The sequence below is a fragment of the Alligator mississippiensis genome, chromosome 10 (assembly GCF_030867095.1).
Source record: "Alligator mississippiensis isolate rAllMis1 chromosome 10, rAllMis1, whole genome shotgun sequence".
Taxonomy (NCBI): Eukaryota; Metazoa; Chordata; order Crocodylia; family Alligatoridae; genus Alligator; species Alligator mississippiensis.
The window spans coordinates 15,615,219-15,849,229 of NC_081833.1; the positions used below are offsets into that span (position 1 = coordinate 15,615,219).

Here is a 234,011-nt window from a genome sequence, read left to right on the forward strand (position 1 = left end):
GAACTTTTTATTCAGTGAACTTTGCTGTGTAGTGATTTAGCACTTTCTGTTACTTTCTGGGAAAGTTCTTGCAAAACCATTTGACGCAAACTGAGCACTAACATGATGGATCATTTTAAAAATAAATATTAAAAGAACTTGTGTTCCGTCAGTTCAGCCATTTCTTAGGGAACAAGGACCGCAATGTGTTAGGACTGCAGCATGCTGTAGTGTGGTTTCATGCTTCACGTTTGCGGAAAAAACAAGTAGACTCCAGTACAATTTGTAAACCAATTACTGCTTCTGGAATTGATAGTCCTGTGCTGCTAAGTGGGGGCTAACGGGATCAGGTGTTTGTCGCAGTGACCAAACTAAGGCAGACAGTAAATTAAGTGCCATCCAGAACGGCAAAGAAAACATTAAGTTTCTTACTCTAAATTAATGATCTGAAGCATTCATTTAAACTTTGAAGGACTTAGAGCCTGGAGCAGTGTATTGTGGCCAGCTGACATAAAAAAGCAACCATATAAAAGTGGAGAGAAAACTGAGCACCATAAAAGCCTCTGTTAAAAAAAAAAAAGTTTGCTGCTTTGCAATGGACAGACCACAAATTCTGTTATCATTTGCCACTAAATCATTTGCACCTGAAAACTGTGGATAATCATAGAAGTTATTTGGGCATACGCATGATGACCTCACAAAAATGTATGCCTGAAAAAGAAAAAGAAAGATTTTTCCTTATGCAGAAAAGAGAACTAAGAGTTTTGCATTCTTCATAAAAGAACTAAGCTTTGCTCTTGTACTACTGATTGGATTAGGTAATGACTAATTAGATGAGGTCACCACTTTTGATGTCACATACCTACAGTATTTATGGACAATTTGCTTATTCTAATTTACAAAGCAGAAAAAGTTGCTTGACAAACTTCATTTTCCTGAAACTAAGAGACTTGAATTTGCTACACGTTTGATCTTCTTTCGGTGGCTATGTTTGCTTTACATTAAAATAACTTCTAACATTCCCATTAAGGATAATCCCTCCAGCAGCCACAGTATGACATTTCTATATTAATCTTTTAAGCATTTTAGAAAAGCAAGGTTTCATGTTTTAATAATCACACTGTTTTTCTCCAAGGAGTTGTAAAAATTTATGGGGCCTTTCTATCCTATTTGACTTCTACATCTTTAGAGTTTGGTGCTAATGGCCCATTCAGCCTGCTTACTCTTTGACTCCTTTTTTATTTCTTTTTCATCTTTGCACAAAAGAAAAATTGCTTCCATGCCTTATGCTGTTGCAGATGCTATTCAAGTGGTAAAGTAATTTCAACCCAACTAGCTGAAAAAAATAATAGTTTACTCTCATCTCAAAATCACTTGGGGGTCTCCACTATGACATGCGCAAATAAGCCCTTCAATTCTTAATTAAAAAAAAAAAACCAGCAGCTTGCTTTAAAGCAACAACAACAGTGTTTATCATGATACCCATCCTTTTTAAAAAATTACTGTTTCTCCTCTTTGTTAAATATTTTATCTCCCGTGTGGATTCTAAGCAGCAAAGGAACAAGAATAGATATAATTTATCTCTTATAAGCATTTTTAAAAAGACGGCAAAAATGCCATTATAGCCTTTAAAATGCAGAAACCAGTAAAACTCCACCATACAACAACAGCAACAACATAAGGACACAAATCCTCCATTCCTCTTCACAGCTCTGTCTCTGTGCCCTGAAGGTCAACAAATTTGGGCCTTTTGGATCTAGAAGGTTGATTAAATTCTGAAATGACGGAAAAACAACTGGCCTTATTTAAACCAAGGATCTGTGGCTAAATTGCCTCTGCTGCGCACAGTAGTTAAAGCCCTGCACAGGCAGAGATGCAGAGTCACGTGCATGCACATCTCAAAGCATTTGGAGCTGAAGAGTTCCCAATAGAAAGCAGTCAGCCCCGGTGCAAATGACAGAATCCTGGTGGTGTTTCCAGTGAGATGCTCTACCCAGTGCGTGAGTTGCTAAGTTCTGCACCAACTTAAATTTCTGAATGGGGTTTGGGGTTAGTCCCATGCAAGGTGTCCTGCAGGAATTGAATATCAAAGCTTCAGGGATCCACATCCAAAAGAAAAGGCTTCAGCTGTATGAAAGCTGAAAAAAGCAATGCCAAGCATGGTCACTACCTGATCATCTGAAAGCATCAGGTTGTCTAACCAAGCCCAAATTGGGAAGTAAGATAATAAAATTATGGTCAATGTGATCTCTGCTAGCGATTTTGGTTGATTCTCCCAACTTGCTCTCTTTGCTTCCTCAGACTGAACTTCAAACAGTTATCCTTCACTCATGTCCCAAATCCAGCCAGGTAATATGTAAAACTCAATGAAACTGCTATGATTCCTTTACCTGGAGAACCATCATCATGTCTGATGGGTGATGAATATCATCTCATCAGCATATTGAAGTCACAACAGCTCATGAGTCCATTCTAATTTATCTTCCTGCCCCATATACAAGGGGGGCTGATCATATAGGACCTTGCAGCATCCTGCGTGACAGCAGTGAAGTGAACAGTATCTTGATACAATCTGCTAAGCCCTTCAGGGAAGAGAATACAGAAACTGAAGAGTCTATTTTTACATATGGTTGCAGGCAGGTCAACAGCAGGGTTTGAATTATGCAGAAGCTGGGGGGGGTGGGGCTGAGCTCCCCCATAAGAAATATGAGCCCCCCTCTAAGATTTGAAAATCATAACCTGGGGGGTCTCTGATTTTATTAGGGCATTGTGATGGGCAGCCCAATTTTTTTGGCAGACCCCCCACAACAGTCAAAGTGTAATTTGAACCTGGGTCAACAGCACTTCGTGGTCAGCATGATCATAAAGGCAGTTAAAAGATCTAATCATATTACCAGGGACACTCCAGAAAACCAGCATGGCAAGTATAGTTTCTGTAACACATTCAGGACTCTAACCAAACTAACAAGTGTCAAGAATATTAGAGGCATTTAGTTCCTATGAGAGTTGCTTTGCCGTGGCTTTCTCAATGATGTTATCCAGAGAAAATGTATTCAAGACAGATTAATTGATGGCTAGATTGCACATATCAGAAGATGGCTTCCTAAATAAAGAACATGCACAAACCTCTTTTGAAACAGAAACTTATCGCCTTACTTAAAAGAGACAGTGTCAGTTATCACTGCCAACAGACTTGATACTGCCCCACTGCCTCCACCAGCCAGGAGAGAGATATCATAGTATCTGTGATTTACTGTACAAGCATAAAGATTGAGTAACAAAAATCCACTTCCCACACCTCTGACAGAGGTGTGGGCTGGTTATCTGACCAGGGGAGTGGGAGCTAGGAATGCCTGAGTTCTAATCTGCTTCTGATACCCACACCTGTGGTCCAGGGCATGCCACCCAGCTTGCAGCCTCTGGGCTAAATCTTGAGTCTACAAGCCAATCCAGAGAGGGGTTTAAATATGGTATTGTTATGATCCTATAAGATGGGGAGGACTAGTAAAAATGGCATGCTACTCACTCCTAGGTCCCATTTATATGGTCAGGTTTGCCTTTATCCTAACCTCATCTCATTAGTGAGTAAAGCAGAATCATTATGGCATGCAAGATGATGTAGGGTTTCTCTGCATGAGCTGTCTATTGTCTGTTCCTTTGAGCAGTGAAAACACAGCCTATCTGCTCTGCTGGGTGATGATGACAAAGTTGTAGTTAAACTGTTCCAGATGTGAAAGACCCACAGACTATTTTTTTGGTCCTTCAGTATCCAGAACTTTGTTCTTGGCCCATGTTCACTTGCAAGGATTTATCTCCCTGTTTTTCCATTTGCTGATGCTGAATAATGAGTATCATATTTACTGCCTTTTGTCTTAGGAGAACATGGATTCTTCAGCCAATGTTTGTACTGCTATTGCGCCATGTAAAGGCCTGTGTAAGTGCTACGTTTTATTTATGATACAAAGATATTTTTCATCAAACATTGTTGATGGTATGAATACTGTGTTTTCTCTCCTGCCTCTTTGCTGAGATTTTAGGATGAATGGATTATTACCTGGCAATACATTAGATTGTTTGTAAGCATTACATCAAAGAACTGGGTTTGTATAATGAATTAACTGGGTTTCTTTTTAAATCTCTAGAGACCTAGGTTGAACTCTTCCCTAACATGTTCTGCTGCAGTTATTTGATAAGTCTGAAACTAGGCAACAATAGCTGGAAGTTTGAACAGTTACAATTTTTTAAAAACCACTGGAACAACTTTCCAAGGGTTGTAAGTGGATTCTTCATTCTTGGCAATACTTAAATCAAATTAGGGTGTATTTTATCCTAGTGTATAATAATCAAAACTGGAATGTATGTGGAGATGTCCTTTGGTCTGTGTTATATGAAAGATCAAAATAGATGACCACAATGGTTCCTTTGAGCCTTATAACTTGTGACTCTGTGACATTGCCTGACCAGCATATAAGGCTGAACCCTCCCTTGTATCTGTGCTTCACTTTGCACAAGAGATAATGGCCCAGAAGGAAACTGGTTACTGACTCTGCAACTTCTGGCCCCGGCATCAGTTAGAGCAGACTAGGGGCTGCTCTGAACATCATTGACACCTAGTCCTTAAAACAGGGGTGGGCAAAATGCAGCCCAGAGGCCAGATGCAGCCCACCAGGCCATTCTATCCAGCCCATGGGGTTCCTAAAATTTTTAGAAAATTCATATTTATCTGCCCCTGGCTGCCTGTCATGCAGCCCTCAATGGCTTGACAAAACTCAGTAAGCAGCCCTCTGCCCAAAATAATTGCCTGTCCCTGCCTTAAGAGGTAGGACAGAGACAGCACTAAATCACTTGAAGTAGCTCACTTTTAATTGACTTGTGATTTGACCATGAACAGTGGAAACAATGCCATGCTCTTTGTGTCTTGAAAAATAGAATACAAATTTTAAAAAGAGGAAGGTAAGTAATGTTCTAGCCCCATATCATAAATCTTAGACTGGTACCCTATTTTAGAAACCTACAGGACAGCTTCAGTGCAATACCTCGGTGCCAATACAGACAATAATAAGACCAAACCTTTCCAATCCTGTGTCAGACAGAAAAAAAACCCACCTGTCTCTTATTCTTTGTCCCCTGAGCTATAATCGTTTTGCATTAAACTGAATGTAATGTCTAGCAAGGCTTCTCATTCTGATCAGTGCTAATCACAGAAGATAATTATGACACTGACCTATAGTTTTTATAACCTTGTTTATCAAACACTGGGCTGTATTCTAGGCCTGTGTGAAGCGACTAGTATTCGCTTCGGATTCAGATTCAGCCAATTCAGGGGACAGCAATTCAATTTGGTGATTCAAATCACTGTCCCGATTCGATCTGGCCGAATCTCCGAATCAGCCAGACCCATCCCCTGCCCCTCTCCCAGCCCAGCAATGGCTGCCGCGCCCGCCCCAGCTGCGGCACATGCTCATGGGGTGCTGCTGGCTGAGGGGCGATCCCTGCTGCCCCCCACTGCCCCAAGCTGCATGGGGGGCTCTGCACGAGCCCCCCGATCCCCCTTCACTCCCCCAGGACTCCCTACAGGTGCCTCACCTGGGCCAGCTCTGGCCCTTTTAAGAACCCCCCCCACAACTCACCGCTCCTGCTGGCGGGGGGCAATCCCAACTGGCCCCCATTGCCCCGTGCCACGTGGAGGGCTCTGTATGAACCCTCGAGGCCCCAAGGCCACTGTAATAGCGATGAGTCCCGGGACTTTTCTCAGCTTTTTTTTTCTTAAAGGACCAGAGCTGGCCTGGGCACCTGGGGGGGGGGGGGGGAAGGTGGGGTTGGGGGAGTGGGGATTGGGGGACTCGTGCAGAGCCCCCCATGCAGTATGGGGCACTGGGGGACTGTGGGGATCACGCCCCACACCCGTCTGGCAGCACCTGGTGAGCACTGGGGCTTTTCTTTAAAGCACCAGGAGCTGGGGTGGTGGGGGTTGGGGGGTTGGCAGGGGTCCCCCCATGGTCCCCTCCCCCCTCCTCCAGCCCCCCCTCCCCTGCTGCTAGTACTTACCAGTTCAGAGTCAGCTGCAGCCACCGGGGACTGCCCAAATCATCAAAGCTCTCCAAAACTTTTCCAAAGATTCAGAGAGCTTTGAATCAATTCAGACCTTTAAACTGGTCCCCTGATTCAATTTGGATTTGGGGATTCAGCCAGCGAATCGGGCCGAATCTCCCCCAAATTGAATCACCACCCTAAGCTTCACACAGCCCTACTGTGTTCCCCTCTCATTTACACTAGTGAAACTCCATTGGCTTCAGTGGTATTACTCGTGGTTGACACCAGGACATATTTTGGAAGTTATAAAAATCAGTTGACCAAAAGGGAAGTATTGGAATCCAGTGAAATTATTTTATGGCCAGCTGCACACTACTGCCACCTTCTTCTTTTCACCTGTAAGTCTTGAACAGTCTCACTCCTGAGGCAAGTCCCTGACAGGGTAAAGTAATATATATTCTATACCCACGTTTTTTTTCATTAACATTTAAAAAACCATAACAACCACATTCCACTCTGCTGCCTGAACAAAAAGATGACTTGCAAATTGCTCAAATATTTGTATCCTTGATCAATAGCCCCTGTTGACAACAGGATGTATTTATTTTATTAGCATTCAACAACTTTTTATACCATTAACCACAAGTCATAGCTGTTTTGCCCATGGGGTCTTCCATGGATGGGTGAGTTGTTTGTCTCTAGCAATTAGCTGTGTTGGGCAGCTTGTGAGAACATTAGACTTCTTAATCCATGGAGAAGTAGCAGAGAAAGCTCAAGAAAAAAGGTTAATGAAGTGAATTAGGTAAAGATTATGGATGAAATCCTGGCTCCGTTGCAGTCAATAGCAAAATCCCACTGTGGCCAGGATTACAGCATGTGCATTTATACATACAAGTATGCAAGCACATACAGATTCTTATATTTCCTCTCCTCTTAACTTTGATTGATTTTTCGTTTTCCCTCCTAAAAATGTCATGCTGTCTGGTTCTGATCTTATTGATGCTTGTTTTATATATACAATATATAATCAGTACCAGTAACTTGTATAATGAGACAGAAAAAGTGATATTTGCATCTCTATTGATTTTTTTTAAAGCAGTCTGCCATTTAACTTGTACAACATGCCACAATGTATCCCTGCTTTCTTTGCATGTGACTGAACTGAAACACAGTGTTCTTTGCTCATTGTCTCAATATCTACCCCGTATTCTTTCATGCACCAGCAATTTTAATCGTCATGTAGCTACTTGCTCAAGTAAACCCCAGGTTGGCTGGGGAGGGTTGTTTGAAGCTGACCACAGCTAGCTATATCAAGGTAAAAACTGCCCATACCTCATCTTCACTAAGCTTTTACATTGAGATGCACTGTAAAAACGTACGTTTACTGCATGAAGACATAATCTCTATGTTACTCTTTTGGCACAAAAAGTCCAGCTCTTCCCTCATTTTTGCTTAGTCTAGACTAGCTGATAAGCAACCTCACTCTATCAGGCAAGAAGGTTAGTTCCAAAGTATTCAGGCAAAACTAATACTTTAAATTTCATCTGGACACCAACTGGGAACATAATTTCACCTGGACAGTGATCTGGCAGCCGGTGCAGTTTCCCAATACATTTTACTTCTTAATGCACTCCTATTGGAACTGCTTACTTGACCGTATTGTATACTTTACCTCCATGTGATAGTAATTCATTCTTTCAGCTCATAGTCTTAATTACTCAAGTATACTGTACACACATTAATTCAAACAGACACACACACAAAGAAAGCAAAAGACATTTATGTAGAGTTGTATTTGTTCCTCTCTTATTTCTACTTAGAGTTGATGCAAGAGAATTCTAGGCTATTTTTTAAAATGTAGTCCAAAAATAGTCAACTGTGCAGTGTTTTAATAAGCATTAGCTGGTCCCGTGGTTTAATATAGACCAGTGGTTTTCAACCTGTGTTCCACAGACTCCTGGGGATCCACAGACTATGTGTAAGGGGTCCGCGAAAGATGAATGAGATCAATCAAAAGTATGTGAATACCCACACTTACAGTTCAAAAGGGTCTGCACCTCCATTCAAAATGTTTTAGGGATCCGCAAATGAAAAATGGTTGAAAACCACTGATATAAAGATACAATTATAATGTACTATCTGTATTTAACTAGTAAGCAATAGATGAAAAACTCTAATGAAAAATGTATTTAAGCACAAAAATAAACCTGGAACTGAACCAAGCCTAAAGCTTGTACACAGGTGTCGTTTCTTGCCATGCATAATGATGTTAGAAATACACAGGACCACAGAAGTGGAAGGGACTTCCTCCCCCCACACTCCCAGGGAACTGCATACCTTTAAGCCCTTTCAGAAACCAACCGAGAAGTGTTAAAAACTAGTTAGCCTTTTTGTCCTTGCTACTTCTTTTGGAAGGCTGTTTCAAAACCGCAGTGCCCAGGTGATTAAGCCTTATAATTTCCAGACAATGTTTATTCATGGACAGTTTATAGCTATTGGCTTGTCCTGCAGCTTGAGTGGTTGTTCTTGGGTGTTTACCATTTTGATTTATTTATACACAGAGATCATAGCCCCTCTTAGCCTTCTTTTGCTAAGCTGACCAAGTCAGGTTCTTTTAGTCTTCTCTGGCAAGATGGGCTCTTCATTTCCCTGATCATCCTAGTAGTCCTTCTCTGTGCCTCTCCCTGTTTGAATTCATCGTATTTGAACATGAGTGACTGGCATTGTACACAGTGTTCCAGATAAGATCTCACCAGTACCATGTACCTTTGACATTACTATTTCTCGATCTCTGTTGAAAATATCTCCCTTAATATGCCTCAGCATCATATTATTCTTTTTCCTTCTCAGTGTGTTTGAACAAGTGAGCTCCCAGCAGCTAGCAGAAATTGTTGTTGTTAGTTCCCAAATGTGAGACCTTGCCATCTCATCCGATTTCTATTTCTCCAGCCCTCAAGGTAATCAAGGTCTTCTAGAATGATTTTCTGATTCCCTATGTATTGACAATGCCTCCCAACTTTGACTTCAGCAAATTTAATTAGAAATCTTCTACTTTTTGGGACAAGGCTATTAAAGAAAATATTGGCTCAGTCTCAAGACCAATCCTTGAGGAACTCCACTAGTAACTTCCTTCCAACCTAAAAGTCTCCCTTTCAACATGGTCTGTTGGCTCCCGTTTAGACACTTCTTTATTCATTTCACAGTTCTTGTATAAATATCCATCTTAACAAATCATTTGCCCTGGAGCGCCATACTGAGGTCCAGTTAGATTAGATCTCCTGCATTTCCTTTGTCTAGAAATTCAGTTACCTTACCAAACAAAGGTAAGGCTGGCATAATTTTTGGTGAGTAAACCTGCACTGAATTTTATTCTATTTTCGCTTTACAATTGTCTTTTCATTCTTTTTTCCTTCAGAATTTGTTCTAAAGCCTTTCATACTCTTGAGATCAGCCTAATCACCCTGTAGTTACTCAGATCTTTTTTTTTCATGCTCTTTAAATATTAATACTATGTTTGGTATTTTCAAGATACAGAGTATTGTATCTGACTTGATAGATTTATTGAAAACTGCTGGTGGACGTGTGATTTCCAAGCTCTTTCAAAATTCTGGGATGGAGATAATCTGGTTTCCCCTAAATTTGAACGAACTTTTGGAATCATTGTTTCTACTTGCCCATTGTAGTTTCATACCCTGGTTGCCAGCAGCCATCCTGACTGCATCTGTGAGGAGCATCATTGTCAATGGACAGCTGAGCAAAATGTGTATTTAAATTTTGAGTCGTAGCTGTAACATCTTTAACATATACCTCGTCCTCACTGTGTAGCAGCCTTGCTTCTTTTTATGTGTACCTGAAAAAAACTTTATCTATTTGTATTTAGTATAATAATTTGCAAGGTCTACCACTGCTTGACTTGTATCATAGTCTCACTTTATTCCTCTACTTCCTGACCTTTAATACACAGGTTTCTTTGATGATCAATCCGTTTATTTTTTTTCCATCTTGCATTGTATATCAGCAGTCTAATAGAGAATATACCATTGCACAGTGTACAATCACTAATATAGCAGGCACAGCTAGATTCAGGTATCCTGTGATGTATTAATAGAATGCATAGTAAAAAGCACAAAAACTTAGCTTGCAGCAATAAAATATGTCCATCCTCCTCCAAACTAAACTAAAATTTTACTTGTGTATAAAGGAAAGATTGATCTGAGAAGTGATGGTAGTCTGTGCAAGCAGCAGGACGGTGGCTCAATCACTTCCTATAGACTGTAAACATTGTGGGATTTTTTAAAATTAAGCTTATGTTTCTTATGACTGCAAAGAGAATTTTCCAAACATGAACCAATGCAGCTTTGTTTCAGTGAATCTGTAGACAGGCAGCATGCAAAAATAGCTTTGAGAAGAAGACCTGCCCAGTTCATCTCTATGGTAGATAGCTTTGGGTCTCATATTACATTTCTACTAAAAACACTTATTTTTCAATTAAATGTGTGTTTCTTCAAAACTTGCACTTTACCATTCAACTGTACTAGAACAAACCATCACGAATACTCTGAATAGAATTCTATTACTACTTGGCATTTCATTCTTGAACATTTCTTTTCTAGAGCTGGAAGATTTTATAAGCAAAGGTAAAAAACATAATGTGTCCTGCATCTGTCTACCAACTGAAATGAGAATTCGAGCATCCATAGCCCCAGAATGGGCAGGGAGAATAGAAATAATCTATTTTAGTTGTAAAGAGCTGTTATAAAATAGCACAGAAAAGAGCTTACAACTGAAGAAGGAAAAGAGATGAGGAAACTTTTCAAATATATCTTGACTTAAAACCACATTATCGTATTTGGCCATGTTTGATAGCGTCTCATTTTGGCTTATAGTCTGACTATAAAAGGCCCTTCTTATCAAACCACATTGCTATAACATTGCACATGCTGTTACCAACTGTTCTGTTTCCATTTGACTAAAGGTCACAAACTTTTCTGGGTAGCTGAACTTCAGCACTGGTGTTTACAAAGATGCCTCTTTCGGTTGCTCTTCGGCAGTCTTGTGTTCTGGTGCTCCCTTTATATTTAAGCAAGAATCTTCCCAGTCAAGCTGTACATCATACTTCCCCACTGGGGCTGCAGCGTATTAGGAACTGGACCATGCCTGGAAAGCCTGTAGCCCTTTTGAAGCTGTTAGGTTAGCTATTGCCTATCTTTCAGGCATGCACTTGACAATATAGGTGTTTTCCCCATGCACTTTGCTTTGTCCTTGAAGTGCATTTTATTCCCTAATTCAGCCTGTTTTATTCTGTGCAGTTTCTACCCTCTTGTCTTTTTCCATTGCAGCTCCAGTAAATATATTGCAATGAAGTTGGTCTTTGGTACACCTCTACAATGTTACTCCTGGACAATTTCAGTTGTTACCTTAACAGCAAAAGGAAATAGCTTCAAGCTGTGCCCACCTACTACAAGATGTAGACCATGCACAACAAACCAGATGACTGCCAAGTGCAACCCACCAATACCCACCATTTTCATTCAGTATTGTAAACAACTGTTTTGCCTGCTAGATGGCACTGGACATCCACTAGCACAAGGATTCAGGAGAGGTGGTATTGAAGGGCGGTAAAGCAGTCAGGGCACACCCATTCCCATGTTCTGCTTATTTTCTGCACTAGCATTTTCTTTTCTGGGGTTGCTTCGCTGCTCACTCACTTGGGGATTCAGCTGTACAGATTCCACCAGTGTCCTCTCATTTTTTTTAAAGTTATTTTGAGCCTAAGCCTGCCATTAGCGTGACCATGAAATACTGGCAGTACTTCTCAAGTCCAGCCAGGGTGATGAGGAGTAACTTTAAATGATTTAAAATCCTAAAAGTCTTCTGGGTTTTCTGTTCCTGTTTGAACCTAAATAGTTTGCCTGCAGCGTCTCCATCTCATGGATAACATTAAGGGCTACAGAATCAGAGAAAACAGAGGTGCTGAGAGTTTTGTGAGGAAGAACTGGAGATGAATGTGATCAGATTCAAGCCAAAGGTGCTAGTTCTTCAGGTTCCCGTCTGAGGCATCTGTACGTGATTAGGGGGAAACCTGCTTGTTGTAGTTGTACTGAGTACTGTGTCTTCTAAGTATTCATCAGCACACACAGGACAGGAGCTTTTGCATGTGTCTGTAAAGCAGCTAGTACAATCAGCTTGGATCCACTTGACTGGGCTGAGTGCTACTGCAATATAGATATTCACAATTAACTATTTCAAGCACAGGTATAGGAACTGGAGTGACCCCTCTTTTCTGGCTATCACTGAGCAGCAAACATTTTTTAAAACTCACTTATAAGTGCCACAGCTTGCGTGGACAACGTCAGCGTTGTTTTTCTCATCTGGTCTTTCTCCTGGCATCACTGCTCTCCCTGTCTGAGTAATGCTTTTGGTTTCCACATTCGTGGGCATACGTTGTACCCAGGGCTCGGCAGTAGGCATGCCCACAGTGGGTGTGGTTTCCAGGGATTCTAGGGAACTCTCCTGGAGTGGTGGTTTCCCTGGCTAAGCTTCCTTGGAGCCATTACAGGTATTGTGGGATCTCTCTTGCATGCCTGCAGATGTTTCTTTGGTGGGTGCATAAGCCTGACCTGTTGGCTCAGCAGATTCTCAACAGCCACTCACAGCTCCAGTGACAAGTCCAGGTCAGGCTTTCTCATTAGTTACCCTTTCTGCTTGTAGTAGGTACGTATAGGTTAAAGTGAACATAGAGCTTTATGACCTCTTATAGCATTTTCCACTATGCCGAATTCCTATTTTCTAGTTGTTTGCTTCAGTGCCATTAGATATTTGTCTGTCTCCATTTTTCCTAGCCTGGGACATCCAAAACCAACAGTGCCCCCAAACTAGAGAGATTTTGGATTAAACTAATTTATGAACTTGACTAAATCATCTTCCAGATTTGTTTCTAATCTGCTCAGATAACACGGCATGAGGGTTTCTATGCATTTTTCTTCCAATTCCTCCCACCACAGAATGGACTAAATGGCTACAACCACCTCCTAGTGCTTTTTTACAAAGCCAGTGAGCTTTAAAATACAGCCACAAACTTCTCCACCAATTTTAAATCACCTTCCCTTGTGAGCAGTACTGAGGAAGGTGTCTTGAATTGATCCACACCTAATCTGCTGTGTCTTGAACTCTGTCATTTTTGCTGTTTTTACTAGCATTGAAGCTTTACCCTTTATCAAGCATATGGTGAACATAGTAGACCCTTCTCATGCTCTGTTGTGCTCTGTCTCTTTTATTTTCTGTTGAAACCCCCACAGCTGAACTTAGAAATCATTCTCTTTAGCACAGTGTTTTTCAACCTGTTTTCATTTGCAGGCCACTGAAAAATTTTGAATGGAGATGCGGACCCTTTTGAATTGTAAGCATGGGCATTCACATACTTTTGATTGATCAGTTATTATTCGCGGTTCCCTTAGACACAGTTTGTGGACCCCCAGGGGTCCACGGACCACAGGTTGAAAAGCACTGCTGTATCAAAACCTCTGAGCTGGAGGTGAGTAACCAGCAAGTAAACCATGTGGGTCAGCATAGGAATCTCCTGAAATACCTGCTGCGTTTGAGCTGCCAGCAAATTCTTAGAGACCTAAAATATGGCAGGACCCTTCACACTAATGTAAGCACCCTACCCAGTTTGAATGGGGACACAGGTGATTGTAAGGGCTCTGACCCTTGGATGCCAAACTCCACCAAACTGTCTGCTCTTCTATCCTTGGCACAGTAATATCCTCTTTTACTAATATGGATCATATAATGGAAAAGCAAAACATGATCTCACACCTGCGAACATTTTAATTATTTCTACATGGGTGAGCAGAGGAAATCTTACTGTGTGCTCCCAATAAAATGGGTTCCTATAGTTTGCTTCAGTATTAGAGATTAATTAGCTAATGTTTGCAGGGCGCTTGCAAAAGGTGAAGTGCTGTGTGAGCGCTGTTCGGATTCCAGGGCAATGCTGCGTGCGCGGGCGAGCGGTTCTACCTGGTGACACTCAAGAATGGGGAAAAAATTGAGACTCTGGGTCATTTCACTTGAACTTTTGCAAAAGAAGGCCCCAATCCACAAACAGGTATTGCAGCATGGGGGAAGTCCCAGGTTGTGGATTCCTCCTGAGCTTTAAGTTAAGTACCCAGGGAAGCCCTGGCAGGACTGTAAAACCCAAATAACTTTCTCAATAACTACAAAAAAAAAAAAAAATCCAACAAACTGACAGAGACTCTTTAGGTTGCTATTGCTTCCCAGAGAGCAAAGGCTATTTATTTGGTTGGTTTTGGATGCTGCAAAACACCCTGTCAGCACTTTAACAAATAAGGAAAAGTAGGAACAACTGACTTTCCCAATTGCACTGTATTTTCTTCTTCTTCTTTTGGGTTGGACATCAGCAACAAACTCGTTTAAACCTCCCAGCACCTTTGCTGGTCCTATTCCCTATCGTTTGCTGGTCCAGACACACTGGAGACCTCACCAGGAGCGGAAATAAATACATTTTCACAAATGCCTTTTTCCCCCCCTTCCCCTCCGAGCAGGATGTGGCTAGTCCGCGCGCCGGTGGCAGGATCCCCGAGGTGTGGGTGGCGGGGGGCGGCAGCCTGGGTCTTTTAATGGGAATTACAAAGCTCCCTGTCCCTCTCCCGGCTCGGCTGCTGCAACATTTATTGCAAAAGCAGGAAATTGCTTATTACTAAACTAGCTGGCAAGAGGGCAGGAGCTGATGCTGTGCTCCACACTGGCACAGCACTTGCTCAGCGGCTGCCTTCGCCTTCCTCGCCGTCGCCTTCCTCCCCTTCTTTTCTCCCCTCTCTCTCTCTCTCCTCCTTTTCTTTCTTTTTTTTTTTTTCATTTTGGCTTCTATTCAAATGTGGGTCAGGGGTGAGCAGCTCCCAACGTCACAAGCTTGCAAGATGGCGCTGGGAGGAAGGCTGTGAGATGAGGAACAGGCTGGTATAAGCCGAGAGGAGAGCGCGAGGGAGAGGGGGAAGCCCCCCGAAAGCCGCTGCTCCAGATGCAATAAAGGAGGTAAGGAGGGAGCGGGCGGCGGGCGCTGCCTCCCGGGCGCTGCGCGCAGCCCAGCCCCGCTCCGCTCCGCTGCCCTTTCTTCGGCGCGGGGCTGTGCCCACTGCCCCGCGCCGCGCCGCGCCTGGCAGCCTCCCCTGCCCCTGCCCCGGCCCCTGCCCCGGCCCTTGGGGGCCGCGCTCAACTCAGTGGTGGCTCCGGCTTGGAAAGCTGGGCTCTGCGGGGGGAAGCGGCTGCAAACTTTCCCCCTCTCCCTGCCTCCCTCTGTGTCCCCCGTGCCATTTTTTTGTGCGCGCTGCCCCTGGGCTGGGCGGCCGGGGGAGGGGGCACTGGGAAGGCGGCTGCAGCTGCTGCCGGGAGCAGCCCTCCAGGGGGGACAGCCGGCCCCGGCGGCTCCTCTCCCCCCGCGCGCTGCGGCCGGGCCGGGCCGGGTCGGGCCGGGGGAGGGAGGGAGGGAGCTGGGGGCGTGTTGCGGGCGGGCTTTGGCCCACGAGTGCCCCCCTCCATCCCTTCCCCGGGGACCTCCCTCAGGCCGGGGATGCCCTCTCCCCCCGGCCCGGCTCCGGCCCCCAGCGCCCGCATTGAACTTTTGCCCCATCCCCCAGACGCGGGGTCCGGCTTTTGTTCCGGCCCCGGGAGCGCTGCAGCGCGGGGCCCGGAGCGCAACATTGTGTCCCCGCCGAGCTGTCTCTCTTTTCTTCCCCTTGTCGCGGCTACAAAGCAGCGCGGCGCATTGTTGCCGTGCCCCCGGGGGGTGAGCGCAGCGCCGTGCGGCGGAGCGGCCGGGGGCCCCGCGCGGGCTTGTCCCGGGTGGCCGCGGGCGCAGGGAGCGCGCCCCGCTCGGCCCTTATCGGCGCTGCCAGCTGGGCTCTCCCGCTGCTTCCCCCGGGAGGCAGGAGCGGCAGAGACGCAGCGTGGAGCCCGCGGGCCCCGCACCTCATTGTGCTCTGCCCTGCCGCAACTCCTCCAAACTTCGTGGCAGGGGAAGGGCAGGCTTTGCGAGCCCCCTGCTCCCGCGGGGCACTGGCGGGGCTGCAGCACGGCAGGGGAAGGCTTCCAGCCAGCCAGTTCTGGGCGAAACCCAGTGTTTTAGCAGAGGGCTGCGCAAGTCCGGCTGCGGGGGGGAGATGCTGCTGCTTTGTGGCTACAATCCCTTTGTGAGAGAAGCAGTGAGAAGAGCGGAATTTAGTAGGAAAAGGCCAGTTTTTCACTTTTCAGCTGCTTTCGGTCCAAAAAAAAAAAAAAAATGATGGCCAGGCCGCTGTTTGCGCTCTGCTGACGAAGGGGAAACTGCTCCGCTGCTCCCCGCAGCAGTTGTTGTCACCAGGCAGCATCCTGAAATTTGAACAAATACCGATTATGTTAATAAAGGCACTGCCCAGATCAGCGGCACCGAGCAGGATTTTTGTGCGACTTAAGAGACCTCTTGTACATGCGGGAGCAATTCAGGGGAGGGAACCGTAAATGGCTCCTTGGGATCATATCGCAGCAACTCTGCGTGGAGAAAATGACATATGAAAGGAAAATTGACTTATTTCCACAACTGCAAGTGGCCTCCTTTTTGTGCCTTTTCATTAGCAATCTAATCCTAAAAGCATTAGGAGCAATTATTTGCAGTAGTGCCTGACATTCTAGGTCTAATTATTGAAATCAGTTTAACTCTTGATGGTTGACCCACCAGGTCAAATCTGGGTGTCCTTTGTTATATTTTATTAAAATAAAAAGGGTGTGTGTGGGGGGAGGGGAAGAACCTTCAAACTTGCCACCTGCCACTGACATATCATTTTAGCTCTGGGGGGATCAGCGTGAAGAATAAGCGACCTCTTACATTTGTTACTTTCCAGTCTAGCGTGGGTAAAGAAACTGAACCTAAAATCCTGCTGCTCCGGGTCCAAAATTCATTGCATGTTGTGGTGGGGTTCAGAAGAGAGTAATCGGAGACTAGCAATTGTTTTCTTTCTTCGCCCTGTGTATTCTAAGGGGGAGAGAGAGAAAACATCATCCCCTTGTCTGGTTTTTTCCCTTTTTTTTTTTTTTTCCTTCTTTATAATAATCATCATAATAATCATAATAATAATAAGCTCCCTTCACTCAAGATTCAAGAGAGATATACATCTTTAATACATAACGAAATGGTTCATGTTAGTATTTGCGTATGTTGCTGGGCAGAATGACTTATGGATGTGTAGATAGTAATAAGTATCGCAAGATGCTTGGAGCACTTGGTATCACGTGATACTTGGTAGTGTCAGGACTGAATTGTTTGGCAGAGGCTAGTGTGTGACAGGAAAGAGAGGGGGTTTGGAGGCCTCAGTCCTGGAGGGTGTATGGTTCAATTTGCTCTGATGAGTACAGCATTACATTCTGTATTTTTTTGGGTTTTGTTTTTTTAATAAATGGCTGATTGGTTTTGAGGTGGAATGGACTGAAAAGCCTCAAAACAGCCGCAGCGGTTCAAAAGTGCTGAGCAAATACGAGCATTCAAAATGTGAACAGGGGATGTTGCTACAAATTCTTCTTTCCAGCGTCTTTAAAGCTTGTAGTAATAAAACCCTTTCAGCTGTAAATCGTATTTTACTCTTTTTTTTTTTCATCTTGGAGAAAATAAAAAGTGTAACTGTGCTGATTCCAACCTATGCTCCTTGATAATAGATGTGGAGAAATAGGATAATGGTTAAAAATGGATGCATGCTTGCTTTGGAATCAGAATACCTATTTGCATTGATTACAGTGTTTTGCTCTACCATCCAGTTTGATGGATGTGTCATGGCTTGTCAGATAGGAAGAGTGTCTTTATTCACTGCACTGTAGAAATCAAACTTTTGGTCCCTTAACTAGTGGATTCATTGCTCCCAAAAGCTGCTGCTGCTGCTTCTGGTTTAATGGCAGTGATCGTTGCCACAAAGTGAGCCTCTGGGTTTTCAGCACAGCAGCAGATGTGGTCTCAGAGTGGGAGAAAACAGAATTGCATTTGCGATGCAGCCATTACGTAGGCCGTGCTGTGACAGGCAAAGCTCAATGAGAAGGGGGACCATTTCAGCATCAGTGGACATGCCTACCCTGCTGGGCTTGGAGAAAAATTAACAGGGCTCAGCTGTGGAATTGCTTACAACAACAGAGTCCTGGCCCAACTGGGGGCAGGAGAATATCTTTAAAAAAAAAAAAAAAAAGACTTCCCTAGTGGGTTGGCTGTAGATTGAAAATAACTGACTATACCAGTAAAGCAGCTTGAATGAGTTTACATTGCTGTAGTACTGAGAACAGGGAGATTGCATTGCAGTGGAGAATGCAGTCTCCTGTGTTACAAGTAGTATGGCAAAGCAACTATTTTTAAGCTGCCAGAATGATGCGTATAATATTTTACTGCCACTTGTGCTAGTTTAGAATTTATCTCAAAATGTTCCTGTAGAGTTGCGTTTTCCCACTAAGTGGACCCATCAGACTTTCATCAGAATGGCAATGGGAAGCCCAGGATGTTTTTCCTTCTTTGCTGGATGAGTGTTAGGTGCTGACTGTCCAAACTTGTTAGTCAGTCACACTTTTTATTTGCAGTTCCTGGAAAGAAAACTCATCCTTCAGTGCTGGCTCTAGATAAACAAGGAAGAAGCACAATGAGGTCAGTCCTGAATTTAAAGCCGATATAAAAGTGATTGTTACAATAGCTATAGGTAAGGGACTATTACACTACAGTAGTTGTACCTGCTTTAAGTGACAGGTGGGAAAAATTTTCATTCCTTTTCATTTGCGTTTGGACGAAGGCCCAGTGTTGGCCACAAACTGCAATCCAGGATTAATCTCCACATAGTGTTTTCTTTCTATATATCAGATTTCTCATTTTGTTAATAAGCACAGCCTAGCATGCACTTCAAGTCAGCTGTTCTGGAGTGGAAGCAACAGGGTTTTACATTATTGAAATGACAGCCCTCATGCTTTCATTGAGCCCATATTATTTGGCTGGGGAAGGGTAGAGAGGGATACTTGCTTGGGATCTGCGATTACAAGAACTCTGTTTGCAGTTATTGGAAAAGCAGGGAATTTGAATGTATCCAGGAATGATGGAATGAGTTGCAGGAATTGAAGGGACAGGACAGCGCCATGCATACAGACTAATATTAACCCCCCCCCCCCCCCCCCAAAAAAAACCCCAAACAAACCATATAACTCTGTCTGCACTAGGAAACAGATCTACTGGGGGAAGAGGTGGTTGGCAGTGGATTTCATTCAGCTAGTGCCGAAGGTGGGTCTGCCGTTAATGTAGATGGAACAAAACTGTTTAGTGCTGTTATAAAAACAGTGATGAAGAGAATTTTCCACCAGGGCCAGTGGCCTGCATGGCAAAGGTCCTGAAGTTGTCCTTTCTCCTCCTCTTTGGCTGCTCAGCCAGTACTGCAGATAGTTTATAGAAGTGTAGGGAGTCTGCTGCTGAACAACTGCAGTCACCTGTGTGTGAGCTGTTTCTCTAATACAGGGGTTTTCAACCCTTTTGCAGGGGGGTGGCGCATGGCTGAATGCAGAGCGGCGGCAGCTGCCGCATGCAAGCTTTCCCCGCGCCTGACCAGGTGGGTGGTGCCTGTGTGGCAGCGTGGGATGGTGCAGGGCCTTGCTCCATCCCCTCCTGCCTGCATGTACCCCCTAGGGCCTTCTCAAGTACCCACGGGGGTACATGTGACAAAGCCCTGCTCTAATATAAATAGACCCAAAAGCAGGATGAGCTATTTCTTTTCTCCTTTCTAAAGTTTTAGAAACAGGTTGTGCTTGGGATGAAAGAGGTAGAAAGCATTGCACTCTGTATCATCCAGGTTGAGAGGGTTGTCTTTCAGTCTCTTTGGTAGAAGGAGATGGGTAGCTTTCAGTAACAAATGCTGACTGTCCCTTCTCTTCCCTTGCAGTCTTAAGTGGTAAACTTTTCTTAAGACTAAACCAGCATCTGCAAGTTCCAGGTTTTAAAAGAGGTATGTGATGTTCTGGCTCGTTTAAATCTGCTATCATAGCGACTACTGTACTGTGCCTCCATGCTTTTCTTATAAACCTGGCTAATCTGTGAGTTGTCTTAAGATGCCCCTGTATGCAGAAGACTTTTGGCTATGAAATGAAGGCTTGTACCCTGTTCTAAAAAAAGAGTATTGGGTGTTTCTGAAATGGGCATTATGTATCCCCGAATAAAAGCCACTGATATACAGGCTTTCTGTGCACTGTCAGATTGCTACTGGGTTGTCTCTGAGTTCAGTTCGAAATTTCTCCTTTTGTATAGTAAAGAGCAAGAATGAATGGATTTTAGTTGGTGGTTTAAATAGCTGATTTTAATTGTGATTTTAAATTGGTAGGAAGGAAACCATGATTTAAATCTTGCTTTGCATTTGTATTAGTTATTTTCCTAAAGAGAGGTTGATTCCCACTGGGCAATAATGATTAAGAAGTGTTGATTTTTTTCCAACTAAATATAGCCTGTACACTTAGTTATTTCTTTTGCTAACCTTGAGGATGCACCACATACTAATTTAAGCAGTTTTTTATAGCTTAAAATATATTTATTGTGATGGCAAATGGTGAATGTCATTTGTTTAGTGAATTCATTTTTATATGCCACTTGTAATAAATAAGCTGCTTTTGAATGAAAATATGAACTCAGTTAATTGTGGAACACTCACATTTTGAAATTATTAGTTAAAACTACACTAAATGTGCTGGTTGAATTCCCTCCCCCCCCCCCCCCATGGTTTTTCATTTATACAAAGGGAACATGATCTGTTTTTAGTCAATTGAACTGACTGATTTTTAGAATGAATAGACCTCTGCTTCTAACACCTAGTTTTTATTCAGAGATTGGAAAAGTTGCACAGACTTTTCTGCTTTTTCATCTCCCAATCAGTTTCTTAACTGTGCATCAACTAATTACTGTACCGAACTCAACCGAATAAACTGAAAAGTAGAAAATACTCTCTCTGTACCTGCAAAAGAGGCTGCTACTGTCAAAGCTTAGTTTATCATCTCAACAGACTTCAACCAACTGGTTCCAGGTGCTTAGCCAGTGCTTTTCCTCAGATCAGATTGGACTTTCTTTAGAATTGGTAGCAAGCATGCTCTGTTTTGAATATCAATTTTTAATATAAATGCTTTAAATAGAATTGTTAATGTAATTGTTAATTTTTATCCACCTTGAAAAAGGGCTAACTAGTGTTTTATACAGAACTTTTAAAATCGCCATCCTGAGTCTCTGAAAGACTCCCTTTGTCCAATTTTCAGAACAGATTGAAAGCTCTTGATAGCCTGCTATTTCTGACCTGAGGCAACCTAGTCTTCACAGAAAAATATGGAAGTCCTTTGGGGCAGGGATTGTATCTACCAATGTTTGTACACTGCAGTGAATCTATCCGTACATTTACACACACACACACACACACACACACACACACATACACATATATATATGCAGAGCTGTGCCAGTGTATTTCAGTCCTTGCTTGGAAGTGTTGGCTGATGACAGATGACTTGTGAGACTGCCAGTTGTGTTGCAACTTTGTGCTGTCTATAGGCTGGTATCTGCTAGGACTAGTTAGAAAATCATTTTGCTTGTCAACTGAAATTCATCCAGGTGTCTACATTTTTAGAGTTGCAAATTCTCTTTAAAAACTGTTGAGTTGGTGTAATAATAATGTTTTTTTGGGGGGGGAGGAAGGGTGAAACTCATCCTGCTGAGGTCTATTCAATCAGGGAAAATAGGATGGGAAGGGACACTGAGAGGTCATCTAGTCCATCCCCTCGCCCCAAGGCAGGATCAGCTAGACCTAAATTACTTCTATCAGACATTTGTCTAACCTGTTCCTAAATACCTGTTCTTAAATACCTCCCGTGATGGAGATTGTGTGCCCTTCCTAGGTAAGTTTAAGGTGTGCCTGTATGTAAGTGCTAGTGACTTCTGTGTCCAGTTCTTTGGCATGGCCTGGTGGGTTCAGTTTCTAACAACTTCCTTGGTGACCAGAGGCAGGTCTTCTTCCTGTGTCCCAATTCTCTATCTTTTAAATGCGGGTGAGATGTCCTGTTTTTGTTTCTTTATGTCATAGGTTTTCATCTTTCCCTCTTTTTGCACAACAGGACTCTGACCTTACCTGGGACTCTCACTGCTTCCATCATGCAAATAATGAATTATCTTAATAAAACATTGGGGTATGTTGGGGTGTCTGGAAGGCCTGAGACTACGATGGCATGCCAGACCTGTCATGGAAGACAGGGCATCATCTCCAAAACTCCAGATATTTAGGCTTATTTTAAAAGTTGCAAAATCGTCATGAAAATGTACTGTCCGGAGTATAAAACCTACTCGGCTGTGTTATAATAAAAGAGATATTAAAGAGGTTCCCTTGCAGCAAATAGATTTTTTTTGGAAACACTATCTTATACCACCTACTTCTTCCTGGAAATGCCTCCAAATCATTTGAAAGCAACCGCCTGTCCCCGTTTCATCTGCTGGGAGTGGTTTCTCATCTTGTTTTGTTTTTCCTCTTGGGTTATGTGGTGCGGTGCCAGCATTACGCTGTGACTCAACAGTCTCGGAAATTCTTGGAAAAGCACTTCCGTTTGCTCTAGGTCAAAATTGTATTGGCAGCTAAGCTGACTGTACTGTTTACAGGTTGGCAGCATTCGTAAGTGAACTCCAAGGAGAGCACTTTTAATGTGCGCCGCGTTGCGCATCCATCCAAATTGCGGAGGTGTTCAAAAGGGCTGGCGTCTGACAGGGGTGGGGTTTCTTACAAGGATAGGAGCTTGGGCTTGCACTGCAGTTCCTCTGGTCTATGCATCAGTTGATGGTGGTTACTAGACGGCTGGCTGGTTGCACGGAGCCGATTCTCTTATTTTCCGGTTACCACGCATAAGTCACTGCTGTGGTGATGTTACTCAGCCACTCGTTGGAGGCCCAGACAGCCATCCTCATGAGAAAGAGGGCTACAAGGCAGCCTCTTGGCCTGTGGTTCACCAGGTGAAAAGGTCTGACACCCACTGAACCAGGGTTGAAGAATTCGTTGGCCACTGATGTGTAATTTTGGGAAACTTTCTTAGCCTCTCTGTGTGACAGATGTGATTGTTCTGAAGATGGCTGAATGACATAAGGTCTTTATTTTCTGTAAAATTTAGGAAAGGAGAGTAGTAGTAGCTGTTCCTGTTGTGTAATACATCTGCAGATGCCAACCACCTGACTTCCCTACTAATAGTTCAATTAGTTGTGAGAGCTGAATGTTAAAAAAGACATTAGACCTTACTTATAGTTATCTATTAAATAGAAAGCTGCTCCTGAGGTATGTGCAAACAAAAATATGCAGTAGAGTCACAGCAAAATCGTGATGTCTGGGAGTAGCTGAATGCTTACCCCTTCCTAGGATCTTAAAGTACCTTGCATGCAATAAAACAAGCCGCACAGGCACCCGTCAGAATGTCATTCCCATTCCACAGATGAGGAAACTTAGGCACAGAGAGGTTATGTGACTTTCTCAAGGTCGCAGCGATTCCATGGTGGAGCCAAGAATAGAACCCAGGCCCTTAACCAGACGAATATACTTCCTACCACAGCAGAGGCAAACTAATTTAGGATGCTTAGCCAATCTCCCGGATTCTGAAGGGCTCCGATGAAATGGGATCCGGTGTTTGAAACATGTGGGTTTGGCCTGCGTGCAACCAGCTGCGCCCTGGCAGAAGCCTCCTCTACAAGTGGCTGCCTACTTAATATGGCCAGTGCATCCAGTCGTACGAGCCAGAGGCTTGAGTTTGTTTCACGCTCTAACCTCTGTTGAACTGGTAAGTCAAGATGGAGAGGAGAGGAGTCCAGATGAAGTCCAGGCAGGTTTATTGATGTGTGTTTGCTTTGGTATTATTAAAATATTTGCTGACTTGTGCCGGCCTCGGCACTGGTAATATGGAGACCCGTGCTGTGCTTGTGTCTGTCTGAAGGGACTTGATCTGTACTTTCTGTCCTCGACCCTCATTTAAAAAAACCAAAAAAACCCCCAAACCCTCCTGGATCAACAACAATGCACATCCCGGTGCAGAGGAAACTGCTTGCTTCCAATGGCTCTGCCTAGTACAAGCAGTGAGTGGGAAGGTATCTTGCAGCACTAGGTCTGAAGATTGATTGGCTGAGGTCACGTTTTTTGTAAGTGAGAAGGTAGCAGCTGTCCTTTGTGGCATGTGGTGCACAGCATTTCAAGGGAAGTTGCAGGATTTTTTTTTCCATAGGAACTACTACATGCTGTGCCAGGCTGCTATCCCACCCCCACCCTGAGCTCGGCCTCTCCAGGAGGGGGAGGGGCAGTTAGGGTGTTGGGTAGGAGCTCTTCCATTGGCATTGAGCGAGTAAATCCCCATGTCTTGCCTAAACTCACTTGATACGTATTTGGGAACTAATTGGACACGTGTATGTTAGAAAAAATAATTGTTTCTGTTTTCTACTGTTTTTTTAATCTTCAGAGTGGAGGAGATGCCAGGGTGTGGAGGGAAGATGGTGTGATGTGCAGTGGAAGTATTTCTGTAATCTAGCAACTCTCAGGCTTTTTGAGAGAGTGCTTGAATTTCAAAGAAGTGGAAAGGTAATACGAACACACGGCTTTGGCAGGAAAAGCAAGCAAGCAAGCAATTAATTAAAAATAGCACAAGCTCCTCGTTGGTTAGAACCAAATATTCAGGAGGAAGCAGCTTCTAATAGATACGAGGCTGAGGGCAGTGCTGAACTCTGCCCCAAAAAGTTGGACTTGCTGCCACAGAGGGAGGTAGGACACTTCACAAGACTCTTAGACCAAGTGCCTGGTGGCAGGGCTTTCAGTTCAAAGGCACAAATGGGTGCCGTGTTGATGGCTGATCGCGGGTCAGATTCTGCAGATGCTTGCTTAGGCGCTTCTCTTGGATTCTGCAACTACTGGAATAAGCATTTGCACAAACCGGCCTAATTTGTAGCTCTGGGTTAATGCAGAACCGGATGGGTTTCTTTTGAAGTTACTTCTCAGCAAAGGCCTCGTCCCCACATTGACTTGCTGCAAGTCCAGCTAGTCGCTTGGATTCTTAATCCAGCTGCAGAAATGAGGTCTACAGTGGAAAAAGCACTTAAGATACACAGACGGACCTTTGGGTAAGCTACCAAGGGAAAAAGTCAGCTGGAGTTAAAAAAAAGTAGGGAAAAGTGCTTTTGTTCTTCAGCACGTCCTACCATTCTAACTGACCCTCACTCATTGCTTTCCAGTCTTTCGGGTCTGTGAGTCAGTATAGTTTGGAAGGATCAAGTGGCCACAATCAATACTTTGGGACTCATTTTCTCTGCTGTATTTGGTGGGGATTCCCTGGAAATGCAAAGGCCCCTTTGGCAGGTGTGGAGCTGGCTTAGCTCCTAATGCTGGAGATAAGAGATGGGCTGTAGCTGGAGCCGGTTCTGGTTCTTACATCCGTGGGGCTATGCCATAGAGCCCCAATGCGGTGTTGGGTCTTAGCTTCTCTGATTGCCTGTGTGTGTAGCGGGGCAGGGATGTTACCATTTGCTAGGCTTGCTGCTAGGCTCAGGGAGAGCCAGGTGGTCTCTCTGGCTTCCACACCCTGATGCAGGCAATGGCATGGCATTTGACATTGGGGAACGGAGCCAGAGGTGCTCTTCTGTCTCCTGCGATGCAGCAGCCACAGGAAGCGGGGGCTGCTGAGTAGCCCTAGCAGGAAAGGGACAGCTGCCCATGGAGAGCTTTCCGTTTTGACGTTAGAAGTGCTGCGGAGGAAGTGGTGGATCCTGGCAAGGCTGATTGAGACGCTTCAGTTTAAAATTGTGCGTGTAGCTTGGGAAGCGCATAACAGAATGCACTTGCTCGTCTTTATTTACTTAGTCTTGCAGGATGCAGCTTGGAGGCTTGAGAGAGAAATAAGTCACCACAGTATTAGCTGGACACGCATCAAGGAGTTTTCTACTGTTGTCCATTATTGCAATGTTTGGGTGAAGTCCCTAGTAATCTCCAAGGTGTCTTTCCTTTTTTGGAGTCTTAAACAGTTTTGATCTCTCTCTATCTCTCTTTCTCTTTTGTAAGGGAAAAATTCAGACCTCTACGTAGGCTTAATCATATCAGTCAATGAACTACCAAAAGCCTCTCTCTCTCTCTCTCTCTCTCTCTCTCTCTCTCTCTCTCTCTCTCTCTCTCTCTCTGATGGATCATGATGTGGCACGTTCTGTGTAGCAGACTTTCAGATCTGGTTTCTGTAGGGATGTGACACCTCTTTAACAACGAAACATGCTATGAGAATGCAAAACCTTAGTTTGAGAGGGAGGGAAGGGACTCATTCCTTTAGTCCAAATTCCTATGCTCTGTTAATTGCATCAATTAAGCTTCAATGCATGTGTTTTACTTTGATATACTAAAATGATCATCTGAAAAACTGTATTTATTAAGTGTTTTTACAGTGGGCCTAATGTTGTAAGGGGCAGAAGTCAATGGAATGAGATCAGTTTGCAAAAAGAAACTTTTTCAATGGTAAAACAGGTCAAATGGACCCTATGACAGCAGTTGTTTTTCACTCAGAGATCATTCACTGGAAGAGCACCACCCCCAAAGCAGAATTAGTTGTGATTAACTATATAAACATGTCAGACTACTTTAAAGCTGTTTGGGAATGGACATCAATTCTTTTTTAGGGTAGTATGGTCCTTGAGCCTTTCTCCTGCTGGTTCTCCAGAGACTCTAGCAGGGAAATAAATATTTCCCCCTCTCTTGTTCTAGGATTTGGCAGAATGAAGGCTACCACCTTGTTGATCCAGTTTTAGCGATGTAGCTCTAAGAATGAACCAGCACAATAATCCTGTTTTACATTAACTGCTTTGAAATAAGGTATTATGAATGAGATAACCTTTTTTCTATTTTTTTAAGCTCTGTTGTGGCAGAAAATAGGATTTAAGTTTTGCTGTTTTGAATGACTGAAAGATGGGTTGGGAGGGCAATTTCAATAGTAAAATTAATTGCAATCCTCTCCTTTAGTCCAATTTTCATAAGTAAGTACTCTCTTTAATCGACTTGTCTTTTCGGTTAAACACTGCTGTATGAGTATTTGCTCCAGCAGCATGTCAATTCTAGCAGCATATTCAATTCATGGTTCGGATCTCTGTGTGGGCTTCTCTTTTAATTCATATTGTTAAAGCCTTCAAATTCTGTCTGCTTGTTTATTCAGCCCTTCTACATAACTCGTCCATCTCTTCCGATCGCTGTGCACCTTTACCCTACCTTTTGCCCAACTTCAGACTAACACAGCTAAGTACCTCTCTCTATAGTAGCCCTTATTAAGTGCCTATCCCTAGGTGCTGCCTGTTCCCACTTTCCACTCAAACTCTGTGGGGTTTCATGCTGATTCTTATAACTGAAACAGCCAGCCATCCAGTACACCCAAAATGTCCCCTGAGACCCACGTAAACACTGAGCACAGAGTACCAGAGAGGGAGGGTCCATCCATTCTCTGCTACTTCTGCTCTTCTTAATTTCTGGGGAAGTGGGGAAACTTGATGGCAATGGATAAACTACGGGGGAAGAGTGGAGAACTTGTTTTCAATTTGAGGAAAATCTTAATGTATTCTGCCAAGGGAGATGTCCCTTTGTTTTCCTTTGACTCATGCTTGATGTCTATCATATGACTCTTTTGCCCAACATGAGAGTCCTAGTGGTCTTTTGAATGGAGTAGGGCTGAGATGTGTTGCTGCTTTGTTTTGTTGGATGCTAGAGGTTAGCTAGAAACCTACAGTTGGACAATTCATGCTTGTTTGTTTTCTTAAAAACATCTAGTGTGCACACCAGGATGTCCTCTCTGTGCTCCTGAATTAGCCTCCTGGAGGCTGCCCAAGACTGAGCGGGCCTATCTCTTGGCAGAGCTTGTGACCATGACTGAAGGTGGGCTATTGTCTAATGTGCTGAAACCCCTCAGGTCCCATTCAAAAACGATGGGAACTTTACAAAGAAGTAGAAATATTTGGGGATTTCTTAGTTTTTTTCTCTTCATAGCCCAGTTCTGTGAACAGGCCTGTCTTACCTTTTTTTTTTTTCCTTAAAAAAAGGCTTTGGTGTCGTTTTTTACTCCTTTTTTCCAAGTGACCTCATGCCACCCAGTTGAGTGTGTTGAGTGCGCTCAGTATCTTGCATCATTAGTGCTGAATCTCAGCAGCATTCACACTAGATCAGATCATTAATTTAATTTCCTTTCTCATGCTGGGAAGTATTGTGGTCTTAGCATGACTTTGTGCTTTATATAAAACAAGACACCGGCCTCCCTATATGGATAACCGAAAGTGAATATGTGTATGTGCCTAATCATAAAATATAAATATTCTGCTAAGCAGCTTAATGTTTCTGAATCTCTGCAGAAATTTCACATTTGGCATTCTTAAATTTTGCATGTAGACAGACATATGGACAAGCAGCATACACCTGCACCCACGAAGTGCAAGACAGTATGCAGTATGCAACTCTCTTGCAAGTTTAAAGAAAGCCAGAATCCTTCTGTACTCTTCTGCTTTGCCATCACAAAATGAAAGGCCTTAAAGGTTTCTGCTCTCTCTCAGAAAGGGAGAAAAGGGGCATTTCTGTTTTACAAAAACAAAACTGCGTCCAAATGAGTCAAAAAGTGAAATAAAATGGTAGCAAGCTACAGTTGCTGGAGAAGTAAAAATGAAGGCTGATGCATCGTATGGGAACTCCTGTCCCTGTTGGGATGCACATGGAGAGCTTGAGTTTTAGTAAAATAAAGATCATGTTGTTTTAACCGTTTGTATAACTTAGTACAACAGAAACCAGACAGTGATGGTAGTGCGACACCTCCGTCTTTATGTAGTGATGATGACAGCTACTCCTTACAGTGGGAGGGGAAAAAAGGGCTAACTAATGCAATTGGTTGGGCAGCACTTTAGAGAAATTGAAGGCCTTGTGTCCAAGGCTCCTTTCAAACCCCTTGACGTCCAAATACTCATATAAAATGAGCTATAGACGTTTTGATCGCTGCCGAGTAAAAGGCAGTTGTAAGTGACTTGGCTGTGTGTGTCTGGGTGGGGTGGAGGCAGTTCTGATCAAGTTGTCTTGCTGTGGTCTTTGGGGATTGTTTTAATGAAACAGTCTTTTTATGGGCGTTTTCAGTAAAGCCTGTTTTGGACCATTGCTTTCCCAATGAACTTCTGTGCCTAGCTTTTAAATCAGATGGACTGCATGCGCAGAGGTGGTCAAGGGAGCACACGTGAGTATCACACTTGTGATCACTTCATGAGTTGGGAAACAACAGTGACTGAGGACTTAGGTGTGGCCATTTTCACAGACAGCTGCACTCGACAACATGTGGGAGTTACCTGGCATCTACTGGATGTAGTTTTCCATTGATTTTTGTGTGGAATTGATTTATAGAGCTATTTAATGGAATTGATTCTTTTTACAACTTTTTTTTTTTCCCTCTCTCAAAGGCCAACTGTTTTTCTTGAATGATGGTTCCAACTTTCCGCTTGTATACAAATACATACACGCAGACACCCGAACAGTATGATATATTCACCCTCCCTTCAATGGCAATCTAAATGTTGAGCATCTCCTTTTACCTTTTGAGTATTAGATTTGATGTATGAGCTGGAATAAATGCAATGTGCTGGAACTTGCAAGATGAAATCCTAGTTGTGGGTATAACCACAGACCGGTGGTCCATTAAACCAGTGACTATTGGGAATGTCATTTGTGGTCATGTCTGGGGCACAGGACTCCCTTTGAGTTAACATAGGTAGACATTTTCATTCTTTCTGGCTGATGAACAGAGGGACAAAAATTCAGAATTCACTGAAGGGAAATATGGAATTGCGCGGCCTCTCTCTGCAAGTATCCAGCTAGGGATGAATATTGGTTCACTTAGCTTTTCTTACACTCTGTCCCCCAAAGCAGATTATATTCAGAATATTATACAATTACAGAAATATTGCCAAGAAATAGAAAGTCGGAACTTTTAGTTTTACTCTTTGTAGCTTAATACAGTGAATAGGTTTATTTTGCTATTTTCTTAGATTTGGGTTAAACTTTTGATTGGACATTATGACCCTATGGCAAATTACTAGGGCTCAAAAATGTATGCTTTTGGCTTGGTATCCCTACTAACAAGGAGGTGCTGCTGGACAAGTGAAGAGCTAATCTCCAAAATAGGCAAGGCTTTAGAGAGTTTTAAACCACAACTCTGCAACCTTGACTTTTTTTCACCCAGAAACAAATGCCATCAGGTTTGGGAGAGGATTACAAGTAAATTGCTATGTCCACTTTTTAACTGGCTGGGGGCTTGCATTCACGCAGGAACTGTTGTGCATGTATTGTTGCAATATGCTTTTAGCCATTACGGGTCTACCTTCCAGTCTTAGATTCTTAGGATTAAGAGCTGCTAGCCGGCCATCTTTTGGTACAAGTGATGAAGACTTTGGTACCACATCCTAGTAAATCTTACAAGCATGCTTGCAGGGGAAAAAGGAACTTTATCATTGCTTTGTGAAGGAAAGCTGAAGCAGTTGGATTGGCTTGTATTTTTATGGTGTTGTTTTATATACTATGGTCATGTTGTAAACTGGAGTTTCTGTTTGTTTGGACATCATACCAGGTATTTTGCAGTCTGAGTCTCTTAACAGCCACGTCTCTATCTTGCCATCACATGCCCTGAATATCTAGGTGGATTTAACAAAACTAGCAGAGAAGGCAGGCTCTTATCTGTCTTGCCCCATGCCAAGCCTCTGCTTTCCATTCTCTGTAGGGAAATAGTAGAAATTCCAGGCATTCCTTGGAAGGGACAGGGTTAATTTAGAGAGAAGGATGTCTTGTCTTTGACCACTGCTGGGGAGAAAATGTTTGAACTGTGCCTGCTCTCGATGCTACTTCATTATGGTTTTGATGGCATGGCCTTGGCATGCCCTTGGTGAGTTTGGTTGAGTATTAGGGATCTGTGCCTCACATTGGAGGCTCTTCCTTGTTAAACACAGGGCCTGGTATCGTGATTGTGATGACACTAGGGAAAGTGTTCCAAAGCTGAGATTTATTTAGGGAAGAGAGTTGCTATTAGTTTTCAGTCCCCACCTGTATGTGAGTAAGCGTATGGACAGATGAGCAAATTTATACTGCATTTGAAGGGATAGGAGGGGGACACTTTCTACATATCAGTTGTTCCTCAGTAACTGTTTCATGTGTCTGCTCCTATCTTGCAGTAAGTAAAAGCTGTACCAGGGAGGCTTAGCTCCGAGTGAAGCAAGGCATACATATGGCAGCTGAGTTTCTGTTTGCTCTGGAGTAGGAGTGGACACATGAAATAGTAACTGTAGATTAGCTCATGCACGGAGAGTCCCTCCCACCTTGTATTTTAAATTGGTATAATTGATCTGATCGGACCCTAAGTTAGATAACTTCACCACATTTTGCAGATGCTGAAATAATATTAATAATTTTCCTAAGTACTGTACAAATGTACAGCAATAGCCAGCCCTGCCCTGAAGAGCTTTATGTATAAACAGGCAAAGGAGGGGAGGCACAGGAAGGTGAGGGGACTGATCCTGAGTTGCATAGGGATAGATCCAGTCCAGTGCCCATTTTGCTGGCATGTATCCACTCACCTGTCTCCCTTGTCTCAGTTCTTATTAGCACGTTTGCTGTTCAGTTGGTAGGACCTTGTCCACGTGGAGAAACTAGGCCAACACCGGTTCTGGAGTAAGTATCCCACTAGGGCTTTGTGCTGTAATTGAGCCTGGCTGTTCTAACTCCCCCATGCAGACACTCCACTCCAGAATAACTCTTTTGCTTTCTGAGTGGAGTTATTAGTCTTGCAAAAAAAGAAAAAAACGGTTTCAGAATAAAGTTCCTTGTTCTTTACTCTACAGTAGCACCCACATGGTGGAGTCAGGACTGTGATTATGATTGAGTCTTGATTTCCCTGAGTAGACAAGCACCTTAGAGAAACAAGAGGCTATACTGGTACCAGCCTTCCTATTTTCCTGGATGATTCCAATTGAAAAAAGACCTGTAAGTATTGGCCTCTCTTGGGATATTGATACTTTATTTGTCTATACAGAGATTCTGATTGAGAGAGGCAATAAAAAGTAGCTGATTGTGACATGGAGAACTCCTGGTACTCTTCTGTATGACCTCTGCACATACCTTACTCTACTGGTTGGCAGCATTTCCCCAGGGACTCATTATATTGGGGGAGATTATGATGATAGATCTAAACTTGAAATGGCTATTCTGGGACTGGAGAAGTGTCCTGTGTGTTCATCCCCTCTCTTTCTGCAGCAAGGCTCTAAGGTGCAAGCAGTTAAGGGGCCAAGGCTTGATCACTTGAGCAACCTCATAAATCCCATTGCAAAATCTGTGGACTCTTCAAACTGTCAGCTAACGTGTAACTGGTCTCATGTTTTTTCTACGGCAACAATTGAAAAATAATCCCAGATGCATATATATGGTACATGTGCCTGCCTGTCTCAGTACATTGCATGTCTAGTATAGCATTTGACGACTTTGCTCTTTCCTGACTTCTTTCATGGAAGAAAGTATAAAGAGCAGAGCAGCTGTAGTGTTGGGAACCTGGGTTGATCCAGAAAGATGTGGACAAAGGTCTGCCCCAATCATGGGCAAGTGATGCCCCCCAGACTCGGGAGGCACCCGCAAAAGCCACCGGAGGCATCAGCAGTGGGGACAGAGCTGGCGAGCATCTGCAGAAGCCGCTGGTGGCAGAGACAGCCCTGTTGGGGGTGGGGAGGGGCGTGTGCCCCACTACCAATCGCCTATGGCCCTAATGCTGCTAACACCAACGATGCCACCTTCTCCAGGTTGTTTGTGCATTCAAACAAAGTGCTGCTCAGGAAGCCCTGAGATGGGAAGGGAGATTAGCAAGGGCGAAAGCCTGGCTCTTGTAAAGTTTATATAGGTTGCTTCCCTGCCTGGATTTTTGCCTCCTTCCATTGAGTCCAGTGCTTATCAGAAGGTACTTGAGACTCTGTTGCCCCATTCATTCGTGACAGTAGTAGTGCAGACTCCTTTTTTTGCCCCTTTTTTTAGTTAATTATATCTGTTTGATATTTTGTCTTTCCACGTTATTTTCAGGATCTGGCACAGGCATCTCATGTGGAAGCTGTTCAGTCTCCTGATGGACTACATATGCTAGACGCATGTTTCTGAACCATAAAGTAGGGATGACAGCATTCAAGTTTTGTAGATTTGCATTTTCACCTTATCTGATAGTTTGGTGTTATTCTGTGCATGTTTTTGAAATAGCTTGAAATTCTTAGATGCTTTTTCCGATTCTGTTAGTTAGTTCAGTCTGAAGGTCAAGATTCCTGCTGATCATACAACCCAAGTAGCAAAAGTCCTTGACAGCGTCAAGGGATTTACCCTCCAGAGTGATGCCAGCCATTGGTTCTTCCACCCCTTGGTACACAATTTGATCACAGTCTTCTTGAGACTAATTGTCAACCCAAAGCTCAGGGAAGATTGACTGTGGACAACCAAGGCTGCATCATCCGCAAACAGGAAATCTCTCAGAAACAGCTCTTTCACCTTGGTTTTTGCTCTAAACCTTGCAATGTTGAACAAGCCTCCATCTGGTCTGGTTCAAAGATGAATGCCATCGTTGCTATCCCTGAATGCATGAAGAAGCAGGAATGAAATGTGGTAGATGGGGCAGGGAGCAGAAAGCACAGGGCAGGAAGCGGAGCCCCAGGTTGGGCAGTGGAAGGTAATTGAAGTGACACATAGAGAGGGTGTGGGGGAAGTCTGGCATGCCTGCTGAAAAGGTTGCCTCCTACTGTTCTAGATATTGAGATATAAAAGTAGCCCAAGCAAGGACTTCACTGGCCAGGTATCTGTTTCCCTTCTGTCGGATCTAGTGCAGTCTGAAATATTGCTTGGAGCTGGGCTCATCCTGTTATATTTATGTCCTGGATGACTGATTCTTGGCTCTGTAGGTAGAAGTCACTTTTGCAAACATCTTGTACGGCTGTTTTGAGTCCTAGTGTTCTGAAGGCGCTTGTATACTTGATGCTTCCTGCAGTGGGCAGGTGTACAGCTAAGTCAATATTAGTATCACTGCCTATAGGCGGTACTTGTCATCAGCAATCCCATTTCTGTCCCTGGTCGTGTGTACCTCCCTGCTTGGACTCTTTTTAGGCTGTACCAGCCTCAGATTGAGTTAAATGATCAGGTCTCATTCATGAGATGAACTCAAGAGATGTGGTGTCACAAACTGTCAGAGCTCAGTCTCGTACCCTTGCCGTGTGCTCTGTTAGGACTGAAAGGAAGTTGATGTTAGTCAGATGCAAGAAGCACAGAGAACCTGGAGAAGGCTTTTATCAAAAAGCCTATCCTATCCCTCTCCTTCACAAGCCTTGCTAGTATATAAATTGTCCTTTGGTGTCCTGCCTTGCCAAGAGTCCCCAGAGTTGTTCCTCTTAAACTGCTTGCCTACCAAACGGAAGCAGCCATCCCTGCTCCATAAAATGGTAACTCCTACGAAAGAGTTACCTACCGTTCGTGCTGCCTTGGCAGCTTTCACGACTTTCTGTGTGAAACAATGCGACAGTGATTTCTTCAAAAATCTCTTGTAATCTAACTCGCTGCCATTTTGGGTGCTGGTAATATCTGCCGTTGAGTATCTCTTGGTTTGGCTTCTGCAGTTCAGGGGCGAGGGGAACTGGCATGGTGTTTACTGAGCTAATAAACTTCTGACTAAACAGAATTCATTGGCTCTCGCTGGCTAATAACCAGGGCCTCCTGCTCCATGCACTAACAGTTGGCTTCATACGTTTCAAAACAAAGCTTTATTTGAAGTGAAAACTTTTTCTTTCAAATAAACCTCAGGTTTTAGTGACGTTTTAAATATTCTCCATCACCTTCTTCAGATGTCAGAAATCCTATAAGTTTGGGGCATATTGCAGAATATACTTTTTACAGTCCTCTGGCTCTAGGAGCCCTCAAAACTCTGCTTGACTCAGAAGCTTTGCCAGTGTAACTTTTGAGCTGCAAGAGCCCTTGTCTCTTTAAACCTGCACTAACAAGGTTTTGTTTCCCATATTCGTATTTCAAAGTCTCTACAGGTTATTCTGTGTCTATAGGCAGTCACTGTCCTTAGGGCTGCTAGGTGGGCGAGAGGAGAGCTGAAGTAATACCTTTTTTTTTTTGGTTACAGAGTTTGAGATGAATTCCATGACCTTTCCTATGTCCCCAAGTTGAAATCAAGACTGTTCTTTTCTGAGGAGAGGAAGCTTCACCTGAGCAGGTTTGTTTGAAATGTGTTCTGGTTTAGCAGCAATATTTCCCCCTCTCTCATAGCAGGAGGGTACTTGGGTGTGTGCAAGTTTGTTCTGCAGATGGTCCTTCTTGTAGGCCTGTAGCATTAATGACTCGGATGAGCTCCAGATCTTGTGCCTTTACCTGAAGCAGTATAATTTTGCAAACACATGGAATGTGCTCAATATTTAGTTTCTAATGGGGGAAGTGAAATGCTCTTAAACCCCAAAATGACTGGCTGTTACATGATGTGCATGTGGCACCTGTTGTCTTTCTAGCAGGGGAGCGGTTAGTCCTAGGGGCTGGAGGTCAGTTAACTTGGGTTTCTGTTTCTGGTCTACCACTAACTTGCTCTGAGACCTTGGGTAAACGATTTGACATACCTTAGTTTTCCCATTGGCAGGACAGTAGCAGCAATGTACACCTAGCTTTTGGAAATGACTTTGCAGTCTGCAGCTGAAAGGTGCTATGTGAACATGAAATACCAACCAGTTATTGTTAATAAGCAGTTATGGCAGGCATCTTGATGGGATAAAAATTGCTTTACTGCAGCCCTACACTTACTGGATATACATGCACAACAATAGCTGTTTCTCTTGTATATATATTTGGGGGGGGAGGGCAATTATAGAATTTTAGAAAGGTGGAGAGCAGTTATATAAGGATCAATGAGATGTTACCAGAAGAAGCTTTCCTGGTACAATATACTTCACAGCTAAGTCAGTATTTTGAATAAATAAGAGGGTAGTGAATACATGCATAGAATAATTTGGAGTTTCTTAGTTGCCCTGTGCCCCATTTCCTGTCGTTCAAGGATTTTTGTGGTTTAGATTGAGGGTTTTATTCCATTGCTGTGTGGAGAAGTTGCATTTTTATTAATTGATTTGAGGAGCTAATAGAATAAACCTTTGTTCAGTCAGGCACAGGGTTTACGGTTCAAAAGCAGACATGAGGTTATTAGGCCAACTCTCATATACTTTGTTGTAATGAAGTATAGTAAATACCTCTAACTGTTTAGACAAATTACATTTAAATATTAGTGACAGAGAAACTAAGAAATTTCAGTGTGAAGATAAGCAGTCTTTAATGTAGGGAATTTACTGAGCTTTTAGTTTTTAAACAAAAAAGTACAATACATTTTATATTTGGGCTTTGGATTTCCTACAAGCTCCTTTCCCACAAACCTTTTTTGTGAGTTAGTGTGGCCATTCCTGAAGGCTATTTATCTTCTGTCCACGGCTGCTGTTAGACATCTGATGTGATTTAGGGAAGTGAACACTTGGATGGACAATATAGCAGTAGTGGCTAATTTTGAAGCAAAGGGGTCATGAAGCAGGTTTACTGAGAGGATGCCTAATAGGGCTGTGCGAAGCTTTGGTAGTCGATTTGATTTGGAGGAGATTCAGCCCCATTTCCCCCCCCCTCCGCCCACCACAACAGACTTACCAGCTGGAGGCAGCTGTGTCCAACATGGTGAGGACTGCTGCCTATTTAGTCTATGGCCGAATCTCTGAAGCTGCCCTGAATTTTCATATCCGATTCAGCCAAATCGAATTGGGACAGTGATTTGAATCTCTGAATTGAATCACTGTCCCTCTGAATCGGCCGAACCTGAAGCGAATACTTGCTGCTTCGCATAGGTCCAATGCCTAAGATGCTCTTGTGGGCACAAATCCAGTAGCAACCTGTAGAGCGCTTGGTTGGAGGCCTTGATTTGAGGGTTAATTTGACTTGGAGCCAAAGCCAACAGGGAATGGGTAGGCTTAATCTAGAAACCCCAACTGTCTGTTTTCTTTGATTCAGACCTGTTAGAGAGAGACCATGCCCTGTTGGAGCAGGTGGGTTGCCCTGGGCCTGTGTTTTACATGCTGGTGTTCATGTTGGCACTGCCATTCAGCTGTGAGTAGGAAGGTTCATCTAAAGGTAAAAAAACCCAAATAAACAGGCAACCATCCTCACCCCAATTCTTTCAGTAAATTGAGCTTTTCAAACTGCGGAAGCACACTCTGTACAGAAGAGGGATGCTGGCCTCCTCGGGACCCTCTCTGCCCGTTAGTAGTTGTTACTTAGATACAGCATTTTACTTTAAATTGATCTGCAGAATGCCTGCCACTCTGTGTCCTTCCTGGTTTTTCAGTGCACTCCAGCATGTGAGTGAGTGCTCCCCTACTTTCACTGGTGAGGACTTAACAGGCCACACTGTGCCTTGTCTTGTACCCCACTACCTGCAAGGTTGGAGACTTCAAGACCTCACAAGACTGAAGTCTGTCTGCCTCTGCTTTTTTAGCTTCCTGTTGGCACCAGTTCCAGGGCAAGATGGTGATTCAAGGCTACAGAACAGGGCTCCTGAGTTATTGGAACTTGTCGTCTAACGCTCCACGCTTTCCTCCGTGCATTTTGCCTTTCCAGGCATGCCGGATTGGAATGACCTTTTTAGCCTGGCATCCTTTGTCTGACAGTGCCAAATGCCAGATGCTTCAGGGGACAGGACAAGGAAGCCAAACTTGTGGGTTGTTTGTCTGTTACTGTAAGCCATCGTGCAGGCAGGATATAAATCTAAGCAATAAAAATAAACATCTAAAGAATAACTTGCTCATAGGGGAACTTAGTGGTTGGCTTGTGCCCTCGGGTGAGAAGGCTTAGTATTTTGTTTGATATAGTTGAGCACTCTCATCTTTGCAAAATGTCCAGACCTTTCTTAGAGGTTGTGAGACTGAATCTTGTGCCAATGACTTGCGCTAGTATTTTCTTCTCATTAGGTTTTAAATATGGTTTCACTTTCCTCTCCATTGGCTGTTCCCTTTGTTTTTGTACTACCTTTTACGGCATTGACTGTTTTGCATCCCACTGTCATCTCCCCTTTAAACAAAGCAGCCCCATTTTTTTTTTTTTATTCCCACTTATACCGAGGTCTCTCTATGCTGCTGATAACTTTGTGCCCATATCTCAGTCCTTTGTTTCTGCTAGATCTGGAATTCTGTTGACTGGAGCATCTAGTATGGACTTTTGCAAGAGGTGTCTGAAGAGGCAGTCGGTGTGTTAGACTTGTATTGGGATGCTCTGACAGGTTTCAGAATTTTTTGCGTTCAGTAACTCGCTGTTTAAACTCTTCTCTCTTTTTTTTGTGCGCTAAAGAGAAGAGGCTGCAAGGATAGACTGTGATAGCAATAACAGCTGGTCTTTTCCAGTCAGTACAAGGTCAAGCTCAATAACCAAGTACCATAAAATGTCTATTGCAAGACAGAATAAGAACTCTGTATCTTTTTTCCCCCTTATCCCTACCATCCTTCAGCAGCTGAAACCTTTTGTCACAAGCTACCTGCATAATCAGTGTCTTGCTATGTATCAGGTATCCAGGTATCTTGCTATGTAGGCATTTTTCTGGTAACTGCTTGGAAGTCATTTCTAGCAACTCAACATGAAGGAGAGAGTCCTAGCCAGCTCCTTGCCAGAGATGAGCAAGACTCTTCTTGATATACAGATCAATTTTATGCAGGACAGCGTCCACTGGGTTAGGGGAGGGAAGTGATGTATTATTATTATAAGTTGCTAATTCTTTCCCAGTCGGTCAATGCCCAGGACTTCTCAGCATTTTGAAACAGTATTTTATTGACCTAAGGATGGAGGTCTCATGTTTGGCAGTCCTGAAACATTGGTTTTCCTGTTGCTAGAATATTCTGTTTTGGCAGGAGTGCATTTAATCTGCTTTATTAAATGGATATAATTTAGAGAAATGCTGACTCCATGCCCTTACACCTGGTGAAAATGAAAAAGATGGTGGGTGAGAGAGGATGAGACACAATAACTGAACACACATTGCATGTGGAAGGAGACCCTTGGCCCTCCATAATACCATTACCCGAATAGTCTTACCTGAACACTTGGTCAATGTCTCTCATGTTAGATGGGGAGCTTTGCAGCTTACTTGTAGTTATTTTCTGTATTAGTGTTAAATAGCAAAATACATTTTTTAAAAAAGGAAGAAAAGAAGTACAAGCCAGCATTATCCAGCCGTTTGAGCACAGGAAAGAAAATCCAGCTTCCAAGTCCTGTTTCTAGCTCTGACTGGCTTGCTCTGTAACCTAAAGGCATGTCACATAACCTTTTCAACTGTGGTTCACCCCCACTGGAAACCACGTATAATTTCATTATTCTCTGTAAAGTGGTTTGCTCTGAACTCAGCTGATGAAAAGTGCTGCATCAGTGTAAGAATTTCAGATACATCCTATGGCCTTTGAAACTGTCAGAGGGCTGTATGTAAGCTCTTTGGGTCCTGAACTGTCTCCGTAGATATTTTCCCTGGAGGGGCACTTTAGGTAGTACCACAGAGCAAATAATACTTTAGGTTTGCAGGGGATTGCTTTTTATGACAGTCAGGTTTTAGTAAGGGAATGCAGTATTGGATCCAGGCCTAGAATCAAACTGTTCTAGAGATGGGTTATATCAGGGGTAGGCAGCTTCCGGCACAGGTGCCAGAGCATGGCACACAAAGGCATTTTGCTTGGCACATGTGCCTCAGGGCGGATGGCAGGGAAGGGGCTGGGCCTGCGCTCCCACAACAAGCATTGGGCTCCTCATGGCCCCACGCCCTTCCCACCATCTGCCCTTGGCACACCAACATCTTACAAGTTGAGGTTGGGGTGGGGTGTTTTTGGTACTCTGCCCCAAAACGGTGTTTAGTCTGCCCTGGTGCCTCTAGGCAGGAATGCTGTGTCAGGACCTTTCTGGTCACTAGCTGTCATTTTAGCTCTTTCTGAAACAATGGCCTTTTCTTTACCTTGTCTGTCCTATGTAGTCATCATGGGGTCAAATCATGTTGTACCCACTTGCACATGACCTTCCTGTTAGACGGACCCAGTGGACTGCAGAGCCCATGAGGTTCACCCAAATTTATGGCTTATTTGCATGGGGATGCTTAGGAGATTTAATCCAAACTAACTAAAGTTGTGAATGTAAAGTAGATTAGTTCAACTGCCTTATGCCCTTGTGTGTGTGCTCTTATTGAGAATTAAAATGGTCTTAATTCACTGATTTAAGATAGATTAAGGTAACTTTAATTCTGAATGAGCATGTGTCCATAAGGCGATGGACAGCCCACTTTGAATTCTTAATATTAGTTGATCTACATTTATTTTCAGGAATGTCTCCATGTAGACGAGATTACTTTCCACCCTGTTTTCCAGGAGCGATCTGTGGAGCAGTGGACTCAGTTCTGTCCCATTGCAAGCTGGCCTGCAGCTGACCCTTTCATTGAGGGTTTCTAGCCTTTGATTGGCATTAGCAATTGAGTATGTGTGGCTCATTCCATTTTTCTTCTCTCAGAGCACCCTTCTATACCTCTAATGCTGTTGCAACCTCTAAGCTGCTTGCTCTGGCTTCATTTACCGTACAAGACAAAATATTTAGTGATTTGCATCATTTCTGAAGGAGGAAAGTCACATTCACATCAATTTTTAGAGATGCTGATTTTTTTTTTCATCTGGCTGCCTCTATCAAGTGAATGCCAGGCAAAGTGTGTGTAGAGGTGGGCATGTGATGTATAGCTAGAGGTGCAAAGATTTGCACAGTGAAACTCTGCTTGCTCATCATTTGGATGTGAAAGCAAAAAAATCAGTAAAGTTTCATGCACAACTATTTTTGAGGCAGAACTCAAGCAAAAAATGTTTGTCTCTGGGTAGGCATATTTTTCTACTTTGTGGTCTTGTCACATTTTTTCTATGAAAAGTAAAACTAATCACAAGGGCCAAATAAAGTCTTATAAACCCAGGCAGGGCAAACACTACTTAATGTAACTTGCTGGCTTAGTTCAACTCAAGGAGCACTGTACCATCTGAACTCTTGACTGGCAGGTATTGCCCTGCTCTCTCTCTTTCACTGTGTTCCTCTGAGCTGAGTTGCCAAATGAAAACGTAGGTAGACGTGTTATAATCCCTTGACTAATTTCTGATTTCTGTAAAGAACCTGTAGGCCTGGGCCCTTTGAGTTGCTTCTGCTGGAATTTCCAGTCGGTTGATTCTGCATGTTAGGAGCAATGGGGACAGAGCGAGCGTACGGAAAGCTGCTCTCTTTCTCTCTCAACTTCTCATCTGCTGTTCTGGTATCACATTTTGAGTATGAGGCTGACAGATCGAAGGGAAGTCATTCTTTGGGGACCAGGTAATGAGTAAATACTCCTTCCCCTGCAAAGGTGTATCTGAGATACCAGAGCCCAGCCACTCAGGCAAGCTCGTACTGTTTCTGAAAGCAGAGTACACTGCACGTGCTGTAAACACAAGTAAAGCTTGAAAACACCATTTAAAAACACCTCTGGCACGGAACATGCTTAACTGAAACCAGGTTGATGTCAGCTAATGAGCACATGGAAAGGGGATGGCCGGGGAAGTGCAGCCTGTCTTGAAGCACTGCAGTCGCTTGTCTGTTGTGCTCGCACTGCCTGAGATACAGGTCTTCTCAGCTTTGGGGAAGTCCCTAGTGATTTTTTGGGTGTTTGCCTTCAGTGTGCATGTGGCACTGGAGATCACAAGCAATGACAAATCTGTGCGAGTGGATCCTTTAACTTACTCACCAAAAGAATCACACCTACTAAGCACGCTAGGGAGTTCTGGTCTGTTCTGCAGGTCCAGAAGCCCAAATGGTTTTTGCTGACCATCTCTCAGTGATTGGACACAGAGGTAGTAGGGCTCACTTGAGAGAGTCTCTGAGGCAGAAAGATCACAGACTATTAACATTGGTCAGTAAGAGGTTAAATGAGCTACCCAGCTTTGAAAGAGCCTGTTCCATAAGGAAGGCTTTGCTGGAGCAGGCGTTTGCTGCAGACACAAACTGATGCACTCCCAGCCAAGATTGCAGGCTTATCAGTAAAGATAAACATGCAGGGGCTTCCAAAAAGGTATGCCCCAGCCACTTGTTTGGGATCCTTTTTCAGAGAAGGAGAGAGAATGCAAGATCCTCTTGGAGATAGGAGCTCCTTCCAGGAGAGCTGCCAGCAGGCTTTGTAGAAACAGAGGCCATATATTAATATGCGGTTTGGAACAGGTACAGGCGATATTGGTTTACCTGCTTCAAAATAGTTCCTGAGCCATTGCGGTATCGTGTGGGCTTGGCTCCGTTTTAATTATCAGACTTCTGCTGAGCACCCAAATCCGGGACAATGCTGGTTTTTGTTGTCTTTGCCCGGTTACTTGCCTGACTTTTTTTTTTTTTTTGACATGGGTTTTTACTGCCTGACCACCCAAAGATTTTGCCACCTGTCTGTTTGCCATTTTCCACAGTGCCCTGGAGGTATTTTATTTTAGTGCTGATGCCAAGAAAAGGAGAATGGGGATGATAATGCCGCCTTTAACAGCCTGGAGTGAGATTTGTAGGACCAGATGAAGAGTTTCCGGTGATGGAGAGCAGACAGTTTGAGTCTGCAAAAACTGTCATTTTAAGTCTTAAGTTTAATTATTTTCCTCTCCTCTTTTTCTCTGCTGGGAGGAGACTTTATGTGAAACCAAAGCAGAGAAGCAACATTGGGACGGGCTTTTCTGACCCAACCCCAGGCACAACATGGACAAGGCAGGTGTGCCACAGACTGGCACTTCTCTTGCCCACAGAAGTTTATGCCATGCTGAAATCTCAAACCGGGCTTCTCTGGCTTGCTACAGTGGCTGATTGACACATACGTGTGTGCAGCTCTCTTATACAGGGGTGGACTTAAGTTTGAGAATCCTGACATTTTTGGACCGTGACAGCACTTGGTGTGGTGTTTCAAGCTGTATTTTAGCTTAAAAAAAAAAAAAAAGAAAAGAAAAATACTGAGAGCTTGAAGTAATGTAGGAAATCATTGTATAAATCAAAGGGCAGGGTTTTTTTTAAAGTCCCAAATCTAATAAAAACGTAAGAATAAGGGCTTCTGCAACTAAAAATCCTCCCTGCTCTTTACCCGGGGAAACAAAGTCCTCCAAATGTGAAACGGCAGGCCCCTTGGCATATTCTCAGAGAGGTGTGATAGAAGGGGTGAGGTTGGTGTGAATGTTGTTGTATTTCCTGGCTTTTGCACTTTCTGCATTGCAGCTGAAGCATGCTGTCAGCAGGGAACTTTTGAGAAGGACTCTGAACTAACCCACCCCTTCGGGAAAAGACTAGCTTCAGCCAGGAATTCTGGCCCATGTCGGAGAGACGAGAGGAAGAGCTTTGTTACTAGCTTGTGTTTGATCTCGGCAGCTTTTTTGCTGCTCGCAGGAGCCTGCTAATGATACTTGTGGAAGGTAAAGGGTAGGTGAATTTCTGCTAGGGTGGGAGCAGGTTACAGTTAAGTCTTCTCACTTTCTCCACCTTTTAGTAACTTTTGGGGGGCTATGCCACATTTATATATGGACTATTGTTTGTTAAGAACAGTGTGAAGCCTTTCTTAACTCTTTTTGTTAGAGTTTTGCCTCTTTTCCCTTTCTGATTGTTCAAAATTTGTTAGTGTTTATGAGAAAGGAGGGGTTTGAAGTTCTGCGAAGGATCCCAGGGGCTGAGACCTGTGGCTGTATTTTCACAGCAATCTCTTCTATTTTTTTTTTTTTCCTGTTTTGGTTTGTGTGCGGTTTTAAGCTGAATCTCCACTGCCCCCTCCTTCTATTAAAGGCTTTAAGGCTCAGTGTTACAGATATATTAGTACTTTGGCACCAGCTTCATATTTCTTAGAAAACATACCCCTAGTTATGCCATCTTTTGGCACAGAAGTAGATATGTCACTCCAGCCTTGGTCGGGGGGTGTTTAAATAGATTCTAGTTGTTCTTGCACATCTTGTCACCTCAGTTCTGGAGGGGTCTTTTGAACACCGCTACCACCCCTCAGTGCCAGTTAGATTATTCCTTGCCATGGACGTGTAGCATGAAAACAGAAGCAGCAAGTGAGCACTCTGGAGCGTGGCCAGTGGTGCTTGTGTGGTTTTGAGAGTGACATAAATACTCTTGGGATCCTTTCTACATCCTGCAGAGCAGTGATCTGCTAAGGGGGGCAGTGGGGCCACTCCTGAACCACTCTCTCACTTAGCAGACCCCAGTTGCATTACAAACGACTGGCAGGGACTCTGCCCTCATGCAGAGGGGCTTGTCAACGCAGGTAGCACATGCTGTGTTAGAGTTGGCTTACCCCGGCCATTTCTGTAATTAAACCTATGGGCTTTTGGGGCCTTTTAACGGTGGTGAAAACCAACTGTAAGCATGGTGCTTGTGCTACTGTGCGGTTCTTGGGCATTATGGATCTAAACTATATATATGTATGTATGTACTCCCTCCTCCCACCCTTGTATAAATAAATTGTGCGACTGTGAGTGGACCATTGGGTTGATTTTAAGTTTATTCCAGGTCAAGCTTTGTCTGCACCTAGATATTGCTGATAGTTTTCCCTGTTTTTATTCTTTGTGAATTCATGTAACTGGTAACAGTGGGGGGGCGGGAGGGTGGAATACTTGATGAACGAGGCAGTAGGCCATATAGGAGGAAAAAGGTGTAGAGAGGGGGGAAAAAAAATCCTGTTGAAAACTGTCCAAGTATAAAGAGAGGAGCATATTTCCATAACTGAAATATTTTATTCTCTGTCAAAAGCTAATGTTCAACCCAGTAACTCATACAGATGGGAAGATGTTGCTGCCTGATACTAGAATATCAGTATGCTTTTTCTCTTGGTGTTGAACTCTTTATGCCCAACAACAGACTAATCAGACTATTTGCCAATAGATTTCTCTTATGATCATGCTTCCTTTATAAGGGGGAGGGGATGGGGGAGCTGGAAACCAGAATGACTTTTGATACTGCTAAAAAAATGCTTGTTGGGGTAGGGGCAGCATAAATCTTCTCACCCTCTGATTTTTCCATTGTATCTTCTCCATGCCAGGGCCCATGATGTTATACAGAGAGGAGCCGGGTGCCATTTAACTTAGTTCTGGGGACAGAAAATGGTATGGCTTTTTTCAAATTCATTTTTTTTGGGCGACTGTTCAGCAAAAGGGGTTGGCCACTTCTGAGGGTTGGATTTTCCTTGAAAATGATGGTGGTGCAGAAATGTTTGGGTGGTGGGAATAAAGTGACTGGTTACCCTCTCCAGTTTGGGTTGAGTTCCTTATGTTGAACTTACTGGCACTCTGATGCCACCTCCACATTCGTTTAGAAAACATGTTCCTTGCTTAATGTGATGCTAGATGTGTGTAAATACTGATTTATCTATACTGTCTTCAACACAATGCTTACAAGGAATTACATTTTGTGTAAAAGTAGCAAGCATATTTCCTGGACACACAAAACAGTTCATGACCAATGCCATTAGCATCCAAACTCTTGGGTACCTATGGTGATGGTCTGCCTGTCACGTTTGTGCTCGTGTACATCTACACGGGCCTCATCTGTACTGAAAACGTCCTTTTGGTGGTGCAACGGGTGCTAATGCGGGACATACTAGGAGGTAATACTGTCTCCAGTAGACCTATTCTGAGCAGTTAAATGAAAGGGCAAAGGTACTTACAATTGTGTCTACATTGTGGCCTTCACTGTTGTTATTACCTTCAATGAACTGTAGGTCCCACTTTTCCTACTTCAGCTGCAACCACTGGATGTGCTTAAGTTTGTTGTCAGCACTGGTTTCACAGCAAGCCTAGAAGGCAACATCAAATTTTCAGTGTTGTTCCAGAAAACAGGGTGGAAATTAGCAAGTTCAGTACAGAGAAGTAACTGAGGAGCCTAAGTGCAATTGGCCTTGTGTGACAAATTTGCCCAAGGTGGTCTTCACTGAGCAACCAACACTTGGCTCTGCGAGCATGTTGTACATCTTGAGCACGGTAAGAAGACTGATAGTGAGACGCAGAATATTCTCCAAGACCTAGACTGGGGGAGGTGCAGGACTGCTCCCCTTGGATCTCCACTGTCTTAGTATCAAGACAATGTCGAACTGTTGGGATTTACCAGAGACACTTGGCAAACAGCCTCCCTAGAACATGCTTGGTGCCTGGGGTCACACTGCATTCCTGAGGTATCTGCAGAAAGCTTCCTCCTCAGCATGCCTGCCAGGCAAGGGAGTGGGTTGGAAAGGACTGCTGTAGATCATGTTGTAATGCTACCCCGTCATTGTACCAAAATACCCACTTAGGGTCATGATTAAAGCCATGGACCTTTCTGAAGTCTGTTCCTAGCTATATGCTTTGCCACTCTTGTTCTCGATATGATGGTTAAATAAAACAGAAACAGTCTGACATTTTAAGCCTGTGTGAGGCTGTTCCATTGTTTTCATCCTGAACAAAACTCTGCTGTGTGCGAAGTCTTGCTGTGCTAATATTTCGAAACAGCCTCACCACTTTTTTTTGGCGTGCCCCCTTTTTTTTCCCTTTCCTTTCCAACTCCAGTGGACAAGAAAGTTGACCAGTGATGTTATTAGGGGAGGGATATTCATTCAGATCAGTGTGAAGTGAAAAGTCTTATTTCCCAGTTGATTTGATTTTGATTTCCCCCTCTCCCCCCTTTTACAAGTACATTAACAAGGGTATATGGAATAAAGATCTCCAGGAGTGAAAATGTGCCCTGCTAATATTAAAGGTACACTGTATAACTTTGCCTAAGGATAAAATGTAACTGTAATTGAAAGCTGCTGTAACCTGATAGGGAATATTCACAACAGTCTAGAGGATCTAGTTTTAAAAAAATAATTAAACACAGAGCCAACTCCCACCATTCTGCCTCTTACAGCTACATGCCCTCTTTGATCCATGCATGCAACTTGCTAGTCCCAAGAGACATGCATGCTGCCAGTAGCCTGAGCTTATTAATATTTATATGGTACCTTCCATCTGAAGATATGTGCTTCACAAATATTAATTAATAACATCTCTCAAAACCTTACATGTTTTTATCTCTACTTTATAGATGGTGAAACGGAGACCCAGGAAGTTTTGTGCGGTTCCTGAGTTTATAGTGAATCGCACTGTAAATAAGACTGGGAATCAGAATGTCATATCTTCTAAGTGCTCCAAGTGTAAATTCATGTTGTGCCTTCCTTCAGGGCTACTGCTCCCCCCTCATCTCCCCCTTCTCTAGTCTCTGAAGCAACATCAGTCTCCCTATGGGAATGCAGAACAGTCCATCTGTCTATGTTACTTGGACTATATTGAGAGTTTGGCCTACAATTCAGAGGGCATGTGAATGCAACTTATTATTTTATTCACATTGATAAGAATCACAAATTATGGAAGTCTACATTTGCACTTGATAGGTTGCATTTTTAAGGGGGGGTTGTAAAAATCAGAGAGTACGTGACTGCTTTACAGAAAAGCACGTGGGTGGGTCTTTATTCCTGAAGTATTAAAACCCTCCCTAAAAAGTTATATTTATGCTCCAATGCAAGATCAGACAGGAAGGATGGCAGGTTGTAATTCAAGTTGGACCTGGGCTATCTCTCTTTCTCCCATTTCTCATGCTACATATGAAACGAAGACTCACAGCTGAGTGTGAGATTGATAAAGACAGAGAGGGCTGGCTGTGCAATTAGAGGAGCTTGTTGTAAACACCCGAGTTGCACAAGTGGCTCAAACTTTGATCTTTTTGTTGTGGAAAAGAAATCTGAGACCATGAAACCTGCCCTTCATTGCAAACAGTGAGGTGGCCCTTACCCAAACACAGCTGGAAATGCAAAGGCAGCTAAATCTCTTCAAAATGAAATACAATTATTTTTTCTTCCCTGTCCTGGTCTTCCTGTTGTATGTAATTTTGTCCTTTTCCTGTCCTGCTTCTCCAACTTGCCCAGCTCTGTTTGTGAATGCAAACCACAGTTCCACACCTGAAATTCCCAAATCCAAATGCGCCCAAGTGCTTTTGGGGATAAGGGTTAAATCACAGGTGCAATTAAGCTTTTAAGTGGTAAGCCTATTTGGTTAGGGGCACACCTATTGCCTGGGACAAGCAATGAGGAATTATCAGTCTTTCAAAATGACAGGCCATTCCCCAAATACTGCTGGAAGGGCAAGAAGAAGCTACCACATTCGTAATTCTTTTGGTATTTATTGTAGCAGCGCCCAGACTGAACTCTTTGTCAGCCCTGCTGCCCAATCAAGGTGGGGTAGTGTTTACATTGCAGATCCAGTTGTGGAGTGTCAAAATGCCAGGGCTGCTGAGATGCAGGGTAACTCTTCCCTGCCCCCTGAAAACCTGCTGTTAGCTTCTGGGCAAGTGTTGAAAGAAAGGGGGAAGATCCTGTTCTCATCATATTGCCCCATAGTCCCACAATAAGATTGTCAGATTTTAGGTTTAAAATCCCCTTGCCTCTTCTTCTGCATCTCTAGCAGAGCTGACAAAGCTGTGTCTGAAACAATGCCACCCCACCTCTAGAGGCCAAGACCATCAATATACTTCCTACCTATGAAGTTTGGGACTGGGACTGTAATTCCAGGGCTTGTTACTAGCTCTGTGCCCTGAATAATTTCCTAACTGCGCAGCCTAAAAAATGGCCTCATGTTCTCCAACTCTCCCCGCCACAGCCAAGATCAACGGCATGTGCAGTTCCCACTGCAGTCAGTGTCTTCAGGCCAAGTGTGCCCTGAGTTAAAACTGTGCAAACTTGGTGATGTTAGAGGAGCTGTTTACCCATCTCTAAAGCTAGTATGCACTTACAAAGTCATTGATTATAAAGTGCTTTGAGATCCTCTGTTGTTTTAAAGGTTGCAGAGCAGTGCTGTGGATAAAATGCTGTAGAAAATACTTTCTGGGTCCTGTAGGTGTCATGTTTACCTGTAAAATCATAGTTGGAGTTAAAAATGATGATGACTTCACACATGCGCATGAACATTTCCATTTTTAATTTAATCTATTGAGCATAAAATACAAACAGCAGAGGCAGGATCTTCCAGTTATGGCTCGGTGTTCTGATGACCTTGCAGTTACAATCTAGCTTTGTCCCTGTAGTCACTCGTGGTCTGGATGTAGCCTCGAATTCTTGGACCGGGATTTAAAATTGTGATGTGGGGCTGTGCTGGCTAAGTTGGCACTGAGAACCCAGTTTGGACAAGCAAGACACATGGTTAAAGGTAGCATGCCTTGTCTACACTAGGCTTTTCAAACTGCTAGTTAAAATTTCCTGATGATGCACTTTGTCTAGACAGTGTCTTGGAGGTTATGGTTGTCTGGGCAGGTAATCAGCTTGGTTCAGTAAGAAAACTGCTCCCCCGGCAGAATCCTGCTCTTTTTGCCTGTTTCTCAGCTAGTTTCCTTTCTGTCCTTCCCTGTAGCCATTCCTATGCCACTGCTGTAATGCAAGCACTGTTTCAATTGCTGACTAGGAAAGTGTTGTCACTGGGCTTTGAGTGATGAATATCTGACTGATGGTAATGTGGGGGAAGGGAAGTCCACATCTTTTAGGTTGCCTGTGTATTTACAAAGATTGTTTTTTCTGTGGGGTGGGGACTGTTGTGGTGATATCTTTTATTAGACCAGCCGCATAGTTAGAGTAAAGTTAGGTAAGCCTTCAGATGCGAAACATTCACTGTCACTCTGACACTGCCCTGTTTAGGATGACAGTGCTGTCTGCCTTCACACTCGCGTTGTGTTACCTTTGTGCCCAGGAAGGCTGGAAACTTAAATCCAGTTGTGAGTGTCTGTACATCTCGAAAGCTACACAATTATGTTGTATATTAGATGGGCTCAGTCTGGCTTTTAGGCCAAGTATTTGATATCTTTCTGGTCTAGTGCTTGGGGTTGTGCGAGGAATCTGGGCTCTGTGTTTGCTTTTGCCCCTTACTGCTGAGTAACTTCAGGCAAAACACTTAACCCCCCTGGTATCTGTAAAGTTGATGGCAAGTATCACTACCAAGCATATGAGGGCCTTGAATAATGTAATGCAAAGGTCTGTTGCATTACTGATTTGTTAAATGTGATATTTTGGAATGAATTTTCAGAATTATATGTTGAGCTGCACTAAGCAAGTGTGGATGTGGGAGGGAGTGGGAATCTGTACTTCTCTAGACAGTGAAAATCCTTTTAGCTTCGTGCTTCCCAAGCAAACGTATGGGGACTTGGCCTAAGCAGCACGCCTTGTAATGTGATCACTGGTTCTCTGTGAGCAGTTGCTATATGTAGTTTTCATACATATGAAAACGTCTCCAGGTGAGATTTCTGGGTGATCGCAGTAGGGTTAGGGAGAGTAATGAGCGTGCGCTACAGGGCAGAGCAGGTGGGCTGGACTTCTTTTCCCATAGAGATGCCTGCTTTTAACTCAGGGAATGGCTGCCCAGTATTGGATGTGACATCCGGTCGGTTTTGTGCTGGAAGTTTGGAGTATCTTGAAATTTGTCCTGGAAAAGGGAAGTGATGAGACTTCGACTTCTGCTTTTTCTGTTCTTTATCATATGAAAGAAGAAAAGCCTGCGAGAGTCTCATGTCCAGAAAATAACCAAAGGGGCCATAGCTTTAAAAGGAAAAGCCAGTTGTTTTTAAATCAAACTATAACAGTGACGGGCAACCTTTACAAGCTGCAGGCTGGAACAACTTGGCTGTGGTCCTACCTGAGCTGGGGGGCTTTGTCTGCAGCCACGCTGGGGCCAGGCAGCTGGAAGCTGCATTCTTGCTGCTGCTGCTGCTTTCCCTCATGCCTCTCAGCTGCAGCATGGGCGCAGCTGTAACCTGCCCAGCTCTGATACAGCTCCCCACCTGCTGGATGCTGTGCCCATGGCACAGCTGGTGGGGTGGGCTGTGGAGATAAGTGATAGTGGCATGGACGTAGCTTCCAGATGTCTGGTCCCAGCACAGCTTCTCTCTGTCTAGTCCCAGTGTGGGCATAGGCAAAACACTTTGGCTCTGCAGGCCAAATCCGATGACTCTGTGGGCTATATGTTGCCAACCCCTGAACTACAGTGCAGTTTGTATTTAGTCTTTTTTGGTTTAAATTCAATGAGCAGTTAACATTTTGGAGAGAGAAGGTATATTAAAATACCAAACAGCCTTGCACTGTGGGGTAAGGTTTGAGCACTCGCAAGATACATCCTTCAAGAGCTTGTAAAGCCCAGAATTAGCACTCCTGATTTCCTCTCACCACACATTTCCAGCAAAAACCAGGGGAAAGTACAACTTCTTGAGAGAGAAACTAATACCAGTAACTCCAGTTCCTTTTTCCTCCCAACATTGCAGGGAAGCTTTCCCTTCCCCTTTAAAATAAAAAGGCGATGTACAATTTAAAAGCACTGTGAAAAGTGACTGGCCTTTCTGACAAGGGAAGTCTAAACTCCAAAGCAAACAGGGCTAAAACCCTGTGTTTAAAAAAAAATTATAAATAAAAATGCAGGTGTCTCCCTAGAATCCTGCCTCTACATCTACAGTGATTTTTACTGATGGGGTGCAACTCTCATTTTGTCTTTGCACCATCTTGTACACAGACACACAAACACCCCCCCCCCCTTTTTTAAAGACCAAAGTAATTGTATTTGTCTTGTTTTATGTTCTCCCTCTGTCTGCAGCTGTAGCTTTGTTCGGAGAGAATTTGTCATTAAAAGTGACTTTTTCATATATGAATGTAAGTCTTGGATATTGTCATGATAAAGCCAGTCAACAACCTCCCCCCCAAAACTGTTTAATTTTCAGAACATGTGGCTCAAATGAGTGTGTGCATGGGGTTTGCAGAATGGCCTAGGTATCGGGAGAAACTGAATCACAAAAAAGACTCGGAACTGAACGACCCATCGGTATAACAGGGGTTGCAGCCCCTTCTTGATGTTATTGTCTGAGCATAACATTTGGCAAGGAGCAGTTCTCCTGCCCCCCATTTTAAAAGCACTACAACAAGCCAGCGCAGGAGTTGTGATGGCTGGGCTTTCAACCTTTCCTTCTCGCTGTACCCCTCAAGGGCGTGGGTATTCGGGTGGGGAGAGAGGCTTGTACACCTTCGTGTGCCATCTTGCTTACGCTGTAGAATCTCCAGCTTATCCACTCGGCGCAGTGACTGTATGTGGAGGAGGGGGAGAGAGCTTGTGTTGCAACCTCGGAGAAAATTAGTTGTCTCTATTTTATCTTTTGCAGCTGCAGCACTTTTTCCCACCCCCTCCCCTTATGCGACTGGTATGTCTGAACCATATCCTTCAAAACCAGTTTTCTAAGCAGATTAGATGGGTAGCAGAGACAGCTATGCAATCAGGCAAAAATGTGTGCTCAAGCCTTCATTTTGTGCAGTGGCCAAAGCAGTATGCATCTGGCACCTTGGATGGCTTTCTCTCTTTTTTTTTTCCTGGCACTCCAGCCTGTTTGTAGTCTGTCCATTTACTGTAGCCTGGACCTAAGAGTTCATCCTGATGGAAGATTATCACTCTCCAGGGAGGGAGGAGTTTTTTTTTCTGCCTTGCAGAGGGTATTTGTGTGTTTAAAAAGCAGAATGAAGTTGTGCTTTGTCGCTCGAAGCACATCAACCAACATCATCTCCCCTTTGTGCAGGGGTGACTGGTGCCTCCGGAGTCGTAGGGGGTACAATTTGTGGGCAGGCCCGGGTTGGGGTGGGGCAAAAACCCCATATCCACTCCTATACTTCTGTGCCATGGCTTAGTGCCACCCTCCCTCCCAAAATGCCACTGGCCCGCGCAGCAAAAACACTGCCCGTCCTGAGCGGTGCTGAGTTGGGTCCAATCTCACGGGGGAACACATGTTCCCCCCCGTCCCCTCCCTACCAGTCGCCCGTGCCTTTGTGCATTTTGGAGTACTTCACGTGGCTATCCTAGTGTCCTCCTCACCAGGACTTCCCTAGCTTCTTGGCACTGAATCATGCCCAGGCTCAACACCCCTTCCTCCCTTGCATGACAAGGACACATGAGGTTGGCTGCCCCTTACCTTTCAGGCGTTCAAGTCACCTTCAGGAGTTTGGTCCTAGTGGTCCTAAAACAATTCAATGCCAAGGTCCCAGTTTTAGCAATGCCATAAAAACCCTTGGGTGTTAGTAACAGGTTTCTCATCCGACTCCTAGATGGAAGTTATATTAAAATGGGGTTATCTTTTAAGATGGCTTTGGAAAACTGCTCTTTGCAGCTGCTTTCTGCAGCTGCTTTGGAAAACTGCTCTCACAGGAAAAGCGGGCAAGTTGGGTGGGTCTTGGGGCTCAGTGGCAGATGTTGTCTCTCAGGGCAAGAGAGTCACCTGAACAAAAGGTTTCTTTTCCGGAGGGAAGGGGAAAGAGTGTTTGACAAGTCATTTGCTGCCTTTGTGGAGGACAAGAAGGAATGGAGAACTGTGGATCGCAGCTGTTTTTGCTGAAGGGGGTTGAGTAGCCGGTGAGTGGGTTCAAGCACGACAGGGCGATTGGAATGAATAAAACCAAAAAAAAAAATAAGGATTAGGGAATAGAGAGAAACTAGAGAAGGCATGAGTGAGGGCATACACCCCCAGCTTCTCTTTCCCTTTTAAAGGATGGAGAGAAAGAAAGGCGAGACAAAATTGAAAACTAGACAGTAAATTGTACCCCATGATAAGTGCTAAGACAGAAGGTAGAATTGAGACGAGGCAGGAAAGAAGCTCTAGCAAAAGCATAGATGCACTAAGTAATCTATTGGAAACATTAATAATGATTTTTAAATGTCCTAGGTACATACAGTGCACAACTGTCTTGCGTTGTGCCAAAAATGTTAAAAGAATTGCTTTGGGAGCACACAGTCAGACAGGAAAAAAATCACCTTGCTGTTTTCAAAGGCTATTAAGAAAAAGAAAAAAGAAAGCTGGTCATGTGTCACGGTCAGAAACGCAGCAAACTTTAACTGAATCGTTCATTGAAGTCTTAGAACAGATCAAACAAAGGTATTTTCACCCTGGCTAGTAGGCTGAGTCCTCAGGCTGGTGGGTACTGGATTGACAAATTTACCCTGGCTTCAGGGGTAGCTTACAAGGTCTCAACAAATCCATACTCCATCTGTATTACTTGCTCTGAGGAAAGGTTTGTCTCGTTGTTCTCTTTCTATTGCATATGACAGATTAATGTGTCTGAGGGCAGGTCATTGTTAGGCTAAATCTTTTTCTAGTTATGATTCCTTATAACTATAAAACAGTCAGAAGGTTATGGAGTTTAGAAAGGAAGCTTTATTATGGTTTCCAACACTGAGGGTATGGGATAAATGTCTTTTTTAAAAAAGCAAATCAAAGCCATGCATACCCCCTCCCCTTCCCCTGCCTTGTTCTTCCAGTTTTACAAGGAAAAAAAGAAGAAATATAAGAAAACTAGTAAAGTATCTTTTGCTAAATATCCATTTGGTCCTTAGGCATAATCCTGCTACTGAGAGTAGGGGTAATTCTGTACCCACTCTTAACTAGAATTAGAGTCCTTTGTTGTTTTGTTCTGGGTGATTTGGACAGACCCATGGAGTTTGGGGGAAAACTTGCAGTCTATAGAAACTAGCCTCCACCCAGCCCTGAAGAGGCAGCAACAACAGCCAAACTCCACATATCCAGTAGCTGTTGCACACGCCCTACTACAGGGCTTTCCAGATTCCCTTCGGGTAGCACCAGCTATTGCATTTATCCCTGGATAAGTTGTGCCTGTGTTTATCCCGGAACAAAAGTATCCACACATCACACTGCTTATTGGGGTTCAATGAGCAGGTGAATACAGTGCTGCCATACTTTACTGCCGTTGATTCAATGATGCTGTCTCGGCATAACTGCATAAATAGTGACAGCCTTTTATCTGGGAAACTTTTTTAGGTTTTATCCTGGGATAAGGGATATGAATGAATATGTATACTTGCATGTTGTCCCGGGATAAAGTGGTTTATTTGAGGATAAATGCGATATCTGTTTGCAGTCTTTCTGAACCAGATGCTGTGTTGTTTTCATGCCCTCGGTCCTCCCATCCGTTTGGAGTTCCAGTAAGAAAAGCCTCCTGGGTTTGAAGGAGGGGAGGGGTGCTGGGCTCTCTAATTACACGCTCACCTTTTACTAAGTGTGAAATGGATACATCCTAATATAATTTGAAGAATTTTCTAGAGTAATGAACTTCATTTGGTTGAAGTCCTCCCAGAAGTCAGCAATGGAGAACTTGTTTCCTACGCGATGGTTCGGGGCGGTTATCTTTCTGGGTTACATGTGTTGGAGTTTCTGTGAAGGCAGAGAGGGCCTAGGGCTGGTGCAGACTGTGTGAATGGGGGGGCAAGTTGGGTGGGGAAAAAAAGTGTCCTCCTGTGCTCTATCCCTGACTGTACCATTTGGAGGTATGAGCATCTTTTGGATTCTTTCCAAATTCTGTTGGAAAAGTTTAAATTTTTTCCAAAACTTCATTTATTATTTTAATCAACAAGTTCTAATTTTACCTGAAATAGAAAAAACTTGTTTGTTTTCTGATCCAAAACCGTTTCCTTCCCCCCCACCCCCCTTCGTTGGTTCAAAGTGATAAACAGTACTTCCCTGCCAGCACATTGCCTCCCAGGACTGTCACTCAAGCTGCTGCTCTTGCTTCTGGGGGCGGGCTGCGCGGAGGACTGAGTCAGTGCACGTTGCAATGCAGATTGCACTGCGAGGGGGCTGAGTTGTGGGAACGGCACTAAGTTGGGTGCATTATGGAACAGGTTTTTTTCTCTGGAGACACTGACCCCAGGGGAGAATGGGGACATTAGACTGCCTGACTACACAGCTTTGGGTGATGTGGGAAAGTGGAGCTCAGATAGTAAACTGACACAAAATGAAACTTTCTGGGTCAGGTCAATAAACCGAAGTGAAACGTTTCAGTTTCAGGAGAGTCAAAATGTTTGTTTCGATTGAAAATGTCAGAATGCAGCATGTGACACGTGGACAGAGATTCTCTATTTCTTTCCATAGACAGCTTGGAAAGGTTAGGCTTTTCCTCCGGAGTTGGGATGAAAGCGAGTATGGGAATGTCAGAACCGCCCTGGGCTGGAAATTCTGAATTTCCATTGGCGTTAGAGAGGAGCCAGCCGATTGCTGTGAGCACCCGGGGCAGGTGGCTCCGAGAGCCTGTCGGGGTGCTTTCCTGGCACAGAGCTTGTGTGGGGAGGAGGGGAAATGTAGGAGGAAGGAATGAGATGCTGCAGCTGGGGCAAGGATGGGGCAGCCGCGAGAGCCGAGTTTCTCCTTCCCTCCCCTTAGGTCCCTGTGGCCCAGTGACTGCAGGGCGTTGGTGCTTGCACTGTGCCCCTGCTGCGCGCCCAGTATGAGAGTCCTTATCTGCCTGCATCATCTGCATAAACACAAGCCAGCAAGTTACACCATCGTGCCCTGCAGTTTGACCATCTTCCTGACTGAGGAGGCTTGGACACAGCTCCCTTCCAAGCTGGTCCGTGGTGCTCCTTGCTGTGAGCATGAGCTGGATTCGTTAGGCTACCTGAGGTTTGCCATTTGCAGAACTAGCTGCGAGTGGCATCGGGTCAAACAGTTTCAGTTCTGCTCTGTACAGGGTACTAGTGCCCGTTACACGCTCACTGAAGTTATTACAATTCAGACGGGCTTTCCCCTGTTAAGAAAAGGTCATGTGGTCTGAGCCCTAGACTGGGACTTGCATATTTTAATCCTGCTCTAAACATGACAGTGTGATGCCGAGCAAGTTCTCAACCTCTGCCGGCCTCAATGTCCCTGTCAGTAAATTAGGAAATGAGCACTCCCCTCCTTCGCCAGGGTGAGCGGAAGATGCAGTCGTCTCTGTGCGAAGCATTGTGTGTTGTGCCGGTGATGATGATGGTTCTGTTTATTTAACACACTTTCCTATTTTTTTTTTTTTTTTTTAAATACCAAACTGATATGCTCCATCCATCAGCAGTGCCCTCTGGGAACAAGTAGCTAATTAAAGGGGGAGACTTGTGAAAAGACAAACCCCTGGTTATACACAGAACAGGTTTCGCCAGTATGAGTGCCTACATTTCTGGCCAGGCTTCCTTGTAAGTAATAGTCAAATAATCGGCCAGGGCCCTTTTGTGAATGGCTTGAATCTGTGTGGTCCTCTTTTGTTAAAGCAGCTCGTGGTTTCTGAAAGCTTCTGCACCCCTTGTTCTGTACGGCAGAGCCTGGTGGCACCAGCTGCTTCTGCCTGAAACAAACATTTGCATGTGACATCGGCTGCCTCTTTCTTTCTTTTTTTTTTAATTTCAAAATGTATTTGCATTTTCTTATCCTCTCTTGTTTCGGAGTCCATCTCCCAAGTCATCATACATTAATTCTTCTTCTTTGCCAGGGACCCATTTAAACAAGTAACGCACGAGCAGGAGAAAGAAATCTTCCTTCAGAAATTAAATAGCAGCCAATGTTTGGAAATATTTTAACAATAGACCATATGGGAGTCCCATACTATTAAGCTTTATTATTCAGAAGGCAGAAAATGTGGTTTGATATTCAATTGATATACAGCATAAATGAGAGCCACAAACTAGGTTCCCTTGAGCTGGGATTCAGATGTTCTTTGAATATAATAACTAACATTTTGGCCTACTTCCATAGAATGCGTCCAGCTCGCTGATCGCAAGCCAAGAAACTGTAAGCTGTCCCCCCTCCCCTCCCTCTTCTCCAAAGCACTTCCCTCTCTTGCCAGTGTGGGATCTTGTCCTGAATATAAATCTCTTGATATTAGGTGGTTGAAGAGGATGGGGAGAAGGGCATAAGATGGGCTGTTTGTTTGTTCTTTGCCCTCCTTTAACAGTAGTAGTAGTGATAGCAGTAGTAATAATAATACAATAGTTTTCCCCTTGTGCCACTCTGGCCAGGGAGCAGAATGTCCGGTCCAGGTGGGAGTTCCTGCTCCACTGTCCACTGTTTGTTTCTTTTCTGGCTGTAGGAACAGGTGAACATCCTGTCTCTCTGGATTACTCTGAAGTGGTGCCAGAGACCACAGGGAAGAAGGATTTGTGGGATACAGAGACTGGAAGTGGTTTCAATTTCCTCCTGGGTCCCACTTGATTTATGTGTATTTATAATTCTCCTCTCTCCTTTATGTTGTCTATTCCTGTTACCTTTCCTGTTCCTTGGGAAATGAACGCATAGAAGTAGCTCTAGGCGCTGATCTCATATAGCCTGTAGAACCTTCCCATCCAGGCAGATTACATGGATTAAATGGAATTTGTGTTTAAAATATGCTGTGTGGAATATAATTTGCATTTATTTTTTTTAGCATATATAAATGCACACACAGCAGGGTTAAAAGAATGTCACTAAAGTTGCAGAGCCAAACTCTCCAGAAGTAGAGCAGACCAGGAGTAAGGTTGCCTGTACTGCCTCCGCTTGCCCCCCTGGTGCCCATGCATTATATAATCCATGACGTGGTCACATAGCTGTGTTCTTTTCCACAGGACCCCTGCTTTACTCCATGCACAGGATGGCTCAGGTCCAGGGATGAATCAGGGTTGTGTGGTGAAAGAAATTGTCTGTATGCCTCCTGCTTCCTTTGTCGCAGAGTTTTTGGAAGGTGTGTAGTGAAGAAGGTGATTATGGGATGGTCTCTTGGTTAAGGTACTTGGATGCCGTCCTGGAGATCTGGATTCTATCCCTACTTCTGTCGGAGAGTTCCTATCTGATGTTAACTGTTTAATTCAAACCACACTCGTCACAGGTGGTAACTGATCGCGTTCTGCATTTTCCGAGGGTCTGACTTGGACCTATAAGTCTGATTTGCAGAGATGTCAAATACTCTAAGCTGCAGCTAAACTTCACGGGCATTATGATCTGAACGCATGAAGTGTTATATGTTGCTAAGTGTTCTCGATTTAAAAAAAAAATAAATAAAAAAAATTGGGGGTCTTAAATTGATTGCACACAGTTAATGCAATTTTTTATCTTAATCTCACTGTGGCTTTTTTTTCTTCCTGTCTCCACCCCCTCCCCCACACACCTGTAAAATGGGGATAATACACTCCTGTTTCACAGTTGTCCTGAAAATAAATGCATTGACCTTGGTAAAAATGCTTGGATATCATGGTAATGAGTACCATAGAGAAGCCTATAAGCAAATGGAAGCAGACAGCATTCAGTACAGAAAACTGGGCTGGCAGCTAGCCGCTCAGTAATAAAAGGGAAAACAAAATATTAAGTAGGTGCTCATTGAATGTTGTCTGCTCTGCAATGGATAAAGCAGGGTCCTGTGGCAGAAGTAGTGTGTGATCATGTCATTAAGGACCAGCTCATTAGGTGGTCAAGTAAAGGTTGCTTATCCTTGCCAGACTGAATCAGACTGTCCCAAAGGTACAAACATGGGGAGAGATGGTTCCCTTTCTGATTTTCTGGGAAGGGTTGAGGCTAATGCATTCCTGCCCCTCCAACGTCACTTGTGTGCATTTCAGGTCCCACGGTGAGCCAGTGCTGAGGCCCCTTCTGGTCTATGCTGCAGGTCCCCCCCCGACTCTGGGACTTCAGGCCTACATAGCTGGGCTGTATTTGGGGGGGAAGGGGCTGTGGAAGTGTGAGTGAGGGAATGGGGGGGGGCTAAGAGACCCCGTTTCTTTACAAAGCCATGCCTTCAGCTGTCCCCAGAGCCAGCCGTCTCCTCCATGGTTCACTCAAATCAGCCTTCCTTGTGACCTGCATGTCTGGCATGCTGCAGAAACACCTGAGCTGGCTCTGCATGTGTTATCTTCAGAAGCAAAACCAGCATAGTTGTGGTCTCACAGCAGTACACCTGAGCTAATTAGCCCGGATGCAGGCTGCACTAACATAACCACACTGCCTCCACGCCAGTGTGTGCAGCCAGGATGCACAGACCTAACTTGGCGCATGTCAGCACAGTGCTTCACAGGCAAGATCTAACCATGTTGTGGGGCAAATACGACTCTGCATGAATGAAAGCAGTACCTGGAGTGTTATCTTTTGTTAACCAGCACTAGAGAGGAGCAAGGCACTTTGCCAGTGGGTTTCTTGATTCTTTGTTGACAGCAAAGGAACAGTGACTTCTTTTTTCTTTTTTTTTTTTTTTAAGGACTGATCTGTGCTTGAATATTTGGAAAAATGTCCATTCTGGACCAAATCTCTTTTCTGGCATAAATATTCTAGAGCAGTTATTTTGGTATAAGAGGCCCTGTGGACACACCTCTTAGAATAGCTGGAATAATTTTTCTATGCAAGTCTTTCCCCAGATCTGCTTCTTGTCTAATTGTAGTGCAAAAGAAACTGTTCCCCCCCCCCCCCCCCGTGTCCTTTGGAGAATCACTGAGAGCACAGGAGAGGCAAGGTCCCTGCTCTCCATTCAGGTCACCAGACCTGGAGTTGTCGCATCAGGCGTAGCCTGCAGCAGACCAGAGGGGAGCTGCAGAGAGCGGCTTGGAACTTGCTCATTGCGCATTTAATCTTTGGGGAATTAAGGTGCTGAAAAGCTAAGACATCTCCCCTGAGCATCTGTGAAATATGATTCCACTCCTCACAAAAGCTTATAACTTGGCCAAATCTGGATAGGTTTTCAGGGAAGTGGCAAAGGCGCATCCTGATGTTAAAGCCACCTGCTAGCATTCAGGTCCTTGCTGCAAATAGTGGGGATGCTTGAGCTTTTCAAAGGATTCCTCTTGCAAAATGTTCTGGCCAAACAGTGCATATTCCTCTAGACTTGTTCTTGGAAATGAGTAAACCCTTTTCACTGAATTAAAAAAGAAAAAAAATCATGTGTGGCAGACACTTGGCACAGTAAATTTCAGCCCAAATAGGATGTTTGGCAGCATTAAAAACAAGTGAAAACAGAAGGTATCAAGCAACCTGAATAATGGGCTTCGCTGTCAGTCCCAGCTAGAACATATAAATGGTGGCTTGTGAAGAGGTAGGACGACGTAGGTATTCTGGGTGATCTCAAATTCTTGTGCCACAGAGCTCTGCATGTCGATAAATTAGTCCTTTCAGGTTTTGTGACAGGAATGCTTATACCTAAAAATATTCCAGGCTTCCTTTTCTGCAGACTCTACTGAATCTGAATTTTACAAAGGAATTTCATTTGTTGTGCTGTGTGTGATATCAGAGGTTGGCAACCTCTTTAGGCTGCAGGCCAGAGTAACGCAGTTCAGCTCAGTGGCGGGCAGGCAAGTGGGCACTCGGACGCAGCCACTGCCAACACTTCTGCCCTTGGCAGTGGCTCGGGAAAGCTACTGCTGCCGAAATCCACCAATGCTGAATGCTGCCAAAGCCCCATGTTTGCGGGCTGGATCAAATGGCTCTGTGGGCCAGGTCTAGCCTCTGGGATGGAGGTTACCAACCCCTGTAGTATAGTTGCCTAGGTAGGAAATCTCCAAGCCTGACCTGACTTATACCTTGTAACTGTGAAGAGCATGTGTAAATATCCATCACTTTATTTTAATGCAGTTGTATGTAATACGTTACCATGGCAGTTGTGTTAGGTAGCGCATACTGAAATTAAGGTTGAATTTCCATTCTGGTCTATTCTCTACCGTTTATCTCAGTTAATAATAGCTGAAATTTTCCATGTTTTTGTTTCAGCCCACATATGAGTTTTCCCTTTGGGGAAAATTGGAGCAAAATCAACTTTTAAAGTGATTTTAAAGCCTTTCCTTGATTTACACCTACATCTGGTGTTGGGAAGGGATTTTTTATGGTTCAAAATTTGATTTATTTAATGTATTCAGCAAGCATCCATAGTGTGCTTTGTACTTTTTCAGTCCTTTTTGGGTGAGGTAACTTGTACGTACACTAATACCATAACTATGGAAGAAGGCACAACAGTTAAAATTCTCTTTTCTTTGTTGGTCTTGCCCAGATCTGAATAAGCTATTTAAATGAAATCTCTCAGGTGTTTGGTATTTTTTTTAAGCGAGGGAAATGTTACTTATACGCATTAGATTTAGTCAATGCTACAAGTACACCCATAGATCTGTGACTAACTCTTGACTCATTTCTGACCTGGTTACAGCAAGCACACTTGATTAAGTTATTATTTAGATTTATACTAATAATACATGTCCCTGCAGCAACATGGCGTGACTCCCCTTTGCAAGACAACTGTGAGTCCACTTTTTTTAATGGGTACACAACTACAAGACTGTCTAAAGGCGCATCCAACCAAGGATTTTATTTTGGATTAAGGTGAAGAGTGACTTTAATTGGGATTAGCTTTACTGCTTTAACTACCTGTGTGCATGCTGTTATTCCAGACTACAAGTACCTTATTTCAAAATAGCTTAATCCTCTTCTAGAATAAGATCCCCAGTGATAGTTAATCAGGACTAGCTGTTCTGAAATAATTATTCTTAAAGGCAAACCTTTACTCTGTTTGACTGCGTTATGGGAAGTACTCTCAACTGGATCCAGGATCAGATGTGCGGAGGACATGCACAGTGCGTCATTAGCAGGGAATGGGACAATATGCAATGTGATGACCTGTCACAAATGAGGGGGACGGGACAGGAATTTGACTGCACACTGTCCACAGTATAAAAGAAAGTATACTGAACCAGTTGTAGGAAGGAAGTTGTGTCTTCTAGCAGGGGTGAGATACTGTTGGCTTCAAGACTTAACCCTATGGTGTGGACACAAAGCATGCTTAGAGCTGTTTACGTTGGTAACTGGTTCATGTTGAACCTGCATCTCTTAACGTATGTGTATTTTTATTCTGAACAGAATTACTTTGTCTACATGTGAAATTACCCTAATGTAAGAAAAAGCTTTATGACAAGGAAAAAAACCTGTCTGTGGTAGAGGGAAGAAAATGTGGTTGGGGGGAAAACTTTTCAGTTTATTGCTTCTAAAGTAAACACAAAGTGAGTTTACAGCACCTTTAAAAAAATTGTAGACGGCCCTGCCTGAGAGAGTCTCCAAAAACATTATTTTTTTTTAAAGTCTAGTGGTTTCTAACACTATAGGAAAACTGTGTTTCAGTTTGCAGTTTGGTATGTGAGCTTCTAGCTTGAAAACACATTTAACTTTTCATCAGGTGAGTGAGATAGAGGAGCTCTTGTGAAACTAGGTATCCTCATCTGGATATGGTCACAGTAAAACCATAGTTTTCCCCTTAGCTTTAGAAGTCCTTTGATCTGCTCTTGAGGGAAAGTGGAAGGGAGAAGCTCTAATTAGCCCTTGACATGTTAGTCCAGCAGGCTTTTCTCCAGCCTTTGACTTAAATGGTTTGCCTAATAAATCACACTGTGATCATCTTTAATGCAGAGGAGTCTCTGGTACACAAGAGTATGCAAACTGCAAGTAGCTTGGGGCAAAGACCTTTTTGTCTGTAAAATGCTCTGATATTTCAGTTTTAGATACTGCAGTGATAGGTACCTTCATACTGCATTCTGTGTGGCCCCACAGGTAGATTAGAGAGTAGGTAATGGGTGGTTTGTGTTGCTGTTCTTTAGGGGCTTGCCCTCAAAGAGATTGGGAATATATTTCTACTGCCAACTGTGAAAGAGCAGCTTTAGCTTAAGGGGAAAGGACTGTGGTTCTGGAGCAGAAGGTTGAGCAGCCTGCAGTAACGGAGTTAGACAGGTAGTTAGATGAGATGGATTGGTTACCAAGAAGCAGTGACTTGGGTTCTAGCCCCTGCCTATCCATCACCATTTTCTGATCCCCTTAAAAAGGCTCATTACACTTGTAATACAGAAATTTGACACAAATGTTAAACTGTCAGACAACTGTCCTCCTAATGGCGAAGCGGGGAAAAGAGTTGATGCAGCAGGGAAAAGCACTGGCTTGCTAGAAAATCCCTAGAGCAAATGTTCTGGAAGGTAAGCGCAAGCACAGCAAAACCACTTGAAAATATCCTCAAGGTTTCCGGTATAATTTAGTTCAGCCTTTTAGTTAAAGACCACCTCTAGCAGGCATCTAGCTTGGTCCAGTCCCCTGGGTGGCTGCTTGAGAAATGTTCACTGTACATGGAAAATAATTAATAGTCAAGTCATTTCAAGATGAAAATCTTTATAAATGTCCACGTACAGGGAGGAATTCAATTCCTTTTATTTATTCAACACCAGGTTTCCTGGATATTGTTTTAGCCTTTGGTTTAAAAAAAATCCTCTCTCATTCCAAAGTAAACTTTTCCCCCTATTCTGTTCTTGCAGATTATGGGTAAAAATTCAAAAGAGCCTTTGCAACTTCTCCAAGGGGGATGACATGACACGACACAGGGCCTCAGCTAGCAAAGATAGGAAAGATGTATATACTGGGAGCAGTATCTTCAGATGTTTCACCTTTAGCAGAGCCATTGGTCGCTTTTATTTCTTGGGCTGTGTTGGCACCAGGGATTGGCCCATGTTAGCAGAACAAGTGCAAGTAAATTTCCTGCAAATTCCTTATTCCAAACCTGGGCCCCCTCTCATTTGGGTTTCTGACACCGAGAAAAGTGGTCTGGAAAAGGGCCAAAATCTCTTGAGAACATGCCACATTTTAGACTGAAGAGCGAGGATGCCCCGTCTATACCAGAAACCTGTTTAGCTGGAACTGTGTGTTTGGGCTGAGGGGGAAATGTATTTTCTTGGCTCGTGATGAAACTAGCTAATGCACACGCCCTCCTGATGGTCGCTTACTGTAAGCAGATGGAGGAGTGCTGATGCACAGCTTCCAGGCTGGGCAACGCATGCTGACCGCTTCCTTGCCCACGTGGACCCTTTGTCTCTTCTGGAGATTGGCAAATAACTAGCCCGGTGAGCTGAGCTGAGCCCTTCCCTTTGCCGGCGGAGTGGCCGGGAGGAGATTGTCACTTCCCCAAATCTTATCTGACATTTAAAAAAAAATTTTTTTTTGAGAGCTCTTGTACATCACTCCTCTTCATTGTGGGAGTATTCAGCCTCCAAGCTGCTGGTTGTAATTGGGCATGTGGGCCATGCAGTATTGTTTCTGTTTCCTAGTTGAGATAGGGTAGTTTATAATCAGGAGGATGGCTGGGAGAAGCCATTGCTGAAGGACTCAACAGTTGAAGATAGCAGCATCAGGGAATTTTCAGAAATTGAAAACTTCCCACTCCCCTTCAGGGCCACCCACTCTTTGCCTGAGGTGCAGCGCAGAGAGAAAGAGAGAGAGAGAGAGAGAGAGAGGTGGAGGACTTAGGTTAGTGTAATATTTATGAGCTGGTTGCAAAGTTTAAATGTCACTTTTTTTTTTTCTCATGCCGTTCAGACAAAGCAATTGCGAGGGCGTGGCCAGCTCTTCGGCTAACTTTCTGAACTACCTCTCTGCCAGGGTTTTAGCAAGGGACTTGACCAAATTTCTTCTCTTGAGAAGTTAGCTTCAGCTTAAAGTTGAACATCTTGCATACAGTGTATTTTACATTATTTGCCCAATTCTGCTCCCTTTTTTGCTGTTTTACACTGGTGGACATTTGTGAGGCCATGTTAATATGGGAATGTTACCTTCCATCTTCTTTGTTCACTCTTAGTTGTAGTGATTTCAACCATCTTGAACTGAAGTGCAGCTCCACACCATTTTATGTTGGCTAAGAGTACTTTGTTAATTGCTGAGTCCACCCTTCTGTGCTCAGACCCCTCGGAGTTAGGGTGACAATATGTTCCGGTTTGGCTAGGACAGTCCCGGATTTTATAGGCCAGTCCTGGCCAGTTGGTGAAAATTAAAACAGGAGTCCCAGAACCGCAGGGGCACGGGGCGCAGTCTGGCAGGGAGGCAGAGCAGCGTGGTGCTCCGGGCAGGCACTGCAGTAGAGCGCTGCTGCCTGCAGCAGTATCGGTGACTTGGAGGGTGGAGGGCAGTGTCCTGGATTTTCTTAACAGGCAGTCCTCGACTTAAGACTTTTCAAGTTACAGCTAACGGCACTTATGGAGTTCCTAAATTGACACCCTATTTTGACCTTCTGATGTCAGTTTTGACTTTACGATGCTTGATCTGACGTGAAACCATGCCAGCGAACAAGTTTGCTTTGTTGCCCATCTCCCTGGAGAACATCTGTCCAAACTTCCTTGGACACTTTAAAAAAGCAGCCAAGACTCCAGCAAACTCTGCAGCCAAGACTCCTGAGAAGACTCCAGCCAAGAACCCTTCAAAAAGTCCAGCAAAGTCACCTCAAAGAAGTCCTTCCAAATCAATATGATTGCTATTTATAATATAAATACGTTAATGTAGCTATATTACTCATCTACAATTGATTTGAGTACAAAATTCTGGGTTATTTTTGGTGAAAATAGGGGATCGGGCCTTGGTTCAGGAGCCAATCCCCCATTTATAACATTGTTCCTGTGGGAAAATCAGTTCCGAGTTACAATGTTTCGACTTAAGACACGGTTTTCAGGAACCAATTGTGTCTTAAGTCTGAGGACGGCCTGTATTATGCTCACCCTACCCATAATTCAGAGTTATCTCTGTGCTTTATTCTCTTCTCATGCATTTGGGGTAAACCTCTGTGATTTACTCTCCTGGTAGCCATTAATTTGCCAGAATCAACTTTGATCTGTATCAGGCAGCAAGGAGGAATCAGCACTGAGTGCAGTCATATATCTGAATAGGCGATGTATGTGCATTTAGTCATGTGGGTGGAATCTGGCTCTGGAGTTCATAGGGTTTTTGGTACTGGAGCAATATAGGTGATGGAGAAGGAGGAAGAGTATGGAGAGGAGATCAAGCAGTTAATTCTCCAAGCATTTAGCTGGAGCAGCTTTCCTTGGTGGAGCTCGGGCTCTGGGCTCAGCCAGACAGGCGAGTGGTGTGGACCTGAGATGACCAGAAGTGGCAGCAGACTTCAGGGTGGCAAAGGTGACTTTTTCTGAGTTCTCTGCAAGTTTATTCTGGACCTTCAAAAGCATTTCCCTCTCCCTTCCCCCAAATGGCATGGGGAAACATGTTGGGACTCACCATCTCACCTGCTACTGGTTAGTAACTACCTAGATTGGTGTTGGTAAATCAGGTGGTGGGACTCTTGTAATGGAAACAAGACATGCTGTGGGGAGGCTGTGTCTGAGCTGGGTCAAAACACAGGGTAATGCACAGATTGATGGCTTTGCACGGCTGGGATTTCTGACCTCAATAGGGGTTATTGTTTGAACATGCAGAGGTCTTCTTTGCTCCCCCACCAGGACAGAAACTTTGCCAATAGGAATATGTATGTCTCCATGGCCCTTCAGGGCCTGGCGGATCCCTGTAGAAGATGAACCAGTGTTAATTAACATGGGAGACCTAACAAGATCAATGATGCCAGGATTTTGGTAAGCGTGAGCAAAGGTATGTTTGCTCCACAGACCCCTGTAGACATTTGCAGAGAGTTATGATCCTTCCTGTTGTTCTGGGACTTCCAGTTCACCATCTGTTTCCCTGACTTATGCAGCCTTTTGCTGGATATTTGGATAGAAGAAAAGAACAGTTTAACTTTATTCTGAGTAGCTGCTAAAGGTCAAGTTGTTTTCTGGAAGTTGGAAGAGTCGGTGGCAGTGCCTTGCATACTGGATGTTTCTCATCATTGTGTCCCTCGTGATAAGTGCCTGCTGTATCTTGCACAACATCTGTGAGTGCAAGGGAAAGATCATGGTGGGTAGGTGGGTGGGAGCAGGAAATGGAGAAACTTTGGCATCATCTAACTTTAAGAGAGTATCTGTAAAATGCCTGAGTGGTTATGGAAACAAGGTCAGGGACATATTTTACTCATGTTTTGGGGTTAGGGGTTATTTGTGGTAATAAATGTACTGTAACCCAGGAAATGTTTGTGTGCATGTGATATTACCTTTTTTTTATTAAGAATTGATAGTATCATGGGGATTTTCTTTCATGGATTGAGCTGCACCTTAGTGAAACTTTCAGCTGAAGTGCACCATTTGTGAATTTTAAATTAAAAAAAACAACAAGCTAACAATGTGTTTGATGCTTATATGAACAGCAACAATTAAACAACAATGTGCAAGCCTAAGACCAGTGAAACTGAAACATGACCAAACTGAAGTTTGTTTGTTTGTTTTAATAATTCATATTCAAGGGCAGATTCATAGATGTTAGGGTCAGAAGGGACCTCAACAGATCATCCAGTCCAACCCCCCGCCTAGGCAGGAAAGAGTGCTGGGGTCAGATGACCCCAGCCAGATGCCAATCTAGCCTTCTCTTAAAGACCCCCAGGATAGGGGAGAGCACCACCTCCATTGGAAGCCCATTCCAAATTTTGGCCACCCTTACCATGAAGAAGTTTTTCCTGATATCTAGCCTACATCTACTTCCTGTCATTTTGTGACCATTGTTCCTTGTTACCCTAAGAGGCGCCCTGGTGAGCACAGCATCTCCTATCCCTTGCTGCATTCCCCTAATGAATTTGTAGGTGGCCACGAGATCACCTCTCAGCCTTCTCTTGCAGAGGCTGAAGAGGTCCAGGTCCCTCAGTCTCTCCTCATAGGGCTTGTCCTGTAAGCCCCAAACCATACAAGTGGCCCTTCTCTGGACCCTCTCGTGTCTATCAACATCCTTCTTGAAGTACGGCACCCAAAACTGGACACAGTACTCCAAAAGCGGTCTGACCAATGCCGCATGGAGGGGAAGGATCACCTCTTTGGTTCTGTTTGTCATGCACCTGCTGATGCATGGTAAAGTGCAGTTAGCTTTGCTGATGACTTCGTCACACTGCCGACTCATGTTCATCTTGGAGTCCACCATGACTCCGAGATCCCTTTCCGCTTCTGTGTTGCTGAGAGGGTCACTTCCCAGCCAGGTGTGCTGGATATTTTTGTGCCCTAGGTGCAGTACTCTGCACTTGACTTGCTGTACTACATCCTGTTGTGTACTCCCCACTTTTTTTCTAGCCTGTCCAGGTCTGCCTGCAATCATTCCCTACCCTCCAGAGTGTGCACTTCACCCCACAATTTAGTATCATCCACAAACTTGGACAGAGTATACTTCACACCCACATCAAAGTCACTGATGAAGATATTGAAGAGTACAGGTCCAAGGACCAAACCCTGCGGGACCCCACTGCCCACGTCCTTCCAGATCGATACCGACCCGTCTACTACCACTCTCTGGGGGCCACCGCTAAGCCAATTTGCCACCCACCGGCCTGTGTAATCATCTAACTCACAGCCTCTTAATTTATTTATGAGAATAGGATGAGATATCATATCAAAGGCCTTGCTAAAATCCAAGAAAACAACATCCACCTCTACTCCTGCGTCTAAGCATTTTGTGACCCTGTCATAGAATGAAACCAGACTGGTCAGGCATGATCTGCCTGCTACAAATCCATTCTGGTTTCCCTGCTGCATTATTTTTCCTGCTGGACTCCTACAGATATAATCCTTCATAATCTTTTTCAAAGACCTTTCCAAGGATGGAAGTGAGACTGACTGGCCTATAACTACTCGGATCCTCCTTCCTCCCCTTCTTGAAAATAGGGACCACATTGGCCCTTTTCCAGTCCTCTGGGACCTGACCCAAGTGCCACAAGCGCTCAAACAGCCGTGCCAGTGGTTCTGCTATGACACCGGCCAATTCCTTCAGTACCCTCGGATGCAGCTCATCCGGGCCTGCTGATTTGAACACATCCAGCCCATCCAAGTGACTCTGCACCAAGTCAGTGTCGACAGTCCCTCTAATGCCCATCTGAGAACCCATTAGGAGACTTACCTTGACCTCTGTTCAAGAAAACTGAGGCAAAAAGCTCATTGAAGAGCTCAGCCTTATCCCCCGTCTGTCACTAATTGTTCCTTCCTGTTCAGTTGGGGTCCTGTGCTGCCCTGAGCCTTCCTTTTACTCCCTACATACCTAAAAAAAGACTCTTTGTTGTCTTTAATTTGTGTTGCCAGCCTCAGATCTGTAGTTGCTTTAGCCTTTCTAACTGCCTCCCTGCAAGTGTGGGCCAAGTAGGTATACTCCTCCTTGGTAGCTTCCTCCTGCTTCTACCACGTATAAGCCTTCTTTTTTGCCCTTAGGCTCCCCTGGATTTCCCTGTCTAGCCAAGGAAGTTTTTTGGCTCCTTTCCCCCTTTTCCCTCATACTAGGATTGTCTCCCTCTGTGCCCGAAGGATTACTTTAAGAACGACCACCCTTCCTGTATTCCCATCTCGCCAATACACCTATCCTGCAGTGCATCATTGACTAGACTCCTAAGCACACTGAAGTTAGCCTTCCTAAAGTCAAGCACTTCCACCCTACTAGTTATCTTACCTACCCTATGCCGTATGGTGAATTTGATTGGTTGGTGGTCGCTATCCCCAAGGTGACCACGAATCTGTAGCTCCCCTACCAGGTCATCCCCCATAGCCAACGCCAAGTCCAGTAAGGCGTTTCCCCTAGTGGGACCGTATACCTCCTGCATTAAGTGAAGGTCCTGCGTGCAGGTTAAGAACCTGTGTGAAAATCAGCCAAAACTAATTCCAAATCCAAGAGTCCAGAACCATAAGTAGCCCTACTACCAGCAAACATCCTCCACCCACACCGGGGCCTTCAGATGTTTCCAAATCCTTTGGTGGGCATCCTGCTTGCAGGCCCAAGCCCGGAGGCTTGGGGTTCAGATGCCCCTGAGTTTTGCTTGCCCTAACTGTAAGACCCTCGGAGCAAGCAAGGGAGACCAAACTGAAGTGCACTACCAAAATCCTGTCAGTGTTGTGCTTGAAAGGGTTCTGCTCTATCTGCTATGGGGTTGATGAAGCAAGAAGGTCTTGCAATTAGGTTGACTCAAATGTTGGTCTGAGGACTGGGATATAGTGTTTGAACTGTGTAGCAAAAAGTGCTCCATCATAGCCACTTGCTTTTGCATTGTCTGCAAGGCGTCCCTTCTCAGCGCCTTGTGGTCCGTTTGGGTTCTTTGGGTGTGATCCAGGTAGCCATCCCTCCGTGGCACTCACTGCCTTCCAGGCTCGCGCCCCCTCTGTTAGGACAAGTCCAGTTGTTCCAGAAGCAGATCCTCTGTTTGCGTCTCATAGGAGGAGAAAACAGGGAGCTTTGTGCGCATGCTTTTACATTTTCTTCCTCTGAAAGTTAACCAGCCTCTCTGTAGGAACTTCCCCTCTATGTGCAAGCCATGGTGTTAGGAGAACTAAGGGAAATCAAACAAGCCCATGTACAGTATAACCTCATAAATCCGGATATAAAAAATCTGGAATTCTCAAAAATCCAGTACATCAAGGAGTAGCAGCGACTGGTCCCGGGGAAGTGGTGGCCAGTCCTGGAGCAGTGGAGGAGGAAGCTTGCATGCGGCAGCTGCTGCCGCCATCCACCACCCCGTGCCGCCGCTCCACATGCAGCTGCTGCTCCGGGACCGGCCGCCACTCCGGTTTCAGAAACCCAGAATTTTCAAATTTCCGGCAGGTGCTCAGTCCCAAGCATGCTAGATTTATGAGGTTATACTGTACTTGTATCCCAACTCAAGTCTCCATGCAGGTAATGACAGAATATCGGAAGGCTCTTCCCATTTTCTGTTCCCAATGTGGAATCCTGCCTAATACAGCTCCCTCGTAACAACTGGCTGTATGGGGTGGCTGTCCAGGTTTCAGGAAGGTTGGCTAGTAATTTGCAGGGGCAACCCTGCCAGCTGTCCTTGTGTTTTAAAGATGTTACCCTGAGGTAAGTTCCCATGAGCTCTAAAAGGGTCTGGCCCAAAAAGGCAGCAGATGAAGCAGGAAGGTGTGCAACACAACTATTACCAAGACGGTGGCTTCCCACGTGGTGCGGGAGTGGAAGGGAAAGAATAGCTATCCAGGCAGTCTTGCAAGAGCTGGTTTGCCTTGCAGTGTTTGTGCTAAAACAGAGCACTGACTTTGTGGTGAGTGGTCTTTTGATGCCTGTAGCTCAGGAGAAAGCACCCTGCAGGATGAATAGGATTTGGCAATGCTTGTTCAGAAGTCAAGTGCTCGTTATCCCTTAAAATCTCAGTGCATTTGGAAAAGCCTCTAGCCTGATTTGGGCCTGTTTCTTCACGAAATTTCACCTTCGTGAAAAGCTGCATCACTAATGGAACTGGGAGCTGGTGTACCTTTTGTGGTAATACTTTTTGTCTTTCTGTGTCTGCCATGATGATAAACCATGCATGCTTATGGCCCTAGGTTTTAATACCAGATTTATATGGACACAAGGCAGAATACTACAGTTACTCTCCTGTAGCATCCTGGGACACACCAGACCCAAGTGGGGCATAGTGGAGAGCAAGGAAGCCAATTGAGAGAGGAAGAGAGGGAGTTCAGTAGGGCTGTGTGAAGCTTCAGTAGCTGATTCAATTCGGAAGAGATTTGGCCCGATTTGGCAGCCGAATCTCCGAATCTGACTCGTTAAGAGGTCTGAATTGAATTGGAAGCCTCCGAATCGATTTAGAGAGATTTGGGGCTAATTCAGAGATTCGGCCAGAAGCTATATGGGTTTCCCCCACATAAACCGAACCCACTTTATAATGTAAAAATAGAGAGTGGTGGGACTCTTGTAATGGAAACAAGACATGCTGTGGGGAGGCAGTGAGGGAGGGAAAGAGGCTGGGACTAGGGAAGGTGCGGGCGGAGGGGTGCAGTTCTTGGGGCTGCACCTGTGCTCCGCCTGTCCCCACTCATCCCAGCTCCTGGGCTACACCGTGCCCTGGTACAGGCAGCTGGTGTTGGCTGCTCCCGGGGCTGCTGCAGCAGGGGCTGGGGGGAGCGGCGGGAAGCAGAGCCCCGGGCGGCATGGGGTGCAGCACAGCTTGTTTGCACTCACCCTAGCCCCTGCTGCAGTGGCCCCGGGAGCAACTGGAGCCAGCTACATCGGGAACTGTCAGTGGGTGTGGAGGGGCGGGGGGACGGGACGTGTTGCTTGCTGATCCATGCGCCCTGGGAGGGCTGTGGGCTGGGGGGCTGTTCCCAGTGCTCATTGTGCCCGCATCGAGTGCCAGGGGCATGCCTCTTGCTACTCCATGCCACCTGGGAGGGCTAGGAGGCTGTGACAGGCTCTTCCCCGGGGAGCGTATGCCCCTGGATCTGCACGTGGGATGACAGCAGGCTGCCACTGCAGACTGGGGCCCGCAGCAGCACCAGGCTGACTCTTCCTGGCACTCGTCACGGGCACACTGAGCACTGGAAATAGCCCCCAGCCTGCAGCCCTCCTGGGGGGCACGGAGCAGCAAGAAGCACGCCCCACCCTCCCTCCCTACACCCACTGACAGTTTCCCTTGCAGCTGGCGCTGGTTGCTCCCTGGGCGGCTACAGCAGGGGCTAGGGTGAGTGCAGACAAGCTGCGCCGCATCCTGTGCTGCCCAGGGCTCTGCTTGCTGCCTCTCCCCCCAGCCCCTGCTGCAGCGGCCCCGGAAGCAGCTGACACCAGCTGCCTGCACCACGGCACGGCGCAGCCCAGGAACTGGCGTGAGTGGGGACAGGCGGAGCCCAGGCGTGGGTGGACAGGCAGAGCATGGTGCAGCCCCGGGAATGGCACTCCTTCCCCCGCCCCTTCCCTAGTCCTAGCCTCACTCTGTTCCTCCCTCACCATCTGCAAGTGTATCCCTATCTGTTAGGGCCGTCCAAAGTTTTGGCGGATGAATCTCCAAATCTGAATTGGCCGAATCAGGACAGTGATTCGAATCACCAGGTCGAATCACTGTCCCTCGAAGCGGCCAGATCCAAATCGAATACTTGCTACTTTGCATGGACTTAGAGTTCAGTTACTTGACTGGAGCCCTAATAGCCCCTAGCAGCTCTCGGGGCAGGCCATGTCACAGTGGGGCAAAGAGTGTTATATCTGTCAGCTCTCATTGACTTTGTGCGCCTCTGTGGTAAATAACATTGGGCCACACACAGCAGAAGGTGCCTTAGGAGGGGTGAGTTTCTGAGAAGGGGGTTTGACATGCTAGAAGAGTTGTGGGAATAATTGCCTTTCTAGACCATTTATTTTCAAGAGGTTATTTGTGCACTGTGTCTGTCTTACACCACTTTTCATTTCTGGATGGTTTTAGTGACTTGCTTATGCCCCCCCACCCCCTTCCCACCCAGGTCTTCTCAGTCCTGTCCTGAATAGCTTCCAGTTGAAGTAAAAAATGAGACCTTGACCACAGTGTGCATCTTTGGGCACTCCTTTTCTTTGATTTAATTAGTATTACAGACTTATTTAATTGTCAACAGGGGAGTGGAAAATCCTTACTTCTTAAAGAAAAGAACTATCTTATGAATCTGGGGAAAAAAAACCACACACAAGTGTCTGTCTTCTGACACAGAACAAGGACCTTGACTGGATAAGAGAACCAAGTGTCATCCTTAATGGCATTTTTCTTCTCTGGGCAGAGACTCTTCCCCAAGCTCCCAAACGTCTTCCTGCTACAGATGAAAGAAGTAGTACAGGTGTCTTCACCGCCATTTTCTCTCTCTTTCCCAGTTGTATGCACATGATTTTAGCAAGAGAATATAGATGCAGAGGAGTTTCACCACTTGTCCACTTACCATTTTTAATATTATTTTAGGACATTCTGTTCAGTCTTTGTTCAGAAACTGAATTGTATATTTTATGTTAGTCATTTTAACAAACCTCCAGTTGACAGTGTGTCCCTTTATGATAAGAGTTGTGATATTCCCCCATGGAGGGCACTGGGATAGCGCCAGTCATTGCCAGGGAGGAGCAGTCTAGGGTCTGGTGATGGAGGCCTGTTTCATAATTCTGGAATGCAAGAGGCAAATTTCTGTTACAAAGATGCGAGCGAGGCAAAAAAGGGAAAGGGGCCAGAAGGCTTCCCTGGCTGACCAGAGAAATCCAGGGCAGCCTAAGGGACAAAAGGGGAGCACATAAAAAGTGGAAACAAGGTGAGATCACTAAAGATGAATATACCTCCTTTGCTCGTGCTTGTAGGGAGGCAGTTAGGCGGGCCAAAGCTACCATGGAGCTGAGGATGGCATCCCAAGTAAAGGACAACAAGAAATTGTTTTTTAGATATATAGGGAGTAAAAGGAAGGCCCAGGGAGGAATAGGACCACTGCTAAATGGGCAGAAACAATTGGTGACAGACAGGGGGGACAAGGCTGAACTCCTCAACCAGTTCTTTGCCTCAGTGTTCCTAAGTGAGGGGCATGACAAGTCTCTCACTGGGGTTGTAGAGAGGCAGCAGCAAGGCGCCAGACTTCCATACGTAGACCCTGAGATGGTGCAGAGTCATTTGGATGAACTGGATGCCTTTAAATCGGCAGGCCTGGATGGGCTCCATCCGAGGGTGCTGAAGGCACTGGCCGACATCATTGCAGAGCCACTGGCGGGAATATTCGAACGCTCATGGCGCACGGGCCAAGTCCCAGAGGACTGGAAAAGGGCTAACGTGGTCCCCATTTTCAAAAAGGGGAGGAAGGAGGACCCGGGCAACTATAGGCCAGTCAGTCTCACCTCCATCCTTGGTAAAGTCTTTGAAAAAATTATCAAGGCTCACATTTGTGAGAGCCCGGCAGGGCAAATTATGCTGAGGGGAAACCAGCACGGGTTTGTGGCGGGCAGATCGTGCCTGACCAATCTAGTCTCTTTCTATGACCAGGTTACGAAACGCCTGGACACAGGAGGAGGGGTGGATGTCGTATACTTAGACTTCAGGAAGGCCTTCGATACGGTATCCCACCCCATACTGGTGAACAAGTTAAGAGGCTGTGACGTGGATGACTGCACAGTCCGGTGGGTGACGAATTGGCTAGAGGGTCGCACCCAGAGAGTCGGTTTCGACCTGGAAGGGTGTGGACAGTGGGGTCCCGCAGGGCTCGGTCCTTGGACCGATACTCTTCAATGTCTTCATCAGCGACTTGGACGAGGGAGTGAAGTGTACTCTGTCCAAGTTTGCAGATGACACAAAGCTGTGGGGAGAAGTGGACACACTGGAGGGCAGGGAACAGCTGCAAGCAGACCTGGATAGGTTGGACAAGTGGGCAGAAAACAACAGGATGCAGTTCAACAAGGAGAAATGCAAAGTGCTGCACCTAGGGAGGAAAAATGTCCAGCACACCTACAGCCTAGGGAATGACCCGCTGGGTAGCACAGAGGTGGAAAGGGATCTTGGAGTCCTAGTGGACTCCAAAATGAACATGAGCCGGCAGTGTGACGAAGCCATCAGAAAAGCCAATGGCACTTTATCGTGCATCAGCAGATGCATGACGAATAGGTCCAGGGAGGTGATACTTCCCCTCTATCGGGTGCTGGTCAGACCGCAGTTGGAGTACTGCGTGCAATTTTGGGTGCCACACTTCAAGAGGGAACGGGATAACCTGGAGAGGGTCCAGAGAAGGGCAACTCGTATGGTCAAGGGCCTGCAGACCAAGCCCTACGAGGAGAGACTAGAGAAACTGGATCTTTTCAGCCTCCGCAAGAGAAGGTTGAGAGGCGACCTTGTGGCTGCCTATAAGTTCATCACGGGGGCACAGAAGGGAATTGGTGAGTATTTATTCACCAAGGCGCCCCCAGGGGTTACAAGAAATAATGGCCACAAGCTAGCAGAGAGCAGATTTAGACTGGACATTAGGAAGAACTTCTTCACAGTTCGAGTGGCCAAGGTCTGGAACGGGCTCCCAAGGGAGGTGGTGCTCTCCCCTACCCTGGGGGTCTTCAAGAGGAGGTCAGATAGGCATCTAGCTGGGGTCATCTAGACCCAGCACTCTTTCCTGCATATGCAGGGGGTCGGACTCGATGATCTATTGAGGTCCCTTCCGACCCTAACATCTATGAATCTATGCCAGTTGTCCCCTTCACTTCCTCCTGTTTACTAGGAGCATTCAGTCCATCATGATTCCTTTCCTTTCCTTTTTTGTGTCCTCGTGCCAAGGTGTTTAGCAGAATTTGCAGATTTGTTGGAATCTGACAGGGCTGCGTTGTGAGCACTTCTCCTGTGGCCTGGTCCATCATGATAGAAGTCGCTTTGAAATCTGACAATAGTGCTAAAATTCATAGAAAGCATAAATGACCAAATGGCTTGTATAGGGCTTGTTCTGTTTCATGGCTGAATTCGGGTACTGTAGCTCTGTCTGTTTCTTTTAGTGCTGTAATTACAGCAATCTGATTACTGGATGGCTAACCCTCTGTCATGGATAATTTTAAAAATAAACCTCCAGCCAGTCAGGAACCAGACTAGTTATAAGTTTGATATATTTTTGTGGTTAAATCTGCGTCTTGATTGGCTGACAAGTGCAATAGGTTTATTCCTGTAGCCAACTGAAGTGCATGTTGTCAATAGCAGTCTGATGAGGGACTGTCATTGTACCAATAGCCATCAGATAACCAGATTAAATCGCCATTCATTTGTTATAGTGGCAGCCGCGGTGCTGTGCAGGACCTCATTGCAGGATCGATGTCTCCTGATTTAAAAATGAACCATTCGGCTTCACGTTTGCATCTGTTTAGCTAAAGAAAATCATTAGCACATAGACTTCCTATTCATTTTGCTGTTCTGTAATAAGTTTGTGTGTAGTGTTGCACTCAAACTCTATGTGAGGTCAGAGTTTTCCTCCACCAGTTAGTGCAAAGTGACTGGGGGCTGCTGCCAGAGGCCTGAGGACCAAATGCCCTTGACCACCCCCTCACCCTGTGTCCCCAGGCACTGCCTCCCTACTGCTACTGTTTCCTATGCCCCCCACTCCACCACATGCAGGGCATCTCTGCTGCACCACGCACCCAGGTGCCCCCCACTTGCCTTTAGCTCTGCTGGCTGCAAACTCCCCTGCTGCAGCATGTCAGTCAGGCCCCCAGGGCTGCAGGCTCCCCTACCACTGAAGGCTGCACTCTGCTGCATTGCCATGCCCTATGGGGCAGGGGCAGGGGCAGGAAGGGGAAGCCAAAGGGAGAGGGAGCCTGGAAGCTCCAGCTGGAGCAATGGGGTCGGAGCAGCCAGGGGGCTGCAGTTGAACCTCTTGAGGGCTGTATACAGCACATGGGCCACCAGTGCAACACCCATGAGTAGTGAAATATTGGCTTAAAGAAAGATAGAATTGTCCTGCAGGTTCCTTAAAAGTAGCGCTAGTAAGCCGCTAAGGCCTGAAACAGCCTGAGCAGTAGGAAAGAGCATACGACTCTGCTTCACTTCTGGTATCCAGGCCACATAGATTCAGTCACTGAGGTCAGAGGAAACTCCATTAGATGAAGCTCACCTCTTACCCTTGTTTAGACATGACTCAAGGGAACTGCATCCCTCTTTCTTCTCCCCTCCAAATACCAACTTTTTCTCTTTGACCAAACAGAACTAACTAATTTTTACTCCTGATATTTCTCCAGACTCTTACACGGTTTTCGTCCTAAGTGGTTTCATTCCTGATGAGAGAACTGGATGTTCTGCCCAGTATGGCGGAGGCAGGTGTAGACATTTGAAGGGGACATTGGGGAAGTTGCTTGGTGTTTGTTTCCATTTAGACAGTTTTAAGACTGTGTCTCATCTGCTTTTCCATGTGCAGTGGTCTTGGATCAAGGGAAAGGGAGCTTCTAGACTCTTCCTGGCAGTGACACATGCTTGATCTTTTTATCCTCAGGACTCATGTTTTTTCTTTTTCCATGATCTTTTCTCCCTAACCTAAGTGGCTAAAGGGAACGTAGGTGGAGATAATAACTGCCCTTCCTTATTGTACCTGTATAGGGGAAGCAAGTTGGAAATCACAGAGAAACTAGTGTCAGGGTTTCTATTTTCTGGGTGGGACAGGAGCTTTGGTTTTGTTGTTGTGTTTTTACATTTTGAGAGTTGCAGCCTTACATTGGGCACCTGAGATGTTGGGAAAGTGGAAGGTGGACAGTGGGCATGTGGGATAAAAATGAATAATTTGTGCAAGAAAGTCTGATTTCGTTTAAATATAATCTTATTTCAGAATTTCATACCTGTTGAAGATTGAATTGAAGTTAACCCGCATTAGGCCTAAAAACATAATACAGAAATTGAACAAGAAATAATATTTAAGCAGTATATATTTGCTGCTAAACTTGTAAAGGAAGTCAGACTGCCAGCCTGGGAAAAATCATTGCCTAAGCACCAGAAACAGGAGCTTGTTGAAGTGATAAACCAGCTTTTGACAGCAGTAGCTTCTTATGCAGGTGCAGAGAGAATATGTGCTTAATTTCAGCAATGTTCAGTTCCATAACCTGCTCATTCAAAGTGGAGAAACAACTCGCAACTGAAAAAAACAGGAAGCATGTTTTCCTCTTCCAGTCATTGAAAAAACCTAGGTATGAGAGGCTTAGACCTGCTAGTACTAAAATTTTGATGGACAAGCTCAATGGATGGAAACAATCAGTTCAATACTAGTTATGGCTTAAAAGAAGTCTTGTTCCAGCACAAATAAAATTATTTTAGCTAGTATTTAAAAAATATGATACTGCTGGTTGCCACATTTTTAAGCAGCTTGACATAAATCACAATTTAAAAAAATCAAGCATCTAATAAGAAATGCTATTCACCATTACCTAATACAATAAAATGTATGTTAAGCTGTATAATTGCATGCATGTGGTGTGTCCTATTGGCTAGCAAAAAGCAGTCCTAAATTTAGCATAAAGACTATCTTTAGCTGCAGATTGGCATGTCTTAACGGTTATCAACTAATAAGAATTGCACTTTCTTTGAGAAAATAACAAAAATATAAACACAACATGAGTAAAATTGGTGCATAGTCCAATGGTTGAAATGCTGTAAAATGTGAATGAATTTCTTGATACGTTTTATTTTTTTTAAAAAACACTGTAATTCATGGCTGTGGTCTCAGTCAGAAATTATAGCTTTCTCCTTCTTCATTATGCAGCAGCAGAGCAATCATTTTCTTCTTATTGACAGTGGGGATTTGCTATGGTACTAAAAAAAAACTTCATCAGTGCATTTAGTCATTTGAAAGGGATACTGTCTAGGAGTTTTTTGCCTGAATACAGACACATTTTGAAATAACTATACTTTGGTGGAGAGCATCTTTTGCATTGGCAATTGTGGAAGTTTACACTTGGATTGAGCTTTGTACACACACTCTTGCATATCTTCGTTCTCTCACTGTGCCTAGTAACCACAGCATCTAATGCATCGAGTTGAAATTAATTACTTTGTTTAAAAATAAACCCCTGCCCTTTTACACTGAGAAATTTAAGCCCCACCAGGCCTGTGTGGAATACAGAAGATACCCTACTTGTGGCCAGAGCTATCTCCTCTGCCAGAGTAATATGTAGGACACTCTTCATAAGGAGATATGGGTTCCTCCATGTCTGAAACATTTTTGTTTCTAGCAGTTGATAACTTTATTGGTATCTTAATACTACTCGGTTAGATATAAAATGTAGTTAAGTACAGGTACTCCTCACTTAATGTCATCTCGGTTAACATTGTTTCTTTATTATGTCGCTGATCTATTAGAGAACATACTCGTTTAGAGTTGCGCAATGTTCGGTTATAAGTTAACGTCGTTTGGCTGCCGCCTGCTAGTAGGTAACTCTTGTGACGTAATTGGATTCGCTTAACATTGTTTCACTTAAAGTCGCATCTTTCAAAAACGTAGCTATGATGTTAAGCGAGGAGTAGCTGTATGGACAAACTCCCTAAATGCACGTCCTGTTTGTCATAAACACCAATGTCTCTTAACCCATCTGGCCGCAGACTGCTGGGAAATCACTGACACAGAGGTCACTGTACTAGCAGTGAATAGTGGAAACATAAAAAAGTTTAATCTTCATAATGGAAAAGATTTAAGTGTTGAACTCCTGTTCTCAGAAAACAAAAGGATGGCATTTATACCATCGATACTTTCCTAGTAATAAAAGACCCAATATAATAGCGAGTTGGTGAAAGAATAAATGCCTCCAACAGTGAGTGCTAATTTTTATGGGTATGAATTTGGATGCCTTGAAAAGGTGGGAAATAGCAGTAGGAGGAAGGAGGCACTCTTTTCTTTTGTTGGAGCCTGAACTGTAGGCTTGGCCTGCGTGGAGATGCCTGGTTTGTGTGATCCTGTGGGCTAAATGAATGGCCAAGGTTAGAATGGAAGAGAGGGAGGTTTTCCTGAAACCCGATAGAGGAGCTGGTTCATCTCACTTGGTGCGTCGCCCAGTCCTGAAAAAGCTGTTTATGAGAAGATTGCTGAAAAGTCTCTGCCCACGCCACCCCCCTAAGGAAAACAGTCAGGCTGCCACTTCCTTCTTGCCTGCAGGCTAGTCATGATGCCTGGAGCTGTCTCTGCCTTCACAACAGAAGGGATGAGCAGAGGTGCTGATGTGTGTTCAGACCCCTGCACCAGAATGAATTAACCATTGAAATAGCTTACCTGGGAATGTGGCATTTTCCTGATATCTGGGAGTCCTTACACCTAGCTGATCTTTTTCTCTAAACAATGCTGCAGCTTGGCCAGAAGCTGTGGCTGAACGCAGGACCTGCTTGGTGGAAATCAATAGCATGTGGTAGGCAGGGGACTAGACTACCTGGCCCTAAGGTCCCTTCTGGCCTTCAGAACGTGTTGCACATTGCTTGCTTTCGTGCGCTAAACCCTGTATCTACAGTGTTCTGGTAGAGCCGTGATTATGGCTCGACCAGCATTTCTTACTGGGCACTGGTTGAATGGGCCTTGCTGAGTCACGTGCCCTCATTCCAGGAGATCTTCAGCACATTTGTTTGGTATAATCAGTTGAAGTTAAGGAATAATGAAAACAAATATTTAAAGCCGCTTAGGCAGGCAAGGTTCTTTGGGTAGATGTGATATCTTTTATTAGACCAACTAAGAAGTTCTTTGCAAGCTTTTGGGCAGAAACACTCTTCATCAGGTATAGGGAGACTGCTGGTGTCATGTATTCACCTTGCCTGCCTATGGCCTTAGACCAACACAGCTACAACCCAGAACCCTAAAGCCATTTACACATTTAACTGGGGAGTGTGCTGTCATTACTGTGTGGTGAACATGGCATTTGCTTCTGACCTTGTGTATACACCAGGAGCACAAATGTTCCTAAGTTTCTATTGCAAGACTGCAGAGTCATATTTGCAAGGTCAGATGGCAAGGGGCTCTGTCTGCTATTGAAAGCAACTCCCCCTTTGCAAGAAGTTACAGGATACCACTGTGGGGTGAACTACAGCTGGTATGCAATGGTTTGAATATAATCCCTAGAACTGTATCCATGGGCCACAAGTGTGACAAGTGATGTATTTAAGGGGACACACCTGTTCTAGAAACAGTCGTGGCTACTGCATGCTTTTGGAAATGGGAGGTGTTGGTGGGGCAGGGGAAGATCTTTCTTGTTTAGCCAGTATGTTCATCCATCCCTTCTCTCTTTCACATTGATTTAGAAAAGGAAATCAACTTTATTTCTGCTCCTAATACCTGGGTTGTGATTGGCTGTTTTGATGCCTGGCTGGGACTTGCATTTGAACTTTATTGCTTTTCTGTGATTCCAGAGAGATTAGCACAACAGAGCAGCTTGTGGACTGAGAGCTGATTTGGGTGTAACTACTCCCAAGAAAGGGCAGGGAATGCAGAGAATGTTTTGTACGTGTGGGTCTTTTTCTTTTTAATCCTTGGGTAATTTAAACTTTCCCTGAGTTTACCCATGTTTTTCTTATAGGACCTCTGGTTTTCAGTTTGTGGCAGTAAATTATGTGAAAGCAGTGGTTTTCATAGAATCCTGCACCAAAAAGTGTTTCATCCTTTTCATACAGACCAATTTTACAGCAGGAACTTGGGGCACTTTGCAGAACCTTTGTGAATGATCCACTTGGCCATCAAAAATTTACAAAATCAGAAGCTTTTGAAGTGAAATGATTTTTACAAACAAATTGGATTGTTTTGGAAGAAAGAAACATCCATTTCAATGGAGAGGGAATAGTTTTAGGGTTGATGAACTGTTGTGTTGGGAAATGTTTGTTAAATGATTTACCCACTTATTAAAAAAAGAATAGAAATCTTTCCTTTAGATTTTATTTATAGCATCTGACGTCAGGGTGGAACAGCTTAGCTAACAAACATGGGTGAGTCCTCAAGGTTTGTGTAGTGCCATATGCATCTTGGAGCTCATTGGCAGGGGATAGCTGGTGGGATTAGGACCAAAATCATCTCCTAGGTGGACAGATAGATGTTTAAATGCAGAAGTGATTTGGGGGCCCTCTCTTCATTTGGTAAGAGAAACTCCCAGTATTGAGCAGAACAGGGCAGTTGTTTAGCACAGTAAGAACTGACAGCTAAAGGAAATTGAGGCTTGACTAAATGGTGATAGTAGGGGCTGAGGTACTCTGGTTAGCACCATCGTTCTGTCTGGAAGAGTTCTGAATCCTAAACCAAAAGACCTGAAGGAAGTAACCAAACCGTAAGTAGAATAATATCCTCTTATAGTGAGGTGCCATTAGAACAACATCCTGGGTTGTAGACGTCCCTGTGTCATTGCCCCATGTTGTGACCTCACTCTGGCCAAGTAGTTTAACCTTTCAGTTCAGTGGGCTTAGCGCACTTCAGTGCACCATAGAAGAAAAATGAGAAACTGAGTCCTGGTCGGATCAGGTCAATATATTCCCTTCCAGCTACTACATGGTGGACTGTCAAAAAAAAAAAAAAAAATCAACACCCTCAGTTGGCTTAGGGCTTTCAGAAAAGTTTGGTTCCAATTTGGCAGCTAATTAAGTGGTTAATTTTTCAGTGTGATCAGTCCCCTGGGGTGTTGGTGAGATTTTCCAAGCTGCCCTGGGTTTTGTGCCTTACTGGCATGTGCAGATTCTGGTCCCGTTTTGATGCATTTCAACATACCCTATCAAACAAATGAGGAAGTCTCCATGGAAGTGGTTCCCAAACAGAGGTCCTTGTTAGGATGCCATGGGATCCTTTTAAGTGTGTAGAGGTCTCTGTGCAATATTAGCACTGGTTGGTATACAGACACCCACGTAGGATTTGCAAGACAAACCCAGAGATTTCAAATGGGATCCCGAGTGCCAAAAATCAGCTGACCTTTCAGAAGGTTGTGGTCTTTCTGTGCTCCTTGCAACAGAAGAATTGCTCTGTTGCTTTTTCCATAGTCAGAAAACCTGTGAAAACTCAAAGCCTGCATTTTCTGAAGGTGCCTAGAGTCTAACAAGGTTGAGAACAGCAGCTCTACACACAGTGCAGTACCACGTGGAGACATGGCTCTGTGACTGCAGAAAGCAAAGCTAGTGTCTGGCCCTACCTGGACCTAATATCCACATCCTGTTGTTCAGCAGGTGTAATTAACAGATGAGCTCTGGCCTTCCTGCTTGCCACCACATTGTGCTTCGTAGCTACAGATATTTGTAATAGGGACAGATCAAGGTCAGAAGTTGCCCTACCCTGGCATCCCGCAGACTGGTGTGATTAAGGCATGGCAGTTTCTGTAGGCAGTGACACACAAGGGAGTGATGTCCTAGCATCATATCTGGGTGTCTTTGACTTCCCAGTCTGAATGACCAGGTACCTGTTTACAGCTGGTTTGACTACAGACTGCCTTTGGCACCAGTCTGATCATAGCTGCATGTTCTGTTTGTAGAACTGCAGCAAGATGCCTTGCTTGCCCCAGTGGGGTAGGGGTCTATGCTATATGGCTTCCTTAACCCTGCCTTCTCCTAATGGTGGGGTCAGCTCCCTCTTGTTTTTTCCTTCCATAGGGAATCCCTCTAAAAAGTTAATTGACTTAAGTACAAGTCTGTGTTTTCCTTTCTTTAACCCACCCTACCAAAGGCCCTGCTGAATTGCTCACAAACACTGGCACCTATGGGGAAAGGGTTATAAATCGCTAATTTAAAGGTTGCAACAGGATAATTAAGTAACCAGTTTGATGTCAATGGCTTAATAGGCTTTAGTAGGCCCTTTGAACTTAAAGGAGCACTAAAAAGTAAACTGTAAATACCTTCAAGGAAAGCAATGCCATGTGTGGATGTGCCATTCCTTGTTTGCAGTAAAGTCTGCTTAACTTCCCTGCAATCCAGTGGCTCATTTGACAGCAAATGCAGTTTAAAAAATGTTCCTTTTGGGAAGGCGCCACAGCATTCCCCAGGTCTTCTGGAGTATGGAAGTATGGGCATGAACCTGCCCTCCCTACTTCAGGAAATTAAATGGGAATATCCATCTCAGTGCTAATGAGTTTCTTCAGAATTGAAGAAGTCATTTCAAGAGGGAAGCAGCCCCTGGAGTCCACCTGAATTTTCCTGTGGTGGCACTTGCATTGCATGTTCTGGGGAAGACCGGGCAAAAATACTGCTTCTCTGGAGTTATTGGCCTTCATCTCAGAAGTCCTTTCTTTTTATGCCCTATGCTGCTGATGCAAGGCGCAGAGGCCCTGGAGCGAATTCCAGCCTCGTCTGCGTCTCGGAGCCACGTGGGAGAACCTCTGAACTCCCCAAACTGCTGCACTGTCACAGCACTTCAAGAAAGGAGGCCAACAGACACCCTTAGCAAGTACCTGAAGGGGAAGACGATTACGTTAAATAAAGTGCATCTTCTGTGGTTGAATCTTGATGTGTCAACAGAGACTGCTTGCAGTGGGGTGGCAGGACACATTCAGGAGCAAAGGGACGTAGGAAGACCCCAGGCTGCGCCTAGTTGGGGGGTGGCACAGCTTCTCTCTGCCCACGCTGCTCAGTGCCCTTTTAACAGCTACTCTTCTGTTCTCCGTCAGGCTTCCCATCCCGCATACACCACATAGCACTGAGGGGCTCCCCCCTTGGTCAACTCTCCATTTCTTCACCATCATTTCCATTCTTTCCTCCTTTCGTCAGGGTTACAAAAGAGAGGGATTGCAGGCCCAAACTCTGCATGAAAGCGCGAGTTCCTTCCACGAGAAGAATTGGTGGGTACTGGAGGTGCAGGACTGGGGCTCAGGGAAACGAGATTTTTATGTCGGTCTCTGTCGCGGCATCACAGTGCAACTTTCAGGGATATAGCTTGTAGCCATGTTGGTCTAAAGAGAAGAGGCAGACAAAACTCTGGGGCTAAAGGTGACGTCTTTTATTAGACCAACAAAATAGCAGCAAAAAAAAAATTCTTTCTTTCCAAGCTTTCGGGTCCAAACACCCTTTGTCAGGCAGAGGAGAGTTCAAAGATCATCAAAGCTGTCCTCTCAGGTAGACATTTCTTTTCTGCCTGGGAGAACGTTGACGATCCTTGAACTCTCCAGTGCAGCTCTCAGCACATCACTACTTCTTGTGGCTTGTTTTCCTGAGCTGTGAAGCAAAGGCAGCATACTCGTGCTCCCTTACCTATGGGGCACCATTCCTGTCTGGGGTCTGGGATGGCAGCTCATGCATTAGTTCTGTTATGTCCTATCATTTTCCAATGCGGACCGACTGCCTGACATTCAGGCCTGTAGTCTCATGACTCCAGAGGCCTCGTGCTTAATGTACTCCAAGACTGACCTTTTCTCTGTTTCTGTAACTTAAAAGAGGACCTCTCTGCCCCTCTTTTTGGTGACTGCGGACCCTGGTAGAACCGGTGTTTCCGGCTTGCTGTATTTGGGTGAACAGTGCCAAAGAGAATTTCACATTTAATTCGAGCTTGAGACATTGTCAGAGCAGAGTTGGAACAGTTTGCCTGGATGTGGCTGTTAATGCTTCACTTTTATGAGCACTGAACTAGATCACAAATAGGGGGGACCCCCCCCCCAACAAAACAAAAACAAAAAACTGCATACCCTGTGGAAAGGCAAGAGAGATGCATGCACGTGTACAAATTATGTGGCTTGCAGTGTCAGCTATTGTGTTGTCCCTCCAAGAAACACCGGTACACCTTAGTATGCAGGCTTTGATATTGCAGCATCTGACTGGGAAACACTGTGAATACTTGATCTTAATCCCTCACTCCCACATGCTGACTTGTATCCAAGGGGAACTTTTGTGAATATTCTAATTATCTCAATGTAATTATAATGATTTATTTTTTTTCTGAACTGTTTCTTATCAGGCACAGTGTTTGCCAGGTCTTTTATGCTGGATTCTTCAGATTCAGCCTCTCCAATGCGGAGTCAGAATGTGTAAGCACAGCAGGGGGACCAAACCCTGCGTCTTGAAGGGGTTTGGGTTTTGTGGAGCTTTTCTTCTAATATATTTCGTCTTTCATTCACATTATTTTTAGGTGGATCCTATCACTGAGTTCTTCTATAATTTTCCATTTTTTAATGGGAAGACAAATTTATCCACTCTCTAGGAAAATTAATTTTAAAAAGGAGGAGAACCAGCATCATTTCCTTTGGCTTAGAGCTGATCCATGAAGGCTGCCTAAGGATTCAGGTTTGAATTTCTGTAATGCTGAATTCTTGCAAGCTATTTCTGCCTCCTGTGGCTGAGTGCTGGCAAGATCACCTGATGGCCTGGGGTGTTTGCCCATGTAAAGTGCTTATCTTTCATGAGATAGAAAGCATCAGGAGAATGCCAACCCCCTTTGGCATTGTCTTGTGATTGCAGAGCTAGAAGGAAGCCTACTTTGTGTGGATTTAGACCCAGAAATCTGAGTCTCTCTAAATATCCTAGCACTGAATTACCAGGGTTTCGAATTAAGTTTTGTTTCTTAGCAGCAAATGGTTCCAAATGTAACATTAACATCCAGATTGAGATTTCCTTCTCCCCAAAGTTTGGGTGTGTTTTTGGTTTGGGCTCATGTCTTTCTTTTATTATTCAAGTTTTCTGTTAAAAAATGGGAATAAGATATATTTTTGTATCTGATATGTATAAAAGCCCTACTGGTACGAGATGGTCAGGAGCACCTCTGAGACTAAAACATGCAAATCCAATGGAAAGACTTATGTTCTTCCAAATTATAAAGCTGTCTTGATTGTCACACAGGCAAGGATTTCTTAGGGTGATACCTTTTTATTGGACCAGCTATGGAGCTGGGATAAAGTTAGACAAGCTTTCCAATGCAAGACATTCTTCCTCAGCAGTTCCACCATTTTGTTACTATGTGTTTTTAAAACAACACCGGAGCTTTTTTGGGAGGTGAGGGTTGGGGAAGGCAACCATCAAATGTTGTCCATGGTCCGTTGTTGGCTCTGTGACATCAGGAGCAGAAGCAACCAGTAAACCTTTTCCTAGCACCGTGCAGATTTCTGTGGCTGTCCATGGTGGTGGTGCACAGAGAACAAGCTAAAGAAATTAGAGCCATATTGAATTCTTCCTTTTAGAAACACCAGGAATATAGGGGGGAGGAAGGAAGCCTATTTGCTAGGCACAGTACAATCATTAGGGAGTTTGCAGTGACACAGAAAATAAAAATGCTAACGGTAGACCGGCAGCTGAAGATCAGGAAATGAAAACAAATGTAGACTGGTGTTTGTTTCGTGTTCACAGATGTGTTCATTTAATTGCTTCCCATTTGAAGTTCAAGTCCTTTTGCAACATGTCAAAACCAACTTCTTCCAAAGATGCAGGAGCTGTGCCAAAACACCTTGTCCATTTGTAAACAAACGTGCGTATTAAGAGTGTTGCAGCTTGAGCCAGTTTTTCCGACGCGCAGCTGGGATGTATTCAATTAGGTTGATGAAAAATTAAAATGACCATCATTTTAAAGTGCCCACGTTGGATTTCTCCCTTGTGTAAGATGAGGAGGGGCCATGTATTATGTGCCTTGGAACAGCTCTCATTGACCCCATTGGGAAAGCCTTAGTATGCAAGGAGTGTGTTTGAAAGAACTGTGTGAAATAAGTACTCTGGGATTCTGGTTTATGCTCATACTTGTTGCCTTAAGTCTACAGGAGTAGTATATTAGTAGGGAAGCAGTTTTAGCATCGCAGCAGTCAGAAATGGAGATGTTCATCATCTTTTGCAGCAGTTATAGGATTGACATACCCTTTTCCCCCCCCCACCCAAAGGATATGGCCTATATGTTGTTGCTATCCCAATGATTAAAAATGGCTGACCTTGGTTTGTGCCATTTATTTAAAAAAGGATTCTCTCAACTTAATGCCTCTGCCAGGACCTAGTGAACTGGCTGTCTTGTTGCCCCTGACACATGCCCAACAGAAGTTGAAAGACATGGAGCACTATTTAACTGGCTACACCAGGGAGGGAGGATACCAGTGGAATCCAGTCAGTCAAGTCAAATCAGTTACCCAAGGGTTCAACAAAACTGGTGTCCTCCCTAGTATAGCCAGCTCCCTGTGCTTTGGTTTCTGTGGGCATGTGTCAGACAAGATAGCCAATGAATGTGCATGGTGGTATACTGGTCTTAAGAAGCATCTCACCCACGTTGGTGCGGTTTGTATGAGGCTGAATGCTCTTCAGCCAGTGGTCTACAATTTGAAGGCAGTTGAATAGTGGCTGCAGGTGTCTAAGAGGGCACAGTGCCAGGAGTGAAGTTTTAGCCCAAAGACTTTCTTACTAAGGTCACTCCTGCCTCCCTTTGGGAGCCTGGGGATGCTGTAATGCTAGTGGGCTCAGGTGGAAATGGCAAAGCTGTATCAACATTTTTCCTCTGCGATGCAGCATTGGTGCTTAAGGCTGTTGTTGATGGAACTTTTGTCTCTGCTGCTCTCTCCAGGCCAGATTTGGATCCATCCTTGTACGGCTGTTGACCTGCTGGGATCAAGTACTTCTCTACATTCATGGAACTGAAGTTTCAGGCCATCTGGCTGAACCCTTTAAAATGGGAAGGGGGGGGCTCTGTAGGAAGTGATCTAATGGTCTTTTAAATAGACGTTTAGTTTTTTAACTTCTGCTGCAGTTTTTAAAAATGCCTCCGTGAGTGAATTCTCATTGGAGTGTCTAGGAAACCTGCCAGTCAAGCTTAAGGCTTAAAAGTGGTCTTACATCTTGCATATTCTCAGCATTTTCTTTGGCACAAAGACTTGGTCCACATGCACTTCTTATTAGATTCAGCACTGTCACAACTTTACTCCTCCTGGTTGCTCTTCCAGTACCTACTGTTTCTTCCCAGGTTATCCTCTATAAATAGCATTTTATTTTCCCTTCTCCCCATGTGAGAGAGAGTGGTAAAGTAGCTTGAAGGACTGCAGAGATTAATTCTGCTATGCTCTTCAAAACTTCTTTCATGGGCAAAGGAATAGGCAGTTCAAGTAGGAGTTTGCACAAGTGGTAACTGAAGAAAAATGGCTTCTGAACTATTTAATGTGCCTTAAATAGCTAGGGTTATTAATGAAAACCCTACAGGTGATCATGGGAATTGTGATTCTACTAGTTGCCCAGAGCCTTCGGGTTGATTGTTTGGAATCCAGAGAAGATGCTTTAAACCAGTCAAACAAAATGGTCATGAAAACTTACCAGTCCAGGCACAAAATCGACTTGCCTGCCTTAATTGAAAAAGTGCTGGCCCTATGTCTTGCTTGCCTTTCCCGGAAAAAAAAAAAATAGCTCCCCTGAGGCAATTGGGATCTTGCAGGGTTGCTTTTGGAGCTCTTTTGGGCAATGCTTGAATCTCAGCAGCATTTGATATCAGTCAGACCATGCAGAAGTGAAAAGTTTAAACACCTAGGAAGTTGGGCAGCTAAAAGAAAACGAAGCGTAAGCCCTCGCTGTGCTGTAGACTCTGGTTCTGCTGTCTCAAGGTCAGGTTCTCATGTGGTATAAATGAAGAACTTGGCTTTCCAGATTCTGTGAAGCAACTGGCAAGTGGTATGTTCAGAAACCTGGTGCTCGGCATGGAGCAAATGCCTAGACAGACACAAATGCTCAGTAAATGAATCATTAGTGGTGCACAGGTGCATGCTGGCAAATTAGGCTGTATTAGGTTGAGGAAAAAGGGATCTCCCACAGTCTTTTAATCACCCTCATCACAATCATCTCCCTGTTAAAACATTAATTTCTACAGTGTAAATACAAGCAGATGTCCAGCAGAGGAAATTTTCCAGATCATCTTTAAAATAAAAACGGAGCTGCTTGTTAGAATAAGCCAGCTCAGCACATGCAGAGTCTACAGCAGTACGGCTGAGAGCACAGACCAGAGGGAGGAACAGTACAGCCAGCATGTCAGCACCTCGGGGATGATGACTTACTATCACTTATAAGGTGCTCTCTGTAAACTTAGACAATGCTCATCAGCACAGATCCTGGTTTTCTCTGATAAAACAAAAAAATCCCAATTATCGAATTAAAAAAGTGATCCAAAATCCACATTTTTCCACAATCAAAATGAAATACCACTAGGCATATATCTGTATAGTAGTGGTGTTTCATTTTAATCACAGAAAAATGTGGATTTTAGGTTACTTTTTTAAATCTGAAAATTAGCCTTTTTTTTTTTTTTTTTTTAAATCAGAAAAAACTAGCTTCCCTGCTCATCAGAGTAAGATGTGTTCCTTGCTCTGACGATCCTATAATTTTGTGGGCTGATAGGAAAAGGTCAGAGTTACACATGTATTTATAAATTATTTTATTAGTGCTGGTTCTTTCTTGTGACTCTTTGAAAAGATGCCCGTTTGTATTCAGGGACTTTGCTTTGGCCATCCCAGTTAGGATGTTTTTGAGTTGTATTCTTAAAACAACAGTTTTAAGACCCTTGCCCAGTGCTTTTTTGTGTTGACCACCACAGCTATTTACTGCTGGTACTTTAGTGGGTGACTTCTGATGCAACAAGCAGATCTTTATAAATAGGAAGAAGAGAAAAACTGGATAAAATAAACAGCGGTGCAGCAATTTTAACACATTGTAAGTGGTATTAGTTTACTACAGTATTGTGTTGTCTCCTGGCAGTGTTTCATATAAGAGACACTGAGTGGATTCACTAGAATTGATGCTTAGGGAGGACAGTTCTGCGAATGCATATATACTACTCCACAAAAGATGCCAGTGAGATCTTGCCTTGAGAAGCATTGTAAAGATACAATAAATGCAAACACAATCTAATTCAAGGTTGCTAAACTTTTGGGTAGCAGACCCCAATGCAAAGTAAAATTTTGGCAATGCATTCCTTACGTTTTCTAGGAATACAAAACTTACTGGTGATGAAGGTGTGTATATTTATTTTTTGTTTTGAGAGACTGCGGGAGGATACTCAACCTTGTGATGTACTGGTATGTAGGGACCGTGGGACTGAGACTTTTCTTGCTTCAAATGATACTAAAGTTTTCAGTACCACATGACCTCACTCATTACTTTTCATTATCCCTGTTGATGTTGCAGGCCACCTGGTGAGAGAACCTGAGGTGTTCCACAGTTCATACATGTGTCCTATGTGCCACTGCACTGGTTTTGTGCAATGTTACGTATTAATAGTGGCCAGAGCATTGCTTGGAAGTATATGTAGAATGACCTCCTTGAACCATTGGCATTCAAGAAAGTCTAAAGTCCTAGATGAACGTGGGGGACGAAATGAGCAGTCAGGGACACATGAGCAGCTTCTGCAGTTCCAGGGAATAAGAAGAAGCAGTGGTGGGTCTGGGGACAAGAGTAGAATTATGAAGACTTTTCAAAAGTGAGTAAAAATTTTAATATGGAGCGAAAGAGAGGACAAGGGTGTGAAGCATGATCTTGTTTGAGGATCAGTCTACGTGTTTTCACATGAATGTCACCTCACTCTTCCAATTTCTTTTGATTTTACCCCTTTGGGTGAGATATGGATGTTTTCTTGTCACCTCTTGGTGTTAATCTTGCAACCACACTTTTTTTTTTTTTTTAAACCTAAATCTGACATTTCCTTTCTGAATGGCTCTCTGGCATCCTCCTCTTGTTTCTATCATCCTGACCTTGGCTGACACTTTGATGGCTGTTGCAAATGGCCGTTTAAGGAGAATTTGGAGGGGTGGGGGGCAGAGCATCAGGAGAAGAATGCCTGACCAGAGCTACAGCAAATGCTTGGGTTTGGGTGCAGCCAGGACCATATCTTCCAACAGCAGTTGGTTTGAAAGATACTGTGGACAAGAACCTTGTAGGAAGAAGTTGAAGACAATTCTTTCTTTCACTTTCCAAGGCAAAGTCGTTCACTTGGAAGTTGGAGCGCCTTTGAGCTGTTGAAAGCTAGTGGGAGCTGAGTACGTGGCTAGTGGCTGGCACAGACTCTTGCATGTGTGTAGTACACATGATGTTTGGAAAGAACGTTCTAATTAACATCAGCAGCAAAGGCATCAAATTCATATTTTGCTATGGAGATACAGAGCGCAAAAACGTACAGCTACTGATGAGGTAGTACAACGACTTTTAGGGCAAAGGAAACATTGCAGAAGTGACATAGCAAAATTTTGTTTCTTTCTATGACAAGAGCTGCTGCATTCTCCAGTATTTGTGTTGTAGTAGTGAATGATGTCTTTTGTCCAAGTTTTTACCATGAAGCCAGGTTCCCTAATGATCCCATTGCTGCCTCAGTACAGAATTGTAATGCAGTCCCTGCACTGGTGTCATGTTCTCCTGCTCGTAGGTCCACACTCTGACACTGCCAGAAACGTTGCTGAACCCAGGGGCTTCTAGGAAGGAAACAGACAGGATCCTTAGGAGAACCTTTCTCCAAATCCTTCCCTATTCTCCTAGTCCTCTGAGCCCTTGTTGACTCTTTTAGACATGTAGTGAATGCTCCGTGAGAGTTTTCAACAATGTAAGTGATAGAGGAGATGGGATTGCTGAGATAGGGTACACAGCCTGGAAAGCTCTGATAGGGCATTTCTACCCACCCACTGTAGGGCAAGGATACAAAATGACCTTCCTTTTCATCCCTTGACAATTAAACACCATGTAGCCAGGTTGGCTAAAAATCTCTTAGAGTACCTCTCTTCACATAGTGATAAGGTTTGCCCCTTTCCTGCACCTGGCTACCTGTTCGTTTCCTGTCACTGCAGGAGGTACATGCATATGTGCGATTCGCTGAGAGATGTAACTTTAAACTAGAACAGCCGAGCATTCAGAGCCATTTTCCTTGCAATTCCTGCTTGCAGATTGGGTAAGACTTAATACTGAGCAAGGACCGTTAATCTTTGTATGATTTGGGAAATGCACCTGTACTGGTTCATATTCCTAATCGGACTGTATCTCTGACTTCATCTGCAGCCCTGTTTCCATCTGCCTGTCTTTAAAAGGGTGCTTGGATTCACTGCTGCCCATTGTCTTGAATTCTATGGAAATTGCTGTGTTTTCCTTCAGCGTTTGTTGGAAAGGGCAGATGGTGTGGGGAGGGGCTTGGGGCTGGATTGCTGGTGTCGAAGAATGTAGCTTTCTTGGTTGAAAGTTCATGGCAGCAGAGCCCAGTCACTGATTTGTGTGATCCAGCAATGGTTGGGCAGGCCGGCTGCTCCTGCTGCTGCTGGTACTGCACTCGCTGGCCTCCACATTCGAAGCTATTCTTGCCGATCCTGTACCTAGGAGTATTATTCGAGGGGAAACGTGTGCGTTTGTCTCAAGATTTTAGATTTCAGCTTTAGCCTTTTAAGCTGAGGAGGTGTTGCGCTTATTCTTGTATCTCTGAGATACCAGCATAGCACATTGAAACTACATGCCCACCAGAGGGCAAAGAGTCTCTTGGACTTCTTTGTCTCTTGTGGGCCACTGGTCCAGGTAGGCACAGAGCTGCTATATGCCGTCTACACCAGTGTTCTCAACTTTTTCTGTATGAGGACCCATTTGTAAACATTGACGGCCAGTCCCGACCCAGTGCCTCTCACTCCCAACCCACTACCGCTCACCCCCAGGCCCCCAATGTGCAGGGCAAGGGGGGAGAGCATGGGGGGCCCCAAGCAGCCCCTCGCAGGCAGGAACTCTGCCTGCCTGCAAGGGAAAAGCCCTGGTTTCCCACATTTTTCTCCTTTATAGGAGAATCCATTTTTAAAGTTTGTTGATCCATTTTTTTAAGTTTGTTTGTGACCCTTTTATGTATTCTTGTGGCCCACTTTTGGGTCACCACCCTCAGGTTGAGAAACATTGCTCTACACCAAGATGAACCATGGCATGGAGCTGGTGGGGTTGGTGAGGGCAGTTTTGACTGGTTCACTTGATCTGTGCAACAGCTCCAATCTGGTGCCACACCCTAGGTTCAGCAGCCTTTCCTCTCTCCAAGCCATGCATTAGCCCTTAAAAAATCCTAATAGGGAACTCTGTTTTATCCTCAAGTGCAAATCCTTTATCTAGGTATCCTGGATCCACAGTTCCTTACCTTTCAAAAGCTAGATGAATTTTGCATGCCAAAGGGACCCAGCAGGTGGGTGTGTCAGGTGTGGCCCATGGTGAGCCCTGCTTCTGGGTGTGGCTGTCTCAGACGAATGCTGGGTTTGCCTGCTGTGTGATGTTTGGGTGGGCTTGTTCAGTCCCCTGCCATAGGCTGCAAGAACACCTAGTATCTGTGGCAGTGATTTTTGGTTTCACTGTACTACTGTGTCCTAAGGGTTCTCCATGCCCTGCAGATACTGTTAGGGTTTCACCGCCACTTGATTTTGCAACCCTGCCATTCGGAGAACCCTTCCACAGCATCCTTCTTTTCCCACTGGAAGGGTTTGGAAAGTGGAAAGCTCAATTATGTGGGCAGCAGAACCAAAGGCGTTCAGTATAAGAGTTGTGCAGCAGCAAGAAGGGAACCTGGCAGGAGACCTGGCTTTAGTGGGAAGTGGGTGCTGTGTCAGTGGGCAAGTTCTTTGTGTAAGCAGTTTTGAATTGTCTGTATTGCCTGCTTTTTCCTTCTACAACAGAAACCATGGGGAAGAGCTACTCCCTTCCCAGCGGCTAGGAGCAAATTGCTGTAATCTGTGTGTAAATTGGCATTGGAGTTGCTGCCTCTGAGTCTAGAAATACTTTTACGCACCCTTTGATATCCCTTGCAACCTGGGTGCTGCCAGATGTTTTGCAGAGTTAGGACATTGGCATATGCAGACAGTATGATGTGCAAGATCCACTGCCTGGATTTTAGTTTATTAGGGAGAGAGACAGAGGGGCTCCAGCTCACTCAGGCTTGAACCCTTGTGCCTAAACTAGCAGTCTGGTTTGGCCTGTTAGAGCTGGCAGCGATCTGTTTAAACCGGTTGAAGGAAATGCTGTTCTTGGCTCAGCTGAGATGGGGTCAGTAAGAAAGCACATGCTTAAATTTCACCTCTTTATTCTATTTACAAGATTTAAATCTTTAGCCTACAGCAGTCAAAACAGGCCAGCCTCAATACAAAAGGCCTATTAGTTCAGCCTGGAAGGGATTCAGTTACCAAACTGTGAAAATCCAGGTGGGGAGTGGTTCTGCTCACTCTGTGTTTTTTGGGCTTGAACCCAACAGCTAGCAGATGTCCAGGCACCCTGAAGAACCGTCCCTCTGTGGTTCTGTTTCATCTTCGAGAAGGAAGTGCAGAGCTGCAGGTTCACTGTCCTCGTTTATTATCAATTCCCTTTAAAGGAATTGATTCATGGGAACGTGGTGTTTTGCTTTTTTGGGGTGGGACGAGGGGAGGATGAAATGGTGACTGGGATCAGACTCTTTTAAACTTTAGCTTGAAAATGTTCAGAAGATCTTTAACTCTCTTGCTAGATGAACACACACAGAGCAGGCAAAAGGGACTAGAGTTATGCAAATGTTTTGCTTGGTAAGGAGGGAACAGAACCGCATTGTCCCCAGTCCTTGTGATGCTATGCAGTTGTGGGGGTTTTATTTCCTCTCGAACAGGCTGTGCAGCTTGCAGGTTCTCCTTTTGCCGAGAAGATGGTGAAATATCAACCAACCCTTTGAACTATGCACTGGACATAGCTTGTGGGTGTGGGCCCAAAGACAAATGCCCTGTGGGCAGTTTCTTACCATCCTGTTTCCCTGAGTTTTACCTTGTCCTCCGTCACACCCCACGTTGGATCACTGGTTGGGTCCCCGGGTGTCCAGGGACAGTTGGGGAGCCAGAGGGGGAGGGGATGCTACGAGAGAGAGAGTTCAGCCCACGATGGCTGGTGGGGAGGGAACAGCGCTTTGCCACAACCTTGCCTTGTACCCCAGGCTCCTCATTGTATAATTGTGTTGATCTGACAGTGACTGATCATTTTCACAGCATCAGAAGTGCCTTGTGGGCTCCCCTCCAGTTGGAAGCAAACCCTTTTTTGTTCTAATTCCTTACATGATTTCACAAGGAGCAGCAATCTTTTTTCCAAACAGTCCTCGAAAGGGACCTGTATTTAACATCTCATCTGCAGGATTATCCTCCTCAGTAATCCTTCCTTAGTTGATTATGGTGATTCCCAAGGGAGGAGGCTGCATGTTGAAGGGGAGACGCTAGGTTTGACAAGCCTGGAGCATCTGTGTAACATTGGCTTAAGATGGGGAGAGAGCAGACTTTTTCTGTGGGGCAGGGCCGGGTGGAATTACATGTTTAATACACAGCACTGTTTGGTGTCATGATGCTTGTGCCACGCTAATTCACCACGGATCTACTTAACCGTCCGTCACTGAGGAATGGGGAGAGTCCTTAGGAGCCAGTACAGCTCCATTACAACTGGTTTTCCCAAACCCCCAGCCCTCCCCCTCCCATACATGTGTGTAACCCACAGGAAACGGGACTGGCTTAAGGCCATGGCATCTCTATGGTAGAAGGATTTCAGGGGGAAGATGGGTGGGAGGCTGTGGTAGCTTTTAATAGGGCTTCCTCAATGGCCATGCACAAAGGTTTGTGCAGAAGGTGGGACTCTGAAGGCTGCAGCATGAAGCTTTTACCTACGTAGAAGCACTGCCCTTCCCAGCAGTCATTAATTGCTAGGTCTCTGCCTGCGGGCTGTACGAAGCTGGGCTCAGGATTCTGATGGGGGTTTTTGTTCCCATCCGACGCTCTGGCTTGTGCCTGCAGATTTCTTGGATTGCTGTCAAAGGAGACTGCCAGGGAAGATGGCCCAGGAGGTTTACAAGGGGTTCCCCAGGACTTTTGGCTGCCCCTGCTCCGGGCGGCTCAGCGGCCTGAGGGGGGTTATCCCTAGAAGCAGTTCCCTTTTGAATTAGGCAGCCGTTTAAAATGTACGTTTCAATTTTGATGGCAGTTTTTTAATTGCATTTAACAGCGTCCCTGCTGGTTCTTCATTCAGCATCTGTGCAGCCACGTTCTATTGATGGCCTGTTGTGATTTCAATGGAACATCATGGGATGTACCTGGCACGTCGGGCAGCACTGGATGGAGGTGCCTTTAGCCCAATGTACCTGGCATGGTAAGCGGCAACAAAGTGGTTAACCTGCATTCTAATGCTCATAGTCTCAAGATGTAGCAAGGTGCCCCTGCTTTGCTGCAGCCTTGCCTTAGTTGGGATTCCCTTTGCTCTCGTGGTATTATCTGCACGTACTTGCCTTAGAGCAAAGCCGTGAAGAATGCAGGGCTCCCTTGAGTTTTTCTCCCCTCCTGCACAATCTGCCATGCATCAGAGAAGGGAGTGGCTATATTGGGCTCTATTTAGTGTCATTTGGGTAGGGGGCAGGAGGAAACCTTGGATGGCTTTGATTTTTCTTACCCCGCTCCCCTTTCGAGGGTGAGAGGCCTGGCACCCCTCACTGCTGAGTACATTTTGCCCAAACACTGAATATCTAGAAACTGCAGCAGAAAATGGCAACATGGTGCCTATTGGGGTCAAAAGCCAATTGCACCCAACTCTGCAGTGGTTCTGGGGCATTGCTTTAGTGAGTGGAGATGCTGTCCTTTGTGAGGACAGTTTTGCATGGCACTAATTGCAACTTGGCAGACCAGTCACAGACCACTTGAGCTCCCCCACAGCTGACCTTACTGATTGAGGAGGTACCGCAGTCCTCCCTTCTCTCCCTGTCCTCCCTGCAGTGCATGCCACTTCCCTCCTGCTTTGCCCACCTCTGCTACTCTGCAGCTTGCACTGCTGGCCTGCAAGATTCTGAGATGACGTGTGAGAGTCTCCATGTGTGAAAATGAGGGTATGGCATCCAGTGCTGTTTGACCCCCTCTGTCTGGAGTGGGTTGATACTCCCCCCCCCCCCACCTTCTCTCCTTCCCCCACCTTCTCTTTCTCTCAGAAGAAGAAAGAGAGAATGGGAAAAATGTACCTGGTGCCCCTGATTCCAGCCCCACTTGACCTGTTGAGGGAGCTGGGGGGACAGTCCCTGATGACAATGATCGCTAGAGCTAGTATTGCCACTCTTGACCTCGTGGAGTGTGCTTGGTTACCCTCCTTGGGGCTTTGTTGGGGCATCACTGGTCTGTAAGAGCCCACAAAAGCCCACATTGCCCATGGCACAGCCCAAACACAAATGGAAAATAACCATGTTGGCAGTGTTCCTGCAATGTAAACAGCCTCTCTGCACCAAGGAAAAGTGTGAAATGGGTTGCAGAACAGTGGTGATGCCCTTGCAAGGCTCTTTTTACACCAGATACTTTAGGAAGTGGTAGGTATTTTCAGCCTCTGATACAGAAAGGAAGACTGAGGCTCGGGGCGGTGAAATGATTTACCCTTGGACTTTGCAGGGGTTCAGTGGCAGTTGGGAGACCGAGCACATTCTTCTGTCTGTTAAGGGCTAGAGAAGCTCAAGAAAATGTGTGGAGGGAGAAAGCAGTAGGATTGTAGGAAAGTAAGGCTGGAAGGGATCTCACAAAGTCATCTGGTCCAGTCCCCTGCTCAAGGCAGGATCATCCCAGTTTAAACCAGCCCAACCAAGTGTTTGTCCAACCTGCTTTTCAAAATTTCCTGGGATGGAGATTCCACAACTTCTCTCGGTAGCTTGTTCCAATGTTTGACCACCCTCAGTCAGGAAGTTCCTCCTATTCTCTGACCTAAGTGGCCTCTGCTACAGCTCGAGACCATTGAAGGGAAGATTCTTCCTGTACAGAGAAGAAAAATCCTTTTCTCATTCACTGCTGTGCAGCATGGCAGCTGGGGAGAATAGGTGCCTACGCAAGCAAAGTACAGTACCACCTTTTCCCTTTGTTTATTAAAATACTTGCGGTTATAGCAGCTGCTTTGATACATGGTTTTCAACCCCTGTTAGATTTGATCTGTTTGAGAGTGGCTGCCTATTCCGTCTCTCAGTGCCCAGCCTTCTTCCCACCCAGGAGCTCTCTAAATTAAATGAGGGATTCCTTAGACCTGCCTTTTGATGGATTTTTCTTTGCAATGATATTACATTTAAAATATACACAATGTTTGAAAACACACCAGTCTAAAACTCAGCAGCAAGTTCAAATAGTGTCTCCTGCCAGAGGTTGCAGAGATGACACGCTACGGTCTCATTTGCAGTTACTTTTTGGGAGAGACTTAATTATCTGTGAGGTTTTTAAATAAACCTGAATGTGTAATGGGCTTTTTTACTTCATCCTGTTCAGTATTTTTTTTTCCTTTTGTTCCTGCCCTTATGACAGTCTTAATTTTAACCAATTTCCTTTCTGGAGTCCTGATGGCAAAACTGAAGGAGGATTAAGTTTCTTCTAAAGGCAGCCAAGCTCTTAGAACATGTGTTGTGTTCTGCACAGTCTTCATGCCCCTCATGCATTGATTACCAGCTTGCTCAGTCATTTGGTTCCTTTGCTTCTGAAGACCTTCCCAGCTCCTAGTGAGTGTAGCTTTATTTTATGTGGAATAGCCTCTTGGAAGTGTGACACTTCTGCTCTCTGAATTTTACCTCACTGTCCAAGGGAGCATTACAGGCAAACAAAAGACTCCATTTTATTTCTGTCCCTTATTGCACATGACAAGCTTGTGGAGGTCCTCAGCTCTGGAAATGGTGTGAGCCAAGGGTTGCTGTTGCTGCAGGGTCAGTGACTGTAGGTGAGAAGACTGGAAAAGAGCCTTTCCAGTTATTCCTAATACAATGCTAGTTGCACACCTTGGCTCCTGTTGGTGCTGTGCAAAATGCAAGTTGTTTTTCGGGAAGTTCTTGAGACATAGTGCTTGAAGATCCACTCTCCTTGCAAAGACATGAATGAGTAAACAAAGATTTGGTTGTAAAGTCATGTTCCCCATTGCTTTTATTTGGAATTAACCCATACTCCTAATTGCATCCAAACTGATACCTGCTGTTTGGGAGCAATCTGGGGACTACAGGTGATCTCTCCTTTCTCAGAAGTTGTAGGACAATTCCTGCACCCATCTCATGAGCAACGTGGTTTGTTCTTGTCTCGTAGTACATCCCTGACAAGTAGATGTTTGGAGTTAGAGTGTCTGAATAAATATATTCAGTGGACTTATGGCGATCTGTTCAGCACTGCACAAGCCAGCAAAAGGCTTCTGTGCATAGTCCTGGCCAAGTATTGCCTTGCTCTTTGGAGTTCGCTATGCCATTGCTGTTGTTATTACTGAATTTTAGTGCCTGGAATTGAAAAGTGACCGCTCGTTTTGGAACCTACAACCCTGTAACTAAGAACACATTTGTTTCCCATTGCTCCTACATAAAAGTCCCATATGGAAGGAACTGCCTAGAATCCCTGATGCTGACGGGAATTCTGATGCTTTGAGAACACTGAGGTACCAAAGTGGAAATCACTAAACAGCCTATGCCACGTTGTCTCCTCACCTAAAGAGGACAGCAAGGTTGAAGATTGTATTTTCTGTTACAGGAGGGGTGGGCAATTATTTTGGGCAGAGGGCTGCTTACTGAGTTTTGGCGAGCCATCGAGGGCTGCATAACAGGCAGCCAGGGGCAGCTAAATATTAATTTTCTAAATTTTTTAGGGGCCCCGCGGGCCAGATAGAATGGCTTGGTGGGCCGCATCCGGCCCACGGCCTGCATTTTGCCCACCCCTGTTTTACAGTCTTCAGGGAGGATCTTGAAGGTAACAGAGCTGAAATCCTGATTCCTCCACCCCCACATTACTGACAGGTGCACGTAGAGCTGTCTTTTTTGTGCTGCAGTAGGAAAATGGGTAACCCAGGCACTTTGAGAGGATCTCGCACAGCCATTTCCTTAACTTATTTGGAAAGAAGCAAAACCAAGGAGCTTTCCCATAGCCCTGTTTTCTCTGCAGTACCTGGTATCAGACAAGCGCCTGCAATTCATGCATGTCACAGTGGGTGCATGCTGCTTGGCTTTCAGATTGCTCTTTTTAAATGACACACTGGAAAAGAAGCTGGGTTTCAGCTCACTGATCTACATTCTTTATTACCCTGGATAGGTGAGTGGTTTTTGCCCCTCCTTTCCTACAGCTCTCATTTATAGAATAGCTTAGACTTCTCAGCGGGGAGTGGGGGTATGCTATATTCACGCAGGGCAAGCGTCATGTTTGTAGAACCATGTGACTAGCTGAGCACTTTGCTCTTCTTGAGCAATGAGTACTTATAGATAGGTGCTGTTTGGCTATGTTGTAAGTAATGTTTCTCCCCTTCTCTGTGCACATATCTCAGTGACCCAGCAGCAAGTCATTTTACTGGACTGACTAGATAAACATGGGTATCTGGTGCCTGTGTGCTGGTGTCTCTTCCCCTTAATCGGCAGTTCCGGAAACTAGCTATTAAAACCAGACAAGCTGCATGTGTGCTGTGACTTTCCAGTGTGACTAATTACAGTCCACGTTGTGAAAGGGCATGTCGGTGTCACAGTACAGATCCCGGTCCCTTCAGGTTTTTGTGATGCTGGCACGAATTCCTCTGACATCCAGTGCACATGGGGGTGGAGGAAGATGAAGAGAAGAGATGATAAGTACTTGGTGCAGGCTTGTATTGTATTCCTTGTCTGCCATCTTTTCTAACAAATATCCAGCCCTGGAAACAGTGTTAGCCTGCGTGGTAGAGGCCAGGTTCACCAATATACTCTATTGTATACTTCGTGTTATTGAAAAAGCAGAGAACAATGGAGTGTACCCATTTAACTATGCCATAGGTCCAAATAAAAAGAATTTGCCCAAAAAGTTTTACCAAAGGCCTCACAGTTGGCAGATCAACCTGCTAACCAGAGGTAGAATGATTGTTTGACAAAACTGCTAACTGCGGCAGGAGCGCTGGAGCAACCTGCCAGCAGACTCGAGGAGAAATAGTTGTGTGGCTTATGACTGGTAGGTTTTCCTCACAATCATAAGGACTAGAAACTTTATTCATTGAAAACTTACATGGCGCAGAAATTAATGGCATAGGACCACCGCCACCCTTGCTAGGGAAATCTTACCATTCATCACTGACTTGTAGAAGAGTGGATTTTTCAAGCCTCAGTATTGACAACATCATTTAATATTTCTTTTTTTCCCTGAGTACACAAGACTTGACCCAGAGGGATAATAATTCAGATCTAATGCCTCATCATTTGAAAGCTGATGGGACTCAGTGTAGTAATGGGAAGCGCAAGCAGTAAAAACATTAACTGTTAACTAGCTTACTAAGCTTAAAAGAGAAAATTAACCTCCTCACTGCTATGACAGCATTACTGTGCTCTAGATCTGTTTCCTAGGAGAAATCCCTTTGAATAATAGGACAAAACACATACATCCACTGGACCCAGAGTGGGAGAGAAAAGCAGCAGGCAGTAGCATGAACGAGTCCTAGTGAAAGCAAACTGAGGAGAAATTCTCTTTGCAATTCTGGATTGCATGGGAGGAAGAATGTGTCCGAGTTCTCTGCTGGAGCAGTCAGTACATGAGCAAGCTCTGAAGGTGCCACCTCTTCTCTCTCCCTTTTACTTCCATCAAAACTTCAGTGGCAGATCTGCACGCAGTTCCTGGACAACTTGAACTGTGTGTCTGAAACTAGTATAGTTAAATAGTCATTTAACTTTTAAATGATTCTGGTGTGGACCAGTTGCACCATTGTAAAAGTGGTTATTGTTAAAATTTCCTATTATAAATTTGCGGGGAATACGTCACTACGATACAAAGCACCTAACACCACTATAATTGAGTCCACATGAGGTTTGCTTTGATTTTAACCATATTGGGATGAAGCCATTTCATTAATCAACATAGTTTTGTACTTGTTTTTATTGTGTGTAGCATAGGCCCAAGTAACAGAGGTGGTAAAAAGAATGACCAACCTGGCAGATCTGTCCAAAAGAACCGCTGTGGGATTTTATGGCCTGCAGCTCAATTCTTTCTTCCTTTGCATCTCACTTGCAGCCAGTTTTGGAGGCCAGTTCTTTTGCTGAAGTCCACTGATTGAATTTCAGTATAATCAGAGCTGAAAACACTAGTGGTTTTACTCCTAATTAAAAGTGAATTGGAACCGATTCTTGAGTCTATGACCAGAGGGAGAGAATGGTAGATATTCTGCAGACTAACTGTGGACTAGTGTGTGTCGTGGTATGTGTTAGGTACTGCTGAACTTCAGTAACCATTTTGTTTAATAAGAAGAATGTCAAATTTTTGGCCGAAGAAGACACACCTGTACTTCTTTGTATGTCAGCAGATTGGGTTTGTTTCCTGAGGCCTAGGGCTGGATTTTGTGAGTGTGAAACCAGATAACATATTATGAAAAACACTAGAGATGTGAATACATAGGGTCCCTAATCTATTGTGGGCATCACAGTGTCCAGGAAATCCACAAATGTAGCACAGTCTCATGCTGTGCCTGCCAGGCATGTCTAATGGTGCTTGGAAAATCACTGGATCTCTTGACAGTTCACACTCACGAGTATCTATCTATGTGCAATCTATCCATATAGATGGAGCTGATATACGTCTCTCTCATGTTGTTAGGAGTACGTCCTGTGAAAGGATGCAGCAGCATGAAATGAGGCACTAGATATTACTATTTATTTTTAATTATTATTAGTTTAAACAAAACCCTAAAATATGTCCATGTTTCATCTTCTTTGCTTTATTTTTGAAACAAGGACACTACTTCAAGAAGAGCTGTTTTAAGAATTGATAACAATACTTAGGTCTTCATTGTCCAAGAGCATTCCTAGTTAGGGAGCCTGGTTTTTTCCTTGTTGACCTCAGTGATCAGGATGTGAACTTGAACAGGAGCCAATTTTCAAACCTGACACTATTTTATTTTGTTAAGAGTATAAAGTTTCTCCCTTTCATGCCTCAGTGCAACTAAATTGCATTTTAGATGAAATTAAGCCCTGCGAATAATGCTTTTACCCCAGAGCAGTTTTGTTTTGTAAGATTAAGAGTTCAAAAAGAACCTACATGTTACAGCAGTGATGCTGCTGTTACTTGAATGCTTTTAGCTGTCAAGCCTCAAGCTAGCTGGGGCTTCCCTTCTTTGGCTCCTTGAGGCAGGGACTTCTAGCATGTTGGGGCTTTGGCCTTGGTTTCTTTAAAGACTCCTGAGGATTTTGCATGCAAAATGTTCTTCTGTGTCTCCTTTTCAGGAGCCCAGTTTTCAGGTCTGGAGTGCCTAAGTCAGTGTCAAACACAAATGCTAAATATAGGCGGGTCCAAGCAGAACCAGTGGGCTCACAGCACCTGTTCTTCTGTTTTGCAGGTGGTAAAGCGAAGGTGAAAGGAAGAGAAGGTGGAGATGGAACTGCCAAATCATGCCAAACAACTGCTACTGCAGCTGAATCAGCAACGAGCCAAAGGTTTCCTCTGTGACGTGATCATAGTGGTAGAAAATGCCCTGTTTCGTGCCCACAAGAACATCCTGGCAGCCAGCAGCATGTACTTCAAATCCCTCGTCCTGCATGACAACCTAATTAACTTAGACACGGACATGGTGAACCCCACTGTGTTCCGACAGATCTTGGACTTTATTTATACTGGGAAGCTCTTAACGACTGACCAGCCCGGTGAACAGAACTTTAATGCTCTCCTCACCGCAGCAAGCTACCTCCAACTGCACGACCTGGCAGCTCTCTGCAGAAAGAAGCTGAAGCGGAACGGGAAATCTTTCGCTGGCAGGGCCGGCGGCCTCGGTGTTGGGAGACCTGCCAGGAGCCAGAGACTTTCCACGGCATCGGTCATCCAAACTCGTTATTCAGGGTCGACTGAGGGGATGAAGGGCTCGCACTCAAAGGAGCTGTCAAAGGGAAAGGTCTCTGATGATGAGGTCTTCATTAGCAGCTCCAACCAAGAAAACTCTCACTCCTTAAGCAGGGGAGCCAGCAAGAATGGTAGCGGCAGCAGTGGCAGTGCAAATGGGAGCACTGGCGACCAGGAGCTAGGCCTCGATCTGTCCAAAAAAAGCCCGTCGCTACCTGCCGCAGCCTCCCAGGATGACATGCAGCACAGCGAAAGCCAGCATGGCTCTCCCCAATCTGCCTCAGCCCCCGCAGCCAACAGTGCCTCATCATTCGACGAGTCTGCAGTCGGAGTCCCCCAGAGCACAGCAGACAGCAGCGAACCCATAGACATGGATGTGGGCGAGGAGAGCCACTCCTTGTCGGAGAGTGGCCAGCGCAAGAGCCTCAGGCACTCGGCTCGCAAGAAGGAGTGGATCAAGAGAGACAACACCTTCGACCGCAAGGATGGGGGCAAAGACCGAGAGGAGGGGGACGGGCTGCCCAATGGCATCCTGATGGGTCCCTTGTCCAAGTCAGCAGAGCGGAGCCTGGGTGGTGCCTACGGCCCAGAGCTACCATTCCAGTGTAAAGAGGAGGTGGAGAACGGCAAGGAGAACAGCGATGACAGCTGCCAGAGCGAGAGCGAGAGCGGTGGGCACACGAGTGCCAACTACATCTACCGGCAGGAAGGGTTTGAGCCGGTTGCCTATGGTGACAACCTGTATGTCTGCATCCCCTGTGGAAAGGGCTTCCCCAGCTCTGAGCAGCTCAACGCCCATGTGGAGACGCACACCGAGGAAGACCTTTACATCAAGGAGGAAGGCACGTACGGCGGCAAGGAGGAGGCTGAGGATTTGTCCAACCCCAACCAGCCCTACGGCGCAGAGTCCCGACCCTTTAAGTGTTCGGTGTGTGAGAAGAGCTACAAGGATCCAGCCACTCTGCGACAGCATGAGAAGACTCACTGGCTGACGCGGCCCTTCCCTTGCAACATCTGCGGCAAAATGTTCACACAGCGGGGCACCATGACACGACACATGCGCAGCCACTTAGGGCTCAAGCCCTTTGCTTGTGAGGAATGCGGGATGCGCTTTACCCGGCAGTACCGACTGACAGAGCATATGCGTGTCCACTCAGGAGAAAAACCCTACGAATGTCAACTGTGTGGTGGGAAGTTCACCCAGCAGCGCAATCTGATCAGCCACCTGCGAATGCATACCTCTCCCACATAAGCCAAAGACTCCAGAATGAGCTTCGAGCCCATCCGCAGTGATTTACCTTTCTGTAGACTTGCTGCTTAAAAAGGGCAACTCCCCTCCTCTGTTCAGTCACGGGCGGCCTCAATAAACGTAGCTTTAATATTTTTAAAAAAAGAAACGAGGTCCACAGCAGAGCTGATGCTACTTGCAGAGCAGCCCTTCCCCCTTCCACTTTTCCTGAATGTCAGTGGTCTGGTAAGAAATGCCTCTTATTTGGTGGGTGTTGCTCTGTTGACTCCAGCCAGGTAAGAGGAGAGGGGTCTCCTCCTTCTTGGATGGAGAGAGATTTCATCTCCTGGAGAGAAGTCAGATCGGTGCTGATGAAACAGGCGCTCTCAGCCCTCTCTTTGCACTTCCGCAGTGCTTCACAGCCCTTAAACCCAGTGTTATTTCTTGCCCAGACAAGGGCTGCCAGTGGAAACTGTCATCCACTGGCTACCGTCTGTTTTCCTTTTCTGTGACCATTTTGTTAATAACCAGGCTCAATAAGGGCATTTCTTGCCACTGAAAGAAATAAATGTGTAGTCTTTGTTGTAGCCCAAGTGGCTACAAACCGATGTAGCATTTGCCTCTGGTACAACCTGTGCAGAAGCTGTGGCTGTGGACTGACTGTAACAGGGCTGGCGGCCCCTTTACATTCTGTGGGAAGCCGTGATGGTGGTGGGAGCTGTCGTCTTATCCCATGGGCTAGCGATGGCAAAAGCAGCCTACCTAGGTGTGTGCCAAGTCGAGTGTCTCAGTTAAGGAGATGGCAACACTTCCTGTTTCTTTTTGGGTTCAATCCTTAACCTTGGCATGCTCAACCACATGCCATCCCCTGTCCCTCCCCAAGCATACACCTCTTCAGCCTTACCCATGACTGAACAGGGATTTGGATGGCCCTGGGAATTTCTTTCAGTGAGCAGGGGGTCGTCTTTACTTTTCTAGTAGTTTCGTATGAATATTCTTTGCTTAGAGGTACTTGTTTTATTAAAGGAAAAACCATTGTAACGTTTATGTGAATGTTTGAACTGGAAGGTCTGAGGTTAACTCGGGGGGGTGGGTGGGGAGGGGGTTTGATGTAGGCTGGACTTGCTACAAGTTCCTTAGGTACTTTTTTATTATTTTTTTTATTTTATTTTTTGTGCGTGTGTATGTTTTTAGCTTTCCTCCCTCACTAAAGAGCGAGTCTGTATGGACAGGCCCGTTACCTTTGCTACCTCTTGAATTCATGAGAACAATAAGATGGTTAGTGAAAGATTAGGCTTTTTTTTTCCTCTTATTGTAAGTAAATGTATAAAGTAGATGCTAAATTAAAGTTAAGGGATTTTTACCACCCCGTCCTCCATCAAAAGTCAGCTAGGAAAATGTAAAAGCAGAGCTCGGCCAAAGACAAAGAAAAGTATTAAACCGGAGGCCCCACTGAATGCTTAGGATGGCTCTCACGCCATGTTTCTGGGTTTTCTGTAGTCACTTTTAGATTTAAAAAAAAAAAAAAAAAAAGGAAACTTCTTAAAGCTTTTGGGCCCTTTCTGGCTTTGTTCATTGAATCTGGATGCTATGGGGAAAAAAAAGACCCCTCCACTCCCCCAGCACATCTGGGTCAATGCGTAAACACCTGGCAGGACAGAGGGTGAGGGTGGAGCAGCCTATAACTTACTAGAATCCAGAGTGCAATAAGGTAAGGGAAAGGGGGAGGGGAAAAAAACCCAAACCAAAGTGTTTCATATCCTCCCTTTTAGCAAATGTAACACACACACAAAAAGACAGAAAAATGAAAAAAAAAATTTAAGGAACAAAATGTTCATGCAACATCTGCATAAAACATCACAGCCAACAGCTGCTATTGGTTTAGGAGAGAAGACAGAGAGCTTAGCCCACCGATTCTTGGCCCCTTGACTTTGTTGGCATGACCTTGTGGAAAGCTATGGCTTATTTCAAGCCTCCTGTGACTGTGGTGGTAAAAATTGACAGCCAGTAGAATCATCCCTTCTGAATTGAGTAAGGTTTACACTTGTGTTTGTTTTATTTTAATTTTTTTTTTTGCTCAGAACCATTGTCCTTTATCTGTGGGGTTTGCCAAACCCTGCGTTTGTCCTTTTTTTTTTTTTTCTTTTTTTTTTTTGTGGGGGGGTGGGGGTGGGGAAAAGCAAACCATTTTTTTTAAGTTTAGACCAAAAAAAGAAGAAAAAAAAAAGTAAAAAAAATGTTTTTTAAAGCGAGCATGTTCAACTAAAACAAAGAAATATAAGCTTCATTTCCTATAGGGTTTTTTCTGTTAAGGTAGACTAGTCCATAGGAAGTCTTTTGGGTCATTTGAATGAACTGAGGAAACTGGAATCCAGGCTCCATGCAATACAAACCAAACCATGCTGAGCCTTGGCCTGGTGTCATGTTACAGGGAACACGCGTGCCCCCATCCCGGCTCCTTGCCCACCCAGCCACCCTCCCCTCCTCACACCACCCCACTCGGTGGTACTAGTGCCATTGTCTTGTCAGCTCTTGGACTCTCACTTGAGTGTCATGGGGCACCCATGGGGAGAAAGGATCCTTTTTTGTTGTTGTGCTGAGATGCGCCCTTTCTAAGTGTCTTTAGCATTTCCACGTTAAAAATGCATTGAGTTCTTCTCCCCGGTTGCCCTTGCCAACCCCCGTCCCCCGAAAACGTCCCTCAAAATAGCCTTCAGGGAGGGCAGCAAAGCCTCTGCCTCCCACCATTTCCTCAGAGAAGGCTTTCGCAGGGCCAAGGACACCAGTGCAAGATTCACTCCTAGGTATTTTATCCTGCCTTCCATGACTTCCCTCCCGCCAAAGGTCCTAAAGCTGAACCCCCCGCTGACGTAGGCTGCAGCCAGCGTGGCGCTTCCTCTTGCCGCTGGCTCTTGAAGAAGCCCCTGAGCCCAGAGTTTCACGAGGATTTTTAGCTCTTTTTGTTCAGGGGCGCACGTCTGTTGACGGGGCTCCGAGCGCCGCTCGCTCGCTCGCTCTGGGGCTTTTGGGTTGCTTTGTTTTCTTTTTGCGGTTTTTTTTTTTCTTTTTTTTTCCTGTTTCACTTCGTGGTGCTACAGTGAATGTCTCCATTCCATGCTGCGGTTCGCCGAGGGGCCTCTGCCGCACCTTCCCACCCCGCAGCCGCAGCCAGGACTGGCAATGGCCGGGCTCCACGTTGCCAGACCAAACCGGCAGGCCAGGCATGAGCGTGTGCAGCATCCTCCCCCGTTAACTTGCTCAAGCTGTGACTGGCTGAACCAAGACATGGAGCAGCCCCGAGGTGCAGGGAGCCCCAAGAGCTAGGCCCTGTCCAAGGGCCAGTAACGTGCTCCCCCTTGTTTGACAAGGCTCCCTATGGGGGTGCTTGTGTCTGGTTTTTTGCCCCCCCCCGCCCTCGATTTTACTTCTGAAGCCTTGAGAAACATTTTGACGTTTCAGGACCCAATGCTATATAATTTTTAAAGGAACCTCATTATCGTTTCCCTCCCGCCCCCCCTCAGCACTTAAACAATACGACATAAAGTCTGTGTACAGCGAGAGTATTGTACAAAAGGAAATTTTGTTTTTCTTTTTTTCCGGTAGCTGCGTAGAGTTGTGTTCCATAGACTGAGTATAAACATTTTCCAAATTGTGACAGTAATAATGAATAACGAATAATACTCAAAACTTCAGGGACTGTTCGAGGCCTGCTTTGGGCCTAGACACTCAACTGCATTTGTACGACATAGTATTGTATCAAACATTTTTCTGTATTTTAATGAGAAAGCAAAACACTAGTTTCATATTTAAGATTTTAAGAGTTTTAGGGTTGGGGGGAGGGAGTTACATTTTTTGATTTCTTATTTTTATTTTATTTTAAGTTTAATTTTTTTTATTTTATTATTTTTTTTTGGAGATACACAAAGAGCCTCGAGGAATAAAACAATTTAAAAGTTTTTTTTTTTGTTTGTTTTTGTTTTTCAAAGGTAGAGGCCAGGCAGCTTAAATATATGCTTTAGTCACTTAGTTCCAGAATGTTTTCGGAGTAACAGGAAAAAAAAGATAAAATAGCAAAAGTTGTATAAAAAGAATAAAGAAGCTCATACCCAAATTCACAAAACTATTTTTTAAACCAAAGCACATTTGAATGAGTATGGAACCTCACTTGGCTCAGAAAAATACTAATATATTTATCTCATTGTTTACATAAACTTTTACAGTTTCAGACCTCAACAGATCTAGGGGCCAGTCAAAATTAATCTTTGCTTTTTCCATTGGTTTGTCTTTTCAAAGGCTATCACATTTCATAGCAGTGAAAAATATGAGTCTGTGAACCAACCTGCATTCCAGCACTACTTGGGGTTTGGGAGGTGTCATTAGGAATTGGGATTTTTTTTTATTTTAATTTTTTTTTGTCCTTATGGCCTATGAGAGAGATCTTGGGAGTTCAGGGCAGTGCACCTGAGGCTTTGTTGAGGAGGGCAGTGGCCTTGTCCGACATGCATTTCTTGCTAGATCTAAATTGCAAAAAGAAATTGCACTGTCTGCCATTGGCAGCTGGTATCTGTATCAGCGGGAAAGGGGTGCAGGAGAAAGAGGGGTTATTGGTCCTCCAAACAGCCTGTCTCTGAGCACCTGTGGGAGGAGTGGGAGAGCCTCTGGGAAGGATGTTGGCTGGAGCTAGTAGGGGTTGCTGCGCCCAGTTCATTTCCCTAACATGAGCCACATGGCTGGGCTTAATCCTGCTTTCTAATCCCTTATTGGGGAACCGCCAAAAACCCAAAGTCCAGCCCCATTCTCTGGGGTAGATCACAGAAGCCACAAAGATCACAGAAGACACCAAAGAGCTCTTGACATGCAGCTTCTGTGAGGCTTTGTTGCCACGGAAGGGAATGGAACTGGGTGCCGGTCTTTACCGATCAAAGCTATGGCAGAGACGCTGCCGCCTGTTAGGAGGAGAGGCTGATGTGGGTAGTTTTAATGGTCTGGACTGAGGATGACAGCATTATATATATAGTGCCCTCCCCATGTTCAGAACAGTGCAGGGGCATGAGCCATATTGTTTGGACGGTCTTAGCCTAGATGGACTGATTCGGTCCAAACCCTAATATCTTATGTAAAAGATCCCAACCAAAATCCCACAGGGCTTTCCATGTAGGATATGCTTGATTTGCATGTTAGAGCAGCCTAAAGATTACCAATGAAGAGGGTTTGTTAAAATACTGCTGAAGCCAAAAAAGTTACACGCAAAAAGCTCCCCACCAAGAGTCTTGATTTTTTTTTCTATTTTTATTTTTTTATTTTTTTTTTTGCTTTGTAGTTTTTAGTTTTTACACCAAAGCCACCTCAGATACCAGAGGGAGGCTGATGGAAAATGAAATATTAATTTTGCCTGGTCTTAATATCTAACAAAGATGGTGCAAACACTATTTGACAGTGTTGTTTTTGTATCAATATGTATGTGCAGTAATGAATGTATTTATTTCTCAGATTCTGTATGCACAGTTTTGCAATGAAATTCAGAACAGTTGCAAACACAAAGATGTGTCCGCAGGGTCTTCTCTACAGGATTTCAAAAAAAAGAAAAAAAAATATATAAAAAAAAAAAAAATCTCAGAGACTCTCAGCATAGCCATAAACCATAACCTGTGAAGACAATACAAAGACTGGACTTTTGTAGCTTTGCATAGAAGAGGAATTTCTGTTTTGCTGTATTTAAATGTTTCCAGTTACAATGTCACTCTTTTAAAATTTCTGTCTGTCTGTTTTTTTTTCCTCTCTCTCGTGTGTGTGAAAGCATTGTTTTCAAGCAGTGCAGGTTCAAAGTCTGGGTTAGCAGTATTTTACCGTGTTGCTTCAGTTCTGAAACACAGGAGTGTGGGGCTTGGCCAAGGAAACGTCCAGGGCATCCGGGAAAGAAAAACCTATCAGTTCTAAGATGACCGTTGGCAAAATCTGGGGAAGGGGGAAATCATTGGAGGAAGGATGGTTGTGTGCTATTGATTGGAACTTGTGACCAAGACTAGTGCATTCCTCTGCCCTGCCAACCTGCTCTTTTATATCCTCTCCTTTGTATTTACTGTGTAAGCAATAAGGATTCAGAAATGGGGAATTGGTGCTGAAGAAGACTGGAAGAAATGTAATCCCAGCTGTAGCCAGAGAGCATTTTGGCATTGTGATGGGACTTGCAATTTCAATTGAAGCCTTGAATTCATTGTGGGTGTGTGGCATCTGGGCAGATCTGAATTTTATAAGGCTTTTCATTCCACTATGGTCACTGGTTATATGGCTTGATCAAGCCCTAACAATTGAATTATAGTATAATGCTGCTTGTTATAACCTGGGGCTGAGCTAAAACCAGAAGCCTTTCAATCAGCTGGACTGAATTTCAAACAAAAAACGAATTTTGGAGAGGGCAGAGATGATAAATGTTAGACCACATCAAACCTAAAATTATTCCTGCAGCCAAGAGGATGAAAGCAAATAAAAGCTTGTCTAGCTTTTGTAATGGGCACTAATTTGTGGCTTTGGGTGAATGAAATGGACTTTTAACATTTTCTAGAATTTTTAGCTGAATCCACGTCTTTGAACAGCGGTGAAAATCGCTGTTCTCCCAAACTCATGCCCACACACTAGGACTAGTCACATGGCCAAAAATGAAAGTTTGGGTAATTTTACACACAGGAAAAAAGTACTTGGGGTACTGCTTTTTTTTTTAATTGAATATATGCTGCTGTTTGGAGTAGATAGCAGCAGTGTTAGGCAAGTGAGGGCTGATTTCCAGCCCTTTCTCCCACCATGCATTCCCTTGTTTTAAGTCAGTGGAGAGTGCAACTGCATTTTCTCCCTCTTTCTGGTTTCCTGCTCCCTTCCCAGGGGCCTTCCCTGAAACTGGCTGGGGTCCTGCTGTCCCATCTGGATCTCCAGCAAGGTCCTTCCTCCATCACAACAGCTTCAGCTTAGAGGTAAAGTGGTCAGCTGGGCTCCCGTAAGAGCAAAACCTCCCGTGTCCCACTGCCCCCCTGCTCTTCTCCTTACTGGAACGTAGCTGACCTCAGAAACGCTGAATCACGGACTTGCGGAGGGAGGATTTCCTTATATTCCTGCCACTGCTCGTCATCAGCTCACTCGTCTTTTGTTTGCCCCTGGGCTTCTGTCAGGTTTTGGAGCCCAGCCTTGAACATGTGGACAGCAGTGGGTCTGATGCTTGTAATATGGCGCAGGCCCTGCAGGATGAAGTGGGGAGCAGGATCAGGGGTTAAGGAGAGGACACCGCATGCTGAGAAAATGTGCTGGCAGCACTGGAGAAACTTCACAGATTTGGCTATCCTTGAAGAGGGGGATGTTTTTAAAACTTGATCGTTCACAAGCAGCCAATCAAAGCACTCAGGATTATTGTTGCTTTAACTTCCAGACCAGCTTCAGCTGAGAATGATCTTTTCCTTAGGGGAGGGGGGCCTTGTTCTGGGGGCGGTGGGATTTTTTTTCTTCTCTCTCTCTCTCTCTCTCATTTTAGATGAAACTGGAAAAGAGATGTTGCATCTCCTTTTTAAGCCTTAACTATCAGTCAGTCCAAGAGCCCTGGATGTTTCCTGCAGAGGGGGGTGGGGGAGCAGGGAGGGGAAGGGAGCCCGACACTCCTGCTGCAATGTTCTGTTCATTTCCTTCAAGAGCTTGAATTCAGGTCAGAGCCACATGGACTTGTGGCTCCAACTCAAGTGTCATATAAAAAGATACAGAAATTATAATATGATCTCAGCATTCAGAAATTTGCAGTCTTAATGTACAGTGATGAGAAACTGTTATTTTATGATCTTTTCATTAAAAGCTTGATTGAAAATGATACTTTCAGTTTGGGTTTGGCCTTTTTCCTCCATGGGAGACGCATCCAGACACAGGCCTGTAAAATCATTCAGTCTGTTTGGCCTGTTTCAGCAAGTTGAAGCAGTATTCACCATTTCACTACAACACTGCCTTCCTCTAGCACTTGTGCGGGCACTCACAGTTGTCTGATGCTTGCTAATGTACAGAGAAGTTTGATTGTGTGGGTAAAGTGGGAGTCAGACATAGTGGGAATGGGGCAATATGTACCAATCCCCCATCATCATGCCTCCCCCAGCAGTACCAAAGCCCCTTAAGTCTACCCTATATGGCTGTGGCCCTGAACAAAGTAGGTCTGGGTTGTTTGTGGAGGAATGAATGCAGGTGAGATGTTTTGAGCCACATTGTCTTGTGGCCTAAACAAAAGATGAAAACTTGGCACCACCCTCAGCAGGGCTTCTCTGAGACCGTCGCAGGCTGTTGGGCTGTCCACTGGGCACCGGTAGAAAAGGCTGTGAAAACAGCTGTAGCAAACTTTAGGTTCCTCGATACAATTTGTTGCCCAGCGTGTAGCACCAGTTGCACTGGAGTGAATGGGAACTTCTTCCAAGTAAGTGTTGGGGTGAGAAACAACAGAAGTTCAGTGTAACATCTGTTTTATTTTAAGGTTCACCCACATAGGACAACTCTGATCTTTTACCCCTTTCTGGAGAGATTGGTTATATCAACTGCCTGGTAAAAACTGGTGATCGCCCTGGGGTCTGGGGCACCTTTTCAGGTAGGAAGTGTTCCCATTTACTGCTCTTCCCAAACTGAGCAGATCTAGCTGCTGTCCCTACTGCAGCCTCCCGGCCCAGCTTGATACTTAGTGACAGCCTCCTCTGTCCTGCTTCCCGGCGTGAGATAGTTTTGCTTCTCTTCCCTCTACATGCTCACACTCCTTAGCATGCAGCAGAGTAACCCAGGCTTCGAATTCATATATTTCATTTTTTAACACCATGCTGACCATATTTTAAAGCGAGTGACTGAAGGAGCTTCAAGTTGAGTCTGTTTTCTGACAGGTTGCAAAGTCAGCAGCACTGGTAAGAAAATCATTTTTATTTGTCCTTGGAGATGTGTTTTGCCCAGCAAGGTTAAAGAGAAGGACAAAAATGAACAGAAAAACAGATGAAGAGCTACAGAAAAATGCAGCTGCTGGCCTGCAGTTCAGATGTGATAATGAATGAGTCTGTCCCCCTTGGCCAGTGACCAGTCTCGTTTTTTGTTTTATTTCTTCTGGGAGCTCCTGTGTGGCGCCCTCTCCTCTGTGGCATGAGCGGATGCAGCAGAGTTACTGGGTTGCCTGTTCTGTTTTAGTTTCTTTGCACTATTCGGCTCCTTTTCATCCCGTAAGCTCCTAAAAGGTTATACAGACCTGCCCACGTAATGATTCACCACTGAGATGCAGCTGCCTCTGCAGTGGAACACTGCAGTGTGAATGCGTTTAGGCCGCAATCAGCCATTTGAACTACCTGGGGATCCCTCTACTGTCTCCTTTTTCATTACCACATTCATCCCTGCCTGCCCTCATTGCTAGGCCTCCCTTGAAAAAACGATGCCTTTAAGCTTGAGAATTGAGCAAAAAAAATTCTGGTAGAATTTTTTGCCAATAGGAAACGGCTTCCTAAAAATCTAAGCCATCTATGGGCATGGGTTTTTGGGGGGGTTGGTTTTGCTGGGTTTTTTTTTTTAGAGAAAAAGACAGGAAAGCCTTTTGATGGGGTTGAAATGGAATGTTTCAGCTTGATTGAAAGGGAACATTTTGATTTGTTTTTGTTTTGTTTTCCTTGTTCCCAGTTTACTTTGCTCCAAACTGTCCTTTTCTACCAAATTGTACAAAGTCAAAACAGGAGCGCAGCATTTTGATTGATCGGAAACAAAATAATCTCATTTCACAGGGAATTTCCGAACTTTTTTTTTGCTTTCATCTGGTTTGGAATGAAAATGGATTTTGATGGGTTGGAATTTCCTGTGCAACAGAAATCGACAAGGTTTTGAACCCCTCTAATCCTCACTAGTGACTGGAAAACCAAAGTTGAAATGACCTGCTCCTTCTCATGTCTTGCTAAGAAAACAGCAGTGGTTTATTCCATTCATTTGGGTTTAAACTGATGCAAACACCAGGTGTGGGTGCACTTAACTCAGTGTGTCCCTTGTTTAAACTAGCAGAGCTTGCAGGTTTTGGTGTATCTGTGTTTACACTGACTTTTAATCACTGATATTTAAAATCAGACTATTTAAATCAGAGCAAGTTTCTAGCACTGATGATGCTTAAAGAAGGCTTTAGAGCTGACCATTCTCTCAGAACAACCCTCCTTCTTTCTACAGTGTCTCTTCCTCCTTGGATTTCATTTAGTCTTGCAGTGCCAATTCTGTGGGGCAGGGCTGATATGTTATCCCTAGAGCATCCACCACATCTTGAGTGCTGGTGGAGCAGCAATGTAGGGGTATGTGCTCTTATTTTACTCAGAGGTTGATTTTTTTTTCCTACCCATGAGTGCTCTTATTTTAATAGTTGTTGCTAATAATCTATGTGGTTAAAAGAAATCTCTTATTGCTACCCTGCCTCTGTCGCCTTCCAGATGACCAGTCTTAGCGCATGTGCACATCTCTCCTGCCGCCCACCTCCTTGCAGTTTCTGTTTATCAACACTTGCTTAATCCCCAACCTGGCGCTGTAGCAGCTCTGCTAGTCTGTGTCAAGGCTCCATTCCAGATCCTCTGGCGTGTTTTTCCTGCTCCGCTGAGCTAGTTCCTCTAGGACCATCCGAGTTCTAGTGCCAGGGATGTGGGGTTGGAACGGCACTGTTCATGTATGCTGCCAGGGCAGCACTATAGTGCGGCATGCTACACATATGGGTTCTTGAACCAAAACTGTTAGTATCACCCCCTGCCTTTCCCATCTCGGGGAGGCCTGGGACCCAGCCCAGGCACCTACTTGGCCACCTGAATGGATGGAGAAGAACCTGGCCAACCTGCAGGCACTGCAAAATGGGCAGGTCTCATAGGCCTCAGGCAGATGCTGCCTTGGGGGACACCACCAAAGGCAACTTTCAAAGGTAGCCTTTGGCATTGCCTGGAGACAGGAATGAAGGGTCTTTCTTTTACTTCCCTGTTATGGTTCTTTTGAATTTAACACTGAGTTTGTTGCAGGGGGGAGTTCTGTGTTTTTGGGGACAGCCACTGGCTCTCTGTAGGAGATGGGAGTATGGGCTTGGGAGAATTGTGGAGAAGAAAGGGATCTCCCCTGGGGGTGAGGCAGGGATGTGCTTGTGGGTGGGGAAGTAGGAAGAGGTTTCTTGTATCTGAATGTAAACGCTGGTTGGGCTTAGCTGGAGGAGTTGCGTCTATGGACAGGAAAGCAGCAGTGGGGGCAGGTTGGCATTTTCAAGTATTGGGGTGGTGTCTGTGGCTGTTTCCTGTTGGTTATAAGCTGCTCTGAGCCCTTTGGATAGGGCGGGATATGCATCTAAATAATAATAATGTAGCATGGCTCTGAGCACATTTGCACCAGTGAGCCCTGCCTGTGGGTTTTGTCCTGAGGCAGCTGCACAGGTTCTGGTTTGGGAGGTCACATGTGCATGGCTCAGTACAAGGCTGCCTGGTGCCACAGCTGGGCAGGGAGGGTGGGGAGGGAAGGTCCTGACCTCCCAAACAAAAGGGGGCTGGGGCATTTAAGCTTCAGAATTGTGATGGTTTAACCCCTGCTCAGCTTCTGCCAAATACTGGAGGTACCTTAAGTCTGCAGACATCCACATTTTCAGCTCCTCAGGTGCCTAAAGCTCTGCTGCTGGGCATTTCAGAGCTGAGGGGCTTCTTCACAGTCAGGAGCAGCTTGATGCCTTCCCCTGCCCCAGCAGGATGCATATACTAGGCTCTCCTTTCCCCCACCCCACTGGTGCTTCAGGGGCCTGATCTGTTAAGTATCATCACAAATTAGGCTTTGTGCAGAAGCTGCTCCTCGTGGGTCTGCCCCTCACCCCCAACATCCCCTTGCTAGCCTGGTGTCATTGGGCACCAACTGATGCTGCTGTTTATCATTGCCTGTTTTGGGCTGTTGTCTTTGGTATCAGACATCAAGCTCTTTCTCAGTCTCCTTCACCCCAGCTTTGCCTGAACCGTGCCCCACGTAGCTGGGAAAACTCCAGCCTCTGTCATTTTAAGCAGCCTTGCCTGCCCCTATCAGCCCCAGCAGGAACGTTATGATGAAGAACTGCTCCTGCCTCCATTCCACCTCCTCCTGCAGCTCTTGGAGGTGGGGGGGCTGCACTTGTTCACAGCACTGGGCAGCAATTCTGGTCACCACCCTGTAGAGTTGCTTCCTCTCTCATTTGTGCAGATGTGCCCAACTGATTTAACCAGCATCTAGGACTGGCTGGACCGGTCAAGTGCTGGGGTAGTGAGCAGGACTAGCAATCCAGAAAGAGACGTAATTAGCTGTGTTCATCTGAAGTCCAGTAGAAGGCAGGGTAGATTTGCCCCTAAGTAGATAGATATTAGCACGAGCTTTTGGTAGCTGAAGGTCACTTCATCAGAACATTCAGCGCAATGCTGGGCAGCCGGTTAACAGGCAGATATTAAGTCTTGGTTTCTAGGCTTGGGCCACAGGAGGCTCTGGTTATTTCATGGCCTGGCAGTGGCCTGCAGCTAATCCCAGTCCGGTCCCCTTGCCACAGTCACAGGCAAAGGCCAGCCAGAGAGAGTTTCGCAACACAGCCTTGATCTGTATTTTCCACGGCTTAGCCAGCAGGCCCCTCCTTTTTCCAGCACAGCTGTTTTCCATCTCGTTTCAGGAAACATGCCCTGCTTTTGATTCCTGGGTCTTGCTTTATGAAGCCGCTGTGGCCAGGCTGTCTGGGTAGATCGGGTCACAAAGTGGCTGTGGATAACTGAATTCCTAAGGCCAACACAAAACAAAAGGGGATTCTAGCCAATGCTCAGAGGAGCCCTAGGATCACCGCACAGATAAGAGATGATGCAGGCACAGACCTGAAGCTGGGGATGAGTGGGAAGGGGGCTTTCTTCCCTTGGCCATGTCTGGTCACCCCCTTCGCTGTTACTAGGTCGTGGTGGCATTTCAATGGGAAAGGGAGATGCAATGGGCCCCTGAGAAGTCGGGCCCTATTTTTCTGGGACAGAACTTCTGGGTACCAGGCAGCTATCCATTAGGAAGATATAGCCTGATAGACAGGTAGTTTGGAAAGCTGCTGCCTCTCTGCTATAGAATTTACTGCATTAGGGAACGCACCCCAGCCAGGCAATGCCCCATGGGGTTAAAACATTACATTTCATCTCCCTGGGCAGGACGAATTAAAGCAGGGCATATTGGATGGGAGGGAGTGTGTGTGTGGGTGGGTAGCCAGGGAAGGCAGGGGCAGGGCATGTGAATTCATGAGATGAAATTCATGGGATGAGGTAGATCAGGAGTTCCCAATGGCCAGAAACACCCTGGCACTGTACTCCCTGGCTGCTTCCTTGAAGCCCTGGAAATTAGCCAGCTCTTGGGTCATATCAACTTGGAAATTAGCTAGTTTCCTTAGGGGTTAAAGCATTAATGTTAGCACCATATATAATAACTAAAAATAATACATGTGCTCCAGGCCCTGAGTTATAGCTGTTGTGGGAGCCATAGTGCGAGTTTCCTGACTTCTGTGCATTTGAAGCGTCAGCCTTTAACATGAACTTCCTCTTGCATTTAATACAGGTGCTGGGTATTATGGCGAGTGGGCTTGGATTGCATGGAGGATTTCCTTTGGAGCAGGCTTTTGCATGGGTAGGAGCAGATATTTCTCTTTGGCCTAAGCAATGAACCACATGAACTCCTGGGTAGGAGGCTAATCCTCTCCTTGCTATATCCCTCCTTGCTGGGCCAGAAGCAGCTGGATGACTGGCCCAGATAGGAGTCTGTCTTTATGGCCACCCAGAGTGAACAGGGATTGGGAGGAGAGCAGAAAGCAAGATGAGCCCTCCTCCTATGTTTGTTCTTTGGTTACCAGATTAAGCTGAATTGATAGCAGCCACTGGCATCAGTTTAAGAGCATCCACACCAGGGGGGCTGCACTGACTTGACTCAATCTGCTCAGAAGCCAGTTAATTGGATCAGTACAATTGTCATGTATGTGGGTCCCCAGGAGCACCTCTTGGGCAGCACCAGGCAATTACTTGTGTTAGCACCTTGCTGGCTGTTAACCTTGGTTTGCTGGGGAGAGGTGGTGTGTGATGCAAGCTTGGTGGCTCCGGCAAGCCTGGTGGCTCAGTCCTGCCCAGCAAACACATCCTGCTCTTTCCCTCCCAGGATTTCTCTGAGCAGTGTGTGCCAAGTTGTGCAACGACAGATCGGGTTGTGACACCTGTGCATGATACAAGCAGAGAGGCATGGAAATGCTTATTGCAGCCTGCTGGCTCACTAGGTTTTAATCCAGTACAAGCCCTGCTGCTCTCTCTGGGGCAGCATGTGCTCAGGAATGGCTTTGCCAGGGGTACCTACAGCAGAGTTAAAGCCAGCAGTGCAGACCAGGCTTAATCTCCTGCTTTACTGCCAGGCTTTTACTGTAGATTAAAGGAGGACAGAAGTTCCTGTAACCCTACACTGGGCACAGACACACTGGGCATTGTATTTTCTAGGGCTGTGCTCGTCCTCTGTGTGTATGCTTCACTTGGGGGAGAGGCTATGGGGTCTTTGGTTAATATGTCCCTTGCACTGGGGCTTAATTTACATGTCAAAATTGCTTTACTGTAGGACAGAAACCTTCCAAAGCTCATGAACACTAGTGACCTGAAATATTTCCTCGTGTCTGCCTACCTGTGCAATCTGCATTCACTGCGGAGACCTTCTGACCCAAGAGTCCAGTTCTGTGGACTTCTAACCCTGGGGCAGAAACCACCTTTTATTCTTTATTTATCCCATGTAAGGCCCCAGCAGGTCCGGGTTCAGAGCTAGGGCTCCTCAGCAGTACAAACTAGGAGGATCTCTGAGCGTAACCCCAAGTGCCTTCCAGTTCCAGGCCACAGCTGCACCTTTCTCCATGGGCCTGGGAGCAGCTGTGGAGCAGTTTCCCTTTCCTACTCCTGGGTTGTGTTTTTTCTACCTCAGCTAGCATAGTCAAATAGCAGGCCACCCCAGCCAAACCCAATTGCACCATCTAAATATGCTTATCTTGGTTGTTCCAACTGGACAAAGTGAAATAACCCGTTGTCTTCATCTCGTGTCCCCTCATCTACGCCAGAGCTTTTACCTGCTACTCTCTCTTCCTTAATGTGTTTGCGTGTGTGCGTCTCCCAGGTCAAATCAGCCACATCAATTCCAAATCTGTGAGACTTATTCAAGAACCATACGTGCCCTGCTACCAGCAAGCATCCTCCACCCCAGTCTGGGTCTTCAGGTACTTCCAAATCCTTTGGCAGGCATCCTATGTGCAGGCCCAAGCCTGGAGGCTTGGGGTGTGGATGGCCCTGAATTCAACTTGCCCTCATCTGTATGGCTGCAGGAGCAAGCTAGGGAGAAGTCCTGCTACTCTTTCTTACCATTATGCCCATAAACTTGTGCATGTATAAAACAGGCATAACCAGCTCTCCCTTAGGTGTCATGTATCCCACCAGTGGCCTCATGCCTGCTGTGAGTGGCAGACCCTCCTGGTAGCAGGGCCCGTTCACACCCTAGGAACCTGTGAGGCAACATTCTTGAACAACAAAGAGATGCATGACATGGGTGGTACATAAAATCAGACAGTGAACAGCCCCATCCCTCCTCCCTCCCATGATTCTCCCGATGACTGGCATTTCTGCTGGGCTCTGAACAATCTTTACCACCCGCCCCAGACCCCCTGCCTCAGGAAAACTCAGATGAGGATTCCAGTTTTACATGCTCGCTTTCTTTGCATGGAGTGCATTTGAAGAGTCTGGGCCAGGGGAGGGGGCGTCAAAGAGGTGGTTTTGTTTTGGTGCCAAAGGTTGATTTTGTTTTTTTCCCCCGTTCTTTTTTTTTCAGTCTTAGGGAAAGAGACAAGGTGTCTTTTGAAAAGCAGCTTTACCAGGCCTGCCCGTGCCCTGAAAACATCTGCACCTGGAAATTCCACCGCGCGCAAGGAGCTGTAAAATTACAGCCTGGACGCTCGGCGTGCACCTGGAGAGCTGGGAGAGCAGCCATGTTCCAGAGCCAGAGGCCTGCCTCTGTCCCCAAAAACATCAGCGGGGGGAAGAAAAAAAGGGGGGGGGGGGCGTTTTAGCCACAAAAGCATAGACCTACATGCCAAATGTCTTCTCAAAAGCAGCCTCCCTCCCTTTAAAAGCCTTTCACACACTTCTCTCCTACCCCTTCCATAAAACAAAATGGAACATGTGTATAAAACATGTCCTGACAGACTCCAAACTGTCTCCCAGTACAGGGACTAAGTCACCCACCACTAGAAAGAAAAACCCCTATAGATGGCTCATAGTAAAAGTGGCTGTAACCCCTGACTGCTCTCTTGCTCCCTGGGGGATGGGACACAAGACAGGGTCAGCCCTGAATGAAGGGAGTGCTGTATTGTTCAACCCTCCAGCTGACTAAGGAGTGGCAGTGACTAAGGCTATGGGGAAGAAGGTCCATTTTCATTTGATGGTGAAGGAAGAAGGGAGCTCTTGGGGCGGGGGGAATGTAGCCATGAGAGAACATCCTCAGAGCCCAGTGTGGAGTGGGGGGAAGCAACCCCTCACTTAGTGCACGGTAATTAAACTAGGGGACAACTCAACTCGACTAACCTGATTCCATTTTATACTTTAAGTTGAAGGGGTGAGTTTAGCACTAGTGGTGCAAGAGGAACTTGAGCACTTGCTGCACCTCAGAGCACTTTTCCACTGTGTGTGGGGTGCATGGGAGGGCCTATTCCTTGCCTTGCCTGCAGAGTCTGGGGCCAGTGCACCCTCAGCCGCCAGAATTCATTTTCCCAGCTTCAGAAGTCTTTATCCAACCGCTGTGAATGGACCCAAGCAAAGCCCCGTCCCCAGCCCTGCCCCCTGCTCCTCGCACCAAGGTGGAGGGAAGAATTCTCTGCCTCCCATCCCACCCCCATCTCTGCCCAAAAGGACTTGGCTGATTTATTTATGTTTATTTTTTCCATTACACCCAAGCTGAGTCCTTGTTTGCCAAGTGTTCAGCCCCGGAGCACATTTTTTTACAGTTAAATCCTGTAAACCCCCACCCCCCACCTTGAAAAAGAGACGTTTTTCTGGCTATTCCACTCCCCCACCCATCACTCACCTTGGGGTAGAGAGGCAGGAGGAACAGCTCTCCGAGGGCTGGCTCTTGGGTGAATGTATTTGTTTCGGTCATCTGTTTCCGGGCCTCAGCTGGGCTCATCACTGGCAGGGAGCGGAGAGGACGATAAATGACAGCAAGTGCCAAAGAGGTGCTGGTTTTGCTAGAGGGAGAATGGAAAAAGCAGGGCCATGTAGGTGGCCACCCAGCACACCATGGGTTCTCCTGCCAGTCTTGCCTATGGGGCCTACACTCTCTGTGAGCATGGCCAGGTGAGGCAGGGTGTGGTTTCATACTCAGGGTAGAGCTCTAGGCCTGCAAGACCTAGACTGACGTGCCTGGTGTAGATTAGGGGTTTGCTTGTGTGGAACGCCAGGTGCTCAAACAGCTGTGAGGATCTGCGTCTCAGATCCCACATTTTACTGACAAGTACCTGCCCTTTGCCTCCACCCTCTCCCAGCTAGTTAATGAGTGAAGCCTGTTATCACTCAAGGGCCAGATTAGAAACACAGGGTAGTCTGCCCTCCTCCCCACCAGAATACCCCAGGGAGTTGCTCCACCCTCCTGCGCTTGTGCTGCTATTTGAGGGGAACCCACCCATGGCTTCTGCAAGTGCCTCAGTCATGACACAAGTGAGGCTGATGGTTTATAATGGCTGTAAGAGGGGGCATGGATTGAGCAGAGGCATAGTGGGGCTCAGTGGGACACAAGGCTAACTGAGGTCTTCCCTCCCTCCCACCTTTTGTTTTCTATGCTTGACACTACCGGCTCATTTTTTAACCCACCCTAGAGCCGAGGAAAATTTGTGATGAGTGTACTCCAGCAGCTCTTGGGGACGTGGTGTCATGGCCTAAAGCCTGATGCTACTGGATATGTGCAGGCTTGGGTATGTGGATGAACAGGAGCTGCTGGTCCTGGCACAGTGTTTCAAGCCATTCAATGCTCTTTACTATTGTGAACTGAAGCAAAGACCAGCAGCAGCTGGTGGGAAAGGTGAACATGCTGTATGGAGGCAGAGGACTGAGAGACTGCCTTAGCTATGAGACCACAGACTGGATTAATTTGACATTAAACAGTCATTGGCTTACCAAAAGCAAGCCATGACTGCAGTGTAACTTTTGGGGGGCAAGGATGAGAACCTGTGATTTTTCACTCCTAAGCAGACAAGCCACCCAACCCAGCTCCTAAGTACACCCATTCCTCTTGGCCCTAGGAATCCCAGGGCTCCTCTTCTAGCAGCTTTGGAGCTGTTCTTCCTCTGAAACAGGGAGCTCACTGACTGAGCAGATAGCTGGGTGGTCAGAACAGCTGCCTACAATGTGGAAAGCATAGGTTTGAGTCTGATCCAAACACGTGTGTGACAGAGATGATCTGGGTTCAATATCATTCTCAGCTGACTGTTTTTACATCCATACTTCCTACCCTCCGGGTGGACTAATAATAGGTTTTACATTAAACAGTCACCCATTAAAAATCCAGACCTAACCTCTGGGTTCAGAGATCAGATGCTAGGACTGCTGTCTCTGAGCTGAAAAGTCCCCACCCTTGGCTTAGATTTGACCCAGTAAACTAGAGGTTAAAGATCCATACCCGTGCTCTGGCACTAATTTCTTAACACCACCTAATTACTAAGATAATATGATCCCAGATTTTCATCCCCAGTTCCAGATACAATGGTTGCTGTCTGGGGCTGGCTTGAAGGCTTTGTGAAGTCATCTGCCCTCTATCTAGCTTGGAGGAGGACAGAGAGAGAGAGAGAGAGAGAGAGACACTTGCAGATGCAAGGTGTATATCATTTGGGGACAGTAATTGGTTTCTGTTCAGTCATCAATGGTGCAAGCCTTGTTATCAGTAGCTTTAGTTAAGTGGGGGGGCAGCAGCAGCCCTCAGCACCAATATAGATGGGGTGCCAGCAGCAGTACTTTGCAGTCCCACTCTTCAGCACTTGACCCCCGCACACCTAGTGCTCTACAGCACCTCTGCCCAGAGTGCCAAAATTGCTAGTTATACTTCTTCTGCTTGCTGTTGAACAACAGCAGAGGATAGGTAGTGCCTCTTAGTTAAATGAGCTGGTTTGCATGTGCTCATTCACAAGCTCCTAAACAAGCTTTTGCTTCTGGGAACATGAAGTTGTCTAGTGGTCCTCAACAATGCTGTAAATTATCATGACCCAAAAAGTGAAAGCGACACTGTTTACAGAAACAGAAGTCTCCTTCTAGAGCTGTATTTGCAGAAGCAAAGCTGAAAGAGAAGCCAAGGATGCAAAGCCAAGTCAAGTGATTTTGTGATGTCTGAAATGAACTATTTCACTTCCACTAGATGCATCAAAACCTTCCAGTGATGCATGTTCATCCAACCACAGGAGTGTGGGAGTTTTGGTTGTTCCTTAAAGGGACAATATACATGGGCCAAGAGGATGGTGTCACACTGGGAGGGAAGGAAGGATAGCGAGAAATCTGCTTGGCAAAACCATGAGCTCTTCAATGTCTTGACCCTTAAAAAGGAAAAGTACAAAAAGAGGAAAATTGGCCATGTTTCCAAAGTTGAGTATAACAGTGTAGGAAAAGCATGTAGGGACAAAAGTGGGAAGACAAGGCACACATTCAGGTACAGCTAGCAAGAGACGTAGGAGAGAACATAAGAGTATTCTATAAACATTTTAGTGAGAAAAAGATCAAGGAAAGTATAGGCATGTCCATCACTGATCAGGAAGGGGAAGTGAATAATGGATGATATGGAGAAGGTTGAGGGATTCAATACCTTTTTTTTCTTCAGGCTTCTCAAAAAGGTCAATTGTCAAGATGACTCACATCAAGGAGAAGGGGGTAGGTGCTCAAGGTAAAAGCTGAACAAGCTAGAGATTGTGGAGATAAATTGGCTGTTTCCAAATCATCAAGGCCTAATGAGATTCATCCCAGAACACTCAAAGAATTGGCTGAATTGCAGAGCCTTTGGCAATTACTTTGGGAGGTTGGGTGAAGCCTCAAATGACTAAAGGAGAACACATACTGTGCCTATCTAGGAAAAAAGGAGGATCAGTCACTCTAACTTCAGTACTTGAAAAGACACTGGAGTATATCATGAAACAAGAGGATAAGGTGGTGAGTAACAGCTGACATGGATTTTTCAAGACCAAGTCATGGCTAATCCACCTAATTTCCTTCTGTGATAGGATGTAGGAGGGCTGGGGAGAGCAGTGGATACAATGCACCACCAATGTAATGTTTTTGACACCGTCTCCCATGACGTTGTCATGGGCAAAGAAATGTGGTTTGGTTGAAACTACGACAAAGTGGGTGCATAACCAACTGGATAATTGCGCTCAAAGGGTAGCCACAATGGCTCAATTGCAAAGTGGGAAGAGGAATTGAGTGGGGTCTCCCTAGGATCTCTTCTGTGTCTAATAATTACTATTCAATATCTTTATCAATGACCGAGAGGGTGGATTTGAGTGTATACTTAATAAATCTGTCTGGATGAGGCAGCAGACACATTTGAGGACAAGAGCAGGATTCAAAATGGCCATGGTAAACTGGAAAACAATGATCTCAAAGAAGTACAATGAAATTCAATAAGGGCAAGTACAAAGTACTGCACTTGGGAATGAGCAAGCAAATGTACAAATATCAAATAGGGAATATTTGGGCAGGTTGTGACAAAAGTTCTGAGAGTCATAACAGATCACAGACTGAATATACCAGAAGTCTTACATTCAAGACAAGGGAAACATTTCTTCCACTCTATTCAGCACTGATGAGGCCTCACCTGGAGTACTGTGTCCAGTTTTGGCCACCATACTTCAAGGAAGATGTGGACAAACTGGAGAAAGTCCAAAGGAGAGCAACAAAAGTGATTAGAGGTCAAGAAAAACATGATTTAAGAAAAAAAGTTAGAAGAACTGGGATTATCTAGAACTGTCTTCAAATAGAAAAAGGGCTGGTATGAAGATGATAACAGTTGGTTCTTCTCTGTGTGAGGTCCTTGGCTGAGTTTTCAGGAGTGCCAACAAAATGGCCCCAGGCCTCCAACAGCTCCTGCAAACTGGTAGTTGCAGGCTACATGACCCAAGTGAGGCTTTAAAAGCAAAGGAGGAGGGGAAGAGAGGGTCATGACAGCCAATGACACATAGGGGGTCATTGGAGAATAGAAGTCCAGAGGAGGCTGCAGGCCTTCTCTGCCTCTGGGGGATGGAAAGTCTCATGAGCTCTGGGGCATCAGGTGACCTTTGCCCTTTCTGTGGCTTTTACTTCCCTGGGAAACATTCCTGTATTTTATATGCTACCCCACCAGTGATGATGTAACCAGGCAGAATTTCTTCGGCTTTAATCAGGAAGGCAGATGAGCACTCTGCAGTAAATGCGATCAATGGGGAAGTCACGAGGACTCTGACAGGATTACCCCTGGAATTCACCATTCATTAACCCAACCATTATTTCAGATGGCAGGGCGGGAGTGGTGCGGGCTTGCTTGCGACAGGAGGAGGGACTCTGGGGGTGGCACAGCCAATGTCTTCCTGGGACTCTTGCTGCCATCGGATTCAGAGATCTCAACCAGCTGCCTGCCCTGGTAGCACTGAGATCTCTCTCCCCATCTGTGTGTCTTTGCTTTCATCATCCGTTTCCCTGATTGGGCAACTATCACAAAGCAGCTTCCCAAATGAGTCAAGAGATCTTGCACCACCCCACCACAGGAGCTTGAGGACCTAACACAAGGCTAGAGGCAGCAGAGCCAGCTACACTGGAGGACCAGGTATTTAAGAGGTGAAGTCCTGAAGTGCTGAAACCAGTAAAGGGAGCTCTATAGCACAAAGAGGAGTGGGTTAGAAATGCAGCTGGAATACAAGATGGGAACAGAAGGAAAAATTAGCTGAGTGGTAAAAAAAACAACCAAACCCAAACCAAACCCTATTGTCTAGTTCTTCCCCTAAAATGCAGAATGTGCTATTTGCTGTAACTTCACTTGGTACAGCAAGGCAGAGAAAAGCGGAACAGTCCTGTGCAAGGGAAAGGAGTGGTCCAAGCAAAGGAAACAGGCATGAAAGCAAAACTTAAAAGCCAGAGCCATTCCCTATTCTGAATGCCAAATGCACAAGCTCCCCTTCACCTAGACTCCCAGGAGCACTCCACAAAACTTTACACAAGCGTTGCACAAAGCATTTGCAAACTCTAGTCTCCAAGGAAAAAAAAAATCATTGGCACCAGTAAAGATGCAAGTGCAAGCACTTGGAATCCAAAATGAATAGAATTTGAAGTTTAGTAGCCAGAGAAATAAACTCCCCTGACACGGGGTATATCTTCATGTGTTCCTTATTCAGCCAGGTGAGAAACAAAAGCAAGCACAGACCCAGGTTCAATGCTGTTCTTCTTCAGAAAGCACCATACTGAAAACGTCCATGACAGTCCAACTGTCTAGGAGTGGGATTCCACCTGTACTGCACTGACATTCCCAGAGCCGCAGAATTAAATCCATTGAAAGGTGCTGAGTTCCTGTAATGAAAGACATCTGAGGCACAGGGCTAAGGCTCCAGGACTGGGTTTCCAAAATTAGGCCCAGATCCTTCAAGGCATCAAGTGCCTTGAACTCCCATCAAGGCTCATGCACTGAAGGTAAACTATGCTTGCTGCAGCATTCAGATACACAGAATGCCATTATCATGGTGAAAGTTTGTCGTGAAAGATTGAGTGAGGACTCAGCATGCTACAGAATTTGGCCCTTGGGGAGCATTCAACCTAAAGAAAGGCGGTGTTTCTTTCCAAAGCAGAACTTGGAGTATGGTACACGCAGTGACAAAAGCATTTAGCACTGCTCTCTCCCTAGTGGTCCACCTGGCAACCTACAGAGAAAGTTAAACCCGGTCCAAAGATTAGCAGGAATGAAGGTACTGTACAGTTATACCAGCAGTGATACCCACTTCCCAGTGCACGGACTCCTTCAGTGCATGTACTTAATCACACAGGTTAATTTCCAGGGCAAGTAAGGAACGTGGGGTGGCGGAGAGAGCCCCGCAATAGAAACATCTCCACAGCGGAGGCCCACCAGAACAAGCCAAAAGCTCCCGTCAGCCCTTTACCATTCACTTGCAGTAACATCACTAAGGGCTAAGCCCGTAACATTCACAGCTCCTATGGAAAATCCCATCACCTCACATCTCAGCATCTCCGGCCAGGTGTGAAATTCCTCCTTCCCAACATGTTCCAGCAATCCCTTCAGAGAGGGGACGTCCCTGAAGAGGGATTCCTTCACAGGATGCCTAACACAAACCTGGTTTCCAGTCTTGGTGTCCTATATACCAATGCCACCTTGTTCTCCTTAAGCACATCACTTATTCTTTGGTTTTTAAAAAATCCAGAGGTTCTCCCTGAGCTTTCCCTCCAGGCAGCCTGCTCCAAAGAGGTCCACCCAAAAGGTAAACGAAAAGCCAAAACAGTGTCAACATAAAATAGAAACTCAACCTAGCAAAACTGCTGCTGATATTCAGGAGTACTAACCGCATGCATCTTGCCTGAATAATTTCCAAACCATAACTGATGTTTAATGTGGAAAAAGCCATAAACGTACAAAAGTTACTTCTAAGACCAAAAGCACTGAGCTCCTTACTTCTGGCTTTGATGAATGAAGTGTGTTGTGTTTTGGCGTCACGCTTTTGGCACTCTCGAGAACCTTTTTGTTAGGTGGGAATTCATGGCACTGCATGTCAACGTATTCATCTACTTGCAGCAGATTGGGTTCTTTAGGGTTTTAGCAATGTGCAGGCCATCTCTGATGGAGGCTCCATGCAAACCAGAACAGGCTTTCCTGCCAGCATTGCTTTGGATGGGAAGACCACCAGAATGAGGTAAGTGATACAGAACACACATAAGAAATTTTGTTCTCTGCTGCATTGCTTGTGCTCTCGGTTCTTATCTGCATTTCAGCTATGAGTCCTGTATTGTCCTCTCAGTCCAGGAAGAGACAGTGACTGAATTAGCTGTGTATAAGCAGAATAGATTAATGAGCCACAGTTCAGGAAATGCTGCCATCATCTTTTCTCCTTTGCTGTTCATTTTCAGAGCATTTTCATGTGCGTCCCAAAAGGAATCTTTTCAAGCAAAACGTATTGTGCTGATCTCTGAGAACGCTCTAACTCAAGCTAAAACACCACTTCTCTCGCATGCACATCAATTCTCACTCATCCAGCGTTTGCCAAGAAGGAAATCCGACATGCAAGACATTTAATATCATAGGCGTCCTTTACTAATCACAACCAAGAAAGCCGCTTGGCACCAACAATAACCACAGCTACAGCGACTGGATGCAACATTTTTGCTTGCCTAACTTATTAAATTAGCTCATGCAACAAACAGGAACTTCCTATTTTTAAACCCAGTTGCAATGAGAAAGTTTGGGACAGCAGACTGGAAACAGGTGATACGCAATCCATAGAAAGCATCTCAGAATGCTTTTCTCGCCTCTTACTGTGTGAGAAAGCCCTGTTTCCTAGTAGAAGCAACTAGACGCATACACATTTACTTTTTTTCCCCTCACACACACACAGAAACACCAATTTGTAAAATGAAACACCAACTCATGCCTGAATGTGCATCATCTTAGGCAAATTTGAATTGCTGAAAGAGATACACGGTTGAAAATCTTTTCATCATCGGTACATAATTCATACAGGCATATCCCCCAGACACTTGCTAACACATTACCCCCTACTCAAGTAAAAAAACAATGGTTAGCTCCACCATCTCTAGTAATGAATGGTTCAATTTTCCTTTTTACTCCTGCTTCTCACTCAATGAACCAAGCTGATAGATGGTCAACTCCTAAAAGGCCAGGTCTGGCCTTCTCGCACTGACAGCATGCTATTATTTTGCGGTGAGGGCACATCTTTTGGGACAGTCCAACATGTGCAGTGAAAGCCAGTTGTAACTATAGTTGGAAAGGAGACCATCAGAAACAATTCCCTCATGGAAATATCTATTAGATTACTCTAAGAAAGGACCAGAACCAGATGAAGTTCAACACTCAGAAGTGTAAGGTGCTCCATCTAGGGTCAAACAATCCCCAACATACCTATAGGCTCGGTGGTGACAATTTGACTTGCACCATGACTGAAAGGGACCTAGGGGTAGTGACCGACCATCCATCGAACATGAGCCGGCAGTGCGATGCTGTAGCCAGCAGGGCAAACGCTGGCATGCATTAACTGTTGCATCTCATGCGAAACTAAGGAAGTGATACTCCTACTGTATTCTGCAGTGGTGAGACTGCAGCTGGAGGACTGCATCCAGTTCTGGGCGATGCACTTCAACAAGGAAGTGGAAAAACTTGAGAGGGTCCAGAGAAGAGCCACCTGTATGATCAGGGACTTGCGAGACAAGTCATACGAGGAGAGGCTGAGGGACTTGGGCCTAAGTCCCTCAGCCTACAGAAGAGAAGGCTGAGACGGGACTTTGTTGCAGCTTACCACTACATCAGGGGAGTACATCAAAAACTCAGTGAAGGGTTGTTCATCAGGGCACCCCTTGGGGAAGACCAGGAGCAATGAATACAAACTCCTGGAAGGCTGCTTCAGGCTCAATTCCAGGAAAAACTCCTTCACAGTCATGGTGTCCAGACTGTGGAATAAACCCCTCCAGTGATGGTGCGGTCACCTACCCTGGAAATCTTCAAAAGGAGACTGGACAGTCACCTCGCTGGGGTCACTTGACCCCAGTTGTCTTTTCCTGCCTAGTGCAGGGGGACTGGACCCAATGATCTACAAGGTCCCTTCCAGCCCCTAGCTATCTATGAATCTATGAAGAAAAACAGTGGAAGTCCCATCATCTGGGTCATGTAAAGCTGGGCAGGACAAAGCACTGTAGAAACAAAAGTATGGACTGGCAGACCTTTTCAATCTCTGACTTCTATGCCTCTGTAGCTCCTCAGTGTTCACCACTGTTACCATGATGGCCTGTCCAGCTGCTGTCCTGTTTGACTAGCAGGGCTACTGTCCCTCCTGTGAACCCATCGTGGTCTCTCCAAGCAAAACCCTTTTGGGTTTCAAAGCAGCACGTCTCTGGGATGGAATCGTGCAAGTCTTCTACGCTCAGAGCAGGTGTTTGGTTGCAGCCCCCTCTACATTAACCATGAACGCCTCAGGTGGAAATATCTGGGCCCTTCAGTATTTTTCCCCACCAGGGCCATGACAGCAGTAGGCAAAAACCAATAGCAAATTTTTATATATTTAAAACAAAGGATTTCACAAAAAACAATAAAGCCTGCTGCAGAGCTAGCAAGGGTTTACCTAAAGCTTACTTTTTCCTGACATAAGGAAAGTCCAGTTCCCTTGGCATGCATCTCCCTTTCTATATCAGCATGTCTCCTCCTTAGGCAGCTGCTCAGGTTCCCCTGGACACGAATCACCCTCACATGAAGCTCTTAGGGTACCAGGTTCCACTTTAGCAATATCTCATTAGACCCCCCCCACCTTCAGATGGGGCAACGAGATGAGTATCTGTATATGCAGCAGAATCCTGCCCAGATAGCTATAGCAATGATTTACTAGGAGCCTGGCCCCAATGACCAGGTGTTCTTTTTCAAGCTGTCATACCACTTCCCTCTCTCTTGCTCAGATATGCTATGGGATGCTTAGCACTCCAGCCAAGTTCGTTTTCTGGTGCTGGTTGACCAGCTATATCAGGATCAGTGCTGGCTATTGAGGGTGGAGCTGGCTCATTCTGCCTGGCCCCATCAGCTGACTTCTCATGAGCTGCTTACAGTTCACCTTTCCTGTCTGCTCCTAGTCTTTCGGAAAGACAGACCCTTTTACCTCTTCGCTCTCCCCCTTCCACCTACTTATACCACTTGCTTTGCCTGCTGTTGGCATTTACTAACAATTCATCACTGTCACAATCCCACCACACTGCCATCATGTATGTCACAGCTATGAGCTCCTAAAACAGGGATTGTCAAACTACAGCCCAGGCTGGACCTGACTCATGGAGCCATTTGATCTGGCCTGTGAACATAGGGCTCTGGCGGTATTTGAAAGCATGGAGCTTTGGGGTGGGAAGCAGCATTGGCATCTGGATCCTAGCACCAATCTTCCCACCCACATCTGACATGAATTCAGTCAATCCGGCTTGCAGCCATAAAAAGTTGCCAACCACTGCCCCAAAACAAGGTTTTCCCAAACCACACAAATGCTTCTGAAGGGGTTAAGGGTGGAATTCAGAGCTCTTTACTGGAAGCTCCAAGCAGCATGGGAACATGGTGACTGGAAGCTGTTCTCTCTCGTAGATTATATGTGATCATTTGTACAGTGGTTTTCAATCTGTAGTCTGCAGACCCTGGGGGTCTGCAGACTATGTTTTACGGGTCAACAAAAGATAACTATGATCATTAAAAGGATGTGACTATCTACACGTCTAATTCAAAGCGGTCTGCACCTCCATTTGAAATTTTTTAGGGGTCTGCAAATGAAAAAAGGTTGACAATCACTGATCTAATGTAATGAGCTCTTGCACAACACAGGCCATGGGACATCCCTGAATGAAATCTTAGGGGAACTACCATGCATTGTTTTGGGAGAAAACCAAAACAAAAGTTCAGTCTTGATGTAAAGATTACCAGAACTGGGGAATCCACCACAATCCGTGGTGAAGTTGTTCCAACAAGAATTACTCTCAAACTGTCCACGTGATTTCCATCTGGCAAGAGATACTGGAGTCCAACAGCGTGCCCTTGAGATGTAGCTCCACTAAAAGCCCCTAAGAATAGCTCTGCTTCCTCCATCCCATTCTTTGCTGGCCTGAGGAACCTGCTTTGCTCCCTGTGTAAGTACTAGCAGACTGTGAGCCAGCTACCCTTTCGTCTTCTTTTGGATAAGCTAAACAGATTGTGAAACAAGCTGGCAGGTTAATTCTGGTTGCCAGAGGACAAGGGCCCACAGCACAGCCTGCGTGAATGAAGTGGGAAGGAAGGACCCACTCCAGCTTTGCTGGGAATCAGTGGAAACATTGGAAGCCTTCCCACAGATCTCAAAGGCGCTTGCTCAGGCCCTATCTGGGATGCTCACACCACAACCATGAATGGGCCTTTCCAGTGGGTCCCCCCACTCCCCTCCTGGATTACGTTTGGAGCAAGCGGGTGCGGTGGCACAGGGAAGCCTGCACTACTGCTGCCCGGGTTGCCGTTTTGTGGCTCACTAAAGGCCTTGGGTATCTTGTTAACATGACCTGGTATCCTGTAAGCTGACCCTGTGAAATAAGAAATGTGACAAAGAAGTGAGCTACTGAATGGAAAAAAAGGCCGTGTGCCCCAAGCACTGTAACCCGACTGCCTGCCTAGCCCTGTTAAATGAATAAAGGTACTTTCTAATGGAACAAAGAAGCTTGTACACAGATCCTTGCCACGGGAATACAATCGCTGCTTGCTGAATCAGTGTGTAAAGCACGAGCCTTTTATTATGCTAGGAAGGCAGCAGGGGCAGAGGCGGCTTGTGCAGAGAAGAGGTTGGTTTTCCGAGCCGTCCGCTCCGGGTTTCACAGTTCCTGGAAGTTTTTGAGTTCCAGGAGAGCTGTCTGCTTTCCTCAGAGCTCCTGCCTTCGAGCGGCCTGCGTATTTCAGGAATGTGAAAAACTGGCACGGTGAGGTCTGCGATTCAGCCAAAATGATGTGTTGGGACATGACTGAAGTTAATTAAAAGAGCTCAAGAGTGAGAGAGAGAGAGGTTGCAAAACTTCTTAAAGGGCCAATTAATTTTTTTCTGCCACTGCACACACCAGGTGGACCATATCAGGGGACCTCACTCATGCAGGAGCCTTTATGAGGGGTCAAAGCAAACCCCCATGTGGTCAGTTTGTGGCCAATCCAGGCCAAGTTGACTGTAAGTCGGTCAACTGCACCTCTTTACATCCATAGAGGACTTGGCCCAACCAACGAAAGAGTATCTGGCAAAGGTGGTAGGGGAGGAAGAGGGGCAGTCCTGGTTGGCATTCAACAAAGCATCACCTATTTGGGAGTGGAGTGGGGAATCACCTAATGACACTAGGTGTGTCCATGAATAGGACAGAAAGCTGCACAATGCCAAGTCATCATCCAAGTCCTGCCTGTTTCTGTGAGCGAGAGCGGTGAAGTCACATGGCAGATGCAGCGTAAGCTGCACCTGGCAAGGAAGGTCTGTACCTTTGTCCCTGTGAAATGTGCTGAATTCAGAAAGAACAGAGCAGGGTCCTTCCTGGGGAGGGGTGAAAGCCTTGTGAAAGGCGGTGGAGCAGTAGGCCTGTGGGATCCTCTACTGGGAAGTGTTCAGCGAAGGGTCTGATACTTGGTGCTCTCAGGTATTGTTTTGAAGGCCAGGGATTACCTGCCTCTTGCTGCATTCATCAGTATGCAGCGAGAGCATGAAATCCTGCCTTTCCTTTCTGGAGCTTTCACTGGCAGGATAGATGGGCCAGTACAAACAATGGTGACGGGGGCTGGGATCTGCAATTTGCACAGCACTGGATTCATTATGCTCACAGGGAAGATCCAAAGAGAGCAGGGTGAAGCCAGTGGCAAGGGCTGCTGTAAAGCCCACCTTTCTGGCACACAAACCTTGCATTGCGCTGTTTCAGTCCAAGTAGCCCATGGAGCTTGAGGACCAACGGTTGTCCTGAATACCCATTCTCCCAAACTTGCCTGTTCCCCAGTATGAGCCCGGCTTGCTCCATCCCCCCAACACAACTGGCCTTGCCTGCCTGAGAATTTGAGGAACACCCTGCTTTTTGGCTACAAGGAATTTGCAGCTCCATCGCTGGGTGAGTAGCAAGAGCTTGGGGACCAGGAATGGGATGGAGGAAGCAGAGCTATTCTTAGGGGCATTTAGTGGAGCTACATCTCAAGGGCACGCTGTTGGACTCCACACAGCTCCCCTCCCCCACCTAGGAATGGGCCGCCCCATGGCCATGACCCCTCTTTACTCATACCGCCCGCCTCCAATCCTGCAAGCAGGAGCAAAGTCCCCTGGGACTCTCCGAACCAGCCGGCATGCCTGGAGCACGTAAACTATGCAGGGAGGGGAGAGAGCCGGGAAGGAGCTCTGCTGCGAGTCTCGATTAGCCCGTGGGGCTCTCACCAGGCTGTGGAAGAAAGGAGCATGGAGGAGGGGCAATGAGACATGTCTGTTCCCTGTTCTGCCGCTGGAGCCATCAGCTACTTGGTAAGAGGGATGTGGGTGGCAGCATCTCCATGCGACTGGGGACAAAAGGTCCCCACAAGCCAGCTGGCAGCAAGTGGAAGGACTGGGAGCAAGTGACAAACGGACCCAGCCTGGAGTCAGGATGGGGGAAGATGAAGGAGGAACTGGTTCCCTTAGTATCTATCCATGGTCATCCTTCCAGGACAGAGCCCACTTGCAGAGCTGAACGAGGCCCCCGCGCTATAGGGAGCCCAGCTTTAAAGCTAAATCTGCTTCCCATCAGGGTTTCCTCGCATGTGTGGCGCTTGGGCCCACCTCTCTCCAGCCCCCAGGCATAGCCAGGGTCTTCCAGCAGCGCAGTCCCCTACCACCGCAGCAGGGCCTGGCACAGCACCGACAGCCCTTCGGCATTGCTAGCCCCATCTCCTTCAGCGTCGCAGGGCTCTTGTAGCTCAGCCCTGCCCTGGCCTAATCCCGCTCAGCACGAAGCGGGTGGAACATGGCAGTACGAACCGCACTGGCTGCAGACTCAGACCTGGGCAACACGCAGGGACTGACAAAGCTGGTGGGGCCGTGTCCCCGCTCCCCTTGCCAAGGGCTTGATTCGGGCTGACAGGAATCTGCACGCCCAGGGCGGGTTTCCCCCACCCCCCAATTTCCCTGCACAAAAGGAGCAGAGTCCCTCCCTTGCCGTGCCAGTGACTGACAAGGGTGTTCAGCAGCGGGCTGGAAGCCTTAACAATGGGGACCTTTTATTTTGGCTCCCTGTCATTTCAGTGGCTTATGGCTCTCACAGATTAAAAGGCTTTTGCGTGTGTGTGACTGGCACTGCTGTTCCCCCTGGCGGGGCGGAAGGGGCCTCCTACCTCTGCAGTCCCCACACCTGTTCACCCGGCCCTCCCTGCACGTACGCCCTGGCAGGGGGTGGGTGGGTGGGGGCGAGCGGCTGGGCGACCACGGTGTCACTTACACACCGTGGACGAGAACAGTTGCAGAAGGGCTTGGGTTTGACTGAAACATCCTCCAGCCTGTGCGAGACACTTAACCCCTGCAGCGCTGAGCCTTTGTGTCCACCCAAGACCTTGGAGCTGCAGGCCCTACAGGAGAGGATGCCTGGACAGTACCCACAACACTGAAACACAGCAACATGGGCAACCCTTCTGAGGTGTCCGGGCCATGCCGAGTTCGAAGAACCCAGCTCAGGCCCCAGTGGGCCCGGGGGCCAAGGGACCAGGATGGAGGTACCGGTAGGGCTCGCTAGGGCTAGGGACAAACATTCAAAAAGCCTGAGCCTGAATTGATGCAATCTTTGCAGGTTAGTCTAACCTGGCTAAGCTAAACCAGTTTGTAACTGCACAGACATCCCCTCAGCCATTTTCGAACTGGTTTATGTGCACTGAGCATCTGTTCTGTTACGGGTTTAACCCAGTAGTTGATCATTTAAACCAGTTTGTGTGTAATGTCTGTCCCTAGCCCAAAGGACTGAGGTGAGGGCTGCTTGGGACTGCAGTGCTGCGAGATCTGCACAGCTGTGCAGGGGGTTAGCAGAGACGGCCAGTGTGAACCGCGCTGGAAGCAGCTGCACCACCTCAGGGGAAGGCCAGATGCACACTGGGTATGACTGTACCTGGAAAGGTGTTGAACTCCTCGGCACAGCTCCGAACACTAAGCCTCTAAGATGCATCCTGACCTCTACCATCCCTCACAGAGTTGCCCCCAGCTGTGCTTGCTGTACCCCAGCCTGGGAAAGGAGCTAGGCCCTCTGTGCAGTCCAGCAGGGACTCTGCTCCTTCTGATGATTATGGAGGGAGTCAGATACAAGGGAGCACCCCAGCACAGTCCCTAGAAAAGTGCTGCCTACAGCAGCTGTTTACTCTGGAGGGTGCCCCTGAGAGGGGCAAAAGGTTGCCAGATTTCAGGCATGTCCTGAACCAGGGTTTCCATGTAGGTCTCTGTCTGGGAATGAGGATCTACATTTGTCCTTCTCGGCCTCTCGTGAAGGCTGGGGAGGCAGGAAAGGGGGCATCAGAGAGCTCCCAGCAAAGCAGCCTGACACCTTGCTGGATTCTCACCGAAAATGGTTTCAGAGCCACGACTCCAAACCAGGAGGGTAAATGCCACCCCCTCCTGCCTCTGCCCACCAGGGCCCCCGGGGGACGTGAGCAGGGCATTGGCTCAAACAAAACCAGGGGGACCCTCACCTCTCTCAGGGGCCGAAGCAAGGGGCAGCGCTTGCAGGAGGGGACAAAGCCTGCCACTGCCACAACAAAGGGCACTTTTCAGCTGCACATAAAGGAATGAGGGCCTGGCCCTGCCCCTCCTACCAGCCCACACCCCTCGCTGCATGTCAGGAGTTAGGAGCCTTTTCCAGAGACCCAGCCAAATCTAATCACATCTGACATACAAGGCAGCGTATCCAGCCGCCCGCCTCAGGCGCAACCACCCTCTCCTCTTCTTCCCTCGCTTCTCCTCTCCTCCCCACCCTCAGCTCCCCTGCCTTATCCCTCCCTCCCCCCAAAACCCTTCAGTGTTGCGCAGCTCCTACGCCAGCCGCAACAACACGGTTATGACCCCCACGGGCGCACCCCCGACTGGTCCTTGCCAGCCCAGCTGTCATTATAACCCCCGTCCCTCTCTGATCGGATGCACCACAGGCTTGGCAAGCAACCCGCGTGCAGGCTGCAGCCCCCTCCTTCCCAGAAACCAAGCACGGACAGAGACATCCTCTTCCCAGAGAAGCCGGGAGTGCCCCATCCCTGGGGAACTTCCCAGAGGGAAGCGGCAGCTCAGCTGGAGCCGTACGATGGCTCTTTCTGCTCCCCACACAATGTGCCAGGAGTGCCATTGTGGATGGGGACAGGGCAGGCGGCTGCAGCTACCTCTGAATGAGCCACTAGCTCTGTGCTGCGCTCTCTTTTGCCTTGGGGGAGGTGGCTTTCCCCTTCCCTTGCTGGGGAAGTAACAGTAGCTGAGAGTAACAGCAGAGGCTCCATCTGTAACAAACTGCCTCTCCTCCCCTGCCCCCAGCCCACAGGCCACCCTCAGCTCTCAAGGGGAGGCCAGGCACAGGGACAGCGAGTGTGGTGCCCTCCCCCGTTACAAGCCGGCATTCATCCAGCCTCTGCCCAGCGGTTAGTGCTCTACAGTGCAGACAAGGCACAGCGTACAGGTTAAGGGCCCGCTCTCCCACGTCTATTAAAATCAGCAGGCGCTGACAGCAGAGGGTCTCCTTTCTCTAGCAAATCATGGTTTTAGGAGTTCATTTGAATGCCCTTGGGACAAACAGGTTTTGGTGGCAAGCGGGGAGAGACTCACGCTGTCAGACTTGCTTCAAAAAGAATCAGAGGGGTGCAAAAATCTTTGCTTGCCCTTCCTGTGTTCCCACCTCTGCACCCCAGGCTGCACTGCCCCTGTCCCAGAGCAAGGAGAGAACTGGGCCAGGAGCCTCGGCTGGGAGGAAGCAGGAGCTGGTCATGGTGAAAAGGGATGGGGACAGGAGGAGGGAGCACGCTCCATTTTTAGACCTACTGGCACCACCTCAGTCTGCAGCAGCCAGGAAACTGGTTGGAAGCCCCATGACCTGAGCAAAAGATTACCCAGATCCAGGAGCCAGGAGGAAGACAGGACTTGGCAGGCCTTTTGCTGCAAAGGGAGGAGTCACCTCTGCAGCAGACATCAGAAGGGCCTGGCTGCAAATGTGGCAGCCCCTGCCATGCCATCAACTCTCAGGGCTCTGACCCTCTACTGTTATACAACCACAGGCACCTCTGACCTCTCACCACCTCCATCTTCCCTCTGATCTCCAAGTGAGGCATAAGAGGCGTTTTATTGTAGCATTTTGGACCCTTGTTCTTGGCCAAAGCAGGAGCTAAATGTTTCCTGCCCTGCGCAGAGCTCCTGGGGGCACAGCAGTGCCACCCACAACAGTCACCTCGTGTCCCTGGCTGCTGGCCACCTGCCCCTCCCCTGCTCACACACCTGCACTCCAGGCAGCTTTTCATTTTGAGAAAGCAGCCCTCTGCATCCCTGCCCTGCCTCCCCCCCCCCCATGCCAGGCGATGGTATCTGCTGTAGGGCAGGTGTAAACAATTCCCCATGTCTCCGTAGGGTCAACAGCAAGAAGGCCAAGTGTCCTACAGCTGATGGGGCTCCACGCGGGCCCTGAGGCAGCCTGGCTGGAGGATTGCTATGCCCCCAGCCTTGGGCTCTTTGCCCTCCCTCCACATCTAAGGCCACAAAATGGTGCCATGTGGCAGGAGGGAGTTGCAGGCGTGGGTTTGGGATGGCGGTAGTGCTTGAAAGCAAGTCCACAGTTAGGCCAATGCGACAGTGGGATGCTCTTTTTCTTAACAGCAGTTGCTGCGTGCAGCATGGAAAGAGAGCAGGAGGGTGAATGCCGGGCAGCTGCCATGACCAGCATTTCCCTGAGTAAATCTGTAAATACCACTGTGAGATTAAACTGCACCTACCTAGTCTGTAGAAAATGTTAGACCGAGGCTTTGTGGTGACAATATAAAGCGTGAGGTCGAAGTCCGAGAGGTTTGTATACATGCAACTAGAACCTCGAGAGGAGGTGTACATCACCGCACAATGCACACTACCACTTTAAAATGTCAGTCTACTTGAGAATGCCACGGTGTGACTTTCTAAATATATTTATTCCTTTGCAAATACTTCCCCCTGTTAATTTCTGATAATGAACTGGAACACAAAAAAAACACCGAGGTCTGCAAGCACTTCCCCAGCACGTGGACGTGTCTGTGATCGTCATTTTACAAGGATGCAAAAATCGCCATTCTTTAAGACTATAATCAGGTGTCAAGGACACACGCACACCAAGGACATGCCAACACACAATTTTTTAGTGGCATCCTAGCCTGTTATGGAAACAGGGTTGTAAATATGAACACAGACCCAAATGCTTGTTGCTAGATGTGTGCAATCCAAGCTGACAGCCTATGGCTGACCAAGCAACCAAAAAAATGTAGGATGCTTGTTGAGTGCCTGGGGCAGCCAGGGGGTAGAGTGGATCCTACTGCCCCATGTGCCTCCTGGGAGCACAGCTGTGTCTCATCTAGCAAAGGCTCCAGGAGGTAGGGAGAGCACCATTCTGCTTGCCCCGCTTGGTCCCTCAGATGCAGCAAGTGATTAGTGCAACACTGCCCTGCCCAGCTCCTATGGGCAGGGGGGGCAGCGCACAGTTTCCCCTGCTGGGGCCAAGCCTGGGGGAGGAGGGGAAGGGGACCTGGTGCCCCCTCAGTCAGCACCCAGGGCGAGTGCTCCCCTCCCTCTCCCCTAGTGATGCCACTTCCCTGGGACCAGTGCCTGCAGTTCATACAAAAGTAGTTATACTTGTGTTTATCAATATGTAACATGCTTAGCCCCCACAGCACATGCATGCACACGCTACAGGGAACTCCAGAGAGGTTCAGAGGTTTTGGACATTCACTTTTAAACTATGAGCCTCCTGGTTTGCAGCCCGGGGTCTGCAGCCCCATGGCTCCATCCTCTCCAGCAGTAGTCTGCTTCCAGATCTTGTACTCAATAAATCTTGCAGCTGGCAAGCTCTCTCTTTTTGCAGGATGCTGTTCTCTGTGCAAGGGGTAGCATTTATAAACAGTAGGGTCATAGCTGTGTACCACCGGTGACCTCCTGACTCCAGCACACATGGAAGAGGGTGGCTAAACTGAGGTCAGCAGTTGCTAGAGAAGGAGGTACTGGGCTGCAGGAAGACAAGTTAAATGTCATTGCTGGTGACATTAAATAATAAAGGCCAAGTCTTTGGGTCTATGCCCACTCTTTGCAAACCCATTGGATTCTGATTCTCTCTTTCCATCTGTTACATTTTGGCACTGAATTTAGGAGTCTTGAAGGACACCAGATGTTTGGGGTTTTGACTCTCTTCCTCTTCTCATCTGGCTGGCTTTGCAGTAGGGGAGATATCCCAGGCAGGGGCTGATGAACAGCAAGGAGGTGGGTTGGTGAATATATCCAGGGAGGGCACTGGAGGAGGTGGCATGGAGATACTCATTGGAGAAGGAGTGGAAGGGACTGTCAGAACTTGCATCGTTAGCAGGCTAGAGAGATGGGGCAAGGAAAATGGTCAGTAAGAGGACAGGCTTTGCAGGCAGGGCACTGAAGGTGAGATCTGGGAGCACAGCCCACCAGGGAGCCAGCAGAGTGATGATTTGGTTGTAGTGAGAGGTGAAGAAGGTAAACTATGCCAGTGGCTTCTGAAATGGCTCAGAGGGGACCCAGGTCAGCAGCTGCAGGCAGTTTCCTCTTGGTAATGTGAAGAGAGAGAGAGAAGATAAACGATGCAGAGGTGCTGTTCCAGGCCCCGTTCACAGCATGGATGTGAGGGGAGAAAGTGGCTGAGAAGTCCAACTGGATGGCTAGATAATGGGATAGGGGTGATGCAGGAGTCAATAAGTAAAAGCTAATGTGGGGGTGGAAAAAGGAAAAGGGGACACTTGGCAGGAAAGAGCCAGAGCTCGTCTTTGAACTTGTATCCTGCTTCACTTTAAACACACATTGCAACACACAAACAAGTGGACTATCCACATGTACACGGTTGGCTCTGGATGTTTCTTTTTTTTCTTTTTTTTTTAATTGGTCCCAGGTGTAACATCAACCATCACATCTGGAAATTTTTATACAAATGGCAGGAAAGCCAATGACTCGGGTCACAAATATTTCACGCTCCCCCTTTGCCAGAAACACAGGACAAATGTGGTTTACATCTGTCTCTTCTAGAAATACGCACCCTTGCAATTGCAAGGTCCTTGGCCATCACAATAGCCCCTGCCTGCCAAAGCAGATGGTTTGATGCACCCTTCATACTTTCCTATCCTTTATTCCAACCATCACCAACTGCAGAAAAATGCAATTCAGGAGAAGCTACAACTCAGGAGGTGGCAGAGAGCCCTACCATCCAGGAAATCAGAACACAGCACTGACTGCATGGACAAACATGTAGAAAAACAGCTGCACTCCCTACCCTGCAGACCAAAGTCCTGCATTTAGGCTCAGAACTGGGACACCAAGACAGGTCCAGCTTCCTCATGGTGCTCTACACATAACTCAGCCTGGACCTGGAGAAACTTCTTTCTCTGGGGAGAGATCCTCATTCCTCAACCTTTCTGTTGAGGCTGCCAACAAATTGGGCAGAAAACAATGTGCTGCATTTCCCTGCTGGGATGTGAGCTGAGAACACCAAAATCCACATGAGACACTGGAAGTCTGTTACATGGCATGATCACAGCATGCAACAGTGTTGTTGTGGTACCTTAGGCCATGCCACATTTCGGTAGCAAAGCCCTCTCTCCTGGGCACCAGGAACAGACACAGGATGAATCAAAGCAGCAATAGCTTAGCTATCCAGCAGGCAGCAAGTTCATGTGGGTTTAGAGGATAAGTCAGATAGCACCAAAGTGATGAGCTGGACAAATATGTTTCCTGAAATATGTGCCTCCGCCCTTGGCTGCACGCAGCTTCTTTCTGATATTCCAGCTTCGCATTAAAGAGCACACGAGGTGCCCCAAACTGTCATTGTATGGGCACCTGCGCAGCCACATGCCAGAGAGCAGCATGTCTTCTTGTTTTTTCACTGTCCCCATCTGTCTAAGTAGTCAAGGAGTCTGAGTGCAATCAGCCCCTCTGGTGCTAGTAGATTCACTGAGTTGGCAAGGGGGAGGGAAGAGCAGAAAGAGCTGTTTTTCACTTTTCTGGTCTAACCCCCTGAAACACACCCTCCCATTCCCCAGTGCAGGAAATGCCATGTTAAGAAATGAGCCCTCAAAATATTTTGGGCTGGGCAGCAACAGAATCAGAATTAAGCTAGACCAGCCTAGATATACACACAGGACCAAGCCTGGCCATTGCTGTGGTAACTGCACCATGCCAGTAGCAGAAAGGGATTGCACAGCTAGTCTAACTGGTGTGTTGGGGGATCCTCTGCTACCATCAAACTGAAACAGCTGCAGTTCTACCATCCATCTTTGCAGGCTCCAACACAAGAGTTGCAGAGCTCTGACAACAGCTACTGCAGGCAGAAAAAGTTAGAACTGCCCAGTGGCTGCCCTAAGTTGCCCAGTGAGCCTAATTGGTACCCAGCCAGATCCAGGATCAGGGTCTAAGGTGACTTAAAGAAATATTCTACCTTTCTCTGCTAGATTTATAGCATTTAACGAGCCCTTGGGCATGTTTTCCACCAGCAGGAGGGGTTCCCAACCAACTGAAACTGGTAAGGGCAAAGGGTCAGCAAACGCCCTGTGTGGTTCCACAAAGGGACACAGTCTCAGCCAGGGCCTGGGGGCAGGGGTCTAGCGTCACTGCCATAGGTAGCAGTAGTTTTAAGGTACAGCCAAATGTCTTCCCATTATTGCATCCTGCCTCTGCACATCAGGATGTATCTTACCCACATCTTTCTGCCCAGGCTGGATTAGCTGTACGTGCCCAGCAGCAATCACCTCCTTTCTTCCGCTCTCTCTCTCCCTTCTTCAGCAGCCCTCCAGTAGTTATACTGGCTTGTGGGGCTTGTGGGGATCCAGAGCCACATGGGTGACTGGTGCCTCCGGAGACTGGCGGGAGGGACACAGTTTGTGGGCGGCAGCATTGGCAGCATCAGTCACAGGGTGGTGAGCGGTGACTTCCCGCAGAAGGTGGCGGGGTCCTGAAGTGGGCTCTTTCCATCAGAATCTTTGCCCAAAGCTTTGTCCTCCAAACAGAATATCACAAGGTTGTACGCTCACCTGCCAAGAGCCAGAGGAATTGTGAAAACAACACTTTTGAAATAGATTTGGGGCCATCTCTTTTTTAAAAGCTATTTTGCTCTATCTTGCAGCAGCAAGGGGAGAGGTGAATTGCGTCTGTTAATTGAACACTGAATGTATATATATCTACATAGATAGATATCTGTATCAATCTATGAGAGAGAAAGAGATACATACACACACTCACAAAAGATTTGGCATAGTTGATTAAAGCCTCCTCAATTCTGACTGCTGGGCTAAAAAGTGACTGTTCTCATGCGGTGGGGCACATGCTCTAGCAGAACGGGTCAAGAAGAAATTGTACTATACAGACACATCCCTAGAAAGATGCAATCCCTAACCCTGATTCTTCCACAGATGGCCAGGATCATTTTAGGAGGATCCTCTCAGGCTGGGAGGAATAGCTACAGAAGGGCATTCCCTGTGAGTACAGAAATGTGCAGGTTTCAAACCACTCCTGAAAATGCAGAAAATGCTGGAGAGCTGAGGGATCCTGCCCTGCTTGGAGTTTTTCTTTGCTGCCCCTTTAAGGGCACCCACCAAAGTGACCTTCCCATATGCCTCAGCCTGCTCTCATTTGGTAGGACACAGGTGTTAGGCTGTTGCTGTTCTTAACATCTTTTAAAATGCTCCAGCAGATGAAGAGCTAAATTCACTTTGTTCCTCAGAGATGGCGTTTCTTTCATTTCCTGCATAAGGATGTGGGCCACGCTTCCAAATGAGGGAACAGATGAGGTTAGGTCCAGAGGACAGGGGGGATCTGCATGGGATGGGTCCTTGTGCAATCAATGATTTATGCCCATTGTGGGGTGCACGTGTCTGGTAAGACCAATACATTTTTCAGGGTGTGCTGGGTTTCACAATCATTCAGCAGGAAGAAACCATCCTCCTCAGCCTCTTTGCACTCAGCCCTTGGACAGAATTCCCTTAAAACCAAGGATGAATGAAAGGGCCTTTATTTGTCCCATTTGCATATGTAATTATGCAAATCAGCCCACAACTTCTTATCCCACGGCAGCAGATCTGCCGTAGGTGGTTGCAGAAGTGCCTCTAGGTCTAGTCCAGAGTGAAGAAGATTGGATTATAGGGAAGGACAGGCATGTGAAGGCCAGTCTTCGCCGTGCATTCAGAATTCATCAGCATGCCCACAGGAAAGCTCTTTCACTTTCAGGCAGCTCTAGCCTGGGCCACAGAGGAGACAGGCAGAGGAATGACGAAGGATATGCCATGTGCTTGAAAGTATTTAAGAGACAAGCAGCAGAAGCAGCCATCACCTGCAATAAGAGCCTTCCTCTTGAATGGCAGCCCTGCTGAGCGAGCTGATGTGACAGCCAGTGGGACATGGGTGAATGTTATCCGACCACCTGCTGCAAAAACGGCTGCAAGAAACTGGGAGTTGAAAGGATTTGCTAGGACCCAGGCATTTCATTCCCCACACCTGTGGCATCTTGGGACATGTGCTGTTTGTCTCAGTGCCAGGCAAGCATTGCCTGTCCCATGCATGTCATAAAACAGGCAGCACACATGTTCTATTGTATCACACACAAACCACATACCCCAGTATCTCAACCTGCACAGCACTGGGCACGTTACACATAAAATGGCCACCTGTGCCACTTTCCAGCCCCACACAGTCTGCCTTCTTGCCCCACATATGCTCCCACACCACGTGCTACACTGCCCATCCCACCACCCTGTGAACACAGTTTGCTTGGATATTTCAGTTAATGCTATTAACGGGCATGGTTAGGAGCTCCACATTACTGGGGTTGAACAGACATGGTCCATGGAGGGGCATTTACAGGGTAAAGGCAACCCCAGACCAGTGTTTGTAGGAAGTGGAAGGCTTTTAATGCTGTGGGGAGACAGAAGCAGTGAGCAAGTGCAGGCCCAGTGCTATCAGGGGGCAATGGAAGCTGTGTTCAGGGATGCTTGGAAGTGCTGACTATACACAGAGAAGCATGTCGTCTCTGACTAGGGCTACCAAGGCACCTCCGGCTAGGAGTAGAAACTTAACTAATACATGAACAATGGACTGGTCCGCTTGGAGAGGCCCCATTAAAATCAACTAGCTGACTTGGAGGGAACAGTCAGCACCAATGATGGGCTTCCAGTGCACAGATTGGCTGTCTTCTTGGAGCTGAGAAATGCTCCCAATCAGATCTAAAAGCATATTACAGTCATCTGGATTTGCAGTTTGTTTCGAGCTTGAAACTCAGTCCAAGTTTGGCTAAGAGTTCCCCCAACTTTGTCAGCCAACCTGGCCCAATTTAGGAGTTTCCAAACCAGGGCAAACACAGTGGCTTTGGCTGAGTTGTTCCTTGAAGATTTTTGCATGTGTGACACACTCAAAGCAGAAAACCTTGTCTGGACTAGGATTATGAGGTGTGTTGAGACATTCCTTAGGCTGATCATGACCAACCAATATCTTTGCAAACAGCACCACCTTTACCTCCACTCGGTACTGAGCAAACACAGTTGAAAGCATGTTAATAGGTGTTAGCTAACATTTGCTAAACCCACCTCATTTCCCTAGTGTAGATAGTACCAAGGGGAAGGTAGGTTCAGACAGACCAAAAACATTTGCAGAAACTTGCAAAATGAAGAAACCTCAGTGTTATGCACAGCTCTGACCACTGTCCAACAAACCTCGCTCCAAGCGCAAAAAAATGCACTTGACTTGAAAACCTATAGAAACACTCACCATAAGAATCCTACTACCTCCACCCCATGCTCTGCTCAGCCCTCTGCTTCAATGTCTCTTAAAGGCCAGAACAAAGACAGGAAGTCAGGGCATTTGGGTTGCATCTGTGCTCTAATCCTGCAGCTGATGCCGGCTTCCTCTCCAGTGGCAGCAGCCCTGCTGCCAAGTTGTGCTTAGACACTGGGTAATTAGCAACCACGAGTTTTAGTCTCTCCGAGATTAGCAGAGGGATCTCTACCACCCCAGCTGCACCATCCCACATGCTGCTCCACCGTGCTGATTCTGTGGTCAGAGAAATGACACAACAGAGGCAACATCCCTGTGGTGGCAGCAAAAATACTCTGGTTACTCGCCCAGGCCACTCCTGAGCTCAAGCTTATTTCTATTTGTTCCCCCTTCATGGAATTCAGTATATGTGGCTCTGCATAGGCGACTAGTGGGGGAGGCATGGGGAGAGGGGCATGTGCCTCCCACCCCGAAATTGGCTGCTGCTGCCTTCTGCGCCGCTCACCACCCTGCCACCGATGCCACCAATGCTGCCGCCCACAAAATGTGCCCCGCCAGTCTCCGGAGGCACCAGTCACCCATGCAGCTCTGGATTCCCGCAAGCCCCACAAGCCAGTATAACTACTGGAGGGCTGCTGAAGAGGGGAAAGAGGAAGCAGAAGGAAGGAGGTGATTGCTGCTGGGCATGTACAGCTAATCCAGCCTGGACAGAAAGATGTGGGTAAGGTACATCCTGATGTGCAGAGGCAGGATGCAATAATGGGAAGACATTTGGCTGTACCTCAAAACTACTGCTAACTATGGCAGTGACGCTAGATCCCTGCCCCCAGGCCCTGGCTGAGACTGTGTCCCTTTGTGGAACCACACAGGGCATTTGCTGACCCTTTGTCCTTACATCCCTTCAGGGATGGAAAGAGTCTGCCCTGTGGCCTGCAAGCGGGGAAGGTTGGAAGGGGCTCCCTGCGCCCACTTCAGTTCCTTGCAAGCAGAAACCCACATGGCAACAGGGGTCGTCTGTGTGAGAGCAGGCAGCAGGATTGAGCAGGACTGGCCCTGAGCCCGCTTGTTGCACTGTGGCCAGCTGTGCCACCTGGGAAGGCTGCACATTGCTCTTGAGGTCTGAGGCTCTTGGGGGTCTGCGGCAGATCTGATCTCCTCAATATAAGTGTATAGGGCTCCCTTTGGTGCCGCTCTCTTCCTGGGCTACATCCCCTCTCCAGTGAGAACAGGAGCCACAAAGCCAGCCCACAACCCGAGAGTGGCAACACAAGTACCCCGGTGCCTTGCTGGGGCGAGAGCATCCTTGCTGCGTGATGCCCCACCAGGTCCCAGCTGTCCCGAGAGGCTGGAGCCCAGAGGTCTGTTCCCACCCCCAGCTGGCCATCTCCCATGTGCCGACACACAGCACTATTCACCGGGCCCTGGGCCCAGCGCAGCGCTGCTTTTATTAGAAAACACTGAGGCAGCCTTTCCAAGCCTCAGAAGAATCATCTTGTAAAGCTCTGGGCTGGAGATGCCAAATGATTGCTGCTTTGGCGGAGTCTGCACATTCATTTTTTATTGGTCACAAACGCTTTCCAGATGCTGGCACGCGGGCTGCAGATTGCAGCTCTGGGGACTTGGCTCCCAGCCCTAGTCACTTTGTTAAACTCTTGACCTGCTGCGGGTTAAAAAGAAGCGGGGAATAGGACTGAGTCACCACGAGGGCACTGCTGAGAGAGCGAGAGCAGCACTGCACAGCGCAGACCCATTTCAGCAGCTTGCCGTGCTCAGCTGGCATGGAAAACATTTAAGGTGGTCCACAACAATGCTCTCAGCTCCCTTCCTAAAGGTGGTGAGAACCGCAGCCTTGGACCAGCCACTGGGTAAAGAGGAGGGACAGGGAAGCAGCGCTATGTCTGGATTTTCCATGCTGCAGCCCACAGGGTTTTTCTCTGCACAAATGGATTTCCTGTCCGAGGGCAGACCCTCCTGCCAGAGCCACGTGCAACGTTGAGACTGAAAACTGAAGCCAGGAAACCTTCCCTGGATTCAGGTTTCATGGCAAGCCTGAAATTCGGTCTCTGGTTTAGCCAAAAGTTTTGCAAGCCTTTTGCGGATCCACCATTTGGCAAAGCCAGTGGAAATTCTCCGACTGAAAAATTCCCACACTGAACAGTGGGGTTGTGTTAAAAAGAACATTTTTCAGGAGAAAGTGAGGGGATTTTAAACTAAATTTTATGATGTTTTGCTGGGAAATTCCCAAACTCAGTGGGGGAAAAAAAAAATACTTTCTACTGGAAACTTTGTTTTATTTTTTTCAGAAAGCAAAAGCAAACATTTTGGTTCCAGCAGATGTGGTGTTATAATTTGAATTGAAGCAGATTTTTTTCTTCCATTTTGAATTTTCCAGTGAAGAAAGAAGGAAAAAGAAAAAAAGAAATTCTCATTCAGAGTTTTTTCCCCCAAAATGCTGGGAAGAGAAATTGAGCAAAACTGAATGAGGATTCAAATGACCCTGATTTATGGGCTGGTTTTAACTGGAGCTGGATTCAGATCAATGCTCCACATATGGACAACGAACCTCAGGGATATTTGGGAACAGGGCTGAGCTTGGAGACTCAGGCAATTTGGAACTGGGGCCTCCAGGCTTTGCAGCCCACCCACAGGCTATTGGGCTTCTCCTTCATGCCTGAGCTGAACACATATATCCTTGATTACCCCACACTGTGGCTGGAAGTGGATGAAGGAGTACACTGCCACAGGGTGCTTAGTTGGGTGCCAAATGCCCACAAGGTGCATAAAATGGATCTCTAAGGGACATGGAAGAGTGCCGAGACCCACAATAATGAAACAGCCTCCTCCGCATTTGGAAAACAAGCTGTTGGTGGCAATGGTTGTCAGTGACAGATGAGCTGTCTACTGCCCGTTCCACAGGAGGTGAAAGCAGTTAGCGCAGCTGAGACACTGTGGTCCAGAAGGTCTCAACCATAGCTACTAGACTGGCTTTGGAAGCAATTTTGTCCCCTCATCCCTGGCAGCAGGGCAATGGTTTTCAAAGGCACAGACAGAAGTACGGTGCCCAACTGCCCCAGATGTTGCAGGATGTTCAGGTGCCTCACTGTCATTTGGGCCAACTTTTCCCTACACTGTATTCCACACAATTTGGAGCCTGCACCGTTTTCCTGGTGTAGGCAAAGTCTTGGGGTCTTGACTATGAAGGAGAAGGAGACACATGACCCAGCACCTCTCCCAGGAGAGGCGTCACAGAGGAAGGTGTCAGTAGAGAAGCATGGGGAGCCTCATATCCTCTCCCTCATCCAAGGTCTCCTAGTCACCCTCTGCAAACCATGGAACATAACTGGGGGATTATCTGCAGATCTACAAAGCTCTGCAATGCTATATCAGTCTCAGAGGGAGATTTTATCCTAGGCAGCCAGTCCAGAGACGTGAATTAAATTGTCACATTAGAGCCTGGGGGCTTTCTCAAGCAAGTGTTACCACTAGAGCTGAATCACACCTCGTAGTGAAGCCAGGTATTGCTGCCTAGACTCCAGAGCGGCCTGCCAAACTCATTTCACTGGTGACATTGATGCCAATTCTGACATGGCCTCCAGAGACTAATAAAGTGGTGAAGCAATCCAAGGTAAACTTGAGACTCTTAAGGTTCAGCCAAGTGGAAATCAGGCTTGACTCCCCACCCAAACATACACCACAAAGGAAAAGAAAGAAAGTTTTACATAACAATTTACCCAAAGTTTCAGCAGACAGGGTTTCTCCCCGGGCATTATGTAATGTCTCGCAAGGGCCTTTAGCCGAATTATCAGGTGACACATGCAATTACTAAAGGGAAACAGACCCACAGGTAAGCAGTGGGTGTGGGAGTCAGACTCTGCTTGCAACTATTAGCAGATTCACAGAGGTGTCCCGGGAGATGGGATCAGGTTCCCGACCTGAGCTTTGAGGTCTGGACCTTGCAAAGCCTGTGGCTGCTTGGATCTAAAGTTCTGGTTTCAGCCCATCTTTACTCATGCTTCAAACCACTGCCCACAAATCCTTTGAATGGGGGTAGATTTGTGTGTGGTGCCTTTTTTCTCCTCCTCATTTCACAGACCCTCTGCACTGACTAAGCTCTGAGGTTTATTGTTTGGGCCTCCATACAGACCTGCCAAGGGCCAGATGGGCCTGTGCTACTCCCTTCCCTCACTCAGTCCCTTTCTTGCTGCCCATAAAGAATCAATCCCTTTTACTAGGGGACAACTTGCATAATTGTTTACCCTTGCACCAGAATGATTTGAAGTTCAGATTTAGGGTTGGGCAGCTTTGCTTTTACATTCACCTTGTAGATGCTTTGCAATGGGCGCCCCACACACTGATTAAATGAAGGAAGGCACCATTGATATGCACAGCACATATCAGCAGGATAAACATTTAAATCATGACAAATCTACAAGATACAGCCGGATCAACATGGGTAGTGATGACTGAAGCTACAGGTGGACGTTCGCATACGTAAGCCATGCGGAATGGGGTGGGGGGTTTGGGGAGTAATTTGCAGGAGGAGGGAGAAGGCAGCTTGGCAACGTGAATAAGAATTACCTTCCAGACATCTGGAGGGACCTAGAGCTCCTCTCCAAGAAGCCCTTGGGCAATAAAGCAATCCTGGATTTCAGTACAAGGAAGTTTTCCCAATGAAAAAAGAATGCTAGTTTTCCTCCCAAGACTCCCATTCTGCTGCCAATTCTAGTGACTTCAGAGTAATTGCACATGCTTGGATTCATGCAACTATCCCACAGTAACTTCAATCCGCAATATTCCCCGCTCAGCCCATAATCAAATTGCTCCTATTGTAATCTTATTGTGGTAAAACTAGTTAGATTAGCGTACGAAAGTACCAGCGAGATAAGCACCCGGGAGCCTTGCCTGATGTGTGGATGCGATTTTAAAGCTGAGTTCCTGGCCACTTCTTGTCATTAAAAATTCCACAGCACTTTTCATTACAGCAGAAGTCTTAGGTTATGTCTGCTGCAGTCTCTGCCCAGGTCGACATACTCAGGCGAGCCTTGAATGAGCTGGCTCCAGTATTGCTAGCACAGAACTCAGTGCAGCCAGCAAAATGCACCAGACTCCCGGGAAACATATGGGCAGTTAGCTCCAGCTGAGCTCTGTGAAAATGTATCTACCCTGCCAGCGGTACCTGAGCTCCAGTTTAAAACTACCTTGGCTATATCTATGCAAGCTGCAATCACAATGGTGCAGAAACAGCTTTGCAGGCTATTGGCCCAATTCCTATTTGTGAAATGGCTTGAATCTGCAAGCCATTGGAAAAGCTTAAGGCCAGATTCTGAGTTCAGTTTCCCTGGTGTAAATGGTCAGAAAGTGAAGCTGCTCCAGATTTTAGCCGAGTTTACTGAGATCTAAAATCTCAGCTCTCGCTGTCCCTCCTGAAATCTGCTATAGAGCGTTGCTGGTTAACTGGCTTTAGCCTTTCACCCAAGAAGCAGCTCCATCACACTGGATGCGTCTACATGAGACACTTACTGCGCATTTGCCCAATAACACTGCGCAGTAGCGGGGCGGTTAAAAACTGTGCTAGTAGCCTACTGCACAGTATTATTAGACTAATGTGCACTAAGCATCACAAAATAACCATGAGCTGGCATGAGCTACTGTGCAGTAACGCTAGTTACTGCACATTTAGTTAGTACTTTATTAAGCAAGTACTAAACTAAATGTGCAGTATCTAAGGCACATTAATGAATGTGTAGACACACCCACTGGGTAGTGAATAATCCTGATACCTAGCCTGCTATATTCTTTGGGAGCCTATAAAATGAAAGGCTACATTGTTGGGTAGCACTTACTATCATAATTAAACATAAAAACAATTCATTTGGCAGCATTTTTGAGATACACACAACCAAGAAACTTGTAAGCACCTTGTATCACATGGCAAAGGAATATCCAGGGATACCTTTCACACCATTTTAACACCTTTCCTAGCTCTTGCAAAGTCTCAGGGACGTTTGCTGCTTAAATTATGGGTTTCCCACTAGCAGCTCTTCTGCTCCCCCTATCACTTGCTCTTATTATTGCAGATTATTTGTTGCATGGCTAAATATTGCTGATTTGACTGATTTGGCTATGCAATAAATAGTAGGCAATCATGATCCAGAAAATCGATGCTTGCCTACTATTTATTGCATGGCCAAATATTGCTGATTTGACAAGTGCACCATTATAAAGCCAGGTTGCTCCCTCCCACATGAGAACTGTGGAAAGAGGCTAAGGGGAAGGAAAACTATGGAGACGCTTCTTGGTTATTCTGAAGGCAGGTGGCTTCAACCCCTTCCTCTCCGCAACCTCTGTAATCCCTGTAAAAACCAACTGAATCATAGCATTCACCCTCCTGGGGATCCAAAGAGGTCAGAGGCTCTGTGGCTTTGCACAAGCTCTGAAATCACACCCTCAGCACCTTTCTCAGCATGGAGACTATGGGACAGATCTGGCTTATGTGGGCTGATGTTTGAATGGACACACTCTTACCCTCCCATACAGGTGTGTACATACACATGAACCACTCTCCTCCATATATAGAGTGTGCAGTGGTCCTGGCCTTTTCTCCTTGAACCGGTCCCTGTTGAAGCCTGCTATTTTTTCAGGGACATTCGCCTGGTGGCTTCCTTCTGGTGCTGGGGAGAATAAGGGACAAGGACATTAAGAGACTGTTCTGGGGTCCCTGGCCTCCTCCCATAGTAGAGCACCCTGCTGTCAGGCCAGGCACTTCAGCTCCCTGCAGCTCCCTTCTTCCTCTGTAGAATGGGAATAGTGATATGACTTCATCCTGTCCATGACCATTGTGGTCTGGGAAGAACTGATGCAGTTCTGACTTGGGGAGATGCTCTGGGAATGTCTGACAGACTACTGCTCTAGCAGGAGCAATCTGATTACAATAGGGGCAATTTGACTATGGGCCAAGCAGGGAATACTGTGGATTGAAGTTACTGTGGAACAGTTGTCAGCAGACTAGTCAGCAGGCTAGTGCTCCTACAGGTTTGCTCCTGCAACCATCACTGGAAATTCTGGCCCAGACTTACAGGAGAGAAGAAAAGAGTATTTTATACACAAGACCATGTCCAGCACACCATGGTCAGACCCTGGGGGAGGTGCAGGCAGAGAGGAGGCTCAGCTATGGCACACAGAGCACTTAAAAGGAGAGTTCAACCACACGTGCCAAATTCCTTCACATACATGATGCCCAGATTTGATTTAATTTAATTTACGACATACCCAGATTTTCTGAATCTCAATTTAAGGGGGGAAGAAACATCACATAAAAGGCACATCTATAGTGCATACAAAACTTTTTATTTATTACATGAATTTGAGGTGCAGTCCATTTTTAGAAGAAATATTTATTTTTAAAATGCGCACCATATATTTAAAGGAATACAGTCATTTTCTGCAACCCTTGAAATATGCCATGTTATTAACATTCCTACCAGGGAGATCTTCCTTGTTTGGGTTTTGTTTAAGGTTTTCCCCAGGCATGTGCAGGACAACACCTGTCAAAGCACCCACTACATCTGCCTCAGAAGGACGAGGCGCTCGCTTGCCCGCTGCCAGCTCGCAGATCCCTGGTTCGGTTCCACTGCAGCCAGGCTTCTGAGGCCTCCTCTTTAGCTCTCCAAGGCATCCCCTCTATCAGCACAAGTCATCCTGTCTTTGGACAATACCTCCATTCTTGCTCCAACATGAAAGCCCTTCTTAAAAGCAAGCAGCAGGGAATTTCCAGATGGATGTGGTGCTTGTATTTGAGTGTAGTGCATTGGCCTTCATCCTAGGGAGCTGACTGCCCTGACAGAAGCTGCCTCTTTCATCCACCTTTGGAGTTTCCCTCTTTCACTGCTATCCTGTCTGACACAGCCCATTCTCATCTGCAAAGAGCCAAGTGTGAGCAAACACAATGGGCCACTGGTAAAAATAATTCAACCCAGATCTTTACACTCCAACTTGCCACTGATGGCCATTGAGAGAGGGGCAATGGGGCAAAGCCACATCTTTGTAGAAGAGGAGATGAATTTTTTGCTCTAGGCAGGGGTGTCAAACTCACCCCTCCATCCAGGCCAGACCCAGCAGCGGTGGGGTGAACAGCAGGGGCATCTGCAGAGGTAATGCAGCCATTGCTCACGCCCTGCTACTGCCGTGTGCTCCATAGCTGACTTTTCAGCAGCGAGCTCTGGCCCTGCTCAGCCCACCCCTGAATTCCTGGCCCCTCCGAGAGCCCCATGGGCTAGATGATGCAGCTTCTCAGGCTGCATCTGGCCCACAGGCCGTATGTTTGACACCTGTGCTCTCGACAATCTCACCCACGACTTGAGGGACAAATGTCGAGGAGGGTATGGTCCAGGTTCAGAGGGAAAGAGACTGAGTAGACAAAAGGCTGGAAGTCTGATGCAGAAGAGCAAATATCTGCATTTGGGGCTGAGTAGGCAAGACTGCCCGTTCAGCAACAGAAATGCCTCCAAGTCTCCACTGAAATAGGTCAACTTTTCCTTTGAGCATGATGGGACTCAATCCCCTGATTGCACCAGGGACTGCCCTGACATCAGCACGCTGCGTGTTAAGTTTCAGCCTCAAGCATAATTTAATGGTTGAGTTATAAACCCATGAAATCCATTTTTTTTTAATAGAAACACTGGTAGGTCCTTGACACAGGGCCTGTTATAATTATATAACAATTATACTGTATAGCTTTGTTTACTAGCTACTATCATATGTTATGACAAACTCTTAACACACCATGATGATATTATAATTGTACTACAATTATGACTAAATGTTATGTGACACTATTGTCTATAACACTCTCTCACATGCTTACACCTAAAAAACCTACAGCAATGCAATGCATATCAGTTTAATTTAAAATATAACTGCTACAAGAAAAGCTGTGGAGACCTGATGCAGAACCCACTAAGTCAATGGACAGACCACAAGAAGATTAAACAGTCTTTTTTGCAGTTTGCCTAATTCCTAGAATGCAAAGCAGGAAACACTCCTGATTCCACAAATTGAAGTTGTGATAAAGTGGCAAGTGAGAATCACTTTTTAAAACTGGTATTAAACATGTTGGCCATTAGGCAGTGCAAAGGGGAAGATTTGAGATGCCAGAGCTGGAATAACCATTTACAGGTTTAATGTTGCAGAAGTATATGGGACCAAGGATTATGATTGAAGAAGTGACATGAGAGTGGATCACTTATTTTTTTTTTAATAGGGAAAAGTCTTAAGAGAACACTAAGAAAACATCCAAGATGTAATATTAACAGCAGCATAATTGTAACACCAATGAATATCTCAGTTGTACTACGATCCATTATAACCTACTTGGGACTGTTAAACTCTCCGATGACTACCTCAAATGTCCCTCACCGTCTCAGGTACAATAATATGGCAAGAGAGAAACTACAGAAGTTATGAGAACACCCAAACTAAATCAAAATGCTGTCAGAACAAAATATTTTTCAGGTGCCATAGGTGAGTGACAATGCTTCAAAACTATCAAAGTAGTGTGTATATTTTTAAAACAGGCACCTCCAAATAGGAAGATTAGTCCAAATTCAGCCCAGATAAATCTTCCATTTCTACCCTCATAAAATAATATATTATTTTAAGGCATAATGCTCCTGAATATTTTTCTGCCCAGGCTAATGCTTCAGGATTTTAGGGTGACTGCTGCAAATGCTTTAGGATTTTTAAATATGAGGATAATTAATTTTTTGGCTTTCTCTCTCAATTTTAGTCAGTGGAGTTGACTGTAGCAGCTGCAGAAGGAAATACAGCAGCCTTTTTCAAATGTCGCCAGTTCTTTCTTGGCAATCTCACTGCCTAAAGCTGCATTTCTAAAGACTGCAGTAGGCAGGCTGGGAGGATCCCCCGACCTACAATGGTGATTGAATAGGATGCTTTCCCCAGCCATGAAGGACTCCAACATCCTTCTCTTTTTCTTGCTGAATAGCTGGCTTCAGCGCATACATGAAAGGTGAAGAACACCATCTGACAAACAAACAGCAAGTCCAGCCCAAGGTCTAAGCAATATTTCCTGGCAGAGCCAGGTGCAACTGTGTTTTGTCAGGTCAGCAAAACAAAACCCCTTTAACGTACTAGGAAAGAAAAAAGTAGGAGTGCAATAGCTCCTCCTCCACTGAGCCCCCAAGGCGTCAGACACTAAAATACAACTGTGATTCTCCTCCCCTCTGACCTCGCCCCATTCTGCAGGTCTGTGGTTTTATGAATAGTTCAGCTCTGAGCCACTGAAAACCCAGAACACTGAAAACCCTGCTGATTTTACAGAAAGCAGCACTCTGGTCTCACTCTCAAGCTGGTGAGATGGGGAGCAGCAGGCCGGCTCAGAGAGTGACCTCCCTCGGTTTGCTACCCCCTAACACGGTCTTTCCTTGGATAAGGTGCCAACCTTTAGCTTCATGAAATCACTCTGCAAGTGTGCAAAGATGTGCGACTTCCCCAGTGCTTGCACTTGCGTACCAAGGGGGTGGAGTACTGGTATTTAGATGAGGTTGGCACTATATGCTTACTTTACACCAAGGGTAGGGAGATAAATTAGCCAGGCTGATGCAAGTAGATGGCTGTGCTTACTTAACTAAGCAAGGTAGTTTAAAGCAAACTCTGGCCTTTCTACAGTAGGATGCAGCTACTGCATTAGGGACATACCCTCATTTAGAAAGGAAATGGCTTAGAAACATGCTCATTGAAAGCTGAGAATCCCCTTTGCATTTATTTCCAGGCATCTGAGGACCACAGGCTTCACAAGCCAGCTCCAGCTCCTAAGTGGTGGGACTGCAGGCAAGCACTAGAGACCTGGCAATGACTTCAGGTAAGTAAGCAGTTCCCACCTACCTGTCCAGTAGCCAGTTCAGACAAGAAAGACTTAAAAAGAAGACTGAAAACTCAATGGCTTTACTAACTCCATTGCTCTTCCCAAGTATCATGGCCAATGATACTGTCTGTGATAAATCATGCCTATTCCAAGTGGGGATGAGTCATTCTTCTGGCAGCCAATGATTGGCTGCTCCATTGGCAGGAAGCTGACCTCACCCCCAAAAAAGCCTTAAAACCAGCAGGTCCTATGCCCCTCTTTGCATAGCAATGAGTTTCTGGACTGGGTGCAAGTGTGGCACTTTTGGGGGTTTTTTGGACTTTGGTCCTTTCCTTTGTATCTTTTTTCTGTGCTCATTGCTCAGCCTCTGACCTTTGGCTTTGTCCTGAGCCTGGATTGACTTGTGGCTTTATGATTGTGGCTCTTGCCTTGTTCCTGTCTGTTACTCTAGTGCCATGGCCCTGGTCTGTTCAATACCAGGTCCTTGGTATTTAAGCCTCACTTTAACCACTGGCTCTGGGCCTTGTACATGACCCTTTCTTTATTTCTGGCTCTAGATCAGGTTCTGGACTCTAGGCCGAACTACTTATGTCCTGATCATGGTACTTCCCAGGAGAGAAGCCCTCTCAGATGGGGGTAGCTATGACTGCCTCTTCTCAGAACAGTTGATTCCTGCAATGGACTTGGTGGCTAGATATTATGAGTGCTCTGTTCATCCTGCCCCAATAAGTGCTAGTTAAATGTGGGCTCTCTGTTTCTGGGCTATTTGTAATTGTGTGTCTTTAACTAGTGCCTTCCAACATCAAGCTTCAGGCTAGAAGCTGCCTGTTTCTGGGGTTCAGGAAGAAAGTTCCTCTGTATGTAGTATTACAGGACTTACAAGTGCATTGGGTACCTTTTCATCCTCCTCTGAAGCATCAGTTCCTGATGTCTCTTCCAGGCCAGATACTAGGCTAGAATAGCCAATTCCCTCCTTCACTATGACAGATAATACACCCTATTCTGTCAGTTGTGTTTCTGCCCTATGGCTGTTACAGGCATGATGCCTTAGCGCTGCAGAGAAACATGCTAAATGCACCTGGGAGGAGCTAGTGCTCATCAGCACAAACAGGCAGCAGCACTATTCACTGTTGAATATCTTAAATACTTTTTCCTAACATGCTGGATTGTTTCACAAAGTTTACGATCCATTTGCTATGACTAGAACTGAGCACTATCTGTATTGTGGCAGAAAGAACAACCCCAGGACAAGCGTCCCATCCTATCGGGCACTGGATGTGCATCACCAAGGGGCCCTACCCTGCTGAGTACATGCTGTTTAGTAACTCTCCGCTCTCGTTCCATTCTACTTCATCTTGTTGCATCAGGGGAGCTCTGTTCTTGATTGTGTGCCACCCTTTGTAACTTAAGGGGATAAAAATACTAGTCCAAAGGACTAGGTCTATTGCATCCAGAGGCCAGGAAGGAAGCATTGATGCTTTACACCCCACCCTACTGCACCTGTTCATTTCAAGGCTATGTCCAGCTGAGAAACCAGTACACCTTCCTTATGATGTGAGTTTGCTGTTGTGTTGCAATAACAACTACACCGTTAAAACAAATGAGCTGAAAGCTCCAGCACAGGTAGCTTCTGGCTTATGGAGCAAGCTATAGCTGGTAGAAAAACATCCAGGCTGATTTTGATAGGAGTAAAAAAGACGTGTGGGTTTTTTAAAACAGTTTCTTATATTTATGCCTGTAAATGAAGCCTTGCTGCGCCCTCTGAGGCCAGAAACAATTTTGCAGACGGGGAAACTGAGGCAAGGAGCAGTAAGCTGACTTGCCCTGGATCAGGCAGGCAGCTAGTAGCAGAGCCAAGAACAAAAGCTTGCTTTTAGTTAATAAGCCTCATTTGCTGGGCAACAGACCATACTCTCTTCATCTTAATGGGAGAATGAGAGGGATGGGCTGACTGAGAAAATTGGTGCAGGAAAATGTGTTTTTTAGAAGAGGAGCAGATTGGAGGTGGGGGGATTAATGGGGTTTAATAGGTCAGTTGTGGAGGGGAATTGTCGACTGCAAATATCCTCATGTTCTGTCAAATAACTCCTGAACAAACCATGTGCAGCTCTTGCTGACTGACCACAAAGCTGGTGCTCTGCAGAGGCAGCACCTGTATGCCAGCTGCTGCATGAATGAGGTCCTTTTCCTCACAATAAAGTATCCCTGGGGAAGCTACCCCACAGCCCCACACGCGCTGCCCCACACTAGGCAAGGCTCTGGGGTCCCAGTGGGAAGGGCACAGAACTTGTGGCAACATGCCTGTTTTGGGGGGGCACGAGCCAGGCGTATTGATGAATGCTGGCAATCCCCTGCCCCCTGGGCTGGAGTTAGAGTGAGACGTGCTGAGCACCTGCTGGATCAGCCTTGCCCCATAAGGGTATTTCCATGTTGCAGCTTGGGACCAGCGCTGGGTTCTTTGGATCCTGGAGTCTGCCGTCAGTGCCCAGCACAAGCCCTGCTTTGTCTGTGACCAGTGCTCCTGGAGCCAGGCCTGGTGTCTGGCAAGATGCTCTTCCAACCCTGCCAGAGGCTCTGGAGCTATAGAAACCTGAGCGCTTTGGGGGAGGGGGTTAGATTGGCTTAACATGGTTAAGTGGGCAGCACTGCTTGCCATTTTAGCCTTAATACAGGGCACGTCAGGATCCATCTGGTCCAAAGAAAACAATCGCTGAGATTCCTGTCAATCCCCAGGTCTAATTGCTGTGGCACGGCTTAGCTGGGGAATCCTCCAAAACCCAAAGCAATGCGCCCAGGGATAGACACGAGCGCAAAGCCAGGGAGACAATGAGAACTGGGAGAGCTGCTGCGGCAGACTGCATTAGTGCCGGCCAGCAATTGTGCCAGACCACCTTAAATGGACACTGTGCCCATCTGCTGTCCCTCCCTTCCCCCCATCCCAGCACCCTCTCCCTCCGGGTTGTAAACCATCCTGCAGTATTTAAAGTAGCATTGTTCACCTCCGCTCTAACCCCCTGGCCCACTGGAGTGGCTGGTATTCTGTCTGCGCTGTTTGTTATTCCTGAAGACAGGCACATTGCAGAACATACTAATAAAAATTTCATAAAAGAGGTCTCCAAAGAGGGAGGGTGGGGGAGTGGGAGAATTTGTAAAGCTCTCCCCTCCCAACGTCATTCATCAGTTAGCAGGGACTGCAGCAGGCTTAAAAAAAATGCCTCTGTGCTGCAAACGGAATAGCTCTGCTGCTGAATGGGCTTGGGCAGTGCTAGGTAATGGGGCAAAGAAGATCTATATCATTGTGTAATTCCAGCATGAATAAACACAGGAGCACACTCCTTGCAAATCCCTGTAAGTAAAGCAAAAGGAGAAAGGGACGATTTCCTGTACAAAGCATGCCAGGAAAACCTTTCAGGGTTACTGATATTTGCTCCGTAGTCGTTCGCTGCTTGGTATGTACCTGTGCTGCACAAAGATGAGGCAGATGAGAGGGGGGAATCATACTGAGATTAGGTATTTGTTTTTGGAGGCTTCACCTGCTTTTATTAGAAGTAATAGTGGATTGTTGGTCCTGTAAACTGAACTCTCCTATGTGTCCGTAGATTGTGTACCGAACACCACAGGTAACACTAGCAGCGTCTTCTAACCATTAACTGCTGCTTTGACCCAAAGCAGCATCTGGAAATCATCTCTGGAAATGCGAGGTTGGTTGAATTGTACTTGTCCCATGGTGCATTAGCTGTGACTGTAAATAAAGAGCACAAGTGCTGGTTCTCATAGTGGGTTTCCTGGTACGGAGCAAGTCCAAGACCTTCCAAATTCATTTCTTGGAAGGTGTCACCACAACCAATACTACATGACTCATTTATCCTCAATTCCTTGCATTTGGGGATATTGAATTCTGGACCGAGCCAGGGTGCTCCTTGGCCAGGGATGGGTTCAATACAGTCTCAGTGGAGCTGATCTGTTCCTTGTGTTAACTCTATAAGGGACTTAAAGTGAGCTGAACAACATTACTTGTGGAGCCCTGGGCAAAGCTGTCAGCCTGACACCATCTGCAGTGATTCCCTTGCTCTCCCTAGGCTGCTGTTTTGTCTTAAAGCTAAGCCAATTTAGGCCTGATCTGAACTTGGATGCTCAGGCTCCGGGGAACTCCAGGCTGCCGAAGTAAGCGCTCTTAGTGATTTCTTTGGCAATGCTGTATTTTTTGGAATCCATACTGAAATAATAATTCAGACTGGTTCTGGGGAATGCTTTGCTTCGGAGCACAAGTAGCACTGTCTTTCTATGCTGGGATTCTATGCTGGGATTTTCAATAGATGAATGCCTGAGAAAATCCCTGTCTGTGCTCCAAAGCTACTTAGGTATTTTGGAAAATCTCATTCCATCTTTCAGCAGGGCCTTAAAAGTGGAGACTGGGGCCACTTGTGGGTTTTTTTGCAAGAATGGCTGGCCACACTCCATTTTTAGCATTCTGCTGTCAATCTTAAATTCCCCTCCTCCTCTTATAATTTTAACTGGATGTGGTTTTCTTCTTGACTTCCTGTCTAAGGTGTTTCTGTCTACTGTTCAGCAGCAGCTGTGCTCCACTCTAGAAGTGGCTGTATTTCAGTGGTCACATTATGCACATTTATTTTATCTATATCTCTGCCCTTGGGGTGGAAAGCAAGCACAACATAAATGTATGCCATTATAGCTGCATACAACCAGAGGAGCAGTAAACAAGCAAACAAAAAGAAAGCCCAAACAGTCATGCATTTTCCTATCCTGTTTTGTTTTCAAAGTCAAAAGACATAGAGTATTTATCTAATTGTAAATAAATGACCTACTAAAGCTGCGGTCTTTGTTAAAACGTGCATTAGGAAATTATTCAAATGCAGGTTAAAGCCCTCTGAGGAAGTAACAGCCCATTTGGAATTGTTATGGCACAGCATTTAGTTACACATTAAGGATCTTTATTATAACACATATTTAGAGATGTTGTGATCTATCCTGTAAATCCATATTAAGGAAATATAAGCAGCTGCGTTCCAGTGGTTGCCCTTAAATACTTGCCAGTTTTGCACAGATAGAGGTTTCCCCAGTATTTAGACCACTGCTTGCAGGGTAGGGACACATTATTGAATTAGCAGGAGGGGCACAACTATCCTGCTGGAAATGAAAGCTAAACTGCAGCAGCTTCCCCTAGAATGAAGTTGCCTCCAATCCAGTTTAGCTTTCACTTGCTGTGGGGTAACTGCAGGTGCACAAGCAGTAACTACATATCAGCTGTTCTGGGGCAAATTCTTGACACTTTTAACTCACTTAATTTAGATTGCTTGTCCATACCTGGAGTCACTCTTGTAGGAAATACCCAAAAAGAGTAGCATCTCTCAGTAGGACAATAGGTAGCTAGGGCAAGAGGTAGATTTAAGGGATCTGATTGTATCAGCCTCCTAAAGGCTAAGATGCATATGGGACACTGGATGGATCTTCTAGTGATGTTGCTGCCCCCATGCCTCAAACACATATGGACTCGGGCATTCTGAATGCACCCATCATCAGGTGCCTTGGACAGTATTAACAGATAAAGGATGTGCTGGATCTCATGGGAAAGGTAATTTTACTTAGATTTCCACTCAGGTCTCATACCTGATCTATGACCCCACTTTAACGAGTATTCATGGTTTTTCCAGGCAATTCTTACACAAACAAAAAGGCAAAAAGTTTGCTGTTTTTCTGTACACTTGCTAGAAGTCTATTAATGCATAAGGATAATCTCATAAAAAAATTATTTTCTAGAATATAACTTATTTGCACTGTATATTCCAGGGCCAGTCACCAGACCAGCATCGTCAGGAATGCATTGATGTAATCACACACACACACAGGTTTGTTGCAATTGTCTTCGTTGGCTGTCCTGTATATTTTATCCATTTTGAAGGTTCTTAACAGTTCAGGAGACATGTTTTATGCGTCTCCTGAACTGTCTGAATTAAACACCACTGTTAAATGGGCCAGAAAATTCTTCCCAAAAAATCTCTGGATCATGGTAGTGAGAGCTACTGGCTAGTGGCCATAACTAAGCTGCGCAATCAGCTGACAGGTCTGTTCTGGGAAGGCCTGGAACTCGTCCTTTCCACAGAAACACAAGTATCCAAGCCCTAAACTTCCAGACGGAGTGTGCCAGTTTTTGGAGCCTGCTTAGTAGCATCACATAGTTATTAAATATTATTACGGTACCTCCATTTTACTGAGAGAGGAGACACAGTTGCCATCATTGTCAGTGCTGGGACTTGAAGTCTTATTTCCTGGTAGACACTGTTTTAGTATGTATCCAGTCATGTCAATTTGTGCACACATGCCAGTAGTTTGTGCGTACACGGTGCCATATCTGTTTCTCTAGGTAGAAGGGCAGTATATGTATGTGCTTCCCTGTCGGTGCCTATGTCTGCATGGTAGTGTCATGGCACTAGGTGTATGTCTACTTGTGTTGCTTCAGCTGGGTGGCTTGTTTTCACATGCATCGATGGTGGTGCCTGTGCATGCATGCTCATATGTGCATGCTTGGGCAGCACTCTGACAGCCTTGTAACCATATGAGAGTGAACTATCTGCCATTATTCTGTCTTTCCTTGCTCTCTGGAGCTGAGCCCTGCACCTCCTTGCCATCAACAAGGCCAGATCTGGAGTGTAAAAATTTGGCACTGACATCACATCTAGTATTTTAATTGTTATCACTTGACCCGTTTGGTCTGTGCTTGTTCCAGGCAGCCTTTTTTTTTTTTATTAACATCTCAGTGCCACTGTGTGACAGAACTGGAGTGTGTCCTAATTTAATTTTAATTAGTGCCGACTTTTGCTTTCCTCACTAATGAAACAGTGCTCATTATGGAGTGTAATTGAAGACCCCTAGAGGGGAGGGGTGCCGAGAGACTTCATTGTGTTGGTACCCGGCATCCTGCCCAATAAAATTCCCCTCTGAACGAGAGCAGTTTTATCATTAATTCATACTGCAGGGGGCTAACTGGCTGCCAGTCATGGAGCTCAGACTGTTCTTCAGAAGAGCTCAAAGCCTGTTTGTTTTCTCCAAAGAAACTAGTCCAATTTCGAATGACTAAAACACTCACATTATAAATCTGTCACTCTTGTTGCTTAAGAGCATCTTGGAGCATGGCCTGTCCTGCAAGTAAGTCTGATTCATAGAAGTCAAGGGTAATCATGAACTATTTTATGATTTTAACTGAGCTTGAAGGAGATGAGTATCAGACATGGTTAATTTCTTTTCTTTTTTTTTTTTTTTTTACAGAAGAACCACGTTCCGCTTTCAGCCACTCTCTGATGACCTGGGGAGCTGCACAAAGGAGCAAATGAACTCACCCCAGCTGGCAGCCCACTATTTAACAGGACACATTTGTAGGCAAATTACTGGCAGTAGTGATTTTCAGAGCTGTGCAGGAGGTGTAGAGGCCTGAATCCTCCAGGCAGGGCCAAAAGTCTCAGCCACTGGGTTCCACGTGAATGCAGCTCCCATGACTGGGGGCGCAGTCGTGTCAGGGGCCAGCGGGCACACCACCTTAGCACTTCCAGGAATGCCTTCTCTCAAAAGTTCTCTCCCTGATGAGTACGAGACAGAAAGCGGGCAAAAATGCTGCTGGGATTAGCTTTGGCTGTGTAATATCTGAGCGGGTGGTGGAGGTTTTGGCTCACAGATTTTAAGAGAGCTATGCAATTTTGTGACCTTTCAGTCCTTAGGGCTTTTCAGTAGCTCAATACCCTGTTGATGCATTGACTCTGAGTCCTATGTGGGCTTACCAACTGTGTTAGCTGCTATGGCTCTTTTACAGCAGCAGTTCAGGTGAGTCCGTATCCTGGTCTGCGACTCAGAGGTTCTGAGTGCAGTTCCCAGTTCTAGCACATGCTTCCTGTGTGACTTGGAGCAAACTGCTTCTGTCTAGATCCTCTGCCACCAAATAGGTGTCTAAGTGGCACATAAAGCATGTAAGCAAGTGTGATCCTATTCCACCCTGGTCAACTCTGAGAAACCACGAATGCACCTGCTTTTGTAAATGCCTTCGTCTTGGCCTTCAGACTATATCACAAAAATTGGTGAGGAAAGGATGACCCACCCACCTTTTGTATTAGAGGCTTTTCAGGGACGCGAGCAAGATGGAAGAGGTTTGCACATAGATGTGCCAAATTATTGAAAAGTAGGCTGCAGGGGGCCTCAGGAGGCCCTTGAGTCCAGCCCTGCTCAAGGCAGGATCATCCCTGTCCAAACCATCCTTGGAAAGTGTTTGTCTAAACTATTCTTAAAAGTGTATTAACAGTGCTCTTGCACAACTACCAGCTGCAATGCCTGAGAATAGAAAAAACACCTTAAGTTGCCACAGGTAAAGCAGGGGAGTGAGGGCACTGTCAATCTCCTGCCTCTGTAAGAATGTGAAACAGTTTGTTAAAATATATAAGTAACACTTAGCTGCCTAATAGGAAGAATAGGGTATGGCCCTAAATGTCTCTCTGCCTCAGTTCTTCATCTGCACAATGGGGAATGAAGTAAGTATTTTCTCCCATACTTTTCTTGTTGTGCCATAAAGACTGGATGCTCTTATTCCAAGTTATGAGTGCCTTGACAGTGGATCATACTGAACAGGAGTGGAGCGCTCATTTTAGAGTTGGAGAGCGTCTGCCCATGGACTTACTCCAAAATAATCACTGGGCATGTCTACACGTGCCATTAAGGTGTAGCAATAAAGTGCAGAGTTTATTGCTTCGCAGTTTATTACTCCACAGTATTGCTCCTGGGAAGCTCCTGGGCACGCTCTTTACATGTGTACCCAGACCACAGGACATTGAACTGGGTCAGAGCAGCCCCAGCTGACAGGGGGCCCCGGATGTCAGCCTGCCAGCCCAGGGCTGCTCTGACCAGGCTCAATGTGTGGCAAAGGGGCTGGCTGGAGCATGAGGTTGCTCCCATACAGGGCTAGCTGAGAGGCAGCCCCAGCACTGAAGCATCCTCATGCCCCAGCCAGCTGAGTCAGTGTCTACTATGTACAAAAAAACTCCACAGCTGGATAGGACTTGTATTTACAAGTCCTGTCCTGCTGCAGAGTTTATTAGTTTCCTGTGCCCTAGTAGGGGTGCACGTCTGGACGCTGAGATGTTTACTGCACAGTTAATTAGTCAACTGCACAGTAAATGTCTCATGTAGATGCACCCACTTAGCTTTAAATTCACACCTTCCTTTAATCCAAATGAATTTTTGAGTGTAGACAAATCCTTAGTAGATATACAGTATCTAGCAAAATGGGACCCTGACCTCAACTGACACGTGCAGGAACTGCTTTAATACCACTTAGTAAGATAAGCAGAATGCTGGCTTGCAGTGCCAGTGAGACACCTCTGTTTAGAATCGGGGAAGTCTGTAACATCTGTGTTTGGAAGGAGTACATCCATTGATCAAGGGTTCATTGATCTATGCCTTGGTAAGGTTGCAGATCAGGGTTTATTTTGGTTGATGACTGATTTCTACACCAGAAATTCCAGTGTGGGGCTTGGTGCGTACATGGAGTTTTAACCTGGGAATAAGTGGAGGACACAAATAGAATCATCAAATCATAGAAAATTAGGATTGGAAGCAACCTCAGGAGGTCATCTAGGTCCAACCCCCTGCTCAAAGCAGGACCATCCCCAATTAGATCATTCCAGCCAGGGTTTTGTCAAGCTGAGCCTTCAAAACTTGCAAGGATGGAGATTCTACTACCTCTCTAGGCAACCCGTTCCAGTGCTTCACCATCCTCCTAGTGAGAAAGTTTTTCCTGATATCCAACCTAAACTTCCCTTGGTGCAACTTGAGACCATTGCTTCTTGTTCTATCATCTGCCACCACTGAGAAGAGTGGTGAAAGACCACTCTTGCAAACCAGTTCACCACTTGCCCTTGTTGCCCTTATTGATTTCACAAGCAGCAGTGAGGTGTATACCCCATTGCCCAATGGGAATGTGGGTTTTTTGCATTTCATGGCCATAAACAACATCACCTCTTGTGCCCAAAGTAGATACGTGGAGAGAAAGAGCCTTGCCATGGATTTGCATTGTCTTTCTTGTGATTTTGATGCTTGATCCCAGACTTGCTTTTGTTTGCAAGGTCTGATGGCACTGAACTCAATGTCAAAAATATCTACTTCAGAGTCAGATCTTATGACACTTGTCACAGGCAAGTTTTCCCAATACAGTTCCTCAAGCCAAACTGCAGTATTCCCTGCTGCTCCATTCATAAACTACAACTGCCAACAGGGCTGACTTGTTTCCAAGTCTGTGATGTTCTGGTTACATGGACAAACACTTGCTGGGAAAACGTACCATCACTCTGAACCCATTTATATTCTTTCCTTGGCTCTCTAGCTATGAGAAACAGAACTTGCTTAAAAATCCAGGATTCATAGATACAGTAAAGTCATATCCATACCATATCGGAATCACTGCAGCAAAGCAGGGTATGCCTATTCTGAGCATAACAAACCCAAAAGGGATGTAATGGAGCCGCCCTTAGTGCAGGACTGGACATGAGCTGATGAACAAGCCTGAAAAGAGAGCTTATTGGTGTGTATCCAGTACCATGCTAATGGTGGCTACAATACAGAATGCATCCCTTGCCCTTAAAGAGATGGACTGGGTGTGTGCCATGCTTCACTCCCTAACATAGCCCCATAAACACACCTTAAGTGTCACACTGATTTTTTGTTAATGCCCCAAGAAGACACTGGGTAACACAGAAAGGGAAGAGAGGAGTGTCCGTGGGCTGCCGTTTGTTCCCATGATTCCATCTCCACCGTTGTTCGGAAGCTGCAACAGCAACAGTACTATGCCTTGTAACCTGTCTGCGTCTGTATTTGCATGTCCAGCATGTGGTTGACTTTGGTGATGAAAAAAGTTCGGGGAGGCTCAGTAAGGGAGCTTTGCCCCACTGACTCTCTCAGTACCGATCACCAGCAAAATATCATTAGTGAAACTCAGTCCCTTTAATAATGAAGTGCCTGATAGACACAGGAGCAGCACTTCTGCTATTAATCTTGTCCTGACGCTGTTACATTAGGGGACGTAAACTATCTTTTCTCTTTACTCATTATGGAAACTGCACAATTCACATCCTCCCAGGAGTGCTCCAATTAGCCCAGCCTGCAGCACGCTCAGCTCAACTGGCTGCATTATACTGCACTAGGAAAGCAAACCTCATACCAGAGGCGTGCACAGAAACAGCCCGAGGTGGCATATCACTGCTGACATTTACGAAACATGCTCCAGAGCTGCTGGTTTTGGTCTCATCAGCATTTCCTGGACACGAGTAGGAAGAGTGACTTCAACCGTAGACTACTGTTAATCACTCAGGGGTACACACAACTCTCGATCTGTAGCAAAACTGGACCACTGGGAGATACCCAAGATACTCATGGAGTACACTTGGCCCTAACAATGCTGCTTTTGTCTGTCGGCCTGGATTCTGTGTCTCGTATGTTGTGTTACCACAAAGAAGGATGTGCTCCTCATGGTCTGTGTGGCACCATGTGTAGGGTACATGCTTTCACCTGAGGGGAGAGCTTGGATTCAGCCTCCCCTGCCTGAGACCACAATGGGGACAGAGAAGAAACGTGCAGTTCACCTTTTGGGGCTGTCTTGAGCTCTTATTTAAAACTCTACCAGCTCCATGTGACACGTGAGTGATGGTCATTCCCACTTGGGATGATTTTTTTTATTTCAATCAAAAACAAATGATTTTTGTTCAGTTTCCCATACATGGCGAGTAGGAAGAATTTCTGGCTCTTCCAGCTAAATTCATCAGCAACACATGAATTATGTTTGACAGAAAGACTAAATCCTTCCCTATCAGAAGATGAAGCCAGTGGTTCATCCTCTGGAAAAACTCTAATTATTATTCTCTCTCTTTCTCTCTCTCCCTCAACTGCCCACTACCCCGGGCTGAGCTGCTCTTGGCCATTACTACCCTGCCAGCATTTTTTGTTTATTGGGTCTGCAGAATTTGAGATCTGAGATTTCAAAATTGAAAGCTTTTAGCTCTAATGTTTTGGGGAAAAAAAAGGCTAATGTGAACCAATACAGAGCTCTCTGTTACTGAGCCCACAGTCAGAGCCAATACCTCTGTGGGGAACAAATTCCTCCCATTCCTGTCAATGGGATGTTAATTATGGAGCCTAACGACAGCTGTCTCAATGCCAAGATAATTAAGAATTTCACTGGTGAACATTTTAGCTGAAAAAAAATCTACCTATTCTAGAACTATGGGCACTTCACACTGCCACTTCGTACGACACAGCACATAATAAGTTGTCAACCTTAAGCATTATCATATTTTGTATGTGCTCCATAGCAAGAGTACAAAAATAAGAATTTGTTGTTGCCCTGCATCTAGTGAGTGCTTTTAAGTGTCCAACTTGACAGGGCATTTAGTATATAGGACATGCTGCTTTCACTCAATTTTGGGCAATCTAGATGTGAGGTCTTTGAGCCAGATATAGAGCAAGATGCAGAGATAAAAAGATATATCTTGCTAGATATGCTTTTCTAGGCTCTAGGCGCTCTCCTTCTAAATGAAATGTGAACTACTCATACGTGCATTAGCAAAACGGCACATCCACGATGCCTGGAACGAACCATTATGGAGGTGACATTGGGCAGAGGTTATGGACAGTTTGGAGCAGCCAACTGATGTGCAAGTCCATTATTGTTATCAGCAATGCATTCAAATGACCTACTTCTTAACACTGTTACAATGGAACAACAAAAAAAAAAGGAATTGAGCTCCAGTAAACTGCCTGCATGCAATTCTCTCTGTATCTAGAGAGAGAGAATAATAACCCACAGAGCTATATAGCGGGCTAATCTTCTTTAAGTATTACTAGATTTTCCATGTTGAGCTATCAAAGAAAGGTACAGCACAAGGAGGCCAAGAGGGATCTCTCTAATCTTCTGAGCCACGGTGCTCATTTCCAGGATTGAGCCACTAGTGTCACTGTGCAAGCTGGTGCTGTAAATTGCAATTGCCTCAACTGAGCTCCCTGCTCTTACCTTGTCCTCCAGGCTCCAGTGTGGACGTTGAGCTGACTTACACAACATCAGATCCGATCAGATATGCAATGCATGCAGCTTACAGCTATTATACAATTCCCCCACCCATCCCCTGTGCACTGTGTCTTTAAATGTCTAAGAACGCCAACTTTCTGCCAAGAGAGCAGACATTTTATTCTCCTTGTCATTGCAGCTTGCTGCAGAAGATTCACACGCAGGGCTGGTTTCCCCCCTTATTTCTCTTTGTGTTCCCTAGTCCAGAAGTTTTCGTTATAGAAATGATGCTGAAAGCAGAAAGTAGCTCTTACCATAAAGAAACGCACCAAAACAGAGGCATCTCCTTCAGCATATCTGGAAACAGCATCCACGATATGAGTCTCAAATTTGAAGGGAATTCATCTTTAAAAAACTCACAGCTTCTGGGTGCCCTTAGAAGTAAAAAAATAGGAGTAAATATTAAGCTACGACAATCGAGTTGTCATGACAAATATGCTTCAAATGCACTACAAGAATAGCACATTGAAAAACAGACTGAAAATGCAAGCACAACTCTATGGCATACATGAGGGATAGGCTTAAATCCCAACGTGACTTGACCAAAAAACCCATTGGCTTCACGGGAGTCAGGATTTCATCCAAGATCTCACTTTCCCAGCATTTGACAGGGACCAGGTCCAGTGATCCGGTAACCATCGGGCTGGTAAACACAAGGTTTGATCCAACCTCAAATCTCAGATGCACACACCAACTGCTGCAGCTTCCTTAGCCTGACGAAGGGTTTTTGAACCCGAAAGCTTGCTTAATAACTATTCTCCAACTATTTAGGTTGGTCTAATAAAAGATATCAAATTCACCCAAGGAACCTTGTCAACGCTGTTTGAAGGAACTCACAATCCTATGTATTGTTCAGATCAGGGCACACAGGGTAGATGGATAATCTGAATCTAAGTCTTAGTAAGGAAGAGGCCTTGGGGGTCTCATCCATACAGTTGTAAGGGATTGTCCCTACTACTGCAGCAGTGGGTCTGCTGCTGTGCTTCAGAGCTGAAAGTTCACCAGTGAGGTTGCTCTAGGCTCACCCCCGCTGCCTACTCTTGAACCCTGTTTTGGGGGACTTGAGAATGAGCAGTGGGGCCCACTCCAGAGCAACCTCACTGACAAAACTTATGTCTCTGGATTGTGTTGCTGGACCCATGTGTGCAGGGCATGGTATAGAAGGGGCATGCCCAACCCTGTCCTCCCCAGGACTGGCCGCTGATGCTGCCCTAAGTCACTGAAACATGTATGTTGGGACCCTCAAAAGAACATGAGGCAGACAGGACCTGAATGCCAGTAGATTCCCAAAGGAGATGGGTGCCCAGTTCCCAGAGGCATCTTTGAAAATCCCAAGCTAAGAACTCAAGCAGGGGGCAAGGACATGGAGTTCATGGTGTCTAATGCAGCTGATGGGTGTTTGGATGAATTTACTCTAAAGGTGGCCCCTCTGACACCTATCTGCAAACCAAGAGGAGTCCCACACTAATTTGTTTTCTTGCCACGATAGAGGAAGCAAAGCCCTGAAAAGGTCAAGGGTGGCTTTGGAAAGCTAAGAAAGGTTGGCTGCTGGAGCTGCACAAACATCCCTCCAATTGTATCCTTCTGGGGCACATCCGTGCCTGAAGAGAGCTACCCATGTATCCCTCTGCCCTCGTGCACACATCTCTCTGTTAGCAAGGCTAGCAAGCTCCATGGCTACAACAACCTCAACTGCGTTTAACAGCCAGTAGGCAGACACACCGCTGTCCAATGCATGCTAATGATAGAGTCAGAGAAGAAAATCAAATTCTTTTTTTTCCAAATGAAACAATCCAGAGCCAAGGAAGACGGTACCTCTGGGCCATGATGTTGCACTCCGAGGCTGTGAGGCAAACAGAAGAGCTTGCATGCAGCTCACATTAACAGGCAACACTTGACGGCATGCAGCACACACAGAAAGCTTTTAAGGCAGCGGCTGACAGCGTCTGGGAGAGACCGAACTGTCAGCTCCAGTGTAATAAATGTGAGCGCTCAAAACATGCACAGAAACAAACAAACCCTAAGCACAGAAATGCTTTTAAGTAGAGGCCTTTATTGTTCTGTTTACTCATGTCCCCCCCACTCTCCTGCTTTTTGGGAGCCCAGACCAGTAAGTCCAGTGCCTGTGCCAGGCCCAGGTCAGCCTGTCCACAATGTGTGTAAGGGGTGAATGTAAGGGATGAATGCCTCCTGGGTGCACCCAGGGAAATGGTGCAACTTGTATGGAAACAGAGCTCTGCCCTGCTGGGCATAGCACTGGGGTGCTCTTGACGCCCATGAGTCCAGAGCAAGGAAAAGGTGGTGTGGAGGGAATCAGCAAACAGAGGAGGGGCAGAAAGACACTTCTCTGCACTGAATGGTCATTATACAAAGAAAATGTGCTCCAGTGTTATGAGCAGGTAGGTTACAACAGCTTTAACTATCTATTCAAGTTTGCAGAAACTGGTAGAGAAATAGAATGACCTGGTCAAGGTAACGTGGGAAGGCTCCATGGTAGGCCAGGAAATGGGATCTCCTGAGTCCCTCTGCCTCCACTATAAAAGCAGCTTCTTTTAAGACTCAGAAGCAGTGGCCGGACATGGATAAGCTCTAGCTGAAAGGTTAGTGCAGTGATTTTCAACCACGGAAAGTGGTGCCAATCCATGGGACCCTGGAGTGCCTTGAGATCCTTTCAAGGGTGCCACACAATGTTAGCACCATTCAGTTTACAAACATGATAAAACAGAGATTTCTAATAGAAATCCATAGTTGTGGTCTGTGTTCTTTGGAATGGAAAACCTGCTCTACTATTTTTCTGTAGTCAAAAAAAAAAAGAGTGAAACTTAAGAGCTGGCAACGTCTGAGGGTTGTCACAAGTCTATCCAGGAGTGCCTTGAGTCTGAAAAGGTTGAGAACCACTGGGCGTACGCCAAAGGAGAGTTTCCAAAGACATTCAGCATTAGATCACAAGCAAAATGCAGTTTATCCTTTCAACCTCATGAAAGCCCCAGAGTGCTTCTAGGCCGCTGTGGTGGCTGGTCTCTGGGCAGTGATACTCTTGCTGAAGAAGTTCAAGGCGGAGCTTAGCCCCACAGAGGCCTCGGTGATACTGTGTTGCTGGTGATGAGACTGCAGCATGCTCGCTTGACTGCCCAGACCAGATCAGCCAGCTCCGGTTCCTCTCCTTAGGGACTGCAGATGCTGCTTAGGTGCTGGATGACTAGAGTCTCTGCTCCATTCCCAGCATATGATGGACACATAGGAGCTGGGGGATAAAGACAGCTGTTTAGAGCCAGGTGTCCAAATGGCACAAAGCCAAGATGTCCCCAGGGGCACAGACATTTTGATTGCCTTTTTTCAACAGATGATGCATCTTCCCCATTCTGAACCCCAGGTATACACCCTGTAAACAGGCCCTCCTTATTAGGAGATGGGATGCACCAGCTTTGGCTTAAGCTCTATATTTTCCACACAGCCCATAACTCCTTTGATTCACACCTGATTTGTGGTAAGAATCCAGGGTATTTCCCAGTACCATAGCAAGGGTTGGGGGGCAAGCAGGGCAACCACCCTGGGTGCCAAAATAAAGGGGCACCAGTAGGCAAGTCGCAAGTTGATATTTTGTTATAAATATTTTGAAAAATTTTGGCTGATGTGGCCAATAAATGCCGCATGCATGCACAGAGCTGCAGCATGCACAGGGCCAGCCTGGCAGCTTGGAAAGCACCATCCAGTTGGTAGGTCTGTTGTGGGGGGGAAGGGAAGGGAAGGGAAGCAGTGTGGGGGGTGCAGATCAAGGCCACCTGCTGAGGGAGGAGTGGAGCTGGGACTGGGGCAGCCGCTGCCCAACCAGAGCAGGACACGGGATGGAGCCGCAAACAGCTCATCCAGGGGGTGCGGGGAAGCAGGGGCGGTTCCTGCAGCTGCGTGCACTGGGCAAGCATGGGGAGGCATGTGCCCCCCGGATCAGTGCGCAGGGCGAGGGCAGGCTGCTGCTGCGGGATTGCCCCACGCACCAAACCTCCTTGCTATGGCACTGGTATTTCCAGCTTTTCCACCTCCTTCTGGGACTCCTGAGCCCCCAAAATGTTCTCACTTGTGGCACAGCTTCATTCCTTGATGCACATCTCTATTTCCTCCAAGGGCTGCAAAACAATTGGTTTCCTAGGGCTTTGCCCTCACAGCAGCAACATTCACAGGCCAACCACTTTCCAGTTTCATGCTACCTCCCCGAGGCTCCTTCTTCTTCATATGACCCCTGGTTGTTGCATTACAGCAAAAGTTCAACTGAAACATCCAAGAGGCCCTCACTAGCCATTCGCTGCTAAGAATACCTCCTCAGTACCTCCGCTCCCTCCTCCACAGCAAACACAATTTTGGTCCTTTTGTGACTCTGGTCTTTTAATCCATCCTTCCCAGTTCCCCATGCCTCCTTTAACGGTCTAGTATTTTTCATTGCTCTCTTTTGCACTACTCCAAGTGGGGATGTGCCGTCAAGTCATATCTAATGGCATCTCCATGTTCCCCCTATTGCCCTCTATGTTTCCTTTTGCCTTTTTGAAAACTGCTGTCACCACACATTGAAATAAAGCTATCTGTTTCTATGGGATGACTTTTTCTAGCTTTTGCAGGAATGCAGGCCTCAAAAGAGTTTAGGAGTTGAGGTAAAACCTGTGGCAATGAAACTGGTGTGTTTCTCCTGGATCCATCCTAGTAGCACTTCTCTTTCTTGACAAGACCAAGACGCCTGTTAATTTTCTATCTAACAGAGACTGGCCCATGCCACAAGTTCAGAGCAGAACTTGAAGTGCACCAGCTCAGAGCATGTGGCTTTGGTTTTGCTTCACATATATTCTTTATCAACAATGGAGGAACCTCACCAAAAATCATAGACTCCCCCCTTCCTAGGGAATCATCACCACACAAATATCAATAGGGGGTAGCTGCAGGGTCCCCACTCGTGCATACTCCACAAACAGTGTCAATCTCTTAAAGCAAAGAATGAAGAGCGAAACGTAACTGCACATTTCAAGAGAAGCACTCCACAAATGCATGCACAATGCACCTAGTATCCAGCCTAATGCAATATGCATACATACCCGCAGCACAAAGCCACATTCAGGGCACATGCATTTACTCTCTCCTTGGCCCATTTTCAGAATGATGGAAGATTTAAAGTTTCTAATTTTTCCTTTCCCTTGATGAAGGATTTTCACTTCCTGAATTCCCCTGGGAGGCACAGACACAGCACCAGCAGCAGTGCACTGTAAATCTTTGAAACTAATAATTATTAAACACATAAATCTATTTAATGCATAAAACATCAAACACGCTGACTGGATAATGTGCTAAAAAAAAAGAGAGAAAGAAGGCTGGCATTACACTGCTGAAATGCAAAGTGGACCCGCTGCACGGCACTGCTGGGGATGGGCAAACGGCGTGCTCTCCTTCCCCTCCTGCTGCTTTGGATTATCTGCCTCAGCTCCACCTGTCACAGAGAGTGGAGAAGTGCACATGCTGCATGGCATGCTGCTCAGGCAGTTCAGAGCAGCACTGTGTCCCTCAGCAGATGCAAGAACTCAAACACTGAGCATGTTAATGATTTGACCACTCAATGGCAGCTCCTCTATGGCCTGTAAAAAGATGCAGCCTGTCAGAGGCTGGGATCGCACGCTGCTGTCCTGAGGCTCTTCTGAAATGACCCCACTGGTTGCACTGAAGATGCCTCTAAATTTTTACCTTGTTCACCAGCCCAGATACCCATGACCAGCTCAGCCGGTTAACTTAGTTTATGACTTTAAACCCCTCTTTCTATTCCACAGTCCAGGGTTCTCATACAGCTGTGACCTGGCACCTCTGTCCTCCATTATTATAATCCTGGCTTGCACTTCTGCTATTCCAGTCCTGTGCTTTTCCCAAGCAGAGGCCCCTGACCACAGTGGACTATGTTCTGATGTGCTAGAGACACGGGCCTGAGGCCACCCTTCTCATTTGCCTTGCGACTTGGTTCAGATTGGAACCAGGGGCTCCCAGGGCCTGAAACCAGTGCATTAGCACAACACACCTGAATCCATGGCTGTACTACTTCTTTCTTCCTCCCCCAAGAGGGGAATCCCATAAAAATACATCTGAGCTCATTTCCCCAACCTCTGCTGCCTCTTGTCAGCTTTCTGACTGAGGAACTGCTGTGGACTGTCAGCAAATCAATACACAACAAAAGGGCCTTGCCATCTTTCTAAACATGAGGCTAGAATTATATTTCAGGGGAGAGACTGTATTTTCAAGTGTCAATACGAGGGAGAGGGGATATATCGGGGAGTGATTTGATTTAAACCTTGAAGAACAGCCTGAGCCTTGGCTTTCCATTGTGTGGTACAAGTAACTTCAGTTGGAGTCGCTGGGAACTGTGACCAGCACTGGATAAGCAGGACCCACTGATTTCTCTTAATGACCACAGCAACTAATAACTATCTTCCTTTATCCCAAATCCTAGGAATTCACCCCAGGTGTTTCCACAGGAGACGGAAGGAGAATCCTCTGGTGAAGCTACTGGACTGGGACTTGATCCCAGGCTCTGCAATGAGCTGCCTGGGTGACCTCCATACTTCATGCCTAGACCAGAGAATTTGGGCATCCAGGCATGACAGATGCATTAGCTGCATCAGAGCCTCAAAGAGAAAAGGAATCTTCTCCTCCTAGCACCCCTGAATCGTTGCGAACTGTTAGGCAATCTGCGTGCCCAGAGGAGAGATGCTGAGGAGGGCTGTGCAAAACAGCATTGTTCACTTTGACTTCTGTTTTGATGGAACAGTTTTTCATTTTGAGTTTCATTTAGTTTCAAAAGCACTGTTCCGTTTCGTTTTGTTAAAACTCTTTGGCTGTTTCAATGCTGTTTCGACGTTTCGCCCATAGCCAGTGCCAGGAAGATCAGTGTTGCCACTGGCTCCAGCTGGCAGCACCAGCCTCCTGTGAGCTGGGTGGCAGATTGGGGGCCCGCACCCCCGGGAGCAATCTGGCACAGCCCCTGCAGCCCTCTTGGGGGTGCAGGCAAGCCCCCAATCTGCCTGCCGGGTGACAGGAGGCTGGTGCTGTCAGCTGGGGCCAGTGGCAACACCGATCTTTCCAGTACAGGCTGCGTCCAGCTGCCAGCACCAGCCTCCTGTCATCCGGCAGGCAGATCGGGGGCTCGCCTGCACCCCCGGGAGGACTGCAGGGGCTGTGCCGGACTGCTTCCGAGGGTGCGGGCCCTGATCTGCTTCCTGGATCACAGGAGGCTGGTGCTGCTGCCTGGGGCCAGCGCCAGGAGGGCCTGGGGCAAATCAGCTCCTGCGGGGACCTCCCTGCACCCCGGGATCGAGGCGGCGGCAGGTCCCTGATTTGCCCAGACCCTGCACCCTCCTCTGATCAGCTCTGGTGCAGGGCCTGGGGCAAATCAGCTCATGCAGGGACCCGCTGCCACCTAGGGATTGGGGCGGCAGTGGGTTCACGCACAAGCTGATTTGCCCCGGGCCCCACACCAGAGCCAATCTAAGGAGGCGGGGAGAGCCAGGGCTGCGCTCCCCGCAGGGTTGAGCCACATGGGGCTGCAGAGCCCTGGCTCTCCCTTGCTGGCTGCTTCAAAATTTAAAATGTTTTGAAATGTTTTAAATGTTTCGACTGGCCTCGTTTCATTTCAAGGCTGTTTTGAAGCCCTTTGTTTTGTTTTGGTTTCACTGTTTTGAGCTCAAAACGAGTCAAACCAGTGTCAAAACGAAACAGCCGGCGAAGCTTCACACAGCCCTAGTGCTGATGTATGCTATTCCACCAGGGTTGGCCTGCAGCCATTGTGAAAAGAGCATTTTCTCCTTGCTAAGGAATGGAGTAGGTGCTGAATTAGGTGTTATAACCACCAGCTGAAACCTATAATTACACAGTCTAGCCCCACTAATTCTTTGCAGGGAAACAGGGAACAGCAGCATGACCTCAGGCCAGAAGTTTCCAGGCTGAGCACAGCACGGTGCTCTGGCTTCTTCCAGCGGCTGCCAGGAAAGGACAGATGACATTCAACAGCCACAAGAGAATAAAGACCTGATTCAGTGCTGACTTGAGGTAAAGAGGAAGGGCAATGGACCTCTGTAGGTTGCATCTTCCCATTGTGTCTCTCCTCCCAGTCCCTGTAATTTCCTCAGACCCGGTGAATATGCACGTTCATTCCTACAGCACCCTCTTGCAGTAGGGAGTGGCCTTTGCCATTGGGAGCCAACACCTATCTGGCTTCCTTCAGTGAGCTTTGGTTTTAAGCAAAGGTGTTTCCTGGTAGCATGGTCAGAATTGGGGCCTCACGTGAAGCTGGAGCTCTATAGTGCAGGAAGGCTCACTCACTTCGTGGGAAGCACCATGGTAGATCTTGTCTTATAAACAAAGGAGAAAAGCAGCCAAGACCACAGGCCTGTTCTTTAATGACAGCTTTGCTTCTGCCTTCTGTGGGAGCAGGCTACAAGACCAAAGGGCTACAAGACCAAGGCTTGTACTACTATACAAAGCTTATCTAAATCTTGTACAAGATCCAAGCTTGTAGGCTTAAAACTTACAAAAGGAAGTTCTTTTTCATACACCAAGTAAGTAACTTGTGAAACTCACTGCCACGAGAAGCTGTGCAGGCTGGTAAGTTAACCCAGTTCAGAAAGGGATTGGACCAGTTCTTGGAGGAAAGATCCATCAGTAGGTATTGAATATAGCAGAGGGACACAGCCTCTGAATCAGAACTTCCTAAATCTCTTCCTAAACCTCTGACTGCTGGAAGCTGCAATGGGAAAGAAGCAGGGACTGGAAAATGATGGACATGTCCTATTCACCCTCCTATTGAGCCTCTGCTCTCTGCCACTGTGTGAGACAGGATACCGGGCTTGATGCACCTATGGTCTGCCCAAGTAAATAGCAGTGCTTAAGTTTCATACAATGCCAAAGCAGATGTTTTGCTTCTGCCTGTGCATAGTTGCCTCTACCCTCTGCCTCTTCAACACCCTCTCCAGAGATAAAGCCATGTGTATTATCTCTGAATTTCCATGTAGCTTTATTAACTGATTTGAGTAAATATTAAAAACCAGGTCCTTTAAGAAATGTAGTGCCTGTGTCAGTTTCTAGTCTGTCCCAAGCAACTGTGGGAATTGTATGTGTGAAAAAAATTGAACATATTTTTTTAATCACTTTGATCTTATTTGAGACCACAAACACTGAGATACCTTAATCATAATAATAAGTTTGTATTGCTATAGGGCAGAGTTGAGATGGCTTGGATGCCTTTCTCTCCCTGATTATGTTTGGATCACATTTTATCTTAATGTTACATCGCCTAGGTTTGCAATGTCTGCTTTCGAGATGATTATGGCATCCCTAAACATTACTAATAAGTACTTGCAACTTGAGTTCCATTTTAAGGTATTTTTTCCTGGAAGTAGATACCTAAGAGATGCAATGGATTGTGTTGGAAGTGAGGCTTCCCCTCTCTCTACCTGCTTTTTTTAGCCACTGTCCTTGGTGCAAATAAGCCAGAGCTGAGGCAGTTGCTCTACTTCTAAGTTGGGGACATCAGGAGCTTCAGAAGCAGGGAGGGTTCTGGTGGCACCCAAAAGCAGTCCTGGCAAAAGCAGAAGGCACTGTTGTACCATGTCAAGTCAAAGTCCTCACACTGTGGATCAGGTTGTATCACACCTACATTATGACCCTGTATATCAGGCCTAGCCTGAAACAAAACCACATCAGGTTGTAAGGTTTGTGAGGTTGACAGGCAAGTAGCATGGCTCAAGAACTCCTTCCTAATTATACATTACATAGGAAACATTAAAGCATACCCTGCTGCCTGTTCCAGCCCTGCAATAACTACCTCCAAAGCTGCTGACAGGGTTAATCCAAGCGGGGCAAGGACTGCAATTCCAGTGTAGGAACAACCACCAAGGGCCACACGGTTCTGGATAAAGACCCCAACTTTGCATGTAGGAACCTCCTCATGCCTTTGGCTATAAAGGCAATAGAGAGGGAAGTATCAGTAATAGAGGATGCAAGCAGGACGGGACCTGGTAGAAAGACTCTCAGGGGGCTTCAGCAAGTCTTAAAAGTTGATTGTACGAGAGGTTGCCATGAAGATATTTGGGGCATGAACATTCAGAGAATTTCTTTCTTGTGAGTCTCAAATATCATATCTGCCTGCCCATTCCTCTGCTTGCCACTCTCCTTCCTTCCACTCCTGTCCTCTCATCTCAGCACAATAAAACCCAATAAAAGTCTCCACAGAGCTTTGAAGTCCGGCACCAGTGAAGTTCTAGGTGGTTCTGAACCACGCGTTCCTGACACTCCCGTCTCTAATGGAAACATGCTGACTGCGATTGACTTCCACTTTGAACTGGCAGATCAAACACTTTGACTGACAGGTTGAGAAAATGAAACTGAATCATCTCCATATTTTGTTGGAGGATATTTTTTTCCCTGAGAAAATATGAAAGTGAAATGTGGTGGACAGGTCCAAGGAGACTGAATTTAATCTTCTTTTGAAGTTGTTGGTGGATGGAGAGAATAAATGTGAAATGGATTTTTTTGGACAGATCTCCTTTTATTTTGCAAGTGAATGGAATTCCCTGAAACAAGGCCACCAATGGCTTTCCTTGTATTATTTTGCTTTAGGACCAATACATTCATTTCCTCCTAATAGCAGATGACTATATTGCATGCTAAAGATGCATCTGATCCAACATGGTGGATCCGAACAACACGGCACTTAATTGGCAGTATTTGAAATCAGAATCCAAATTTGCATGTGACCTTGGCTGTCAAAATGGGCCAAACCAGAACTATGGAATCAAATACCACAAATCACTGGCATACTCACAACTGGGATCCTGATTTAAATTTTGTGGCTTATGCCCATCTTAAAAATTAAATTTTGAGCTTCATGTCGAGAGATTGGCACAGTAAGAGAGATGTCCAGTAGCGTAAGAAAACATTTTTCATTATGATTTTGGACAAAGGTTTTTGGAGATTTAAAATGATCAGAGAACTTTACCCATTACGCTTATTTTTTCATATTTCTATCCATTTCTAATTCCTGGTGTGAGTCAAAACAGGACATGAATGAAAGCTAAGCAGAATGGTGCCTTCAGTCCACTTTGGTAGACTCAAGGTGTGGCAGAGAAGCATCTGACCCTGGGCTTTTATCCAAATTTAAACCAAACTTTGAATGTTTACCCTTTTCTTACTCATCTCCTGCTATCAGTGATGGAGAGGGGTGGGACAGCTCATGCTACATGCATTAGGTAAATGCTAAACAGTAAGTATTTAGCATTAGTAAAATGCCAAGTAAGCAGTTTCCTATGTCGTCATGCTGCCACCCAGTGGCAAAATTGTACAAGCAACACCTGAGTAAATATGTCTGACTAACGTTTTCGGACACTTCCTGAGACCTGTCTCTTGCTGGTGGGTATCTGTTTGCTCACAGAAACTTTGAGTTCAAGCTGGTCTTCACTTTTTAGGATGCCCCCCCATCTCCAGGTGCTGCTGCTGCACATTCCAGTGCGTGAACAGAGTCACAAATGCAAAGCACCCCTCCCGCAGCAAGTCACTGTTGTTATCTCTGTCTCTGTCCCTCCCTTCCATGCATCCTAGTCAGTAAAACTTCCCCTGCCATGTCGCATATGCATTAAATATCCATCCCTGTGATCCACGCATGATCGATCTCCCTATACCACATTAGGGTCATGATTAACCTTCTCCTGCTACGTCACATATTCAATACACCTCCTTTACCTCCTTCACTCAGACAAAATGAATCTCCTTAGTATTGTCAATAATAATTTTCTTTATATCCTGCATAACAACATGAGGCAACCTGACAGAGCACTCAGGCAATAATTCAATCTTAGCTTCCCACGACGTTCATTAAACTGAATATAACTTTGCTGGAGCTGTCACTGAATTATACCCTCATATCCTTGTGGGGATTGTATATTATTCTCCAGGGAATGGTTGTAATGCAGCTGAAGGTGAAATAATTCGTTTTAAAAACCCTAGGATTGTATCCAATAGCACATTATTTCTTCATCTCATTACTCATTTTGCATATTAGTAATTAGCAGAGGTTATTTCCCCTGCTCTCTTGGCTCATTCTGTGGCTGATAACATTGTTCTGTGGGAGATAAGATGCAGTAAGTCTCTCCAACAGGAAGCCACCTACTGCTGAAATGAATGGGTCTTCATTCCAGGCAGGCAAACTCTAGGAAATACAGGTCTGGGCGTTAACTGCAAAACCTTGACATCATCAATCAACCCTTCCCAATCCCTTCCCTGTTCTCTGGATTGGTTTCTCTCTGCCATCAGCTGGAGGTCAGGCCACTTCTGGCTCCATGGCCTAGTGCAATGGCATCTGTGTCATGTGGCATGCAGCATCTTGCCTTTGTAGTGCTGTGCCTGCCAACCCAACCTCTGGTTTTGGGGAGGGGCTCAGCTTTTAATCCACACTAATTAAAATGCAAGACTGCTCAGGGTCTTCTGGGCAGGTTTCTTAGAGTGATTTTTATAGCCTTTAAGCAGGGCTTCTAGAGAGGGATGGCAACCCCTTGTAGAGTTCAGGAATAGCATTAGAGACTCATAGAATATATCCTTAAATGTACTGAGTTAATCAAAAGAAAAAGCCCATAGAGGGTGAGATCCTGCCTCGTGCTGAGTTCCCTCAACTCGCACTAGCCTCTTGAGGACTTCCACAGGGCTGCCTCCAGCGGCGCTCCAACTTGGCTTTCAGCAAGACGGTTGCCACCCACTGGGATGTAGACAATCACCCCTCACCATTTTCCTGTCACTCTCTCCTAGATCAAAGAAAGCCTTCCCATCCTCCAGCTTTTAGGACATCACCCCCTGACCAGGAAGGGGCTGAGCAATCACTGGAGTCTCTGACAGCCATCTCTGCCTCTGCGTGCTAGGCGCTGAGCAGCAGCCAGCCAGCCAGGTTCCTGCTTCCTCTGTTGTTCATGGGCTTTTTGTTACATTGATGCCTGGAGACGGATCCCAAAGCCCACGTCACTCCCCACTCTGCACACGTTGCGTACTGCTAAGCCTTATCCTGCTGAATACCATGTGTTTGATATTAATTACATGTCCGAGCCCCGTGAAAGTCATTGAAATGTAATGAGATGCAAGGATGGACCACTGAGCCAATGGCATTCATTAAGGTTGCCATGGAGACCGGTTTGCCAGGCCTGACCCACACAAAGTGCCACTGGTCACTTCCCAAATAGGCAAAAATGTGGAGCCAATTCCTGAGAGGCTTGGACATCCACAGCTTTCATTGACTCTAGCGGGCCTGGCGGATGCTCATCAGCATTCAGCATCTGGACCCGGCGCCTTTGAAGGAATTGGGGTGTAACAAAGAGCAGGAAAAAAACTGAAATTGCTCCTGAGCTAGGGAGAGGCATGTCTTCTGAAAGCAAAGGAAGCTCAAGAAAAACAGGCCAGCAAAATCCTCCCCCTTCCCTTCGGAGTCGGGTAGTGGGTCCGTGCTATGGATGAAGGGCATCTTCAGTCACTCCCTCTGTTTTGGTCTTACTACCACTCATGTGGTGCCCACTGCAGGAGGGCTCCCCTTCCCAGGGGGTATTTTGAGTGTGATTCCAGGCTTTGAGGAAAACTTGAGCAGGAAATTAGTTGTATGTCCTTGCACAGAGCAAGCTGACCAGAGCAATACAGGTTTCCCTCGGTTTATGTGGGTTCTTTATATGCGAACGTGCTCTTATGCAATGAACATGTTTAGACCGGTAATTCACTATATGCGAGGTAAATTCATTCTTATGCCATCAGCATAGATGCCCCCTGCCCGCCCAAGCAGGTAAGTCTGTTGGGGGATGGGAACGGGCCGTGGTCCCACTCACCCCAGCCCCAGCTGCAGCGGCCCCGGGAGCGGTGCCAGCTGCCTGCAGCCACTTGGCTGCACTGTGCCCCAAACTCCCAGGGCTCTGCCTGTCCCCACTCACCCCAGCTCCTGCTGCAGCTGCCTCGGGAGTGGCCAATGCCAGCTGCCTGTAGCCGCTGGGCTGCACTGTGCCCTGGTGCAAGCAGCTGGCGCCGGCAGCTCCCAGGGCCGCTGCAGCTGGGGCTGGGGTGAGTGCCGCTTTGTTCCCTCTGTTTTGCTGCCTCGTGCAGCTCCGGGAGCGGCACCCCTCCACCCACCCCTTCCCTACTCCCAGCCTCACTCCTCCCTCCTTCACTGCCATGGGAACCTATCCCTATCCCTTCACATTATAAAGTGGGTTCACTTTATGCAAATTCAATTTATGCTCTGTTGTTCAGGAACGCACATACTGCATAAATCAAGGGAAACCTGTACAGAAAGAAAACTTCAGTCAGAATCCCAGGGGGCGAAGGGCAGATCAGATTTGGGTTCAACTCCTGGCTCTACCACAGAGCCACCTTGGGAAAGTCACTTAGAGCCAGGACTTTAATGGTACCACTGATGCCAACAGGGAGTTAGGCACCTCAGGGCCTTCATGGATCTGGGCCTTAATCTCGCTCAGTAAAACTGGGATAATATTTCCTTTTGTTTCACTCTTGTCTATTGAGGTTTCCATTGCTCAGGGCAGGGGCTTACTCTCATTCTGCGTTTGTCCAATGCTTAGCATCGTGGGATGCTGATTGCAACTGGTTCTCTGAGCTTGGCTAGAATGAGTCAGGAGAGGCTGTCCCCAGCCCTTCCTGCCAGGGGCAATGCCACCCGCACGCTTGCCAGGATCCCGTAAGCATGTTCTGCTGACACTCTAGGCCCCCATCCCCACAGCATCTGGCTCAAGTTCCCACAGTGAGTTAGCAGCAAAAACTGTGACTGTAACCCAGGACTCCTCCAGGCTCCCAGTGTTTCTATTCAGACCACTAGACCGTACTCTCAAAATGTAACCCCCCCCCACCCCTCCTCATAGTCCAAATTTTGGAAAAGCACTTCCAAAAAAAGGGAAGGGGGAGGATTTTAAGATAGATTTTAAGAAAGATAGTCAAAGGAATTGTTCCTTCACAATCAAGGGAGAGACATTTCATTAAGCAGGCTAACCTGAAAGTGCAAGGATCATTCCTGTGGAGCACAATTCAAAAGATGGAGAGTAAATGCAGTGCTGCGTACAGCTGGTTCATTGAACATGTCCAGAGCACTGGGAAAAGACCCCTTTGCCAAAAATGACTGAAACCTTATCCTTAAGCCTAAAGGGTTCAGATAATTGTACCTGACAGGAAAACTTGTAGCACATCCAAATGGGGAAAAAAAATTGGGAAAACAAAAAAAAGGCCAAGTGTATAGAGATGTGATCATGGTGGATGGGGCCAAGTCAGCGGAGGGTGAGCTGCTTAAAAAGCCAAGGTAAATAAGACACAATTAGAGCTACACTGTCTCAGCCCTCCCAGATCCCAGGGGTGGGGTATGAACCAAAAAGGGCCAAGTTATCAGTACTTGTGTTATTTAACTTGGCCCAATCCAAGGCCAGCCCTGTTCTAACTTTGTCTCTTTTTGCAGATCTCATCTTTAGGCCGTTGATCTTTCCCCCTCCCATTTCTTGTGTTTTTGTCTTGGTCCAATGCTTTTTGATCAGATATCGCTCCTCTTTACTGTTTTCTTTAGGAAGATAAAGTGCTGAGAAAGGGAAGAGAATCTGAACCTGCTGCTGCCTACACCAAAGTCAGCAAACTCTATCCCCTTGCGCCGGGCTGCCTGGAGCTTTTGGGTAAAATGAAAGTGCAAGAATTTCCACTGTGTTTAATTACCCACCACAGGGAGCCTGGTGCAGCCCCATGAATGTAATAATGACCTATTGAAACTGGCAAAGGCAAATGAACTAAACATTTTGTGGAAGGGCCGCAGAGTTCAACCCCACTTCTGTACGAATGCAGAATTTCACGGGAATCTGATTTCAGTCTGCAAAGAAATGCTCCCACAGACAGGCCGAAACCAAACCCTTGGAACCAAACAGTCTCCAGACTCAGGAGAAGTTCAGATCGAGGTCTAATATTTCTGTGTAATTCAAACACTTGAAAGGGCTTGTGCAGTAACTGTAAGTAGTGCTAATACTGACTCCTTCCAGAGTGCTTCCATCTTCCAAGCACTTCACAGATACCTTCATGGTGTCTGGGTGCTCTTGCTTTACCAGTGAGGAAAACAGAGGCAGGCAAATTCTGTCCACTGCTTTGGCCTCCATAAGCCATTCTAGAAGTGTATATTAATGCACTAATGCACTGTGGCTGCCTGTGAAAGGAAAGTTTGGGCACGGCATAAGTCTGCCATAAGCCGCTCTATTCCCCTGCCTCCTAACTTGGGACTGGGAAGGATGCTGGGGCAGGATGGTAACACAGGGTACGGCAGGATCCTGAGCCTGGCTGCAGCCCATGTGCATCCCAAGGCAGGCTGCCATGAATTAATTAAAGCAGCCATGGATTGCTCTTATTCATGCCAGGGGCCATTTGACTCCCAGAGGCACAGCACAGAGTCAGATTCAGGGATTTTCAGCTACAGAGGAAGTTCCTATCAGAGCTGCAGGAGGAGTGTGAAATTCCTGATTGTCCATCTACTATCTTACCGTGCTTCTCTGGGCAAGAAAGCAGGAAGTATAAAGCTCCTAAATACCTACAGCCTGCCAACAATTTGGGTTGGGACAGTATTTTCTTGGGCTGGACCTCCTGGGAAGTGTCTGCCGCTCTGGTCTTTTCTACACAAGAGAAGCTTTGCCAGAATACCAATATCCTCCTAGTGCAGATTATCTCAGGTCCCCACACAAAATAAGCTTTCACTGGAATAAAAATGCTTTTGCCAGCATTGGCGTGTTTACATTAGTACTTTTGCTGGTCTAGAAATGTCTTAGGAAATAAATCACACCTGAGTCAAGCTGCACACTGTCCCAATACCAGGAATATCTACACTGTAGGTAGGAAGAATGATTGCAGAACAAGCCAATATAGGGGATCTGGCTTTACCATAGCCTGCTCAAGCGCAGATAGCTGTAAAGCTGTGGTGGCACATGGTGTATGAGCCTGACTGGGACTAACATTATACATTTGGGCAGCCAGACTGTAGAAGCTCAGGGTACTGTGGTACCGCGACTTGCTAAATTAAACCTAGCTTGAGTACGGCTCTGCGTGCTGCAGTGAGGATTCTGGCTATGGCACAGACCTTTCCAGGGACTCAAATATTGCCTGAGCCCTGGAACAGGAAGATAAGGGGAGCTATTGAGAGTCTGTTGTGAGCCTCAGGGGCTATCTTTTCTTACATCAGATTCCTACAGAGGATGGTTAACATATGCTTGTATACAGCTATTGTCCCTGAACTCCCCCTTCTCCATCCTCTCACCTAAATGTACCGGTGCTTTCGATGTGGACCAGCTGGGACAGCAAAGGGTGCAGGTTAGGGCAGGGGCAGGCAAAATGCGGCCCACCAAGCCATTCTATCCAGCCCGCGGGGCCCCTATTAGTTAATAAATAATAAATTAATTAATTTAGAAAATTAATATTTATCTGCCCCTGGCTGCCCGTCACGCGGCCCTCGATGGCTTGCCAAAACTCAGTAAGTGGCCCTCTGCCTGAAATAATTGCCTGCCCCTAGGTTAGGGAATGAGTGGGGGCTTTCACTTTGGCTGGTAACCCAACCCCTTTCCAGTGAGGACGCAAGCTAAATCCTTTGAATGTGGATAACTCTCCACTAGTGCCTTTACACAACACTCCCTGTGTGCCCTGACAAGTTTTCCCAAAATTCCCAAGAAAAAAAATCAGCTTACAGAAGCACCAAGAACCACAGGGTACGGCAACATGTATCAGTGAGTGCAGCTCAAGTGAGGATGCGGCTAACTAGGATATATGGCTTGGCATTCGATCGGCCTGACCCAGGTGCTAAGACCCAGGCTCCAGGAGGGTTGAGGCTGAGTCAGTGCTGCATTGGAGGCACACCTTAAGTGGCATTATCTGTGCAAGGGGATCTATGTAAAATCAGGCTCATAAACACAGGCATTGTCCCAGACGCCCACTCTTAATGTAAGCCAGAGGAGGCCAGGGGAGCGGTCTCTCCACTGTGTTCTCCATTCCCTCTGCGGATGGTGGGTTAGGCGGACGCCTGCGAGCAGCACCAGCCAGAATAGCCTCTAACCAACAGCAACAATTCTGCGCTATCCTGAGCTAGGCTCTCACCATTAAAAAGGGGGTGAAGTACAGTGAAGGCACAGGTTTTGTTCATAGCAAATAGGTTTTAACTTCTTTTGGTAGAGTTCATTCATTTAGAAAGGTGCCCATGATTTATGGAAGAGCACACCTGCCTCTTTCCGTAGCCTACTCCCTATTCCCTTTCCAGCCCATGCCACAGTGCAGAAAGCCACAGCATGCCACTGTAGAGGCTTAGCTTGACCCATGGGAAATACGTTGCTCTAATGAGGACTAGGCATTGCCGCAGGAGAGCAACGCTCCGAGCCCTGCTGCACCAGCGCAATCCCAAAAGCCAACCAGGAATTTTGCTGTTAAAACAAAGCAGCAGAAATCGTGCTTTGCCATCCTACTAAGCTTCTCAGAGGTCTGTGGGTGAAAAGCTTGATCAAGGTGCTACCTACTGTAATGACTATGATTAGCTCTGAGTGCATTTTACACTACAGATACAACAGCCTGTCCTCCTAGCTAGCTGCATTTGGATGTCAGTGCTAAGTCAGCATGACAAGGAGTGAGCACCCTGCCTTTCCCCTCTGCCTCAGATGTCCCGTTAGCTGAAGTACCCCAGGATATCTGTGGGGGAACAGGCATGTTGGCTTTTAACTACGGTCTCAGGCTCACGCAATTTCTGCTACACCGGGCGCTGATCACTGACCCCGGAGGAGAAGCAGGAAAGGCTGGAGAGAGGGAGCGGTGTGCAAGGAGTCACATCAGGCTGCGGGACAGTCCTTCTGGGGCCATCTGGGCCTAAGAGCAGCACCAACTGCCTCCCCGCCACCCCTGGCAGAGGGGCTGGCCTCTTCCCCTGGCGGGAGAGGAGGGGGCGGGGGGACTGCCATATGGGCTTGTGGTTAAGACAGAGAAGAAAGACACCAAATATGGCAGACAGATGAGAGTGGAGAAAGAAAACCGGGGAGGCAGAGAAAAAGAAATCCCTACGGGGTGGTGCAGAACCGGGGTGCGAGGAGAGCTGCCCCTTGCCAGCTCCCCGAGGCAGCCTCGAGGGGCCAGTCCCCCTCGGCCACAGCTCAGCGGTGCTTGCTCCCCGCTCCCCCCGGTGCCCCCCGCCGCCGCCCGCTACGGGCCAGGAATGCAGCTCAACCCAACTAGAACAGAAGCCCCGAGAGGAAAAAGCCAGGCGGGCAGCCCCCCATTCATCACTGTCAAGCTGCAGTAATTAAGTATTTGCATCCCTGATTTCACAGAGCCATTCTCCGCCCCCAGCCCCCAGTGAATTAACAGCCCACCTTTATTTACACATCAACATGCCTGCCAGATATTTGTTTGTGGGTAAGGGTTGCTTCCTACTCCCTCTGCCCTATGGAAACTTCTGCTTCTGGCCCTGCCAGCAATATTTGCTCCTTGCCAGCCCACGGTGCGGTGCGGCTGGGGGTTGTCATTGCTGTTGTTGCTGAGAGTTTGTTCTGTTTGTTTGCATTATTAACACTTTTATCTCCTTCCTCCGCCAGCCCTAGCAGAGGCGTCTCCATTTAGTATGCAGGCCTGGTTGGCTAGTTGCCATAGCAATCCATTGGAGTCCTCATAATACTGCAGGAAGCGAGATCAAAAAGACTGGATTGTAATAAGGCAAAAAAAAAAAAAAAGCATCCCCCCACTCTGCCACTTCCCAAGCGTGCAGCTTTCTCTAGGCTGGAATTAAAAATGGAACAGAAACCCCGTCAGCCTGGCTGCCGCAAACACGAGCTGCCCACGAGGAAGAAAACAGTCATTACTCATTCACAGGCACAGCAGAGCGCGCACACAGGGGCTCTTCTACCCCAAACACCGAGCAGATGCTTATCCGCCGTTCATGCACCTCTGCCAAAATACCCAAGCCTGTTTATGAACACAGCTCCCCCAGCCTCCCCCTCCATAATAGGTACTATGCACTTACAGACACGGTCCCTCAAAGACCTACACTGCTCATTTGTGGACCCAGCCCCCTCACACCATAAACATCTGGTGCACACGGAGGCAGAGAAGCCCCACTGAACCTAAGCCTATTTATATACATGGTTTCCCCCAGCTGCCCAAACAAGCAGAATTTTTGGAGGCTGACACCAGTTCTTAGCAGCTGCGGGCTGGACCCTTCTTCCCCTTTGTTTCATAACAGCAGCCCAGGATGCAACATGGCCTAAATACACCTGGGATGCCCAATCTAGTCCATCTGAACCAGATATTCCTTTAAGTGAGATGCTCCCCTGTGTTCTTCAAAAGATAAGGCTGAGACTGGCTCACAGGCATCAACCAACCCATCACGGGGTCTAGGCAAGGAGCCGCCCAGCTAGCCTCCACAACAAGAGAGTTTTGCGGACATGCAGCACTGGAGCCGAGAGTTGCAGCACGGATTTCACTTCCAAAGCAGGGGCCAGAAATGTGTGGCTGCAGAGAGCCCTAGAGGGATATCAGACCATTGGTGCAATAATTAATGTCAGTGATGGAGTTTGTGAATGCTCCAAGGTAGATTTGGCAACCAGTTGAGAGCCGTGACTGGGTGGACTGTGAAAACCAACAAGGAGCGAGTGCTCTGGATCAGCCATAGCTGCTGAAATAGCTCCCAATTCACAGCTCAGATTTAGTTAGGGGTGGAAAAATAGGAGCCAAGAACTTTAAAGAAAGTTTAGGAAGAACTGAGCTGTAACAGCCTAACTCGGAGTATACATCATTAAGGAGGGTCGCCTCTGCCCCTCACCCCAAAACTCCTGCAGAGAGGAGAGAGACTTCATCCCCCTGCTCTGAGAGCATCTGGTTGTTACTGCCACAAATGCTCTGTTCCAGTGGGCAGCAGGTAGAAAATGAGGCTCTCTACACAGCCTGCTGTGAGTTCTTCCCCTTCTCTGTCCTCATCCTCTGCCAGTCCACTGCCCCAGATCTCAATGGTAATGTGCATGCATTCCTCGACACAGACACTTCCTTGAGCTGTGTTCTGTGCCATGTGACCCTGTCAGAGGAATACCTTTCACATGCAGTGAGAGACAGAATTTTAGATAATGATTCCCAGGCATAAAAACTTTGTTAAACTGGGATTGAGGCTGCAAAAATCAGTGATTTATTGCCTGGAAATAATCCCAAATGGAGACTGGAAGTGTTCTCAAAGTAAAATCAAACTTCAAAAACAAAAAAGCCTAAAGCACAAGCAAGTGTGGAAATACACAGTGAAGGCCACTACAACAAGCTTAACTCTTCCCCTCCCCTACTGCCTGTATACCTTGTGCATTTGTTTCTCCTTCCTTGTCATGTAACGAATGATTTTCTCTGGGAGAGGTTTACAAGCTGGTCAAAGCCAACTTCTGCAAATATGTTCAATGCCCTTCATTTATGTGACTTGCCTATGGAGTCAAAGACACAGGAGAACCCAGTGCTGGTTGCTAAAAGATATTAAGTAGAAGGCAGGGAAGATTTGCACCTTATAGACTAACCGAAGTAGACATATGTAGCACAAACAACATATATCGAGAAAGAGAGGGAGCGAGAGAAGATATAAAACAGGTATCAAATTCTCAGAAATGCTTGAGCCACAGGACACTTGTCCATGTGATGCCATTAACATGTACACGTGACAAAAATGTCACTTTGTGTGGCTTAATGACCTCACACTGTACACATTCAAGAGTTTTGGGGGTTTTAAATGACTTTTTACCATTGCAAACAAAACTACATCCGGACATAGTTTAGTTTGCAACAATGCATTACAGGTGTCTGCTTGCCTCCTGGCTGCAGAAGAGGCAAGCAGGCTCCACAGAAAAAAAGGATTGGGCCCCTCTCCACTTCTGCCTTCAGCAGACCCCTGATGAAGGCAGAAGTGGAGAGGGGCCGGATCCTTTTATTATTTCTGTGGAACCTGCCTGCCTCTCCTGCGGCCAGGGGGCGAGCTACTGGTGGGCTGAGTAGCCCCTGAGCTGGGGGGGGCGCAGAGGGCCGGTCTTACACTCCACTGTGGCAGCACCCCCCAGGGCCATCCAGAGGGGCTGCTAGCAGGCTGGGTGCTGCCTGAGCTCAGAGGCAGCACTCAGACCAATCCAACTCTTCCCCAATCCCAAGCTGGCTGGGGCAGCACTTGGCCCTCTGGCAGACCACCCAGGTGGCCCAGGGGGGTGCCACCACTGTGGAGGGAAGGACCGGGCCCTCTGCAGCTCAGGAGCCACTCAGTCCACTGGCAGTTTGCCCCCGGCCGTGGTAGGCTCCAAAAAAAAAAAAAAAAAAAGGATCAGGCCCCTCACCTTAATGTCACAGAAAAATTGAAACAGTGGGTTTCAATTAAAAACCCATCGTTTCCATTTAGAGGGCATAGAACATAACCTTGGGGATTAAACCCCCGTCACGTGTACAAGCGCCCACAGAATCCAGATCTGGTGAACCAAGAAGTTTGGCTCTTTGTGGAGATGGAGCGAGTGGCAAGGGTTTGCTCTTATGATTTGGGACTTTTTGTTCAGGCCCTTCCTTATGCAATACTTTCAATCTTAGAACAAATGTCTTCTACCAAATCTGTCTCTTAATGCAGTTACAGCAATGGAGAATAACCATTGTGCTGTGCTGTCCTATAGAGCCTCCCTACTGAGGATCTTCAAGTGCTTTATAAATATTAGCTAATTAAAGAGACTGTCAATTTGAGAAAACTCTAGTCAATTAAAAGTAAATGAGTTAAAAGTAGTTTCTGCGGCAACACTTCTCCTATAGTCCCCCTCCCCCCTTACTGCCCACCCCCCGTAACACTTGTAATTGTCTCTTTCAGGGACTGCCTTTCTTTCATGTTGTTGTGAGACTCGCACAAGCACCAGGGGAATCCAAGCAACCGACTCTACTTGGGAAAGAGCAAAACTGTCCGTATACAGAGAAAGGTGCAAATTCACATTGTCAACAAACAGGCAGGCATAAAACCAAGGGAGAGAAATATGCGGTTTTTCAGATTAGCATATCGGAAATAGTTTGGGCATTGCATGTAACAATAGGAGGTCGAATATTTTTCAGAGACATGTAGTTTTTAGCTTGGTGGTGTCTTGTCAGCCTCACTATACTCTTGCAAGGCAGGTAGTAAGAGATATACAGTAGGCAGCCTTATGCCTTCCAAAGTGTTAGGCTTAGGTGCCCTGTTTGAGATGCCTTGAAACCTCATTTCCAGAAGTACTCAGCACTTTGGAGCCCTCAGAAGAAATCAGCAGGAGCTCCAGGTGTTCATTGCCTCTGCAAGCTGTGGGCTGCACATCTCAAGTAGGGCACCTCAAAATCCAGGGCTACTTCCAAACACAACCAAAACCCTTTGCCAGGATGTGGCACCCACCCCTCCAAGAGTCCCCACCCGTAGACCCTTGGACAACTCTGTCCAGTTTCTTTTCTGCCAACAGTTTTCCTCCACTTTAGACATTTACATTTCCCTGTCAAAATGTGAAAGGAGCAAATACTTGTTTTATTCACGTTGTCTAAGCGGTTGGTAGAAGCGAGTGGTGGAGAGAGCATCCCCAATGGCTAGCACGTGGCTAAAGGGTAGATTTAATTTATATGAAGTGCGCTGCTTGCCCGTGAGCTCTGCTCAGCATATTAAACTGGCGTCTTACATCTTTTTCCATGGCGAGAAATATTCATTTCCCACATCATAAAGATCCATCCATGAATAATAATATTAATAATTAAGCACCTGACTCTAGGGCTATACTTTGAGCATCATAACACTCTAATCATTTGCTTATCCCACAATAATTACACTCCTCCAGCCTACTTCTCTGCCATGCCTTATTGGTTAACTATTTATGGGAAACAATTTATTTGCTGTACCCTGTTGGTAATATTTAAGGCACTGCCCAAGGTTTTACGGCCCCCCGAAGCTCACCATTCTTAACCTGGTGGTCAGCACGCTCCAGATTCAAAGCATCTCTCTTTTAAAATGAAAGTCACTTGTGCGCCTATGAGAATTGAGAGGAAAGAAATCCAATAATGGCTATTTTTAATAAAGCAGCACAAAAAGAGTGCCTTGTACTCCCCTCTCCTTGGGGCCTGGTGGCAGTAGCTTTCTTACCGACAGTGCTCCCAAGGCTCTGCTGACATCAGTCAATCATGCAGGTGCACGAACAGATATTTTGCAGAGACATGGCAGTCTATATGTTGCAGCCACTCCTGTTATTGTGGTTAAAAAGAAAAGGCCACATTAATTTAATTTCTGTTCAACACACAGGTGAATAGGGAATGAATCCTTGTCATTGAAGCATGGACAGAATTGCGTAGAACACTTTACCCAGTATCACCTGGAAATGACAGGTTGCTTGGTCCAAGTATCAAAAATACTCCTCTACAACTGACGGGCCTTGATCTGCCACCCGTACTCATATGACATAGCAAGTGACTGCACCAGGGTATTAGTGCTACCTCCAGTCCGGAGCAGTTCCACCTTCAGGTAAAAATCATCCCTGACTGCCCCCAGTGGTGAGGGGGTGGAGAGTTCATGGATGGAAGTGGGTAATAGGAGGTAGAAAGGAAAAGGAGGTGGGGGATGGGTGGGGAAATGCAAAATTCAGCCACTGAAAGATCAAATAAAAAGAAGTAAAAAAAAAAAAAAATTAAAAAGAAATAAAAAGAAATTATATTAAATAAGATATCATGTTTTAATAAACTGGGATTTGGGATTGGGGTGTAGTGGAGGCTGGTTGTGCTTCCCAGGGTGGCCGGGAGGTGAGAAGGTGCTTTTGGGGGGGGCTACTGCCCCCACCCTGGGAAGGAGCCCCAACTCAGGGAGACCCAATCCAGCCCCCTACCTTGTTTCCCCCCGCTCCCTCTCCCTAGACCCCACTCCTGGACCCATCCATGCCCTGCGACCTGGCCAGCTGGTATGTGCTCTGCAGGCTGTTTGTACAGCATTGCATCTCTGGGGCAGGGGTAATGTCACAGCCCTGGAGGTGGGAGGGGGAGTTGGCTTGGTACCAGGACCGCCCCCTAGGAAGTAGAGTTCAGGGGATGGAAAGTTTGTCCATGCAGAACAGGGGTGTGGAGGGAGGGAACACTGCATCCTGGGATACTGGAGGACTACAACTTAAGTGGCTCATCTATGGGAAGTGACTACACATCAATGGAACACAAGTTGGATAACATGGATCAGAGATAAACCTGCCCTGGAGTCGCTTAACTTTAAGTTGCCTAAAGCAGGGGGGTCAAAATATGGCCCACGGGCCGAATGCAGCCTGCCCAGCCATCTATTCAGCCCTTGGGGCCTCTGAAAAATTTAGAAAATTAATATTTATCTATTCCTGGCCACCTGTCAAAGATGGCAGGAGACAGGGGCAATAGGGCCCAGGAGAAGCCGGCAGCAGGACCCAGCAGCAAGGCCTGCCCCACCCCGCCCCCCACAACTGAAAGCCCCTGCCTAACAGAGGCTTCTGGCCTGGGCCCGTGGGGCTGTTCTTGCCTCCCTATGCTGGAGAGGGAAATTCAGATAAGAATGTGGGTTGTGGGGGGCAGGCCAGCTTTTGCTGAGTCCTGTGGTTGTGACCATGCAGCCAGGAACCACATGGTGCCAGGGCACCACGGTGGCAGGCAGGAAAGTGAGGAAAGCAGCAGCAGGGGGGAGGAGGGAGCGAGTGGCACCCAGGAGCACAGCAACAGCTGGGCGGGAGTATGGGGCCACACCACTGTTCTGGGGCCAGCGCCAGCGGGGCTCAGAGAGGGGCGGCAAGAGCGCAGGCTGGCAGGGCTCTATGGAGCTGGGCTGGGCTGGGCTGTGCCAGAAGGGAGAGAGGCCGGCCCAGCTCCACAGAGCCCCTGCCAACCAGGACCCCATGCTCCTGCCGCCCCCCTCTGGGCCCTGCTGGTGCTGGTCCTGGGGCTCTGGTGCAGCCTCACACTCCCGCCCAGCTGTCACTGCACTCCTATGCGCCCACTCACTCCCACTCCCCCCTGCCTGCTGCTGCTTTCAGCACTTCCCTGAGTGCTGAAAGGTCAGGCCTGTCTTTGCTTGGGCCTGGACTGGGCAGCAAAAGCTAGCCAGGCCAATACTGCACTGAGGCCAGGATCAACAGCAGGAAGTACCAGGTCTCACCGTGGCCCAAATCTGCCAGGCAAACATATGGCTGAGGTTCAGCCACACAGCTAGGCTGAAACACAATAGCTGTAAAACAGCAAAAAGGGCCCAGGCCTATGGCTGCAGCCTGGACATCCAGTCTCAGCTATACCACTATGCCGAGACACTACAATTACAAAAAAGAAGGGGCCAGGCCCATATGGCCAGTAACTTCCAGGACCCCATTCCTGGTCAGTCTGCTCCAGGGATTAATACCTCCATGGTATTATCCCACTCAAGGTCGATGTGGCCAAAACTGCCAGCAAAACTGCCAGGACTCCATTCCTGATCAGTTTGCTCCAGGGGTTAATACCCAATGGTATTATCCCACTCCATAAAAAAAGGGGAAAGAGGGAGGAAATAGGGGTCTCAAACTCCAAGACAGACTTTTTCTCCCTGTACCTGAGGCTTTCCCTTCACTCGCCTGTCTGGTGAAGAGAGGGGGGAGACACCCCCATGCAGCCCCATGCAGGGGTGCAGTTTTTCTGGCTCCCAATTCAGCAGCGCAGCTCTCAGCAGCCCAGGAGAAAGAGAGAAAAACTGTAGTTGAGTTGTTCTTATATACCTGGTGTGACATCACCCAAGCCTTGTCCAATTAGGGAGTGCCGCGCTGCAGCCTTTCCCTCAGTCTGCCTGGAGAATCTTCTGCTTCCTCTGGCCAATGAGGCCAGAGGATTTTACATATTTTGCCCAGATACTGGCCCCAGCTTTCCATGCGCCAAGCACATGGCCAGAACAACAGGAGCCATCTTGCCCACATAAAACACACACACACACACACACACACAAAACCCCACAATACACAACAACCAAAAGTGCACACTTAACCCTACACAACCCAAGTGTGTGGGGTGTTACATAAACATACTCTGTATATACACATGCACACCTAGAACCTGCTGGGAAGGCTCTGGGCAATTTGAAGTTTTCCCACCATGTGTTATCTCAGGGGTTTTCAACCTTTATAAAATAAGTGTACCCCTTCTGACTCAACGTTTCAGCTTCTATACCCCCTTATCTTTTTTTTTTTTTTAAGGTGGGGGGCAGATTGAGGCCCCCATGGTGCAGGAGGGAGTGGGGCTGGGGCAGGCACTTTACAGCTGGGGTGGGGCAGGGTGTGAGACAGAGCTGCAAGCGGATCATCAGGGGGGCGTGAGGAGTGGGGGCATCTCTCACCGCTGCATGCATCTCAGGAGGCCATGGGGGGCATGTGCCCCCAGATCTGTGGAGGGTGGGGCAAGCTGGGCTGCCCCAGTGGTGGGGCAGGGACTGCCCAGTCCAGCTGGGCAGGGCACAGAACTGAGTCACACGGGGTGGGGGGCAGCTCCCACAACTATGTGCAGTCCCAGGAGGGCACTGGGGAAGGGGTGCCCCTGGATCTGGGCAAGTTGGGCTTTAGCCAGAGTGGCACTGGGCTCTTCCCAGCGGAGGCTGGGCTGAGCTGGGCTGTGCTTGGGGAGGGCAGTGGCGGCACTGGGAGGGGAATTGAGGGGGCTATAGCAAATTCTGGAGTGGCTGCAGTCCTCCCCACCTCCCCCCACCATAGCCCTGCTCCTGTAGGCCCCCATGGGGAGGGAGGGAATGGGGCAGGCACTGCACAGTTGGGCTGAGCATGCGTGGGGCGTGTGCCCCTGGATCTGTATGCAGGGCTGTGGCTGGGGCAGCACTGGGGTCTTCCTGGCAGGGGGTTGGGCCGGGCTGCACTCAGGGCAGGCAGCGGCGGTGATGGCAGGGAGGCTACGGGAGGGGCTGCAGCCACTCCAGAATTTGTTGTAGCCCCTTCAACCCCCATCCCAGCACGGCTGCCGCCTGCCCTGAGCACAGCCTGGCCCAGCCCCTGCTAGGAAAAGCCTGGTGCAGCCCCAGCCCTGGCCCCAGCCCACCCCACCCTGCCCTGCTCCATGCGCAGATGTGGGAGGGCATGCCCTCCCGGGGGTGCACATAGCAGCAGTGCTAGGAGGGACGGCTGAATGGGCGGTGCTAGGAGGGAACGGCCATCTCCACCGGCCACCAGCCATTGGCTGAGGGCAGCGGCCCAGCAGCCAATCAGGAAAGTGAGCTGGGGTAGGCAGGGAGGTGCCGCAATGTGCCGTGTGGGGCTGATGGGGCTTGGTACACCCCTCCCCCAGGGAAGAGGTGAACAGGCCGGGGGAGACACCGACGCCGTGCCCATGGGTGCACTCCGTCCCCGCTTGCCTGCACGTTCCTCTGAAGACCTTTCTAAGTACTCCTGGGGGTACGTGCACCCATGGTTGACAACTCCTGTGGTATCTCACAAGAACTGCAAAAGTCTCCATATATGAAGGAGGCTTAGGAAAGAGAAGAGCTTCATTAAAACCAGGTGGAGACAAAAGAAACCTGGAAGGCCTTGAGTCATAAGAAAGCTCCAGAGAGAAACAGGAGCAAAACCTACAAATGTTTTAAGAGCAGAAGGCATCAAAAGTTTCGTGGCAGCAAAGAAGATTTAACAAAACAACATGAAAGCAGCAGGACCACAAAGAGAAGCTCGAGTGATAAGACAAAAGAAGCTGGTGCATCTGGAATGATCCTCAGCATGTCTTTGAAATAGAAAAGTTCCTGCTTAGCTACGCCCATCAGACAGACCGCTTTTGATAATTGTTCCATGACTCCATCCCAAAAGGAACAGACACACCGGCTCATACGGGTGAATTATATCTGAATATTGGTGATAAAGCTTTCTTGGTATGTTGAAAAAATATACAAAAGAAAGCCTCTTCTTGCTGATTGCAAAATGCCCCATGCCCAAAAACCCCTACAAACTAAGGGACAGAAGAAAGGGACTTTCTTCCAATCATTCGATTTTCACCCCCCCCCCCCCATGTCTCGAGGGAGAAAACCAATGCTCTTCTCATTCAACAAGGTAAATACAAATGGAAACAAAAGCTTCACCGCTACAAGCCTTAATACACTTTACACATGCATAGGCTGCAAAACTGAGTAATGGCCTCATAGGACAAGATGCCAAGAGATGATGCGTTTGGCGTAAATGCATTTTGTAGCCTAATAGTGGGAGGTGGAGAGAAACCTACTTTCTATTAAGGGCTGAAAATTAAGCTTGAGTGGCAATTCCTGTTCAGGTCAGTTCTATAAAAACTTCTCCCATTAGACTCCAGCACAACCATCAGGAGACCAGTATTACATCATCAGAGCAAATTCTCAGTAGATGTCAGTGCCTTGAGGGAGCAACACACAAATGGAGAAACACCTCAGGAATCATTAACCCTGCTCGGCGGTGTCACCCAAACCACATTAGACTTCATGAAAAAAGGGAAAAGTACAGCATGGTTTCAACCCCCAACATGAGTCACGCAACATCATATAAGAAACAGCAGATAACACATCAAGTCTGTGACTACACTGCGGCGTTGTGCCTCTATAACTCTATAGCTAGGCAAGCTGGTATCCAGTGAAAAGGGGATAACTATAATCTTTACGAATTACCTTCACACTATGACTGTAACCAGTTGTAGTGTCACCCCTGACCACTGTGGCCACACCAGTAATATTTTTAAGCGTAGGCCAGGCCCAAGTCAAATTGTTTTACAGAACGTACCCATTTCCAGTCAAATAAAGATTTTTTTTTTTGCAAATATCTAGTTGGTCTAATAAAAGATATCACCTCTGCCTGTTCTGATTCCTTTTGCCTATAGACCAATACGGCTACAACCTGTATGCCATTTCCAGTCAGCATTTTTACATTACGTTTGTTCATCGCTCAAACTTATCTGACAGGTGATAGAAACATATTACTGGCGTCAGGAACTTCTGCAAACTCTTGGTCATGACTATTGGTTTGAGTCATCTTTATTGTAATTCCCTCCCTATAAAATGTGCCTGATGATTTTAATCAAGTGCTATTGTTTTTGCCCCCTGACTGAATGCCTCCCAAAACCAAAGTAGGTCTTAAAAGTAGCAGCTGACCCTTCTATTCTGAATACTAGCATCAACACAAGGCTACCCTGAACATCCATATCAGGTCCCCCCCTGTCCCGCACCCCACATCCACTCACAGTTTCCTCTGCTTTGCTCCCTGCTGCAGCCCCGGGGGGCTGTGCCGCGCGTTCCCCCCTCCCCCGTGGGAACGTATCCCTCCCTACTTGTTACTTGATAAACTGGGTTCTCTTTATGCGAATTCAATTTATGCACAGTTTTCCGGGGACGTGTGTACCGTGTAAATCGAGGAAAACCGGTATAAGCGCAAGGCTGCCACATCACAGCTAGGAGAACCCAAGACCAGAGCCCCAGAGAGAGCTAGGAGAGGTGACTTCAAGCTTTGTATGATCTTGCTGTTACCTTGGATTCCCCTGTGTTTGCTGTATCCATCTGTTGTCTCTTATCTTACACTTCCACTGCAAGAGCTTTGGGGCAAGAGGCATTTTTTGGCTGTGTGTGCAGAAGGGCACGTAGGACACAGGGACGGGGGGCTGTCATTGTACAAGCAGTAAATATAATGATTCTAATGAGTCCAGACCAGGGACTCTGACTATGTCAGGTAAAGTCACACAAAGCTACTTATGCCCCCTAGGCACAGATTTATTAACCTCCCTGGCCAACAACACCCATCTCTTTGTGGGTGGGCATGTGGGGCAGAAATGAGCTGTTGGGTGGAGGGCAGACAGTCCCTGTGGATCTGCAGTCTGTGGCCATGCTGCTGTTCTGGGAAGAGGCAGGAAGCCTCTCACCCGAAGTCAAAGCTACCTCACTCTTCCTTCAGTGAATCAGTCTACTCTGAAAAGTGACTAATTATGACTTTACAGGATTCTTCATGTTTATTGCTTCCCAGTGACTAGAGAGCAAACCTGCTCCATTTTCACGAACAAGGATGCTTTTTTACAATCAGTCAGTGAGAGGTATTCAAATCCTGAGCTCTGAGAGGTATGACTGTGCATCATCTTCAGTATCAGAGGATTTTGTTGGCCAAATGTTGTCATTGATGACACCTCATGACCTCATTGTCTTCTGGGGCTGGCACATAGGTCTAAATGACTGGAGATTAGTAATCTTTTCAACTGATAATGCACAAGCCGAATGTCATCCAGTTTACATCCTACTTTCTTGGCAGTGCGTAGTTAAGATAAAGGAAAGGGAACAAAACACATTTGCTACTTTCATTTTGTGTCCTTTGTGCCTGCAATCAGTGGATCTTAGTTAGAAGTGCCAACAGTCCCCAGATACAAAATGTGGGGAGGGGGAGCTGGTACGCTAAAGCCCCCACAACCTTGTGGATAAAAGGAGCAGCCCCTGCCCTGAAGAGTTACAATTCTGGCTAATGACAAGGCACCACAGGTAGCTGGAACAGACAGAGGAGAGGGAAAGGGAAGAGACAGTATCATGCATAAAATGAGTGATTTGTATAAGCAGAGCACACCCAGCACCCTACCAATGCACAGGGAACCAAGGGAGCCATTTGTACACAGTCCCTGTCAGGGCAGAAACTATTCTTCATTTGTATTCATGTTACTGCAGTGCCCAGAGGCTCCAGTCAAGACCAGGGCCCACACACTATACCTACGAGACAGCCCCTAGCTGAGAAATCTTTCTTTCTAAATAGACGTGACAAGGAGGGGGAAAAAGAGAGCTGAAGTGACTTGCTCGGGTTCCCACAGCAGCTCAGCGGCAGAGCTGAGAGCAGACCCAAGCACTGGGTGGGTTGGGCAATGCTGCCTCTTGCCCACTCTTCCATCCCATCCTGTCCCATCCACGTCCCAGCAATGACTGCCCTACTCCTCCGGCCAGTATTTTCTTGTGCTACCTGGCACTGTCTCTGCTTTGACCAAGTACTAGAACGCGACTTGTCTCCTGCTTGCAGCACTGGACCAGCAATGGCTAGCAATTAGCAGTGCTCTGATTGGCTTTCTGATGGCTGGTCATTTAGGTAAATAGCTGCTGACCCTTCCCCAGAACTCACTGACACAGCCCCAGAATCCAGAGGAAGAGACCACAAGGCTCAAAGAGAGCATCTGTCTTGGCTGGGTCAGAGCTAGGGCCCAGGAGCCATCCAATTAGGCTCTGGTATATGCATTATTTATGGAGATCATTAGTAAGTCAACGGCTGCTGGCCCATCATGCATTCCCAGCTCCAGTCACGCTGCACACAGCTCCCTTTGGGGCCGGGAGGGCTAGGCCCAGGTGGAAGGAGGGACTGCCATCACAAGACCAAGGTGCAAGGGTGCCAGCAGGCATGCGGGGGCCTGCAGAGTGCCTATGGCCCATCAGGCTCGGTGCCAGCCCGTGTGGTCAGCTCCTCTTGGCAATCTCCGGTGTACTGGGGTTGGGCCCAGAAACCTCCTTTGTGCCAGCGCTGCACTGCTGGGGCACAGGGGTGGTTCAAGCTGCACATCCAGGGGCTGCAAGGAACCTAGAATGAAGCAGGTGCATGGGCCAGACTGTCCCCAGGGAAACCTGCCCGGTGGGACCTGCCCACACTCTGCTGTGGCCATGTCTCCCCAAGCTCTGCCCCTGCCTTGGAGAGGCCCAAGCCCCAGCTGGCATGGTGCTTAGGGCCCACGCTGCTGCCAGGGCTCCAGGTCAGCTGCTCTGGGAGGAAGCAGCAGTGTGTGGGGGGGGTGTTTCTATCTCAGCAGGTGTGTGAGCCCTGCTGGCTGCTGCTGCCTGGTGCAAAGCAGAGCCAGAGACATATGGGGACAGTACTCTCAGGAGCAGGGGACCTGCCCTACTGCATCACTTCTCTCCCAGAGGGCACAGTTGTCACTGGGGGTGAGGAGGGGTGGAGGGAGGGGCACCTGGCTTTTAGCAGCTGTGAATGCAACAGGCTCAACCTCTTCCCCACAGCTCTGTGCAGTGCTGGCTCTAGCACTGGCACTGCTACTACCCAGGGCAGTGTGGGGGCCTGAGCCGGGGAATCTGTGTTACGAGGCACCACGTTGCCTGTGGCTCCTGCCAGCATGCGTGGTTTTCCCAGCCACACACTGCCACCACGTGGCGCTCCTGCCTGCCCACTGGAATGCATAGGATGCCCCACATGGCCTCCTGCAGGGTGCTGCCACTGACAGAGCCACACCGGGCAACACAGGCTGGAAGCAGGACACGTCCCCCACCTGCAGCACTGGGCGTGGGAGTACAGTGTGTCCATACACTCTGCCTCCCACACCCCGCTGCTGAGATGTACAAACCCGGCCAAGGAATTGCAAACATGTCCTTTCCATTCCAGCTAGTTTCCAGAGGAGAGTTTGAGCAGGCTGCGGGCTGCTTCAAAACCCTTACCATCCTCCAGTGGACCACTAGTATTAAGGGGTCTTTGCAAAGTGTTGCTCTCTAGACAACAACAAAAAAGGGTAAATTGCATTGCAACTAGTTTAAATCTAGAGGAACTCCTCGCCCCTACCTTGGGCAAATTCAAGAGGAGGTTGGATGATCACCTGTCTGAGGTCTTGTGAACCCAGCATTCATTCCTGCCTGTGGCAGGAGGCCAGGCTAGATGATCTGTTCAGGTCCCTCCTGACCCTAGCTACTATGAAACTATGAAATCCATTGGATTACCCCAGAACTCAGCACAGAATCTAACCCTTCCTCGCTATGGCTTGCATTGCACTGGCTCCCTGCAGCAGGATATGGGACAAAGCAAGCTGTTCATCTACAGCTCAGGATAATCTGCTATATACTCCACTCTCGTACAGTAAATGAGTATCACCATCCCACACCGAAGTGTGGCAACGGTAGTTAATACTTGTATATCAGACTCCAGGCATTGTGCTGTACAGCAATAGAAGCATCATAAACAGTATCTCTCTGCAGTATTTTACAGGAGCTAGCATTGATCTGCTTCAGCTGTACAAATCGGTATTATCTGTCATCTCAATACACTCTCCATGCAATGTACTCTGTGCTTCGCCTTGCCACAAGTAATAAATGTGTCTGTTTCTCAACACACAGCTGTCCCAATTCTACCAATCACTTCCCAGGCATGAGACACCTCAGATCTGATTCTCCCCTCACATCTCCTAGCCTTATGTCAGAGCAACTGGGGCAATTCTGGATTGATAGCAGAACTGGGCCCAACCAGGCCTTGCAGGAGAAGTTTATATTGATGAACTCTGAGACCTTCTTTTTGCAATATCTTTCAGGCACATGATGATCCCAAGTGACCACAGTATTCCAGGGGGGAACGTCCCACTGTTTTATACCATATCATCTTATTTCTTTTGAAGGAAACAGAGTCCTGACAGAAAGGCTGAATCAGCTGCTGGCAAAGAGGTATGCACTTCCCATTCAGCTCAAAAGAGTGTTAACACTGAGCCCTATCAATGGCAACACCAACAATCAATTTTCAATATTCAACATTCAACAATCAATATTTTGAACCCTCATCAGCAGAAAGATCAACCATTTTTTCTCTTGGGAAGGGAGCTGGAGTGGCTTCCAGCCTGACCCCTGACATCAGTTAGGGGTGTTTGGCAAACTCTGTCAAAGTTCTTCCCCAATGGTCCTGTGCTGCAGAAATAAAATTGCTGTGATATATTTCCCTCCTTTTTGGACAGGAATATTTGACATTTAAAGGTGAAACCCTGATACGTATAATTATACATGCAATTTTAAAAAGAAAGGAAGCATTTTTAAACAGGCATTACAGCCTATAATTATTAGATAAAACAGAGAGCAAATAATGATTATGTTTAATGTCCCCTATATAGTAAATCTGATTGCTTGGGCTGAGATGTGTAAGGACTTGCCTTCTGAAGCCCTGATTCAGCAAGGTGCATAAACATGGGTATAATTTTAGGCTTAGGAATAGGACTGGTTGAAAAATGCCAATTGTTTTTCTATAGAAAAAATATAAAAACAAAATTCCCATGAAGATATTTTTTTGTTTTCTGCCAAGGAGAACAAAAAAAGGAGGTTTTTAAAAATGTTACCAAAAGAAGCTCAGTTTCTGATTTGTTTTTTAATTGGAAATTGCTACCAAGGAAAAGTCAGCCTAACATTTTCATCACAAGTGCTGTTTGCCAGCTCTATACGCAAGTACTCCTCCTGTGTCCCCGAGAACTACTCGCCTGCTTCCAGATACACACGTATTTACTACCTTGCTGGATCGGGGCTAAATCAGTGGTTCCCTGATACATGAATGAGAGCTGCTCCTTGTAGCCTGGGCTCCACGTGGTGTACATGCTGGATGTCGGTCTCAACTGTACCATTTCCTACCCGCCAGGCTGAATACAGAGGTGGCCTCTGTACTGTGTCTCAGCTGCTGGCCATTTCCAATTCGCCTGGGCCTGACCCGGCCCACGCTACGGCTCAGAGACTTGTGCTTTGTGAGGACGCTAATATTGTGTGTTACATATCTCGCAGATGAATAGGAGACAGGCAAGGACAACACATCAAACCCCAGAACAATCCTGAATAACTTGCGTGAGCGTGGTGAATAAAGCAGCCAGAGTTTAACAGTTAAGCAATATCTTAACGAGGGAAAATAATGAGACATGCCAGAGGAAGATGACAGTCTGACCTGCCTCCCCTGTCAGCAGCTCTGGGCTTCTCTCTCATGCATTGCAAACAATGCCCGGGCGTTTACTGAGTGACTGTGTGTTATTCAAGCCAGGTTTATTCCAGGTTTCTTCTCCACCCTTTTTCTCAGGATTCACACCTGCTAAGCCCCACTTGGATTAGCTGAACCCCTGAGCAGCAAAATCCAATTAAATAACTCCTTCCCCAAGACAAAGCTAGGGCAGAGATACAGAAAATGTATACAAAATTAATCTGGACCAATGACAACCTGAGGATGGTGTGGAGAGCCGTGAGGGGGAAGTATTTATGCATTTTCATGACAATAGCCACGGAGAAAAAGAGACTCCTGGCTCTCCCTGGGGACTTGAATTGAATTCCCAGGGCTGCCAATCAGATCAGGAATTCAGCAGCATTTATTCAGCTGGGAGGCTGTCTGGAGCCCGCGTGTCAGCATCTGGATGCTGCCCTGAGTCTGCACCAGCAGAGCAGCCAGAAGTGATGAATTTGCCTGGCTTGTCAGGTTTCATAGAGTCTGGGATCCAGTGCACACATGCCCGCACACATACACACTCAGAGGCAGTTTCCAATCTTAGTTATGCCAGTCTACAAGCTTCACACGTGAAGGCTGAGGCTATATTCAAGCCTTTGTAAGATACTGATAAAATGAACCTGTCAGGGTCATTGATCATGTGAATTCATAAGCATTAATCCTGCTCTTAGATACACATGTGCAATTCCCTCTGACCACAGTAGTAATCCCATGCGCATGCCTTGAAGCAGAATTTTGCTGATAGATGGAAAAGTCCATGACCAAAGGTGACTGGCCTTCACCTAGACATTCCTGAATCAGGCTGTTTATACCCGCGAACACAATTTATATGGCTGGTTCAACGGAAGCCAGTGGGACCAAGATCTCCCATTAGGGTTTCTGTGCCAGTTAGATTGTACCCTCGGTGCAATTTCCACTGTTATTTAATACTCGCCATGGGAAAACTTAATACAAAGGATGCCAGATGACCCCTATGTGCCTCCTGCAATGTTTGCAGGGGTGGTGATTTTAGATGTAGGGAAGACGCAGGGTGGAGCACAGACAAGCAATCAGGAGGAATGGTGTCATTGGTATTATGAGGACCTTGCCAGTACTCCCAGCAGCTAATCACAGAGGACTCCCCATTTCATTAGAAGTTGTGACTTTTCAGACTGCAAGCGCTGGCGTTAGCTTCCAACAATAAAACACTTATCCTGACACAGCAAAGCAAGATTGCAGGAGACAAATGTCTGACTGGATTTAACTAATTTGTACCCCGCACATAGTAGGATATACAGATACACCTGGGCTGGCTGGCATTTTTATCCCGTTCCAGGAGACTAAGAATTTATTTCTTTAAGTTTAATAACAGTTCAAATTCACTTACCAATTACATTCCTATAGCCTAAACACCCAATCCAAAGTCCTGAAACTCAGGACACATAGTCTATGGTATCCATTTAACTCAGCAGACATCTCTGCAGATGTCTGCGTAACCCCTGCTCAGGACACTAAGAATTTTATAAGGAACTAAAAAAGTTTTTATTAAGTTAATTACTTCAACCCAGTTAGCAAAAGTCCACCTGCATGGGGGCCATTACAAGTCAGGTGATTGTCTTAGTGATGTCATGAAATCCTCTCGGAGCATGCTGCACATTTCCCCGGTGCTACATTTGGAATGATTTTGATACTGCAGGCAAATAGGTACGTGGTATTCACTGGACGTTCCTGATCTTTGCGTTAAAAAAGAAAAAGAAATGGCTAGATGCTGAAAGCAAGAAAAGTAAGGCTTCAGGGAAAAGCATCCTGGGTAAAGATATGCAAAGGACTGTCAAATGCAGACTATATTTTACTAGAACCAACAGGCTGATCCAAAATGAGAGCCCTGTATTACCGTTATTCACCCAGTTAAGGTCCTTTTTTCACTTCAGTTTCCATAGTAACCTGTTGTCCTAAATCTGCAGCACTTATAGCCTTTTAGTGTCATAGGTTCTTTCTTTACAGCTCTAATTACACTGTCATCCACAGGGGGAAATGGCTGGGATGCTTTTCCCACCACAGAAACGTGCAGGAAGTGCTGCGCTGTAGACAGGCAGGATAAAAAACCTCACCATAAACCTTCAGACTTTGTCTTTCTTGGACAATTCCTGTATGTCACAGCTGTATGTTTTATTGTTGGGTTTTTGAACACAGGCCATGGCAGAAACGTTCATGAAAGGTAGAGTTGGAGGTAGGTGGAAGTTCAGGGTCTGGGCTAAGTTCTTCTCTCTGCTCCCTTTTTCCTCCCTCTCTTTTGAAGAATAATTAAATAAGACTGAAGCAACTGGAAAAGTACTTAAAATGAACTCTCCTGCCGCTAAGTGGATATTTTATATATATATATATATATATATATATAGTAACCTGTACAAGGCTGTCAAGGTGTCGAGGCTAGTGTGTCCTAGCAAGCAGACCTCACACAGCCATGAAAGCAAAACTCCTAGGCCCTTGTGTTCACTGAATTCAGCTCTCATGTCCGTACACGTTTTTTTCTCAGCGTCTGGGGGCTAAGTTTCCCACCTAAGCATTCCATATCAATTCAATAAGACTTTTTCAGTGTGCTAATATGAAACACACAGGGACCTTTGTCTGCCTACGCGCTGGTAAAATGTCTGTTGTGCTATGCAGATTATTATTATTTCTGGCACTGTCATTTTGAGCTATAGTGCTTCAAAGCAATGATATTAAAATAAAGTGGCAAGCAGCCCTGTGGAAATGAGGCAAAGGAACTGCAATTAAGTGGCAGTTTCATAAACTTTTTATAGCATCATTCGCTGTAACATCTGAAGGAAGTGTGTCTAGTGGTTAGCACAGATAACCAGAGGCTAGGACTCTTGGGATCTATTTCTGGCTGTACCACTGACTTCGTTGTGACCTTGGGTAAGCTGTTTAAAAGGAAAATTAAAATTATAAAAAGAATGCAGTTAAAACAAACTAGGATGATGGGTTTGCCTGTGATAATGCATAAAGAACTTTTGATCAAGTTTTCTTTCATTTTTATCACTTGCCAATGCCGTGTGGCTGGACACTAACTTTTGCTGGTAGAATTAGTTACACAACCCCCTAGTAAGGACAATGATGTGGGTAAAAAAAAGTTGCTACATACAGGTGCAGCTGTTGTCTTAGGGTAGTGGTTTCCAAGCATTTTGGACCAACAGACCCCTGTCAACCTGCAGAAACTTCTTGAGAATTGCTGTGCACACTTATCAAACTTGACATTGAAAAAGGCTGGGGAGGGGGTGATCTTCACTAACTATGGCCCCTAAGACCACCAGAGGCCCATGGATTACAAATTCAGGAACCAGTGCTTTAGGGGAAGAGGTGCAAGCTCATGGACGGATCCGGAATTTTGAAAAAGTGGGTGCAGATGGTGAGGTGCACATATAAAACACATATTGTCTCAGTTTAAAATAAACTAGAACCTTTACTAATATGCTAGGGGCCAAGGGCTATATTATTCAGTTTAAGATTGAAGCAAAAACAAATATAACTTCATTGGAATTAGTTAAAAACAATCTGGAGGACTGTGAAACAGGAGCTTTATTACCAGGAGCAGCTAACAGACAGCAGAACCAGAGAACAAAGGATAAGAACATAAGAACTGCCAGTTACTGGGTCAGAGCATAGGTCTATCTTGCCCAGTGTCTTGTGTTATGCAGTGACAGAGAGTGGATGCTGAAAAGGAGAGTGAACTGGTTATGACCAGGGTTTTTTTCTACTGTTCCTCTCTCACTTACAGCCTCCAGTATTTAAGGTCTAGGAAGGTCTGATTCAGACACTGTAGCCCTAATTCTTGTGCTCAATAGCTATGGATACCTCTTTCCTCCAAAAACTTGTCCAGTTCTTTTCTTGCCTAAACTGTCAGCTTCCACAACATCTGGTGGCACTGAGTTCCACATTTTAATGACATGCTATGTGAAAAAGAACTTCCTTCTGTTAGTTTAAAATTTACTACCTACTAGTTTCACTTTGTGACCCCTAATTCTTGTATTGTGAGAGACAGTGGGCGCATCTATATGAGACACTTAACTTCACATTAGCATAGTTTACTGCAGAGCAAGCGTGTGTGTCTACATGTGCATATGCTTACTTTGCAGTAAACCTTCCTAATACTGAAAAAAATTGTTATCTGAGAATGCAAGTAGCAAATTTACTCAGCATTAGTAATGGTGCCGTAGTGCTTGTATAGATGCCTGACCAGGAGTAAAATCTACTCCTGGTTAGCTATCCAGCGGGGGTCGGAGATAGCTCCCTGCCCCCAGGAGCTGCCTGCTGCCAGGGTGGGCTCCACCACAAGAGCCTGGGTGGGAACTATGTCCCCCTACCCCGGCAGCAGGGAGATCCAAGCCCCTGCTCCACCATCACAATTGAGGAGTGGGTGGCTAGGAGACCCTTATCTCCCAGCCTGAGCCCCTGGGAGATAAGGGTCTCCCAGCCCGAGCCCCATGACCTAGCTTGGGCTGGGAGACAATCCTCTCCCAGCAGCAGCCCCCTTGGTTATGGAGCCAGTGCTGGGAGCTTCCTGCATGGGGACAGTTCCCTGCCCAGCCTGGAGCCGGCTGGGACCTGCCCCTGCCTCGGACAGTTCCCAGCTAGCCTCAGGTTGCACAGGGAAGCATGCAGACTTCCCTGCACAGCCCAGGGCTGGCCAGGAACTGTCCTGGTCAGGGGCAGGTCCCAGCCCCATGCCCCAGTTGAGTGATTGAGGCACAGGGCTTGAAAAAAGCTGCAGGGGTGGAATAGGTCCCAGCTCCCTGCCCCAATCTGCCAGTGGGACAGCAAGGAGTGAGCTAGCTGCTCCACTGGCAGATTGGGGCAGGGGGCTTGGACTTGCCCCACCCCCGCAGCTCTTTCCAAGCCCCAGGCCCCTGATTGGGAAACCAGGGCCAGGAGCTCCCTGCTGCCAGGCCAGGGGGACATTGCCCCCACCCCAGTAGGAGACAGCCCCCCAGGCTGTATCCTGGCCTGGTACTCCCTGCCAGCCCCTGGGCTAGCACCCAGGGGGAGCCTGGAGCCCTGCCCTCCCCTCCCCCCCCCGGTGGCAACAGGAGCCCATTGCAGGGCTGCATGGAACTGGGAGCAAATTTCTCCCTAACCTTTGCATGCATAGACACCAACCCAAAAACTCTTACTCCACAGAATCTTACTGCACAGTAAATCTAGGCTGGAGTAAATGCATGTGTAGACACAACCAGTAAATAATAAATCTCTATTTACTTTCTCTTTGCCATTTAGTATTTTGTAAACCCTTATCATGTCCCCCTTCATATATCTTTCTAAATTGAATGGGCCTAGCCTGTTTAGTCTCTCTTTGTACGGAAGCTCCTCCATACCACTAATCATCCTTGTTGCCCTTCTTTGTACCTCTAGTTCTCCTATATCTTCTTTGAGGTGTGGGAACCAGAACTGGGCACAGTATTCAAGGTGTGGATATAGCATGAATTTATAAAGGGGCATAATGATACTTTCTGTTTTGTTTATAATACTCTTCTTAATAATCTCCAGCATTTTGTTTGCCTTTTTGATGGCTGCTGAGTACTGAGCTGATGTTTTTAGCACACAGTCCACAATGACTCTCATATGTCTTTCTTGTGTGGTAACAGTGAATGTAGAGCCCATCATAGTGTAGGCATAGTTAAAGTAATTTTTGCCCAGGTGCATCACTTTACTGCATTGAATTTCATCTGCCATGTATTTGCCCATTCACTCAATAATGCCAGATCCTTCTATAGCTCTTCACAGTCTGTCTTGTTCTTTACCACTTTGAATAATTTTGTGCTACCTACCAGTTTGGCCACTTTGCTACTCATCCCCTTTTCTAGATCATTTTTGAATCTGTTAAACAGCAGTGATCCTAACACAGATCCCTGGGTGACCCTGCTGTTTATTTCTGTCTGTCCTGAAAACTGACCATTTATACTCACACTTTGCTTTCTATATTTCAGCCAATTTCTAATCCACAAGTGGATGTTCCTTGTAATCTCATGACTACTTAATTTAGTTAAGAAACTCGAATGGGAGACCTTGTCAAAGGCTTTTTGGAAGTCCAGCTATACTATGTCAGCTGAATCACCCCAATCCACCTGCTTACTGATACCCTTAAAGAACTCTAACAGGTTGTTGAGGCAAGATTTCCCTTTGACAAAGCCATGTGGATTCCTCCCCAGCAAGTCATGTTCATGGGTTGAACAATTCTTTTTTTATTATCATTTCTACCAGTTTTCCAGGAACAGAAGTTAGGCTCCCTGGCCTATACTTCCCTTCATCCCCTGTAGAGATATTTTTAAATACCGGAGTCATGCTGGTGGGGCGTGCGGCTGGGCAGGGAGCTGCTCCAGGGCCAGGGCTGGACTCTGAGAGCAGTGATCTGCTGCCTGCACGCCCTTGCCCAGAGCAGCACCCCACCAGTGCTGCCCAGGCCGCTCTCCATGGATACCCTGACCCCGCACTGTCACAGCCCTGCCACAGCTGGATCTCCATGGAAACCAGCTGCAGCAATGTAGGCAGGGGCTGCTGGGAAATGGAGACCACAGCAGGCCCAATCCAGCCCACAGGCCAGACTTTGCCCGCCCCTGCTTTACAGCCAGTTTCCATTTTAGCATGTGTTTTGTTCTCTTCCTTGTGGCTAGATGAAAGACCTGCATCAACAGCTGCTGAGGGATCTGGCTAAGGCCTTCATCCTGCAAGGCTATTCGCCTACACCACTTAATGCATGTGAATACTCCTGCTAAGTTCAATGGGGCTACCCCACATGCAAGTGCCCTTGGCAGCCCCTACTGACTGCTTACAGAGGGAAAACACTGCAGCTGGCTACTCAGACCCCTCTTGAATCCTCAAAGGATATTAAAAAAAAAATGAAGAATTCCATTTTTTCTCTTGTTGAAATAATCTTAACTATTTCTCCCCAGAGAAAACCATGATTTCACTTCACTTGAACTTGAAAAAAAGTTGTTGCTTTCCCTCCCAGGAAAATCTTCTTGATACATCCCAATTCCATGAAGACATCTCCTACCCATAAATTACTGTGCAGATATAGAACATATGTCCTGGTTTCTCCATCAGGTCTTTTGATGTTAATTATTTGACACAAAGGGTATCTAATAAAATTAGTATGGGAGGCCCATAAAACCAGAGCCTATCTAGTAGACGCCTTATCTAGCAGCAGTCTGGACTGGCCTGCCAAAAGTTCAGTGTGGCATTGGTCCAGATGACACCTTGAACTATAGCTGAAGAGATGAATTTCTGTCTTCTAAATCTTTTTATATTTGGGAACTGCTCCAAGCTATGAGCACGTCCTGCGATCTTGTTCATAAAGAGCTTTCAGGAAAGCTTTGGAAAGACCTACAGATTCTCTAGACCAGGAAGGATATCACATTATGGTGGCTGCATTGCTCCAGGACACTTAGCGGTGACCAGGAAGAGTCCTAATGCACCAAATGCACTCAGTACAACAGGTCAATCAAGACAAAAGAAAAAGAAAAGGAAAATACATGGGGACCCTCCCCTGCCCCAGCACATCGGAGGACTTGTTCAGGCTGGGAGATTGCAGCAATTACTGCCAATGAGCCTAGGGAGATAGGAGTCATGCTAATTGCAAGAATCCTGGAAAGCTTTAAAGATGTTCAAAAGTAATGAGTGCTTAAGGGAGACTGAACTGCTAGACATCTAGATTGGGCTTCGGCAACCATTGGTGACATGTAGGGGGTGCATGTGGGTACACATGCACCCCCTGAGCATGACAGTGCACCCCTGCGAAAAGGCAGCACCGACACTGCCAGTGGCATCTGTGGGTGGTCAAAGCGTGCCACCCCCCTCCCCGCCACTGATACTGCTGGCAGCATCTGCAGGAGGCCCGTGATCACTGGCGGTGTCTGCGGGTGGTCACCGATCGTCAGTGCTTGCCACATTGCCCCACCACCAACAGCACCACAGCCACCTGCGGGAGCTCCCTGCTTGTCACCGCCATGCTCTCACCACCAACAGTGCTGGCACCACCTGCAGGAGTTCACCATGGGCCCCCAGCCTCCGGAGGCACATGGCATTCATGTCGGCAACCAACAACGCAAATTAGTGCTCATGCCTTGGCACTAGAAAAACTACTGGGGAATCTTACTTCTAGGATAAGACTTTTGGGACCAGGACTATCTTCCCATTATATGTGCACACAAAGCCCAGCACAATGGAGCTGCTAGGTCAGTGGCACTCAGCTCTGACAGACTCAGGAACCAGAGGGATGGCCAGCGTTAACTGGCGAGTCACAACAGTACACACCCCCAAGGCACATTGTAGCAAATGTGTTCCAGGATCAAAAGATAAAATGACTGTTAGCCAACATTGCTAGAGATGGCTAGAGCACCTGTGTTATTTGTGACTACAAGAAAGACACACAGTTAAAAGAAGAAAAAAACACTTTGATAACATTTTCAGTGAAGAGCCACAGGTCATAAGTTGAAGCGTTACTAGTGATTTGGAAGCGACAGTCTACATAGTATCACAAGGCACCATCACATGATGATACAGATATTAAATGATGTAGAAATGACAACATCCTAGCCCCTCATCCACCCTCAGACCAAATGCAGCAGAAACATTCCCATAACAAACCCTCTTGATTTGGAATCTATTCTCTTGGGCTGCTCTTGTGCCCCCTGCATGTTCAACGTCTGCAAACATTTGAATACTTAACTTAGAATCATAGAAAATTAGGGCTGGAAGGGACCTCAGGAGGTTATCTAGTCCAACCCCCTGCTCAAAGCAGGACCAGCCCCAACTAGATCATGCCAGCAAAAGCTTTGCCTAGCTGGGTCTTAAAAACCTCCAAGGATGGAGATTCAACCACCTCTCTGAGTAGCCTGTTCCAGTGTTTTACAATGCCCCCAGTGAGAAATTCTCCTTAATATCTAACCTAAACTTCCCTTGGTGCAACTTGAGACCATTGCTCCTTGTTTTGTCATCTGCCACCACTGAGAACAGTCCAGCTCCATCCTCTTTTCAACCCCATTCAGGTAGTTGAAGGCTGCTATTAAATCCCCCTCAGTCTTTTCTGCTATAGGCTAAATGAGCCCAGTTCCCTTAGTCTTTCCTCATAAATCATGTGCCCCAGCCCCCTCACCATTTTTGTTACTATCCACTGGACTCTCTCCAATTTGTTCACATCCTTTCTATAGTGGAGGGGCCCAAACCTGAACACAGTACTCCAGGTGTAGCCTCACCAGTGCTGAATAGAGGGGAATAATCACTCCCCTGACCTACTGGCAACACACATACCAATGCAGCCCAAAATGCCATTAGCCTTCTTCACAACAAAGACACACGGCTGGCTTATATGCAGCTTATTGTCCACTGTAGCCCCTGGGTCCTTTTCTGCAGAGCAGCTTCCCAGCCAGTCAGCCCCCAGCCTGTACTAGTGCATGGGATCGTTCCCTCCTAAGTGCAGGACTTGTCCCTGTTGAATCTCATGAGATTCCTTTTTGTCCAATCCTCCAATTTGTCTAGATCACTCTGAATCCTAGCCCTACCCTCCAGTGTATGTACTACTCCCCTCAGCTTGGTGTCATCTGCAGACTTGCTGAGGGTGCACTCCATCCCATCTTCCAGGTCATTGTTGAAGACATCGAACAAAACCAGTCCCAGGACTGACCCCTGGAGCACTCCACTTGATACCGGCTGCCAACTAGACATTGAGCCATTGATTACTACTCTCTGAGCCTGATGCTCCAGCCAGTTTTCTTACAGTCCATTCATCCAGCCCACACTTCCTTAGCTTGCCTGCGAGAATGCTGTGGGAGACCATCTCAAAAGCCTTGCTAAAATTAAGGTATTCCACATCCACTGGTCTTCCCACATCCACAGAACCAGTCATCTCATCATAAAAGGCAATCAGGTTGGTCAGGCATGACTTGCCCTTGGTGAATCCATGCTGGCTGTTCCTAATCACCTTTTTCTCCACCAAGTGCTAAGAAATGTATTCCTTGAGGATCTGATCCATGATTTTTCCAGGGACTGAGATGAGGCTGACGGTTTTATAGTTCCCTGGATCCTCCTTTCTCCCTTTCTTAAATATGGGCACTATGTCTGCTCTCTTCCAATCATCCAGGACTTCTCCTGATCACCATGAGTTTTCAAAGGTGATGGCCAGTGGCTCTGCAATCACATCAGCCAACCCCCTCAGCATCCTTGGGTGCATCCCATCTGGCTCCATGGACTTGTACATATCCAGCTTTTCTAAGTAGTCCTTAACCTGCTCTTCCACCACTGAGGGTATGACAGCACCTCCCCTGTTGCCCCCTCCTGCTTGCTCTTCCTCCTGCTTTCCCACTACCTCAGGGCTTTGTGGTGGCAACATGTAGGGGGTGTACAGGGGTGCACGTGCACCCCTAGAGTGCTGATGCACTCCCTGACTGGCTGTGCTTGCTGCTTAGGCGATGGGCAGGGGGGGCAGGCAGGTGCGCCAGTGGCCCCCCCCCTTCAAGCACCGGACGATCACTGCAGCCGCTCCCAGAGGCAACTGCAGCCACTCCCGGAAGTGGCTGCAGCAATCAGCCACAGTGATCGGCCACTGGGATCCCCCCAGGCAGTGAGACCAGCTGTGGGGGACCCCCCCCCCCGGTCAGCAGGACTGGTTGCCGGGGGGGGGGAGATGTGCCCCTGCTAACTAACGTGGCACCAGTTGCCCATGGGGCTTTGGTCTCCATCCCCCAGTGAACCTAGTTTAAAGCCCTCCTCACTAGGTTAGCAAGCCTGTCTGTGAAGACGCTCTTCCCTCTCCATCAGGTAGATCTCATCAATTCCTAGCAATCTTTCTTCTTGGAAGAACATCACCTGGTTGAAGAAGCCAAAGCCCTGCTGGTGACACCACCTTCACAGCCAGGGGTTGATCTGCAGGATGCACCTGATCCTGCCCAGGCCCCTTCCCTTGACTGGAAGGATTGATGTGACCACAACCTGAGCCCCAGCCCATCTCACCCTTGCACTCTGTAGTCACTTTTTGATTTGCTCAGGGTCTCCCCTGGCAGTATCATTGGTGCCTACATGGATGAGCAGCATGGGGTAGTAGTCAGAGGGCCAGATAAGCCTCCATGACATCTCAGATCTGGGCTCTGGGCAAGCAGCAGACCTCCCAAGACAACAGTTCAGGTCAGCAGATGGGTCCCTCTGTCCCCTGCAAACAGGAGTCTCCAACCACCACCACCCATCACTTCTTGGTGGTGGTCATCTCGGTCCTTCGCATCTTGGTGAGGCCTGGCCTGCCTTCCTCCATCATTGGAACATGCTCCTCCCTCTCTGCTGCTAGGGCTGCATGTCTGTTCTCCAGATGAACGACCGCAGGTCGTTCATCTGGAGAACAGATATGCAGAGCACTTCTCTGCTTGCTGCCAGAAGTCACAAGCCTCCAGCTTCCACCCTCTTGGGTATCCATGTCCTCTCTCTTCTCTAGCGCTGCCTCTGGTATTTCTTCCTCCACAGTCCTGGAGGTCTCCTCCAGCACTGAATCAATGAATTCCTCATGGTGGAGGATGCTTCTGAGCCTTGCCACCTCCTCCTGTAGATCTCTTGCCTGTTCCCTGAGAGACACTACCAGGAGGCTTGAACATTTGTGGAAAATTCATCGCAAAGCTGCCTGCAGAGAGTCACAGAAACCAGATTTCCACCCACTTTGCTTAAATGCACATCCAGTCATTGAACATTAAACACCACAATGTGACTTAACTGACCAACCAGTGCCTGAACTACAGCTACTGATTACAGCAGCTGTTCACAGGTAATTGTTAAGAAATGTTGCAAGGAAACTCAGCTACTTTTGAATAATGAATAGACCACAATCTGCACCAAGATATTCCATGCACAGAAAGTTGGTTTAGAAGTTGTCAGGAAAATTATCCACTGTGAAACGTTCACTTAGCTGTGCGCATCACTAGAACGTTTGCCCACTGCTTTCCATTACCAAGGGGCTGCCCTGATTGACAGCCATTGCTCTGAATATAACTGAGCTTCCAGGGCCAACAAGAGAATATTAGCCCCACCAGCCATAGTTCTTCATCATCAAGAGCCAGGCACAATTAGATATTGACTTTATCCTCATCAAGCTGTCACGCATCCCAAGTGCTTGCAGATGTTTTCCAGCTGTGTCAGACTTACAGCTGTGACTTTCAGTTTTGCTGTTAATGACACTTGGAAGGTAAAAATATATCAGGCTGAAAGCTCGTATGTAGTGGGGTGACAGAATTTTGTGGTTTGCATGAGGGGCTTCTGTCTATGATCAACAGGGTGTAGCATCCAAACCACTGGCTGGGCATTCATTGTCAGCCCGTTAGCTTTCACCCTGGGAAAATGAGAGAAGAGGCCACTGAACAGCTTGTTTTCACATGCCCTGGAGGGCACTTCAAATACCTCATGGTCACTAAACTAAAAACACAGCCACAGTCTGCAGTAGCACAGCAATGAATTGATTTTCTTGAAGTGGGGGAAATCAGGAGTGCTATGACCATGTAGGGCTCCACCAATAGTCAGATCAATATGGAACATGGACATCTCTCCCCTCGCTTCTAATGCTACTGAAGAACCATATTCTTCTGCTTTAAACCAAGCTATGAAGATGCTAGGACTTCCAGGAACAGCCAATGCTTGGCATTCGCAGTACCTAGGTCTAATCACAAGGCCATGCCTTCTCTAAATGGTGGAACCCTCTGGGTCTAGAAAGAAATGCCTGTTTCACATTACACAAACAGGTGCTTCACAGGGACATCATTGGGCATCTGCTGAACCATCCAGGATTTGCCTCTGGCAGACCTGGACTCCAGGCTGCCTGGGCCACAGGGCTGATCCTGTGTGGATCTTATGCTCCAAACCATTTGAAGTCCAGCACCATTAAATGGATATTAGGGACTAGAAGAGCAGGATATGGACAGGGGAAATAAAAGGAGGGAATGAGAAGGCAATTTAGACAATGGAAGAGAAACTAACAGGAGGAAGAGGAGAGAGAGGACAGAGGCGCCCTTTTTTTTTATTGCCAAAAGCAACCCTCTAGCATTAGTTGCCAGTTTGCCATCCTTGGGGCTTGTTGAGCCACTTCTTCCCCACCCTGCTAGTGATGGGAAGTTAATTTCAGAATTAACTTAAACCTGGGAGATTCCCACCAGCCTTCCTAGTCAGCAGTTCAGACCATGCCTGCACCCAGGAGAGGATCCCTCTCTTCACCGATGAGAACCCTGGGCCTCACGTGGCTTCACCTTACATTAATTACCCGCATCCACAAAGCTCCAGTAATCCCATCTATTTACAACCTTGCCTCCCAGATTCTCCATGTGTCAGCAAGTGCAGTCATCTTGGCTTGCAGCGAGCATGTGTGTCTGAGGCAGACAGCAATGCCTGAGCCTACCCCGGGCTGAGTGCCTCCCGTCAGGTGCTTGGCACCCAAGAGGTCAGCACCTGGCAGGAGATGTTCAGCACCTCCTAGGCTGGGAATCTGATTTAGTGCCACAGTTAATTATGGCTACCTGACTTCCCCCAGCCCCCCTCACACAGACACTTTCTCCCTTCTGTCCTTTGCGCTGCTGCATTATTAAGTGCCGTGCGCTCGGCTCTGACAGGTGACAAATGAAGTGGAAGTTGGTTTACTGCCTTGACCCTTCTTGCTGGGGTTGGCGGTGCTGGGCCTGACCTTTGCCTGAAGGCTGAGCACATTTCCATTGCTCCTGCCTGGAGTCCAGGCTGTCTGGGGTGCTGCTCCCTGCCTAAAGACCAAGGAAGGCCCCCCCTGGCTCCCCATGAGTGGGCACAAGGCTGGTGCAGAAGAGGGCTGGCTGCTGCTCTGGTGCCTTGCTCCTGCATTCTGCTTGGAATCTGTCTGGGGGAAAGTGGGGAGGGGGGAGTCTTTTCATAATCGTAAATCAGGAAGAACAAGAGACAGAGGAAATTAAAGTGTCAGAACAGTGCTGTATTTGCTCCAAAGCAGCTGAGGGCCAGGCTCCATGCTCCGTACCTCCTTCTGGGGGAGCGGTGCTCTGGTATAGCAAAACTGTCACCCCCGCCCTGGGGAGCAGAGGCACTAATGCTTGTCACTGACCCTGAACTCGCCCCAGGGCGCTGCTCAGGAGGCTGATGAGCATGGACCCTGGAAAGACAAGTTAGCAGCAGAGTGCTTCCAACATAACTCACGAAGTGGGTGGTGGTGGGGGCTGGAGGGGGATGATTATACCCAGTACGCGGCTAGAACTGAGAGAAATCCCTGTAGCCGCGCACCCCCAGGCACTGAGCTACGTACTCAGAGCACTCTGTGGAGTCAGAATTCAAGAACCCGGGGGGAGCGCAGGGACTGGCGTGGGCTGACTTTGCAAGGGCAGCAAGAGCCATCCGCACTTACAGTGTGTTAGGATTCAGAAAAGCACAGAGGAGACATGCTTTTTGCAGCCTGCACACAGACAGCGAGTCCCTCTCTCCATAAGGGACCAAAGATAGAATAGATCTAATAGCAAATTCAAATGCCCTAATCACATAATCCAATAAGCTACAGCTAAGCCCAAACACCTCATTAAAGAGCATCCCTGAGTGGCCTGGAAGCTGCTCCAAATTGCAAACACTCCCCACTGCTCTTCCCTTTCCCCCATCAGGCCATGGGGCAGAGATGGTGACAACAGGAAAGGGGAAAGAGTCATTCTGCAAAAGCAGGAAGGGGGCCCTAGTCAGGCACAAAGACCGGGTGTACTGCAGGCTGGATTCCAGGTGGGAGCCACCCAGAGAGAACAGAGTGAGGAGTGGTCTGGCCAGCGTGGCCTGAGCTGCCTTGCCTTGTGGGAAAGCTGATGGAGGTTCCTGCCTCAGAAGGCGGCAGGGGCTGGGGGACGATTGGTGCCTGAGGAAAGGAAGAGATCTTTGCAAAGTGCAGCCAGGTTAGGGTCATGCCTGCATCCTCCTCACCTGTCTCTGCCCCAGCTCTCTTCCATGCCCACATGGCCTCTCCTCCCTAGGGATTTCTGCAGCCCTCCCTCCAGCCATCGCTGCTCCTGCTCCTGGCTCCCTCTGCAACCCCCTCCTCACCAATCCACAGCTCTTACTTTCCCTCAAAGGGATAAGGAAAACCCTGTTCCCTTGCTGTCCTGCTGCTGCGGCAGGGGGAGCTTTAAGTGCCTCAGGCAGGATTATCCTCATCTGACATGTATGAGCAGCTACCTGTTCAGCTGCAAGCACCAGAGGAGGCTAATCCACCCTTTGACATTGCACACCTAGCTGGGGCTATTAGGCAGAGGTTTCTCTCTCCTTTGACACACAGAAGGTGGCAGGGGCAGAGAATAGCCTGGTGGCAGAGGTGGATGCTACTGATGCCCTGAGGCACCTGTCACTCCAACTCTACCAACACCCTGTAGAGCCTGCGCAAGTGGATTGAGTGGGGAATATTGCCAGGGCTCAGACAGATTCATGGGTCTCCCATATTATTGTGGCTACAATGTTATCCTGCTCTTCCCAATGCAGTTGCCTGCAATCTACAGAGCACAGCAGCTCTTGGTGGCTTCAGGAGATGACATCCTCCCAGCACCTCCTACTCCCAGGAAATGGATCCAGCTCAGTGAGGATAGAGGCAAAGGAAGAGGAGCCCTTGGTTCCTTTGCAGTCCATGCCAAGGTGTCCTAGTGCCATCCTGCTGCGGTCCACATTGGTAGTGGCATTAGTATTTGTGCACATGTCAGACCTGTGCTCTAAGTGCCACCTTGCAGGACAGGACTGCTTTTGTTCCATCATCCAGAAATACGGCATGAAAGAACAGGGCGAAAAAGGGGGCCAGGGAACCAGAACAGTAGTGAGCACCTTCCAAAGCAGTTTGAGATGGGGGGACCCAGACACTGCGCGTGAAGTCCCTTAAGCCACACATGAGATGACCTTGGCAGATATGAATTTTAAAAAGTATATTTAGACATCAAGGTCTTTATCACTGAGCTGTCGCTGAGCTAACTTCACAGCCACACAAAACGTTTCTTAAAATGGCACTGACCTGGCACATTATATGTTGCCTTATGCCTGGAGCAACATGGAGAGACCAACACATTAAGACTAAAGAAAGCCTGTGACAAAGTATCTATGGGCTGTCCTCCATTTTGGCTGGACTGTATCCTGCATGGATGCCAAGTGCTAGGATGCTGTAGTTCACACATTATCTCATGATTAAGGTGATGGGCAGTATGACAGCTTAGGTGGGAAAGTGAAGGAATTCATAGAGATGTGTTGGAACAGACCTAGATCCCATTTTCTTCACCTCCATACAGGACCATGCCATCCTAGTTCACTGAAAATGTGATGCTGGTCCCTGGAGCACATTCTCAAGGCAGAAACTTAGCTAGTAGTTGGAGATGAACTGAGCTAGAATCCAAGATCTGATCCTGAGCATGGCATTGTTGGGAAAGCTCTTGATTCAAATCCAGACTTCAGAGCTCGGTCTCTCCCTCCTGGGGTGAACTGGACCCCTATAGCCAAACAGGCCTGACCTCAGAGAAAATACAGATCCGGTTGTTTTAAGCCTTCTGGCCTGGGCCCTTGCTATGGCACAGACTGGAGATATGACCAAAATTCTGGGCCAGGGCTTCCATTTTTGTAGCAGGCACAAAATGAAAGCATTCACACACGATGCAGAAGTGGCTAAGGAAGCCCAGCAAAAATGTGTCCTTCATTGTCTTTTGGAGAGGTCTGGCTCAGTGCAGTCCATGCAAGAGTAAGAGAGAGAATGACTGCAATGGAAACAGGCAAAGCAGTAACAATGCACAATTTCTCCCCAATCCCATACACCTAGAGTAAAGCCAGAGGGGTCACTGACTCCTTTAAATTCCTTGCCTTCTGCACTATTAAATCACTCACTCTCTTGATGCAAAAACACCAAGCCTTTTGTCTAGGTTATTCAAGAAAATCCATAACCTTGATATGGAACACATCTATATCTATCTGTTCAGCTGAGCAGCAAGCATGTGCACAATGTTCGCATTGATTGTAAAGCAAGTTTCAGAAATGGGGAAGTGGCAGAAATGGGAAGGAAATTATGAATTGCCGTATATGATCTTTTACATGGTGCGTTATCAGTTGATTTATGTAGCAAGAGTCCCACAGAGTTAGTTCATGATAAATTCATGAGGTATGTGCTTTTGATCGCACAGGGCTCTTCTCATGTCTTGCTGTTTCCAACTCACTCTTTATCCAGCTCCCAGAGCTGGTTTTCTATCCGGCACAGTAAATTGATGTCGTAGATAATAATGACTATTCAGCATTGGCTGCTTCTTCTGACATGCTGCATTCTGTAAATGAATGGAAATCTGAAAATCAGAAGTTGGGAAGATTACAGCAGAAGCATCTTCTCTGGGGAGAGGCATTGCAGTGCCAGAATTTAAATCTCCTCTTCTAAAACCCTCTGCTGGGATAGAAGAGGGCCTCTCAGCTAGCCTACCCCTCATCAAGATGCTGCGTGGTACAGACATGCAACTGATGTGTTCCCGGGAGCTCAGTGGAAAGGTAACTTAGAGCTAGCTTGGGTGAGGCAACTGTCCTAGCAGCTGCAAATGTTATGGAGGAGGATAAAGACAGGAACCAGACCGTACGGGTTTAAGTGGGGCAGTGGGTTAGTTGAAAGCTTAGGCCAAAAATGGCATGAGTTTAATAGCCTTATCTTACTGCCAGTGGATGTTTGTCACATCACAGCTCAGTGAGGCTGACAGCTTGCATCCAGGACTGAAGCACAGACAGGGGCCCTTGTCTTCGCTGCAGTGACAGACCCATTTGGGACTCCAAGTTTGGCCTAGCTGTGGGGTTGCAGTTTATAGTGGATGTGGCTGGGCTCAGGATTGGAGAGGGGGTGTCATAGTTTGTGACCGAGGTGCCCGAGGAGAGCTCTGACCCATGCCCATGGCAGTCAATAGTATATACACATCTAGCCACATACTTAAACAAAGGACTCCTCCCTCTCCCGATTCCTGTTTCCTTTCCCTCCTGTTTCTAAGGCTGTCGTCTAGCCCCTCCTCTCCTACCGTTCCTCCTCATTTCCCACTCATCTCAAGCCATCCTCTGGTCCATGCAAAACTCCTGCCAAGGATCTCCTTGTCACTCAGACTGTGAAGCCCTGCACACTTGGGAAATGGCTCCACTCCCTCTCCTCGCCACTGCCTCCACCACTTGTCATCACTTTCCTGTTGTAAGGATTATCTAGCTCAGGTCTGTACAATGCTCTTAACATGTAAACTGCAATTAGTGTGCTATTAGTGTGCTATTTTCCTTCACGGAGGCTGAAAACAAGAAGCCACTGCCATCCTAAAAGCTGAGATGGGCGTAGGCTCAGAGACATGGTCCTGTGACCCTGCAGTCACCCTCCAGCATCACAATTTCAGCTGCTGAAATGGAGGTTTCTCTGCAGGGTGGCAGGAGGAAGGGTGGGACCAAATATGCCTTACTCTCTGGTGCAACCTTACAGCCGCTTGCCGGGAAAACAGATATCAGTGTCCACTCTCCAGTCGTCCCAACCCATGCCAAGTTCACAAGCCAGCACCAAGAGGGAGCAGGAACAAGGTGCCTATGCCCTGGAGGGAACAAGGTGCCTATGCAGACATTTTGCAGCGAGGGGAAAATGTAGAATTTCAATTAGCGTCAAAAACTACCAGAAGATGACGGTTCCTCGGTTTCCTTTCTGCAGAGTACTGGCTCTTCCAGACCTGAAAAGCCTGCTTCACATTCCTTACCAGTACCTGACCCGCCACAAATGCGTCCGACTCCATGGTCTGTGTAAGGTCCCTGGGGCAGGGATCTCAGTCCAATAGGTTTGTCCCTCACACACTGACAGCAGGGTTGGGGTTAATGGGAGTGATCCCATCAGCACCAGCTGGAACGGATCAGGCCATAAATCAGTCACTCCAGTTCCTCATTTCCCCACTTGGAGAAAAGAGGAGATGCAGCACACATAGGATACGTGCCTGAAGTTCAGGTGGGGAGACAAAGCAGACGAGTATTTAACCCTGGATTCAGACTGGCCTGTTGATTGCAGCAGACTAGATGCTTTGCGCCTCAGCGGGCCAGTGTCCTCATATGTACCACCAGGTAAAGTGAGAGTGACACATCTGTCTGACGAGCCTTGATGTGCAAGGGCAGAAGGTGACATGGAAGAGGGAAGGCTCACTGTTACGCCCCGTGCCTGAGCTTCTGCAGGTTGTGACATCCCTGATGCTCTCGGCGAAGGCTTGCGCATCAGAAGAAGGTTTCCGCCCAAACAGGACAAGCGTCTTTGGTGCTCGGCCTGACCAGCTCGAAGCTGCTGGGTGGCATCACAGCCCCTGTTCCTTTAAGCACTGCTGCTAATCAAGGTACTTTGGGAGACGCAATAATTAACATAATAGGCCAATTCAGCCCCTAATAATGTACAACATACTCATTAACCCAATTAACCCCACGCAGCACAACAACCACCACCACAGAAAACAAAGCAGGGGCGAGCAGCTGCCACAGCCAAGGGAACCTGCCGCTTGACAGCCCGGCCACGTCCCAGCATGCTGACATGACACTTGTGAGGGACAAAGGCATCTCCCGGTGGTGTGGCCTGCCCCGGGCCTGGGGGAACAGCAGCAGAGGCCGTGCGCTTGCAGCCCGAGCCGATGCTCCAGCCGAGGGCCCGGCTTCCCTCTGCCTTGTCTCAAGGCAATGGTGGAGATTCCCTCCCATAAGGCTTTGCCCGGAAGGGATTTGCGCACTTAATTAAGCCCCGCGTATCATGCTGCCCGCCCCCACCCTCCTCCTCTTGCAGAGAGTCTCAGGTGGCATTCACGTGCCCGCCTCTGGTGCTGCTTTCTTCAGCCAGGCTGGTAAATAATTCAGTAGGCACTCCGCCAAGCAAACAAACAGCAGAAACAGCCGGTGAGGGCAGAGGGAGGACTCCAGGGCAGGCTATGGAGCCAAACCAGAGGAGCAGTGCCCCTGGCAGGAGCTGCCTTCCCACAGGGGTGACCCATATTCCTCCGGAGAACAAACAGCTGTCCCCACTCTGTGGCCCCATGCTTAGGCCTGCGCCAAGGGGGTGTTGGCTGGTGGGGTCTGTAGCCACCCAGTCTGCCTCGAGGAGCAGGCATAAGGCACAGGCAGACGGAGGACTATATATTACAGCCGGGGACTCCGAGGAGGGAACCCAGGGGCCTGTTTCTAACCCTGCTATTGACCCACTGGCACCACAGGCAGGTCTCTCTATGCCTCCTTTTTCCCCTTGGTAATTAGAGATACCAGTTCCTCCCCCCACTGTGTCTTCTGAGCATCCTGGGTATCATCATTGGCAAAGAGACTTGACAATCTCCTGTGTGACCACAGCAGCATTTGGTACAGACATGGCATTTCCCCCCACCAAACATTTGCAAAGTGCTTGAAAAGTTCAGGCTGGTGATTTCAACTCCTTCTGGCAGATGGGGAAACTGAGGCCAGAGATTGTTACAAGCCAGTCAAAAGGCAGTATTGGGAATACAAACCATGTCCCTGGACTCCCCGGTCCCTGTGCCGTTTACTGGAGGAAAGGTACACAAATGTGGGGTGCTATGTTACTCCCATGCACGTTATCTAAGGCATTTCCTTCCAGCAGGGTGCCTTCCTCTTGCAAGATGGATGCTCTGTGAGGCTAGACCAGGGGTTGGCAAGCTTTAAGGAGCACTGGGCCAAAACAAGGCAGCTGGGTCCAATGATGGCATAAAGCTTTGAGCCTGTGCCCCAGAATGTGCACCGTCAGTGGAGAAATCCAGCTGCTTTCAGACCCTCAGGAAAGCTGGCACAAGCAAACTACAAGCCTGATAGATTTGGGGGGTCTCTCTGCCTTCTTCCTGCTCTGTATGGGTGAAAGAGGGGCAGGAAGGGTTACGGAGGAGCTACATCAGGGCCTTAACATTTCCAGAGGCATTGGTCTATTAATTCTGCAGCAGACAAAGCTGAGGAGAGCCCTGGAGGTTGCTTGTGGCTGCTCTCCTCTGCTCCCTTCTCTGCAAGAACAAGGAGAGTTTGGCCTGATGCAACCTAAACCTATCCTCTCTGCTCGGGAACTGTGCTGACTACAGCTCAGATGCCAGAGCGCTGGGTGCTGGGCAAAGCTCGCAGACCAACAGGCACAGGGAATGTAAGGTGGGAAGTGGTTTTGGAGCGAATGGCAAAGGAACTGTATATGGTCGACTCCTCTGCCAGGGGGTTGGGAGGAGATCAAACGGCCAAGGCTGCACTGGGAATGGGCTGTTACTGCAGCGCCTGCGCTGCTGCTAGGAGGGTGGGACTGATCAACTGAATTCTTTCAGCTTCCCCCACCTCGGCCAGCACACCCAACTCCTGTGCTGCATCACCCTGTTGGCCCAGCCCTGAACCATCCAACCCAGTTCTGCCAGATCACCTTCCTGAATCATATTTCATAGCACCCCGACATGGTAGTCCTTGAACTCACAAGTATTTTACTTGCAGCCTTCAGTCCTTCTCGCCTGCGTCCCTTGTTCAGTGCAGAGTCGGGCTTTTCATAAAGGCTCTGTGGCATAATAGATCAAGGCCAGCTACCACACCAAAAAAGGGGAGTTTGCTTCTCTTATTGCTCCTTTCTCCCTTACCTAGAGACTCACCATTCATACCAAACAACTTCTAATTGTATGAAGGGACATTAGGAGGAGGCGTCTGAGCTGCTAACAAAAATAGGCACTCTAATATATAAAGTCACCTACTCTACTGCCAGTCAGCAGCAAACACTGTGCTTATATTTAAAAAGAAACTTCAGGGTTTCTTGGGAGAATTGCAGACTAAAAGGCTGTACTTCTCTACCTGTTCAATTAATTTACATGTTAATTAAAAGGCAGAATTAATAGTACGGCTGGAAGGATAGGATAGGGTCTGATTAGCACAGTTGTTGCAAAGAAACATTGCACCTTGCTAATCTATTAGAATTCTTTGCATGTAGCAGCGTGTAGAATAAAGGAGTATTAGATTGACATAATTTATTTGTGCTTTCAAAAGGCCATTGAAAAAAACCCTTCACAAGAAGCCACCAAAGAAATTAAAGTGATCATGGGGTAAAAGGCACAGTACTGTCATGCAGTAGAACCACCCCGTAGCTTTATTTTAAACACTTAAGTCAAGTTCCATGGAAATCCTGATCAGGATATCAGCACCCTCCCATGTTCCAAAGCAATCCTTCCACTGTTTAGTCTTAAAATGCATACATACAAAATCAAAATATGGGCACACTGGACTTCTGTGATAAAACTTCTAAGTGTCCTTTTGCAAAGGGTTTCTACCTGCATGTTGAGATAGAATAACACAAAGCAACTGTTGTTAACATGGCTGCTTTATTTCAGCAGGTCTGCTGGTCACCTGGCATAGCTAAGCCCAGGAAAGCACTGAGCCATTGAGTTATTAAATCTGATAGCCTTGGTGCACCTACAAGCTGTACAAAATACAAATCCAAGTCCATCTGTTACTAGGAGAAAGGGAATTGCTGAAAAGGGCTGGCCCTCCAGGCAGGTGCAGTTAGCTCTCTGGTCCATGTTTATGGTAAGCATATGGACAGCAAGTTGCAGGGCAGGCTCACATACAATATGCCTCTTATGGAGATGCCTATATCATGTGATACACATTATGCTGACTCCTTTATGCAAAATCCTTGATTTGTTTGGGCACAAGAGCTGTCACTGGGGAGATAGAAGGAGGAAGAGAGCTTTGAGATTTGACCGAGGCATGAGCATGATACAAAAAAACACCTAGGGGGCTTCCTATATCTGCCATCCTCAGGACCTGGTTCATTAGTTAATGCTCATCAATCTCTTGGAAGCTGCACTGTGCACTGCAAATGCCAAGAAAAATCTTGATTCCTTTCATGAGCAATCTCATTAACATGCCATACCTGGATATAGAAAATCCAAAGAGTTTAGTCAACCAGGGGAGCAAAATAGTGCACACTCTGAGGAACTGGAAGATGGATCTCTCTCTGAGGACAGGAAAAAGCAGATAAGGATGGGAAGAAGCAGAACCAGAGAAAGAGGGAGATGCAGCAAGCATCAGGCAGGTATGGTCTGGCTACTCTGGGACTACAGCTGTTTGGCGCAGCAGAACGCCAACCTCTGAAAAGCCATGCTGGGCAAAAAGTCTACGAAATAGCAGCCCAGCAGTGGAGAATGTTAGTAGGTACCTGGTAATTAAAAAGAAAAGCACATGCCTGGCAAGGGAGCTACCTCTGCAAAAGATGAGTTTTGTATTACAGCCATCCAGCCTGTTAGAGGTGGTGATCTCTGCAGGGGTGGTTTGACTGGGAAGTGTTGACTGACAGTCTGACAGGATCAGAGCTCCTGTCTATCAAGTGTGACAGCAGTAACCAGCACCTGGTGCTTCTGAGGAAGATGAAGAACCTTCCTAGCACACCTGGCAAAGCAGCGTGGGTGTGAGGCCCTTCTTTCCTATCCCCTGCAGCAATCACTTTATAGTACCTAATTGCTCTTCCAAGGAAAGCTTTGAGCATGGGTAGGTAAAGTTATCTGTTCTAAAACTGGTCTCAGTGCACAGAAAGTCATTGAACTGCTGCAGATTTCTGTACAATTGGCTCTAAAGCCAGTGTCTACAGCATACGTTTCTGGCCATATTCTCGATTCCCCCAAAAAGGCAGTCTTGGGATCCTAGCAGCATCTTCCTTGCAAACACAGACAACATATGGTATTTATGAAGCACCATCTAGCAGCAGGGCTTCTTGCCAGCAAGTTGCTAGGGTTTTTTTTCCCATGGAAAAGCCATTCCTATCCTATGACCCATTCCTCTGCTGGAAATGCCTGAGAGTTATGAGACTGCAGCAGCTCCTCCAGAACTCTGCAGGGACCCAGGGCCAGCTTCAGAAGTGGTGCCACAGCCATAGTGGAGGGGTATGAATGCCATGCTCACTGGGGGGGGACCTGAATTTACCCCTTGGCGTTTGATTGTGGGCCACAATGCAAGATGGTGCACTTGGCTGGGGGTAGGGGGAGGCAACAGTTATACCCGGTCTCCCTTCTTTCTAAATTGTGATCTTTTTGTTATGACTCCCTGCTCAATGCAGCTAGCCCTGCCAGCGCAGCCTCTTGGAGACTCACTAGCACATGTTCCAGTTCCCTTCTGCCTTCCCCTCCTAATTTCCAAGGCCCCACTTGGTCATCCATGCTCGTGGACTTTCTTGTGCTCCATCGAAATGAATGAAGGTATGAAACAAATAGGGTTATTCACAGAGTACCATGCTATTTCACGTGAGTAGAGGGGGGATGGTTATCGGTTGAACCAACATGTTCTTTCCAAAGGGAAAAAGAATGGCCCTGACCCTGGTCAGGGGAAAGATGATGACCCCGGCTCCAGTGGGAGGTGACTGTAGACAACAACAGACTGTAAAATGGAGCCAAAGCTGCTCGTGTCTGGTAGCTGGGTTTGAGTTCTCACTTCTGGCTAACAGCAGAGTCACCGGGTACCTCCTGGCTGAGCAAAACCTTTCCAGTTTGGGATCCTGGGGGTTTCCAACCCCTCTGTCTCCATCTGATATTGTGTTTCAAACCCATGCAAGCAAACCACAGCCAGGATCAGCCTGGATTCAAATCAACCCTTTGCATGGTTTCCTCCTCAGTCGTAAATCCCACCCTGTCACTGGAACGTTGCCCACGCTGCTCAAACCTCAGCCTGTATTTAGGGGAAATTTGACTCTGGTTCACTGAAAGGTTTGCAAATCCAGCTCGTGCTCTGGGTTTGGAACAAAACCTCAGATTAGGCAAAGTGCTCTTGGTTTGGGGATTCATTAAGAAGTTTGAATCAGGATCCAGTGGAGAAAGCCACGGTGCCACCTAGCGGAGACCACATGTGTAAGCACAAATGCCACATGTCTCTCCTCCAAGCACACCCTGTTCTGCCAGAGGTCTCCAGAGACACAGGAATGACCTGGGAAGCAACAAAGATGTCCAGGGAAGCCATTCATTCATTGCACTTGGAGGCTTACAGTGGCTGGCTAGCGGGGCCAACTGCATTCCCTCTCACTCAAGACATTTGCCTGCATAATCTCCTGGCGAAAGGGAAAACTCCAGTATCTTTGAAATGATGCAATCAGCAGGAAGTTCCACATGAACCAAGTTTAAATTAAAGGGTCACCAGCAGTACAGCTGTCATGCCTGCCTGAAATTATTTTATTTACCCTTGTTAGTAGCAGTGCCCAGGATCCCTGTTTTGGGAATCACAGTTTAGGCCTAGGGTGTGAGAGAATTCAGATTTGGATCCAAATTGCTTTCAGCCTGGGGGAAGATGCCTGTTGGAGTGCAGGGCTTTGGCTGGGGCCTGTCACTAGATACAAGTTTTAGGCATGACAATAGAGCAGGCCACGTGTCATCCTCACATCAGTGGAATTCAACCGCATGATCCCACCTATGTTGCATGGAGCATGCCAGGAAGGGGGTGGGGGGCAGGGGCAAGATTTGAATACAAAGTAGCTCTGCACCTCTGGCACATGGAAACTGTTTCTTTTGGAGCCTGTGAGCTCCTCAGATCTGGGCTGAATTAATTTTTTTCATCTCTCCTGCGATGTATACAGGGCCGAATTAATGCCTAGGCAAACCAGGCACATGCTTAGGGCCCTAAGTGAAGAAGGGGCCCAGTTGTGCTTAT

At 46.7% G+C, this 234,011-nt stretch overlaps 1 protein-coding gene and 2 long non-coding RNA genes across 15 annotated transcripts; 2 read left to right on the forward strand and 1 right to left on the reverse strand.

Annotated features, from left to right (window-relative positions):
• The first annotated feature begins 14,603 nt into the window (after window positions 1–14,603).
• HIC2 (HIC ZBTB transcriptional repressor 2) lies at window positions 14,604–124,030 on the forward strand. Of its 13 annotated transcripts, XR_009455145.1 has the most exons (7): window positions 14,604–15,066; window positions 35,233–35,322; window positions 45,202–45,265; window positions 97,906–98,049; window positions 120,496–120,564; window positions 122,074–122,173; window positions 122,779–124,030. XR_009455145.1 is itself a non-coding variant. In XM_019499154.2 (5 exons), the coding sequence occupies exon 5, from the start codon at window positions 105,244–105,246 to the stop codon at window positions 106,954–106,956; it is 1,713 nt and encodes a 570-aa protein (XP_019354699.1). In that variant the 5' UTR covers window positions 14,653–15,066; window positions 35,233–35,322; window positions 45,202–45,265; window positions 97,906–98,049; window positions 105,208–105,243; the 3' UTR covers window positions 106,957–107,977. The 13 variants fall into 13 exon arrangements, 12 of the variants coding, with proteins under 12 accessions (XP_006260029.1, XP_006260030.1, XP_059569468.1 ...); XM_019499154.2 differs by lacking the exons at window positions 120,496–120,564; window positions 122,074–122,173; window positions 122,779–124,030 and adding an exon at window positions 105,208–107,977 and having other exon boundaries at window positions 14,653–15,066; XM_059713483.1 differs by lacking the exons at window positions 14,604–15,066; window positions 120,496–120,564; window positions 122,074–122,173; window positions 122,779–124,030 and adding exons at window positions 19,682–20,015; window positions 105,208–107,977.
• On the reverse strand, window positions 110,780–124,118 carry LOC109286086 (uncharacterized). Its single transcript, XR_002094010.2, has 2 exons — window positions 124,030–124,118; window positions 110,780–119,688 (listed from the first exon to the last, which is right to left on the reverse strand). It is a non-coding gene; the product is annotated as an uncharacterized LOC109286086 (long non-coding RNA).
• Window positions 124,119–158,980: 34,862 nt separating this feature from the next.
• LOC109286087 (uncharacterized) lies at window positions 158,981–170,385 on the forward strand. Its single transcript, XR_002094011.2, has 4 exons — window positions 158,981–159,105; window positions 159,444–159,533; window positions 165,345–165,403; window positions 166,821–170,385. It is a non-coding gene; the product is annotated as an uncharacterized LOC109286087 (long non-coding RNA).
• Window positions 170,386–234,011: the final 63,626 nt, after the last annotated feature.

Coding starts and splice junctions, on each gene's coding strand:
- HIC2 (XM_006259967.4), top strand. CDS start 105,244: ATGGAACTGCCAAATCATGCCAAACAACTGCTACTGCAGCTGAATCAG.